We start from the raw sequence: 288358 nt of genomic DNA, 5'->3' as shown, positions 1-288358 counted from the left end.
CTCCGAGCAGCAGCGAGGAGGAGCTGGAGTCACCCTGGGAGGAGCAGGAAGGGGGAGCGCACACTTTAGGCCAGCTGTGCTGGCTGCCTGCAGCACTGCCATTCTGCTGCCAGGAGCTGTGGGATACATCTGGAGAACTCCCAGGACCCAACTCAAACTGGGGCCACATGTACACAGGAAAGCAAGAGGGCTCAGACCCCAGTTCCCAGCTTGACTCAGGCTCAGACCTTCCAGACCTGTATGGTCCTGGGACCCTGGGTTTGAGCCCTAGGTTAGTACAATTGCAGTGAGGATGCAAGGAGGGCTTGCACTGAGCGTGGGCTCACATTGCTTTGTCTAGGGAGCTCCTTCATTCCAAGTTCAGCTAGCCCTGTCCTCCTCTCCTGTAAAGCTTCATCCTGGCTTATCAGGTTAGTCAGCTGAAGGCTAATGAGTTCCTTACATCTCCAGCCTCTCCTTCTGATTAGCTAATTATTCAATCAGCCATTACCAGGGGAACTAATTGAGGCTACAATGATCAGAGTGCTGACCTACCTGTCAGATCTCAGCACTCTGTCCACAGAGGAGTTAACAACAGAAAAACTGGCAACACTTTTCAAGGGAGTTTAGTGCTTATGAAATGTGCCACTTTGACAACCCTGGAGAATGAAACCCTCCATTAATGCCCAGAATGTTAAAGCACAGGTGGCCACAGGGCTTTCTTACCCACAATGCACACCTGAGGGACCTGCTCTTCGGGTAAGCATGTAACTCTGTTTCCATGAGTCTCAAGTGACACTACCAACAAGGATGTCAGCTAACATCAGTTAATACAGGTGGGTTTTTCAGGTGGCCACCTGCCCACCATGAACTAGACTGAGATCAACAATCTCAATGCCCATAACACAGGCCATGAAACAGCAACTAAAAGGTGATGATTTTGTATCACTTCTGACCAAGGCCAGATTTGAAAAAAACCCAAGACTCAGCCATGTAATCCTCAAACAACAACAACAACAAAAACCCTCTCTTGTTCAGTGAGACAGTTTTTGAGGCCAAAACAATGTAATTTTTAAGCAGTAGTTCCCATTGAAACCAAGAACAGTTGTTCTGAAAAGTGAGGGGCACAATATGACTATAGAATGGTACAATTAGAATATATAGAATATATCTTACTAGAGGACATGGTTTGTTGCTGTCTTCTAATCATTAGCAGATATTAATAATTAATACTAACAATGCTACTGTAAGACATTCTATATAAATATAATGTACAATAAATATACTGTACCATCTCTACAGTACAGAGTACTTACGTAACACTGAAACAGTAACTGACCAATGTGCCCAACATTCCAGTAAAGTAGATAAAGTGTTACTGTCCCCATTTCACAGATGAGGAAACAGGATCCTGCACTCCCATCCTTCAGCCTTCTTTCTTTTTTTTTTTTTTTTTTAAAGTGAATATAAATTCCGTGAGAGTTCTGAAATACAGATTCTGGATCACATACACCCCCCGGCCCCTTTATCTATGAAATTAGTGGGAAGCAAATGGGGTAGGGCCAGGAAAACAAATATAGTCCAGGATTTTATTTGTCAATGTGAACGCTTAGCACTATAAAAGCAAAAAACAAACACCAAGCCCAAGGTGGGCTCCCCAAAAACAGACACCCAGAACTAGTGTAACCTATTCAAACTGAGGCCTTAGCAACCTATTCAAGGGTACAGCTGGGGGTCAGTGTCATCCACAGAATTAGAACCCACGACCTCCTGGCTTCCAATGTTGTACTTAAGGGCCTGATCCAGCTCCATTGGGAGTCTTTCCATTGACTTCTACAGGAGCTGGATTGGGTCCATAAGCAACTAAGCATATTTCTCAACATGCAATATAAAAATACATTAAAATATGCTAGAAGGTGGTGTCACTCATTTATTACTGTTTGTGCTAGGCCCTTTGGCTGTTTCTCAGCAGAAGGAGACACATCCCCTGAAGTAATAGTAAGTGACAGACCATCCATGGAAAGAAAGGAAATTTTATTTGCATTCCAAAACGTATACGTTCTTTTTGATAAAAATGTATGGGATTTTAAATTCTTGCCTGTTTCTAAAATGTTCCTCTCTTTCCACTGCTCTCCTCTATGCCTGCTATTATTACAATATGTACGCTTAATGTCTTCAGAGCCTTATGTGCAGCAATAAATTCAGATGTTGAAGAGACAGGTTTTTTTTAGAATTGGTGACAGTCCAGGATGCGGATTAGTGGTTTTACTTGAAATCTCAGTGTATATCACCCAGAGAGTAGCACAGTCTCTGAACAGAAGATTTTCCAGCCTTGCTTAGCACCACTTAGCCTAATTAAATAAAGACAAGTAATATAAAGAGACAACAGAGACAAAGCAAAACTACATAAAGAAAACTATTTGCCAGTATTTGCAGTAGTCTTAGAATCCTGGAAAAATTCTCATCTGCTCATCCTTCCCTAGCCACCAGCGGCTTTACAATTCCACTTCACTCGCATTCCATTCCAGTCTATGCCCTTAGTAGAGCTGAAATTAACAATGCAGCTATTGCTTAAGCAAAACGCAATAGGCCACATTTTGAATTTAGTTACACCCATGCCAATCCCACTGAAATATACTCTAGCATCTTCCCCTGAAGCATCCAGTGCCTCCAACCCACTGAGACAGGATACTAAATTAAGGGAAGTAGCATGGTCTAGTGCAGGGGTTCTCAAACGTCATTGCACTGCGACCGCCTTCTGACAACAAAAATTACTACACGACCCCAGGACGGGGGGGGCTGAAGCCTGAGCCCACCCAAGCCCCACTGCCCTGGGGGAGGGGGCAAACCAAAGCCTGAACTCTGCCACCCCAGGCAGGGAGGCCAAGGCCAAAGCCCAGTGGCTTCAGCCCCAGGCAGGGGGAATGTAACCTGAGCCCCGCCACCCACAGCTGAAGCCACTGGACTCAGGCTTTGGCCCTGGTCAATGAGGCTCAGGCTTCAGCCCTAGACCCCAGCAAGTCTAACGCCAGCCCTGACAACCCCATTAAAATGGGGTCCCGACCCACAGTTTGAGAATCGCTGGTCTAGTGGATAGTGAAATGGAGTCAGGAGAGACCTTGTTCTATTCCCAGCTCTGCGACTGACCTACTGTGAGACTTTGGGCAAATTACTTCTCTTCTTTTTCACCTTTATATCTCATGCCTATTTAGATTGGATGCTCTTTGGGGCTGGTGTGATCTCTTACTATTTGCTTGTATGCTACATAGATAGGGCCCCCTCTCAGTTACGGCTTCTGGCAATAGAGCAATGCAAATACCAACTAGTCACAGAAAGAACACTGATTTGATCCGGTCTGGCAATTCTTATTTTTCAATGAAATATTTCGATGACCATGAGAATATTCACATATTTCAGAAGTTTAATAAATTTATTCCAGAAGTGTTATTCTTCCCTCATTATTCTCCTTTCACAAGTTTCAGTCATCCAAGAAAGGACCACAAACAGTAACATATGACCAATTCCATGTTATGAATAATAGTTTGCCAACACCAAATAACTAAATGAAATCTTTCATTCATGAAATATTTGCAAACAACCCACAGACAAAAAACTTATTCACCCAGTCTCTTGAGTACTTACAAATTACAAATTTGTAGACTCAGACTGTAGACGCAGACTCAGAAAAGGCTTATAAATGATCTGCAAAACAGAAAACTTCCTTCATTCATTTACTATTTGGATTGACAAAAACTATTCAAAAATCCCATAAATGGCATAAGAGAGCTATCCCTGCCATCTTGTGGGTCCAACCTTACAGCTTATTTACAAATAGAAAACCCACACGTTCTCTTTACTTCAGCAATGTGAATTTATGTCCTTCATTGACCAGGCCAAAATGGGCATTTCAGAACCATTAAAAGCTTACTGTACCTTTAAAAACAATGTTTCAGTTCCACAGACTCTCACTGACCAGCTTAACTCAATTATTATGGCCCAGAAGGCATCATTCCATGATGTCATAACTTCCAGAAAGCTGCAGCAATAATGAGTCAACCCAACAGGTAAGACATATTTTATTAGTAAATGGCACAATTTTTGAAGTTCCTTTTAAAATACAATTTTACACTCTTTGGGGGTTATATATTACCTACATGATACATACATACATGCCACTAGGATGGCTTAACTGAATTTGCCTTGCTACATAGGAATGGAAAAATCAGTTCTACCATTCACATCTACTGTAACAAAGCAATTCTTAAGCATCCTTAGTGGTACATTATGTTAATATAATACACATAGTGCCTCAAGGAAGTACACATTTTTGAAGTCCATGACTACCTAGATCTATGGTTCTCAACCTTATCCATATCCTGACTCCCTTTCCAATATCATGACCCCTCCTCCCCAGATGTAGCTGGGACCCTTTTCCCATTTAGCACCATGGAAAGTATGATGTATTGAAGACTGTATTAAAATTGTGAGCTATCATTTTAAATCCTATGGCAATTTCCTGGTCCTGGAGGCTAGGGGGCTTTGTAGGGAAGCTTGTGATCTCGGTCTAGCAGCAGTCGGTCTGCACAGCCAGCCTAGAGCAAGATGGGGTGAATTGTGCCTCTCAGCTTAGGGAGCAGCTTGCTTCTCTCTGTGTTTTTGGTTCTTGTTTGTGAAGGTTCTGAATTCTAAGAAATCAAGTAGTGTTATACCGCAAACCTTCCAGAAAGAGAATGTTATGTTTTTACCTAGCTTCTCTTTGTATGCCATGAACATAACAGGAAAGACAGATTGGTTGCAAGCTAAGCACCTGTTTGCAACCGCCCTGGAGCCACAATCCCAGGTTGAGAACCATTCTCTAGGTGAATCGAGAAAGGTTCACAAATATCTGATAATTGAAATGAACCAACTTAGGCTTGTTTCAGATATCTGCTGGCACGTGGGTCTGTCTAACAACGCATACTGATATCAGTCTCAAAAATTTATTGAACTATGTCACCCTAAATCACTTCATTGCTTTTTCCACAACCAATTTTTTCTCCAAACTTTGCACTGTCCGTCACCGAGAACCTCATACATACCAAGTTTGAAGCTTGTGTGCTTATCTGTCTACAAAACAATGAATGCTGACGTGAAAATCACAGGGATGGGAGGGTTTCATGTTTACATACTTGATGTGGTTAATGAGATTTCATTAAAACTCATGTATGCCATTGGGCTGGAATATTACAAATACTACAAATGCTAATAGTACAATGGAACTTTTGATTTATTATAACAGGGCCTACAGACAGGGTCCTATTGTGCCAGTCACCATACAAGGCATAAAGGGATAACTCTTTGTGGCAGGGATGGACAGTTTAAGCAGATCTAAGGTCTTGGGCAAAAATATATGGGTAGGTGGAAGAGGTTATAAGACCAAACTTGGTAACAACTGAGCAGCACAGGTTCTTGTTAGCTACAGCAAAAATATATATGCATCTAAATCAGAACACACTGGATTGGAGCCCTGTAGAACTCAGAGGTAGTTCAGATCCAAAATTCCCAGCTGGGCTCCCTCCAAGATCAATTCAAACTGAAACAACTGAACCCTCTAGGAGCCAGATCATGATGGCCCTTGTGCACCGGAGGCCTTCCAAAATAGCAGTCCCTGTGCTCTTGGGAGCAAGGGGACCTGCTTGCTCTTGGTCTTCCTTGGGGAGCAGGCCACAGAAAAGAGGAAAGAAGAGTGGGAGAAGAGGCAAGGCTACAAGCCCCCGGCTCCAGCTCAGAGTGGGGCAGTGCACCATGGGGAGCCATCTATTCAGTTTTACTGGATGCATGCAGCAGCCTGCAAACCCTATGTGCACTCCCAAGACACCCAGTGCAAAGATGCAGCCTCCTCACTGTTCCTCCGTGAGATGGCGAGGGGGAGAGGGGGGCTCAGATCACCCCCTAGCCATACAATCTAGCCGTTGAGCTTTAAGGTGGCTCTGATTCAAGATTCTCAGCCCACCCCAAGTGAAAGCTTCACTAGAACTCACCTCCGGTGGAAGGCCCGCCCCATATTATCCAACAACTTTAAAGTATCAAAGTTCCTAGCATAAGTGAGAAACCACCTCTACTAGGCAACTGGTCCTGTGGGCTGTCACTTACAACAGGTCTCACTTTATAGTAATGAGCAGGAACACAACATGCATTGTTAGTTTGTGCCTATGAAAGAAGATGCAGACACATTCTATTTATTGTCTAGCAGCCATGTGAGAGAATTGGCTCTTGCTGATGCAGATAGAGAACACAGAAAGAAATGTAAATAAACCATTCTTGAAAAAACACCCAAAATGCAAAAAAAAAAAAATTAAAATTAAAAAATGCTCAAGCTGGTGCCAGTCCACAAGAGCTCCCCTTTCTTCAACTGCCAGGATAAATTTCCCCTCTGGGCAGACTGTCTGAAATCTGAGCCCATCACAAATGAGAAGTGTGCAGCTTTACTTGTACACACATTAATAATCCCTAGAATTCTGTCCAGGGAAATTAATCATTCTCAGCACCTTTACAGATACAATCTATCCCATTAGCACTACATAAAATGCAGACTACATTTCAAAACAATCTCACATTTAAATCAACACCACATCTATCCCCCAGTGACTGACTGACCGACCGACCGACTGCGTGTACTTAGATTAACATCATCTGGCACTGCACAAACACACACAGCCTTTCTTCTGGGGTTCTGCACCATAATTTGGGAGACATTCTCAAGAGTTTAGTTCAAATGAAGCCACCAGACAGAATTTTTAGATGCAAGAAGGAGTCTCTCTCTCTAGAGATGAAATATTTTAAAAGATGGGAATTATGACCTACACCTTCATTTTTGAAACTCAAATTCAGACATTTTGGGCTAAGATTTTCAAGAGAGCCCTTGTGAATTAGGCACCCAAACCCCTCTGAAATTCAATGGAAGCTGGGCACCTAGCTCCCTCCCTTAGATTTCTTTGAAACTCCCATCATCAGTGCAATGTTCTAGTGCTACCATAAAATAAGTGATAACTCACCCATTTGCCAGTGATTTTGAATAATTTAAGCAAACTATGGGCCAGATCTTGAACAGGTAGAAATCTACATTGCTCTATTGTCTTGAAAGCATCTATGCCAGTTTACACCTACTCAGGATCTGTCCATGTGTGTGAAGTGCAGCTCAAATTTCAGGCCCAGGAATGTAAGCTCTCTGCAGTGTCAGCCACTTTTGCTGAACAGAATGGCTTAGCATTAGCCTCGTTGCCTCTGCCCTCTTTTGGGAGGCTAGCACTGTCAATGCTCTCCAACAGGACTATGCCCAGCTCCTTGCAGGAGCACAAGAAAAAGGCTCCTGCAGACACTTATAGCTTTCTTCTTCATGTTAATCCCTTTAAATGGGGGTCTTCTCTCCCTCCAAAGTGTCCTGTTCAATACCATTTTCTGTACCACACCACATGCGAACATATCTTCCTTTATGACATCCCACCAGTTCTTCTTGTGTCGGTCTCTGCCTTTTTTCCTTCAGTCTTGATCTGTTGGACTCTCTTATCCAGACAGTTGTCAGGACTTCGTTTTATGTGAGCAAACCATCAAGTCTGCACTCCCTCATTTTTTCTATTATGGATGTTACTTTGAGGATCTCTCTAACTTACACATTCCGTTTGTGGTCTTTCCTGCTTACACCACTCATCCATCTCAACAACCACATATCTGTGGAACAGATAATTTGCTTATGTTTCCTCTTTGCTGCCAAACACTCAGCTCCATACATTAAGATAGGATGAACCACTGTTTTATAGACTTTCCTTTTTCAGCTTACTGGTATTTTCCAATCACATACTATACCATTAATTTCTCTCCATTTGAGCCAGGCATTTTATTACCCTAGCTCTAATTTAGTCCTTCATTCTGCATTTTCCAAAACCCAGAGTCTTGAAACGTCGTGTTTTCGGTATTATATGTACATCTAGGTTCAATGACAATTCTTCAGTGTACACATTACTAAAATTACATACTGTATCCCCTGTTTTCCCTCTGCTTATTTTGAGTCCATCTCTCTCCAATACATCACTCCATTTATCAAGATCCTCTTCTAGATGATCTTTCTCCCGACTGAATAGAACATCATCTCCAAACAGCATGCACCAAGGTGCCTCCTTTTATGTGTTCCTTGTGAGGGTATCCAGGAGGAGCATAAACAAGAAAGGGCTCAGTGCTGATCCCTGATGCACTTCCACATTTACCAACAGTTTGTCTGTTTCACCACTAGAAGTTCTGACTATTCCAATTGCACCTTGTCAAGGTTCCTTCCCCACTCTGAACTCTAGGGTACAGATGTGGGGACCTGCATGAAAGACCCCCTAAGCTTATTCTTACCAGCTTAGGTTAAACGCTGCCACCACCAAAGTGTTACACAAAGAACAGGGGAAGTGCCCACTTGGAAACGTCTCCCCCCACAAAATCCCCCCAAGCCCTACACCCCCTTTCCTGGGGAAGGCTTGATAAAAATCCTCACCAATTTGCATAGGTGAACACAGACCCAAACCCTTGGACCTTAACAATGAAAAGCAATCAGGTTCTTAAAAGAAGAATTTTAATTAAAGAAAAAGTAAAAGAATCACCTCTGTAAAATCAGGATTACAGGGTAATCAGATTCAAAACACAGAGAATCCCTCTAGGCAAAACCTTAAGTTACAAAAAGATACAAAAACAGGAATATACATTCCATTCAGCACAGCTTATTTTATCAGCCATTTAAACAAAACAGACTTTTTACAGGAGTTCTGACCTGTATTCCTGCTCTGGTCCCGGCAAAAGCATCACACAGACAGAGAGAACCCTTTGTTCCCCCCCCCCGGCTTTGAAAGTATCTTATCTCCTCATTGGTCATTCTGGTCAAGTGCCAGTGAGGTTATCTTAGCTTCTTAACCCTTTACAGGTGAAAGGGTTTTTCCTCTGGCCAGGAGGGATTTAAAGGTGTTTACCCTTCCCTTTATATTTATGATACACCTACGTAACTGGTTGAACAAAAAGATCTCATGCCATTTTATCCTTCATGCACCATCAGACAACTTTTCGTGGAACTTAAAGGCCTCTTCTAGATCAATGAACACCATGTGAATATTGTTCATTTTCTCTCTAAGCTTTTCCACTCACTACCTCAGTGCAAAAACAGCATCTATTATCGACCTTCCTGACATGAAGCCATATTGATTTGCACTAATATCTACTTGACTTCTTAGTCTCTTATCAATGACATTCTCCCACAGTATCATTGTATGACTCATCAGTTCTATACCTCTATAATTTGTGCAGGTGCCTTAGAGTGCTAGGTTCAAATCTTGCACCAGATGGTACTCCATCAATTTCAATGAGATTACTGTAGTTGAGTGAGTAAAGCAAGTAGTGCGTGGCCCAGAATAGCACACTGACACTCCTATACTTGAATTTGAGCTCTGTATCCGTCAGCAGTGTAACAAACTCTGATGAAACCTGCACTTCTTTATTATATTTTATTTTAAAATCCTCTTTTGCAATAGAGATGGCCAGAATCCAAACCCTGGTACTTTTGGAAAGTTTGGACCCAGACACACAGTTTACTACTTGTCCTCATCTTTAAGCCAAATCCTGCATTCCTCATGCATCAAAGCCCGTACTAAGGATTTGAGTTGAGCAAGAAATGGAGGATCCTGTTGAAACTCCCACTGACCTCTGTGCAGGCAGGATCAGATCCCAGGTCATTTTAATGCAAAATTGACAATGCTACTGTTGGAGATATTTTTTCATTTTGAAAACTGACCAGCCTTCAAACCATTTATTAAGCATGATCTTTAATGAGAGACGGTTGATTCCAACATAAGCCGTTTAAACAGAGCACTGTTAATCACATAAAATAAAAGGCCAAATCTCACAGTTTTCCATGCCCAAATCTCCTATTGATCTGAATAGGAGGTCGATGGAGTCCAGCATCTGTCTGCTGGTAGGAATGGATCTAAAAAACAGAGATGGAAGAAGATATACTGCAGAGGAGAACCATCAGAAGAATGTAATGGATTATACTGTATGTTACACAGGAACAATTCAGCAGGACACTTCAGTGAAAAGGTCCAAAATAAATCTGCATGTGTCCGGGAACACACACACCTCTCATGAGTCCCTCCTGTCAGCGGGGTGTGGCATTCCAATCTTGGTTGTGGCGCCTACTATAGGTTGTTGGCCTCCCTACATGGGTCTTCAGTGGCTCAGCCCTCCAGCTAAGTCCACAGCTAATAAATGAATGGATGAACCCCTCCTGGGGTAACAAAATTCAACAAATGGTTGGCCCTCACCAGAGTCTTCAGTTCTGTCTCTGGGCCCATTTAAATTCCAGCCCTTTTCTCAGGCTTTTAAGAAAGGAGTCTTGTCCGCTTTTCAAGACTTAGACCACTTCCCCATTGGCTGGTGGAGAGACCCAGGCCCACCCAATACTTCAGGTCCCAATCCAGGGATCCCGTGAACAACAGCCACAAACTACTTCCCTTTATAGCTCCTGCTGCATTCCCTGGGCTGCTTCCCACTCCATCCCATCCCCTTCACCCACTACCTTAGGGTTACAGTCTTGGGAGTCTCTCTCCATCTCTTCCCTGTTTGAGCAGTGTCTCTCCCAGGCCTCTCTGCCTGGAGAGTTCCACAGTCTGACAGTCTTTCCCAGCCAGAAACTGACCTGCTCAGCCCCTGAAGCTCCTTTTAACTGAGCCTGCAGGGCTCTGACTGGCTGCTTCCCTGTGTTCGGGGTGGGGGCAGTACATGGAGCCTTGTGGCCCCCCACACCCAGGAGCCGGACCTGCTCGCCACTGCTGGGGCACAGCGCGGTGTCAGAACAGGTAGGTTAGCTGCTGCCTTAGCGCCACAGCACTGTCGACAGGACTTTTAACAGCCCGGTCAGCAGTGCTGACCGGAGCCACCAGAGTCTCTTTTCGACCGGACATCTGGTCATCCTAGGACCCACCTTCATGCTCCTTGTCTGGGGTGGGGTGTGGTAGGAATGCAAAGCCTCTAGCAGGGAACCTCAAAGGGCCTGGTACACCCCATCATGCTGCCAATAAACATAGTAAAATGGGATAAATGCAAACACATCTAGGGCCCAATCCTGCATTCCGAGTGCACCCAAAACTCCCACCAAAATCCATGGGAAGGGTGAAGGTGTTTGGATGGCGACCCTACTAAACAACCCTCCTTTTTATTTCCACACTGTAACCATTAGTCAGATTTTCAAATGTATCCTCATATTTTGCATGGTTTGGGGGCTTTGGAGTGCCCAAATTTAAACATCAACTTTTAATTTCCCAGCCTGTTTTAATACGGACTAGAAAATATATTTGGAAAATAAACACTGGATCCTGTGGCACCTTAGAGACTAAGGACAGGCCCAACAAAGAAAATAACAGAACACCACTAGCTGTCACCTTCAGCCACCAACTAAAACCTCTCCAGTGCATCATCAAAGATCTACAACCTATCCTGAAAGACGAACCCTCACTCTCACAGATCTTGGGAGACAGACCAGTCCCCCTTACAGACAGCCCCCCAACCTGAAGCAAATACTCACCAGCAACTACACACCGCACAACAAAAACACTAACCCAGGAACCTGCAACAAAGCCCAATGCCAACTCTGTCCACATATCTATTCAAGTGACACCATCATAGGACCTAATCACATTAGCCACGCCATCAGAGGCTCGTTCACCTGCACGTCTACCAATGTGATATATGCCATCATGTGCCAGCAATGCCCCTCTGCCATGTACATTGGCCAAACCGGACAGTCTCTACACAAAAGAATAAATGGACACAAATATGACATCAGGAATCATAACATTCAAAAACCAGTAGGATAACACTTCAACCCCTCTAGTCACTCAGTAACAGACTTAAAGGTTGCAATTTTGCAACAGAAAGACTTCAAAAACAGACTCCAACGAGAAACTGCTGAACTGGAATTAATTTGCAAACTAGATACCATTAACTTGGGCTTGAAGAGAGACTGGGAGTGGCTCGGTCATTACACATATTTAATGTATTTCCTCATGTTAAGTATCCTCACACCTTCTTGTCAACTGTCTAAATGGGCCATCTTGATTATCACTACAAAAGTTTTTTTTCTCCTGCTAATAATAGCTCATCTTAATTAATTAGCCTCTTAGAGCTGGTCTGGCAACTTCCACCTTTTCATGTTCTCTATATGTATATATATATATATATATCTTCTTACTATATGTTCCATTCTATGCATCTGATGAAGTGGGCTGTAGCCCAAGAAAGCTGATGCTCAGATAAATTTGTTAGTCTCTAAGGTGCCACAAGTACTCCTGTTCTTTTTGCGGATACAGACTAACATGGCTGCTACTCTGAAACCTGAAAACTGGATCCTGTATTTTTTTAGATTCTAGCACTGAGAAGCTCTATGGCTTGTCTGGTTCAGGCCACTAATATCTATTTCTATCTTTTATATAGATGATTTTTAAAACAATTTTCAGGGGTATCCTATACATAAAAAGATCGTAAAACTTTACATAACAAAATCAGACATACATACAGAACAAAACAAATATCATCCAGCAACAAAATAAGCACAGCATTAATGGGAGTAACAACACATCCCTGGTAAATCACTTCTGTCCCCTTTCAAACAGTTAACTGCAAAATACATAAAACCATGAAACACATTAAAATAACATGTAACAAATAGTAAAACATAATGGAAGTTTAACTGTTAAATTAATAATAACTCTAGCCAAGGTGGCTATGATTTCATGCTTTTCCACTGTAAAACGGAGCAATCTGTCCACATTTCATAATTCCAGAGGGAATGAATTCCACATTTTCAGGATCATGCAGAATAAGAAAGTCACCCTTACTGGGGTAATTCTAATTCCAAGGAAAAGCGGCAAACTGCTGTTGCAGCAGATTCCACAGGGCAGTTCAGACTACGGTGCTCAGCAGAGGTGCTGGAACTAAGGGGGCTGCCGCACTCCCTGGCTTGAAGTGGTTTCCATTATATACAGGGTTGACAGTTTGGTTCAATGGCTCTCAGCACCCCCACTATATACATTGTTCCTGCACCCCTGGTGCTCAGGAAAACCTAACCTATAACTGTAACTCAAACACAGAGTGACAGTAGAACATCTTTTTAAAAAAAAACACATAGGAAAGTGAACATAATAAAGACCTGTGGTTAAACCAGAGGTGGGCAAACTACGGCCCCCAGGACCATCCTGCCCAGCCCCTGAGCTCCTGGCCGGGGAGGCTAGCCCCTGGCTCCTCCCCCGCAGTCACACCACCGTGCGGGCAGCGTGGCTGGCTCTGTCCAGGCAGCAGAGCTGCGAGCTCCTGCCGCTCTGAGCGGCATGGTAAGGGGACAGCGGGGGGGGGGGGGGCGGGGAGGGTGTTGAGTAGGGGGTCCCGGGGGGCAGTCAGGGGACAGGGAGTAGTTGGATGGGGCAGAGGTTCTGGGGGAGGGGAGGCAGTTAGGGGTCGGGGAATAGCAGAGGTTGGATAGGGGGTGAGGTCCTGGGGGGCCTGTCAGGGGGCAGGGGTGTGGATAGGGGTCGGGGCAGTCAGGGTACAGGGAGCAGGGGGGGTTAGATGGGGGTGGGGTCCTGGGGGGGTGGTTAGGGGTGGCGGGTGCTGGGAGGGGGCGGTCAGGGGACAAGGAGTGGGAGGGGGTTGGGGGTTCTGTTTGGGGGGCACAGCCTTGCCTACCCGGCCCGCCATACAGTTTTGCATCCCGATGTGGCCCTTGGGCCAAAAAGTTTGCCCACCCCTGGGCTAAACCCTACCTGCCTTACTCATATGATTAGTGCTAGTGAAAACAGTGAGTGAGCATGTTTTTGGGGAAGTCCCTGAGATAAGAACGTAGAAAAAGACAGAATGAACTGAATAGGATTGGGCTCTTTGCTTGCATTATCCGACTGTGCAATTTAAGATGGTATTTGCATAAATGAATACTATATGTAAAAAGCAGGCTTCCTTGCTAAGGCTGATTTCCTTTTTTACCAACTGAAGATTTTCCAAGTTTGACAACCACTTTCAAGTCCCACAGGACAGGTAAAGTCATGGTACTGTGCCTGGTGTAAAAATAATCAGGTTAGGAAACACGCCCTACTAACTGGAGCTGCTTGAAACATTTCAATGTCCAAAAAAGGACCGCTTTTAAAATAAACAAACCAACTGCCCCTCATTTTTCCATCAGGTCAACTATTATTCACTCCTGCATCCATGTGCCGATTTCTGCCTTCCCTATTTACATTTGAATCTTCAGCTGCTGATTTATCTCAACAGTTTTGCTGTTATGTGCATAAACAGTCAGGAGGAGGCGGCGGGTAGTATACTCTCAGCAAATGGTAAAGAGAATTAGATGGCCACTTCCACGTCTTCTCCTGTATGTTTTTATCACCTGTTTGTATCATGAGAATACCTATGTTCATAACTGGATGTTATGCCCCTTCCCCATTATTTTTAATGGAGAGGTATGGTCCTGAATATAAGAATGGGGACAGCTTTGTACTGTAACATACCCTGATACTTGGGCTGTATGATAGGGACAGGCTTTGGCCCCAACTGACTTGCCCAGCATCATACAATGAATTGGGGAAGAGATGAAACTAGAGAACCCTGGAATCCTAAAGCTCAGCCCCCATGTTCTAATCACTAGACGAGACTCCCAAGTAACTGGCTCTTGGATGTGCATTTACTATTCTTCACCTGATTTCACTGTTGCATTTAGATTGATTATTTTCTATCCAAGAGTGCCTATTCCTCACCTTTACATTTAAAGTTGCGTATTAAAAGGGAAAGTTGAACTTTACACCGACCCTTGAAAACAAAAAACTTTATTTTTCTTCACTGTCCCCTACCTTGCTTCCATATAAGGAAGGCACCAGTTATAATCCAAACAACAGGTAGAATAGAAGCTATATTTTGAAAAGCATTTGACGTCCTTACTTTAGTGACTATAAGAAATGCATGGCATATTTGGTCTGTGGTATCTCTGCCGAGGTAAACTAGTACGACTCTTTCCCACTCCTCCGTCGTAGTCTCAGTGTTGCCCAGTGGAGAACATCAAGGATGTTACACATTTTCTGGTAATGTGGGAACAGCATGCACAGTAGAATCGATCTTTCACATAGCACAGCTGAGACATGCAGTGCACATTTCATAGGGATACTACGCTGGAGCTTGATAATGGGGGTCCTCCCTTCAGTTACTACCAAAGTCAAATAATCAGTGACCAAACAGATAACGCCTGAAAGGACTATATAGTGTTAGGTGTGGAAAATATGGTCTTAAACCCATAGGATGGAAGTATAATAAAATACAAATTCTATACACATTTATCATTTTTAATACTTTCTGCTAGTAGGTTCACATCTCTGGAGTCTTGGCCTGTTTTCCTGGAATACAGCAGATTGTGACATCTGATACCTCTTTTGTTCTTTTTTTTACATAATTGTCTATTTACATTATATGCGTCATTTAAAATTAACCTTGAAACCCCAGAACTGTCTGATTATCAACACAAACAAGGCAGAATGTTGCAATCTTCCAGCTAGAGTTTCATCTAATCCCATTTTAATAACTGGATTTAACTGAGTTAACATATCCTATTATATGAACCCATAGATTGCTGACATATTCCAAAAGCACAACTGGAAAGAATTTTTACTGGGATACTTCAGAAGAATTTTGTATGGGCTGTAAAGTGTTATTGCCATCTAGGTCAAAGTATTTCCGTTTGTGGTGTGTGTAAATTCTTACTCTCTACATCAATATCTTTAGTTGCTTGTGAATCTTCTTCTCGGTGCACTAAGTCCAAATGCTGATGTCCTTGAGTGTTTTAATTTAAGAAATTATAAACCATCTATAAATTTTTCAGATTTCTAGACTGGCTGATTATTCAAACACTTGAAAAGAGATTCTGCTGCATGTAGTGTAATTGCTAAAGGAATATTCCACTGTCATTGTGGGGGGAGGACCCAGATGTCCGTAATATATGGCTTGTTTGTTTTTTAAATGATTAAAATACCCTGAAGTCTGAACTTCTACAGATTGAGTCACCTGAAAACATCTTTTCTTAACTGGAATGTTATCACTTCCAGGGAGACAGAAAGGCTTCTTTTTGATCCTGCCTGAACTGCTCAAGGTACAGCACCCTAGCAGAAGAAGAGACCAGCATACTAGGGCTCATTATATATCCAATAAAACCCTTGTTTATTTTCCTTTCTTGATCCTGATCTCTAATTATTTTGTGTCCTCCTTTGAGCACCAGGAGAAAGCAAGTTAAAAGCATTTCTTGGCAGTTCCGTTAAGATTTACAGTGCTGTGTAAACAACTCAGTGCAGCATCCAGTAACTTGTCAGAATGTGTTGGTGAAATACAGATAGTTTTGAGTTCGGATTTGGCTCATCCATGCAGTGCATTCAGCCAAACTGCAGAGGAAATGAATCCAAAGTCAGACTCAGCCCACACTTCCATGTTTGCCCATCCTTTGACACAGAGATACGCTTGCACGGGAGACCTCCAGTGCGTTATTTGTGCCAGGGTTGGTCAGGTCTGAGCCCCAGCACCTCTAGGCTTGGCAGTTCATAGCCCCAGCAACTCCGGGCTTGCTGCATCAGTTATGAATGTAAAAAAATTGTTTGAGCCCCGGCACCTCTTTCATTACAAATTAAGCACTGGAGACCTCACACTTACATCTCAGTTGACAGGAGCCACCTCTATACTCTCGAGCACAATAGACGGGAAACCAACAACAAAATAATTTCGGGCTGCAGGAAGTGGTGCTGGTGATTCAGCTTTTTCCTCTGAGTCAGAATTAAATAAAAATCCCAGGACCGTGGTAAGGCACGGTGTGCTGTTGGAGAAACCACATAAACCATATTGATGATGGGACACAAACCAATGACTAACTGTGATCATTAAAAATGCCATGTCACTTTTCATGAATCTAGAGACCATGAAAATGACCATAGCCATATTCCAACAGGAATAACTAAATTCCAGGTATACAGACATCCCTGTTACTTCATTGGGAAAGCTTTTCTTCACTAATGGGCACTACAATAGAGTACAGGGCTGCAGCTGGCATCATAATGACTGCTAAGTTCCACCTGAGAGATGGCTGCAATTAGGTAGTGCACGAGGTAACGTGATCCTTTTGTTTAAATAACTTATCATTGGTCAAACACTTTGAGACTTGCAAAAATTGCTACATAAATTAGTCAAATCAACGCCACTTTTACTAGTGAAAGAGTCAAGCTTTTGAGCTACACAGAGTAGATATTACCTTGTCTCTCTAATATCCTGGGATCAGCACAATTACTATAACACTGCAAACAACATTTTCTGGTTTTATTTTTCACAAAATTTTCCATGACATTTTAACTGAAATAGTCAAATTGTTTTCAAAATGGTTATTGATTTTTGGTTTTGCTGCTTATCAAAAACTTGGTTTTCAGCAAGAAAATGTGCTTCTTGGTGAATGAAAAGTTTCTACTGTGATTTTGATAGAGTTGATTAAAAAGGCAAAATTGTCTGACAAATCAGAAAATGGGTTTATTCTGAATTATGCGAAACTCTGACATTTCAAAAAAATGTCATAAAATATTTCTTGTCTTTTGACCAGCTCAGTTAACACTATTACAAAGTGTTCTACGAAATCCAACACCTCTAATGGATTCTTTCATGGATCACCACAATCCTCTCTCTGTTTGTTTTGCTTTCATGGTCTTTAGGCAAAATGAATATACTGTACAAGGAACTGAAAATATGTAATTAGCTGTTTTTCACTGTTTTTCTAAATTTGTGACGTTCTGGAATTATACCTCAGCTACTTTAAAGGTTAGACATTTACTAACATAATTTGTATTACTGGTAGTATATCATGAAAAAAGTGTGTTTTAAAATAACCAAAATCATTTGGTTAAAAATACATGTTTACTGACTTGTCTAGACCCTTATGGAAAAATCCCATATAATTTAATAGGGATGAAAGCAATAGGAGTTTACTGGAATATAATAGAGTTCTACAGAAATTATCCAAAACCTGTTGAATTTAACAGTGAACGAGATCCTATTTTTAAAACCATCCTACAGAATTCTACACCAAGGGTATAGTTTCCTATTAAATTCTATAGGATGGTTCTTAAAACTTCCAGAAAAATTTATCAATTTCTATTACATTTTATAGGGCTTTTCCACAGGATTCCATAAGGGAAGTTTGATTCCTACAGACAGAGGCTACAGGGTGTTCAAAGCTAATATAATGGCATCTTATTGAGAGGACTATACTGTAAAACCTGTTCATAGATTCATTTTTTATAGAGTTTAACCCAAAGAAAACTGAGCACATATCAGAGGTGACTTTATAAGCAAAGAGCTTGGAGCACCAGAGTGTGTGCAAACTCTGCTAACATTTGCAGCTGGATGCCTTGGGAAATTACCTCAGAAATGCTTCTCCTCTTCTACTATTTCCATCATTTTCCCTTTTAATCCCAATTTCAACAACAGTTAGGGCCAAACCTATCCCTAGGGATATGCCTCAGAGTCATTCCCAACACTTGTACTTCAGGCAATGTGAATAAAAGCTGATGATTAAAAACAAATTTTTTATTTTTTTTTTAATTTCAATAAGATATTTTTATTTAAATTAAATACGAGTTTAAAAATTAAAATTAAATGTGAACTTTGCAACCTATGTTAAAACCTAAACGTATTACCATCTATTATAATCATTTAAGATAAATATTAAAAAATAATATCAAGCAGTATATGTTTGCTGCCAAGCTTTAATAAAAGTTAAACCACTGAGCTGACAGAACTCACTGGCTATGCACCTGGAGCTGGAGTCTGTTGAGTGCTAAGAGAATATTTCAGTTTATTTAGTTCAATGACTAAAGTTCATCCAAAGCTAAGAAACCTACTAAGAGTGGAAAACTCAAAAAAGATTGTTTTTCTTTTCCAATCTATGAATACAAACTATGGGTGAGAGGATGAGATCTACTAATTCTAAAATCTTGAAAGACATCTTGACCAGAAACAATCAGTTCAATTCACTAATTACAGATAATACTTCCTTTGTTTAAAAAGTGTTTGTTTTGATAAAATTTTTCTTCTTACCAGCATATTAAGGTAGCATCCAGCACAAATAAGGTAGATTTAAAATTTTAAAGGTGTTTTTGTGCATTTTAATTTAATTTGAATTTGCATTCAAATAATTCTTAACAAAAATCACATTTAAAAATTAATCTAGTAAATAAGAAATGCATCATTCACCATTTTCTAACATAATAAAAATGTAAAGATTAAGAATCTGAAAAAAGGTAACTTAAGCTATATAGTTGTTTAAATAAATGTGTTAGTGTATCATCCTGATTAACAAAAAGAAGCACTAAATTTAGTGTAAAGGCTATATTTAGATGCCAATCAACATCTTTTAATGGTTACCAACCAATGAAAATGAAACTTTCTTTATGAAAATAACTAAGTAGTATACATCCAAAACACAATTAAAATTATGATTTAAAGCAAGGTTTCCTGCTGCTGATTTTAATAATGATTTCAATCAATTCCCCCCTGACTACAGGTGAAAGTAGCTATGAGTATACCCTCAACAATAGTGTTGGGCATCCTTTATATGAACTCTTCATTTGAAAGAGAAGGAGAATAGGCAAAGCTGCTATTGTAGCATCACATCCCTATAGCTGTGACTACTGTAGAGATAGGTTTATGACAGACTGTGTTTGGAGATGTGCGGGGAGTGAAGGTACACTGCATGGCTGTGTGCAGCAGTTCAGCAGCAACGCTCCCCACTTTGTTTTATTAAAGTTTTATTCCTTTCACATTCACTGGTTTCTTATTTAATGAACCCCAAGATCATTACAACTATAAAGGTGGCTGCTCACTAACCACACCCCTCTCCTCTGCAGCACTGAGGCCAACCATGACAGCAGAAAGTGCAGTGGGGGCAGGCACACATCTAAGAGCTGCCTGCTGAAAAAGAGAAAGCAATGAGTCAGCTACCTTTCCAAAGGCCCTGCCCTGCTCAGGTATGGCACCTCCATCAGCCTCTTCCTAGCTCCCACAGCCACTCTTCGTTCTCATAGTCCCAAGAGAGCTCAGGGGGACAGCCTGTCCCTTGCCACATCTGGTAAATGTGAGTACCCTGTCTCAGGGCCTTAAAACATCGAGGGAAGGGCAATCTCCAGCTGACAAGTTACAAACCTCACTCATTTGCAAAGGATCGTACTTGCTTGTATCTCCCTAGACAGACAATTAGTAAGTGCTCGGTGGTGAAGCTGATGTGGCAGAAAACCAGAGAAGAGCAGGAAAGCGGGGCTCTGATCCACTAGAATCTGAAGTCTTTGTGGACCACACTTCCATACGTCTGATATTAGTTAACCATGTGTGACAAGTGCTAGCCATGTGACTTAGGGCATCTCTAGAAAGTGCTCCATTACTGTGGCAAGGGGGACGGCAGAAGAACCCCAATAGAACAGGAGGGAGGAGCAGGCAACATTTTACAATGCCACTGTCTGCCTGTGGCCTGTGGAGCAAGCTCTGGGTGCTCCTCATCTACAACAAATATCCAAAAGAGCTGCTTATGGCTTGTACGTGGTTGCAATGCCTAGGATAAAAAGGGCCTTTTATTGGGTAAGCTGGGCATGTGATTTTAGCAAAGACAAGCAGGATATTTGCAAAGGAGGGTAGCTAACATGTCTCTCCGTCATATGGCTCTCCATACACAAGGCAAACTCCTTCCTGCTGCGGTGCAAATAAAATAAAAATAAAGTGCTGTATGGAAGTCTCTCGACTGTAGCACGCAAAAATTAGCTTCTGAGTAATGAGAGGACATAGAGCTATACCAGGCATCAGCTTTGCCCTGCAGCAGAGTTGAAGGAATTACACTGCAAGGGTTAAACTCTGCTGGTATGAACAGACACGGCTACACCGACATCAACGCAGTTTTCCCCATTTGTCTCAGCACCGAATTTGCCCCCCAATGTCTGCTTTGGATTCAGGTGCACAAGGTGTCTCCATCACTGACAACTTTTAAATCAAGACTGGATGTTTTTCTAAAAGATCTGCCCTAGGATTATTTTGGCCTGTGTTATATAGGAGATTGGACCAGATGATCACAATCATCTCTTCTGGCCTTTGTATCTATGAGGAACATGATGCAGCAGTCCTCAGATAAAACACCCATTGACTTCAGTTGGGCTTTTGCCTGAATAAGGAAAGTGGGATCAGATCCCCAAATGTCTATATAGCTTTATGGTGAATGCTATGATGTATCCAGTTTACAGTTGCCTAAATACCACCATTCTGCATGTAAAAAAAGATGGGGTAAGTAAACATCACTGCCAGCAGCCTTAGCTTGTAAGTAACTGCACTGTTTACTTAGAGGGTCCTTTCCAAATTGTTGGCTGGGATTTTAACCACATTACCTATTAACATAATCAGGAGTCACAGCACTAGAACAGTCTGCATCTTTTAAACATTTGTGTGGGTGCCTATCAGTTTGCAGCTCTGTTTTGTGTCTTTGATTGTGACCGTCATTCCTCAACTCAATGCCAAAGTGTGCACGTATGGACATACCCCTTAAATCAGAACTATGCCCACCCCAATCGCCTCTGATTTGCTGCCTCAGCAGGTCCCTAACAAGTTTGCAGCATGTACTTTGTTCTGAGAATTATGCACTAAGCCTGGTGCCACCTGGGCTGGCCCTGTTTAATCTTTGTTAGGAAAATATCATCATCATCATATTTTCCAGCCTTGCTGTAGCTGATTCTTAGAGCAGCTGAGTTTCCACATAAAACAAATACTTTTTTGTAGGCTGCCAGTCCTTGCAGCTCTTACAACTGAATGCATAAAAGTGTTTAAATGATAAACAGCCATGCATTCAAGTCTTAAGAGATTGGAGCCATATTTTGCTGTAAGTTTTTAACTGTTGTGTATCATATTGGTGTGGCACAGGCTCAGGATAAACATACCTAAACAAAATCTTCAACATAATTTGCATGAAAGTTGCTTTCATTTTAAAAATTTGAATTTTGTCAACGCAATTGTTTCATTAGATGTATGAAATGACAAGAGGCATGTTTCTGAATTCTCTAGGTGAATGGATATATTGAAATAATCTGCAGTCCCATAACATATACTAGTCCTAAATTGGCATGCAGCACAAAAATAAACTAAATGTATCACTCTCCCTATATATCATCTCTAACAATATCCTAGGTCTTACATTATTTGTCCACATCACACAGTAATGCTGACAAGTCACAAACAGAACGGTAATCATTGAACTGGTTACCTCAAAAGAAAAAAAAAAGACAAAAATTCCCCATAACATTCACACAGCAGAGCTTGTCTCCTATTAGCCTACCTTCCCCCCCTCCCCCATATTATGTGCACAACTTCTACGGACATCAGTAGGAGCTCCACAAGGAAGGAGAGCTGAACAGAGTTCAGAACTACCTGGTGTGAGTGGAGAATTTTGCTTTCAGGAGGGTAAAGTTCCAACCGTGCTTAAATGAGTGGTGGTTACACCTTGGCTCAAAAAACAGAATCACAGGATGCTCATAACCTCCACAATCATCATCCTGTCTGGATCTTTCCTTTTTCAGGGGAAGCTATTGAGAATGAGGCGCCAGCTCTACCTGTGCCTTGATTTCACATATTTTCATCAAGTATTTGAATTACCCATTCAAATCTGGGTATGGAATCAAGGCTGGGTTGATACCAGGGTTATTGGCACATCATGAGGCATAGCAATATACCAGGTTGCTGAAAGGAAGGCCCTCACATATGCTGGTACTTTGGACCCCAAGCCAGCAATGCTCTTAAACATTTAGTGAAGTCAATGGGACTACTCAGGTGCTTAAAGCTAAGCAGGTGCTGAAGTGCTTTGTTGGACGGGGGCCTTGCAGCATTATGCTGCTCCGAAAAGTGACTGTTCTTCTTACCCAACAGGTTTGCTCCTTTTGTATATTCAGAATCATATCTGCTGGCATTAGTAACAAAGATACATATTTGTTGCTTTCTACTCCTTTTAGATCCTATAGGTCCAATACAGCTAAGAGAATGATGGAGCAGGATTCTATTCCTACTTTCTTGTGCATCAGAAGCGGTATTGTTTACTAAGTTCTAATCAGATGCACTTGTGCAACCTCACTGAAAGCAATCAGGTTGCACGGGTGTCACTGAGGGTCATGATTTGAAGACCACTGGGCTGAACAGATGTTGTTAAGGTTGGAATCTGGCCTGCAGAATCTGTGTTAAGAATGGTTTCAGAGTAACAGCCGTGTTAGTCTGTATTCGTAAAAAGAAAAAAGAAAAGGAGTACTTGTGGCACCTTAGAGACTAACCAGTTTATTTGAGCATGAGCTTTCGTGAGCTACAGCTCACTTCATCGGATGCATAGCATATGCATCCGATGAAGTGAGCTGTAGCTCACGAAAGCTCATGCTCAAATAAACTGGTTAGTCTCTAAGGTGCCACAAGTACTCCTTTTCTTTTTTGTGTTAAGAATGATGTATAAGAATGAAAAAGCCCATCTTGACACTGGAATCTCAGGTTGAGTTTGCAGAGCTGGCAACTAGGAAGAAAACATCTTTTAATATGTAAACTGAGCACATTTGATACAGAAGTTATTGAGACTCAAAACATATAAGCCCCAAATACCATTTTAACAGTGACTTTTTCAAAGTAGAACCACTATGTTCCTCATGTCCATCATCTAAAACATGTGTTTGAGACATGCTTAAAAACATGAAACCTGCTCAACACTGGCTAGGCAAACTGGCTAGGCATATTGACAGGAACCATTTTTAAACTGTATAAAAACAATTTTACCAGACATTGTCATTGTAGACTGCTTAAAGGTGGCACCAAATGCAGTCTTTGCCTAGGATACTATAGGACATGTGGCTGGCTGTATACCACAATGCATAACGTCTGAATGCACCAATGATTTGTCATGCCATCATCCACCAGAGCAAGGCAGCGTACAGAAACCAATTAGTGTGCATACAAATGGAACCTAAACTAAGTTATTTCTTGAGTTTTAAAAACACTAATGTCAGCCAATATATGGCACCACAGAATAAGTAGGACAGCGATTTAAAAGCAAGCACCAACATTTAACATGCAAATGGCCTCATTCAGGCTAGCAAATGAAAAGCAGTCAGAAAAAGGAGAAATATGTGCAGCACAACTGAAGGAAAAGATATTTTTTTGTGCCCATAGTCACTGCACTGGTACAAGTGGAACATATTACCTGGTGCTGCCAGCAGGAGGCAGTGTAATCTAGCTGTCTGAGCACAGACCTGGAGTTTGACTCTCCAGTGTCCTAGTCCTGCTTCTGCCACTAAATCTATGCCTGGCTTTGAACAAGTTTCTAAGGTCTGTTCTGGAATAAAACTCCATCTGTGGACAATCTTATTCCAGAATAAGAGTGCCTTGTTCTGGTTTAGCTTAATCAGCTTTCAAAGGTCAAATTTCAGAGATGGCCCTTAATTTTGGGTGCTCCACTCTTTTGGACACTCAAATTGAGACTCTTAGGGCCTCATTTAAAAAGGTGCTGGATACCCGAAACGTCTATTAAAATCAATGGGAAATAGCTGGCTTTTGGATGGGATGTAAAACCCAAGTATTCACCACGTTTGATCATTAAGAATCCCATTGCCCTTTTTACAAAATAGGGACATTTTAGCCCTGACACCTAGCAGCTGTTGTAGTGAATAGGTAGTATAGGTATAGAAATCATGGATCAGATCCTTAGCTCATGGAAATTGGTGTAGCTTCTTTTAAAATTAATGAAGTACAGCAATTGACACCAACTGAGGATACATAACCCAGTACATTAGTTGGTTAACCACTTTGGGATCCTTCAGAATTAAAAGGAGTACTTGTGGCACCTTAGAGACTAACCAATTTATTTGAGCATAAGCTTTCATGAGCTGTAGCTGTAGCTCACGAAAGCTTATGCTCAAATAAATTGGTTAGTCTCTAAGGTGCCACAAGTCCTCCTTTTCTTTTTGCGAATACAGACTAACACGGCTGTTACTCTGAAACCTTTCAGAATTAAAGATGCTACATAAATGTACAATAGTATTACAGCATTTAATTTCCATTGGAGCATGTTTTCCCTGAGAAATAGCTGGCTCACTGGGGACTGCTGGAATTAGCAAAGAACATGAGATTCCTGGAATTTTTCCCAGTCCTAGTAGCAACCAGAATTGGGGCTCAGTTTTTGCTGATAAAAGGATTATTTTTCAGTCTGACAATCATGCTGTAGAGAAAATTACAACTAGTCAGTCCATCAAGTCAAAAATCTGGCAAGGTTTCTTCTTGTTCTAATGGACCAACAATACTTTTGTACATTGCATGAATGCAACACATGCTGTGAGAATGCAGACAAGCACATACACCACCTCATTTCCAATTTCCGTCACTAGAAATGGAGAAGACACCCTCACGATTGGACTGGAGAGAAGGGGTAAGGGCTGAAAACACTATGTGCAAAGAATCCCTGGCACCCATTTTCCATTAGGAATATAACTGATTAGGTAATTGAAAGACTTCACAGAGATGGAAGAGATACCATTAGGTTCCCTAACAACTGAAAGGAATGTCATCTGATTTGCACCTGACTGTCATTTATTGAAACAGGTCCACAGTTAGCTGCCAGTGTATTTTTAAGAGGGTCGGGGAAAATATAGGGACTCAGGTAAGTCTTTTTGTGTGCAAGGAGTGGTAAAGCAGTTGATACAGAGAGGCATGTGGAGTGCTTATAGAGTTCTTGCTCCTCCACCATTACCAGACAGGACCACGATGTGTTGCAGGAGGAATTTAATAAACAGAGGGACTTCTGGTCAGAGATGTCTACTTATTGCTTAAGGCATGATTATTTCCTTACACTACATGGTCCATCATAATTTTCCTGCTGGGTGGCTGGGATGCATTACTGAAGAGGTTTACATGCATCTACCATACAAATCCATATTATGTGGGGCTGAAAGCATACTGGTTTTCATCAGAGAATTTACAGTGTCCAATGGGTCACAGGTTTACTAGTAGTATGACAAAGAAAGGACATGATAAAACGCATGCTGTATACCAGGATAGCTAGGGTCTTTGGGCCTGATTCAAAGCTCACTGAAGTCTACATCAGGCCTTTTAGCAATTGAAAACAGACCCGAGAGAAAAGGAGGGGACAGTGCGCGAAATAACAACTCTGAGTGGGGTAAGAAAGCAAAGTAAGGCATATCAGTAGAGGCTGGTGGCCTAGGAAAGTGGAGAAGTAAAACCGAGTCAACGTTTGTTCACAGCCAATTTACAACAAGAGGTAAATATAATTTGATTCAAGACTAGTTTGCAACACCTAGTAAGAGTTGTCTCCAGTCAATCACTTTGCTGTGGAGATAAGGGTGTGAGCGACAGATGCCAGAAGATGAAGTTCCTTCCCAAATATCAGTTTGTGTTAGTGCTACTGCTAAACTAAACCATAGCTTATATGGTCTGTGATACAGATTGCCATATGGCAGGCTCACGGACAGTGTGGCCACATCATCTCAGCACCCCAAGTGAGTTTCCAGGATGTGGAAAGATGTTTCACTTACATCTTTGATCTATTTTAGACAGCTGGAGCCCTGCTTGTTAAGTGTTACAAGACTTAGGATATGGTTGTCACTGAGTTCTCTTCCTTTTGATCTGAGACCTGAGGCAAGTTTGGAGTGAGTGTTATCAGTGCTACTCTTGGTAACTTTTGCTCTTGTTTTTCCAGTGTGTTCACCATTAAGTTCCAGAATCTCTGGGTGTTTAGATTTGTCTAATTTATCATTACTTTGGGCCAGATAAGACACTGTGTCCTGTTTTTAAATTACATAGCTGAATTGCCTAAGACCAGGCAAAGGAAGTATATAGGGGTACAACCAATTCTGTTTGCTCATCCATGACCTACCACCAGTATATCCCATAACCAGGCATGCTGATTAATAATCAGGAACAGAAGGATGTGATCAGCACATTTGGATGTCCAAAATGGGATACAGTACAATAGCTTTACAACATATGCTTAATACAAAAAAAATTTGGTCACAGCTGTTGTTGAGCCTGGATTGGAAGGAAGCCAAAGAAACAGGGAAGTGGGAGCATAAGAGAATTACCAAGGGGAGATCAATGCTTTGCTTCTGTATGGGAATGCCAGAACTGAAGCACAAGATAATCAACTGCAATTATGCAGGTCTCTTCTGGCTTATGGAATGCATCTGTCAGGAAAAAGCTTGGGGAGAGAGTCTGTATAGACCAACAAAGGGCCATCCAAAGCACCCCCCCCCCTTTTTTTTTGAGCTCTCTGAAATTGAGCAGTCAATCAAGGAAACTCTACTGTAATGATGGATGTTAATTTTAACCATGAGCTGAGTGGAGCTCATGAAATTCTCCCATCTCATCATGGAGGAGAATATTACAGACTACTGAGAACTAAGGGAAGTATTATGTTACAGAAATGTGTACAGATGGAGAGGTGTTTTGTGTCATATGCAGGAGGATTGGGGTCAATCTTGTTAGGTATAATGGGACTTCATTCATTATAGATGAAAAGATTCAGATCTTAGTGCTATGTGAGAGGATCAGTTCAGATGGTGGCTGAGGCAAATTTACAGGAATCGTGGAAGAGTGAACTGGACAACTCAGACAAATAGGTTACTTAGTTTCAAAAAGCAGATGGAACATGTATAGGATTTCTCCCGCATATCGGATTAAAGTCTGCAAAATATAAACATAAGAAGTTCTATAAAAAGAGAATTAACTGCAATTAAAGAAGCTTGTATAAAATTTTAAGGGATATCAACAGTTATCATTCAGGGCATAAACTGATCACCAGCTGGGATCAGAAAGAATCCCGTATGCCCCCAACCTCTTGGCAGATATAGTATTTACACAATTAAGTACATTATGGGGGATTTACAACTTCCTCTGAAGCATACTGCACAGGCCTCTGTAAGAGACAGGATGCCAAGCCAGATGGGCTGTTGTCTGGCCACTCTTAAAACAGTAATCTTGTACAATATACGCCATCTTAAGTTATGAATTGTTACTCTTTTATGGTACCATATGAACATTTTTCTTGTCCCATATATAAATCACTACTAAAGCTGCAACCACTGCACTCCAAATTAGGAGTTTGTCATTTGTGGCATGAAAGATGTCTTCAAGTATATACTCTGTGCCACCCCTCTGCCACATATACACACTTCTCACTAGCTATCCACAGCAGAGAAATGTGAAATGCTTGAGCTATGGGAGGAAGTGTGGCCTTGGGCTGAAGCCTTTAAAAAAGTGTCTGGTTAAAATACCAGAAGAAAGCTAGAGCCACTGTGCTCCAAAGGATTGTCTGGTTCACCTGTTGAATCCTGACTGTCTGTCTTGGGACATGATGCTCATGTCAAGGAATTTAAAGGTCACTTAGGCTGATAAGAATGACTACCCAAGGCTGCACTAATTTATTTTGGCAGTGCAATGGATGAAGAAAAACAGTAAAAAAAAGTTGTAAAGAACTTCTCCAAATGCTTCTTTGAAAGAATTTGTACATATCTACGAAATGTTGGTTCCACACCAGACTCCTAGGCCAAACTTTTTCTTTCGTTCATTTCTTCGTTTTTAAAGATTTTACTGATACCCATAAATGTAAGATCTTTAGAGGCCAGATAGTATCCCTTGCCAATAACTTTTGGTCTGCAGCTCTGAAGGGTTTCTTTTAATTGGTTTCTCATTATTAAAATGTTTGGATTTGAGATCTTGGGTATCTTAACACTGGCAAGAAACCACTGAAGTACTAATGTGGATGTGAAATTGTTAATAGTCGACTGACAGCCCCATACTGTGACTGTAGGGGAACTGTAAACCTAGAAGTCACATGTATAAACCAGAGAAGAGGTAAGATGATAGTTTACCTTCAGTGAGTCCAAAGGAAGGTAAAAAAATTGATGGTAGACCAGAGGACCCCCTAAAGGAATCTCACCAGTTTCAAAGTTTCTACACTGGTTCTAATAGAATTCCACATTTTGAAAATAAAGAAACTCCTGGAAAGGGCATATTTTTTCAAGCCAGTGGACTCAGGATGAGCCCACTGTAAAAGTGTACTTTTGAAGTTATCACTAATTGTCACCAAGTTTCATCACATCCAGTGAATTTTAGACAAAGGAAAGCATTTAAAGACGTTTATAATAAAAAGGATATAAATTATAGTAGGAAAACAATCTACCTTGTTTGTTTTAGCTGCTTACATGCCTCTAGGTTGTTGAATTCCAATAAAAATTATGGATCAATTCAGTTTATTTAATTTATTAACACCATGGATTCTAAGTTTTAGGGCTTGATTCTGATTGCAATTGAAGTTAATGGGAGTTTTGCCATTAACTTCAATAGTAGCAGAATAATAATTACTGACTCATATTTCCATCAGTAGATCTCAAAGCACTTCACAATCCTTAATGCACTTATCCTCATAAAATCCCTGTGAGGTAGGGCTTTTAGAACAGAATACATAATTCCTGGAGTTACACATTACATTTAGTTCTGGAAAAACTTGAGTTCTGTGCTATTGAATTAATTTTATTATGTTTACCTGAGAGTTCTAAATGAAAGGCAACTTTCAAAGCAGTGTCTATATTAGCATCAACTTTTCCTCCCTAAACTACACTTTCCTTGAAAAACAATGCTTTAGGGGGAAAATGCTTTAAGGTAAACAAAAAGGTTTCATGCAACTCAAAAGTTTACAAAGGATTTGCACTTCATTGACAATGGTTCAAATTATAGCATACACTAACTTTTCATAAGCCTTATTTCAAATGATGGCAACATATAGCATCAAGGCTCCAGCTAATTTGCTTCCAGTTCTAGGAATTAGAGATTCAGAGATGAAGCTTTGTTTAGTGGACAGAGAACTTTGGTGTTTTATTCCCAACTCTGCTACTGAGTCTTAACCCCTTTGGGCCTCAGTTTACCAAACTGTAAAATGGGAGCGACAATACATTCAGTAGCTCACAGGAGTGTTGTGAAGATTACTTAAGGGTCAGATTCTGCCACCCTAACTCACATTGAATGGTACCTTACTATGCAAGTATTCCCAAAGAAATCAATAGGATTACTGGGGGATTGAGGTTCTACTCAACATGAAGGAGGAAGAGGGGATAGAATCTGGCCTTTTATTAATCATCACATTGGCAGCAGTAAGCTCCTCCTATGAACAAGCTTTTATTTTTGAATGCTTTGAAGGCTTGTGAAAGAAAATGTTACAGGCATGATCTTGCTCCCATTGAAGTCAATGGTATTGACCAAATAACCAAGAATCTTTTTTTTGTGTGGGTCAACTGTTGCCCTGTAGCCCACCATAACAACTGAGATTCATCCGATGGTAGATTCTTCAGAAGATGAAAGTCTTCTGGGAGTCCCCAATGAAGGCTCAAGGAATTCTCTTTCCCTTAGCAGCAGAAATACATCAATAGCATTCTGCAGAAGTAAGAGCAAGTTGTTGTCTCCCCACTTGTTTCTATCTCCGGGTTTGTTTGAATTGGGTAGTTTTGTGATGCTTGTTAGGGTTTTTAGACTTTATTACCCCTCTGGGATCTAATTAAGTATATTGCTCTTTCATTATAAATTACATTTTGAGTCAGTTTTTGTGAAGGCCTTCAGGCACAGATGCCTCTATATTAAAGATGGATATTACAAAGAAAAAAAACTGTTCTACAGTATGTCTCAAACATCTACACCATTTTCATTAACACAATGTGCACCAATACTGAATTTGCATTACTATTTAGTGTTAGCTACATTAATGCAGTGCTGGAAACCACTCTAGAAAATGGGTCAAACTTTTGCCTGTTAATTGTAACATTATGTAAATTCAATGGGAACAGGATTGATCCAATCAGAGGAGGAACGTTATATTCTTTGGGATAAACCCTGCCCATCTCTACACAGGTGTGCAAAGTAGTAAGGCAGACAAAGCCAGCACACAAGAAGCAGTGCATGTGATGAGGGCTAACAGATGGAAGCCACTCTTGGCACAGAAGACACAGGAGAATATGGTAGCATAGAAGGATTGCTACTGCCTGGACATGGGCAGTACAAACATGGACAGTACCTGAAAAGGGGCATGATTACTTTACACAAGAACTAGTGCATATTCTGTCCTCAACAGTAATCATTAGCCAGCACTATGAGTTGCAAGTATATCCTGTATTCAGGATGCAGGCCATTTTAATGCAGTGTCATCCTTTTCTATGGAATTTAAGGCCATACAACAGCAGCTTAGCTGGAGGTATGTTCATAGAGTAATGAGATAGTTAATAACAATGAGTGCCTCATGACTACTGTTAGTACAATAAATACCAATGAAATTAATAATTGTCATGCTACAATTTTAAAGTGCTAGACCAATAAATAGCTCCCCAGTGTTACTCTTCGGGATCTGCTTACGTTGTTTTTCTTTTTAAAAAAAAAAACTTGTTAGATTTGGAAACATTTGCCATCCCTGGTGTATTTTTCTACAAGAGACCAACATTTACTTCTCTGATGTTTAGATGAGACAAAGCCAAAATCCTGACCAAGTACAATCATTAGAGATTGTACACCACCTTTTGCAAGACTAGGTGGGTGTTAGCTCCAACGTCCCAGCCAGATTCCAACTTGGACAGTTCAATTTTGCTTACCTAATTCCCTGTGTGGTTTTATACAGATTTTGTACTAGATCCTCAGCTGGTGTTATTTGGCTTTGTTCCATTCAAAACAACAGAGTCACACTGATCTTTACCAGCTGAGGATCTAGCCTCTTCTATTCTTCATTTCCTGTCCTAAACAGCTTGGGCCATATTCAGCCCTGGTCTAAGTTGGTGCAACTTCACTGATTGCCCAGCCTGTTTAAGGGCTGTTATATAGGACTGGGGAAGGTTCAGAATGCCACTCTATACTGCTTTTCCACATAAATCTGCCTCATTACCTTTGATGCAAACAGTTTACACCTTTGTAAGAGTAAATACCCTCGTATTGGCTGTCTAGGATTATGGTCATACTCAAAGAAACGCTCCCCCCACAAATCATGTATTAATAAACTTTTACTACAATTGTACAGGTTTGGAATGCTACCAAAAGGGAAGTTTATAGGCAGGCAGAAATATGAATGAGCAAGAGGCAGACAGGGCAACTGTCTAAAAGATTTATGTTCTCCTGTTTTCATGTTCATTGAGATTGCACCCTCTTAAACTAGGGCTAAATCTAGCGTTGTTGTGTGCTGTTAAAAATGCCATGGTGTTCCACCTTAGCACTGGCTGCATTTCAATAGAGTATGAAATGCTTCATCTACTGTGAAGTTCATGGTGAAGAGAGCAGAAAGATGATCCTTCCTTCTGAAGAAAAATCCAGGGGCTTTGGAGGCTCGTAAACATGAAAGCAGGAGGATACAAATCCACTGATTTTTCACAAGAACTGTTGTATTCAGGTGAAGAGGAAAAAATTATTATTCTTTGTCCCTATCTGTTAGCCAATTTCAAATGCAGGAAAATGGATTACTCAATGTGGAGGGAAAGGCAATAACAGAAAACTCAGCAATGGCTGAAGTGTTCCTTTTTTGTTTCAGTTTTCATCAAAAAAGTTACCAGTGATTGGATGACGAACATCAGCATCAGTGGGTAGGATCTGAGGCTAAAATAGGAAAAGAACAAGTTAAGAATTATTTAGACAAGTTACATGTCTTCAAGTCAGCAGGGTCCCATGAAATACATCCTAGAATACTTAAGGAACTGGCTGAAGAGATTTCTGAGCCATTAGCAATTATCTTTGAGAGCTCGTGGAAGATAGGAGAGATATCAGAGGACTGGAAAAGGATAAATATAATACCTATCTTTAAAAAGGAGAATAAGGACAACCCAGAGAACTATGCACCAGTCGTTTAACTTTGGTACCCAGAAAGATAATGGAGCAAAGAATTAAACAATCAGCATATAAACACCAAGAAGAAAATAAGTAACAGTCATCAGGGATTTGTGAAGAACAAATTATGTCAAACAAACTTAATATGCTTCTTTGACTGGGTAACAAGCCTTGTGAATAGGAGGGGAAGCAGAAAATGTGATAGATCACAACTTTAGTTGTGTTTAGTAAGGCTTTTTGATATTGTCTCACATGAACTTCTCATAAACAAACTATAGAAATATAATCTAGAAGAAGCTACTATAAGGTGGGTGACCAACTAGCTGGAAAAGCACCCTCGAATGGTTCACATTCGACCTGGTAGGCATATTGAGTCTGGTTCTATTCAATATCTTCATAAATTATTTGGATATGGCATAGAGAGTACACTTATAAAGTTTGCAGATGATACCAAGCTGGGAGAGGTAGCAAGCACTTTGGAGGACAGAATTAGAATTCAAAATGATCTCGCCAAACTGGAGAAATGGTCTGAAATAAATAGGATGAAATTCAATAAGGACAAATGCAAAATACTGCACTTAGGAAGGAATAATCAATTGCACAAATACAAAATGGGAAATGACTGCCTAGGAAGGAGTGCTGCAGAAAAGGATCTGGGGTTATAGTGGATCACAAGCTAAATATGAGTCAACAATGTAATAATGTTGCACACAAAAAAAAGCAAATATTGTTCCAGGATGTATTAGGAGAAGTATTGTAAGCAACACATGACAAGTAATTATTCCATTCCACTCAGCACTGATAAGGCCTCAACTGGAATATTGTGTCCTGGGCACCGCATTTCAGGAAAGATGTGGACAAACATGACCTGTGAGGAAAGATTGAAAAAATGGGGTTTGGAGAAGAGAAGACTGGGGGGGAGGACATAATAACAGTCTTCAAGTATGCAAAAGGTTGTTATAAAGAGGAAAGTGAAAATTGCTCTGCTTATCCTCTGAGGACAGGACAAGAAGTAATGGGCTTAAACCGCAGCAAGAGAGATTTAGGTTAGACATTAGGACAAACTTGTAACTGTCAGGGGAGTTAAGCACAGGAACAAATTACCAACAGAGGTTGTGGAATCTCTTTCATTGGAGGTTTTTAAGGAGAGGTTAGACAAACACCCTTTCGGGATGACCTACATGTTACTTAGCCCTGCCTCAGTGCAGGGAACAGGTCTGGATAACCTATCAAGGTCCTATCCAGTCCTACATTTCTATGAAAACATTTTTTCTACTTTTCCCACCACTCTTCTGAGCCGCTACTCTCCATTACCCTCAGCAGTCAGGATTTCCTAAGTGCCGATACACAATACACTTGCAATTCCCAATACTAAAGTGTTAGATGTGGCACTTCAAGTGTTTCCTTAAAATCAAAATGACAGACCCCATTCCCATCTGTTTTACTTAGTCTGCCTTCACATCAGATTCCTGAAATACCTGCCTTAGACTGTTCCCACAAACAATGTTAAACTTCATTGTTATGCAGTTTGCTGACCTAAGAAGCAGAAAACACTCTGTCAGATTTTTAAACATATACGTGGAGAATATAAAACAGTAAAGTCTTTAAATCCATGGATGCAACAGCTAGAAATACAACACACACACACACACACACAAGAACTGAAAAACTCAGGGAACAAAATTTCAACAGCATCCATCTTCTCCAGTTCACTACAGAGCCCAGGAACATTAAAGCATTTGGGGTAAAATTTATTCTGATGGGACTTGACAGTGCAAGATTCTCCACATCATTTAAGCTCTGTAACGTGGCGACATGGGAGACACCCAAAAATACCAGCCATGCAAATGGGCTTCTACATCCCTTGTTTGCCAGAGTTGGTCCTTCTGCGCTGGCTTTACATAGACTGGCATAGAAGTTGACATTGGGGGTGAGCTAGGGAAGGGGTCCTAGGATCCACATTTAGGGAAATCTAGTGACCCTAACAAGCCACACAAGTGGCACAGAGGGGCTGCAGATGATACTATGTGGTACACTAACAGCTGTGGACAAAGGGGAGGCCTACCCTTAAATTCCACACCCTGGCTGCAGATTGGGGGGTTGAATTTCCAACTTCACCTGTGTGAAGCATGATCACCCTTTAAGCACACTCAAAAGGAGGCACAGAACCCCTGTGAGTTAGAAAAAGTTTGGTGAAGTGATCCACATTGGAAAACATAATCCCAACTATACATATAAAATGATGGGGTCTAAATTAGCAGTTATCACTCAAGAAAGAGATCTTCGAGTCATTGTGGATAGTTCTCTGAAAACATCCACTCACTATGCATCAGCAGTCAAAAAAGCAAACAGAATGTTGGGAATCATTAGGAAAGGGTAGATAATAAAACAGAAAATATCATTTTGCCTCTATAAATCCATGGTACGCCCACATGTTGAACACTGCATGCAGATCTGTTCACCCCCTCTCAGAAAAAGATATATTGTAATTGGAAAAGGTGCAAAACAAACAAACAAAAACGATTAGGGGCATGGAACAGCTTCCCGATGAGGAGCGATTAATAAGACTGGGACTTTTCAGCTTGGAAAAGGACTAATGGGAGATATGATAGAGGTCTATAAAATCATGACTGGTGCAGGGAAAGTAAATAAGTGTTATTTACTCCTTCTCATAAACACAAGAACTAGGGGTCACCAAATGAAATTAATAGGCAGCAGGTTTAAAACAAACAAAAGGAAGTATTTCTTCATGTAACACACAGTCAACCTGTGGAACTCTTTGCCAGAGGATGTTGTGAAGGCCAAGACTACAACAAGGTTAAAAAAAGAACTATATAAGTTCATGGAGGATAGGTCCATCAATGGCTATTACCCAGGATGGGCAAGGATGCAAAACCATCCTCTGAAGTGTCCCTCGCCTCTGTTTGCCAGATTCTGGGAATAGGTGACAGGGGATTGATCACTTGATGATTACCTGTTCTGTTCATTCCCTCTGAAGCACCTGGCTTTGGCACCTGTCACCAATCAGGATACTGGGCTAGATGGACCACTGGTCTGACCCAGTATGGCCGCTCTTATGTTCTGAAGTGTCATAGTAGTTTAGGGTTTGTCTCTCACTTGAATCAAGGTTTGTGAAAGTCACTAAGTCAGACTTTTAAAGCTCTCCAGTCCCTCCCTCCCCTAACCCAGGCCCTAAGTAGCATTCCAGTTGAACAGTTTCCAAAGTTTCAGTAAGAAGTATTTGCTACTCAACACCACCCTTTTACAAGCAAGAACAGAGATAAAACTTGAAACTATAGGTCTCATCATTTGTTTTATCCTGTTTCACAGCTGCTTGGAGAATAATAAATGCCATTCTGTACACATTTTCCCTCTGATCTGCCAAAACATGAGATTAATATCGCTAGGCCTTGTTACTGAGAGGGAACAGTAAATTCTGCTTTTAGTAGTCAATCCCATTCACACATTTTCACTAACCCTTTTAAGTAAATTTACTAACTTAACAATTAGATCACAAATGGCCTGTGATGGGATGTTTGATGGGGTGGGATCTGAGTTACTACAGAGAATTCTTTCCTGGGTATCTGGCTGGTGAATCTTGCCCACATGCTCAGGGTTCAACTGATCGCCACATTTGGGGTCGGGAAGGAATTTTCCTCCAGGGCAGATTGGAAGAGGCCCTGGAGGTTTTTCGCCTTCCTCTGTAGCATGGGGCACAGGTCACTTGCTGGAGGATTCTCTGCTTCTTGAAGTCTTTAAACCATGATTTGAGGACTTCAGTAGCTCAGACATAGGTGAGAGGTTTATCGCAGGAGTGGGTGGGTGGGTGAGATTCTGTGGCCTGCATTGTGCAGGAGGTCAGATTAGATGATCATAATAGTCCCGTCTGACCTTAATATCTATGAATCTATTAATCTAAATGTACATTTCAGCCATTTTACGTAAGTAGTACAGTGCAGAAAAGGTGCCATACAGTATGTCAATGTAAACCAACCTCTCCTTCCAAAGGTCGGGGACACACACACACACACACACTCACTCTCCACCTCTGGTTTTCTTGGTTTTTCTGTACATACAATTCCAGTGGCCTGTAGATATCCACCATATAATCATTATTTATCCAATAGCCCGTTTATCGGTCATTTTGTTTCTTAACTTTAAACCTGCCCTGGATTTATTATATTTGGACTCTCACCTCCATTTCCACTTTAAATTAAATCTGTTTAACCCACTGGGGGGGAAAAGCCAAACATTCTGGCTGCAGTAATGTACTTTACACATAGGTATCAGTTTAGGAGATTTCTTCCTCCTTTAAGCTCCAAAATTTCCAGCCTCAAATGGGAATTCCATCATACATATTTAATTGGCACCCTCTGTGCTAGGGTAAATTTCACCCTTAGTTAACAAATGGAGCACACAAACACACACAGAATCAAATCTTTCAGTCTTCACAGAGGCAGAACTCCCACTGAAAATGAGTGGGAGTTTTACCCAAGCAAGGACTGGGCTCAGGAAGGGTAACTGAATGTTTACCAGAATATGAGAGAGGAATAGTTATTGAATCCCCTTCTTCCTGGGGGTAGAAACCCTAACCTGGCACCATGAATATAACTCACATTATGTGATAGTCATTCCTAGATGCTTATCCTTTAAAGGCAGAAGTTCCAGAAAGGACATCACTCGGCAAATAATGATACACATACACTACTTAGGTGGAGGTAATATTTATGAGATAAATTTATCATGCACTACTCACCACTTCACCTGTCCTCTGCCCACGAATCTCACTGGGGCTTATTCTGACATTCTAAACCTCCAACCAGATTCAATCAATTGTCATTTTAAAAAAATATAATTTTTTTAGAGAAATTATTCTTCCTTTGCCCCACAAAATGTTAATACCCTCTCCAAATTTACACCAGCCTGAGGCTGAGAATGGGCAAGATTCGATCCTCTCACCACTGACAGCTTTTCTAGCTGTAAAAATATCACATCTCCAAAGTCCATTTCCCCTCATCCCTGCAGCACTAGAAATTGGGGGTTTTATCCTTTTAGGAAAGGGTGATTTTCCAATGAGCTCTAGCACTCACTTCTAACTCTGCAGGGTCACTATATGTTCGACTCCAAATATGGCACATTTTAAGATTGTGTTCATTACTTTTATTTTTTAAAAAACATACGCAAGTATATACTCTAAAAAATATAAAGTGTGAATAAATAAATGAAAGAACTAGAAACTAAAATATTAGTCTACTAGGCAAAATTACAGAATTTACGTGCTCAGTAACGGACTTTCAAACTTCTTGAACTTCTCTTGTGACAATTTTAGGTACAGAACAAATGTTTTATGTCATTTTTAGATGCTTAAATGGTTATTTTAGGTGATCTGCAAAAGTGGTTCCTAGTTTTCACACTTGTCAGTATCCCAAACTATTGCTGATAAAACCTTTATACATGGCATCACCACATATAAAAATTTCTCCTATTTTCTGTTCTCCCTTCAATGTTTAAAGGCATTCTTCTTTACACTCTGCTTTATTTCAAGCTTTCCTTTCTTTGATACGGTTCCTTAAATTTTCTGTTCCAATTTATGGGCCAGATCCTTGGGTAATTTTAATCTGCATAGCTCCATTGAAGTCAAAGGAGTTAGGTTGTTATAAACTAGCCTCTATATATTTATTTACTTATTGCTTGACAGTTCATGCTCCTAAACAAAATATTAATTTCAGTTTTAGTAGTGCCCATGGAGTGCATCATATGTGAAGAATCCCTTTAACAGCAACATGTGGATGCTGCAAATAATAATTGTAATTGACAAAACAATAAAATTACTCTATTTGCCTGAGTTTAACTTAGAATTTAATTTAGTTAGTTTTTTTCTTTCTGGAGAGTAGTAAAACGCTGCACTGTGGAGGGACCAAAATACCTTTTCTGGCTGAGGCAACCACCCCTGCAGGCCACGTTCACTAAATGCTCTAACAAAGGTCAGAAAATTTTTTGGAATGGCTTGGAAGACTTACTGTAAGTCAGAGACTTGGGATAAAGGCAAATTGCTTCATGATGAACTGCAAAATATTTACATTCTTAAGCATAAAATAACCTTACTTTCTATGAAAGAAAAAATGCAATTTCAAATTGACCATTATTTATATAAATGTATATGTTTGTATGTCTGCTTATGTTTGTGACTATAACAGAAGGTGATTTTTTTACAGCACTTTCAAAGTTTATGGCCTATTCAAAGTTAACCAGATGCAGGTTTATAAAATGTTGAGTTAAATTGGATACTGGCCTCACAGGGATTCTGTGCTTGAACCTGCAATCCTTAGTTATTTTAGTAAAGATTACTTTTGAGGAGTTATATGCAGGATCAATCCTTTGGTATGCAAAGACAACAGCTATTTTGCAATTAGCAGCAGCAGCTCATAGGCTTAGACATTATGTCCAGCTATATTGAGGGTGAACGTTTAATCTGATGTAGGGAATGACCTGCTGTCTTGGGTATGGAAGTGCTTTATAAATTGGTTTGTGTAAAATAAACCCCCCTGACCTTTACCCAAAGGGAACCATAAGTAAAACCTATCATTTACAGGTTCTAAAAATGCTGGTATAGTTTTTCTTCAATGTTTTTTATTTTTCAACACCTCTGAGCTTCAAGATTGTGACTCAGACCAGAAGTGAATTTTGGAGACACCAAAACTCTGCAAAAGAAAAGCTGTAACTCATAGTATTTCTGACCCAACTAAAAGCAGAAACTCCTGGATCTCTCTAGAGAAACTTGTTCTCAACAGATTTCCCACCTCGTTTTGAAGATGTAACAGGTCTGAATAATTTGAATAAAGTTGTATAAGAGTCTGAATTTTCAGATTCTCACTGGAACAGAGCGTATAAAAACCTGAGATTTGCCCATCACTTGTTCATGAGTAACTTCTATCTTCTGCTTAGATATTTAGTAGGAGACTTACAAGAAAACAAAAACAAAAACCTTCATCCAGCTACTTCATTCCCCTAGTAATGACCAAAGCTGAGTGCAAACCTGGAGTAACCATGGGGAGTTTTTAAAATCAGACCATTTCCATGAGTTGGCTTTTAACATATTTAAAAGATAGTGGGATACTGTTACTAAAAAGCCAAACTTTTTCTCTCTCTTTCCATTTTCTTCTGCAAAACCCACAAAATGCAATTTTCCATCCACTTTGCCAGATGACAGAATATTTCCCTCAGTTTTACTCCACCTACACACAATGGAGACCTGCTTCTACTACAGCACCTGGAAAGATCTTGGGGAAACTGAGTTGCTACAGGCCACTGTTTCCACTGGAACCAATGCTTGCAATCAGACTAGCTCAGTGCTGCATGTGTCAACAGTGCTGTGTTGTTCATGCCCAATAACAGTGCCCTTAATAAGTGTTACCACTCTATATAACCATTACAATAGCACCATTCACATCACGAACCCCGGTTTTCATGCATATAAGAAGCAGTTGGAAAAATTTACTCCAGAATAGAAGAAGCCATGCAAAGCCTCAAGGTTGAAATCTTTTCAGGAGAATATGGAGAAAGTCTACTTAACAATACAAAACCAGCCAAACATTTACTTCATTCTTGGATGCAATGACAGTGGGTTAAAAAAAAATCAAAATTAATTAGCGTACTGTAGTTTCATTCAAATGTTCAGAGATGGAAGATTTTGCCTCTAAATCAATAGACCAAATCTGTCATATGGTGGTAGTGATGGGAAATGGCTTTTCAGAAGTGCTGGGCACCCACCCATCTTTCATTTGGCACCCTTTCAAATGCCACCTGAACCCAATGGACTGTTCTGACTTCTGTTATTCACTGGTGAATAACTTCCTTAAACATGCCATTCCCCATCTCTAAATTGGTCCCATGCACTTTATTAATCAGCAAGATCTTCCAGGACAAGTCAAGTCATATTTGAGATAAAATGTGACTAAACAAGCAGCATTATAGGACTCTTCACAAACACAGTTAATGTATTTTCAGCCTCCAACTCTCATTAAAATGGTTTGCCCAAGTTAGCTCAGAGTTTGACAAAAGATTGTCTGCCAGCCATAAAATACCTGCAAAATTTAAAGTAGAAGTGAACACTGAGGATTTTATTACAGCATGACACCAAATTTGGATTTGCAATGCAAGTTTCACCCTTAAACTCTGTCTGGACAGGCTACCACTGTCTCCATAGTATAGCAAAGTTCAGATGGATAAAACTATCAGACCACCTTCTGCTGTTCATTACACTGGGTTACATCTGGTAACCCCACGGAAATCAATGAAGCTGTTAATTGATTTCAGTTCACTCATTCTAGATTTGCATTCTAGATTTGGTGTAGGTGAGAAGAATTTGGTCCCTTTTTCTTAAACTAACACATTCCTATAAGAAAATTATCTGCTAGCTGCTTTGTCCAACAAAATGTTTTGAAATTATGGAAAGGAGATTACAAATTTCTGATCTCACAGGCTGTTTTATTATACAGTAGCTCCAATCACTAATGAAATAATATTTTGACACAGTCCAAAGGTGAACTCCCATTCTGTACGGACTGAAGTCTCGCCACTAAAATCAGTACGGGATTTGTGGGAAAGATAATTAGCAAATATTCTGGGACTGAAAAATTACTGTTAAACTCTGTGGAATAAAACTTGGATTTGCAAACTAATGAAACATGCCATATCAACAGGGGTTTTCCATATGCTACAATTAAAAATTGTAATTTTTCCCTTCACAGGCAGGAAATCACTAACAGATCAGCACCACACCACAGATTTTTGTTAAAGACAAGACACAAATGGAGCATCCAACAGGAGCCAAGGGTCTTTCTTCATAATGACTAACACATTTCATGACATTCCTTCAAATGACAAAGTAAAAAAGCCCAGCAGTTTATTGCCTTTTGTACATCCTGTGCATAAGATATTCCTTTACTTGTGGGCTAATAATATTTCTTTCCTCTATGTCAAATCTCTTTCATTCTCTCTTTTCTCCTCTCTTGCCAGATGTATTTAATACAGTAAGTAATAAGATTTCCTAATGGTTTCTAGCCTTTGGTGAGAGCATCACCACAGAAGCAGAGTAAGAACAAAAGCACCAATGAAATAAACAGGGGCAACTATTTTAGTAGATTACAAAGAACCTACCAATGTATACGTTCTCTTCATTTTAAACTGACCAATTGTTTAAAAAGAAAGGCATTCACACAAACAGTAATACTTTAAGGGGGGCAAACCCACTTCTCTTAATTTCACACACTGTGGGTTTGAGATTTCCATTAGCAAATAACTAACGAGACACAGAATGTTAGGAACCATTAAGAAAGGGATAGATAAAAGACAGAAAATATCATGCCGCTATATAAATCCATTGTACGCCCACAGCTTGAATATTGTGTGCAGTTCTTGTCACCCTAACTCAAAAAAAGACAGATGAGAATTGGGGAAAAGTACGGAGAAGGGCAAGAAAAATGATTAAGGGTACGGAATAGCTCCTATACAAGGAGAGATTTTAAAAAGTGGGACTATTCATCTTGGAAAAGAGACGACTGAGGGGGGGATATGAGAGTGGTCTATAAAATCATGATTTTTGTGGAGAAAGTAAATAAGGAAGTGTTATTTACCTCTTCACATAACACACAAATTGGGGTCTCCAAATTAAATCAATAGGCATCAGGTTTAAAAACAAACATAAGAAACTACTTCTTCACAAAACACATAGTCAACCTACGGAACTTCTTGCCAGAGGATGTTGTAAAGGCCAAAAGTATAACTGGGGTCAAAAAAGAACTAAATAAATTCCTGGAAAATAGGTGCACCAATGGCTACTAGCCAAGATGGTCAGGCACCCATGCTTTGGGTGTCCTGAACCTCTGACTGCTAGAAGCTGAGACTGGACAACAGGGGATGGATCACTCAATAATTGTCCTGTCCTGTTCACTTCCTCTGAAGAATTTGGCGTTGGCCACTGTTGGAAGACAGGATCCTGGGCTCGATGGACATTTGGTCTGACCCAGTATGGCCGTTCTTATGTTCTTAACTCATGTTATTAGAGTCACATTCTGCTGAGCGAAGACTTAAAAAGTCCAAAGAAGAAACTGAATGAAATAGGGAGTAAAGAAAATATAAATACAGAAAGACTGCAGAAAATGTACATAGCATAGTATAGAGACCACCACTACTGCCAGGCTAAGAAATGGAATACTGGATCAGACCCATCTAGTCCAATATGCTGTCTCCAACAGTGACTGGTGGCTGCTTCGGGGAGAGGTTCAAGAACTGTATACAAATTGACTTCAATGGAACTGGCCCAGTTTCCACTAGCTGAGGATCTGGTCCTATGTGTTTGGATTACATTTAGTTCATGAACTACGTTAATTTTATGAACCTCAAAAGCTGTTTGAAATGTTTGCAAAACTTTAAATTCCACAAGGTTTGCCAATCCCTACAACAAGGGGGAGACACAGACAATTACTGCAATGTGAAGCAGCATCTTTAAAAAGGAAGCACTGGAATGTTTAACCAATTGTGCAGTCTGTCTTATATCGTCAAGTACTGCAAACTGTAGTCCAGTAGTTCTTGGAATTACACAAGCCGTAAGCAAACACTTCATAATTCCAAAAGAAGATACAAGGCAGAGTAAATCTTGTAAATATAGCATTAAGTACTAGCAAGTTTTTGTATTATTTTATATTTAAAGCCAAAATGCTTCCTTCCCAACAATGAAAATGGAGCTGACTACTGGGACTTCCCATTAAATGAGATGACATCTCTTTGCACAAAAAGAGGTGTCAGAATGTTCAGCCAATCGAGCGATATGTTTGGCTGAACAGTCATAGGTACCTAATAATAAGCCAAATTCATTCCAGGTGGAATTCCAGCAGCTTCAGTATAGTTACACCAGGGATCAAATTGGCCAAGTGTATTTTAATATCAGCACTTAAACACAACACTGTGTATAAATTCCTTCAGCCATCCGCATGCAGTATTTGTTGCACATAGAAATATGTGAGCTTTCTCCCCTGTATTCTTTTTGAAAACTAGATTGAGCACCAAGGAAAGCGAAAACAAGAAATAAGCACAAGGAAAGCTAGCTCAGAGGAGGGAGGGCTGACATCTCAAAATGCTTGCAAGTCAATCAAGGATAAGAAAAGGAAGGAGCAAGTTGCTCTAATGAGTCTGTCAATAAACCACCAGTCTTCTGTCCTAACAAGAATTATGGCAAGCAGGTGAATAGTTAGGTATATGAACCATCATGATTAGTGCAGACAGCATAGCCTTTGTAGAGAACAAGTGTAGGGAGGGCTTATGGAAATATCTCTAATGCAATGCTGTCCCTGAAGCTTTATATAGAATTGTGCTGTAGTGTCAGATTTATCACAGACTGATGTAGCTGCTTAGGTCAAATTCTACCAGCTATGCTGTCTTCTCAGAAGCATCTTCAATCCTCAGCCATGAATGATGGTGGCTCCTAAATACTCCTCTCCATATACATCATCCTCACATCACCATGATACTGGAGAGCCAGCAACAGATGAAATGAGAGGGAAGCTAAAGCATCGGTGATGGTAATCATATTCTGAGCTCAACACAGCAGAAAGTACTTCTGAAATCCCATGCTATTGCCATAATAGAGAAGGCGGCTTTTTCCTCCAGGTTGCTGATGACATTCTGATCAAATGTTCTGGGGGGTAAGGGTGGAGGTGGGGCAGAAGATAACTCTGGTAAATCTAGGATTTCTTCCCTTGAAAGCCAAGTTGAATTATTCTCACTGAGTTTTCTAGATACATCACAATTAACAATGCTTGCATAGGGACTAGCTCGGCTGCTTCTGTAATAGTAGATCCCTGGTAGCGTTGGGAAATCATCTTCCCTGGTTGAGTTTTGACCAGTTGTACTTACTGAAGTTCTGGGCTACCTGAGAGTTAGACCTATGCCACTCTACAGTAGCAAAATCTTACATGGGTAAAAGCTGCTGTATCTCCCCTTTAAGGGGGGCAAAGTACCCGCATAATTTAAGCAAGCTATTATTACATCACTGTTCAAGAAACCACCTCTTATCTCTGGTGCTCTCCCGAAAGGTTGAAAGATTTTTGTAGCAAAGCTGCTATGGCTTTATCTGACTCCCTTGCCCTCCTATCAATCTGGTTTTTAGATTCAAGAATGGGACTGAGAATGCAGTGATCTCATTGGCCAATGATCACTGATTAGGGAAGTATTATGTGTCCCTTAACATAACACAAGAACCAGGATCACCCAATAAAACTAATAGACATCAGGTTTAAAAGAAACATAAGGAAGTATTTCTTCACACAATGCACAGTCAACCTGTGGAACTCATTGCCAGGGGATGTTGTGAAGGACAAAACTATAATAAGGTTCAAAAATAATTAGACAAGTCCATAGAGGATAGGTCCATCAATGGCTATAATCCAAGATGGTCAGGGACATAACCCCATGCTCTGGGTGTCCCCAAACCAGAAGCTGGGACTGAGTAATGGGGTTGGATCACTCAATAATTGCTCTGTTCTGTTCATTTCCTTTGAAGCATCTGGCATTGGCCACTGTCTGAAGACAGGATCCTGGACTAGATGGACCATTGGTCTGACCCAGCATGGCCATTCTTATGTTCTTAGGTACCAATAACCATGAGGTGGTGCTGATGTGTTTGTGGACCCTGGTAGGGATATACAGAGTTGTACTTGATTGTCTCTAATTTTCTTCACTGAGAGGTCCCAAAGGCTGCCGCTGAGCCCCTCTCTCTTGTCTTTTAGCTCTCCAATGTAGAATGCCACAAGGCTCTGGAGCGCTGGAAGAGTGTGGTGACAATACCAGTACAATCGGTAAATAAGACCTACTGTTGCTTCTGTGGTACTATCTACAAAGCAGCTTGCAAAGCCATCTCATGTGGTTGCCGCCCGGTCTACATCCCCTGTCTCGACAAAGAGAGCACTGCCTTGCTTGAGCAGTATGAGGCATCTAGTGACCCAGACGTTGCTAACCATCTGATCGAATCATTGGACACTGCCTGCTGAGCCAGATGGGAGGAGACGACCAAGAGGCTGGGCTTTACCTGCTCCAGCTGCAAGTGCTGGAGTCTGCTCTGACGCCTTGGAGCAGCGCAGCAGCCACCTGCACTCTGCCGACCCTCAGTGACACCCAGCCAGGTAACCGGATACCGACTTCAAGTGGCCAGAGCACCTTTGGAGAAACAGATGCGAAGACAAGTGAGGAACGAATGGCGTAAACGTGTACACCAGATCAGAAGCTGCCCAGAACCATTCACTGTAACAGAGTTGGAAAAGACACTGGGTAGCATCAAGTGTGGAACAGCTGCAGGCTATGACAACATATCTCCAGAATTCCTGAAAAACCTTGGCCTCCGTGCTCGGCTTTGGCTTGTGAAAAGGTCATCAGTGAAGGGAGGCTCCCAAAGATTTGGCACACCGCAAAAGTCACTGACCTCCTAAAGCCTGGAAAGGACCCAAGTCAAGCATCAAGCTAACGTCCCATATCATTATTGTCGATGTGCTTCAAGGCACTGGAACACTTGGTCCTACAGTGCATATTACCCAACGTGGAGAGAACTGTGAGCCCTGACCAAGCTGGCTTTTGGCGTGGCCGTAGAACATGCGACCAAGTACTTGCGCTGACCACATTTGTTGAAAATGGCTTCCTCAGAAACTTGAAAACAGGCACTGTTTTCATCAATCTAACAGCAGCGTACAATACGGTATGGCACACTGGCCTGCTCGTGAAGGTATCACGGGTCCTGCTTACCTTGGGTCACAGGCGTCGTTGAACTGTTCCTCCGAGATACGCAGTTCAGAGTCCATATGGGGGAGAAGATGAGTGATTGGAGATGACAGAGCAATGAGTTAACCCAGGGCTCTGTGCTTTCTCCAACCCTGTTCAACCTTTACATCAATGACTTCCCAACAACGGAGTCACGAAGATTTATTTATGCAGACGACATCTGTTGCGGTACCCAGGCCTGGACGTTTCATGAGCTTTATGCCACCTTAAACTGGGACATGATAAAAAGTTAGCTGACTGATGTAAGACTTGGCGCCTCCAGCCAAGCATCATAAAAACAGTCTCCAGTTTGTTCCATCTTCATCAAGCCAGTGCAACCCAGGAACTGAAAGGTCAGGATGTGAAGCATGAAGTAGAATCCATCTATCTAGGTGTGACCTTAGACTGCACACAGTTACCATGCCCATCTGAAGAAGACAGCAGCTAAAGTTAAGATGTGCAATGATCTTCTTAGTGAACTGGCAGGTTTGTCATGGGGTCCTTGTGCTCCAACTTTGCGGACGTCAGCTCTTGCCACCTCATATTCGATGGAGGAGTACTGCGCACCAGTATGGAGCTGATCGTCATGCACCAAACTGGTGGACACGCAGTTACATGCTGCCATGCGTATCATCTCCTGCACCCTCTGTCTAACTCCATTCCCATGGCTTCCAGTTCTGAGCAATATTGCTCCTCCTCCTGTCAGACGAGAGGTTGCCACCAGCAAGTTACTGGAGAAAGTACGCACCAACACAAGCCTGCCTCTGCACAATGACCTTTTTAAACTACCAGCTGCACATTTGCAGTCACGTCATCCATTATGGTCTCATCCACCAGGCCAGGACGTTAGGGCGGAAACACCCTGGTGAGAGGAATGGATATCTATTATAATCCCCAACCAGTCCCTCATTGCCAACCTCACAATTTGCCTGCCTGATTTTGATCTGCCCCATCGCCAATGGTCCCGATAACTGTTGGACAGGTTCCGGACTGGGCAAGGTCTCCGTGCAGCCAACCAGTATTGCTGGGGCCTTCCTAACAGCCCTTTATGCAGCTGCAGTGCAACACAGACAAGGATGCACATTGTCGACTAGGTTCAGCGGTGGCCTAGAAGAACTGCATCACGCCATTGAAGATGCCATCGCTTGGCTAAACGACTATGCACACACTAAAAATTCAACAAGGCTCTGCTCTGTCACCCGTCTTGTTCAATGTGTATGTGATGCCATTGGAAGAAATGAGACAGTTGGGGCTGCAGTGTCATCAGTGTGTGGATGACACTCAGCTCTATATTACTTTCACTGGACCCAGAGAGGTCTACCAATCTATTTTCCCAGTGTGTAGGCAAGACTGGGGTTTCTATCAGAGCTAGTGGGAAGAGGCTTGGAGTGATTCTCCATGTGTGGGATACGAGGTAGAGGTGATATCTGCACCATTGACTGAGGGTGCAATGATGCATCTTTTTAATGAAGTTTACTGTCTTGGTGTCTTATCAACATTTACCTGCTCCTGGACTCCTAAATACCTACAGCAATCAAGAGTGTGTTTGACTCCCTGCCCTTTTCTCTTTCCTTCTAGAACAGGGGTTCTCAAACTTTTGTATTGGTGACCCCTTTCACATAGCAAGCCTCTGAGTGCAACCCCTCTTATAAATTAAAAACACTTTTTAAAATATTTAATACTATTATAAATGCTGGAGGTGAAGCGGGATTTGGGGGTGGAGGCTGACAACTCACGACCCCCCATTTAGTAACCTCATGACCCCCTAAGGGGTCACGACCCCCAGTTTGAGAACCCCTGTTCTAGAAGTGCTAATCAGGTTTATTCATGACAAGTCAAAGAAAACTAGCCTCCTCTGCTTTCCTGCCTCGTCATTCTAGAGGGCCTTAGCGTTTCCTGAAGCAGGTCATTGTATGGATATTTTTCTTGTACTAGGATTATAATAGTAATTCTGACTCACCAGGCAGATTTTCTATTAAATTCACAGATAACAAAATATACCTGAGGGGCAGAGAGGCAAGTGAGAGAAAGAATGTGGGCGAGAGTTTGGCACTGCAATATTATTACAAGCAAGGTTATGTCATGCCTGTCATTTCATAATGAAACACGTTTGTTTTTATAAACCAGAGTTAATATTTGGATACTTCGGGAACTGTTAAGATAATGGGATAATAAAAGCAGAAATATAGTTCCATCCTTAGGGAAATGGCATATTTCAAGGTAAGGGCCTTGTCAGCCAGAATATTGCATGTGCTCCTGCAATATCTGAAATGCATTTGGTTATTCATCAGGTTTTTCAGCAATATGAACACTTGCCCCCATTTTCTCCCTTCCTCAACTTTGCAAAAAACCATGTGAAGTTAGTGACAGCAATAGGAATAATTGCATACTGAGTGCGGGAAGAGGGTTTACATTTAAAGAAGTGGCTCATCATTAGGACTTAGTGGAGAGTGTCTGCTTTTCCTATTGCTTAAAGTCACACAAGGTGACAGTTAAATGACCCATCAAATTACCCTGCTGTATGGCAGAACAATTTTAAACGTTAAAAAAGTGAGTGAATCCAGCTCAACTGTTTCCTAACCTGATGTCATTAGTCTACAATTCACCCAGATGTGTTTTTTGCGAATTTAAGGGAGATGACTGCTTTGAGCATTTGCTCAGGTCAACAGGGTGGGATGAATACAACAGAAAGCAAAGTACAGGGGCCTCTTCAGTGTGGGGGAGCAGCTAGATAGAATGAATGAAATGCCTATTCTTACATGTTCTATCTCCAGCATGCCTGGATGTGTGAATAGCATAACTAAGCTCATCAATGGGGCTGAGCAAGCTAAGACAACTCTAAACAAAACAAAGATAGGCTAGAGTGCTGGGTTTCATGTCATCCCGGTGAGGCAGGGGAAACTCAAAGAAAATATTTGTAATACACGTTTCTTTACCTTTACATGATATCTTCATATTTTGAAAACAATTTCACTGTTCGGTTGGAAGTCAAAAGGATCCACACAAAAATTTAATACTCAAAAGAGGGAAAAAACTGGCATTAGGGCTCTCGCAACTTGCCAAGTTAAAGGAATGTTATTGAAGACTCCTTACATAAATGTTCCTCGACCTTTGAATGAACCAACACGTCTTAAAAACTGCATTAGCCAAAGCAAATTCCCATAGCAAATAAAACTTTTAGCCGAGTGCATCAGATTTTTCCTCCTTGAAAGAGCTTGAAGACAAATCTCCAACGTTAGGAATGGCAAGCTAACATTTTTTGATTGTTTCTAGCAGTGCCTTTAAAGCAGAGGTTCTCAACCTATTTACCATTGTGGGCCACAACTATCTGTATGGCCCTGAGGGTGTGACATGGGCTGCAGCTCTGCTGATTGGGCCGCACGGTGAGAACCACTGCTTTAGAGCATATAGTATGCAGTAAATGCCTTCTCAGTGCCGGAATAAGGGTGTTGCATGCCAATGCACCAGAGTACCACAGCAAGTGGCCAGTACAATGCTACTAATAGAAAACTGGGCATCATTGAGTCAGGAGCAGATAGCACTTCTTCCTCTTCATAAAGATCTCAATCTACTTTTACAGTTTTACTCCAACTGAAGTAAAAACACTGCAGAGCAGAAAGAGACTCCAAAATTTACCTTAGAACAGTGAAGAGTAAACTACACCCTAGCCTCCTTGTAAACATACAACCTGAGCCACAGCAGGTGGGTATGGTTTCATTGACAGATGCTCCATAAAAGGAAAGAGCATGTTTATCCAAATACTGGACAGTCCTTTATTGCTCATGGGAACCCAATAACGGGGAGATTGTCCCTAAACCAAGCAGGTTGGGTCAAATGCAAAAGACAGCTGTTATTTATATTACAAAGGTAGCAACAGCTGATGGTACTTATAGGAGCAGCTACAGACAAATGTAGTATGCAGTCCAGAAGCCAGAGAGAGAGAGAATCTATTATAATGACAGGTTTCGGAGTAGCAGCCGTGTTATTCTGTATTTGCAAAAAGAAAAGGAGTACTTGTGGCACTTTAGAGACTAACAAATTTATTTGAGCATAAGCTTTCGTGAGCAGTGGAAAATACAGTGGGGAGATTTACATATATCGAGAACATGAAACAATGGGTGTTACCATACACACTGTAACGAGAGTGATCACTTAAGGTGAACTATTACCAGCTATTACCATTGTTTCATGTTCTCTATGTATATAAATCTCCCCACTGTATTTTCCACTGAATGCATCTGATGAAGTGAGCTGTAGCTCACGAAAGCTTATGCTCAAATAAATTTGTCAATCTATTATAAGTGAAGTAAATCAGTGGTGTATTGGGCGGGGGGGGAAGCATTCCACTGATATGGATGTAAATGTGTACAAACACTGCTGCTTTATAAGCATCTGCATGCACATTATTAGTTCTGGTGTACTCATGTACACCTGTCTGCCCTGGAATGCTGTTCTCACTGATGCACGTGTTATTGGAGTTGAAGTATAGGGGCACAAAAGTTTCAGTAACAGTAAAATAAACAGGAGTTATACTCATCAACACAGAAGACATAAATATAATGAACAGATTCCCCCCAGATTCATTCAGTTATACATACCTGAACAGCAATCCATTCGAGTCACAGCACATGCATCTGTGTGACACCCATAAACAAGTCCCATTACATCTGTCACTAGTCCATTTCACAGATAAGCTGAATCCTAGAAGCAACGACCCCCTTGCCCTGGCGCCAAATATCTTGTCTAGTCTCACATGTGCAGTGTGAAAGGTGCAAATTAATATAGTCTTAGAACACATGAATTTGCTCACTTAAGATGTTGCTTTCAGAGGATCATAAGTAGGGAGAAGGATAGCCTTCACCACACCCTCTTCCTGGAAGGCAACTGTAGCTTTTTCTACTAACACCCAAAAAGGGTAAAATTCTGATCCTACTGAATGTCTACACACAAAAGTCAGTTTAGCTAAGATCACTTTGACAAACCAAGGAATTAACATACTGGACCATTCCAGTGGTGGTCCATGTAGTCAACTGTCCTGTCTATGACAGTGGCCCATAACAAAATGCATCAGTAGAAGCTCAGAGAGACCCCAAAATGGATAGTAATCTGTCCACTGGAGAAATTTCCTTCTAACCCCAAGCATTCAGTGGCTGGCTTATGTTGTAAACCATGAGGGTTAATATGCCTATTTCTCATTCTAATACAACTATGGATGTTTTAAAACAGATAAGTGTCCATGGCTTTTCTGAACGCCACCAAGCTCTTTGCTTCAGTGACATCTTGTAGCAGTGAGTTCCACAGACTAACTGTCTGTTGTAATAAACAGCATTTCCTTTTATCAGTTTTAGATTTGTAGCCTTTTGATTGTATTGCTAGTCTCTTTATTAGGTGAGATGTGTAAAAGTATAAAAGTTATTAGCCACAGATCCTGAGACCCTCCAATCTGGCTCCTTATTAATTATTTGAAGGGAGACTAGCTGAATTCAAGGTCCCAGACCTGAACTAGGCTCTGCAGTTTTGCATCCAAAACCACAAGTGGACCCATTTCCAGATCTAATTTTGATCTTTAACAGCATAAAGCTGTTTTTTGCTTCGCTGCCTGGAGAGACTCCCATTTTAGCAATGAGAAAACTGAAATTCAGTGCTTAAATGATTTGCCCACAGTAACACAGGGAATTAAAGGTAGAGCTGAGAGCATGCTGAAGACAGAATGTCCACATGCACTTTTCTACAGCATTCAACGCCACAGTATCACAGTACTTTACAAGCATTCAGGAATTAATATTCAGAATTCCGGTGTTCAATACAAGTATTATCCACATTTTGCTGGTCCCGTGGTGACCCTGGCAGATTATAGTCTTTCCAACCCTTCAGCAAGGTTGTGAGCCCCCTCTCAGTTCATGCTGGCCCTTTTATCCCAAAAGCCCTGTCTCCTTGGCTTCTGGACCTGTATGAACGAGTATATGCAAACCATCCCAGGAGGAGGTACTTCTCTGGAGCTGTTCACAATCTCAGGGACTGCAGTAATCAACCTCCACTGATTTTAGTTCCTAGAGGAGTTGCAGTACCCCTCCCCCATTGAGTAGAATACGATCCCTAGTCCACAAGGATACATAAAATATTAGTAAGTTTAATAAAATAGGATCCCCAAAGATACCACATGAGGTTGCAATACAATAGAACTTCAGAGTTACGAATCTGACCAGTCAACCACACACCTCATTTGGAACCAGAATTACACAATCAGGCAGCAGCAGAGACCAAAAAAAAAAAAAAAAAAAAGCAAATATAGTACAGTAATGTTAAACATCAACAATAAAGGGAAAGTAGCCATTTTCTTCTGCATAGTAAGGTTTCAAAGCTGTATTAAGTCAATGTTCAGTTGTAAACTTTTGAAAGAACCACCGTAACATTTTGTTCAGAGTTACGAACAACTTCCAACTTCTACTGAATCTGTCATACATGCATGTATGAGTATTTGTGCCATCCTCTTGAAAGCTTTTTGTGCATTTGGGAGTAACCCCTGGAGGAGGCAGAAACAATACCATGTAGCTCAGATGACCAAACACACAGTGTGACTAACCAACTGCGCACAGCGAATGCTTTAAGCAATGGCTACAGCAGAGAGTTCACAAGCAATCCATAGGCTGAAATATTTTATATAAAACACTCACCATTGTCAATAATCAGTACATTCATTAAAATGACAACCTGTTCATGACCTGAAAAGCTGCTTAGTTTAACAGGCCAGGCCATATACAGTACTGCTGCAAGGGAGCAATCCACTCTGGAGAAACATATTATAATACATATGGAGGGTACTTCTGTTGATCCTGCTGTCACAATTTTGTAAATGTACCGGCATTAGTGTGAAGGGTCACAACACAGTTACCACTCCTGCCTGAAAAGAATTTCATTTGATCACGTTTGTTTCTGGATGAATGTGGTCTCATTCCCTCTGCACATGAGAATTTCACAGGCAAGAGGCATCATATTCTTGTGGGGGAGGGACGCGAAGAGGCAACAGGAATGTCAGTGCCCCCTATGGTAAGAGTAGTAGTAGTGTGTTTGTCAGCGCTTTAGACTTTGTTACATGGGAAAGTTTTTCAGTACAATTTAAAGTGTGAATTCAAACTAATAGGTATACAATCCCCACTAAACCCCAGTACAGACATATTTATTCTGGGATAAATCTGACTTTTCAGTTTAACTTATGTTCTTTGGGAAGGGGTTTATGCTAAACTGAAAAAAACCCTCACTCATACTGGAATAAGTGTTCACACAGGGGTTTACTGATATAAATACACCCAGACAAATGGTAAAACTTTCCTGTATAGGCAAGGTCTTAGAATTAATATTCATTCTATAGAGAGTCAAAGTTTAAGGCCAGAAGGGACCATCTACTTTATTGACCTGGTTATCACTTGTAGTTTACCTTAGGTTTCAGCTCATGCAATTCAAGTTTGTAGCATGCATGAGATCTTAACCAGATCTTGTAATCTACTTAAAACGAAAGGCATAGCCAGGTTAACTTGGTTAACAATTTGTGATATAGATGGGACCTTAGTTGTGTGGTAGCAACCCTAACTGACATGTAAGAATAGCAATAAAGATAAGTTCCATATGTCATCCGTGATCCATTCACAGAACTCTCATTGACATCAATGGGAAGTTTCCCCACAAAAATCGATAATATAATGTGGTCAGACATAAGACACCCTAAAATAGACACACACTTTAGAGCTGAATAGACATAACACTGTGTTGTACAGCAGAGAGGAATCCTGCAGGAAACTGTAGAACACTACAAAAACTAAAAAAATGGTCCACACTTATTTGCTTTTAAGAAGTTCCCTGAATGGAATTAAAACTCTCAGCAGAAAAAACTTGTAAGAGCAGTGTTAAGGCCAATGGCAGCCTAGATTGGACCCTATCCACATGTGTGATGTGTCTCCATAATTTTTACCAGACAGGACTTGCAGGTGTGGCCTGAGCACAGAGGCAGTTCAAGCAGGGAACACTGTGTACTCTGCATTTCTCTCTCTAGGCAGTCTGGTTATCATTACTTCCGTGCAGGAAGACCTACAGAGCAGAGAATTGCTTCCATGGAATAGTGCATTGCAGCTGAGATGCAAATCAGCACTTCCAAGTCTAATAGTATTGTTTATTAGTTCAAGAACTGTGTTCACTCTGCCATCGACATGTGCAGAGGAAGAGCCACCCCACTCCCGAAGCAATCATAGGATCATTAGCCTTGGTTGCTCGACTCAGTTGAGTTCAACTTGTACCCTCATGAACCCTGACATTGTTCTCCAGATACTGTGTTACAGCAATCGTATTGAAGTGATATCAATGGTTAAAGTAGATGTTCAAGACAGAGTACAGAACATGTCCTTCTCCTGACCTACATACTACAACATGGTTTGGATGATAAAGGAACACTTCATGATAGAGGCCAAAGGGGGGAAAGATTTCTGTAGTCAACTGCTGGCTACATTGAACAGGACTAGATCTACAGTGATGGTTTCTGTGTTTAATTGGCAGTCAACAGCTGCTTCTGCACAAAAAGCCCTCCAAGCTTAAATTAGTCGGACTCGTGCAATGTGTAGCAACAAAAAAAGTTTCTGAGGAGAATGGGTGAGGCCAAAAATTTGGGAGTATAGTCCCAGAATTTACTTTCTATACTGACTATCCAGTGCATGCCCCAGTTATAGCAATTCAGCATCTTTTAGATGGCAGAAACAATCAGCAAAAGGTACCCAGTCCTGCTACCAACACCATGACCCTCTGCATTTAGCTTGCAAAACAAATTATACGAATGCAGGATGATTGCTTCATTTTATAGAGAGATGTTTACAGTAATTAGCCCTGGTCTTTGAAAGATTTGTTTTGTCGAGACTGATATATGTTTCTAAGTTGTATCCATTAGTTCCTACAACTCCCAGTGTATATCAATCCATGCATTTTAAGAGTTCATGAAATGGCACAAAGTGGACAGCACAGTGGACTATACACAGCCTCTCTCCACGGTCACCAGTTTTAATCCAATCCATAGTCCAGTGACTTGAAGTTGTTGAAAGCTAATGAGTGCTCACATGATCTCAGAAAGGTAAATAGGGGACAGGTCTCCACCTTAAACTGACCTCTTTGGCAGTTTCAGGTTTCTTAGTGCCTCTGCTGAAATACCAACCCCTTCATCCAAATTTCAGAACCTCAACAAGAAGGTTTGGTTCAGTGCAGGTTGCACTATAGCCAAAGTTTCAGAGGGCTCAAATCAACCAGCTTGCTCACTGCTACGAAGGAGTCCTTGCCACCTAGGCCCTTGGGTACACGTGTTGCAGTGGCCATTTCTGAAATGGGTGAATAGGCTCTCATTAAGTGATAGTGGAAATTCTGCTGGAAACAACTCATTGGCCTACATCTCCTATCATATCACCCAGCCTCCTAATGCCAAGATATGGGACAACTGAAAAATGAGGGATGCACTGTGGGAACGTACATTTCTCTCCCCTAAGCCCTCTACTGTCACATCCTTCTCTCCACCACCCCTCACACCTTTACCTGCCAGCCTCCTCAGAAACTTGAACAGTAGTGAGGGAAGAGGGTCAACTTGTTGTATCGAAAGTCTAAGCTTCATCATTGCAGCAGAAGAACACAGCAATTACTGTATCCCTGTCCTATGTTTATTGATCTATCCCTAGATATATTGAGCTTTCAGTTTTTGCCAGATACACCCTGAAGGATCCCTTCCATCAACAGGCCAATCTCCCTGTCTTTATTGTGAGCTGTCTTTTCTTTTTTAGTTTTCTTATGATGGGCTTGCTGACCCACTTTCCCTTTGGGCTCACTACCGGTGCCGGCTGCCTTGGAGGACAGGCCTATTCTCCTCACATCCAGCAGAGGCTTCCCTTTCTGTACATTTCTCACTGCAATGTGAAATGAGTTACTGTGAAGCCTTCAAAATCTGCCTCAGGCCACAAAGAACATCCACAATTCCTATAAACCTTTTTTTTTTTTTGGGGGGGGGGGGGAATATGAGGGTTACTTATACTGTAACTGAGGTTCTTCGAGTGTCCCCGGCGTATTCACACTCATGGAATGCTCCAAATGGTGCAGCTTGAACGGTAGAACTCTCTCTAGCAGTAATGTTTGGAACACTCACATACCTCTCCCATCCCTTCCCTCAGGGGATGCTGAACATTTCAGGGTGAAGGTATAAAAGGGGAGTGGTATTCTAGTTGCCTCATTTCCTTCCCCCACAACGCCAAGCCCTTTGATAAGTAGGACTCCAAGATAGTGGCATAAAGTGGGCAGGGAATGTGAATATGCAGAATCCATCTTGAAGAACCACAGTTATAGGTAAGTAACCTTTTCTTTCTTCTTTGAGAGTCCTTGACCTATTCCCACTCATGGGACAGATTAAAAAGCAGTACTTTGATCCAGGATGGTGGAACTATGGAGTCCTAGTTGAAGGAGCACTGCAGAAATGCCTTGCCAAATCTTGCATCAGATCTAGATTCCAAATCTAATGAGTAATGTTTAGTGAAAACGTGGCTTGAACTCCAGGTTGCTTCTGTGTTAGAGGAACACATCTAGACAAAGCCATAAGGCAGCCTTCAGTCTAGTAGAATGTGTTTTTAATTCCCTGAAAGGACAAGCCCATCTATTTATAAGCTTCATTAATACATAATCTAGCCCATCTTGAGAGCATTTGCACAGAAATAGCTTTACCCTTACTCCTCTTTTCATATGCAATAAACAATTTTGCAGACTGTCTAAATTGTTTAGTCCTGTCTAAATAAAAGACTAAAGCTTTCCTAACATCCAGTGTATGTCATTTAGCTGCTCCAACCTGAGCATGAGGTTGGGGAAAGAACACCATTAAAATTATAGATTGGTTTGTATGAAAATCTGAGACCACCTTTGGTAAAAATCTTGGGTGTGCATAAAAAATTGAAAAGAGAGAGTAAGTGGCAGATCAGCCATCAATCACCTGTAATTCACTTATATGCCTTACTGAAGTGCTAGCTATCAAAAACACTGTCTTAATAGACAGGTGAAACAAAGTGCAGTTTACCAAAAGTTCCCAGGGAGGTTTCACCAATTGAGAGAGCATTATGTTCAAATCACCATGAATGGCACAGAGTGTCTTATTAGAGGATACATATTAAGATCTTTTAGGAACCTTCTGACTGCTTCATGAGTAAAAAATTGTTTTATTATCCATAGGTACATCGTATGCTGATGTGACTGAGAAGTGAACCTTCACCAAAGGTAGTGAAAAACCTGCTCCTTAAAATAATTATATATTAGAATATTTATTGCAGTGGCACTGTATGTGGATCTGTATCATACATGGAAACCCACAGTAAAAAAAAAAAAAAAAAAAAAAAAGAGCACAAGTCCTATTGACTTTCAGCGAGACTTATGCTCCTAAATTTCAAGTCCTATTGACTTTCAGCGAGACTTATGTTCCTAAATTTCTTAGGGGATTTTGCATATCTTCCCTTTAAAATGAGATCAGAATCAAGCCTCTTTTTTTTTTGTTGCCTGGCAAACAATTATATATATTTTTAAAAGTAGTTATAACACCTGTTTACTGATCAATTATATTTTAGCTATTTAAATGAGTACTTTTATAGTGAGATTCGTGTATCTGAATGGTAACAGAGGGTTAAATGCTAATATTACAGGCAATCAAATTTCTGAAGAGTTCAAATAACCAAACATGTGTAGTCAATTTGAGGACTTATATCAGAAAACAATAACATGGAAAAATTACACTCAACTCATGAGAACTGGAGCATGCAGTCCCCACTTGGAACTCATTAGCATATTTGCTCTTTTGTGAACAGAAATATGAACTGCGTGTCAATTGCTCAAAAAAAGATTCCAAAAGGAAATGCTGACTGCAGACACTCAACTACTGTGTCATGGCACATGTACCACTTCTAACCATTCAATATATCACATTGCATTGTGATTTCGAAGGCAGGAATTCTTAACTTTACTTTAACTCTCCTTTATTTTCTTATAAATAAGACCAAGCAAAATAAAACAGTCCCACATGGGAGTGTGTAATGGGGGGCAGTCACCTCTTGAGCACCTGCTGCATGCTGTACTGCAATCCTTTCCCCCATCTTGGCACCCCCTGTAGGTTGTTGAACTTGGTTGATGGGTCTTCAGTGGCTTGGCCCTCCAGCCAGGTCACGGTCAAAAATGAACTGCCTCTGAGGTAGCAAATAGGGTTGTCAACTTTATAATGGCACAAAATTGAATACCCTTGCCCCACCCCCTGCCCTGCCCCTTTTCTGAGGCCCCACTCCCGCTCACTCCACCCCCACTCCATCACTCGCTCCCCCCCCCCCTTCACTGGGCTGGAGCAAAGGGTTCGGGTGCGGGTGCAGGCTCTGGGGTAGGGCCAAAAATGAGGGGTTCAGGGTGCGGGAGGGGACTCAGAGCCGGGGCAGAGAGCTGGGGTGTGGGAGGGGGTGTGCGGTGCAGGCTCCAGGAGGGAGTTTGGCTCCGCACAGCTCCCGGAAGTGGCCAGCATGTTCAACTCCTAGGTGGAGGCGCCAGGGGGCTCTGTGTGCTGCCCGTGCCTGCGGACACCACCCCCACACCTCCCACTGACTGCAGTTCCCAGCCAGTGGGAGCTGTGGAGCCAGCATACAAGGCAGGGGCAGCGTGCAGAGCCTCCCTGGCCCCTGCACCTGGGAGCCGGACATTATGGCTGCTTCCAGGATTCGTACAGAGCCAGAGCAGGCAGGGAGCCTGCCTTAGCCCCACTGTACCTCTGACAAGACTTTTAACAGCCCAGTCAGTGGTGCTGACTGGAGCCGCCCGGGTCCCTTTTCGAGTGGGAGTTCCGGTCGAAAACTGGACACCTGGCAACCCTGGTAGCAAAGAGTTCAACAAACCGTCTCTCAGCCTTTACCAAGGTTTTTCAGCCCTGCCTCTGGGCTCTTTAAATTCAGCCCTTCACTCTAGCTTCTAAACAAGCCTTGTTCCCTTCTCTGGGCTTAGACCACTTCTGTGGAGGAACCCAGGCCCATCCAGGGACCCTCAGAAGCCATGTTCTGTTCACTTCCATTAATTCCCTGAGTGTCTTCCCACCTGGCATCTTTATCTTCACCCCCTTAACCTTAGGGTTCAAGTTCTCAGATCCTCTCTCTTCCAGCTTTAGCAAATGCAGCCAGTTGCGCTCCTGTGGCCAGAGAAGCACACCCTTTCCCACTCCTCTGTTTCCAGCCAGGAACTGACCTGCTAAGGCCCTGCAGCTCCTTTTATCTCAGCCTGATGGGCTCTGATTGGCTGCTTCCCTGCAGCCTCTCTAGGCAGGCTTGGAGGACCCTCCTTCACTGCTCCTTTGCTGGGGCAGGGTGTGGTAGGACTGTGGGGCCTCCAGCAGCGGGCCACAAAGGGCTTTGTTATACCCAGTCACAGAATGGCAAAGCAAACATCCTTATTTTTTAGATATTTCATCATCATCTTTGTTGCTGAGCAGGTGCAGTAAGTGTTGTTGGGGCCTCTAGGCACCACAAAGATCAGGACACCATTGTGCTGGGCTCTGGGCTACATACACATAGCAAGGCTGTCTCTACACTAAGAAAGAAAAAAGGTGTATTTTAATACATTAATTAACCCATGTTAAAATCTTAGTGTGGACAAGACAGTTGTAGCTTTAACATGTTAGCTGTTAAAGAAAAACCCTGGGTGAGAAGAGAGAGTCCTTACCCAGAACAGCTTACAGTTTAAATAGATACGACAAAGTGTGGGAGGGAAAACAGAAGCAAAGAGGTGAAGGTGCCTTACTAAAGGTCACAAAGAGGATGGCAGGCCAGGAATAGAACCCAACTCCCAGACCATCACTGTATCCATCAGGGAATGCATAGGTTCTGCTGGGTTTATGTGTATTGCTAAATATAGGCATTATCAATAGTTTGTGCATAACAATGTCAGTTTTAAATTACAAAAATTACATCCACTGTATACATTTTTATTACATCTGTCTCATGCCTTGAAAGCTGCCCTCATTTCCTGTCCATCATTTTAGAAAGGAGTGCAGATCTGTGCTTGGATACATTTTAAAAAATTGTGTGTGAAATGTAAATATGCAATTTCGTGTTCCTTCAGCCACACACTTCATCCTAACAAATCTGCAGTTTGTCCAGACAGAGCCCCCAGAAAGCTAACATTTCAATAGCATCACTGGAGTACATTCATTTGCTAACGGGGGATGTGTAGGCTGAAGGAGCTATGCACCAAATACAAATTCAGTTTTAGGCATAACTGCAGGAAGAAAAACTACTCTGATTTACAGTAACTCAATAGCTAGTAATTAATCCTGCTCCCATTAGAGACAAGGGGATTTCAGATACCACAGCGATGAGCACAGTATTAATAGATACAGAAGTGCTAGTTGGATTACTTATCCACTCATTGTTACTTAATGTCCAGTGTCTTTAATATCCCTGGTGGATATTATTAGAAAATCTGTTAAAAAAAAAAAAAAAGCCAGGATCACGATCCTAGCAAAACAATGCAGAGCCATACCTTTCTTTCTTTCTTTCTTTCCTTCCTTCCAAGCCCAGCTCACTGGAGTCAGAAAGAGTTTAGCATACAATCCACTGCAAAATGGGCCATCTTGTTTAAACTTACAACTCAAGAGCTGTTTCAATCCATCTCTAGTGAGATAAAGAGACAGAACAGAGTCAGAGTCTGAAAGTTCCCTAGGTGTGCCCCCCAACCCAAAGAGGATGCATCTGTAACCAGAGTCACAGAGGTTAGAGTTGGCCCAAAGGAGGGTCCTTCAAATAGCTGATCCCTCAAAACATTTTTTGTTTTCTTTTGTTGTTGTTTTTCAAATACCAGGGAAGGGATATTTGGCTACGCCCTATATACAGGTTACCTGGGCCTGGGATCACTCAACAGCTGCTCTGAAGAGCACTGTTCTTTGCTCACTCTCCAAGCCATACACATGGCCAAGCTTTTCAGAAATGAGTTGTTTTGGGTGCCTAATTTGACACACCTTAAAGCAACCAGATTTTCAGCAGCCCCATGTTTAGCTCTCTCTGAAAATCAGGCCCCTTCATGGAGTCTCAAGCTGGTTACCCCCAAAAACTGAGGCACCCAAAATCATTAACCCCTTCTGAAGATTTTGGCCAAATCCCTCCCCCTAGCATTAGAGTAAGTTTTTGTGTACACGTACACTTATTTTTAATTGAAATTAGTCTTCCCACCTTTCTCAGGGTTACCTGAGTCAACCTAAATAGCCGTGCCGGCATTGAAGTATGGTACCACATCTATCCACTTTCAGCAACCCAGCCATCCCCTTTTCTCATAGCAGCAGTATAACAAGGGTGCGCACACGTGCATCTTCAAAATACGGAAAAGAGGGAGTAGAGTGAGAATAGACAAGCTGCTACTTCACTTTCCAGATGGAGCTAGGTGGTGACAACAGCACAAGAAAGCATTTGAAAGGCTAATTTCCATCCAGATTTACCTAGGAAGTGTCACACAGATGGAAGGGAGGTGATCAACGTGCAACTGCATTTCAAAATGTTACCCTGATTGTTAGGCAGGATCAGGATTGGATCAGGCTCTGAACTGAAAGCTGATCTGTTGCATCTCTCTCCCCCGCCCCCAATCGAACTAATAGTCTGTCTCCTGGGTATGCGATCAGCTCCTTCCACTAGGGCAGCAAACTGTCCATTTAATTATCTCCCTTTTATCACACTGACATTTGTTTCCTTTTTCATCAGCCTATGATAAAGCCATGGAACAAGCTCAGAAAATACAGAAGGCTTTTAAATGAGCCAAGAGAGCTACTCCTAACAATAATGATAATATTGCCAATAACAACATAAGTGAGCTTCAGCATAAGCTTTAAGGTGCTGTGGATCTTTCTACTTTAAAAATTAAATAGCTGAATGCAGAACCCCCCTGCCCCCAACTCCTCCCAATGAATGACAGTTGGCAGGTTGCTTGGCTTACAAAAGAACAAGCATATTTCTGTCTTACCTGTCAAACTGCTTTTCTCAGTTGTGATCCTCTAAGGACAAAATCCTGCAGGGTACAAAATGTACTGTTAGTTGTTTAAACCAGCCATTTGGGTGTCTTATGGGAGGAATATAAATGCTCTAGGCTAGCAGGAAATAAAGTTCATTTAATTACTCACCTGTGCCCTAGTGTGCCGTATCTATGTGCATCAGATACTAAGCACCCTCAACTCCCATAGACACAGTGCAAATTCAGGACGTTTAGCTCCACGGAAGATCAGTCCCTAAATAGCCAAGGAGACAGGGCTTTGTTCTTTTTCATCAGACAGGCTATCAGCTCCGTTTGAGTGCCAGCATGCTTCTTCCTAGACTCTTACAGGTACAGCCATTCCCAGGTCTTAGGAGATCATTGCTGCTGAAAGAAAGAGATATGGGAAATACTGAGTGTCAGCACAGGAACACAGACACTTGAGTGGCCATGCCTGAATAACATAGCATCCTCAGAGGGATATCCAATCATTTGCAGAGATAAATTAAGTAAGATGAGCTGCTTACTGAAGTTTTAAACTTCCAACCAATGTTATTTATTTCCAAGACCTGAGAGAGTGACTTTTGTATTTTTTCCCTCAAGTGTTTGCAGTGATATGCTTCACTTGCTGCACAGCGTTTAGGCCAGAATTTTTCAGAGGTGGATGCTTAAAGTTAGGCACCTAAAGCCATGCTCAGGCACCTAAATAAACAGCTACTGGTACTAACTACTATCAGATACAGGCTACTGGAGCAGATGAACCACTGGTCTTATCCAGTATGGCTACTTTCATGTTTTTGTGATTTTCAGAGGTGCCAAACACCTTCTCACTATAATAAAAATCAGTGGAAGTGGTGAGTATTCAGCACCTCTGAAAATCAGGGCACTTCAATGAGACCCTCAACATGAATTTAAGTGCATAGCTTTTGGGCCCTCCATCTAAAAAAAATCTGATAAATAACTGGCACAAGGATTATATCCCTGTTTCTTTAATTTCAAGTCGCCAGAAAATAATGGTTGAAGAATGTCGTAATTTGTGCAAAGCTATTCATCTGAATTAACTTCTTTAATTATACATGCTAAGATAATGGCAATCAAAGCTTATATTTTAGGTGAGAATTCACCTACACCCTACACTATTGGCAGAAAGTGTCATACATTACCTGCCATTTCAGCTGTTGGCCTCTTCTGGAAACAGAGGAGAAGATTTATCGAACCAATGGTTGATCCAGTGTGGCAAGTCCAATGTTATTCTATTAAAAGCCCAGTAGAGCAGATCCAAAAGAATAACAACTGACTTCCAGTTCCAACCCTTGTGTTGGTGGAAAGAGAAAGAGATGGAGGGTGAAATCCTGACCAAATTGAAGTCAATGGCAAAGCTCCTATTGGCTTCAGTGGGGCCAGGATTTTACCCAGAGTCTTTTGGAAGGATGGAGCCAGCCACAGGACACACAAAGACCCATACACTTTGCACAGCATGTAGTTGCTGGAACAATGGCTATGGAATTGGCTCAGTCAGGAAGCCTACCACCTTGTCTTCAGATCAGGAAGTGAGAACAGTAGGTAAGAAGCAAAGAGGTAAATAATCTGTTGAAGGGGACCAGAGGCAAAGTGTCCACTGTGATGTCTAGAATTTTCATCAAAGGGACAGATTCTGTGTGACTATCTAGGACTGAAAGACATCATAGAGGGGCTCCTCCAAATGACACTATAGGGACTGATCTATAGGCAGTGATGTAGTCAGAATCCGTTACAAATCCATAGAGAATCTACAATTATACACAAAGCTAAGGACAATGTAGTAAAAATGCATTTCTGTTTAACATCCCTTTGCTTGGGAATGCAACTGGGTTTGCAATGTCTTTATGTTTTGTATTATTTGCCACCCTAAGAATAATAATTCATCCCATGGAAACTGCGTGGGGACTATTAGGAAGGCAGAAGGGAATACCACCAGTTAGAATTTGGCCAGGTCACCAGAGTTAATCATCTCTACTTTTGTTAAAAGTACCAGAGAACTTTTAATGGCCGTGAATGATCAGGTCCTTGATTTTTTATCTGACTCAAGACAGCACCGGCCCCTGATCGTGTGTTGGGACTTTGGCTCACCACTGACTCTGGGGAGGTAGTCACCTACTGAGTCACCAACACAGCTTCCTGCAGCACCTGGGTTTGCCATGGAGGTCTCCCATCCAAGAACCGAGCTGTCCCATGTTTGGCATGAATAGCCTGTGACACAATGACAGCACAAGGTGGTAGGTGCACACTCCAAAGCTACAAGAATAGTGTTCTACTTTCAGTACCATTCCCTTCTTCCTAAAGACAGGGGGGCTGCTCTGGGAAAACAAATCCCAGAAAGCTCCATGCTATATAGTCTGTGCACTATATTCTCTTATACTGTTCATGCTCATAAGTCATCTTCCTTTTTACCCTCCCATGGAGTAGCAGGCAAAGTCAGGGGAAAGTGACATGCTCCCTGCACCCAGCTGATCCTGGCTGCTGGAACAGTGTCTGTTGACCATTAGCAGACTTTAACGGTGGGGACTGGGTTGGTGCCCAGCACTTAGGGGGAGTTTTAAGCCACCTGTGCCCCACTTTCCTCTAGGCTTCTGCTAAACACAGTTAAGCCACTCTGTGTGTCTGTAAGAGAAGAAATGTCACATTGTATCAATTTAGCAAATTTTCCTATGTAGTCATTTGAATGGTGCATTATCTAGGACATACTATGGAAATCTTATATTTCTGGATGTCTCTAATCAAATGAATCTAGCACCTGCCTCCAATAACAGGGTATGATGTGGGGAAATGCTAGCATAGAGAGGCTATCATTATCCTATCAGTTTGGGGTTGTTTATGTTATGGAATAAAAGGGACATAGTTACATTTATGCGGACAATCACTAATGCAGGCTAGATCTAAATAAAAACATGAACATCTCAGTGATTGGAGTATAAAAAAACAACTCATCTTTGAAAAAGGCACCACTTTGGGAAAATGGGAATGAGAAAGACTATTCTTAGCTTGGTATTGTAATTAGTGCCTGATTCTGATCTCTTGCTATTTTTACATTGGGGCTAACTTCATTGATTTGCTCCTAAATTTACACTGGCGTGAGGATTACCTGCATCAGAACCATTAATTTATTTGTAATCCTGGACTGCAATTTATTTGTGCAATTCCTAGAAATGAGGAAGCCGCAGAAGTATTCAAGCTGTAAACTGTCAATAGTATATAGTACTGGATTTAATAAATGATAAATCAAGCCTTCAGAACATGTATAAGGAGGTGAAAATACAGTTCCTGGCTGGGAGTTAGTGAGCATTTACGTTGGGTAGCAAGAGAAGGGCACAGAAAAAACAAAGGGATTTAATGTGTAAAGAACGATGTAGAAAGATGGTTTGATTGCCAATGAAACCCATGGAGGCAAGAGGGAAAAAATGATCCGGATAAATTCATTTGGACTTTGACCCAAGGATGGTTCTTAAATTTGAAAAAGAGTGTGTGATATTTAGGCACTGAGGACCAATTTTTCAAAAGATGCCTCTAAGTTTTGGACTCCTCCATTTTAGGGTTCCCTGAAGTAGAGCCCTGAAAATATCTGCTTTATATTCGCAGACCATGTTTGCGGATCACGGATCAGATGCGGATACAAATTTTGTATCCCTGCAGGGCTCTACTCCAAAGCTGTGGTCTGTGCATGCAGACTGGTCAGCTAGATATCATGCTGCTTGATTTGCAAGCACAAATGATACTGGCATGCACAAACAAGAGGTCTCAAGCACCCGAAAATATAGGCCTCAATAGTTGGTCTCACAAATTAGAGGCCAGACTTAGTCCACTTTGAAAATTTAGCCTCTAAAAGTTTATTCCTTACCAGCTTCCAATATCAAACTAATTTTTAAGACATTTAGTCCCTGTAATGGCAATATTGTGCCATATCCAGTATTGCAAATAGATATTAAATGCATTTCCAGGAAGTTGGTTCTCACCTGGAATAAGATATTTTCTTATAGCTTGGATACAAATATCAGAACCATCTATAGATAAGAGAGGGCTCATATCTGAAGCCATAAATATCGTTCAAGTTTCTCTTTCCCCCCACCCCCAGTCTAACAGTCAAAGAACTCACACAGAAGAGAATATTATCTGCCTGCAGTAGCTCTTGTTTAAATAAATTAGCTGATTGAGATTAGACTACATTGCATTTTTACAGCGTAGACCTCTGACTCTCACTTCCTAATGAACGTATATTTCCTGGCTTACATAAATCTGTAATTATGCTCAGTATGATTTCCATCTGTCTAGGTCAATATATAAAACAATTGGCTGAGTCAAAGTGACTCAATTTTAATTTGAATCCTTTTGGGGAATATATATATTCAAAACTGAATTCCTGCATCTCAGTTTTCTTCCAACCTGGATCATACTAGCTTGAGTCATTCTTTCTGGTTACTTGAATTTTCCATAGGTGCCAAGTATAAGGGCCTCAGTGGCTGGCAAACCCCCCCCCCCCGCCCCTTTCCCCTAAACAATAGGCTGAGACTCGCAATCTAAGCTTGCTGCCTCCATTCCTGGCAAGAGTGTAGTAAATGCATAGCATACTGTGAGTGACACAATCAATTCCCATCATAGATGGCTCAGGACACAGACAAGGCTTGGGTGCTTAAGTGACCAGCCATGAGACTCAAAGTAACTTGCTGAGTTTAATTAATAAAAATAGAAATTCTGTTTAGTTACAGATGGAAATTTCTTCAGGTGGTATAAAGTGTATCCCTCTCCCAGTACAGTTAATCACAGTAAGTTATTCTGTAAAGTATGTATTGGCAAACCCCACTGTCACAGAATCATAGAGTCTGGCCTAAGTTAGTGGTACAACTCCCCTAGAAATCCACACATTGCCCATCTAATTGAGGGTAGAGTTGCCCCATATGTGTTGGGGATGGAAAGGACCAACTAGGCTATTTGGTCCATTCCTGCTCGGTTTGTTACCTACAGTACATTTTAAAAGAAGATGCTCAATTGAACACCTGCCTGCACTGTGATTTTATTGCTGTAGCCCTTCTCCTTTCTACTGTTTGTCACCTCCACTTATGCTCTGGCTACATTTAGATTATGAACTCTTTAGGGAAAGACACTCATTTTTCTGCTGGTATTGTAAACTGCACAGCATGTGTTTCTCCACTGTAAAAACAATAAAGGTTACGAAAGGAAACTATCATAATGGGATTTCTACGTGGCTGACTATTCCGCAGGGAAACAGGTGTCACTGTTTGTAAGTGTTTCCTGACCATCGTTACTAGAGGTGGACTCAGGATGCCATTTGCAGCACACAACAGCATTGGTTAGTCTCTAAGGTGCCACAAGTACTCCTTTTCTTTTTGCGAATACAGACTAACACGGCTGTTACTCTGAAACCTGAATGCTACATATAATTCATGCCAATATATGGCACTCTTCATATTAACCAGCTATCTACATAGACACATGTATACTGATACTTCTTTATATAGCACTTCCATAACACATTTCTTATGCTTAATTTCATTCCATGACTTAAGTCTATCGAATCTATATAGGTTATTATACTGCAGCCATTGGGGTGATATCTGAACACCTAGTTATACCCTCCTGGAGCACCTAAACAATCCAACAGCTGCAGGAGAGTAAATAAATGACCTACAGCACATAGACATATCTTCTGTTTTTGTTTCAAGTGCTCTGGTCAGCTCTAAGACTGCGGGGATTGGCGGGGTAGGAATCAAATCAAACCACACCTGCAACAGCTTGACAGGCAGTGTCTCCATGGCATTGTACAGCAGTCCCCACGCTTCTTTCAGCTGAAGTATTTTCTGTCATAGCGAGCGCTGCAAGTACCAAACACCCTGGCTCCTTTTCTAAAGGCTGCTCTTGGAAGCTGCTTTTACAAACAGTACTAGCTGGAATAGTTTCCAGATTAACTACAAAGCTACAATAGCACAGTCTCCCCTCATACTCACCTCCAACACACATTTTTAACACCATAATTTTTTGTTTTAAGATTCCCCCTGGCAACATGACTAACCATCTGTGCAAAAAGGATTTTGCAAAGAATTTCTTTGAATATAAAAGTTTCAAATCTGGGTTTATAGAGATAGAAACATAAGAAAATCATCAGTGAGACTTAAAAAAATATTATCTAACGATAATAAGGTATTAATTCAAGTATAAAGGGAGGAGAAATCCTGGTAGAAATTGGGGGAGGCCTTTTGGCTTGCAAAGCACTTGCTATGGCAATAAGCACAGCAAAAGGCCAAAGTTTTCAGAAACCATAGTTGTATACCGGGGCTAGGTAATTCCTAACCCTATTTAAAGAGCTCCTTGTGGGGCCAGCACTGGCTATAGCTAGCCTGAAGTATGGCAGGATGGTTGGCGTGTTCATTTGCAATTTCCAGGATGTACAACTATTTCATAATGGAGCTCACAACTGTTTCATACTGGGGCTATGAATGCAGGAGCTGGTGTGAAAGGTTTGGGCATGCTTGCATGTACAGAGTGTTCATTGGATGATGTTGAGGTTAAGGCATGGAAATAGGGGTCAGAAGACCTCTGCTTACTAACTATACACAAACACACAAATTCTATCTACATAGAGACTGCTGGTCTGGCTGGTTTCTGGCAGCTAAAACAAATAATGCAGTAAAAATGGATACCATCTTATTCATATACACTACAAAACTGGAGCCTTAGTCTTTTAAATGGGACAATACATCCCTACTTCACAGGGGAGCTGTGAAGCTTGCTTAAAATCCTTTGATGGGAGATGCTATTAAAAGTGTGAACAGGGGTGTGTCATAAATATAAAGGGAAGGGTAACCACCTTTCTGTATACAGAACTATAAAATCCCTCCTGGTCAGAGGCAAAACCCTTTCACCTGTAAAGGGTTAAGACGCTAAGATAACCTCGCTGGCACCTGATCAAAATGACCAATGAGGAGACAAGTTACTTTCAAAGCGGTGGGGGGGAGAAAACAAAGGGTCTGTCTGTCTGTGTGATGCTTTTGCTGGGAACAGAACAGGAATGGAGTATTAGAACTTGTTAGTAAGTAATCTAGCTAGAAATGCGTTAGATTTCCTTCTGTTTAAATGGCTGGTAAATAAGCTGTGCTGAATGGAATGTATATTCCTGTTTTTGTGTCTTTTTGTAACTTAAGGTTTTGCCTAGAGGGATTCTCTGAGTTTTGAATCTGATTACCCTGTAAGGTATTTACCATCCTGATTTTACAGAGGTGATTCTTTTACTTTTTCTTTAATTAAAATTCTTCTTTTAAGATTCTGGTTGCTTTTTCATTGTTCTTAAGATCCAAGGGTTTGGGTCTGTGTTCACCTATGCAAATTAGTGAGGATTTTTATCAAGCCTTCCCCAGGAAAGGGGGCGTAGGGCTTGTGGGGAAGACGTCTCCAAGTGGGCTCTTTCCCTGTTCTTTGTTTAACATGCTTGGTAGTGGCAGCATAGGGTTCAAGGACAAGGCAAAGTTTGTACCTTGAAGAAGTTTTTAACCTAAGCTGGTAAGAATAAGCTTAGGGGGTCTTTCATGCAGGTCCCCACATCTGTACCCTAGAGTTCGGAGTGGGGAAGGAACCTTGACAAGGTGTGACAGAGAAAGGAACAATGCTCACTCTCTTGGCTTTAATCTCAGGCATAAATAGTAAACTCTAGGCATTTAAAGCCTCCACCACTCCAACACCACAATGTAAATTCCCCTTCCCTCTTTGATTTGGCATGTTGATGAAAGGATAAGTTACATGCGGTCAGGCCCCCAGAAAGCATCTCTATGTATGAGCACGTGGCGGCCACAGGAGACAATGGAGTACCAGCTGAGCTAATAACTGCCTGTAAAATCCCCCAAGCTTGACATCACAATGGCCTCTGGGGAGGTGCTAAGGAATTATTTGAGAATGAGATTGGAACCCCAACCAAACCAGTTGCCTTGTCAGTTTATTAAATCAATCTTCATTAAATGCACTCCCATTAACCAGAAGGGACACAAGCCAAACAGCATCTTTGATACAGAGACGGACTCTGGCATTAACAAAACCTGAGGTACTAGAAGTGGTGCTGTTCTGCCTGACATTATCTACAAATCGACTGTTTCTGGCTACATCCTTCCCTTTCAAACTAGTGGACGATAAGCTCCCAGCCATATCTTTAGCCCCGCACTTGGATTGGTAAATATAGCAACTTCTCTCCTTACCCTACCCCCTTCTTCCAGTCTGTGAAGGGAAGACAGTTTATAGTTGACAGAATACTCTGGCAAGAAAAAGTGAGAGAGGTGGTGGCTGGCCAGCTTCAGGAAAAGAAAAAAAAAAAGAGCAAAATGAAAAGCCATTAACTTGGAAAGCCAGGTGCTTCTCATCCCCATAGGTTGTAAATCAGCCAGCTCCTCATACAGCCACACCCTTGACCACAATTCATGCCCCCTTATTCTCTGAGGGACACATCCCTTTTCCCTAAATAAAGGGGCATAAATCGCTCATGTTGGAAGCAAGCCTTACTCACTGTTCTTTAGTGGCTTCATTCTCAGAGACCCCCTTAGAAAAAACAAAGTAAATCACCAAGAAATCACCCTTGTTTTAACCCAAACATTAGTTGCCCGAGGAAGGAACACAGTTTATCTTTGGATCTGAATCCAGACTCTCTCAAGTAGAGGGAGTATTTGTGTCTGAGGTTTTGGCTCAGTCCTCTCTCTAGTAAGATTATTGTAACGAATGGACACAAACCTGAGAATGGTAAATTACAAACTAATGATGATGTTATACCACATATTAAAACCTTTCAAAAACATTTTAAAATATGACTAACAGGTCTTTAACGCGTAACCACAGATGTTCAGGTCATTGTTATCAAACACTCAGCCACCGCTGGGCAAAACTCTCCTCTCAACTCCAAAAGGCCGTGTAAGGTAGTGGATGAGTAAAATGAAGTCAAAACTCCTCTTGGAACCTTCCATGGCTTAGCTCAGCAAGTGGTTCTCTAGAAAGGCTATCCCAAGGTAAGATTTCCTCATTACACCCAGAACTTCAAGCACTACGTACTACTTGTGTTACAGACCCTTGCTGAGATCAAGACCCCATTTTGCCAGGCACTGTCCAGACACAAAAGAGAGTCTCTATTCCCAAGAGCTTAAGTAGACAACACAGACAAAGAGTGGGAGGGAAAACAGAGGTGAAGTGACTTGCCTAAGGCCACACCACAGATCAGTGGCAGAGCCAGGACTAGAATCCCAGTGTCCTGGATCCCACTCTATTGTCCCAACCACTGGACCACACTGCCTCTCTAACTATATGACCCTCAGAAGAATCCTTTTTCCTGCAAGGGACACATTCTCAGCATAGATGGAGTAGAAGGACCCTGAATCATAGAATCATAGAATATCAAGGTTGGAAGGGACCTCAGGAGGTCATCTAGTCCAACCCCCTGCTCAAAGCAGGACCGATCCCCAACTAAATCATCCCAGCCAGGGCTTTGTCAAGCCTGACCTTAAAAACTTCTAAGGAAGGAGATTCCGCCACCTCCCTAGGTAACGCATTCCAGTGTTTCACCACCCTCCAAGTGAAAAAGTTTTTCCTAATATCCAACCTAAATCTCCCCCACTGCAACTTGAGACCATTACTCCTTGTCCTGTCATCTGCTACCACTGAGAACAGTCTAGAGCCATCCTCTTTGGAACCCCCTTTCAGGTAGTTGAAAGCAGCTATCAAATCCCCCCTCATTCTTCTCTTCCATAGACTAAACATCCCCAGGTCCCTCAGCCTCTCCTCATAACTCATATCTTCCAGTCCCCTAATCATTTTTGTTGCCCTCCGCTGGACTCTTTCCAATTTTTCCACATCCTTCTTGTAGTGTGGGGCCCAAAACTTGACACAGTACTCCAGATGAGGCCTCACCAGTGTCGAATAGAGGGGAACGATCATGTCCCTCGATCTGCTGGCAATGCCCCTATTTATACATCCCAAAATGCCATTGGCCTTTTTGGCAACAAGGGCACACTGTTGACTCATATCCAGGTTCTTGTCCACTGTAACCCCTAGGTCCCTTTCTGCAGAACTGCTGCTGAGCCATTCGGTCCCTAGTCTGTAGCGGTGCATTGGATTCTTCCGTCCTAAGTGCAGGACTCTGCACTTGTCCTTGTTGAACCTCATCAGATTTCTTTTGGCCCAATCCTCCAATTTGTCTAGGTCCCTCTGTATCCTATCCCTACCCTCCAGCATATCTACCTCTCCTCCCAGTTTAGTGTCATCTGCAAATTTGCTGAGGGTGCAATCCACACCATCCTCCAGATCATTTATGAAGATATTGAACAAAACCGGCCCCAGGACTGACCCTTGGGGCACTCCACTTGATACCGGCTGCCAACTAGACATGGAGCCATTGATCACTACCCTTTGAGCCGGACAATCTAGCCAGCTTTCTATCCACCTTATAGTCCATTCATCCAGCCCATACTTCTTTAACTTGCTGGCAAGAATACTGTGGGAGACAGTGTCAAAAGCTTTGCTAAAGTCAAGGAACAACACGTCCACTGCTTTCCCTTCATCCACAGAACCAGTTATCTCGTCATAGAAGGCAATTAGATTAGTCAGGCATGACTTGCCCTTGGTGAATCCATGCTGACTGTTCCTGATCACTTTCCTCTCGTGTAAGTGCTTCAGAATTGATTCCTTGAGGACCTGCTCCATGATTTTTCCAGGGACTGAGGTGAGGCTGACTGGCCTGTAGTTCCCAGGATCCTCCTTCTTCCCTTTTTTAAAGATGGGCACTACATTAGCCTTTTTCCAGAATAACTTTCAGTGACCCCCCTCAGCTGATTTGTACCGGCCAGTGGTGGAATCTGAAGAAAGTCCTGACCAGCTCTCCTTAGCCTAATGAAGTTCTGTGATGTGAAGCCAGGAAGGGAGTGTGAACTAAAGGGAAAGAAGTGGAGCATCGTCTATAAGCAGTCACAGAAAAGAAAAATCATCCTTTTTAATTCAGAAAGCATTTCTAAGAGGAAAGCAATATGCTGCCACTAACACTGCATACTCCTCACAAAAATAATTGTTTTTGGCTTACCTAATTCACCACCTTCAGGTTAAAAAAAAAAAGTCTTCTCTCTTCATTACAGCTTTCTTTTGATAAAAAATTATTAATAAAAAGGATTACAGGGGAACAAAACCTACCCCTCCAATAAAATTTGAAAAATGTCAATCAGCTGTGTACACTAGTATAGAAGTGAATTTTGTGTTGAGCCTAAGGAAGTTAGGTGCTCAGCTCTCACTGGGAGTTGAGCCCTCTATAAATCTCAGCCCAATTTTTATCTAGAATGTTGCCCCAATTCAAAAAAGCCAGGGTTGCTAGTCCCTAGTGGACATATGCTCACATAAAAAACCCCACGAGTGCAACTATCACAATTTTCATTCATGGTGTTAGTCTCAGCAGAGAGGCAGGGGACTGAATGGGCATGGAAACAAAGCTCTGTTCTCTCCCCTCCCGGAGAAGAGGGAGGCATACAGGCAGAGCCGTATGTAGAAGCTCAGTCTGGCTGCCTATGCTGAGAGCACTTCAATCCCCAGAACTGTTATTCTAGCACCTTTCACCAATTCTAGAGAAGAATACCCAAGTAAACCTAAAAATCATTACAATGAATCCCAAACTCCTTGCTTTGATAGGCTGCTCTCTCTCAAAATGTCTGTCACCTGATACTGAAGTATAGATTTGTCTATCAATCTTCTTCCCATTAGGGTGTGTGTGGCACCCATCAACATTCTACATTACTTTTCAATCCATCTGGCATCTACATTTACTGCATGTGAGCTCTGGTCTCATAAAACCAAAAATCAAACACATGACACTGTAGCCACTGTAGGACCTCAGCCACTCCATGAACAACATCCAAAACCAAAAACAAAGCGGGTATAGTTTTACTGTTCACTGGTGGATGTAAGAGGTGTCACCTCTGTGAAATGAATGGGATTAGATCACCAAGGAATTGAATTGATTGTCTCTCTTCTGGGGATATTCAGTTTTTCTTACATTTACCTATAGAAAACCCCATGCAATCAGCAACTGGGAAAGGCTCTCCCTAACAAAAAAAATCAGTTAGGTTAGATAAAGTCTCCCCTGCCGAGCCTCTGGGGAAAGCTGTCAGCTCTTGAGGAGGCAGCTGTTGCAGGCCTGCCAAGCCAACCAGAGAGAAAGGTGAAAAGACGTAAGGGCTGAATGGTGGCAGTTGAGTAACAATCCTCTTTTCACTGCAAATTATCAATATTGTGATGTGTTTCCTGTAACACTGCCACAAGAATGTGCTACTCTGTGCAGTATTCTGGCAGGAAAACGAAGACTCAGGTGGCTGCACCAGTAAACAGCTCCGATACAGGGGCTCTATCTCCAAGGCCAAGACCGGTGGATTCTGCTTTCTATCCTGACTACAACTACTATTAGCACATTACTGTGCATTGACACTATTGGGAGCAGTCATTCTACTTCGCCATAAGCAGAGTTCTTTCAAGCAGGTTCTACTCCACCTCAGAAGGAGAAGTTCCTGCTCCTTATTGCTAAAGTTCTTCAGAATAAAAGCGAGACCTCAAATCTTATGAAAAAGGTAATGGAAAATATTTGGTGAGGAAGGGAAGAAGCTTGTAGCATTGGGAGCAAGGTCAAATTTCTCTCAAGCTATGGAAGAGAGACCTATCTGAAATATTATTTGTTTGCATGGGGTTTTGTTTGTTTTTAAACAAACATTTGGGTTTTTTTGCTCCACAATGTGCTTGATGCACTATAAGATAGAGCTAAAGACTGCTCCAAAGAGCTCACAATCTAATAGATTAAGAAGCAACTAATGTTGTAAAATACCCTGCACCTCCTCCCCTCCCTGCTCCTTGTGATGTTTTAAAGAGATGTAGCTGTGGTAAATACAAATATAATCCAGCATTCCATGTACCTTTGACTCACTGCTTCCCTCAGAATGGCCCAGGAAAAGGGTATTGGGCTACTGAAACTTTCGGCCCTAGTCATCAATTCAATTCCAATCCAGTGATTAGGAAAAAACATTACCTCTCTGAGGGGCTTTTGGAGGTCTCGGCCCATTTCCCAAAACACAGGTGTCCACATCACAAAACCACCACAAAAACTAGCAACTTCAGCAACGAAGTCAGGACTTCATCATCATGGTATAAACTACCCTCTCACGCGTAGAGGCGCTGGCAGTTCCTGCAGGACGACATGAGAAATCTTGCACTGTAATCAGTCCTCCAGGGTCTGCACTGGCTGCCAATCAGTTTCTAGCTGGAGTTCAAGACATTGGTTAGCTTATAAAGCTCTAAATGGCTGAGGACCTGGCAGCCTGAGAGATCACTTCTGCCACTGCGTCAGACTAAAACAGGAGAGCCGGTCGAATGGGAGTCCCTTTGGTACAGAAGAAGGGCACATAGGGGAAGGGATAGCTCAGTGGTTTGAGCATTGGCCTGCTAAACCCAGGGTTGTGAGTTCAATCCTTGAGGGAGCCATTTAGAGAGCTGGGGCAAAAATTGGGGATTCGTCCTGCTTTGAGCAGGGGGTTGGACTAGATGACCTCCTGAGGTCCCTTCCAACCTTGATATTCTATGATTCTATTGGGAAAAGCATTCTCAAGATGGGAACCTGCTCCCCTCCCTCCTAACAAAGCCTGGATTTATTAACCTTCAGGGCATGCTGCAAGAAGCATCATTTTTCCCAGTCACTTTGTAAGGGGGCAGGTTGAGAGATGGAAGGATTTTATTGTCATTGTGCCTGCTGTGTGGGGATTTTGTTCTGACTATGTCTGCAGGGGCACATTTGTATTTGGATATTGGCTGTTGGCATGACATGAACATGTTAACAGTGCTCAGAACATGGGATGAAGCTCTTGCTTATGTTTTATGGATCTAAGTAAATAAATAAAATAAGAATCTTGCCTGTACTGTACCTGTTCCAAGGAGAAAGAACACTAGACTCTGGGGCTCTCTACTCAGCAAGCTTCACATGTACTAAATGCACTAAGAAATAATAATAATTAAAAATAGCAGGACTATCCCAGCCAGTTTAATAAATGCAAACGTGTATAAAGGACTGTCTCAAGAATTAAAATCCCTTCTAGGCATTGTTTGCAGAAAGACAAACTGAAAACAGCTGACTGTCCTGTCTTTCAGGCAAAATGAAGCAGGAAAGCTCCTCAGCTAATTCCTCCATCCTGAATAAGGCACAGGGGACTTCATACAGAATAACTCATCCCCATTGTCACCAGTCTGCTTTCAAATATCACAAAAATGCCTGTTTTTTCAAGAACGTTGCATTCAAAAGCAACAGAATAAATAACAATTAGAAGGCATTTACTATGAGGATTACCTCTGTTCCTAATCTAAACAATTATACTGGTCCATTATTAGAGGGAAATGGTAGAACTGTCAGTAGTAATGCAGAAAAGATAGATGTGTTCATTAAATATGTTATGTATTGCCAGATGATGTTATCATCTCATATGATGAAACATTTTCTATTCCAGTAACAACTCAGGAGGATGTTCAACAGCCGATACTAAAGGTAGACATTTTAAAATCAGCTGGTTTTTTTTAACTTGCATCCAGGAATTTTACAAGAACCTGCTGAGGAGCTTTCTGGACTGTTAATGTTGATCTTCAATAAGTTTTGGAACACTGGGAAATGTACTTAAACTTCTTTAAGGCATCTGTCATGATACAGATGACATTTGCATTAAGAAACTAGAACAATATAAAAATCAACATGGCACACATTAAACAGATTCAAAACTGGCTAACTGATGAATCTCAAAAATGTCATTGTAAGTGGAGAATCATAATAGAGCAGATCTTTTTCTAGTGGGATCCCTGCAGAATCCATTCTTGCCTCTATACTATTTAACATTTTACCAAGGACCTGGAAGAAAATAAAATCATTGCCAACAAAGTTTGCAGAGGACACAAAGATTGAGAGTGGTAAATAATGAAGAGGACAGGTCACTGATACAGAGCAATCTGGATCATTTGGGAAAGCTTGGAGCAAGCAAACTGTGTGTTTTAATATGGAAAAATATGAAGTTATACCTCTAGGAACAAAGAATGTAGGCCATACTTGCAGGATAGAGGACTCTATCCCTGCAAAGCAGTGACTCTGAAAAAGTCTTAGAGGTCAAGGTAGATAATCAGCTGGACATGAGATCCCAGTGCAACGCTGTGGCCAAAAGAGCTAATGCAGGTGAATCTTGGGTAGAGACATTATATTACCTCTGTATTTGGCCTGGATACAATGGCTGCTGGAATTCTGTGTCTGGTTCTGGTATCCACAGTTCAGGAAGGATGTTGAAAGCTTAGAGTGTGTTCAGAGAAGAGCCAAGTGAATGATAAAAGGATTGGAAAACATGCCTTAGAGAGATAGACTCAAGGAGCTTCAATCTATTTAGTTTACCAAAGAGAAGGTTACAGGTTAACTTGATCAATCTGTAAGTACCCACATAGGGAATAGAAATTTGGTAAGAGAAACCTGTTCAATCTAAGTCAAAGGTATAAACAAGATCCAAAGCACGGAAATTGAAGCTAGACAAATTCAGGCTAAAAATAAGGTGCAAATTTTTAACAGTGACTGTAACCATTGGGTTGTGCCAAGGGTTGTGGTGGATTCTCTTATGTTTTTCTAAAAGATGTGTTCTTGTTCAAACAGGAATTAAGTCAGGGAATTCCAATGGTCTGTTTTATACCGGAGGTCAGACTAGATTGTCACAACGGTCTCTTCTGGCCTTATAAACTATGATATAAGATGATTGCTTTAAGTGGGAGACTGGAGCCATTTGTTCAATTTTTCTTTTTGCCAGCACGAGGGCAGCATCCTGTGGCAGCACTTTACTCCTCAAGCCTTATATTACACCTTTGCAGAGAAAAGTAGCTGAAGACTAGGGTTCATGTTCTCAAATGCAAGGAAGACATTACCTAAGTTACTGGGGGTCTGTCAAGGATTCAATTCTAACAGAGCACCCTGCCTTGGGGTGTTGCAGGGGAGTGTTGCACTCACTCAGGTCGGTCACTGCAGCGGGGCGGGGGGTGCTTTGAAGCATTTTGGCGGTGATGGGTTCTCAGCCTTCTGGCCAAGCCCTTCTGGATACTTCTCCCCATTTCGAAGTTCCGAGGCACAAACAAACAACTCAGTGGCAGCAAGCAAGCATGCAAAAGCAATCAACCATATAGGTAGTCCCACTTGAGACTCTCCCTTCAGAGGGGCCCTGAATGGGCTGCAGTCCAACTCACAGTCTGTTGGTTCTCCAGGGAAAATTATAGGATACAGCCCATTCTCTTCCCATCCCAACCAGGGCACCACATGGGGCTTGAGTCCCCGCAATTCTGGGGAAGTGGGGCAAAAAGGAGAGCTGGCTGGACCACACAGCTGACCACCCCTCTGACCAGCAGTCTATCCTCCTTGGGGATAACAGCCTTCTCCTGCTAGCTAATGTAGTTAGTCCTATTACTCAAGCTCTGTGCTGCAATATTTTTACTTTTTTCCTTTAAAATAAACCTAGAGAATTTTCAGATGCTGTGTATTTACACCTCCCTACTGTATGTTCCACTCCATGCATCAGATAAAGTGGGTTTTAGCCAACAAAAGCTTATGCCCAAATAAATTTGTTAGTCTCTAAGTATCAGGGGGTATCCGTGTTAGTCTGTATCCCCAAAAACAACAAGGAGTCCAGTAGCACCTTAAAGACTAACAGATTTATTAGGGCACAAGCTTTCATGAGTAAAAAAACACTTTTCTTAAATCTGTCTTTAAGGTGCCACCGGACTCCTTGTTGTTTTAGTCTCTAAGGTGCCACAAGGACTCCTCGTTGTTTTTCAAGCAATAGCAGTCTGTGCCGCAATATTTTTATTATTTGCCTTTAAAATAAACCTAGGGAATTATATTACATAAACTTTGTTAAAAGATTATTCACGTTGCAAAGTTGAGCACTCAGAAGTTAGGAAATGACACATTTGCAGTTGTATGGGTAGCCTCAGTTCAGCCCCCTTGTGTTTATGCATTATGACACAATCTTTAACTACATGATCACATACTATTTTTTCCCACAAGCCCTGTCTCATTCAGTGCACAGGATGGAAACACAATGGGGTAGAATTAAGGTTGCACCTGACTATGGTGAGCAACCATAAATCTAGCATTTCCCAACTTTTGAGTGCTTGACTGCAACCTAAATTACACATTAAAAGAAAACTATGCTAAATGAAACTAATGTATTATATAACTCCATAGCTGTACTGTAGAATTACATTAACTGTATTACTAAGCCTAACACATATTGAGATACATTAGAGCTAAATGCAAAAAACAAGGCTAGGATTTTCAAAGTGGCCTAAGGGTATACTTGCCCAACTCCCATTCAAATGCGATGAGAGTTGGGAACCTAACTCCCTCAGGCTCTTTTTGTAAATCTCAGCCTAAAGTAAAATTCATATTCCTCCACTGTATGCATTCTCTGTGGTGTGACTGTCTTCAGATTTTATCTGAGTAATTTGCCCCACTAAATGACATTGCACCCCTCTCCCACATAATCATACCACAATCCTTACCATTATGTATGTGGGCTGTAATACTTTGTTTTAGCTTTGGTTGTTGCGTTTAGCATGTGGGTGCTGGATGGTGCTGGTGGCTCATGATATACAAAAGTCAGACTAGATGATTTGGTGGGCCCTTCTGGCCACTCTAGAACTCTGTGTAAACCCCACATTGCAGCATTTCAAACATCCCACTTTGGAAGCTAGATTGAGAACAGTAATGCTTGCCCCAGAGCTAACTTTGTTTCCTTTTAGAAACACACACTGCCTAAACTGTCCCCAAAATGTACTCTTTCACCCTTCAGTAAGGAAAGGATTATAGACATTCTCTCAGATGTTTTATATGGTGCAAATTCCCCACCGGTTTATTCCATCTCTCCTTTTAGAGAATACAACCTTGTGATCCTTCAAGCTTTACAAATAAAGTAATAAATACAGCTCCAGTGGGAACTAGAAATATTGTGTTTATTATTAGAATTAACAGAGATCAAATAAATAGTGAGTCCAACAGCTTCAATAAAAAAAAAAAACAAAAAACACCATAACAAACCTAGAGTTATCCTCCTCCCTGTTGCTGCAAAGACAGAGAGCTTTGCAAATACAATTAAACAATAAGAGGGACTGTCCAGACACCTGACAATTTCTATTTGGCATCTCTAGCCATGAGGGATGGATCAGCTAGTAAGTTTTCCCATTCTTGTAAAGATCAGCATTGTTAAACTCGGCGTTACTTCAAAGGGATAGAGCCACGAGGTGGAAAAGCAGTTTATACTGCAAAGGAGCAGGCTGATTCAGTTCTGAAACAGCACCAACATGAAAGACAGAAAAGGAAAAAAGGTTTTTGGTCTTGGAGTCTGCCTGACTCACATCTTAGAGCCATGACAGTCGGGCATCTACTCCACATAACCGTAGCACAAGTGCCCTCTTGTGTACAAGGGCTACATACAAAAGTGTGAAGCAGCCTATTTTGCCTGAAATCACTGGCTTGAAATGCCAGGAAACCATCCCAGCAATGTACGGTATCTCAGCTTTGAGTTAAAAATATAGGTTCCTCACCAAAGCTCCATGAAAAACAATCAGGGACTCAGTCTGGATGGATTGACAACACATTTCAAATTCAGTGGCTGCTGCCAGCTCTCCCCTCCTGTGCCTTGTAAATGGTGTTATATTATACTGATGTTTGCATCTTGGATGTGATGCTAATGATCTCATTTTCCATGTGATGGTTCAAGCCAATAAGCAGAAGAAAGTTGAAAATGAAAAGAGTTTCATTTAGAGTTTCCTGAACACAGGAACTTTTGTCTTCTCATCAACATGATACAAAACAACATTCTCTGTTGTAAGATACATTTTTGGTCATTTACATCTGACCATCATTTGAATAAAATCAGTTATATCCACACACCAGCAGAATAAGGAGAGAATAATAAAAACAAAATGCAACTGATCATATTGCTAAGTGCACCAGAAACCTATCTTCCTCAAAGAAGATAGAGCCAAGAATACCTTACACACTATTTCCTCACTTACAGACAGCCCCCCAACCTGAAGAAAACTCTCTCCAGCAACCACACACCACACAACAAAAACACTAACTCAGGAACCTATCCTTGCAACAAAGCCCGATGCCAACTCTGTCCACATATTTATTCAAGTGACACCATCATAGGACCTAATCACATTAGCCACGCCATCAGGGGCTCGTTCACCTGCACATGTACCAATGTGATATATGCCATCATGTGCCAGCAATGCCCCTCTGCCATGTACATTGGCCAAACTGGACAGTCTCTATGCAAAAGAATACATGGACACAAATCTGACATCAGGAATAACATTCAAAAAGTGGTAGAACACTTCAACCTCTCTGGCCACTCAGTAGAAGATTTAAGGGTGGCAATTTTGCAACAGAAAAGCTTCAAAACCAGACTCCAGCGAGAAACTGCTGATCTTGAATTAATATGCAAACTAGATACCATTAACTTGAGTTTGAATAGAGACTGGGAGTGGCTGGGTCATTACACATATTGAATCTATTTCCCTAAGTTAAGTATCCTCATACCTTCTTGTCAACTGTCTAAATGGGCCATCTTGATTATCACTACAAAAGTTTTTTTCTCCTGCTGATAATAGCTCATCTTAACTAATTAGCCTCTCAGTTTGTATGGCAACTTCCACCTTCTCTGTATGTAATATATATATATCTTCTTACTATATGTTCCATTCTATGCATCCAATGAAGTGGGCTATAGCCCACGAAAGCTTATGCTCTAATAAATTTTAGTCTCCAAGGTGCCACAAGTATTCCTGTTCTTTATACACACTATTGTTTGCTATGGCTTCAATATACATGGCAAGAGTCTTTCTGACTTTATCACCTGAAATCAAATCCTGCTTTCCTTATTCACAGGAGACATTTTCCTCAAAGACATGAAATCAGCTTGCAAAATCAGCTCATAATGTAATATAATTATAGTCTAAGGGATAGGGCACTGTCTTGGAAATCAGGAGACCTGGGCTTTATACCCAGTTCTGCCACTGATCCATCTGGCTGGCTTTCAGCAAGTCACTTCCCTTCCCTGTGCCTCTGTTCCCCCTCCCGCTCTTTGTCTTAGTTTAGACTGAAAGAAATTACAATCTCTCTTCCTATGTCTATGTACAATGCCTAGCACAATGGGTCCCAATAGGTACTACTGTAATACAATAAGTAATACTTTTTGTGTATGTCGTGTAGTTCCTTTTTAATGGAGATGAAGCCTACAGGTTCAGCTACAAGTATACCCTGGCCAACGTACAGAGCGACAGAGCCATCTCAAGGAAATGATACTGTAACATACTGCCTGCATGAGTGAGGAATTATGAATTAGAGTGTAAGCCTCTTGGGGCTGGAACCATCTTTTTGTACAGCACCTAGCACAAAGGGGTTCTGGTCCAAGACTAGGACTCCTAGGTGCTACGGTAATACAAATAAAATAAATAAAACATCTCGTAAAATTGTTACTTTTGTTTTGAGAACGGATTACAGACATGAATCCCACCCCTGCTCCTCATAAAGCAAATAGCAAAACTTCTGTTGGCTTCACTGGGAGTAGGGTCAGGCCTGTATAATAAAGACAGCATCATCTTAAGGAGTCATTTGTGGAACGGAAGGCTGGATGGATGATTTTTCAAAATGGGTGGGGGGGAGGCACGGGGGGAGTACCAGTTCTATGAATCAGAGAAAAAATATAATGGAATTAAGTAGTAGCATACAACAGCTCCAGAAGATGGTATAGGATATTTTCCTCTTTATTTAAGTGCATGTGTGGGTCTGACACATTAAGTTGACTTGTCTATACATTCTGTTACACTTGTGAAGCGACGTATGTTGTCAGCTACATTACTATATATTTTGACCATCATTTTTAATAGCGAAGATATCCAACAGAGTATGATATTCCAAGCCCAGGACTGTCAGAGGAAAAAACCCTATTAACCTGAAAACTTCACAGTTTTGAGCATCCACAACACCACATGTGTACAGCATGTGCTTGGAATGTGCATGGGGATAGGTATTCCTGATTGTACACATGTATGGGACATCAGGGGTGCACAAGTCAGGTACGGGTAAAATGGATCATGCACTTGTATGCATGCCTTCCAAATCTGGGCTTTTTGTATTAACTTGAAAATGTCAATTAAAAAAGGAAAAGAACTACTTCTGCTTATCCACCTCCCATTTTTGTCACTTCCTAACTCTAGCTACAGGACTGATTAGGTCCCATTTAGCTTTAAGGAAAAAAAGAACCTGAAAATTTACCCGTGATCACCTATGAGGTAGCAAAAGTCTAGAGCAGTGGTTCTCAACCAGAGGTACATATACCCCTGATTCCCAAACCAGGGAAAGATAGGTGTTTGGCAGCCTAAGTCACATGTGGGGCATGATCCGGTAGGCATGCTCAAAGACTGCCAACCACATGGTGTCCCATTTAAAACCCAGCCAGAGCAGTAAAAGAAGAAGAAATGGCACCCACCTTGTAGCTCAGTGGTTAGACCACTTGCCTAGGAGGTGGGAGACCGAGGTTCAATCCATCCTTTCCCGCAGTGGGAAAAAAGGATTTGAAGAGGGGACTCACACCTCTGGGGGATTCTGATACAGTGCTCCCTCCATCTCTCCTGTCAAAGCTGTTCCATTGTGGCTAAATAATGAAAGTCACTGGAGCGGGGGAACAGACCCTGGATCTCCCAGTGCACGTCCTAGCCACTGGAATATGTAGTCATTCTCTCTCTAGCCTGCAGCATGCCTAATTGCTCCAGTAAATCCAACAAAAAATGTTTTGGAGTATCCAAGAACAAAACAACACGCGTTTTCAAGCGAAACAACTTATTTTCACTTTCAAATAATTCCAAACCCAGGCAGAAGGGCAGTTATTGAAGATTATCATGTAAACTCACTGCTGGGTCTAAACCAAATATGAGATATGGGCCTAAACCAACTGTTGGGAACAGTTAAGTTACTGAAAACATGAGAAAGTACTGTCTTGCCCTTACAGTATGGCAGCCTGTGCAAAAATACTGTATCTACTACTGAACTAATTAAATGCTGTTCAGGTTTAATGGCAGCTACCAAAAATTCTACTGCAATAAATGCGCCTGTATAACAGTTACAGTTCTTATTTACTGTACAAAGCACTGTTGCTGACTGGCTACACAATTTCTTTCACAGGCTTGGATAAGTTCTTCAGGAACTCTCCACAGCTCTCAGGGATCATGGAAGTCCTGTTAAGGTGTAAAATAAGCCTCCATTTTCCTCAAGCTCCACCTGAGAGCACACTAACTTTCCACAGTTATTCCTGAAAAAGAAGTCAGTTTAGAGCACTCAGGAACCAAAGCAGGAGACCAAATCTCCTGATCTCGGGCTTCTCGGCCTGATGGTAATACAAATAATAAAGAGCCTGATCCAACTCCTATTAAAGTCAATGGTAGTGCTGTCATTTACTGCAACAGAAACAATATCGGGCCCCAAAAAAGGAAGTGCTGGAATTGTCAACTGCAATGTTGGGAGGCAGTGCTGAAACAAATAGTATGGACTTTCCTCTCTCCCATGGTGCAAAACCATTGTGATCAGAATCCAATGTCTGTTCAACAGAGCGAGGAGGGGAGAAGCTGTAACTTTGTGCCTCACCAATTAATACTGTTTAGCAAAAGCCAAGATGGGCTGGATATGTCCTAGATAACTGAAGTTACAGAAACTCCTGACAAACATTAAGCAGTCATACTGCCCAGATACAGTAAATTTAAGGAGAAAACAGAATAAATGCTGAACAAGTGGGTCTGCTCCAAAAGCACCATGTGAAAATAGAAATCTGCCACACAGAAGACTTTCATTCCTTAGGATTCCTTCACGTTTGAAAATGACACACAACTGTAGACAGTCCTCCTTAGTTACAGTGTGGGTCAACATTTCAGATAAGGACAAGATGAATCTTAATACACAATTTTATTACAATTTTACATATTTTATTGCATATTACAATTTTCAGTGCATTTGTATTTGTTAAGTAATGAACAGTTGTACAAGCACTACTTAAAACTTTTAGTATGTACAAAACCTCTGCAATTTTACAAATATACAGCAACCCTTCTCCCCCACATTGTGTATTTAGAGCTTTCTGAAATATAGTCGAACATTGAGAATTTACTTTCTCTACGAGAGCAACTGTGAATTTCTGAGGGCCAGATCTGATCACTTTTAACATTGGCAACACTAAATGGACCGCTGACCTGCTACCAAATGTATGGTATCCGTTTCAGATTGGGGAAATTTATGGATCCACAGATAATCACAGCTGCTTATAAATGTTCTCCAGAACGGATTTCTGTTAAATATTATGTGTCTAGATCTCAACAGTGCAAAAACAAATAAAACACACACCACTCCTCTGCAAACTGCCCTTTATATTAATAGTACATATGCTCTACCCAGCTGTTCAGGAAACTAGACCTCTGTCTTTACATAACTGCCATGAAGATGGAGGATAATCTTTTCCCAGAATGATTCCATAAAAGTCACATAAACCTGGCATTGCTCCATATGTTTACCACAGCTGTTCCTGCTGACGCTGCAGAACAGGTGAAGACAGTGGCCTGTTTCCCCCCATCCTTGAGGCTTTCACTTACCAGTTGAATATGTTGCATCTTCCTTTCCTCCTGTGGTTTTGAGGAAAGATAGTTTCAACCTTCATGAAAGGCTGGCTCATTTGCATGATGCAGACACAGAAGCAGGTGATGGATGCTAACTGCCACCAAATTTCGCTGCGATGGAAGTCCATTAACACATTGGATTTGCATGCGGTCCTTAAAACATCCCCTGATACAGTACTACTTGTTCAGCTGAATGGTAAAAAAAGTGGGGCCTAACTTCATGGAATCTCTGTGCTGTGACTAAATGTCAAATGACATCTGGGGTTGACACATGAAGTGGAATGCTATTGCCCCACAGGAGGCATAAAATGACTGATGGTAGAATATGTAACACACCAAGAGGCCAGCTGGGATAAACAAATGGAGCAACTTGAAGGAATTGCTGTGCGCTTGCATGTCAAAGATGCCCATGGTAAGCCACATCAGGGGAAGCTGAACAAAGAGGAAGACGCAGCGGACAATTAGGATCCTAAGAGCTGGAACCGCCTCTGAAAGCAGGGCTAGGAAGGGTTGAATGAATCTGGCCTAACATCAAAAATTCTTATTTTAATTGTGCAAGAAGGGGAATAGGTTTTCAGTTTGAACCTGAACCAGTCAGATTTTGCCCAATGTCATTGCCTTAGTGGAATATTACTTTCAATTTAACATACAAAAATATAAATATTAGGGAAATCTTCTGAACTTATTTCCAATGGACAGAAGTAATGTTACTGGACACAAAGGAATTTCCCACTCTTACATTCAGCTGTGCAAATACAGCAAGTGCACACACTATTTGAAACAGAACACAGATGAAGAGTGGTGATTTCCATGGTAGTTCCCCCAAAATGCAATTCGGGTTCTGAAGCACAGACTTTCCATAATACAGCCAGCAGCATGGGTAGTATTGCTGCTGACCCTGTAATAACATAAAACTATAAACTTATTTTTAGTTCATAGGTGCCACCTAGAGGCAGTACCATGTTTCCTTTTCTCTTGCTCTGAATGTGATAGAATGCATTTAATACTTAACATTCTCTTATGCTTAAATTGATTCCCAGTTTCCCTTGAAACTAATACAAGGGGTATAAGGCTTCTTCTGTGAAACTTTATGCATTTTAACAGAAGGTAGGAAGCAAGGAATAAGTATATTACAGTTATACTTTGCAGATATGTAATGCTGTTCAATTGTAGCTCTCTAAGCATTTTGCAAAGTTGAGTAAGCATTATTTTCATTTGCTTATTCTAAATATTCTTATCCATGTAAATGTCCAATCCCTCTTTGAATTTTGCAAAGTTCTTGGTCTCAATGACATCCCGTGACAATGAGCTCCAGTCTACTCACGGATTGTGAGAGAGCCTTTAATCAGTTTTGGATTCTCTCCCTTTGTTTTATTCACACTTAATTATGAATCTCTAGTTTTGTTATCTGACCCTTCCCTAAAAACTCACTCATCTTAGGCCAAGAACTTAGCAGTACCATGAGATCAATTGTACTATGTATGTGAATAAGAGTAAGGATAGGTCTTGCTCCAATTCTAGTCAATGAAAAATCTCCATTGACTTCAGAGGGAGGAGAAATAAACCCTGTAAACATTGTTGGACAGACCATTCTATTTCTATTTCTTCCTTTCTATTTTGTAGAGTGCCAAGACCAATATTTCATTTCTTTTCACTGTCTCGTTTTTCTACCCAACAAGACTCAAGCAAGTTACATTGTAAAGTGGGTTATTAAGATATTTAAAAGTACAATTAAAAAATGGATCAAATCTTAATCCTCAATCCTGCACTTACCTGTGTAATTACATGACTAGTTCCATAATGCTTATACTTAAATAGGTGCGTATTTGCAGGATAGGGATCTCTGACTAATCTAATAGAGGCAGGGAGCGTCTTTGGTTTTTTGTACTGCACACTGGCCCTAAAGTCGTAAATAAAATGAGAAATGAGTTCAGGATTTAGATTTATATATTAGAATATATAATCCTATGTGATTTTTATAACTGTACCTCTATAAAATCTTTAGGGTGCGTAAATAACTCAATGTTACAGCTTATATTTTTAAAGCTGTGTCACTGAATAAACCATAAACTGGTACCAAAAGTTGCAATCTAGTGACAAAAAGAAAACTGGGAGTTCAGATAGTACCTGAGCCAGACTCAATCTGCCCACAGACAAGTCTCATTTTCTTTTTTGTAAGTGTAACTGAAAAATTAGACTAAACTGGACCTTGCTGAAAACTCTAGTGTTGCATTTGAGCATCCCAGGCAAACTGTAGGACTGCATTTTTTCCTTGATTACACTAGTTAGCAGTGTTGTGTATGCAGTGCTCAAGTTGCTCTGCATTTCTTTGTGGGAAGGAGTAGTTTTACTAGCTGTGACTGGATCTCTGGAAAAGTAGTGTGTTATTTCCACAGGTGTCAGGGAAGGGGAGAAGTATTTATCACATCTTATATTGCATGCCCAGCAAAGTGGGTGTAAGTGATGGATTGTATCCAGTGATTCAGTGCATCTCCATTCACACTGAGAATAGAAATACAGACATAAATGCTACAGCTAGGTTATGTTTCTGGATGTATTGGAAACAGACACACATCTGCTTTTGTGTCATCATTGCCTTGTTTGGCTATATAGTATATCTACCTAGTTCAAGATATTTGAAAAAAAGCAAGGATGTGTTTGAACAATGGGCCACTTCTGTGCTGAGTAGGGTGCTCGAGAGACTCTAAGTGCTCCCACAAGGTCAGTTTTTCCCATTTGCCTCAAACATGTTTGCATGTTTATTAGCTTTCTTCAACTCAGTAGTAATGTACTACTAAACAGTTTTAGCTCCCTTTAAAAATGATTACAACTGGGGTCTAAACTAGACTATAAAGGCCACAGTGAGACAAATGTACTTACCTCCTTCTATAAAGGACTTTGAGATCTACTGATAAGCACTAAAAGAGCTAGGTATTATTCCCATACATCTTACCCAGCACTCGTAAGCTTTGCTGCTGAGTGCAAATTTAGACTTACAATTTCAAAAGCATCCACTGATTTCACTGGGCCTCCAACAAGAGTCACTTTGTGGCTATTTTTTCAAAAGGTGCTGAACTCCCACAGTGGCAGCTGAATTCAGTGAGATGCAGTACTTAGCACCTCCTGGGGGAAAAAAAGCAAAAAAAAAAGAACACCCCATGCTACATAAGTGCCTCAAAGCTGGACACTTAGCATTAGAAGGCAGTTTAGAAAATTTAGTCTTAACCTTCATGTGCTTAACCTTACATGGATGTTGTGAGGGTTGACTGCTATTTGTACAGTCAGGTGAGAACCCCATTACAAAAATTACCACTGTAACTGGCAATATTCTCAGCAGAGGCCAGGGATTTAATAGACCTGGACACTGAGCGACCCTCATTCTGCCACTGGTGGTACCTCTCCTAAGTCATCAGTAAGAACACAGTAGGGAAACTGCCACTGCCAATTTAGTGCCTGTCTTGTGAATGAAGGATTTCTGTCTGCAAGGCAGTCAATCTACCACTTTACATGGAAGCACTAAATCCACTTCAATTTAATGATAAAGTAAAACTTGTAAGATATTTCAATGTTTCTGGAGCAGGTATGGGGATATTTTATGCTCTCTACAGAGAATGTATTCTAAATGCACATGGAATGTTTATTTCAATTCTGGTGTGGGGGAGTAGGGATTAATAACTCCAAGATTAACAAATTAAACATTTACATTTTTAAACAAAATATTTGAAAAACCTTCCCTATTTACCTGCCAAATCCTGGATTAACACCATCCACAGCTGTGTGTGGCAGGAGGCTTTTCAGCCAGCTGGTGAAGCAACAACTGCACTTCTGTGTTATCTGAGAAACAGCCAAAGCCACCAGAGAGCCCCGTTCTCTTCGATATTGGCTAAGGAGTATCAAACAGTCAGCTTGTTTCTCTTCTCTATACCTGCCTGGAACCCTACTTACTCCTCTCTCCTCCACCAGGTCCACCCACTCGTCTCTAACCATGGAGACAGCGGGCATTTCTTCCCTACAGAACTTAGTTTGAGATTCAGTTTGTTAAAAGTTTAATGGGCCAAATACAACACTGATCGTAAGAATTCAGCAAGTATGAATTTGTCCCAGTGCTATGACAAACACTGAAAACAGGATTACAAGCAATATGCTGCTTCCTGCTCTGGTTTCAGTAGTTGTGAATTTAGGGTCAAAACCAACATTGAATTCAATAAGCGCCATTTCACTAATTTTAATAAGAGATGAATCCAGCCTTTTATCATTTATAAAACAAGTCCCTCCCTCTATGCTCTGCTCTTGGGGGGCTAATCATGATCTACACTAAAAGACACAAACAAACTGGAAAGATTAGGGCAAACAAGGAGGTCTGATACAAACAGGGAGAAGGAATGGGAGGGAAAGGTAACAAGCATGGAATCCAAGAGTGGCTTTTTTAAAATGCATCTGGTTAGAAGAACAAAAATCTCATTTTTGGGAGAGGGCTGTGAAACTTCAGTGGAAAGGGAGTTTAACTTGGAGGATCCATCAGAACAAAGGCACAACTGCCTGCTGATGTATGATTAAAGCAAATCAAGACAAGAACCCACAAAGGAGAAGGGTGTGAGTGCAGATAGCTGTCAAAAAGACTATGTTATGTATTCTTTCGATGTGTGCAGTGAGTAGCCCCAACATCTTCTACATTTGATACTGTGAATTTAATAAATTATCTGAACTGGCTTCCCATATCTGCATCTTTTTGCATTCAATTAAAATAATCATTTCATTTCAATTTTATGTTGTCGTAATTAATTCCTCTCTTTATGGACACTGAACTTAAACATTCCACAGCGTGTACATGACATATAAAACAATGGTTTTTTGGTCTTGCAGAGCCGTGTGACATAGTTCTATACAAAAGTGAGATCAGTACCTATGACTACTGCCAGAATAATACGCTTTTTCACATGATGCTTTTTTTTAAAAACACAAAGCAGGATAAGTATCATTATCCCCATTTTATACATAGGGAAACTAAAATATGGAGAGATGAAGTGACTTACACAAGGTCATGAGAGCCAAGAACAGAACCCTTGTATCCTGAGTCAAAGTTCTGTACCTGTTCCCCTGGATAGTAGCAGTAAACCTTTCCTCATGCTGTGTAAATCCACAGATTCCTATCTTATTTCAGATTAGTTTGCTGACACTGCAAACGAGTGGGCAATTAATCCACCTTTGTAGTTTCACAAAAACACCATCTCAGTTGTCAGTAGAACTTTCCCATGGGCCAACAGATTGACAACATGTGGTCAACTACTGAATCTGAACCAGAACAAGTGTCTGAGAGAAGAGATCTAGCACACCATTACTAACCCAGTGACCCATTCAGTCTTCAAGTAAAGCTACATGTTGTTGTTCACTAGCCTGCAGTTAAGATCAGACTCAGTGTAAATAGCAGAGCTACATCAGCCACAATTTTAACATCCAGCTTCATCCTGTATTACCAATAAAGGAAAGAAGCTGCTATTAATTCGACACAACTTACAAAAACACCACATGAACTAAAAAAATCCCAACAGTTTTGCACTGCGCCAAGAAGTTAGTACAATTACCCTTCTTGATGTCAGAGACCATTGTTTTATTAGGAAAAATACAATTCCAACAACAGCCTTTCACATTCTAACTGTTTCAAGGAGACACCCAGGGCTTGTCTACACTACTGCTTAAGTTGATGTCACTTACGTCACTCAGGGATGTGAAAAAGCCACCCCCTTTACATAAGTTACATCGACTTAAAGCAGTGTCCACACTGCGCTATGTTGGCGGGAGACGCTCTCCCGTCAGCAAAGAGTTTCTTCACCAGGTGCGCTACAGCAGTACAGCTGCATCAGTGCAACTGTGCTGATGTAGTGTGGTAGCATAGACTTGCCCCTATATTAAATAGGTACATTTCAAAACAATATGACTTCTGAATTACACAAGTTGCCTGTATAGGGTAGTTCTTCCACCAGTGCAAAATGAATCACTTTTTTAAAAAGTACTTAGCATAAAAGGCAGAGACTATATCCCTATAAGGAGTGTCTGAGTCAGACTTGGTCCTCGGTATGTGGCAGAGTCGACGAAAAGTTGGAGAGCGCAGTAGCAGGTTGTGTGAGAGTCCCATGAAGCTGGAGGATAACCAGTACAAAGCCATGGACTGCAAGGAGAGAGGAACACAGCATTCAGCAACTCAAAAGGCAATAAAAGCACTGCAATTCCAGTAGCTTTTCACAAACTACAATAATTGATTATTTCTTATTAAGAAAGTCAACTCTCCTACATATGCACCCTTAAATAAATAGCTGCGGTTAAGCAATGCTTCCATTACAAACCCCATTTTTCAGGGTTTCTGAACTCTACTGTAAAAATGTGATCTATGCTAAAATTTGACAAAACTACAGGACCCACTGTTTTAAATTCATATTTAAACTTTTTTCCTCTTTTAGTCTAAATAGGCTTGATAAGCCCAATTATGTACAAGAATCTCTTAACCCCTTCAAACACACAATTAAACATGCATTTCTTCACGTACAAATCTACTCTAAAAACATTTTCAAGATTCTCTCATGGAAAATTCTGCAAATCTAAATTATAGGTTGTTCATATCTTACAGTAAATAAACCTTTTATGCAACGTCATCTGTCTCTAGTTACATGAACATGGTTTGCCTTTCATTTCACAAGGTCAACCCAAATATAGACCAACTCCAGATATTTTCTAAAACTCAACTTTTAAAAAATGATGTTAGCAACAATGCGTTTGTGGGCTCTTTCTTTTTAGTATTTGGCAAAAATACTAGAAAGCAGCTACTTTTAATTTAAAAAAACAACCACCCATATTGAACATGTACCATAGTATGAACACCATGTAAAAATCTCATTTATTCCAGTAAAAGTTTGCACAGTATGATTTAGATCAACCTACTGTCAATAGGCTATTTAATAGAATAGTTTTTTTGGATTCTAACAGTGTAATCATAAAAATACACATTATATGCAAAATAATTAAAACAAAACCAAATTTTAAAAACCCCATTCCACTGACAGCTTGATCTTGTTTCTTATTTTCTCTGTCAACCTCTTTTCTATAGTGATGCCAGTCTTAGTAACTACTTTGTGTCCTCTCTGCCATGCAATGAGCAACACTCAGTTCCAGTATTACTTCCAGGAGACCCAAAAAACACCACATCACATTTGTTTGTTTGTTTAACATTTGAAGTCAACTGCTTCCATGGGTCTCCCAGCCTATCTTTCAGCTAGGGGATTTCTCATGATGGCCAATCTTGTCTTATCTATGTCTGTCTTATAGATTGTAAGCTCTTTGGAGCACGTTACTTGTTACTGTGTCTCATATATTATGAAACGTGCAGCGCTTGTAACAACGCACATAACACTTTTGGAAGACCCTAGAGGCTGCATCTAATGTAATTTAAGTGCAAACACCACCTTTCCCATATGCAATATTGAACGGTGACCCTTATAGATTACAAATCCTCCACACACTACTACTTGAGTGAAGTCATTGCTATTAAAATGGTATGAAGTATAATATCAAGTATGGTCCACCATATAGATCATGCACTTGGGCTGCACTTAGAGCACCATGAACCAAGTCTGGCCAACACAGGCACGGACTAATGCAAAGTCTCACATACTACACACGATTATGTTTTGTACTTACTGAAGGTACAGTTGCAGCAATAGGAATCATCAGTATTGACAGCCCTCGAATGAAGTTGGTAGCGTACTTCTGGAACCTGGACAGTTCAAGTTTTCGCAGAGCAAAGATCTGAAAAGGCAAAAACAAAAGAAAACAACATACACACACACCAGAGAAAGATTTTTTTTTTTTTTTAATACAAGGGAAGTTAAACATGCACAGTCAATGTTAGAACAGGTTTGTTCCACCCAAATATTCTTTTCACATTCTTTTCAATTATTGGGAGGCTCAAATCAAGTATATTTAAAACGTTCATAAATTCCTTCCTTTAATTTGTTTGGTGCCTTACAGTTAATACTCAATCCTTTCCTGGCAGATTTTATACCAAGACTAAGAGTCATCCACCTAAATCATTTTAAGAGAACATTATTTCACAAGAGAATAGCTTGTGCACATTGATAAGCCTCCAACACCTATTCCTCAAGCACAGTCCTCTGAGACATGGCTACTGAGAAGAGATGGACCATTATCCCCAACCTGCTTAATGAGTAATTGAACGGAAGCAAAACATGTATAGGCAAACCATGACTTTCATTTTGCAAAACTGTCCTAATCCACATTACTTGGAAAAAATAAAACAGAACAAGAATGAAATCAAGACACATGAAGGCAATGAGGAGGACTGTGATAGATAACAGAGAGAGATTAAATAGTAACTATTTCTGCAGAGATTTGCAAAAGAGCAAGAACATGGGGTATCAAGATTCCTTTACATATTTTATTCTTAATATACATACACATTCTCATTCTTATTCCAAAAAATTCAGTATATCAACAAGAATTTATAATGAAGCTTGGTTTAATGTGTAAGCCACTTTTCTTTCCTTTCAATCGTTATTTTATTTTCTGTTTGATCCTGCCTCCCCCCACAATGAAGGAGCATCTTTGGACTCATCAAGAATGCCAAAAAGAGACCACAGACTTGTGTGTGTAGTGCCCCAATATCTATGAACTTCTGTTGTATGTGTAGGACATATTCCTGCTTATGATGTAACAAATTTATAAAAAAAAAGCTTGAGTTTAAAATTAGTGAAACATTCTTGATTTTACACTTCTTTTAACATATGTCTTCTCAAATACATGTACTATGCAATGTTTACTAGCTTTAATTATGAAAGAGACAAAAGGTTTATCTGTCAAAAATAACTGAAAACTCTTTACTTTCTATTTTTAAAGTGATGAATGTTTTTTTTTCTTTTTCTTTTTTTTTTACAATACAATGTGAGTTCTCAATGTTGGGACAGCATACTTCTCAGGAGTGGAAGTAAACTTTCTTTACTACTAGATAGGTTTTCAGTCATTAATCAAAGAAGAACCAGAATGTATAAATATAGAAACTGCACAATACTTGCTCATTTGGAAAATGGGTTCAAATAGTTAAGTGCTGAGATGCACTGGCTAATCTTGACACAGATTCATAGATACTAAGGTCAGAAGGGACCATTATGATCATCTAGTCCGACCTCCTGCACAATGCAGGCCACAGAATCTCACCCACCCACTCCTGCGAAAAACCTCTCACCTATGTTTGAGCTATTGAAGTCCTCAAATCGTGGTTTAAATACTTCAAGGAGCAGAGAATCCTCCAGCAAGCATCCCGTGCCCCATGCTACAGAGGAAGGCGAAAAACCTCCAGGGCCTCTTCCAATCTGCCCTGGAGGAAAATTCCTTCCCGACCCCAAATATGGCAATCAGCTAAACCCTGAGCATATGGGCAAGATTCACCAGCCAGATACTACAGAATATTCTTTCCTGGGTAACTCAGATCCCATCCCATCCCATCCCAGGCCATTAGGCCTATTGACCATGAATATTTAAAGACCAATTAATTACCAAAATCATGTTATCCCATCATACCATCTCCTCCATAAATTTATCGAGTTTAATCTTAAAGCCAGATAGATCTTTTGCCCCCACTGCTTCCCTTGGAAGGCTATTCCAAAACTTCACTCCTCTGATGGTTAGAAACCTGTGTCTAATTTCAAGTCTAAACTTCCCAATGACCAGTTTATATCCATTTGTTCTTGTGACCACATTGGTACTGAGCTTAAATAATCCCTCTCCGGTATTTATCCCTCTGATATATTTAGAGAGAGCAATCATATCTCCCTTCAACCTTCTTCTGGTTAGCCTAAACAAGCCAAGCACCTTGAGTCTCCTTTCATAAGACAAGTTTTCCATTCCTCGGATCATCCTAGTAGCCCTTCTCTGTACCTGTTCCAGTTTGAATTCATCCTTCTTAAACATGGGAGACCAGAACTGCAAACAGTATTCCAGTAGGTGAGGTCTCACCAGTGCCTTGTGTAACGATACTAAAACCTCCTTATCTCTACTGGAAATACCTCTCCTGATGCATCCCAAGACCACATTAGCTTTTTTCACGGCCACATCACATTGGCGGCTCATAGTCATCTTATGATCAACCAACTCTCCAAGGTCCTTCTCCTCCTCCGTTACTTCTAATTGATGCGTCCCCAGCTTATAACTAAAATTCTTGTTATTAATCCCTAAATGCATAACCTTACACTTCTCACTATTAAATTTCATCCTATTACTATTACTCCAGTTTACAAGGTCGTCCAGATCCTCCTGTATGATATCCCGGTCCTTCTCTAAATTGGCAATACCTCCCAGCTTTGTATCATCCGCAAACTTTATTAGCACACTCCCACTTTTTGTGCCGTGGTCAATATAATAATATCTATAAGAGGTTCCAGTTTCTCAATTCCTTTGCTTTCTTAAAATAACAATAAAGCACTTTTTCTCAATCACTATTTTAAACTTAATAGTTTTAAGTAGTTTGCTTTTATCAAGTTTTCAGCTCATTTAGAATCATACCTACTGTACCCACAATCATCACTTACAATACATGAGACGTGGAACTACATCACTCTAACAAGGAAAAGAAAGCCACCAGTAAATGCAGCCCACAGGAATGTATTATTCACACACCAAAACCTTAACCTTTGTAAGCTGCAGTGTTAATAAAATGCAGTACGCTACTTAAAGTATTCTCACAGGAATCACGCTGGAGTGAAGAGTAAACTTTTCTGAGGTTAACCTACTTAAAATCCGTTTCTGAAATGCCACATTAGAATTTATCAGCAATTACAATGTGCAGGACCCATACAACCTCAACCTTGAAACAATTATACAGTTTTTCCCTTCTAGATCATGAATTAAGGTGCATATTTATAATCAGAAGCTGCCATGGTATTTTTACACTTTGTAAGGTAGTCGTGAACCGGTCCTAACTTTATAGAAAGAATTATAATTTTTACAATGGTCCAACATTCACCACCAACATACCTCCACTATCAGCAAATTGAGGAGCCCAAGTGAGACTGGCAAAATCCATGTAGTATCTGGTACAGTAAGGTCTGTAAACCACAGGGTTCCACCTGTCGACAGCTGTTCCTGAACTGCAAGGACTGTTTAAAATACATATATATATTTAGTATGTCATGCTCCTTAAAGTCAGTCAAAATTATGCATAATTTTGCTTTTAAATTGGACTTTCAAAGTAAACATTTTTGTTATTCTGTGGCGATCCATTTTTTTGTGTGTGCACGCATGCGTGCCAACTGGCAATTTTATCATCCTTCCTTTCCTTCAGAACCAGGTCAAGGAACTGATGTAATGAAATATATAAATCCCAAGTAGGAAAGCTCCGTCCCCTGCCAGGTAGTAGCATAAACTCACATTCAACTCTTACTCACACTCACTATCAAACATACATACATTTGGACATTTGAAAACTGTACTACTTATAGGCTGTGAAATGACTACAAGACAAAATCCACTATATGATATAAAGGAGATATAGAAATCAAAGAATTCCAAACAGTGGATTTGAGAGAATGTTGTATTTATCACTGACTTAAAAAACTGGTTCTTACAAAGCATCAGTTGGAAATTCACTTTGCAAACACAAATTATTAGTTTCTCTTTATGTATATAATGATTTATTTAAAAAAAAACCTTTTAATCCAAAAGATTAAAAAGTGAAGGCAGTCTGCCATCTAACAAGAAAAGGAAATTATTAGTGAGAACTGCAGGCTGATAGGATTTGGGGCAAACAGATGATGAAAAATAACTTGTTCTGAATCTTCTGTCCCTAACCGCAAAAATTTTATAAACAATAAAAAAATGTCCTAATAGTAGCTAAACTTTATTGGGCTAAATGACTAGTTATTTATTATAATTATCATATTTAGCAATTTAAACAATGTCATGTGCCAGAGGAACAGAAACATTACAATTATTTTTAAGATCTGCCCACTGACGTTGAAAAGTCTCTCTCATATGGGGGATGCCATTAAAGACACAATATTCACCAATGCAGGAACTCGCAGTGACCAAAGTACTTTGTTAGACTTGGAATACAAGATATCATGGTATTTTAATCAATGCAAAAGTGTCAAATGTTAGGTTAATGCTGCATATCATAATCTAGTTTTTAAATGGTCAAAACACCAATACTGCAGATAGGATAAAATAAAATACCATCTTGATGAACGCATTTTATTTTATTTAAAGTTAAGGCTTTATAATGAAAGAAAACCCCACAGTTTAATTTTAAGCATACTGTTGCATTAGTATCTTTACATACTAAGTATGACTTCTATTACTTTGGCTTGCAAAGCACACAAAATAATTTAGTGCCCAAGGAGCAGACCGAACACGTTTTAGATTGTTCCTAGAGCTCAAATTCCAGCACTGCTGTTAACTGATCATCCCATGCATCCCACTTTGCTCTTTCAGCTCAGAGCTGCACTACAGTACAGCGTAGAAATATCCTTACAGGCACTGCTGGCAAATTAACAGAAAGGTTATTTTGTGGCTATGGATGCACTGAGTTCCTGATCTACCAGAACAATTCGGGGTGAAAAAAGTACAGGAATAGGCCAGTGGTAGCCTTCTGGATTACATGGACCAATGGCACAGCATCTATGACATGCCTATTCAAAAGTCTTACAAATACAGTATTATTTGTATGAGTCACTTAGCTATGTTTGGGCTATTTTTTCAACAATCTTACATCTCAAACTCAACAACTCAAATTCTTAAATTTAAAACCAAACTATGTTTGTAAACATTGTAACTGGAGAAATGTATTTATCAAAACAGATGTATATTTTCAGTACAACTGTTCACAATGATCACCTTCTGAGTCTGCTGCACCTATGCTGCAGTTACGCAAAGCTATGGAAACAAACACCCACACTGGAATCTGTATCCACATCAACAGACTGGCCTTGAAGGGGTGGCAGTTGTCTCGAACATACAACTCTGAAACAATCCTTCCTAGATTCTTCCTGAAATGGAACCTGATTGGAAAACAAAACAAAACTTCTATAGTTTATTATTTTAGAATTTGAAAAGTTATATTACAAGGTTGCATATCACACTTAGTTCATTTCAAATATTGCACTGGAATACCAGGTGAATGAAGTCAAACCAGGGAGTTCTTCCTTTATGGCCTGAGACAGCCTTCCAGTTGTTGTCTGCCAATCACCTCCAATCTCACCCTTCAAACCCTTTTCTTTTCTGTGGGCTTCTAATGTTAACCTCTTCACCATCACTGTTTCCTAGCAATACTATTCGATGTCTTATTCTGTGTGCTGTATTTATCTGATTTAAGACTACAAGCTCCTCAGAGTACAGACCACAGGCCAGATTCTCAGACTGCACTCTGTCCCATTTACATCACTCTGACAGTGCAAAGGAGATGGAGCTACCATACCAGGACAGCTGGGGATTCCTCTTGCATGAGGGAATCACTGGATGTACTAAAGCTGACACAGCCAGGTCCTGCCATCCCCTCCTAAGAAAGATTTAGAAACCATAGCTATGGGTCAAATCTTGGTCCCACTGAAGTCAACAACTAAACCCAGACTGACTTCAGTGGAAACAGGAATTGGCCTTATAAGTTTTAGTCCACCACAGATTCAGTGCTTCAAATGAGCATATTCCCTAAATGTTTACGTAAATAACACAGAAAAGTTTTATATAAAATAGTAAGTCAGAATCCATTATTTTAGTGTCAGATTTGTAGAGCCTTTTTATATATACATATTGCCATCATCTTTATATATGCCTCTTATTTTCAGCCCAAGTGGATTTGTAAGATACTGTACAATTATCATCTTACCTAGCAACCTTTTCAGACCAACCCAGTTGCTTCCCACGAATTGAAACTTCATAGCGAAGACGCTTAGCTAGGTTTTCTATTTCAGGCTGCAAATTTTCCAGCTAGCTAAAGAAAAGGAAGAAATGATTATACAGCAAAATAAAAGAGTTTCATCTGCAACCAGTCTCTCTACCCCATATCTTCTTGTATGTATACTGTAAAGTGAAATGCATACATCTGTGGGTGCTTGTTGCCTGCAAATATGTTGGACTTTTGAGGACCTTGAGTGAGAATGCCTAAGTATTTCTGACAAAAACAAATAATGAAACATCAATCTTTCCAGGTGAGAGGCAATCAACACTTGTACTTATGTTTTTTATTATAATTCATTATGGGTTTTTAGGTATATAAAAGGGTCTGTACACAATTGTTTTACAAAAAACACCGTGGTGGAACGCCCTCACCCATGTTTTGAACAGCCTTATAAGATATGATTATGCAGCCACTGAAGTCAATAGCAAAAATCTCATTTAATTCAATAGGATCAGGCCCGGGATGTGGCACTGAAAATGGAGTATTACATTTTTGCAGTCAATACGCAAAATACACAGTCAAGATACAAGTATGAAGAAGTATTGGTAAGAGAATTTGTAATATTTGTGACTAAACATGAAATTAATATATTTGTTCATAGAGAACTCCTGATTGTGAACAAGGCAAAATACACAAATGGTACAGAGAGCTGTATAGGATACAAGGACTATATCACAGTTGGCATGATTCATCTCTACTACTCAATAGCTTTTTAAAAAGTAGAAAAGATGGCTTACTTATTTTGATATAGAGAATCATGTGACAACTAGTTAGCAAGGTCAAAATAGATTGTATGGCTTACTACCATTCAGATGTATTACTACACATCATCTCTTTATAAAACCACATTAGAGGATTACCTCCTCTGAATTTGTGGTTGGTATAAAATGATCTCTGCCATACCTGCATTATAACTGGTTCAGTATATACACAGACACGTAGTGCCAATAACTAACACCACCAGTTTAAAGTTACTTTAATTGTCCGAAAAAAAGAGTTATGCTTGAAGTCATTCTGTATGGTGAAATCAAAACTACTATTTTCTGTCCATTTTCTCAAGCCTCACCAGTAGCAAAATGCAAACAGGAAAAAGATTTCCTGGGCTGGATTTCCTGTCACACTTCTGCTCTTACTATTTTGGACTGTTCTGAGAAAGGCACATTAATAGCTGAGTTTTAGTAATACTCCACCCTTATTCAGTGCTTTGAAAGTGTAAATTCCCAGCTAAATAAGGAGTGTTGCAGCCACAAAGGATGTGCTATTGATATTCACTGCCGAGCTAATTAAAATAAAATAAAATAAAATAAAATAAACCTAACCAGAAATCAATGTACCACAAAGGACTGTGTTAGGCTGAGTCTGTTAATTCTGCAACATTACAAGCAATATCTACAGAAAATTTTACTGCATTCTTTGCCAGTGATTACACTTATTTATTTCAATTCCACATTAGCTGAACCACTACTGCAGGGGTGGCCAACCTGTGGCTCCGGAGCCACATGTGGCTCTTCAGAGGTTAATATAGGGCTCCTTGTATAGGCACCAACTCTTGGGCTGAAGCTACTGGAGCCAACTTTCCAATGTGCCGGGGGTGCTCACTGCTCAACCCCTGGCTCTGCCACAGGCCCTGCCCTCGCTCCATCCCTTCCCCTCCCCTGAGCCGGCCATGCCCTCGCTCCTCCCCCCTAAAAAGCCTCCTGCATACCATGAAATAGCTGATCGGGAGGTGTGGGGAGGGAGGGAGAGGTGCTGATCACTGGGGCTGCAGGTGGGTGGGAGGCGCTGGGAGCGGCAGGGCGGGGGGGGGGGAGCTGACAGGGGCCTGCTAACATATTACTGTGGCTCTTTGACAATGTACATTGGTAAATTCTGGCTCCTTCTCAGGCTCAAGTTGGCCATCCCTGCACTACTGGATGTAACCTTCCAGCAGCTGTTTTTGGCACTACTTTTTGCATTCTAAGTGCATTATTACAAAGCAATTGCCTCATATTAAATTGAAACTAATAAAATTATTGGCATTTTCACAATACTTTTTTATCCTGATTTCCTGAAATACTTTACAAAGGAGGGGAAAGTATTCTCTCACATCTTGTAAACAGGAACACACAGAATAAAAGCAAACTTGATTAAATACAGCCTCTTTACTCAAATAAAACATGGCTGTAGTAATTCTAGGGTTGCAAAGGATTCTGCAATTCTTTAGCAGTGAAGCATTTGACTGCAAACACTACTGCTGATATACTGTCTACTCTCTTTAGTGCAATAAATACCAAAAGGTATATTATCTTGTGATTCAAAAAGCTTCACCTGCAACACTTTACTGTGATTTTGTTACTTTTCACAATCTATAAAATATGTTAACAAGCCAGCACTTGGTTGGTTTGCAGGCCTATGGGGAACATCAGTGGTGCTGAAAGAGTTGTGTAAATGATTCACATCACCCTAATGGCTTACCAAAAACATATTCAACAGTGGAGACACTTAACTAGGTTTTCATTTTTACACACTAAGAAAATTAAACATAATGAGTTGTGATTCTTCATAGAGTAGTAATTATGTGTAGTACATGGTTTAAGCCTTTTATAATTGTACATTTTAGTTTTACATGTACACAGCATTTCATGCTATAACATATTACATATACGTAATAAATGCTATAGAATAAAATGGATTAGACTGTATTGTGTGCAGAATAATACATGAGGCAACATATCTAGTATTTAGAAGCTGCTGAACTCTTGTCTACAAAAGAGCATCCACCAAGGCAGCTGAGCTAGAGCTAGCACTGGTGGGAATATTTTGTTAAAATTAATGTGGACACAGCCAGAAAGCACCTATGTGTTAATACTGGCTAGGCTATGTCAGTCTTAACTCTGAGTATTGTTCCTGAGCAGTGGCACAGATCACATTAGATTACAGTGTGACATCACTACTTTAGTTACTCTCCCAACACATCATGTGACACTGCAGCATGGTGGGGTACATGACAGCTGGTCTGCAACAGAGCCACGCAGCTCTGTAAACACAGGGTACCCGCAGGCGTGAAGCCAGCATCCATGAGGAAACTCTCAGCAAGTTTCCTTGGCTACACAGGTTGCCAAGCCCCTCACTAGCAAAGGAGGTGGAAAGGCCACTGCAGGAGCCCACCGCTCTTATCCTCTGTTTTCCAGCTAGGCACTACAGTAATACATAGACCCAGGAGGAGGAAGAAGAATCATTCTCCTTAACCTCTGAGGATAGCGCAAGAAGCAATGGGCTTAAATCGGTTTAGGCTGAAGATTAGGAAAACCCCCTTGTCAGGGTGGCTAAGCCCTGGAATAAATTGCCCAGGGAGGCTGTGGAATCTCCGTCACTGGGGCTTTTCCAGAGCCGGGCTAGAACAGCAGCGGGACTAGCGTGGGGGGGGGGGGGTGGACACAGGAGGGGGGTGGGGGTCTCGTGAGGGGGTTGACTCGTGCTCAAGCCGCTGCAGCCCCAGGGGCTAGCACGCGTGGGGAGGGTGACAGGCCAGACGAGGGAGCGGCTCGGGTCAGCGGGGCGGGAGGGGGAGACTCGGGGGCAGCGCTCACCACCACCTCCCCCCGCGCCCCACGGTGCCCGCGCGGGACAGCGGAAGGTGGGACCGGGGCACCCCACGTCCCGCTCGGCCCCCGCGGACCTCGGACCCACCTTGGCCAGGATGTGGCCCTGGTGCGCGGCCAGCGGCAGGGTGAGGCCGGTGCGCAGGGCGGCGCCGGCGCACACGATACTGAGCCACCAGGGCAGCCCGGTGCCCGCCTGCAGCGCCACCAGCCCGCTCTCCGCCCAGTGCACGGCGGCCGACTCCGCCAGCGCCTCGTACAAACCGCCCGGGCTCGCGCTGGGCAGGGAGGAGGCGGCGGCGGCGCGCGACCCCCAGCCGGGCGGCAGCAGGAGCCGCTGGCGGAGGGGCCTCGGCAGCTCCCGCCCCACGCGCCGGCAACACCACATCCCGGCAACGGCCGGGCGCGCGCCAAGAGTCCCCGCGGGGGGGCGGCCCAGTGCGTCCTCCTCCCGCGCGCGCCCCGAACTCTCCGGCTCGGAACGCGGCAGTCGCTTCCGGCCGGCCACCGAGCGGGCGACTGAGGCCGCGGCCTAGAGCGCCCCCTCCCCGCCCGCGCGCGCGCGCGCAGCTGCGAGAGAGGCGCCATGTTGGATTAGGGCGGGTTTTGCGCGGAGTCAGACCCCGCCCCGCCTACGTTGGAGACCGTTAGAAGAAGGGGGGGCGGGCATGGCTTGTGAGGGCGTCGGGTGGGACTGGGCAGGGAACGGAGGAGGCCAGCCTTGTGGAGCGGGCCAGCATGGGGGGAGGGGGCTTTGAAGGTATTTCGGGTCAGGCTGAGGCTGGAGCGCGGGCTCCAGTGTCAGGTGTGGGAACCAAGGTCGCTGAGGCCAGTGCGGAGTTCTCAGTATTACTGGGATCTGCTCTCCTAGTGGAAAGGTGTCAAGCAGGCCCTGAGGCCGACCCTGTGCTAAGGCATCTGTCCTCCTGGATCCGGGGTCTGCCTCCCTTCCCTTCTGAGGTATTTGGGCCTCTTTGCGTTTGTATGATTCACTCACAGGTCGGCTGCAGGGAGTCCCAACATCATCATCATGCAAAACTGAGGGTGGGAGGGGTGTATGAGGAGATGGAAAACCTCCTGCTGCAGGCACCACAAGGAATTGTACCCGTGCCTGCTGAGCCAGTCTGCCTTTGGGTTCAGGTGCCTGTTGATGTGGATCGATCTGAGGGAAATGAGGAAGTGTTCTGCTCACCTTGTTATTTCCACGTGTAGTGCCAGACACCTAGTTCCCCCTTGGTTGTTTAAATACCCCTCTATAAGCTTATTTTCTGATTGAACCAGGATGTGGGTTCCCCTTAGGATTGAGCCTGGAACCCTGGCAGAGCTAACCTGACTGCTCTCAGCTGCCCAGAGGCCCTTGGTATGTGTTGTAAGGACTAAAGGATTTAGAAGGCAGAGGAGCATGGCTTTGTGGATGTTGTCATGGACTGACCACTGTTAAAGGAGTTGAACACCTGTGCTGGAACCCATACTTGATTTTTCATGTGCTGTATGGAGTCCTGTATCTTTCATATGAAAGTTTGAAGACTTCTGATGCATGCTTGTGCCCGTGGAGCAATCCCTATGCACAGCACTAGGAGTCCTTGTAGGTGGAGGTATAGTGCCTCCTGGGGCTCTAGAGCAAGAAAATAAATTCCTGGCTAAAACCAAATAACTTTTCTTGGCACTGATGATGAAACCTTGCACATGGAGGAGATTCCACATCCAAGATGTAGCCTCGAGCACTGCTGACAGTGATGGAGCTCTGATCAGGATGTTGTCCAGGAAGGGATACAGGTGAGTTCCCTGTGACCTGAGTCTGACTCTTACCACGACCAACATCATTGTAAAAACCCTAGGGGCCAAGGACAGGCCAAATGGGAGTGTTAGGAACTGATACTGTCTCCTGCCGTATGCAAACCTCAGAAGTCTGTGGTGGCATGGTCTGATGGGGATATGGAGATAAGATTCCACTAGATCTACTGAAGTCAAGAAGCCCCCTGGGACAAGGATGACATTGTAGAGACCTTGGTCTCCATCTGTAACTTTGTTTTCTTCATCCACTTGTTGAGCTTTTTGAGGTCAAGAATGGCTCTGATACATCCCTCCATTCCCTCACTGTTGCATAATAAAGATGTAGAACCCACAGAACCTTTCTTCTGAGAGAAGGCATTCTATCACTCCCATATCCAGAAGAGATATTTCCTCCTGGATCAGATTTGGTTTTATAGAGGTCATTGCTCCCTGAGCCACTTGTGCATGGTCAATGAAAACCATTTCTTTAGGAAATGGGAGATCCTGACCCCTAGCTTTAGCTCTGGGTGGAGGCCTATGTGATGTGTGTCAAAGTGGATGGGAAGAGGACAGGCAGGGAGGTTGAGGTCCCTCCAGACTTTGTCCACTGTTTTCCCCAGGAAATCTGTTGTGGTTTTGTTGGTACCTCTGAGGAAGAGGTGCAAAAAGAACACCTGTCCAAAGGCTGGTTTATATCCTTTTCTAGGGGAACTTAATAGGGAAAGGAGAGACTGGATTTTGCCACATTGTCAGCCACCACTTTGTCCATGTTTTCTTCAAAAAGGAGGGAGCCTGTAAACTTGGCTGAGCACAGGACCTGCATAGAGTGAGTATCCATGTTCCAGGGAGTGAACCATACATGGTGCATGGCTACTGAGCTGGAAGCTATGGCTCAGGCTGAAGCTCTCATTGCATCTATTGAGGCGTCAGTTACAAACGCTGTTGCAAGAGACTCCTTAAAGTGGAGCCAAAGGTAGGGTGATCTCTATCCTTAAGGGCTTTGAGATCTGCCAGCCAAGAAATAGATGCTCTTGGAAAGCAGACAGCTGCCAGGAATGCTCAGAGGTTGGTGGAAGAGGTTTCGAAGCCCTTGTTGAGAGAGGCCTCCATCTTTCTATCCAAGGGTTCCTTAGGATAGAACTCTCCTTGTGAGGGATGCTAGATTGGCATTGACCTTTGGTGTCTCAACAATAGAGCCCTTTGGGTTTTGAATGTTAAGAAAGGCAGAGGTCACTCTTGTTAATATCCCTGCCCTTACCAGGCTTCTTCCATTCATCCCTGATCACTTTCTCAAAGGAGGAGTGAAGGGGTCAGACAGCCTAAGTGGAGGATTTTGAGGGAAGAAACTTTCTCTGAAGCTTACACCCAGGGGTTCTCAAACTGGGGGTCAGGACCCCTCAGGGGGTCATGAGGTTATTACATGGGAGGTTGTGAGCTGTCAGCCTCCACCCTAAACCCCACTTTGCCTCCAGCATTTATAATGGTGTTAAATATATATAGAAGTGTTTTTAATTTATAAGAGGGGTCGCACTCAGGCTTGCTATGTGAAAGTGGTCACCACTACAAAGGTTTGAGAACTACTGTTTTAAAACCACACAGCTCACCTTCTTCAGTGGAGGAGGCAGAAAAGGACTCATCTCCTGGGGTGGGTGTGCTTTTTCTTTTCCTGTTTAGATTGTTTTAAAAAGCTTTTAGCATGATTTGGGAGTGGAGAATCCCTGCTGTGACTTTGGGGAGGTTTTTTGCAGCTTGCCTTCCTTAAGGCCTGGAGCCCTTTCGAGAGGTCTGTCTCAGAATCCTCCCTCCTGGGTCCCATTTCCATAGGGAAGGGGGAAGACTTGTCAGAGCACTCCTGGGTAGGTTGGGAGCTGATTAGAAACCCTGCTTCTTTCCTTAGGGCACTCAGGACCCACTTTAAGATTTGGGGATGATGTGGCCTTGCAGGCCTCCTCTCTTCAGTCTGTAGAGGTCCCTTGGGACTTACCTCTAGAGTTGAGTAGTCAGGGTGCTCCTCCCTTTTGGAGCCTCTCTCTTCTTTGCACTGGGATTCGTGGCCTATTTTTCCTCCCATTGGAGTCACAGCTGCATTGGTGGGCAGGGACTTGCCTGAGTTGCAGCCTTGGGTCCCACCGGATTTAGGGACGGAAGGCTGGGCACAACTTGACATCTGCTGAATCTGGAAACGCTGCCTCACATGTAGAGTACCACTTGGATTAACTCTGTGCTTTCTTGGCTGTTCTGCCATGCTGTAAACTAAGGACAGAGGAGCCAGCAGGGAGATGCTGCAGTGGAGGCTCAGGGAGGGTTAACCAACCCAGGGAGGAAGAGGAATGCCAAGGAGGGAGAACAGCTCTCACTGACCCAAAAAACTGGGCAGAAAAGTTAAAACAGTGGGAATAAGGGCAGGAGGAAAAAAACATCACTGTCTGCTGCTGCAGAGATGGAGAATCTAGCAGCAAGCAGGATCAGTGGAGGCATGGCCAGACCATGCAGCACCAAAACACTGATCTAGCTGCATGCTATAGAGAGGAGAGCAGCCCAGATGTCTAGAATGGTGGGAAACCCTGGGCTGTATAAAATGGCAGGCAGAAGTAGTCTAGACAGAGGCCAGGCAATTTCCACCTTGCATAGAATATAATGATCAAAACTGTCCTGAGGGGATACCCAGCAATTACAAACACCCTGGCTCTGCGAGCTGCTGCAAGTAATCTCTCACGCACCCATCCTAGGTATTTCCATAGACAGCACTGCAGTATGCAAAAGTTATCAATATCACCTGACCTACTGCCCTGAAATTCAAAGTTAACATTTAAAGCAAATTAAAATCCTTAGCTTATCTGATGAGTGTGCCAAAAAGGTGTATACTGATGGGCCCACTCAATCATGGGGAACAGACCAACTCGTTTCACATGCCTCAAATGTTGGACCTGATCCAGCTGTCTTTCAGATCAGTGGAAAGATTACCATTTACTTCAACAGGAGTGGATTGGGCCTATGCTAATGTATTTTAGTGATTACCAAATAGGTCCAGATTTAAACCATTGATTTAGGAATGAAAAGGCTCTGTTCCCCTTTACGAAGCTTTTTACCATTCATAGTTGCCCTCTGATTGTGTATATCTTTAATTAGCTGTTGAAGAAAAGGGGAAACCATGTAAAGTAGCTTGCAAATCATGTCATAGATTCCTTAGTTAGGTCTCTATGAGTGCTTACATTGCCTCACCTTGTTCCTTTCCAGTAGTCTTTTGTCATTTGCTTCATTTAATCACCTGGATGTTACAAATGCAATGTAGGTGTCCTACTACAGCTTCGTTTGGCTGGCAAGTAACTGTAAAGATTAAATGTGTTCCTTTTATGTCGTCTGTTGTGGGTAACTACGGACCAAGAAATTGCTAAATATGTTGCAGTTATTACATTTTAATTTGTCCTGGATGTTGACTCATATGATGCTTGATCCATATGTCAAGGTTTAACTTCACTGCAAAAGTGAGATCTTTCTCTTCATGAGTATTTTAGTGGTGATTTAATTCGCTAACCCAGGGGTTCTCAAACTGGGGGCTGGGACCCCTCAGGGGGTTGTGAGGTTATGTGGGGGGTCACGAGCTGTCAGCCTCCACCCCAAACCTCACTTTGCCTCGAGCATTTATAATGGTGTTAAATATACAAAAAAGCGTTTTTAATTCATAAGGGGGGGTTGCACTCGGAGGCTTGCTATGTGAGAGGGGTCACTAGTACAAAAGTTTGAGAATCACTGCTCTAACCTTACCTGACACGGAGCTGTGCCAAGGTTGATGCTAGATTTCTATAGCTGTATCTGCTGTAATTTTTTTTAATCCCAAAGAATTAGATAACCTCTATAAACTGTTTTTACACAGTGAAATCTTTAAGTCACTCAGGAGTGACGACCAGCCACATTATTCAATGGAAAATATTTAAGTATTTCAACCCAAAATCATATACTCTATGGTCTGGTATGGAATAATCCATATAGCGTATTTTTAAGGGAGAAATGTTACTTCCAATGATACTCGAAAAAACAAGTTCTGGTAACTACTATTGATCCCCTCCTTGGCAATGTAGATCTGTAAGAACAGAAGACCATCATCAGGAACTTAAAACTGAAAATAGTGAATTTAAAAATTGGTATGGCTAATGCACACTGACATCCACTAGCTTTATGCATCACAGAATTCCTGCATCACAGTGAATATACAAGTGCTAGAAGTGTTTTGTTCTTGTATTTTAACTACTTCGAAACAGTCCTGGTTCAAGAACAAGCTATTTTTGTTTGTAGGTCAAAACAAATTACAGATGGTTTCAAGTATTCTGTGATGTGAGATTAAAAGAAAGCTCAGTGATTTTTGGATACACAAAAATAAGTTTAAAATTAACCCAGTGGACTGATTTTGATTTCTTTTTCCTGCCCCCAAATGAAATTTGACTATTACAAGATTTTAGTTTTAGCGAACCTCAGAGGTTTAGCATCTTGCTTCATACATTTATCTTTTAACTTAGTTTCCTTGGCCCTGGATTTATGGAGACAAAATGACTAAGGGTATGTCTACACTGCAGTTAGGCACCCTGGCTGGCCCATGCCAGGCTCTGGCTTGTGGTGCTCGGGCTAAGGGGCTGTTTAATTGCAATGTAAATGTTTGGCTCTGGGACCCCGCAAGGAGGGAGGGTCCCAGAGCTCAGGCTACAGCGCGAACCTGAACGTCTACACCACAAATAAATAGCCCCTTAGCCCAATTCACCTAGCACAGGCCAGCTGCTGTTTTTTAATTGCAGGGTAGACATACCCTCAGGGTCATACAACATCTCTTGTGAATTTGGTGTTTAAGGAGATGGCAAGTGTCAAAACCAGTGTAGAATACCATTTGTACACAGTAGGCAGAAATTTTGATATCCATCAAATCAGTTTTGAAATTTATCATTGTTCACGCTATAAAATTATTATCCTTTACAATGAAGGGAGAAGATAGTTTAAACTAAGAGCTAGAATTGCATTTTTATGAAATACCTATTCAGTGCAAAGGCATCTGACAGGTTTGCCTCCATCACAAGACGGAACTATATTACAGTACTTTATCATTGAGTGACAAACAGATTACACAACATACTGGGATATTTATCATCCTGGGGTTTAAGGGGTGAACTAACTCATGGCTTATATTTCTTGAGTTATGCCATTCCTTAATTAACAGAAAAATGAATAAAGTATTCTGCATATACACACTCCAATAATCTATGCATATGTATTTAAAAAAAAGATAGGGAAGACCTACCAGGTCTCAAAAGAGTATGTTCCTTTTTTTATTGGTCAAATAAAAGGCATTACATTTGAAATATAAAAAATGTATCTGAAAAATGTTCCTAGTACAGACTTCTAAAAACCCCAGTATTTTATTTAACAAGCCTGATCCCACAAACGAAACATGGGGCATTCCAGCCTATATTCCGGTGTCTACAGTTTTGTTTTCAAGTCAACAAAATACAGATAGCTTTATAAGAAACCACATCCTAAGAAACTCAGTTTTTTTGACCCACAGAATACATTTTGTTGTAATAAATATTGAGCAGTATTTATTCCTCAGAAGGATTATTTCAAAAGAGTAAAAATAATCCCTGTTAGCACTGGAGAAGCATTAATAATAAAATTATAGGAGAGTGGTAAATGTTATATAAAATACCGTAATAGCATTATTCCCCACTCATAGTAAAGTGCTGAAATTGAATTTAAATTGTTTTTTATTAACAGCTGTTCAGTTAAGTATCCATTTTGATCCAACTAATTCTTCATACATTAGATTTCAGAAGGAGGAATCATATACAGCTGGAAAAATGAGTTTACTTAGATTTAGAGCACCACCTTAGGGCATGTATACAGATACTGGTATTCATGAACTTCTGGACGTCTCAAACGTAGCATCTCAGTATTTAAAAGGCTGTATAATAGCTTTGGAAAAATCATTTTTCCTTCTGGCTTTAAGAGAGTAATTATAGTAAGTTATGAAACAGCATTTTAAAAATCCAGTTTTATAGCCAACAAACAAAATTAATCTAATTAATTTGGGATATTCATTCAATTAAGATTTATCTAAAGTTTGTCAGGACTCTAATTCACCATATAAAAGGGTGAATTTGATTGACACTGTACCTTAAAAAGCTTTACCTTTTTACATTCTTCTATTTCAAAAAACAAATGATAGACAATGTTGGATTTGTTCCCACAATATTACAGTTAATTTGTAGATCTAGTTTATAAATGTGGTTATACTGTATATCACACATACACAGTCATTTGTGTTATAAACTGGGATCTTGGGTTAAAATAGCTTTGTGTTTCAAGCTGTCAAAGGCTTGCCTTATAGTACTTATGAACTTGCTCTACAGCAGGGGTTCTCAAACTGGGGGTCGGGCCCCCTCAGGGGGTCGCAAGGTTATTACATGGGGGGGGGGGGTCGCAAGCTGTCAGCTTCCACCCCAAACCCCGCTTTGCCTCCAGCATTTATAATGGTGTTAAATATATAAAAAGTGTTTTTAATTTATGGGGGGAGGGGGTTTGCACTCAGAGGCTTGCTATCTGAAAGGGGTCACCAGCACAAAAGTTTGAGAACCACTGCTCTACAGTTTGTTGATGTTCCTTTGCAGAGCATACTGGTGTTTTCACTCCAGGAAACTTTAAAAGCAAAACATGATAAAAGCTATTAAAGACGATCATTTACACAGAAATTTCATTTTGGAATGTTCAAAATTAACTTTGATCAGGCAGACGCACAGTTCAGAATAAAACATCGCCTGCTCTAATTAAACCACTAATTCTTGAAAAATAAGCCTTGGTTTGGAGGCAGTTTCATTAATAAAAAGAAAAGGAGTACTTGTGGCACCTTAGAGACTAACCAGTTTATTTGGTTAGTCTCTAAGGTGCCACAAGTACTCCTTTTCTTTTTGCGACTGCAGACTAACACGGCTGTTACTCTGAAAAGTTTCATTAATGAATCTCTACTACTAAGTGCCAGTGGGTGTGCTTACTTTTACTCCAACAGCCAAAAACAGTTACAAATTTTTCTTCTCTGATGATTGGGAGGAACTAGATGGATGCACTTAGAATGGTCAGAGAACTAAACATACCTCACTGCATCCACCTATCTGCAAGAGTCATTTGTAACAGACTGCTGCAGGATGGCACGCTCACTAATATTCACTGGGGAACTCTACTGGTGTTAGCATGGAGACAGTTCTGGAAATGCCAGAAGGCTATAATCTCAAGAGCTTTTTTTTTTTTTTTTGAAAACCCTGCATAGAAGAAAATGGAAACTTACTTTTAACATGTATCTGGTTACAAGAGAAAAATAAACAGATGTATGACTTTTCAAAAATCCAAGGTATATAACTGGGGAAACCCACTGATAATTCCCACTTTTATACTGTACTTAAATTACACAAGTAGAAAAGTTATGCTTATTAATAGTTTAATGTATGAAGGAAACATCCAGATTTCTGAATATGAAGGTACATATCTCACATTAATTTAAGTCTACATAAAGTAGAGCCTCTATACTGACATATTGAAATTTACTTTCTGCTTAGCCATTTCTGTTATGTAAACAATTGTACATTTATTTGCCATTCTAAAACTTCAGGATCAAGTTTACATAATTTTGCTAAATTTCTGTGTTTGCTCAGAAGCAGTTTACAGTACTAAAACCAACCAGCCAAAGAACAGTTTCAACAGAAAGTTATGTCCAAAAAATAAAAAAAGAAGAGTAAAGGCTAACTAAGTTGAAACTTATGATGATGGGGAATGGGCGGTCACAATGTTCACAGAAAAAGGTCAGTTAGTAAGTTCTTCTGCAAAAGCCTACACACTTCAGTCAAGCACATCAGTAGAATGATCTGGGAGCATATTAAACGGCCATTTGTGTTTTCCTCTGAATAAAAAGCAATCTCCAGGCTAACAAGTTGATCCCACTCAGCCAAGTTGGTTCATATGCACACTGTTCATGTGAGGTGTCCAAGTTCCAGTCCACACCTGAAAAAGAAGGTGGTGTGTTAATAATGTTTTACAAGGATGCTTTAGAACAGGGTGGCCAACCTGTAGCTCCAGAGCCACATGCGGCTCTTCAGAAGGTAACATGCGGCTCCTTGTGTAGGCACCAACTCCAGGACTGGAACTACAGGCGCCAACTTTCCAATGTGCTTGGGGGGTGCTCACTGCTCAACCCCTGGCTCTGCCACAGGCCCTGTCCCCACTCCACCCCTTCCTGCCCCCTCCCCTGAGCCTGCCATGCCCTCGCTCCTCCCCTTCCACCCCCCAGAGCCTGCACACCACAAAACAGCTAACTGGGAGGTTCGGAGGGGGAGGCACTGATCAGTGGAGCTGGTGGTGGGCAGAAGGTGCTGGGAGAGGGGGGAGTTGATAGGGGGCTGCTAACGTATTACTGTGGCTCTTTGGCAATGTACATTGGTACATTCTGGCTCCTTCTCCAGCTCAGGTTGGCCACCCCTGCTTTAGAACATTTAAGAATTTTAGGCTTAGCTAAGATGCTTACAATACAAATGTATAGTGCCTGCCTTCACTTTTCACTTCTGTAATTGTTGCATCTATTAATAAACTACACCAGGTTATTTTCTTAAATGTGTTTTCCTCTTGTAATACCTAAGAGCTGAGATGTGAAGAGATTATTTTCATCACTTTCACCTTCCTGCCTGTGCTTCTCCCCTTGGTCACACATCCTACCTACACAATACCTTCAGTACTACCTAGAATATTTCCCGTTCAGCAATTTTTCAATTGCTTTCAATAAAAAAATTAAACTTTCATGCCACAGAACAATGTCTCACTCCACCCTCATATACTATACTGTAATATTTATATTAGCTGTATACCAGGAAATCCAGCCTCCTAGGATCAAGGGGAATAATAACTAAGGCCCAAAACCTGCAACTGGATCTGCTAATGCTATGCCTGCTGAAGTCAGTTCAGTTTCTGCATGCATGTAGGGGATCCTGCAAACAGTCAGTTACAAGGTCAAGGTGTAAAGCACCATGATTTGGGGAATTACAAGGTGTTTCACTTCAGCTTTTGAAAAGGTCAGTGAACTAAAAAATTAATTTTTGTTATTAATTGTTTTTTTCCAATACCTAATATCACGTTCACTGCTGGAGAAACCTTACGAATACTACATGTAACAAAGTAAAATCTATTTGGGTATAACTGATATAAATACTTTAACAGAGTTTAATATATAAGCAAGCATGTTTTATACAGTTAGGTATATAGTTGGATTTGGCTGGAGGAGGAGAAAAAGCATACAGGGAATCCCTCCCCTTCAACTGCACTCATGCAGTGAACTTCCATAATTCGGCAGAAGAATGAGGCCACTTGTGCAGCCAGCAGTGCTAGAGATCCCAAAAGGGGTAACACTTGGACAGAGAGTGATGGTGGGGCTAGGACAATGGTTAAACTGATGTAGGAAGGGCCAACTCTCTCCCTGGGCACTCCTAGCACTACTGAAGGCAATATGGCTCAAAAGCATAATGCTCCAGGTCTAGTGCTGTGACAGTCTCACCTCCCACTAAGAAAATCATAAATTATATGCAGCGGTGAATAAAAGACACTTCCCAGAAAGGTGATTTATCAGTTCTATCACATCTATAGTAGCCAACCAGCATTATTTAACACATTTAACAAAAGAGGTAATGTAACACTTGAAACAGTTACTATAAGGGCTTGTCTATATGAGGAAATTAACGCTAATAGGTATTCTGCAATAGCTGCCCATGTGGATACACTTATTCTGGAATAGCTACTATGCTTAAATTTACACCATACCTTATTCTAGAACAACTTCCCCATGTAGACAAGCCATCAGTGATCGTTTGCTTATTTTTAAAAAGTAAGTGGCATTTATTTTACACTTGTTACATACAGGTGCATTAGGTGCTTCAGTTGTAATTAGTAAGGGTAAATCAGATTTAAATTAGAAAAAGCAGAAAGACTGGAAATACACAAGTTTTTATCTTTTGCATTATACACCTGGGTAATTATTTGTTTTGGTATCTTATTATGTTGACGATAAGTCAGGAATAATAATAATAATAATAATAATAATTTTAAAAAATCACAATATTACCGTTTGAGGGCCATTGTTTTCTGTGGAATTTGAAACCATCTTTATCAATGAGTTCCAAGATGGGTCAGCAGCATGAGGTCCATTAAACATAGGACCTCCATTACCATCTGCAATGGGTGCTACAGGAGGAATCATTGCATTCCCATACACAGAGAAAGGCATACCCTTCAGGGGGGAAAAGTTAAGAATCAACATGTATATAAAGACACACACACACACATCAAGTAGTAATAGAAATTATCGCTTTACATTTTAGAAATTCCCTACATTTGTATTATTTAAAAGAGTAAAAAGAAAAGGAGGACTTGTGGCACCTTAGAGACTAACCAATTTATTTGAGCATGAGCTTTCGTGAGCTACAGCTCACTTCATCGGATGCATACTGTGGAAATTGCAGAAGACATTATATACACAGACACCATGAAACAATACCTCCTCCCACCCCACTCTCCTGCTGGTAATAGCTTATCTAAAGTGATCATCAACTTGGGCCATTTCCAGCACAAATCCAGGTTCTCTCACCCTCCGCCCCCCCACAAACAAACTCACTCTCTTGCTGGTAATAGTCCATCAAAAGTGACCACTGTCTTCACAATGTGTATGATAATCAAGGTGGTACTCTCCCCACACTGTGCATGACAATCAAGGTGGGCCACTTCCAGCATAAATCCAAGTTTAACCAGAACGTCGGGGGGGGGGGGGAAACAAAGGGAAATAGGCTACCTTGCATAATGACTTAGCCACTCCCAGTCTCTATTTAAGCCTAAATTAATAGTATCCAATTTGCAAATGAATTCCAATTCAGCAGTTTCTCGCTGGACTCTGGATTTGAAGTTTTTTTGTTGTAAGATAGCGACCTTCATGTCTCTGATTGCGTAGACAAGCCATTTACAACACACACTTTGCTTCTCTACAAAAGAAAAAGGACACTAAACTTTCTAAACTACTACATGCTACAAGGGGCCACAGCAATGGTTCCCTCAACCCACCCAGCAATATTGTTAACCTATCCAACTATACTCTCAGCCCAGCAGAAGCAGCTGTCCTATCTCGGGGCCTCTCCCTCTGCCCCTCCACCCCCACGAACATGATACAGTTCTGTGGTGACCTAGAATCCTATTTTCGACGTCTCCGACTCAAGGAATATTTCCAAAATACCTCTGAACAACATACTAATCCACAGAGGCCTCCCGACCAACATTACAAAAAGAAGGATTCTAGGTGGACTCCTCCTGAAGGTCGAAACAGCAGACTGGACTTCTACATAGAGTGCTTCCGCCGACGTGCACGGGCTGAAATTGTGGAAAAGCAGCATCACTTGCCCCATAAACTCAGCCGTGCGGAACACAATGCCATCCACAGCCTCAGAAACAACTCTGACATCATAATCAAAAAGGCTGACAAAGGAGGTGCTGTTGTCATCATGAATAGGTCGGAATATGAACAAGAGGCTGCTCGGCAGCTCTCCAACACCACTTTCTACAAGCCATTACCCTATGATCCCACTGAGAGTTACCAAAAGCAACTACATCATTTGCTCAAGAAACTTCCTGAAAAAGCACAAGATCAAATCCGCACAGACACACCCCTGGAACCCCGACCTGGGATATTCTATCTACTACCCAAGATCCATAAACCTGGAAATCCTGGGCGCCCCATCATCTCAGGCATTGGCACCCTGACAGCAGGATTGTCTGGCTATGTAGACTCCCTCCTCAGGCCCTACGCTACCAGCACTCCCAGCTACCTTCGAGATACCACTGACTTCCTGAGGAAACTACAATCCATCGGTGATCTTCCTGATAACACCATCCTGGCCACAATGGATGTAGAAGCCCTCTACACCAACATTCCACACAAAGATGGACTACAAGCCATCAAGAACACTATCCCCGAAAATGTCACGGCTAACCTGGTGGCTGAACTTTGTGACTTTGTCCTTACCCATAACTATTTTACATTTGGGGACAATGTATACCTTCAGATCAGCGGCACTGCTATGGGTACCCGCATGGCCCCACAGTATGCCAACATTTTTATGGCTGATTTAGAACGCTTCCTCAGCTCTCGTCCCCTAACGCCCCTACTCTACTTGCGCTATATTGATGACATCTTCATCACCTGGACCCATGGAAAAGAAGCCCTTGAGGAATTCCACCATGATTTCAACAATTTCCATCCCACCATCAACCTCAGCCTGGTCCAGTCCACACAAGAGATCCACTTCCTGGACACTACAGTGCTAATAAACAATGGTCACATAAACACCACCCTATACCGGAAACCTACTGACCACTATTCCTACCTACATGCCTCCAGCTTTCACCCTGACCACACCACACGATCCATCGTCTACAGCCAACCTCTAAGATACAACCGCATTTGCTCCAATCCCTCAGACAGAGACAAACACCTACAAGATCTCTATCAAGCATTCTTACAACTACAATACCCACCTGCGGAAGTGAAGAAACAGATTAATAGAGCCCGAAGAGTTCCCAGAAGTCACCTACTACAGGACAGGCCTAACAAAGAAAATAACAGAACGCCACTAGCCGTCACCTTCAGCCCCCAACTAAAACCCCTCCAAAGCATTATTAAGGATCTACAACCTATCCTGAAGGATGACCCAACACTCTCACAAATCTTGGGAGACAGGCCAGTCCTTGCCTACAGACAACCCCCCAACCTGAAGCGAATACTCACCAACAACCACATACCACACAACAGAACCACTAACCCAGGAACCTATCCTTGCAACAAAGCCCGTTGCCAACTGTGCCCACATATCTATTCAGGGGACACCATCACAGGGCCTAATAACATCAGCGACACTATCAGAGGCTCGTTCACCTGCACATCCACCAATGTGATATATGCCATCATGTGCCAGCAATGCCCCTCTGCCATGTACATTGGTCAAACTGGACAGTCTCTACGTAAAAGAATAAATGGACACAAATCAGATGTCAAGAATTATAACATTCATAAACCAGTCGGAGAACACTTCAATCTCTCTGGTCACGCAATCAGAGACATGAAGGTCGCTATCTTACAACAAAAAAACTTCAAATCCAGACTCCAGCGAGAAACTGCTGAATTGGAATTCATTTGCAAATTGGATACTATTAATTTAGGCTTAAATAGAGACTGGGAGTGGCTAAGTCATTATGCAAGGTAGCCTATTTCCCTTTGTTTTTTCCTCCCCCCGACGTTCTGGTTAAACTTGGATTTATGCTGGAAGTGGCCCACCTTGATTGTCATGCACAGTGTGGGGAGAGTACCACCTTGATTATCATACACATTGTGAAGACAGTGGTCACTTTTGATGGGCTATTACCAGCAAGAGAGTGAGTTTGTTTGTGGGGGGGCGGAGGGTGAGAGAACCTGGATTTGTGCTGGAAATGGCCCAAGTTGATGATCACTTTAGATAAGCTATTACCAGCAGGAGAGTGGGGTGGGAGGAGGTATTGTTTCATGGTGTCTGTGTATATAATGTCTTCTGCAATTTCCACAGTATGCATCCGATGAAGTGAGCTGTAGCTCACGAAAGCTCATGCTCAAATAAATTGGTTAGTCTCTAAGGTGCCACAAGTCCTCCTTTTCTTTTTGCGAATACAGACTAACACGGCTGTTACTCTGAAACCTGTCATTTAAAAGAGTAAGGTTTTAAACATTTTTCCTATCTGCTGTACATTTACTTTTTAGTATCAGATTAGTAGTATCTTGCAACTGTTCTGGAGAAAAATAAAGATCAATAATACTCTAACATACACTGCTCAGACTGTTTTGACTGGACAGTACTATAAAATGTCTACTTGTCTTAAGGAACAACATAGAAATACTGAAGTTCCTACACTAAGGTGGATGCCAGAAACATTAGGATTGTTACCCCGACTTTAGGAAAATCCATATATCCTGCAGGAACATGCTGATGGAATGTACCGGAAGGGGTTACAATTCCTGTACTGTCTCGCTCCATCGTTTGATGTGAAAACACTCCTGGATCAGACATTGGCCTGTGGATCATATGACTTCCCATTCCACTGTGACACCAATCTACTTTATCTAGCAAAGAAACAAGTACAATGAATTATTACATTGATATTAATAAACTTGTATGGGCGGCTAAGACTGAAGTCCTCTGCATTAAAGCACTTCCGCAACAAGAACAGTCATTTGCTCTACAGTAACTCTGGTTGTTCGAGATGTGTTGTCCACTCAGACTATACTTTTGGGGCATGCATACCAAGAATGGAATCTGTGTGGACAATCACTCGAAGAAATCCCACTTAATGGAGGATGTTGAAAAATTACTTCTAGTCAAGGAATAACTTCCACAATATTTTCTCCTTCAAGTTATGGATACTGAAACCTGCCCCTCAGGGCTCTTGTACTGTGGTAAATCGAGGACTGCATGGTCTCTTATAACCTCAGTTTTGACTGTTTGATACTACAAATGGGCGCTTGTCAAAAGAGACTGTTTTATCAAAAGGTTCCTGAAGCTCACAGGCAAGCAAGAAGATGCATTCCACAAATGGTAACGTGAAGAGGAAGGCCACTTGGAAGTTGGTGGTTACCTAGGGACCAGTGATCATGAACTGATTACATTCAGTATGGGAAAACAGAGGACTCTCTCAACCAGTTAAAGAGACAGACGGTGTTTCTAAAAGGCTAATTTCCTAAAGCTAAGAAAATTTATGAGCAACATTGATTGGGAAGAAAAACTTAGGAAAATGTTAAGAATTGGCAGGTCTTATAGAACAGTTTATCAGACTGCCAAAAGTCATGATTACACAATCAAGAAAGAGGACTTTGCCTAAAAAGCCCATCCTAGTTCGGTGGCGAGGTAAAGGCATCTATCAAATTAAAAAGCCACACATTTACAAATGGAAAAGAGGGGAAAGAGTTGATAAATATGATGAAAGGCAGAAAACTAATAAGGGATGTGAAAGACACCAAGGAAAAATCTGCTGCTGGCAGGGCTGAGGACAACAATGAGTTTTTAAAGTGTTTTAGAAACAAAAGAAATCTTAACAAATGGTATAGGACCCAATGCTAGATGAAGATTGTAAAATTGTTGTTAATGATACAGAAAAGGCACAAGTGTTCAATAAATATTTCTGTTACAAAGCAGAAGCGTACTCATACCACATAAGAATATGTAACTACTGCCTAGAGAATAAATAACTAAGGAGGATGGTAGAAAACATCTACTAGGGCTAAACTTCTTTAAACCAGCAGGAGCAGATAATGACATCAATTGTCTGAAAAGAGTTGGCCAAGAAGATCCCAGGCCTGCCGATGCTAATTTTTAATAAATCATGTAATACAGGGGAAATTTCAGAAGACTAGAAAAGAGTGCTAATAATGTGCCAATATTCAAAAAGGGCAAGTGGGATGACTGGATAACTATAAGCTGGCTAATCAGTCCTGGACAAAATAATGGAAAAGCTGAAATGGGAGTGATTTGATAAAGAATTAAAGGGCAGGAATACAATTAATGCCATAAATATCACAATTTTATGGAAAATGGGTCTTATGAAACTTGATTACATTCTTTGAGGAGACAAGAAGCTTGATTAAGGTCACTGAGTAGATGTAAATACTTTGTCTTTTGTAAGATGTTTGACTTAGTACTGCGTGACATTCTGATTATAAAATTAGTTCTATGCAATATCAATAGAGCACACATTAAATAGATTAAGATCTAGATAAATGACTGATCTCAACAAGTTTTTAAATGGGAATCATCACTGAAGGAGGATGATTTTAGTGCAGGTCCACAGGGATTAGCACTATGCCCAATACTATTCAACTTTTTCACTAATCATCTAGAAGCAAATATAAAATGATTGCTAATAAAATTTGTGGATGACACAGATAGGCAGAGTGGTAAGTAATGAGGAAGACTGCAGTCATACAGACAGATCTGGATCGTTTGATAAGCTGGGCCCATTCAAACAAAATGCATTTTAAAAACAGCCAAATGAAAAAGTATACCTCTAGAAACAAGGAATGAAGGCTCTACCCTACTTACAGAATGGAGGACTGTATCCTGGAAAGTAGTGACTAAAAATGATATAAGGTTCACAATGGACAAGCTACTCAACAGGAGCTTCCAGTACAACACTCTGGCAAAAAGGGCTAATGCGATCCTCAGAGGTATAAACAGGAGAGCAGTGTGTAGGAATAGGGAGGTGATTTTACCTCTGTATATAGCATTCCAGTGTCGGTCTCAGCAGTGCCACACACAGTTCTGGTGGCCACATTTTAAGAAAGATGTGGAAACATTGGAAAGGGTACAGAAAAGAGCCACAGAAATTATTTGGGGGCTGGAGAAAATGCTTTCTTAGCAAGAGGCTTAAGGAGCTCAACCTGTTTAGCACATCAAAAAGAAGACTGAGAGGTGACTCGACTGCAGAGTATATGTGCCTTCACAGCAAGAAAATACCAGGTACTAAAGGGCTCTTTAATCTAACACCAAAAAAGGTATAACAGGAACCATTGGCTGGTAGCTGACACCAGACAAATTAAAATAAGAAGTTAAGCACACATTTTGAACAGTGAGGTTGATTAACCACTGGAACTAAACCACCAAGAGAAGATATGCTTTAGCCAAACAAGTTATTTGGTTCAATATAGGGGTAACTGGATTCAGTGTAATGGTCTGTGATATCCAGGTCAGACTAGATGATCCGATGGTCCCGTCTGGTCTTAAACTCTCTGAATCTGAACAGAAAGTATGACACTTCCTAATATACAGAACAGCAAATTCCATAAAAGAAGCAAAACTGAAAAAAGGTTATGACTGTCTCCAGAGGAGTCCCCTTCCCTTCATCCTCAAGAAACAACTATCCCATGCATTTCTTCACTCAACGTCCTGTGTTGCAACAATCTTCCTCATCAAGAGAGAGTTCTGGATGAGAGTCCTTTCAAAGCCCACTAATACTGCTCTCCTAGGCTAGTTGCAGGAGTAATTGTAAAAATTACAGCTAGATTATCTAGTTCATCCGGGGCAGGGTGGAACCTACCTGCTTTGTTATTTATGGTGCTGTGCAATTATAACAGCAACAACATGTCAGAAGCAGCAAAGCTTCACAATCAAAGGTTCTCTGCTACCTTTCAGGACACAACTTCAAACTGGACAGAGCAGATATAAGATCCAGCTCTGAGACTTGGAAATGGATGTATAATGAGCAAATGTAAATTCTGAGGAATTCAATTTATACAATGCCTCTCAGTTCTAAAGCATGGTTATTAAGAAAAGCAATATGACTATAGAAAATTGCATGCCTGTTAGACAGTACTTCATACCTTGATTGCCACCTATCCCTTCAAAGGACCAGATGCCACTATGCCCCACGGGAGTGGCTAAATTGCTCCCAATAACGGATGGAGTAGAAGTTCCCGTTTGTCTAATACGTGCAGAACGTTCAGTCCCAATTGGAACAGGAACCTTTCTGTCCGGAGACACATTGCTGGGCTTTCCTGACCCCAAGGACACTGCTGAAGGGGTAGGAGATGGTGCTCTAACTCCAGATGACACTGACTGAGCAGTAGATTCTACAGAAAATAATTGAAAAATTACAGAAGTGTGTATGTATATTTAGTATCTTTGCTAGGCCTAGTTTGAGAAAACAAAATGAATTTCCACTCATAGTTCTGTTCACATATACCAACACTCACCCATAAAAGAAACCCAAGCTTTTGGAAGTAGATGATTCAGAAGAATCAGCAGGCATATTATGATAATCTGAAGTGTTTTAACCCCAGATCACTGGTTCAAAATACAGCTCAAGCCTTTATCACTTGTTTACTGTTTGGTGGCTTATGTGAAACAATTATTGTAAGTACTTTACTACTCCAGACTCTGTACAATTGATCATAAAGATACTGTTAAAAAGGTCATTTTCGGCATTATCAATAAAGATTGGCAATTAGAAAGGGTTAGATTCTGGAGCATATCAAATAAATTAATGGGTTCTTTTCAAAACATCTGCATCTCATTTAGCCTGCAAAAGTCCTAATAAGAGGATTTCAGATTTTAATACTGTGCTGCCAATGGCTTAACCTTTAACTTTCTTCCTTAAATATAAAGGAATCAGTTATCTTTAAATTTAAAATTTGTTTTCTATCATAACACATCATGGCTGCGTTACAACAAAACTGTAAAAGTCACAATTATAGATGAAGATATCAAATTTTACAAAACACAGTCTCTCTCCAAATCTATTTAGTGGTTATTTTAAAGGGTTCTAAAAACAATCAATTCATCATAAAAGAAACAATATTTGTTGGTAGGATTAATGAAGACACTACCACATCAGTGACACAGTTCACTTTTGGAAGAGTATTTTCTCAACCAAAAGGGCTAAAACTTGAAAAAATCCTTGAAAAAAATCCCCCAATCTAAAAGGAACCCCACAGAGGATTACTGAGCAGCCCTAATGCATCTATTGAGATCAAACCTTTCATTTAACAGATTTCTTCCTCAATTCATTCTGTAAAATAGAGTTTCAAAATCCATCTTCAAATACATATGGACTTTAACAACAATGAAACAAAAAATCCTAGCAACAAGCTTAGCCAAAAATATCAAGTTGATTAATTAGGAAGCTACATAGACTAGAATTTGCCAGAATATTTTGCCTTTACAATAATTTCTCACTAGTTTCCTACTCAGTAGAACTCACCATTTGATGCTGATGAACATGGAGGCAATAAACTAAGTGGGGAAAAATGTTGTCTGTTAAAATTAGCAGCTGAAGGTGCTCCGCCCAGGGGTGGCCCAGGTGCATATATCTGACCGCCCGAAAGGTTCGAGGCAAAGTTACCCAAATGTGCAGAAGAAGGTGTTACAGAAGCATACGGTGAATCCATACTGACAATACCTATGAAAGAAACTGGCAGAGGGTTAGTCCTCACTGAAAGATGGTTCTAATTAACATCTGTGTAAGGAGGAGATGAGGACAATGGGAAAACATTTGCATCAAATTAATTTCTTCGTCCATCACAATTATTTGACATTTTGGTCAATTAACCAAGTCTTTTTAGCTGTTCTCTCCATTCACACAAACTACAAGTAGGAGAGCAAGAGAAGTGAGTACTAAAAAACTTGGAAATGGAGTGTGTGTCAGAGGAGTGAGGAATTAAGTAGTTCTGAAAGGTTTAAAACAACTCTAAAATAAATGAGTGAATGAGAAAATAAGTATGCATCAGTACTGAAGCTGGATACAAATAAGTAGTAAGAAAGTAAAAGCCCCCTCCCCCTCAAAAAAAATAAAGAACTTTTTGAAGAGGAAAACTGAAAGTAAAATAATGCAGGAAAATTGATTGGAAAATACCAGTTGAAGACAAAATGTGAAAGTAAAGACCTGAAGGGAGTTAGCCAGTAAATGTGATGGTGGGGGAGGGGCATGGAGTGGTGGTTTTTTTTTTTTTGTTTTTTTTTTTTTTAAGAAGGACTGTCAGTTTGGAAATCTTTCATACTTTTTGTTCTGAGAGTCTTAATAAAAATGATATATTATATTTAAAGACATAAGTAACATTTAAAAATTATGCTTGACTTTTATGTGGAGGTCTTGAATTTAAATGAATGCAATAATAACTAGACTGTAAATAATCCTATAACTAGATACCAGCATAACAATCTAGCATTTTCCAGATCCACAAATCTTTCAAATTGATATTGTTTGGGACTAGAAAAATTATTTTATAGTAAGTAATGGAGACTCCATCTGGCACAGGGAAGGTAAAGTTGTGATTGTGTTTAAAATTCACAAAGTATTTCTCCACTCCCCTTTCCTTTCTTTATTAAGGAAATACTTAATATATGTTCTATAATCAGCATGAAGCCATGTCATCAAATTATGGAAACATGGTTCCAGTTATACAATGGAAAACAGTAAACTATCCAAGCTGAGAAAATGTACCAAATAATAAATTTGCAAGAATTTTTGCACATTGGAAATTTTTTCCAAGTTTTGCAGGATGAAGAAAGTGAAGAATAAAATGTAAGAAAGTTACTATATTTATTAGAGCTGAAATACTTAAGGACTCTTGTCTCTGCCCCAATATGTATCTTATTTTCCCTGTCCTTGACAGCAATGTAGGTCAGACAAAAAGAAGGGTCAGGATTTCAACACTCAACCTGCCAGGGATGGGTAGAAAACTGTCCAGAGAGACAGTTGAAAAGTTTTTATCAATCGTGGTTGTGAATATTACTTTCCTGTGAACTAATGCAGTACTGTCTTCCTGACTCTGCAGACACAAAGCTCCAGTGGCTGCTGCTGCTGCTCATACTGTTTCTTTTCCCAAGCAGTAGTTATGAAACTGACATTGCTTGGTCAGTGTCACTGTTCTGGGAAGCAGTTAAACTGGTCTGAATTATGTGAATTTCGCTCAGCTGTTCATGGGAAAGCTAGGGACAGCAGTAGAGGCAAGGACTGAAGCTAAAAATTGGAGGCAAGAACTGGAGCAAAGTAGCAGCCACTTGCCCTACCTTGAGAGCAGCCAGGAGGTTGGGTTAGAAGTATCGTAGGTGAAACTCCCTGAGACAATAGCAAGGAGGCTGAGAAATGGCAAAGACATACCCCTGTACCTCTCAGCATAAGCCCCCAAGCAGGGTTAAAGGTCAGCACCCTGGGAGGAATCCCACCATTCATTCTTCAGGAGTTAGGAGGGCTGGACTTCTCATAAGGGTTTGCCCCTGAACCCCTTCGCCTATCTTTTGTAAATTATGTTTGTAATTTTTTTTCAAGCCCTGCTAGCAGAGATTTTAGAACCTTGTAAAAACCACTCCAAACCTACTGTATTCAATGGAGGGGAAAAAGTTACAAAAATAACCCCTGAAGTCCATAAAGGTAGTCTGAACATCCAACAAAGTATAAACAACATAACAGCTTAGATATTTCATAGTAGGCTTGTGTTTGCAGGTCCATGCTAGTGTAATGGCTTTCCTAAAATCCACACCTGACATTTATGTCCACTGACATAAGCGCTGGGGCATTTCTTTTTAAGCACTACTCCAACTTGCAACTAATACATTATGATGTATGCACTGCACAAAGCTATCGTTACCCGGCCTTTGTGTACTTTGTAGCATGACTGAACCAAATCCCAAGCACCCCCAAATGTTGCTATAATATTAATTTATTATAGCTCTATGAAATATTATAGCTCATGGACTGGCTGTCAGCAGACCTCAGACTCCAATCTGCAGCATGGCCTGGCAAAGCATCGTGCATCTTGGAAGAAGGCTATAAAAGTCACTGACCGTGAACAGAAAAGTGGCAAGAAAGGAATAGTAGTTTTTTGTTGTGTTCTCCAGGAAGCCTATCCCCCGATCTTCAACTATTGCAACACTGTCCAAGAGACCTGGCTCAGAGCCTCCTTCCCCCACTTCCATGTGTGCCAGCAGGAGGGGAGCTTGTATCATCTTGGTTCCCCACTGCCAGCAGCTATACTATTCTTCACATAGTATGGGATAGGCCACTTTACACTTCTCCCCAGTCCCTAGCCACAAGTTGGAGGCTAACTCTGGCTCCCTGAACTCTGCTACTTGACTTCATGGAAAAACGAGGGACTGCATTCCTTATAATCCAATTAACTCCCTATTAGAAAAGCTGGTGAATAAGCAGCAACTCCAGCCAGACCCAAAAGGGAGACTAACAAAGTGCCAGATGCCTAGCAGCAGCAAAATGGCAAATTCTGTGACAAAAATACTGAATTCCATGGGATCTTGGAAATATGCCCAAGTCCCTGGCATCACTGTCCTGATTGAAATGAACTGGGCAGTCCAAACCCCTTAAGTGCTATTGTCATAGACCCTCTGCTAACGCAAGAAGATACCAATGGTTCACTTTTCTCTAGAGGCACATTTTCAAAGTTATCTTCACAGCTGAGAGAGCTAGGTTTTTTTTTTTTTTTAAACACACAAAAGCTGACATTCTGAGCACAACTATTCAGCAAAATGGTAACTTCCAGTGCTGTGGATTACATGGGACCCTATTGATATAAATGCAGCTCAGCTCTGTCTCACTAAAATACCCCTCGCTATTCAAAAGAAACGGATAATAAGGCCTACGTTTTGCCAGATATTTGAAGAAGACTGAACTCTCTAAAATTATTTCAAAATCAACCGAAGTTAACTGGTGCACATGAATAGGTTACAATGTAAAAAATAAACTGCATCTCTCAATTCTCTGATATAAATCAACAGAAACAGATCAAAATTTACAACTGTTCTTCACTTCTTTAGGAAGTCATTGCTATACTTTTCTCTTGAAGGCAAAACGCCACATACAAAATCCACATCCCCTACACACTGGACAGAGTCAAAGTACAAAAAAGCTCGGTGTACTCCATAGCAAGTTGCTGGTCTGAATTCTGTGACAAAACCCTGCATGAGTGCAGCAGACTGGAAATTCTCCTGGAGATTTTTGTTGAATTAATATGAAAATGAATAATAAAATCAGTGAAGTATCCCTTGTTTTATATAGTCTGATTTTAAATTAATTTTTAACTCTGTTCTAAAGTTTCAATATGCTATGGATTTATATATTGGCTATGCAGGACTATACTACAGAAGTTGGCAAGGGATAAAGAGGGAGGTTTTGTCAGATAAGCAGTGACAACTGAGCCTTTTGGTACCTCAGAAGTTGGGGTAGATGGATGATTCTGCTAACGGTTTCAGTGTTGATAATTTTAACATGCTAACATTTTGACTGTTAACAATGGGTTTTACATGCAATACCTCAAATGAGATGAATAGGGCAGTTCACATCTCTCAGAGATGGTGTCAGGCTGCATGCACACTCATGAAGACGGCAGTACATTAGTTTACATTCAGAAGGTATCTTTGTAAGGGCTAGAAATATAATTTGGGTTAAAAATGCAATCTGATACTTGAAAGCACAGTTCCACTACAAGGGACAGATTCAAGAGCAGATGAATTACAGAATACACAATTCAGTTAGTTTAAAGAACCCTAAAAGAATAGGCAGAAAATATTAAGTGTTCCAAAGTGCAGGCATTCAGCTGAGGGACATATTACTGAGGGCACCACACACAAACACACACACACACACACACACACTTACCTGAGGGACTTGGAGCTGGCCTTTGTAACGGTGGCCTAAAACCCGGGGCTTTGGAAGTATCAGACTGATGCAAGGGTTCCGAGTTTGGCAAAAACGAAGACTTCCCTGATAGAATGGACTCTGGTGTTGTCTGAGATGAAACTACAGATCCACCCCAGAAGGCATGAGCAGAAGTGGAACTGTTCTCAAACAATGTGCTAAAGGGCCCAAATGGCAAAGACGCACTGAAGTTAGTACCCATAGATTTGTTTGCTGGATGGGCTGCATTTTGAGAAGCAGTTTGTGTACTTAAGGTAGAAGGAAGCTGCACTGAAGAAGGAACACTGTGGGGCCTTTTAATGTGATTTACATTGAGGACTGCAACAGAACAATTCTGCACAGGAGCTGGAGTCTTGTGAGCAGTATTTGCTCCATGGGCAGGTGGTTTGATAGCAGGGGTTTCCATTTTAGCTGGAGGTTGAGTTGATCCCATTGATGTCGGAGGCAAGGGATAGGTCATGGGGGCATTCGTCGAACCTACCACTGGGGCAGATGAGCTTGTTGTTGCTAAGTTTGGAGGCACAACCATTCTAGGATCTGGTGGAGGAACCTGAGGTTGCTGTGGAGGCGGTCTTGCTTCTTGAGAAAGAGATCCTGGAGACTGTTGGTGAGCAGGGTGCACTGAGGAACTCCCAACAGAACTAGCACTCAGCTGCCCACTGCTGGCTGAATTACTTGTTTCCACTACTGGTGGGCTAGCTGCTTCCTGGTCAGAGGAAGATGCCCCTTTATTCGGAGAGGTTGTTACACAGTCCAAAGGACTGTTTCTAGAAACCGCTACTGGCTGAGCTGGTGGCGAAGGGGATGATGGGGATGAGACAGGGTAGTGTTCTTTGGCAGTAGGGATGGGATATGTGGCATTTGTAGGTGCTGTACTGTTGTTACTTGCTGTGGTTGTGATTGTGGTTGTAGTGGCATTAGATGTTTTCACAACTGTAACAAAAAGCTGCCTTCTGACTGAAGGTGAACGGGGACTGCCATCTGTAGATGAAGCAGGCACAGCAGAGGCCGTTGAACTTGTTACAGCTGTCGGACTAGTAGTTAGAGAACTTGTTGAATTCACCTGAGAACCACCGCTGTTCTGACTGCTATGGCGAGGCACCATGTGAGGTTTAGGTGAGTTAGTAGCTCTTGCAGGGCTCAAAGGCCGAACAGGAAAAGGACCCCAGGTAGACTGAGCTGGTGGAAAAGTACCTCCAAAGTGGGTCATGGGCAACCGAGGTGGACGGATTTGTTGGAAAGTTTGAGCAGCAAGTAAAGCATGTGCAAACTGTGGAGGAGGATATGCTAATGGAAGAGAGACTGGAAAACCAGGCCGCACATTATTCACTGGGTTCTTGACAGTTTTATGTGTGGGTGCTGAAGAAATTGCAGGCACAGCGAGTGCTGTGGCTGTTTGAGATGTGGATTGAACAGCTACAGTGGTCACTTTGATTCCCATTAGTGAACTGTTAACAGCTGTAGTGGCAGCAGTTGTTGACGACCCTATTTTGGAATTTGCTGCAGAACTTTTCAAACGATTCTTTGGAATGAGTTCATCAATTTCCTTATCTGGATCCTTAATAAGAGCATTGATCAACTGTGTTGCTTGTCTTGTTGATTCTGTGCCACCCCTGCAATAAGAGTAAAAGGAAGGTAGGAAGAGTATAGTTATTCTGATTTAATTTTTACCCTGAACTTTTACACTATGTAGCCCAAATGTATGTTTTGAGGTTGTCAACCACTCTATCATAGATAAATTCACAGTAAGATATTTTATGTTAAAGGAAACTAGATGTTTAGCTTCATATGTAAAGAATCTAAAAGGCTGAAATACCAGTGCCCTAAGCAACAAAGGCATTGCATAGTCCACAAAAAATAATTTCTCTCTCCTTGCTTTCTCTTTGCTTGCTACAGAACAGAACCAATTTTCCCTATTCTGCATGAAAACATTCTTTTGGTTCAAAACCACAAACAGAATAGTAGCATCAATTATGCTTCTCAAATGATTTTTTAAAAATTGTTGCTCACTTAGAAATCCTGCAAGAAAAGTGGTCTATTAAACCAAAGACTACGCTTTAAAATTCATTCTTCCCATTCACTTTATAGAAATTATTCTTTTAAAAAGTAGTAAACAATGCCAAATAAAATTTTTACCTGATTGTTATTATTCTGTCCCCTGTCTTGTCTTTCTGTTTGTCGATGTCTATATGTGCTCCAGTGAACTCCCGGATAGCATTGATGTTACAGCCTCCTCTTCCAATGACTCTGGAAATTACTGTTGATGGGACAGAAACCTTTTTTGATCTAGAGAGAAAAAAAAAGTATTAAGTCAACTGGAGAAGTGTTGGTAGTCTGAAATAAGATGAGGATCAGCAGGAAGCTATTAAGTTTGAGAGAGAGATCCCAAGTTGGTGTTTAAGAGGAGAAATTTATCACTTCTACTCTCAAACTAATACATTCATTTTAACTGCAAGATGGGGAACAATGAAAGAAAAGTGTTCTGTCAAAAAAGAAACATAAAAAGGGGTAACTACTGGCATGTTTGACTTTGCATATGCACACATACCTTCTTACAACCTCCTTCCATCCTTCTTCTCTCTTCTGACCACGTTTAGGGCTAGCTATGGTTAATTTTCCATTTGGAGAAGAAAGGGGAGAAGGTCCAGATTTTGTGCAAGTGGACAAGGAGTTGCTGGTTACTTCACTGATAACCTCAGACAACCTTTAAAAAAAATAATTCAGTGCTTTTAGATAAATTATTTCTTCAAACTCAGCATAAGACACAAACCATGCGGCCATTTTTCTTTAGCCTTTGGGCACTAAGCTTGTTAGGAGCTCCAGCATTTTAGAAAATCATAACTTGATAGAGTTAGCACATATCTGCCCAGATACATAAGTGCACTAAGCACAAGTGATCATTCATTAAAGATAGTTAATATACATATGCAGCAAAATATCTAAACAGTATTTTAGCAGCTAACTAATAGCTAATTTGGTTTTGCTATTTTTTCCCCTTCTGCTGAAAGCTAGGAACAGGTTCACTGCATCTGAGGAAGATGCAGAGAAATAAACTACCTAGAATACTGGAGAAGCAGTATATATATATATATATCAATAAAATAGCAGTATGGACTTCATTTTTTCCTCTTATGTGTCTGACAGGATTAGGATTAACCAATCAGTATGAATTTGTGTATGTGGCATTTTGGAATGCACCTAGAAACATAATATTCAAAGTTTCATTTAAACTTCTAAAACCACCCATGTAATATCCACTGGATTAGGCGCCACTTGAACTCAGCAGCACAGTACCTGAAACCTATGCTAAAATACTCCCCTTTTACTTGCTGGCATTGCTAAAAAACTAGCCACTAGCCATGGTACCTGTTGCCAAAGAACACTTACTATACGAACGCTGAACTGACTGAAATGCTTCTGTCTGGGAAAGCGTATATAGCAAGACAACCCACTGGTTAAAGATCTGTGGATAGGCTTCATGCCTCAGCCTACTGGTTTAATATAATTCATGATCTGAAAAGGTTTGGTCTCCTCACACAATATTTACATTCATATAAATAGAAAAGCAAGGACATTTGTGCTCTTATCTATTTTATTCTTGTACTTTACAAGACTCTAACGAGGCTATGAAAAAGATCTTGAAAGTCATTTTCAGCAGGAAGTTCCAATTATTTTATACTGGGAGTTATCATGTACGGTCACAATAACCTACTTTATTGACGATTTGCCAGAAATTGCTTTCCTCTCGTCCTTTGGAAAAGTGACAAGTACCGATGGCTGTTTCTTGGTGCTCAGTGTGTTAATGGCTGCTGTGGAAGAATGACTGTCACTTTTGTGGCTGCTGTTGCTATTGCTGCTTTCGTCACTACAGCTGGAAATCCTCATGTTGTCACTGTCACCACTTTCACTGGTACTGCTGCTCTTCGACTCGCCACTGGCTTTTTCTGGTTGACCATAGGAGATTGGGAGCTGATCATCAAATAGAATCTGAACATTATCTGGGTGAATTTTGTTTTTCCTGCTTTTCCTCTTGGAGCTGGTTGTGGTGATGGTATTGTTCCTTTTCCCATGGGAACCTGCTAACGTAGTCCACGTTGCAGATATACCTATGGTGGTTGTAGTGGTGGCACTAGGAGGCTCCATTAGGACCTCAGGCTCATCTGATTAAGAATCAAAAAAATTACTACAGCATGAGGAAATGTCCACTTCCAGGATTTTTTTTGTCTTTAAAGTCACACTTAGCAGATCAGGCAATTTACTATTAAAGTTTAGTAACAGACTTGAATGACTCCATGGGATAATCATAAGCCAATAACTGCCTAGACAGTTACATACAAATAATGCAGAAATTGTTACAGTGCCATTATATAAACCAATGGTACGCCTTCATATTGCATTCAGTTCCAGTAATTCCATCTCCTAAAGCAGTGATTCTCAAACTTTTGTACTGGTGACACCTTTCACATAGAAAGCCTCTGAGTGCAACCCCCCGCCCCCCATCAATTAAAAATTCTTTTTTATATATTTAACATAATTATAAATGCTGGGGGTAAAGCGTGGTTTGGGGTGTGGAGTCTGACAGTTCGCGACCCCCCATGTAAGAACCTTGCAACACCCTGAGGGGTCCCGACTCCCAGTTTGAGAACCCCTGTCCTAAAGGATATAGCAGAAATAAAGGGGGTTCCAAGAGTGCTAACAAAAATGATTAAGGGTATGGAAAAACTCTCACATGAAGAGAAACTGAAAAGACTGGGTTTATTGTTTGCCTTTGAGAGGAGACTAATAGTAGGGAACATGATACAAGCATACAAAATAATTGAAGGTGTAGAGAAGTTACCAATCTGTTTTTCATGATACCAGAACAAGGGGACATTCAGTGAAATCAAAAAGTGGCAAATTCAAAACCGATAAAAGGAAATACCTTCCCATACAACAATCAATTAGCCTTTGGAACTCATTGCTACAAGGTATCAGAGCCCAAAGGATCTGACATTATTCAGATAACAAGAATAGGGGGAGAGTTTTAGCAAATATTAAAAACAGAAGAGCTCTGGAAAGGATATAAAAACTCAAGCTTCAGGACAAAGCCAACCACTATGGACTAGGGGCTAGGAGGAAAATTTCACTGTGGACAGGTTATCCCATAGTTGCTTCTGAAGCAGTTGGTTATGGCCACTGTCAGAGACAGCATATCGCCTAGATAGACCACTGGTCTGATCCAGTATAGCATTTCCTGTGTTTAGTAAAATTTAAAAGTAATGTTAGATATAGCAAATATGGATGGACTACATGAAACCTTGTATCAAAGTACTGATAAAAAAAGCTGTAATAATGGGAGTAAAAAATGATGGGAAAAGATTAAATCTATGGAAAACAGAAATAAGACTACCTTCAGATTTCAGCTTTTCCTTCTCTTGAGCAGCTTGTAGTTCAAAATTCTCTTTATTTTTTGCTTCTATTTCTTCTAGTTTTCTTCTTTGTTCTTCCTTTTTCTTTCTCCGTTTCTCTTTTCTTTTCTCTCTTTTGGCAGCCAAAGCCAGCCTCCTGCTTTCTTCCCTCAGCTGTAAGTCAAGAACATTTTAGCAGCATGAGAATATTGCAAGTTGATAAAGAGGAACCATGCACCTTGTTCGGGAGCAATGTGAATGCTTCAAGATTACTACTTTTTTACGTTACAATTTGTAACTGTGAAAGTCAAACCTCTAATTTAATCAGTTAAATTATGTTTAAACATCAAAAGGCCAATATTTTCCACTGACCTGCACTACGGATCTCAATTATACATTTAACACTTGTTTCACCTGTTGAACTTCCATTGCTGCTAATGGAAATTCTGCACATGTAAACAATACATATTGCAGGGGAGAGGAGAATTTTGCCCTATATTTAATCTTCAAGCGCACCTACAGAGCATGTGCATATGAAAGCATAAGCCAAATCAAGAATGCATGAAACTTACCAAAAATAATGAAGATAAACCATTTTCAATTAGAGTGAGATGGTAAAATATATGCTTATTAAAAACGCTGCAACTAATGTGGCACTAGAAGCTTAAATTATCTGATACTATTTTTTTAAAAAATACAGATTTTAGATCAAATATATTTGTGCTAATGTTACCAGGTACAGACTCTTCATTAAGCTCAGTGTGTACAAAATAACTTTCTGCTTCATATTAATCTTTTTGGGAAATGCTTATACCAAGAAACAGTGTCCGTACATAAGCATTATTTTAATGATATTCCTTTTAAACTTGGTATGCAGGAGATAAAGCACATACTCTTTGAGACAATAAATATTATGTAACAGGTTTTCTGTTTCTGTGTGCCATCTACAAACTACAATTACCTTAAAATCCTATTTTCTTATATTTGCATAGATTATTTTACAGTTTAACAGAAAAAATAATCTATCAGGAATAGCGGGTATGAAGCACTTTCACTGCCAAAGAAACAGCCGTGAAGTTTTGGCCACCTAAAAGGTGGATTTTATGGTGGCTAAACATTCAGTGGCTCCCTCTTTGTGGTAAATATTTTATTATGATGATGTTTAAAAAAAGTGAACGGTACAGAGTTTAAGCGAAGAAGTTTCTGGTTATCAGGGAATAACGTACAGCTTATATTTCACACAGCTCTAGTCCAAGAGTGTGTGTGTGTGAGAGAGAGAGAGTTTTTAATTCAGGCCCAGATCTTGTATAGTTTCTTTTGATGGTAGAGAGGTTTTGGTCACAGAAATGAAACTTCAAATGAAAGAGGATTCCTTACCTTCTCTAAATCCAGCTCTTCTAAAAGAATGCTTGCATTTTTATTTGCTTCAGCAGCCTGTCTATCTTTGGCTTGTACTATTGATTCCATACAAAGGTGGCACTTCTTTAACATCTCCTAAAATGACAAAGTAAATCAATCTTCTGTCTGAAAACATAAAATCCTGTAATATGTATTGTATTGGTAGACAAACTTATATTTTCCAAATGATACGAGATTTACAGCTTGCTCACTTAGTTGTATTAATCAATCGTTTTTAAAAAGTTTTAAAGAAAAATGTGAAGAATATTCGTGTTTTGTATTGGAGGCATATTGGTACAAAGCATTTTTAAAATATTATTTTATTATTTTAATTACTGGTCTTTTTACGGCTAACATGCTGTGGAAACTACAGAATCTTTTATTATGAAAGAAGCAGTTTGAGACACAGAACTGCAGCTACTCAATGTCAACAAAGGGCAGTTTTGTGGTGATATTTAGAGTACCATTAGAAAAAAGGAATAGTGTTTTATTCTCTCATTTTTTAAATTTAATGCTTACAAAAGGTGTCTTACAGCCCTGGAGACTAAAAAGCTCCATTTATCCACAGAATAGGTGGAACAAGGTCAGCAAGTTTTTCCACACTACTCCACTTATGTGCCTCAATTTTGCCTTCAATAGACAGCCACATGCTTGAAAGTGTAGTTCAGTTTCTACATCTACTCAATTACTGGCTTCCTTGCTGAGTCTATCAGGAATTCTGGTTAGTAAAAATGATAAATGTGGACACATGCCCTCACCTGTAGGACTGTCACAGAAGCTGAATCAAGGCTCTGGAACTATTTCACTCAAGGGATAACTACTAAGTTCATAATGTTCAGGTATAAATGCAGTACCCATCTCCAGCTTAACTTTCCTTCAGCAAGTCCCTCCATTTCCCCTTCTTTATATATACTATATTACAGTAAAGTCTAGTATCCCTAATTGGGTGTCAACTGTGCTAGGCACTGTGTAGTCGAACAGAGGACAGAGTCCTTGCCCCAGAGAGTTTAAAATCGAAGGCTGTTGAACAGGATAAAACAGGCTGATCAAACATAAAGGGGGAAAAGGGATTGGGAAGCTGAAGTAACAATAAAATGATAAAAGAAAGTTGGGAAGGAGAGTAGATGTCACAGCTCTAACCAAATAACCCACCAACATTCTCTCTCTCTCCAAGGTAAGAAGGAAGTCCTTGGGAAGTTCTCAGATACATTGTGATGTGGGCCATATCAATATTTGGATGAATGGCATTAAATTCTTGCAAACTCACAGAACTTTGCCGGTGAGGTGAGGGGATGGGGGGAAGAAGTGCCATGGAGAGTGCTGTCTCCTCACTCATGTCATCCTCCAACACTGCACAGCCTGAACTTCAGGGAGGAGATTTTGCAGGGAGTGTGATGATGGTGCAGGGAATCAGTGATACAGTGGAAACACTCTGTACTACCACCGCTCTACTTTTCTCATGATCTACTTCCTGCTGATGCCTTATTCCTTTTGATACCTGATGCCATTTGCCCATACCAACCTGGACCAGAGATGAACAATGCAAGAGATAGAACTTTCACAGGAGGTGAGAGGCTCAAAAGATATTACCAATCCCCTGAGAAGCAATTACTTAATATTATGAAAATTGGGAGGCCATTTATGAAAGATAAATGGATAGCAATTCAATCCAACAGCAATTCACTTACTCAACAGCAAATGTCAACTTCAGATATTTAGTTCAAGCTCAGAACAGCACTGGATCCCAAAAATACTGAACAGCATAAAAGAGTTGCTTGCTTATAAAGCAGAAATGTATAATATTTTACTGTTTGTTTACAGTTCTTGTTTACTGCATTTAATCAACATCAGGAGAACAATCTTTCAACTATGTTTAAGAATGGAAGACTTTAGGAGCTCCACTGGAGTTCTATGAATATAATCAAATGTCACATTGGAAGCATTAGAATGTTATATTTATTTTTATGGAAAAGACAAAACAAACAAAGTTGCCTTCGGTAATAATATTTAAAAATGCAGTAGAACTTCACTGATCTGAGCAAGTGTCTGGGAAACTGAAAATTAGTAAGTAATTAGTGGCAAGCTGCATTTACTACCATTTTCACAACCATTTACTGTAACTTGTACTACTGTTACAGCATTTGGATTTTCAATTTTTACCAAAATAAAACACAGTTTTTCTACTCAAAATTCTATTTATTTTGAAAATCATGCTAAGCTTGCTTTGCCAGTCAAACAGATGTTGATGGTAAATTCTACTCCAACCTTGATTAGTCACAATTAGAACTATTCTTTTAGTAATACTTTTCAGTCTTACCAAAATCTTGCTAAGAGTAGCCACATTGCAACAATTACCTTACCTTGTCAGTAATCGTTGCTATGTATCTCATACATTCTGAATCTGATGGAAACTGGTTTACTTCTTTCACTAGATAGCGCACCACCTTTACATGACCCTGAAAATTTTATTTCAAACATCAGGTTATTTCATAGCAAATTAATAGCTCTTTTAAAGCACTATACATTTGTCAAACATGGTTGTCTCTGGAATGTCTTGTAGTAATCAGTAGCTCTGTTACTGAGGCATCAGGCATCTCCCTTTCAAACTCTCTCAAATATTAATTAATACCCAATTTCTCAAGTCTGGAGATGCTCCACTCCTTTCCTCTCCTACACACATATTTTTAGTTAAAAAGTTTCCTAAATTATTCAAGTATTTTTGGTTCTGGAGTGTTAAATTCAACGTTTTTTCCCTCATTTCAAACACGTCTCACTCTTCTCTCCATGTTCAAGAAGAAAACCCTTGATTTTAAAATGTGTGGGTATTTACTAGTAATTGTGGAGAAGTGGTTTCTTTTGAAAAATGTGTACTAGTTACTTATCGTTGAAAAATGCTATTTGCATCACATGTACAGTAGTCAAGTTTTCATAATTCTAAATCTTATCTTTATACAGTTCAATGTGCTATATCATCAATAGGATGCACAAAGTCAATGGAATAGAACATCGTCAATGGGACAAAAGCACGGAGGCAAAGTCAAGATGCTTATTTTCAAACCAAGTACAATGGTTAATTACAATAGTTATCTTGTAACAAATGAATAATGCAATTTTAATCATTTTAACATGATAGAAGTTGTTAATATAGAGTAGCTTAGAGATTGACTGGTTGCTTACTGACTGATTTAGGGAACAAATCCACTGGTGGTATATATGTTTCTGCAAAGAGAACAGTCTATCCTAGGACTTTCATCACTAGATGCATTTTCTATTACATATCTTGGGGAGAGAGATCTCCCACAATTAAGATCATATGCAAAACAGCCTCAGCAACCCTCCCTTGATTCATGCTGGAACTGAGTACCTTGCATGCAATATTTTGGCTAATGAAGGTCCTGAAAAGTCATTCAAACCAGAGGCTTCATCAATAATCAGGTCATAGATGGTATTAGCCACTAACCTTTCATTTACCAACATCAACTGAAGAGCAGGGTTCATGACACCCTTCTCTACTGAGCAATTCCAGTAAATCTACGCAATACCAATGTAACAGATATTTTATAGTTCAAACTTGGCTTATACCTCACTAATAAGGTATTACTGCCAAGCCTTCTCTTGCTCATGAGAGATCCAAGGGATCAAACTTTTGCCTTCACACCTTTTCAACTCCCCAGGTGTCCACATACTCTACTCCTGGCAGTAACCAATCATTTAAAATGCAATTTTGTATACTAATATTTGCAAAGTAATAGGTTACTCATGTCACACTGGGTCCCTGTGATGGGGTGTGCTCCCCATACTGGCCTTATAAAAATTGATTTAGGCCAGGAAGGCCCAATCAGCTAATTTGGCTGAAAATGGGGGAGCTTTAGGCTGGAGACAGCTAATTAGAGAGACGCTCACCTGCGAAGGACAGGTGGGGATTCTCCAAAAGGAAACTGGAAGCAGAAGGGGCTGCCTGGAAAGTCTGCAGTCACTCCCTGGGCAAAGGGAGATATGTTTGGGCTGGCAAACCCAGAGAGTGGAAAGGCCAGGAAAGTAGGACAGGGCTCAGAAAAAGGTAGTACGGTCTAGACAGGAACAAACCTTGACTTCTGGTTATAGGGTCCCCGAGCTGGAATCTGCAGTAGACTGCAGGCCCGGGTTTCCCAATCAGCCACTGGGAAAGTGGTACAGGCAATGCATAGGAAGACTGAGCCTGTTTGTGGAGAAGAGATTTCCCCCCCAAAAGAGGAAACCATAATAATGACCTAGCCAGGGGGCTGAATCATGAAAAGGCCACAGCAGCTCCTGGAGTGAGAGGGGGCTGCAGACAAAGAGGGTGTGGAGGGACGGCTTACAACCACAAGGAGAGGCATCAACCTAGTTAGCTATTCTGCAGAACGGCCAGGAGGAGGCGCCATCCTAATGGTGAGTAAAGCACACTGTCATAGTCCCAAACAACCGGATACCTAAGAACGTAACTCTTTCCCATGAATGTTTCTGCAACATGTTGACAAAGTATAAAGTTGCATAGGTGATGCAAATACTTATTTTTGTGGGTTCAAACCAGACTCTAAAAATATTTATGCAAGTTTTTCATTTACTCTTTCAAATATTGTGATAATTAAAGAGGAGATTTAGTAGATCTAATGTACCCATGTTTTGATTACCATCGTACAGTTAAATTTACCAAGAAATAATATCTGAATAAGGAAGGGAGAAGGAAGAAAAATTCCACAGTCTACCTTTCGAAAGGCTGCCATAAGAGGCGTTATCTTTCTGTTATCAGCAGCATCCACATCTGCTCCAGCTTGTACCAGTAGCTGGACAACATCTAGATGCCCACCATTTGCTGCAAGCCATAGTGGAGTATTCCCTTTCTTATTCCGTACATCAATGTGAGCTCCCCTAAAAAAAAGCAAATTGTTTTGACCAAAAATTGAATCATGCTTTGAGAACAAACAATACACAGGATCTGTATAATTAAGTCATTACCTATTTCAACTAACCTTTTAGCATTAAAATACTGCATTTTATACATGTTTGGAATGGAGATGTTCCAGTTTTTAAAATTGTTTTTTGACCTTCTGAATCATTATGATGATATAAACATTTACACTACGCGTGCCAACAGTCAGTATGGTAACCTGAGAGCATGCCAGAAATCCAGACTCAGGCACTATCTCTGAACCTTTGTTTATAATTGCAGGTATATCTCAAGTTGTGGTCAGGCTTATAGGAGGGGCTTGCTGACAGCTGTTTCCTATATGCCTTCTACTGGTCTATTCATGAATGTGCATTGGTATCTACCTTGGAAATGGCTGCTAATGGGAGCATATTCACAGTAACAGTGAATATTATAAGATGGAGGGTTCAAAAGATACATCCCTCAACAATGAGGATGCAAGGAAATATTAAGATCTCTGATCTGAGTCTTAGGTCTAAGCATGGTGAGGAAGAAAATACATGTTTGGGTCTAATACAAAGTATAAGCTAAAATTACTCAATGTTACATCTCCTGTGAAATAAAGAAAAGTAAGATGATCAGCATTCAAGACCCTTTAACAGCACAGCTTCAAATATGGTACCTGCTAATGAGAAGCTCACAGAACTTGTAGTGCCCTTTGTCTGCTGCTATGGTTAAAGCTGTATCTCTCGATGAGGGTACTGGAGGAGCATTGACATCTGCACCTTTGTCCAGAAGAACTCTGCCTACCTCTGCATATCCACCCGAGGCAGCTTCCATTAATGGTGTGAGACCAGTCTAGGTTGAGTAAGCAGGGGGAATGAAAGTTAGTTATTTTCTTTTTTTCCTGCCCCCCCGCTCCCTTTTTCACTAAAAGCCAGGAGTAACTTCAGCTTGCAGCAAAAAGTTTTAAGTTCAAACATATGCATTTCCATCATTACCTTGCAAGCCACGTTTATATAAACTGTTACCAACATTTAGAAGGAAAAAATAACATCACCTGCAGCTGGCCAAGAGTGTGGACCATGCACTATGTTATACTCTGGAGACTAAACATGCTTTGGGGGACAAATCCTGGACCTGCGCTTTGCAGCACAAAGAGGTGGAGAAGTCCTTGGCTATCATGTGACTAGGCTTTTTACACTAGCCCAATCAATCTTGTACAGGTTTGGGCATGAGGAGCAGATAGCAAAGAAGGGATGTACTGCTGTGGAGCTCATGTAAACAGGTTTTTGTATGGGGAGAGAAAACCTCAACTGCAGCAACACCTGTACTGATGTCTACTGGGTGGGGAGGGAAGGGAGATAGTCAGACTAGTCTTGGAGGGGAGAAACTCTATTCTAACAGTTGGTACAGAAGCAGATCCTGCAAGTTTAAACTCTTAACTTATGTTTCATTTAGTGGGCAGAGGGAAAGGAGGCAACTTTTGACCTGATCACACCTATCTTCATTCCTTGGTTGACAGCTCCTTTTCAATGCTGACTGCCAGGGACACTATGTGGTAGGTCAACTGATGTAGCTGTCTGGAATACTGACTGTCAGCTGAGAAGCCTTTTCTCTACTGTCATCCTCCACCCCAATGGCTGCCAAATCTGGCAAGGAGAGGAAATGCCAAGTGAAGTCACAAACTCTGTCCCAGGCAGGGGGAGGGATTTGATGGCTCCAGAGTTGCTGCAGTGCCTCGTTTACAGGGTGCACACCTCAGGATTCCATTTCGCCTCCATGGCTGTGGAAGCCAGGCAGAAGGTAGAGAGTCAGGCCATGAACATAGCTTGGGTTAAGATCAGCTTTTAATTTTTAAAAATATGAAGGTCTCAAGAAATTTAATATAAAATGATTAAGTGTAAGATTTATCATCATTCTGATGCTTGTGATTATCTGAAGATTAAATAAAGCTCCAGAAGCTAAAACAAATGTTTTTTCTTTACTGTACACACAATGGGTGTAAGTCTGTGTGTAAACAAACAATAACCTTAAAACAAAGATATTTCTTTTCTTTTAAATAGCTCTATTAAAACTCAGCCTCTTCCTCGGCGGTTTCAATAGGTGTGCATGCAATCTATAAGCAGATAGTTACTACATAGGAAATACTTATTTTCCCTCTTTTCTTAACTTCCAAGGGGGAAAAAGTCACGTGAGACATAGAACTACATTCTTAGTATAAATCTGCTTAGCTGAAAGACACGTATCTCATCCTGCTCCTTACCTTAGCTCTGTGCTCGACATTAGCTTTTCTGTCAAGCAGTAGGCTAACCACTTCAGTTCTTCCTTGGAAACAGGCCAAAGTCAAGGCAGTATTCCGATTGGTCTCTATCTGGGCATTAATATCAGAACCCATGTCCAACAGTAGCTTAACAGCAGCAGTGTGCCCATTCATAGCTGCCAACATTAAAGGAGAAATGCCCAGTTTGCTACCAGTTCTGGGGGGGGGAAAAACAAAAACAATTTTAATTCTCATTATCATTGAAAAGGGTGAGAGGAAAATTAGAATGTGAAAAATGAAAGTTCCCAAACTAGAAGTTATTCAAGTTGAAGAAGGCTGATAAAAGCAAGGTCTTCTACAATGTTTGCATTTGTAGGTATTATGTACTCTGCTTTTAGATTATTAGTTGTCTTATGAGGAAATTACTTTTTAGCAAAGCTAAGCATTTTGTTGAGTCATGCAATCTGAAAGATCAGGGTCAAGTACTTTTTCACCATGAAACAAATTATAACATTTTGAAAAGAAAGCTTAGTTACCATTGGTAATTCTGAGCTTATTAGTATTAGCAGAAATGCAGCTCAAAATAGAAAAAAGTGTATCCATACCAAACCTGAAAGTTTCCTTTCTCTAATCTCCCTGCAGCACTGGAAGCAGAACCAGCCCTGCTAACTCAAGATGATTATTACAGTAATGTACTGCAGAGCATAACAAACTTTGAAATGTACTGACTGACCCAAAAGCCATATCACACTTCTCAGCATGTTACTGAAAACCTGCCAAAGGTAGGCCATCTGTTGATCTAATTACTCAGAGAAAAGCAGTTTTCAGGTAAGGATGGATATATTCTCTCATATGAAGGTCCACAGGTTTGTTATATTGATTTTAATCACTGTGTACATCTAGGGAGGGAGATAAGTGATGTTACAACTCCAGAAATCTATTATTAAGGCCATTCTCTACTACCAGAGAGACTAAAATTTGGAGCACCTTTCTCTCAAAGGAGCGAGTGTTCAATTTGGAAACCTGTAAGGACATACTAACTGATGACCATGTGGCCCCCTAGGAGATCTCCTCATGAGATACATGATTTATCTGGCCATGAGGCCTCTACCGCTCTTCAGGAAGAGTACTCCGACATTAGTGATAAACACTTTTTGCTTTGAAGACCCCATACAAAAACACCACATTAGTTACCACTGAAATACTCTGTGGTTTTCTGCCCATTTAACATAGGATGCTAACGCATAAAGAGGCCATTTGATTCGCAAGATGGTATACTGTGTTTAATATAAGTCTGGAGCTATCTGAAGGACTATTTTAAACCATATGAAAGGTATAGTACTATGTTTCTATAGAATGCTGGAATTCTACAACAGGATAGTGTGGCCACGTGAAGTGCCATGGTCCCTAGACCACTACATTTGAATGTCAATTATGTTTTTGTGTACCTCACATGGGAAATCTCTTCAGGTTAGCAGCGTGGAGCGGACATTTTCCAAATACCTGACCCTTTTCAGCTGATCAGAGAAAGGGGGCTGGATGTCTTGAGGCAACCCATGTCCCAGAGAGACTTTCTGCAGTAGGCCTGATTCCTGACTGCACAAAACACAAAAATATCTATCCACGAAGAAGGAAGTAAAGACCAGGGTACCTTGGTCTTTTTAAATTTAGTTGCCATGCCATACTCCATGAAGATGAGCAGGAGTACCAGGCACTGAGTTCATATATATTTTGGCCAGCCTGATTCTGCTTGACAGCTCTAATTATTCTGGGGCTGAACTAAGCATCTCTTTGTGGTCATGGTTTCAGTTTCTCCTCTGCAGCAGAAATGTCTGGAGTTGCTTGCCTACAAGGCAGGTCAGTATCATTAACCCCACCTTAGAGGCACAAAAAAGTGAAGTGTCGTCAGAGGTCACCCAGCAGCGTCAGCACCAGGAATAGAACCCATGGCTCCGGTATCCCAGGCTAACTCATGACTCACATTGACCCCCTTGCCTGCAGCTCTGAAGGCAGAAGGAGAACTGTCTGGGGTCTCCAGAGGCTGGGCCATACAACACTTCCTGCCAGTGAATGGCAGATCTTGTTCCACCCTCCAATGCTACAAGTAGGATGAAGACTCACTGGAACAGAACTGTGGGCCTCAGTATGGGAGAGAAAGTGACTTTATGACACAAAGCATGGGAGCTCGATATTTGAGACTAACTACTATAAATCTTTGTGAAAGAAAAATGGTACTGTTTATATTTTTAAAAATTTCTGTTATGAGCAATTTCCCATCCTGCTTTAAAGCTTTAATAATTGTCTCCTTTGCTCAGTGTCCCGGACAAAGTCATCCTTTAGCAATATGGCTGCAAACAGAAATAAGGTCAGACATAGCAATGGTACTTACATGCTAAAACTATTAGAAAAACCTTAAAAAATAAAATAGTTTTAAAAATAAAATGGTGTACACTTTTTGGTACCTGGGCTGGAGAAAGAGAAGGGGGGGGGAGAGGAAAATAAGAGAAAGGAGATGCTATGTCTTCGTGAGTGATTGTTTCTTATTTCAAAAGTATCTATACTCAAGTAGCAGACTGATCCAAGTCAGTAGGAGGATTTTCACCATAACCCAGAAAGGAGTGCTATAAGTTTGGTAGCAAAAACACGGAGAGTCGCTTGAAGGAAGGGGGAGAAAGGAATGGTAGTTAAAATGGTCTGGGTCTTCAAAAAGCATACTTGAACTGTTCTGGTCTAAAATGGGGCAAAAACTAAACCAATGACTAGGAAGACTATACATTTCTTTAAATATTGTATCAGGATTAAAAGCTCTAGGAATGAGTTTCTTTCATACAGTCACCAACTGAACTTTTATTTTAGATTTAACAAGCAACTATAAAAGTAGGGGAGTAGGGATGAAAAAGAGAACTTGCCTAGAATTGATTTCTGCACCAGCACTGAGTAGGATTTTGATGATGTTCACATAGCCACCAGAAGCAGCTAGACTTAGAGGTGTGTAATCAGAAACGTTCCTGTGCTCTTTGTTTGCCCCTCGAGCTAGCAGCAGCTCCACCACCTGCAATGTTACAAAATAAGTTACTTTTGATTCTCTCCTTAAAGTTGAAAACCTAACTGGAGAAAATGTTCTAAACGTATGAATACACCAAAAAGACGTGTCTAGAAAAAACAGGTCTCCGTTTTGAAAGCAATCCTTTTTAAAAGAAAGAACTTGAACTCTTCAACACCATGCCCCTACCCTCAGAAAAACAGATTATGGTTGCAATTATTTCTCCTAAATTTCATGGCAATAAAATTAAAAAAATGTTAATAAAATACAAAGTTGGGGCGCTGTGGAAGTCTAGGCATCTGTGTCTCCCACACTACGGAAAATAAATTTGCTCTTAATCTAAACCATGTAACTTGCAACCTGCTTCTACAGTAAGGGTGCCTTTATACATGGGTAAATTTCACTTCACCTCTTGTCTTCCCCCTGAACAAGCCAAAGACAACGGCGTGTCCTTGGTTCTCTCAGATTGGGCTTCAATATCTGCACCATTGTCCAACAAGATTTCGACAACACCAACATGACCAGCTGTTGCAGCCAAAATTAGCGGAGTAAATCCTGAAACAGAATAAAGAATGTTTGATTATCTCCATCTATTTTAAAATCATTAACAACTTTAGTTATAGCAATAAAAAGAAAGTTGGGTCACCATGAATAAAGTCTAAAATAAATGTAAAAGCATAAGTAATACCAGGTTCTAAGCATATAATTGTTTTGCTGCATTGTAAGATACCGGAGTTCATTCTAAATGGAACCCACATACACCAATATACTGAGATTCCTACCTTTTTTGTCCCGATGCTCAATATTAGCGCCTCTCTCTAGCAGTGTTTGTACTAATTCTTCATGGCCACCAGCACATGCAAGTGTCAATGCTGTGTCATGATTACTCTCCGTCTAAAAGAAAAAAATTACACATATTTCAAAATAGCAAAATACATTTTTCTTCATTTTAAAATTCCATGGTCATTACTGCATGAAGATTTAAATGTACCTCCTTTACAAGACAAATCTTTTAAAAGCCCAAGAAATGTTTTCAATAACTCTAGACATTTTTCTTGTGAAACTAACTATAATCTTCCTCAAATTAGATGTTAAGCTTCTAAATTCAGCTCTTTAAACAGGGCTTTTAATAAGCGTCTTCAAGAACTGTGATATATCATATTTTCTGCTAAACTGTTTAATCTTTAAAGGTCATAATGCCAGTCCTGCAATTTACACTCAAAATACAATATGCATTACAAATTGTTGCCGTCTAAGAAATGCATGGATTTGATTTTTAATTTTTACCCCCCATAGCAAATCTACAAATAAAAATTCATTCTCATCTTTATAGCTAGTATTTCTGAAGGAACTACAGCATTAGGCCTTAGCAGCTGGAAAGCCAACAGAGGGAGCACAAATGAATTGGCAGGATTTATTTCTGGAGCAGTGCTAACATTATTGATAAACATAATAGAAAGGTTGGGAAGGGAAACATGAGGGTTGAAGTAAGTGTTTGACAAAAAGAATAAGCATAAAGTTGACAGGCAAGTCGATTTTGATTTCTAGTTAATAAGAGAATGGATTAGCTAGGCCTAGTGCATGAAAAATTAAAAAACAAATGTTTCAAATTTTGTATTTACATTTTTGAAATCCAGGCCTATGAAGGTCCCTGTAACTTTTTTTTGGAGGGTGGGAGGTTTCCTTGATTTTAAGACCCAGAAAAAGGATGACTTGAGAGGCTTTAAATTGCCCTCCTCCATTTCCCCCAACCAAGAGTGAAATCTTGGCCCAAATGTCTAATTCAGCACAAAAAGTTCCTATGTTTCCTTATTAATAGGAAGGTAAGAACTCAAAAAGTTGACATTTCCCAGAAATGTGCCATCCACAACTGCTGACATTTTTAGCTCAGCTTAAAACATTATACTAAACAACTGCAATCCTGGGAGCAAGGAGAGGTGAAGTAAGCTGTGCAGCCAGACTCAAAGTACTGACACATTGTGAAGACTTTCATTTCTTCGAATCAACTACTTTTCACTGAAAAACAAATCCTTTATTGCAATAGTTCTCAAACTCTGGTCCCCAGGAAACATTCTGAGCCCTGCAATGAGGTTAAGTGATCAATCTTACGAGAAAGTCCATCAACTGCTAGAATTACAGAACCACTGCCTTATTAATAATGCCACAGAATGAGCTTACAAATTATCCTAAATTTTGATCACTGGTAAACTAAGTAGGTTATGTGAGCAAGAGCGCAGGATTAAAAGCGGTTCTTTTAAAATTTAAATTTTCCATGCTCCTGCTTTTAAAATTTTCTGATTTTTGTAGAATGCATCCACTGTCTCCAAGTAACCACTTATATATTTCCTGTTATTTCTAATTATCTACCATCTTGGTATGATGCACTCATTCATGACGATGACATTACCTGTCAGGCCCATATGGTGGAGTGATGTATGTTTCATCAAATCCTCCCAGTGCCTGGTTAAAGAATTATCAGCTTATTCAACGGTGTATATGTGCCAAAAAAGAAAAGCTGTGGTGTTTGATGCAATCTTTTACTGAGACTGTGACAGACTTTTAGATGGAACACTTTATAAAAGGCAGCAGCCATCCCTCTCTCTCTCTCTCTCTCTTTTAATTTCTACTCTGACAGCAAAACCTTCTAAGACATTAGAAAAAAAACCAGTTCCTGGCTGACATGTAGCAGAACAATGCAGCATAGGGCAGAGAGAACTAAAGTTTGGAACCAAGTTCTGTCTTCTGTTACCCAAGCTAGCAAGTACTGGGAATGCCACAGAGTTAGCACAATGTTAGCAATGGATCCCAATGGTTACAGAGACACTTATGTTGATTCGCACTAACCCTGCCAACCTAGGAGCCAGGCTGACGGGTTGTGAAGAGTTATTTTGCCTGCTGACTGGTAGAAAGCTGATGAAAAATATCTTGGGGTAAGATTCAAATATCTGTTAGATAACTGCAAGGATATTTCATCAGAAAATTTATCACTTAGTATCGCACAAACAAGAGAAAGTGAAAACTAAATGATCAGTCATCGAACAAAATGCCTCCTTTTTTCCCACCTGTTCTGTAGCCCAGATGAGAACACATTGCAATTGTCCTGTTGGATTACGCAGGATTTTATATTCCACGAAATCTAGAATGCAACTAAATATAAATCAGAATTGTTTACTGATTGTGACTCATTCATTATGTAGAAGCAAATACCTTCACCACAATTATGCCGCACTGATTCAGGCTTACCTGTGCATCAATATCTATGGCAGGGTAGATCGGTAGCATGGCTGAAGGAGAAATGATAGGACTTGGAGCTGGCGTCTGAGGTTGGGAGACAGAAGTTGCAATGCTATGGGTAGGAGTGTTTGACATTGCAGATGCTCTTCCACTCACTGCTGTTAAACAGAATGACTACATTTAGTAAAAGTAAAATTTATTCTTCAGATCTGTAACATCACAATAAGTGAACAATGAAATACCAGAAAAATCTTGAATGCTTCTTTATAAATTATTGTATTTTGAAAATATATCACGTTTAAACCTCTAATTTGTTGGCCTTAAGAACTCGGACAACTTAAAAACTAATTTAAGAAATAGACAGTATGAGAAATGTGTGAATATTAGGTTTGCGGCATTTTCTGAAAGCCACTTTTAGGGAAAAAATAGCACTTTTTCTGATCAGATACGTTATTCAAAGAGGTATACGATTAACTGACTCAAAAATTCCATGCCATTAAAAGAAGACTGGAGCATAGTCAGAATAATTAGGTACTTACAGCCATATATTTTGGCTAACTACAGGTCCTCGAGTTCATATTCCAATTACAAGGCACTAATGCAAAATAGCAACAGTGATCGTGTGGAAGCTCCTGATCAGTCAGAATTGACCAAATATAAACAACTATGTTACATGGGGGGAAAAAGATGAACATTTTTATAAAAATCATTTTGCCAATGTTATAGATTAAAAGTTCTGGCAAAGTAAAAAGAAAACCATCAATAAATACTATTTTTGCTATATCATATCAAAATGGCATTATTAGCATTTTGAATGCAATATTTTCCTAAAGAACCTTTTGCAGTCAAGATCTTCCAGTTTCTGGTAAAGCATCCTTTAAAATAATATGTTCTGTGTATACATTTTTAAAGGAATTAATGGATTTTTCTGTTCTCCTTTTTGATGTTAGTGAGGGTCTTTAGAATCTCACTGATTATATAAGAGAGCTATAAAAAGGAGGATATACAAAGTGCTGTCAAATGCACAAAGTAAAGGCTTTGGAAAAAAATTCAAGTATATTTTTTGAATAATCCTAAGTGTTATCTGTAGCTCCCGTAATCACAAAATTTAGAGAAATGCATTTTTCAAATTGATAGTGTTCCTTTACTACATACAATGGAGCAGCTATGCAGAAATATATAGTAACCCCTACTCTTAAAGTTTCTAACGTTTTAAAATTTGTTCTTTTAAGTGGGTTTAATAATTGGGAAAAGTGCTTGATCACCAGCCCTGCACACTGAAGTCCTTTATTCAGCAGTAACATCGTGGGCAGCAGTAATGCAACTTTCACCACAGCATCCCACCAACCTGACTGAGCCTCAGTCCAAAGAGGCCAATGTTTAATCTCTGTACTAACTCAATTCTTGGCCTTCTTGCTGAAACTGCCAACAAGGGAGACAGCAAATGTCAATTATGATAGAAACAAATGGAAGCCACAACTTATTCCATACAGACCCAATGAACAATCTTACCAGATAATAATGACTTCTGTTCACTATCAAACCAAGCTTTACTCATGAATTAGAGGTGGAAGTCTGTGCCAATCCCAAAGCCATCCAATTATTAGTTCTTTAACTTTCACCTAAATAGCTAAAGAATGGCAACGGGCATCTTTAATGAAGAGGAAATCAGTCTCCCATAGTACTTCATTACAAAGTTATCACTGGGTATGGACTCAATTACTGGCACAAGACTTGAACTCAAGATAATTTGGCCCAAAGTTGAGGTGCACCATATGACTGATTTCAAATTAAAGATAATATCAACACAAGAGAGTTGTGGTTTCAGGGAATTCTAGTTCAGGGAACATCATATCCAAAGGTTTCAGCCCAAGGTATTCATGTTCACCAGGAGTCTTTAAAAAATAAAACACTTAAAAGCAGCTCAGGTTCATTATCCCTATTATATCAAGATGTTCCGTAAAAAAAAGAATAGCTGAGGTTTGATTTAGAACAAAAACCAGGAAATTCAGAGTTAGATCTCTTGCTCCATTCTTTGTTCATTGTATCACAGCACATGTGGGTCAGATACCGAAGTTTTTCTAAAAGCCAGCAAAACAAGAACCCTGAACTCTGAATTTACTGCCTTTTATGGATTTAAAAAACAGAACTTCTCAAGCAGCGCAAAGTATTTTAATTCCTAAAGTTAAAAGACAATTTGGAAAAAGGTTTGATTCCCACCATATCAACATTTTATAAATGAACGATTTTTTTTGCCCAGTGGCACTGGGGGGGGGGGGGGGTACAGCGTAAAGTTACAAGAGACCGAGTACTCAAGCTTGCTGCAAGGTGATGGGAATCAATGAGAAGTAAGTAATCCACACACCAGAACAAGAAAGTTTCCAATGCTGAATGTAATACCATAAAAGTTTTCAAAGGGTCGTTAAGAATCATAATTTCCTCTTAAGAAAAAAAAAACAGTTCCAAGTTATGAAATCTTCAAAAGACATAAGAAGTTAGTATTGTGACCCACTACAAGAAAAAAGGCACGTTAGCTATTACAGCTGACACCACCAAGGTTGTTAGGCCTACAAATTGACTGATGTTGAGAATTATTATATTAAATTGTTTTTAATTTAAGCCATGTACCATTTTTCACACTATTGTTACTGCAGTGAGAATTTTTTTTTTTTAATAGAAAAACCAACACCCCTCTTCCCACAAGAAACTTCACGATAGAGTTCATAAATGAACGGTTTATACGCATGCTAACACAGTACACACATCAGTTTACAATTCTTACATTATTATTTCAAATCTGCTGCAGCAATAACTGAGAAAAATATATGGTTCATAGCTGTACAGTACATTTACTAAATGAAACAAAAGGTAAATGTGTTAATTTTTAGGTCTAACAATCATGAGGGTGGTACTCTAGGTGCCGAGAAAGCTCCTGATCAGGTTGAAATGGTCATTCAAGTGCATACCCCAAAAGGCAACCAACAAAAATCGTTTCATCTAAAGTGTTCTAACAAAGACTAAGAAGCATTCAATAAACTACAATGTCTTCATACTATCTTCCCAGCAGTGAACATGAGTACTTGGCCCACTTTAGTAAAGTTAAGAAATATTTTTAAATTAACTATTTTAATGAAGAGTTTTAACAACATAAAGGCACATTCTGTCATCATGAGCAAGCAAAACAAAATGAATTCCCTACCCACACCTCTTCTTTTTTTAAATTTTCTGACTGTGATGTGGTAAAGTACAGGTATCTGTTTCACTACTTAGGTGAACATCTACTGTAAGGCGACACACACTTCTTTCTCCTGTTGAGATGTAGGATTAAATTTTCAAAAGCATTAAATCTGATTTTCAAAAGTTACTTTTCAAAGTTACTTTGAAAGTTAATGAGTTAGGTTCTTAATCACTTTTGAAAGCAGCTCTTGGTGCTCTTGACAATTTTATTTGCCATGAAGACTGAAGGCACTGCAGTATTTCAATTTTTATATTTGATTTTCCTGTGTACTGCCATTAGGAGGTCTACTTAACTAATCTTTACATTGGACTCCTTTTTCAGATCTTAGATTTCCTCTGGACTTAAAGGGATGTTCCTTACAGTTGACATGTTTTCCCCACAAAAACACCAAGTTGTACACTTGTAAGATAAGTACTCCAAATATTGCAGGAGAGAAGTAAAAAAGAAAAAAGTTCACAAGTATAAGTAAGTAGAGTGAAGGTTGTGTAAGATAAAAATCTGTTTTAGAGCAATAGGCTCTTATCAAATAGTTCATTCGGAAGGTAAGCCTGACGTTTTAAAAAGGAATACATGCTCATATTTGAGAAATGTCAACGTTTATTTCTTTAAATAGCTAATATAATTGTCCCTCTTGACTCAGGGGATAATGCTATGCGCTTTTTTAATTTAGCAAGAAGGGGGACTCTTTTTGTGTCATAAGAATGATCATATTATTCATTCAGTTTCTTCAAAGTTTTGAAATTTTTTACACTACGCTGAACATTAGCAATTTTTTTAGTGGTGTTCTCATTACTGGGCACACAATGCTATTCTTGTGCAGTGAACGTCCCTTGCAAAGGTTGAGGCATTCTCTCGTGCTGCACTGCTTTAATTTGAGATGTGAGACTGACAGCCAGATTTTCATTTGCTTTTTCTCAAATGGATTTTAAAATTGTTTAAGATCTTAATGTGACGAATTTGGTTTTTTGCATTTCAGGGTTTTCCAAATATTCTAGTAGAAGAGTCAAGTTTTCTGAATTTAAGATTAAAAAAAGATGTTCCTAGAATACATTTTTATGGATCTTTGCACACAATTACATAGGTCACTATATGCCTGAAATAGTAACTAGAAGGCATGTTGTGACTATGAATTGGCAAATATAATACCACTCCTAAATATTAACAGATCTATCACATGGAGCCTGAGAATCCATAACACGTCAATGTTCCTTATTTTACATTTATATTAGTTCTTTTCAGGGGCTTTTTCCATGCAGTTTTCCAGCCTAAAAGGTAAAACAGATCACATTACATACATTTCTTTTCCTGCAGGAAGTCCATACCTTTTAGTCAATGGACCAATAAAAAATGTAATTAAGTTGTGTTTACTGTTCCTTTACGCAGCAACTCCCAGAGCACGCCATCAATACACACCAAGAATAATACAGATATCTGTATATTATATATAATGCTGATAGTGTAAATTAAAATGCTATGGAAGTAATTTTCTCTTTCCCATGGGAGTACATACTTCCAGGAGCATTTCTAGAAGTTACAAGAAATCTCAGGATTTTGACAAACTAGTCCAATCTAGAGTCTGTACTTACTGTGTAGCATTTGTCAAGTCATTTAATGTTTCCTATGACCCAATTTAGCCATTTGTGAACTGTAAATGCAACTTAATGATCTCATACGGATGTTTTGTGAAGCTTACATTTATTGTTTGTAAAGTGTTTTGAAACCCTTGACTGTACAATGTGTTAATTTGCTTCTCTTTTCTAAGGTGTTGAAGGCAACACTCAATATGGAAAACGGCAAGAAATCTCCCAATAGCAGAAGAAGAGAGCAGAAGTGCAACAAACATCTCCCAATAGCAGAAGGCAGGGAGGTGTAACAAATTAAAGAGGTACTGACTGAAACTGAAATGCTTATTAAAAATATACGTTTATAGTATTTACATGCTAATGAATTAACAGATTGCATATATAGCCTTAATAGCTAAAATGTGTTTATTTATAAGTAAACTGAAGTGATTCTTATTCATCAGGATCTGAACTCAAGATTCATCACAACAGCATGAGAGATAATGACATCAACATCTCAAGTGGAAGCAGGGAGGTGTCCTTCCTTGCCTTGTCAAACTCTTGCAGGATGAACAAGAACCCTGACCTCAGGTCCTAGAGTAGACAAGTAAAAACTAAATTTTCAAATACATTGTTTTTTACATTTGTCATTTTAAAAATTGACTACATATTCTGTTATTTCTAGTCTACTCCTGAGAAATGCTGAAGACCCAACAATTGCCATCAATAGCTGTGCGTATCTCTGATTTTTTCCATTGCTACCTTAATTTTAATTTCTCATTCAAAAAGGGGAAATTTTAAAAGTCTTTATCAGTTGACATTATAAAAATAGTTCCATTTTCAGCTGGTTCAAACTTAAAGTAATCAAGGTGAAAAACTGGTGACTTTCCATTTGATCAGACAAATGTCACAGACATGGTGAGCCAAATTAATTTCTGGTGTAACTCAAGTGACACCATCCCTGAGTCTTAGTAAGTCAAACATTCCATGGAGAGACACCATGAAATCTACGGGGTACACTGCAAATATGTTCTAGTTTGCCGAGTATTGTATTGAGCCAAATTCACCTCCAGTATTGTGGCAGCTTGAAATCAGACTTTGCAATTTAAATTGTACAGCATTTTTGAAGTTTACCTATTTGCACTACATGCACTTATTTACATATAAAAATGGGTTCTTTTTACATTAGTGGTTTAGTAATCTGAAATTTAATTTATACAAACTCAGACTAATCCTGAAAACCTTCCACACATGCAACTCTCAGACTTCATTGTACGTTGCAAACACACAGTTTGTAGAATTGGGACCTAAGAATGTGAAAAATATTTGATTCAGATGTAAAATTGTAAATAAATCTAGCCCTTCATAAAGGAAGTGTTCAGATAGTGCGCCCCCAAAATAGAATAATGAATCCTCAATATTTAAATGGTGTTACATGTAATTATATATCATAATATATTTAAAAATGTAAACTAAATTTAAGTTCTATTTAAATTCAGTACGTGTAATTACTGCTTAAAAGTTGTAACCATTTTATCTGACAGATGCACCAGCTGGTATTAGGTATCCCAGTATATCCAAATAAGGGAAATCTTCACATCTCCATTTTCTCATCAGGACAGAAGGAGAGAAATTGTCTCTTGAATGTTCAGTTTAACTTTTGCCTACTGATATTTTCAAACCTGGATGCCTAAGTTAAGCTCCTGAACAGCACACAGATTTTCAAAAGGTGCTGGGCTCCTGTAACTCCTATTGACCTCAGTGGAATTTGAGAGGGCTCCGCCATTCTGACGATCAAGCCACTATTTTGGAGCCTAATTTTAGGCACCCAGGTTTGAACATTTTAGCTTGAATATTTAAAAAAAAAAAAATTCACCAAATACTGTTTCTTCACTTCCCTACATGATAATGCTATTGTCATTTCTGCAATATGTTGATATAACATAACTTTACTCCTGTAGACTGAGATATCCTCGATTACCTCCACTGGCATGCTTCTCAAATGGCATGCCACGATAATTAGCACCATGTAATTAATATTTTTCTTAATTTAAGATTAATAAAGCTGTACTTATAATAAAGTTTTAATATATGCTGACCTCCCGCAAGGTAATTTAAAAGATTCAAGGGATACACAGGTTTACTGTAATAAAGGAATAGATTGAAAACTAATATTTCACTGACAAGTTGTGTAATTAACAAGGGGAGCAGCAAATGAAATGTAATTAGGATGCAGAACATCCTATAAGGAAATCAGCACTGCTAGCCTTCTATACTTCCGGTTGTATCTAAACCCTATCTTATTCTTAGTGCCCTGTTTAGTCCCCCTTCAAGAAAAATCTAATGTGTATGAAATGTCTTAATACTGGATTATTCTCATAGACAAGTTTTGAAAAATTTAAATTTGTTTGGATAAAGGTAAAGCAATTTTAATCTGTGTATTTCTTAACAATACATATAGGTTTATTTAAAATTTATTCCTACTTATTGCTCAATTCCTAAATAATTTAAGTTTAAATATGGCAGTTCTAATTCTACAATCAAATGCAGAAGGTCTATTTCAGATGGTCTTGCTTGGAGTACACTAGTTGATAGAAGACCTATTCCAAATATTAAATCTATTTCTTAACGAACACTGAAGAACAATGTGGTGCTCCACATCTAGAAATGGGCTGCAATAGTATCGTCGTTTCAACTGTGGCCAAAGCAACTATGCAAAATAAGATGGCATTTTGCACATACAGCATACCAACCTGTCAAACGGGAAATGGGTAGCAAAACCTCAAACGGGAGGTCAATCCTTCAAACTAAAAATGTTTACTTAAGACTACTTATACTGAACTATTATTCTAAAGCCCTAAGGACACGGATCAGTATACCAAAATCGTTCATTGTTATGGTAGTTAGAACAAAACCAAACCAAACCAAAAAAAAAAAAAAAAAAAAGAAAAGAAAAGAAAAGCAAGTTGATATACCCTCTACTAGCTGTAAGCAAATCATAAATTATACCTGCTCATAACAATATAAACCCACCTGCCATGATGTCATCCAGCGTGTCATTGAGGGTCTGAGCAGGGCTGGCTACCATTAACCCTTGCTGAGTTTCTGCCAGAATTCCTTGCCCCAGCCCTGCCAGCTGTGCTTGGCCCAACACTGGCTGTCCAACTATAACTCCTTGCAGTTCTGTAAGATTTGCGATGGACCCTGGAGGTAGGGAACCTGTTGCCAGAGGCAAAGCTTGTGGCATCGCCAGAGGCTGAATAGGTGCAAAGCCCATCTGCGCAGCAGTTTGCGGAGGATCATCCTTGAGCAAGATGGGGTCCACCTGCTGTAATCGTGCATAGTCCCCCTCTGAAAGTTGTTCTCCAACCCCAACAGGAGTCAGTAGTCCCAGATGCTGGCAAGACTGCTGTTGCTGCTGCTGCTGAAGCTGAATTCTTTGCGCTTTAACCTCTAGATATTGCTTTTTTAGCTGCTGCTGTGTTTTCAGTTGTAACTCTCGCTCTACTTTCTGCAGTTCCTCCAAAATCTTTTGTTTCTTCTGAATTTGTTCCTCTCTCGTTTTGTTCAATTCCTCAATCTTCTCCTTGGTAAGCTGATCAGCATGTGCCAATTCCAAGGACTGCAGTTGAGCATTTTTTTCTATGGCTTCTTTTATCCTCTGCTCAAGCTCTGTTAACTTGCCCTGAGCCTCTTCTACAATGCTCTCTGGAGACTGATTGGTGATGTAACCCTGTACATCCTGGTTGTTTGCTGGCAAATGGCTGCTGGACTTTTGTTTAGAAGCAGCTGTGTGAAAAAGAAACCCCCTCAGAACCAATGGAAGTGCACATGAATGGCATCCTCATTACAGAGCTACTGTTTGGACATCTAATGGCCAACAGTTAGGCACCAAGGTACTGTACCCATAGAAGGTGAAAGTGTACAGTAAGACCCTTATGAAGAAAACCATATCTTGCACGTTATGATAAATATTAATTCAGAGGTTAGCCTTCAAATTTAACAGTGGATTACTATACATAATGTAGAACAGTTTTGTAAATTATTTTTAAGGTATTTGATCCAACAATAGTTACATGTCTGTGACAAGAAAATGATTGCCTCAAGATGTGTGGTATGCAAGTGGCATAATTAGATATACAAAAAAGAAAGGGAAGGAGATACTATCCCTAGACCTGTTTTGTGTTTTGAGATGGTATCAAGTCATAAATGCATGAAAAAAGCCAAGAAACCAAGCCAAACTTATTTGATGGGTAGGGTTTTTGTTTGTTTGAAGAATTAGCTTTGTAAATCTGCCTTGGTAGATTTAAAAAGGTGCTAATCTAATTAGGAATATTTAATCCCTTCACACTGGGAGTCCAGCTATATTAGCTTGACATTCAGTACTAGACCCAATATTAAAGCATTAAAATACAAACTAATATGTTCTGATTGGACAGTTATTGTGTTTAGGTGTTCCACACAGAAGACATGAATTTGCGTACGTTCAACCCAACTCCCTAATCAGGAGAGGGAAAGAATTCAGTCTTCAAGTAAGAAAGGACAGTGCTCTGTGTAGTCCAACCGATTTATAGTGAACAAGTCCATAGTGATTAAGCCAACACTATACCATCTAAATGTTATAAGGAAAAGTGATTAATGGTTCAGAATGGAAGGGAAATTAAGACACAGTATTTCTAACTGTGGAAGGACCCATTTTCTTCCAGCAGAACTTAAACTGTAAAGTATTACAAGCATATACACAGTATATATTTTATTACACACACACACACACACACACACACGTGACCTACTGGTGGTCCTTGATAGAAAAAATATTCTGGAGATCCTTTATCTATAAAATTTTTGCTGCACTTTTACATAATGTTTCAAAAATGGATACCAAATTTACACTGAGTTCAACTACTTCGCAAAGAGGACCCAAGTCACATTTTACAGCACAAAATCAAGAAATTCTGCTTTTAAATATAGTCAAATCTGTACCTAGACTACTATCTTAAGGAGATGTAAATTCCAAACCAGCTACAATATTACTGATAACTGTGATCAATGACAATTCTTTCAAAGTTTTAACTATTCGATACTGGTTGACAACTGACATTTCACATTAATCTAGCAAAACCACACATTATGTAAGATTTTTAGAGAGGCACATTTCTTGAAAAATTCCAATTTAAAGAAGTTAGATGGATATTTAGTCTTTAATGTGGGTGAAAACAGTCCTTACAAAAATTAAATTAATTCCCTTGACTGATTCCAGAAACGATTATTGTCTGCAGGAACTTGTCAACTAAAATAAAATTGAAAGCAACCCTAAATCTTCTACCTAGATAGGATGTTTAAAGTAAGCTGCAAAGCTACAACTGACCTTTATTTCTGATGGGAAGGGTTGTGGCGACATTGGCAGGGGGTTTGTCAGGCTCCTGGGGTGGGACGACCATGGGCAGTGCCTGCACTGGTACACGAGGAGCCTAAAACATTGGACACTAATAGATTACATTTCTTTTCGTCCTATATGCTTAATGAGATGTTATACTTCAATAAATATTAACAAAATGGTCACTGTTACAAAAGTGGCATGCATAACAAACAGTATTTGATATAACACCTTTTGAAATGTTGAGTTCAGTGCCAAGAGCTGTTAACAGTTCCAGACTATTATTCATATGGGTCCTAAGCACTTCACATTCTTAGGCCATGTCTACACTAGCAAGCTTACAGTGGCATAGCTGTACTGATACAGCTGTGCCGCTGTAAAATCACTCATGTAGCCGCTCTATGCCAACAGGAGAGAGCTCTCTGTAGACATCATAAAACCACCTAAACGATCAGAAGTAGCTATGTTGGCAGGAGACGCTCTCCCGCCGACATAGCACTGTGCACACGAGCACTTATGCCGATTAAAAATATGTCGCTTAGTGTGAGCTTTTTCACACGCCTGAGCGATATAAGTTTTGTTGACATAAGGGGGAGTGCAGACATGGCCTTAGTATAAACAACAAACATTCTAACAATTTCATCATCATGAACATGGTAACCCATAATAAATCTGCAGTGCAAATTTAAGCCACAGTTGGCTGCAAATGAAGGTTAAAAGAGCACTTCTTACTCAAGTGTTTTCGACTGTTGAGATTTTCTTCCTCATTGTTTTTTCAGTAAAATTGACAGATCAAGAGGAAAAAGGCAAAGAATTACCCAGTAACGCCTCCAAAGGATTTTCAGTTTACACTTCAAATTGTGGCATCTTTTCAAAAAAGCTCATCTAGTAACCTACAAAATGTGCTAAACCTATGTTTCCAGATATTTTTCATAACTTTAGGGCATATTTTAGTACCTTAACTTTCAGCAAACTAAGTATGAACACACAGAAAAATGAAATAAAACCCTGTATTAGCTCTTGAATCTTACCCTATTTAAATCATGGGATGGTGGGGTCAGCTGGGTGGCATCAGGTGCAGGAGCAGAAAGCAAGTTATTTGGATAATCCAGCAGGTAGCAAACCACGCTAGTATGACCACCTTTAGCTGCCTCTATCAACATAGTTGAACCATCCTAAAGAGAAAAGTAGCACACTACTTTAGAAAACCATGTGTATGAGAAACTTATTTTATTAATTATTTATTATAATTAATTTTATTAATTATTTTAATTTTACATTTTTACAAGTGTATCTTTAAACACAAAGGCATTAACATTATGAAACTATGAGAATTACACAGCAAGTTCAGTCTAATTTCTTGGTGCAAGAATTCATGACTTCCTGTGGCTAATACACTCACTCTCCCTCAAACAATGCTATACACTTAGGGCTTGCCTTCACTACCACGCTAAATCAGAGCCGCTGCACCGATTCAGCTGCGCTGATTTATCATGTCTGGTGAAGACACACTGCGTCGATGGGAGAGCGCTTTCCCGTCGACGTAATTACTCCACCGCAACGAGAGGCGGAAGTAGGTTAGCGGAAGAGCATCTAAGTTGATGTAAGTTACATTGCTCAAGGGGGTGGTTTTTCACACCCCTGAGAGATGTAACTAACATCAACTTAGGCGGTAGTGTAGACAAGCCCTTAGTGGCAAGGGTTCTCTTGGATGATAAGGATTTCATTTAGCACTATCCACATTTATAATTTTGAGAGTGATTGCTATAAACTTTCATTACAAGTATGTCAGTTTATTTAGCCAGTCCCTGCATTTATTTGAAACAGTAACCATAAGATTAGTTCAGAAGACAAGGAAAACATACAAATGCTAAAAATACTTACTTTCAGTCGGTGTGTAGGATCAGCTCCATGAGCCAGCAGTAATTCCACAACTGCCAAGTGACCTCCAGCACAGGCCAGCGACAATACTGTATGATCATTGTTAGCTGTGGTCCTATTCACGTTTGCTCCTTCAGTGCAGGAGGGGGAAGAAAGAAGGATGGTGGGAGAAGAAATCACTTCATAAAAAGATGAACTGTAACACTTGTCTTTCACCCATTCCTGTTCTGGAATCAATACTTAATTCCACATATATTAGACTAATATGAAACAGCAGCTTTAAAAATAATTAAATGCATAAATCAACTTCAAATGTATTTGATGGCCAGAAATGTTAGGAACAGACACACTGACTGTTACATAATATAGTACTGTATTCAGCAAATTTGACAATATGAAGTTTTATAATTGTTAAACACAAAAGTCTCATCAGCTACATAATGGATCAGAAATGTTACTTTTACTAAAAAATACAGGGAAGATAGCATAAACATTAACATTCCCAGCCAAGAATGTGAATGTGTCTATATTACATGCATGGACCTAATGTGATTGTGTATGTGATGCCGTTATTCAAGATCTGCCAGCAATTTTGTTGTCATAGTGCCTCACTTTATGACTGACTTGCTGCACAAGCCCTTCCTAGTCACTGGCAAGCAGCGACTAATTCCAGCTGTGCCTTCTCCCATTCACATTGGCGAAGGGATGATAATGGGGCAGGACTAGGGACAGTAGGCCAGTCAGATTCCACACGAGGAGGAGAGGAAAACTTGTAACTGTAGCTGCTTGGCTGATGAAGCCGGGTTAATAAGGAGCAAGAATGACCACACATGCAGTTACTAAAATTAGACTCCTAAATCAATATTTAGGCACCTGATTTTTAAAAGCTTTGAGCACCCATTAGCTTCCACTATCTTCAATGCAAATAAAACACTAGGGCCTAAAGGGGTCTAATTTTCTGAGCTCCTAAGCCATACCACAGCTCCCAATGAACTTATTGGGAACTGCAGGTGACCAGCACCTTTTAAGTATCAGGTACCTCACTTTAGGTTACCAAGTTTGGAAGTCCTAGTCTACATAGCCTAGTGGCTTAAATATTCTAACTCAAGGTAGAGTGATTAAAATAACTTTAATGTAGTTGGAAGCAAGACAATAATGTCACTGTAAGTCCTATAATCATTCCCTGTTCTTATTAGAAACACTCTGAGTTTTATATACAATGTGTCGATTGTATGGACAATCAGGAGGATCAAATGGATCAAATATCTTCTATTTAATAAAAAATAGATCGAAACACATGAGCAGCGACTCAGTATCTGTACATTACAACATGCCGTGAAGGCTTTCATGCGCTGCCTGCGGTGCAAGAAGGGGCATGTTTAAGACAAATGATGTCCAGAACCTTAATTCCATTATGTATAAAATTAAGCATAAAAAAAGTTATCCTAGTACTAGCACTGCTATTTAAATTATTGGAAATCTACATAGAATCTACATTACATACACAGTTGTCTTCAAGTCAGAATTCTTATAAAAGCAGAAAAGAAAACTTCATGAACTCACCTTTGCTAATCAAGAACTGAACAGTGCAAACGTGACCTGCTCTTGCAGCTTTCATTAAAGGAGTTCTTCCACCTTCTGATTCATGTTCCTAGACAAAATATGAAAACAGGCTTACAAGATTGCAAAAGGTCAAGTTTCTAAAGGGATCTAAATCCAGCCTTCACTTTTTCAGCTGAAATATTATTACCATCACAAATGACTACATTTTGAGGTTTAGTAACCCAGTAATATCCACAAACTAACCGACTTATCTTGATGACATCTGTAGAACAGGGATAATACCAACCCACCTTTGTAAAGAGCTTTGAGATCCCCGGATGAAAAGTGTAAGTGTGAAGTATTAAAATGGTCAGACTGTAAAGCCCATGTTTATGGGCTTTTTTAAAGAAAAGAGTTCCCTTATTAATAAGCTTCAGAGTTAACTTCATTTTATGTGGCATTAATATAATGCTCTACAGGCATTCTCAACAGATGCTGAACATGGACAATGTCTCTGTTTACCTCAATCATCTTTATTCCATTACCTAAATACAGTTTATCAACACCTAGTAATTAAAGCAGGAACAGAATTGACATCTTTAATAGTTGCTATTGAAAGTGGGATGGGGGGGAAAATCGGGCTTTTCACTTGCAGCATAACAGAAACAGCTATTTTCTGGTATTAACCAGAATGTGGAGTGGATCATTTCTGCATTTTAATTTGAAATGCTTCATATAAATGACACGGCAGCAGTATTTTTCTGCTCAGGCTACTTTTAAGGGGTTGGAACAGCTTTGGAAGCCAGCCAAGGTAAGTCAGACTAAAGCAGTGGTCTCCAACCTTTTTATACACAAGATTACTTTTTGAATTTAAGATCAACTCAGGATCAACCCCATCCCACACTCTCCATGCCCTCTTCCTGTCACTCACTCTCCCTCATCCTCACTCACTTTCACCAGGCTGGGGCCGGGGATTGGGTGCAGGCTCTGGGCTGGGGCCGAGGGGTTTACAGTGTGGGAGGGGGCTCTGGGCTGAGCCTGGAGCAGGGGTATGGAGTGCAGGAGCGAAGGGTGCAAACTCTGGGAGGGAGTTTGGGTGCAGGGATCATATGGTCACACTGCACCTAATGTCATAGAATCCACTGGACATTTCATGAGTTTTACTTTTTATTAGTGTCATTTGTGGTTTATAGATACAAAATCATTCAGGGATTGTCACAAAACAGTGTAACATTCTTAACTGTGGGGCGTGCATTGGCTAAGCCTGAGAAAGGGAGCTGGGGTGCAGGAGTGAGGGGTGCAAGCTCGGGGGGGGGGGGGGTGAGGGGTGTGGGTTCTGGGAGGGAGTTTGGTGCAGGAGGGTACTCCAGGCTGGTGCAGAGGACTGGGGTGAGGGCTCTGGGAGGGAGTCTGGTACAGGGGGTTGGGATGCGGGAGGGGATGCGAGGTGTAGGCTCCGGCCGGGATGCGCTTACCACAGGCAGTTCCTGGCCAGCGGTACAGCGGTGCTCAAGCAGGCTGCCTGCCTGCCGTGGCCCCACACCACTCCTCAGAAGCAGCTGGCTGCTGGCACATCTCTGCGGCCCCTGCGGGCGATAGGGACAGCGGGTCTCCATGCGTTGGCCGGGAATCCCAGGGGCCACAGAGTCGTGCTAGCAGCCAGCCACTTCCAGGAGCAGCATGGGGCCATGGCAGGCAGGCAGCCTGCTTGAGCCCCGCTGCACCGCTGGACTTCTAGTGGCCCAGAGATTGCACTTGACTGGCAGAGGCTCCAGGATCAACCAGTCAATTACGATTGACAGGTTGCTGACCACTGGACTAAAGCATTTTGAGAATTGCTTTTAGATAATGAAATAATCATTTTACATCAAACTGGGAAGAAGAATCACTAATTCCCACATGGTTAACAAGCTACACAAAACTGCATTTAGATAACATATTTAAAGTAAAATGAAAGGGAGAATTTAAAAAACAAGTTTTCAGCAATTAACATTCAGTGCTCATTATATTTTTTATTTCTGATTTATAATTATCATCTAAAAGTTAATTCCTTACCAAATCTGCACCTGCCTGAAGTAAGACATCTGCTACATCAGTATGGCCATTTTCACATGCATATGTCAGTGCTGTGTCACCTGTTGCTGTTGTTGCATGCACATTAGCCCCTGAAAAGCAGTATTAATGAACATGTAAGCATTAAAACAATAGTCTAAAAATATCCAAGTCTCTATGTTCCTAACAGAACAGACTGTAAACCTCTGTAAACCTTTTTTTATCGTTCAATAAAAAGTTGATTAAAATATTCCTTTAAAGATTTTATCAGCCATACTCTGAAATGAGTCACTAAAGACACAAGTCCCCTCAGAACTGAAGTTTGAACTGCTTATTACTCTCCAGCGGTAAACATATATCCAAAATATTAAATAGTCTAGAACAGTTACATAAATCACTACAGAGTCTAACTTCATAATGCTGCTAATGAAGGTTTATCAACATGGGCACAGGCACCCTATTCAAGTAAACAAACTTGTAGAACCCAGCTAAGCGGAACAAAAAATGACTCCATACCTGCAGCTAGTAAATATTTAACAAGCTCCAAATGACCCTCTTGAGCAGCTTCCATTAGAGGTGTGGAACATCCAAGCTCTATATCAGCTCCTGCCTTAATAAGAAAATCAGCAACTTCCAGAAAACCTCCACAGCAAGCTAAAGTTAGGGCAGTTTCCTGAGTCTCTTCTGTTTGAGCATTGATGTTTGCTCCTTCCAAAAACAAGAAACAAATCCCCCACCACCAAGATCAAGTTAGTTACTGAAACAAATATTAAAAAGTTAATTTCTTTAATGAAAGACATGTAAAATGTAAAGCTGATTTGACTATTCTGTTTCAAAGAAAACTCCTGAAATTATTTGAGATCCACATAATTACAACTGTCTCTGACTAGCAGAGATTGCTCACTTGATCTCAGTGAGCACTCTTTTTTCTGTAAGATTCCAGAAGCATATTCCCCAAGTGGATCTATGCAGAGGCCAACTTGAAGAACCTAAATTATATAGATTGGTTAATCAGTATGTAATGCTATTCTGTAAAACGCATTTTCAGATTACCAGTTGCTCATTTACTTCTCACTGATTAATCTGAATTTATTTGAGGATTATTTCTTGTTAAAAAGGTCAGGATGTTGCATCTGGGAGAAAGACTATTTGAACAGGAAAAGACTGAAAAAAATAGCACTGTAACTAGTTTTGTAAATTATACATTGACATTCATATTTCTAGATGCCCATATAGCATTTTCAAACCTACTGACTAGACACACAGTTATAGTTACCTTGACCTAACAATAATGCCACCATCTCTTCATGACCTTCTCTGGCTGCTTCCATTAGTGGTGTATATCCTTCATCATTTACCTCCTCCAAGTTAGCCCCACGTTCAATTAATAACGCTGCCAGCTCCACATGTCCACCACAGGCTGCCAACGTTAATGGAGACTCAAAAGAGTCAGCAGGCATGTTCACTTGAGCACCACTGTCAAGAAGTAACCTAGCAACTTCCACATGGCCATCCTAAGAATGCAAAAAACATAAGATGAACAAAGCACAAATACAGGCAACACAAGTTTTGCCCTGACAACCAGAACTTGGCTTAAAGATCATACTTCAGTTTATGTATACTTCATTCAGACCCAATGCACTTTGTGGTTGGGATTTACAACAGAGTCTAAAGGAATTATGTGCACAAATCCCACTGAATTTCAATTGTCTTCTAACACCCTTTGACATTTTTGAAAATCCAAATAGCTAAAACAGATTAAGCGAGTTAAGATGGGAGCAAGATCAAACCCGAAGTATTTTCAAGCATTCTCAAAGCCTCAAATGTAGACATATTGCTACATTATATAGCCCCCCCAAAAGTTAAATGTGTGATTCACAAATTAGTGAACTTAATACAGCATATGCATGTTTTAAAAAAAACCAAACATGTTGACATCATAGAACTTCACTAAACTACACTAATTCAAACAAAAAAGGTTTTCTTCACCCAACTTTTTAGTAACAATTCAATACAGAAGTGTGGTAATGAGGATTCATTAACTTTGACTTAATTCGTACAGAATTTACTAGTACCTTATGAATTATCAAAAAATTAAATAAAAATAAGAAACAAGTTAGCAAGATTCTAATGAAATTCTGATCCCATCAAAAAAAAATTTACTTTTCTGTCAAAATATTCATGGTATTAGCCAAACAAGCCCCTTCACAGAAAGAAACAGACACTATCATAAATTTCACCATAAAATTACTATAATACAACCTGCTGCACACTGAGTAAAAAAAATTCTTGCTTCTTCCTAAGCTACTGTAAGACATTTTTAGTCATCTTGCCAGTGGATAAAGTTGAACTTGGGTGCTCTTTTTTAATATATGAAAGTGTGTATTTTATTGTTTAATTTAAAAAATTTAAGATATATGAGGAATATAATGTCTAGTCCTCCCAGGTTTTGCTGAAAGGTTTGTTGGGGTCTCAAGATGTATGTTACTAAGCTCTCATCTTAAAGGGGCAGAGGTGTTTTATCTTTAAAAAAATTCCCTTTCTCCAAAACGCCAGACATTCATTCATTCATTCATTCAATCAATCTAAAAAAAAATTAAAACAGGGATTAAAAATCACTTCTCCTCTCAATCGCTCAGCTTGCATTATTTTGGCTCTTGTGATGTCATTTCACTAGATATCCACTCAGTCTATCAGGCATGACAGGACCTGAAATTTTAACCAGGTTAAAAAAAAGAAACAAAAAAAACACCCACGCAGACATTCCCTTATACATCATATGCAGTAAAACAGTGCACAATATCAATTTTTCCCCCCGCCAGCCCCTTAGTTGCTATCTTGATGGACAAAATAGTAAATACTAAAATGCAGTCTCTGAAGTGATTTCTTTCCCCCTTAAAAGCAGACCATTTGGGACAAGTGTGACATGGATATTTATTCTCAATGACAGAGGAAATTTAGTTCCAGAAGAATGCAGGGAAAAAAATTTCTCAATTTGAGAACCTGCATCCCTCCTTCTGAGGCCTCTTGGAATTCAGTTCCAAGAGAGGTAAGAATCAGACAGAGACAAGCAACCACCCACCAACACAAATCCTCAAGGCATTTGAGCTAGCCACACATGTCCATTTTTTCAGAGGAAAGCATGAGTGTGGTGGAAATGGAGTGCTAGTTTAAAAAAAAAAAAAAAGTGAAGTGAAGTGACACCGCAGAAACCACCTCTACTTCTATCAGCTGTTCTCCTAAACTCACAGGGTGATATGGTCCATTTTTGTGGCTTACTATGTACAGGACTGGAAAGGACTGTATGCCTTCGGAAATCCACTCCTTGTCACTGATGCCCTTTTGGCTTTACCTTTAATTTATAGGCTGGCGTCTTGACAGATATTAGCTGCCTTAGTTACTGTAAATCATTCAGGAAAACCATACATAATATACCCATTTCTAAACGGGAAGTAAGACCTTTCAATAAGTGAACCTTTAGCAGGAAGGTTATCAGATTTTTGCTTAGCCAGACAGCATATTTTGTCTGTTTGTAAGTTTCTTGCTATACAATAAACTTATCTAAGGCCTGGTCTACACTGCGGGGGGGTCTATTACTCATTTTATTATTTTTCATTTTTATGTGAAATCACACAGTAAGCATCCATCTAATTGCTCTGGCTTCTCAATATTTAGCATCAGTATCTCAAAAACAAAAATGAACTGCCTACATCCTTCAAGCCTTCTAGAAATTAATTAAAAAATGTGAGCACCCACTTCTCAATTCAATCACTTGCAAAATCGCTTAAGTAGATATAATACCACCCAGATTTGTAGTCTTTATATTTATTTCAGGAAAGGGAAGACTGAACTAAGACTTCAATAAGGATTAGGGGCATCATTTTACAATCATCTTCAGACTAACAGGTTTATAATGTGAAAGGATTTCTTACATCAAGCACACACATTATTTACAACACACACACACACACACCCCTGCCCCCACTTTACATGCTAGTTGCTTTCCAATAGACAAGATCAGTTCCTGTCCAAGGAGTTCACAATCTAAGGATGAACAGAGACTAGGCAGGGATGGAAAATACACAATATGTTAAAAAAAAAAGGGGGGGGGGGCGGGGTATTTAAAGTACATTCATAGTAGAACTGGGTCTTTGAAAGGGACATAACAGTAGAGAGGAGTAAGGCCCTTGAGAATGAGTTCAGGAAAGTTCCCTTTGCAGAAGGGCAGTCTAGAAAAGGCATGGAGATATTTATGTCAGAAACTAACAAAACCATTCATCACAGGAGAGGAGGCTAGTAGGCTGGGGCGGTGCAATTTTAAGAGAGACAAGACTTCATAAGCTGGAATGGCTATATAAAGCTTATTTAGTTATACCGAGTTTTCAAGAAGATAAGAAGCTTGAATTTGATGTAACAGAGGAGGAGCCAGTGGACAAATTCAAAGAGATAAGTAACTAACATCATCAGAATGGGCAAGGAAGTTAAACTTCAGCATCTAGTGTGTAGCAAAAGTTAAGCTATACTTTCTCTGCTTTGATTCTGTTCTTCATTTGCATGTGAATAGCACAACAAAACTCAAAAAATTTATTGGAAATTTTGTCAGTTTCTCTGTTTAAGAGGGAATGGAGAGTCATGATACAGCACAAAGAAAAGAAAACAGCTATAATCTAGGGAAAAGGGAGGGGAAAACAGTCACAAGCAATTGTTTCCCTCTTATTATTTAGTAGGAAACCTTGATACAACATTCCAATAACTCCTTCCGTGTACAGAGTTATTATGCGTATCTGCCCACACCCATCACTCTAGGGGACTAAATTCCTGCAGCTTACATGTCATTAGACTTGGGATAGGTGAGGTGCATGCTGAATATTACACATTGAATCTTTGGTGTTGCAACAGGATAACTAAATGGAAAGATTCTGAAAAAGACCCAGATTTGCTGGAACTAAACCTGTCTGGATAGCTACTCTAAATTTAATCAAAAGTGAAAGAATTCAAATAAATCCATCAATATCTTACATGGTGAACGGGATAAATAACCAATATTATTATTAATATGAATTATATGCTGATAAACAGCTTTCCTAAACTGTCATGCAAGAGACCCAAAATCTTCAGACTCCAGCATGGACAAAGATGAAGCTTGAGGGAAAGAATGATAATCTTCTCTTGGACAGAGGCAGCTGAACAATTAATATTGCGAATTGTATGGGTCATAAGTCAACAAACTAAAAGCATAGGAACTGAACGGTAAGTTAGACCACGCCTGTGTGAGATATGACTTTCATTGCTATCACTTGGATGATAGACGATTGTAGCTCTTGCCAAAAAAATTGACTAAAATGAAATACAGCATGAAATGGATGATCACCCACATATCATTTCTTTTTTTTAATCAAACTAACTTTGAAGGGCTGTAGCCACCTCTAAGATCTCCCCTATCATCATCATGACAGATTTTTAAATGGCTATGAAGTCATGTGATCTAGAGCAACACTTTTTGTAAAAGAAGCTGGAAGAGGAACACATGGGAAATGGAAAGTCTACACATGGCAAGTTTTGTTTTATTTTTTTAAACGAGCTTCCCCGAACTGCACTAGCATGTGCTGAATGCCTCCAGTAACCAGGCAAAGACAAGCATTCAGCCTATAAGTTTAAAAGGTAAAAACATGTACATTTTAAAGTTATCTGTTAAATGCACATTTTAATGTGACCACTGGGAGCATTCATTTGATATTGTTACAGTTTAGGGATTCCTGTGAGAAGATTTGAAGGTTACCTTGAAGTTCAAAGCTCTTCTTTCAAGCCAGAGTGACTGTAGTTAAGATATGAGCCGGTGACTCAAGTGTAGTAAAATACTACTCACTTATTTCAAGACTTTTGTGCAGGCCTCAGAAATAACCAAATTCTAAATTTTTTTATTGGAACATGGCCAAACAGGTGCTAGCACAGCAGTCAAAAGTGTCACCCAGTACAAAATATGACTCTTGTGAAGCATAAAATGAGTGCTAATTTAGATCATTCTGCTTTAGAGAAGTATTGTCTTAAACCATGTTTTCTTTACCCTCTTTTGAGTATGGGGAGAGATAAAAATAATGAGGCACAATGAATGGGCATATATAATTTAAATTAGATTGTGTACCAAATAGACAAGAGGATCGTTGTTTTGTGGATCTTCTCCAGCAACTGGAGAAATGCTAAATATGCTTCCATGCTACAGCAATGTATTTGTTTCTTACCATACAAGCTTCCATTAAAGCAGTGTGCATTTCATCTGTTTTATGCTCCTGGTCTGCACCTGCCTCCAGAAGAAACCTCACCATTTCTAAATGGCCTAAATTGAAAATACATAATTAATAAAAACCTCAAAACCTGTTCAACAAGTCACATTCTTCTGTTTTGTGTGTGTGTGTTCATAGACTGAAACACAGCAGAAAGGTTTTAACACATCTAGTTAAACAATGCAGGACTCAGTTACAACACCATAAACAAAGAAAATTACTTTGGAAATCATCACTTCCACCTCCCATATTTTTAGCAAGGGTAAAAATCAGACTTTTACTGTAAACATCATAGCCTACATTATCTAATCACTAAAATAGTGTACAAGTGCACTATTCCATGTGATATGCTACAAGAATGTTCAATTAATTGCACAAATTTCATATCGCTTTATAGGGACTTCAGATACTGTTCAGACAGAAGACTAGACTAACTGGTTTAATCCTAACTTTAATTGTAAGCATGTTGTGAAAGGCTGCTGTCCATTTATTTATGAATACTGTATATGACCGGTTTATGGAAAATATTTATTGTATGACTGTATAGGATTAATTCACTGTATGCACAGGTGGATTTAGTTTAATAGCAGGGTCTTAGGAAACCAGCAGAAAGGCAGCACAATGTCTCTAGATGAATAACCTCCTGGTAAATAGGTCAACAAGTTAAGAGAAAATACCTGAGATTATCTGAGCAGATGGCTACTTTCCAGCTCCAGCCGAAGTACACAGCTGTTTTGCTAAGCTGGGAGCATAAAGTTCAAAGGGACACTAGCAATTAACTCATTCTCCAGAAGGAGGGACACAGTTGTTTGGACCTGTAGGAAAGGAACAGGCTGACACACATACAGGCCCTCCGGAGGGGGTTTGGAATGGTTGGACCTTCCTGGTTTCCAGGGGATGGTAATCCATGGGTGACAGATGTGTATAAACAGTTTTCAAAATCCTCTCTCATGTTTCTGTGTTCCTACTGTTAAAGATTAAACAATACTTTGTTTTAAGAAAGCAGTCTTGTCAATCTATGTACCAGTGACCCCAAAGGGAAGACTTGCAGGGGCTGAGCCCAGTCTGACTTGCTAGGAAATCACAATTGCTATACAATAGGCAGTAGCCCATGACCTTTTATAAAAGAGTGGGAGAATTGAGGGATTCCACCCCAGGAGAGGTGAAACAAGAGGCCTAACACCTGAAGAGGGTTCGCTCAGAGACCAGAGAGGGGTCCAAAGGCACAACTGGGCCTGTACCTGTACCACAATCCATTTTCAACTTTTTAGTCATGGATTTGAGGGGGGGGGGGGGGGGGGAAGAATCCTGCAAGCCAAGACAGCAACAAAAAATAGTGGTAACAACATTGTCACACTCAGGTTTTCAAGCCTCAGACACGAGATCTGGAAGCAAATTAGAAAGCCAAAAAGAGTTCAGAACCTCCAAGAAAGAAAGGAATACAAGACTGAAGGAGCACTTTGAACACAGTCAACTTGAACTCCAAGTTCTTTCCTATGCAAAAGAGTGAGGAGCTGTGTAAGTACAAACTTGCGCGGTTTGCTTTTTACTCTGCTTCCAAAGCTCATAGATCAGGATTCAAAATCCAATCATATTGCTCTGTTATAATTCATTTTCAGAAGACTCCATTACTACTTACTCTTTTCTAAACACCATCAAAAACCACATCCCAATACCTAGGATAATAGAACAGTGCAACAGGAACAATCAGAAAAATGTAATCAAGAATATTAGAACAAAATTAATGATCACCCAAATACCTCAGTGCTCAGCTACTATGCTGATGTAGCTACATAAGTATGTAGATTACAGACACTAAATGGAAAGCACAGATCCACCATAATAACTATTTGAGTGAAACCTGCCTTAAGTAACCATTTGAGGGACAAATTAGTTCATTTAACAGATGGGGCCTTCTAACAGAAGTAAACAAGACTTGCATTCCATGGGTCTGGGTGGTCTAAGATAGACAGTTGCCTAAAAGGGAGGCAGTGTTCTCTAGTGGATAAGGCACTGGAATGGGACTCAGAAGACCCGAGTTCTCTTCCTGGCTGTGCCACTGGCCTCGACAAGTACTTCCCCTCTGTGGCTTTATTACCCCTATTTTACAGATGGGGAAACTATACTGACCTTTGTAAAGCACCTTAAAATCTACAAATTAAAAGCACTATACACAAAGGTATTATTCATGGTCTTTTCTACCTGTTTCACTGAATTATAATAAGAAAAGGAGTACTTGTGGCACCTTAGAGACTAACATTTATTTGAGCAAGCTCACGAAAGCTTATGCTCAAATCAATTTGCTGGTCTCTAAGGTGCCACAAGTACTCCTGTTCTTTTTGCGGATACAGACTAACACGGCTGCTACTCTGAAACCTGAATTATAATAGTGGACTTTGTCTAGAGCAATTATAATAAACTATTACAAAATATTTTGGTTCCCCAATATCATTTTCTCCAAATAAGGGCTTAATCTTCAAGCACTTGTAGAAATGTTTTTCATATTTTGTTCAACAAGCAGCTTATTTTCAGAAGCTAGATACTTTTTTTTGTAGTGCGCAGTAAATAAATCATTCCACTGATTTTCAGTTAACTGCATTTCTTCATGAAAGTCTGCACTTTTACTGGTTATTTTACTGACATAACAGGATTTAAAACCTCATGTAAATAAGAGAGATAAAATAAGGACCAGATTCTGATACACTTACATTGAATAGCATCTCACTCCATAAGTGGCCCCACTGATTTTAATGCAAGGTACTAAACCAGGGTTAAGGGATCAGACTCTGGTCCTTAATAAATTGCAAAATCTATATCTATCTGTAACATTGTAACTAATATATTTTATGTTGAATACTAAGGCTTGTTAAGGAAAGTAAGGTGTTTTAGGAAAACTTCTACAAAAAAAGTAAAGGCTTTAATACTGATACTGCACCTTTGTAACAAGCCAATGTAAGTGCACTCTCCTTAAATTCATTGGAATGTGTATTGATTCCTGCTCCGTTTTCTAACAGCACTCTGGCTACTTCCACATGTCCAGCACTTCCTGCTTCCATAAGTGGAGTGTGACCATTTTCATTGTGGTCCTCAATGCTAGCGCCGGATTCCAGCAGTACCTTCACAACATCTACATAGCCCCCAGCACAGGCGTAGGTAAGTGCTGTGTTGCCTAGTACCAGAAGAGAGAAGAAACAAAAACAGAAGTTATTCAGATATTTTGTTCTGGCAACAGGAATTGTTTCTACATCCCACTTACCCCTAGACTCATTTCAATACTTAATATTAACTCTGATATTTTTAAAATGTTTATAAAATTTTTAGGTTATGGCTCAAGAAACAGTACAATTAAAAACAAAACAACTTTTCACACGTACACCAATGCTAACAGACTAAAACCCTGAACTATAAATGGTGTCTAATGACCTGATTTGGGAGGGGGAAATGAAATCACCCCCATTTTTCTCCACGTAAATCTGCAACCTCTGGCATGACTCATCTCCACACTGATAATTTAATGGGAGGTGTGAAAAATGTGTTATTTTCAGTTTCAGTGTAGTGATACTACTCTGCACAAAGGAAAGCTGATGTTAGATCAAGTAAGGAGTGGAGTGAACTGCCTTGGATAAGATGATTTCAAGACTTAATCCCAAAGAGTTAATTTTTAGTACCCAAAGCTGGAATCAGCATATTTTCATTAAATATACTTTCATTCTTTTATGAATCACAGACAACATGAGCATTCCCCCCCCCCCACAAATTTTTTTTTTTTTTTAAACGGGAATGATACTGCTACTCTACTTTCTGACAACTATTTGGTAACGAAAAAATTTCCTATTCTTCTAATATTTATTAATAGTTTGTTGAAAGCAACATATTTGTAAAACAACTCATAACCAAGACTTCAGTAGTTAACACTCTACTGCAGGGCTGACAAGGACACTTGCAGTTACCCAAAAGTAGTTTCTCTAAAATACAAAATTAAAAACAAAATTTATCGCTTGTGAAGTTATGCACTGAAACAGATTATACATGAATAAAATAATCTGGCAAAAGAAACTGCAAAGAGTAGTTTAAAAAAAAACTTCTCACAATCACCACTTGTCCAATTAATCTCTGCCAGAATTCAAGCAAGCAATCGTTTGCAACAAAGCAAATAAGTAGTCAATAACAAACTATCCAAATTATGCTCAAAATAGTATAATGTAGTCTATGTCATTGTCTTCATAGATCTGTGCTTACATTTCTTTCATGGAAATTTCACTTTTGAAACTATTCACTGACTTGGGTTTTCAAACACCTATCATTATCTACATACCTTTAGGGAAAAGATTATTATACAATGTCAAATGGATCAATAGCCACAAAGAACTATGCCTATGCTTTTTTTTTTTTTTTTTTTTTTTAAAAAACAGATTGCTCATGCTATTAGAAATATCTAGTGATTCCCAAGCCTCACCAAATGTTAAAATAAAAACAGTTGGTAAGTTAAATGTATAGCAAAGGTATGTCTCCAGATGAACTTCAAATTTCATTATCGGCTTAATACAGCAAACACTTATAATCTAATTTGTATTCATGATAATACAGCAGTAGTCTCTCAAGTGGCACACAACTGCAGCTGTCCACAGTCTAGAATTATAGGGTGAATCCGGCTCTTATTTAAGTCAAAAGGAGAGCTATCATTTAACTTCAACAAAGCCAGGATTTCACCCATAGCTCCTGCAATGCTCTAAAGGTCCAGGAAGTCACATAACTCATGGTATGGATCCCAAACCCATGAAAACTATCAACATTTCTGCTACTTACAACTCTTTGGAGATTTTCAAGGTGTGAAAGATATGGCAATTTTCTCAAAAGTATTCTTGAAAGAAATTACATTAAGTTTATGCATTATTGTAGACTGAGATTGTATGTAACCTTGGGGGGCAGGGGGGAGAGAAGTGACAGATGTGAGACCTGGGAGTTCAAAAAACTATATTGAAAATGTGCCAGACAGGTATGGACTTTTGGGACAATAAGTGTAAATGGATTTCCTGGGGAATCCCTAAGGAAGAGGTTAATGCAAATTCCTAAATCCAGGTACGCAAATACCCAGCCTTCTGAAGTTACTCAGACAAGAAGGTCATTGTCTCCTGGTTGCCAGGCACAGGAGGCCAAGATCAAAGGCCTGGGCTATATAAAGAAATGACTAATTTGCTCAGTTTCTGTTCTGGATCTAAGACAAAAGCATTTGTAATCATAGGAAAAACCCAGTTGTGGGTTTTGAAGGACTAAAGCCTATCACAGCCCTATATTGGATTGGGAGTGACCTCTGGTAAGCTTTTTAGCCTCTGTGTAGGTTCTTTTATTGTTTAAATGTTTTCTCTGTAATGCTCTTAACTTAAGAATGAATGTGTTTACTTAGAAGGAGCTGTGTAGTAACTTATAACTGCGGGCAATGCTCTGGTCATAGTCCAGAGAGAGAGCAACAGAGAAAGCAAAGCACAAATGCTGGCCTTTTTAGGCAAACTGGCTTGCTGGAGATATCTCAGTGTGAGGCAGGGAGCTATACCGTCTTGAAATCTCCGGTCAGGAGAGAGTGAGATGCGACTTTTTGCCCAAGTGAGTTGATGGCTAGGAGCCAGAAGCCTAAAGTGGATGTCCTGGGTGGACCATGGAGGGGGAAAAAACAGGTGCACTTGCTCTGAAATGGATATGAGGCACGTGAAAATCATGGTATGTGTTGTTTCACTCAGGATTTTTTGTATTTTTTCAACCGTACTGCCTCACAATTTTAAAGGGTTTTTTTAGCAAAGAATTTTTTTTTTTTTTTTTTTTTTTTTTTTTTAAGATTTCATATAGGAGGAGGCAACTAGTTGTCTTATTAGGACACACTAATGGATTATGAAGAGTGTGTGTGTGTGTGTGTGTGTGTGTGCGTGTGTGTGTGTGTGTGTGTGTGTGTGTGTGTGTGTGTGTATTTTATCTTGACTCTAAAGCTTCATGTTCCAAATAGACAACTGGCAAAGAGATATAGGACACCACTATTTGTTAGGACCACACTTTTGTTTCTCTTCCTTCCCCCCATGCGCATCCTGTCTCTGCCCCCTTCACTTCCTTGATCTTAATGATCTTTTAATCTGTTCTCTCCTTTACATCATCTTTTTTGCTCTCATTCCCATAGTACCATTCCATCTCTTGGATTGCCAGTTTCCCCTGCTACTGTTCATCACAGAAAGTGCATCCAGACTAGCTGGCAGACAATTATTCACACTGATTGATGGCTAGTGAGCATGTTTCTCAATGAGTCCAGTACATGTTGCAAAGTTTAGAACAATACACACCGTGGTCTATAGTCTATTATTTGGGCAAGAATGAACTTTATCACCATTTGCAAATGAAGATGGAGTAACAGCTACTGCAAAAGTGAAAAAGGCAGATGTAAACTTCAGCTTCCTGTTTGATTAAGACTGGCGATACTGACCATATGTCTGGAGTCAATCTTTTTTATTTCTCCAAGAAATATGAAAGCAACAGGCAAACACAGTGGAGGGGGGAACAAACAACTGACTCACCAGATGCAAAAAAGCTAAGCGTTTCCATGACAGAACACTCAGACATTCACTGTTCATCGTGGCACATTTATTACCTGTTGATGACTGTGCATTGACGTCAGCACCATGAGCTAGCAGCAACTTCACAATTTTGACGTGTCCGCCATTAGCAGCAGCCATTAAAGGTGTTATGTCTCCTTTAATACCTCGGTCTTCTACATTAGCATGCATTGCCAGAAGAACCTTTGGCAGAACGGACAAGTGTTATTGTAAGATGACAAATGCCCAAATTGTCATAGAGCTTAAAATTGCATTCTATATACAATCCTGTTTTGTGAAATTGTGTCTTGTAAGAGCTTATTTCAAATGCTATATATATATACAAAGTGCCTGTCAGCAATGCAAATTTTTTCTAATGAAGCTGAGTTTTTATCTGTTGAAAATAAGTGAAGAGTGAAGTAACTGAAATTTTACTTGGGCTCTGTACCACCACAAAGGCTGAATAGCGATACACCAGGACAGTACTTTCTATACCGTGTAAAAGAAAGCACTGGAAACCAACCTGTGCAAGCTCATAGTATCCAGCTGAGCAGGCTAAACAAAGGAGACTTTCCCCTTCTTCTGTGTGCTCATTCACGCTTCTCCCTTCAATCAGCAACTTTCGCACAGCATTTACATCTCCTTCTGAACAAGCTTCTGCCAAACTGCGGCTAAGAAAGTAAACATCATCTTCAGAAAATGAAATTTTAACTACACTTTAAGCAGTAAAGAAATACCTATGTGAGTAGAGTAAAAGTACTATGTTCTTTTCAAATTCAAACCTGACCTGTCATCATGATGCAGTCAACACAAGAAAAGTGCGATAGAAAAAGGTTTATACTGTATTTCAACATATCATTTGAAAAATTAGAACTCTCATGAGCAGTTAGTGCTTCTGCCACTTTAAGCTCTGGTAAAACAGAATCCAGTACAAACATTTTCAAGCCCATCATGTCACGTTTTAGTTTATCAGACTTCCTGTATATAAATAGAAACAAGGGAAAATCTAGGTGATGGAACAGCAGCACTGTACAGTCATAGGTCTGACCACTGCCCCTGGTGAACCCTGCCACTGATGTTTCTAATCTGAACCTTTACACATCTGTGCAATAAAAATTTAATAACTTACATTGTTTGCTACAAGTTGTCTCTGTTATAATGCTTTCATTTTATGGGAGGTTTACTGTGGACACGGCAGAATAGCTAGCAGCCAGTCTAACCAAAGTTCTTGTTATATCAGGTAAGAGGGAGCCTGACAGAGGACTTTTTGGGGGGGAAGGGGGACAGGTGGGTGAGGAGTGAAGGGGGAAAGGGAAGTACGGTTGGGTGATAAGCAAGCAGGAAGAAATGTGCAGGAGAGGAAGCAGCACACCATGATATGGGATTGCTAACTAAAAGGCTGATTTGGGTGGAAAGAGATGGCCTGCACTGGTATCATGTTTTGCCTACTTTGCAGTGTCTATCTGGTAACTTATGAGCAGGGATCCTAGAAATCTGTTTGCCATGGAAAAACACGGAATATGAATTTTTATGGAAAATCTTTAGTTTTTACATTTTTTTAAAAAATGAAATCATATGTTAACTACAGTGGAACCTCGTTTATACAATTTAATTGGGACTGGGGCCAAATCGGACAAGCAAAAATTCAGATAATCCATAGAATGGGCAAAGAGCTGCAGCATCCCGGGGCTGAAGTTCTTTGCCCATTCTCCGAATTATGTGAATTTTTGCATATCCAATCTGGCCCTGGTCCCAGCTAGATTGGATAAACAGGGTCCCACTGTATAATGTGGCTAGGGAAACTAAAGTTCAGCGTTTCATTTTAAATCACAGAAAAAATGCGGATTTTTATGTTTTTTTAAATCAGAGAATTTTGGGTTTTTTTATGATGGGAAACTAGGATCCCTGCTGATGAGGTTGTCATCTACCAAACACTGTGGTGATTCATTTAGGCAGAAACGATCTGGGCTTTACTCCTGGTATACACCACATACAATCAATAAAAGCAGATCTGGACCACAGAGATGTGTCTCCAGGAGCTGACAGAGTTTTCTCTGATTTGGTTGGGCATCTGAATAATTGCTACCACAACAATATGAAAGCTATAAGTAAATACTGGAAGAACCTCAATCAGGAAATTGGAGGGTAAACGACTGACCGGAAAATGCATACAGCATGGCATAGAAACATTACTAGCTCTGACACCTTACTGTTTCTTGGAAATGGGGTGGATCTACTGGACGGGCTCAGAGGATCTTTCTCTCAAACATAAAACTGTCAATATTTTGGAACAGAAACCCTGTGTGATTTCTCTTGCTGGCCTTGCTACCTTCCAACCCTCAGAAACATTACCAGGAACACCATCCCATTCTAACATAGTTGTCCTTCGTTCCAGGCACAACACATGAGTCCAGTTATAGGAGGGGGAGAAATAATGTCAACAGAAATGTCTGTATATCAGGAAGTGAAGACTTCAGGTAGATGCGTTCACTATCGTACCCAGACCCCAGCACTGCAAGCTGGGGACAGGCTGGACAGGGGAACCACACTGAATGGATCAGGGGCATGACTGTAGGGAGGTGCCGATGCAGGGCTGGTGTGTCCAGCTGATTGTGGGGAGGGGCTGGGTTGGTATGCAAACTGCAGGACATGATATGTATAACTGCCTAAATGGCTACTAACTCCTACCAACCACACATCTCTTCCTTAAAAAAAAAAAAAAAACTCAGGAAATTCAATGGCAAAAAAACTACGTTAATGCAGAGTTAAGGTTACTTGGTGATATGACATCACATTCCAGAATGCTGAGTTGAGCAAAACTCAAGCTTCTGAAAAAACAGCAAATGCACAGTTAAGGTTGCCCAGGCAATCTAAACTCTGCCCTCTTTCAGCTGTGTTCCAATATGTCCCGTTAACACACACAACTTTTCTTTACCTATCCCACAGTTGCTGAAACATATAAGCTCTTCACCTCCTTTTAGGACCCATTCTCACCCACAGGATTTCAACACACACTTTCCCCCCATTCCTCTGGAGATGGGGGTAGCCAATGGGAACTATGTGTATACTCTCCCGTGTGGGGAGTGTGTCAGATGGGGTAGTGATTGAGCCTGCTTGGTCAAGGTGTGTTTGTGATATGAGGAACAGAGTTGAATACTTTGAGGCGTGTTACAGAGCTGTGATTCTGACATGAGGAAATCTGTATTTTGCACCTGTCAATGTGTAAGAGCAAAAGGAAGAGCTGCATGTGTACCTTCAGGATCCAGTGTATATCATTTCGTTGCAGAATTGTGTAGGTTGTGTCTGCAGCAGGACATACAGCTTTTATCACTGAGGATCTTGTCAGCTGTGAGATGGAATATGAGAGAACTAATGCTCTAATGATGGTTAAGCGAAAATGGACATTTGAGATATCTGGGGAGTACGCATAAGGGAGGTGCAAAAGGCTGCGAAATAGTTCTTAAATTGTACCTTTGAGAGTTTTTCAAAGAAGTTGGCTAAGGGTATGTCTACACTGTAATTAGACACTCGTGGCTGGCCTGTGTCAGCTAACTCGGGCTCACAGGGCTTGGGCTAAAGGACTGTAATGGCAGCGTAGCCTGCAAGAGGCCAGGATCCTGGGTCCCAGAAATAGGACCCCAGCCCGAGCATCTACACCACAATAAAACAGCCTCTAAGCCCAAATCTCATGAGCCTGAGTGAGCTGACACGGGCCAGCCATGGGTTTTTAACTGCAGTGTAGACACACCCTAGCGTGAGAGAGTGTATGTGAGGACCTGGAAGCTCTGGAATCTCAAGGGCCAATCTATGTGTGTATTGAGACGTTGCTCAAAGCAGCTAGAGCAGGGGTTCTCAAACTGGGGGTTGGGACCCCTCATGGGGGTTGCAAGGTTATTTCATGGGGGGTTGCGCGCTGTCGGTCTCTACCCCAAACCCCGCTTTGCCTCCAGTATTTATAATGGTATTAAATGGTATTAAATATATTAAAAAGTGTTTTTCATTTATGGGGGGGGGGGGTCGCACTCAGAGGCTTGGTATGTGAAAGGGGTCACCAGTACAAAAGTCTGAGAACCACTGGGCTAGAGGGAAGGTGGCAACTCCCTTTTTGTCCTTTAATAGTGTTAGTTAGAATCTTGTGGGTGAGAATGAATGGATCCTAAAAGGAGGTGAAAAGCTTGTACATTTCAAAACCTGTGGGATTGGCAAAGTACAGGTAATGTTTGTTAATGGGGCATACTGAGGCACTGCTGAGTTTTTTGCCATTGTATATGTATTACAGTAGCGCCTTGAGGCTGCAACCAACACCATGGCTGCATCATGCTAGAGGATATACAAACACCCCAAAAGCATAGTCCCAACCCTGAAGAGCCTGTATTCTAAATAAAGAAGACTAAGTGTGAGACAGGGGTGTAACGTATAAGCAGAAGACTGGGAACAGAGACAGATTAAGAGACCTGTCCAAGGTTCCACAAGAAGTACGGCAGAGCCGAGATCCGAAGTCACTTCCCAAGTCCCACTCCATTGCCCTAACCATAAGACCACAACTTCCTCCCTTAACTTAAAAAAGCCATAGAAGGATCTTGATCTTATTTGCTCCTCAACCCTACTTCACCATTTATATTAACCACTTTCTTTTTAAAAATAAATAAATAAAAATAAGGAAGTGGGCAATAGAAAAAATATTTAAAATCTTCCACTAGTTTCAGGACTCATCATCTCCTGAAGAAATTTGAAGAGGAAAGCACACTATCATAGCAGGCTCAGAGCCTACTAGATTTTGTTTGACATTTGAAATTATGTCTAAGGTAGTGAAGTATGAATTTTCCTTGAATGCGTTAACACTTTTAGTACTGATGTCAATAAATTCCCAGTACCCCATGCAAAAGCATTTTACATGTCCCACCTGGAAAGCTTAGTGCCAAATGGATTAAATAAAAAGCCCGAATTGACAATCTGAAGCCAGTTCAAGCTCAACAACTATGTCATTATTGGTGTCTCCTTTCTTTCGCTATACAACAAAGAATGTGTTTTAAGTGGCAGGGAAAAAAATGCAAAAGATCTATTTACTTGTCCGTCTGCCCTGCATTTGCTGTGCTTTCCGCTCTCATTCGGGTAAGTGCAGCAGCAGCTTCATCCAACGCACAGCTGACCGAGGAAGTCAGTCTACGAAGCACCTCGGGATCTGCAAATGCTTTACCATCAGCGGTGGATAATTTACCTATTCCTTTCATTCCAATTTATGACAAGTGGATACGTACACCGAAAAAGGAAAACAAAAGTAACAAAGAAAGTGTAAATTCAGTCCATACAATATGTTAGCAGAAACCATTCCAATACTGATTGCACAGGGAAAATTTCAGGTACACTGGACATTTATGTTTTTTTAAAATGACTTTAGACAATTTGAACAATGATCCTGTAACATAACTGCATTCACGATGACAGCACAAAAGTGACAACTCCCTTAAAAGACCAAACAGTGAGTGATTTTAAGTTACTGAAAACTGTATGCTGTAAATGTTTTTTTTCAACTGAATTTCAAAACAAGACCTCAGTGGGCAATTTGCACATTCCAAGTTTTAAAACTAAGCATTTCTTTTTAAAAAAAGAAAAGGAGTACTTGTGGCACCTTAGAGACTAAACCAATTTATTTGAGCATAAGCTTTCGTGAGCTACAGCTTGAGCTTATGCTCAAATAAATTGGTTAGTCTCTAAGGTGCCACAAGTACTCCTTTTCTTTTTGCGAATACAGACTAACACGGCTGTTACTCTGAAACCTGTCATTTCTTTTTAGTATCCTAAACATTTCTTTATAAAAACAGGCATTTTTCATCTGTACCACCTCTGGAAGACAAACAGTTGTACAGGTTTCTATAAAACTTTCAAGAAAAATTTCATCTCTGATCTGAGACCAAACAACCCCAAATTAATATTAGTGTTCTAATTATTAAAAATAGTACATAAATGTTTCAGGATGTGAGAAGTTAAGTTCTGGCCAGAACTCCATGGAGCCCTGTGGTTGAGGCTGCTCAGGATTTGTGCTCCATCAGCACTTCTCCCTGGAACACTAGTTTCACACCCTGTCTGGCTAGCCCCACTCACTTTCTGAACGGCACTGAACAGCTCTTCTCTCTTCCCAGTGGAGATGAGGTGCTGACAAATGTATTTGCCTCACTGTTCTAGGGGGGGATTTTCCACCAGTGGGGACCCATTGCCTGGATCCTGACAGCACAATGAATCAACCCCATTAAGAAGTTAAGCTTACCACCACCTTTGCAAGTAGATATGTTAAGCTTTTGGGGATGACTATTCTGTTTGTTAAAGCTTGCAATATAATTTTGGTAAGGCACTCAAATATAAATAAAAATAAGGAAAAACTGAACTGGAGGCTACTCTATTACAGGAGAGCTACCTTACAGAAAAAAAAGAGGCTGATAAATGGTGGGCACTGATTTCTACTTCCTTCACAGGGAGAGCTAAGAGGGTAGCCATCTTTTCCATTAAAAAAATAAAATAAAATAAAATAAAGCCCATATAGAAGATATGGTTAAAGACCTAGAAAGGAGGAGTCTTAACCAGGGCAACTACAGAAACAAAAGTAAAACAAGCTCTATAATTCAGACAGAGTACTTTCACTCACTCTCAGTCTGAAGTGTGGCCTTGCACGTGGGAAATAATTCCGAAATGGGAGGTGGGGAAATTAATTGAGCTTTACTAGCATCATATAAATATATCACAAATAAAATAAGGTGGAGTTCTGTAGTCAGAGAATGATATCAGGACATTTCTTTTTCCTGCATTTTCAAATGCTTTTGGAAAGGAATGTATTTTAATTAGTCCCATCCCCCCTGCAAAATAATTTTCACACCACTGAAAGTTCACACTGCATTCATTAAGCCCCAAGACTGCCACACTTACACATGAAGATTAGTACTTATGCAAGCAGACCCATTATGGTCTCAGGAGTAAGGGTTGCAGGACTGAGCCCTTAAAAGACATGAGTACTTACCTGCAGCTTCTAGTAAAGCTTCTAATCTAGCTTGGGTTTCTGGGTCTACTGTCCTCAAGTCAGCACCATCAGCAGTACTAGACAAAAGCAATTTGGAAGCAGTCTCCAACATTGGATTTTCCAGATCATCCTGATCCAAAATGAATGACTCCACCTAGAAAGAAAAAAGAACACATTAGCCTTAATAAAATTCCAATCCTTAATTCTGTAATTTTAAAGTCCATTCATACATTTTTTTTTTAAATCAAAAGGTGCAGTGATTGTCTCTTAACAAATAACATTTTCAGAAGCACTTGTGTTCGCATAATTCTGTTCCCTCTGAGGTTACTAGGAGTTTTCCTTCCATGGAAGCAGAATTAAGCCAATCCTGAACACTTCTCAAAATTCTACATAATTATTTCATAAATTAAAAACTGTAAACATTGCTCTACAATTGGTAACCAGTAGATGCCATTTTACATTAAATTATTTTAGGCTTAAAATCTTAATTAGCATTAAAAGTTGTGAACCAAAGTATAAATGCTGGAGAAATTTACATGGAGACAAAAACATCAAGTAACATTTTAGACTAGACTTTACCTCCGCAGAACTACAACTAGTATTAGTCATGAATTCCCACAGAAGCTGGTGTATATTTCTGAGATATATGAAAGCTATATATTTAAAAGACAGAAATGTTCTGTATGCTATACACAGTGCAACAAACTAATGGAATAAGGTTAATACCCAGATAAGAATATGTAGTTATTGAAAAAAACAACACCACAAATTCCAAGGTTGTAAGGTTTTCTCCCAGATTTTGCAGTTACACAGAATGGAATATGACTTCTAAAAATGGTCTGGTTTTCAGAGGTACTGAGCACTTCCTTCTATGAGAAAAGTGTAGGTGTTCAAAACCTCTGGGGAGGAAAAATCAGACCGGAGAGGTTTACCTCTTGACTGCAATGGTAGCCCTTATCATGTAAACCGAACTGTTGTCCAAATGTGCCAGACAATTGTACTAAGTGTGAGTGTCACTATTTATCTCACTGGAGTGAGAACTCTGAAGCCTGATTATGATCACTGGAGGGCCAGCATTACCATTTAATTGCTGGTGGTTCTACTAAATTCAGCACAGCCTATTTAGCACGAGTGGACTACCTGCACAATCCTACTGTTTTATTGATGGGATGCTGAAAGGTTTTGAACAACACTGCTGAATACTCAAAAATCATTATTTTGTATCCAGATCTCTGCTCTTTTCAATACATATTGTGAACTAAAACAGCTCAATTTCACTAATCAATCCAGGTAAATTGGTTTTTTCCCCCCATTAAAGACAGTAATATTTTGCAACCGTTTTAACAGATTATGGAGGAAAAACTTAAGTACAAAGTGAGCACAACTTTTCCTCTAAAAGCACTTTAAGTGTTCTGTTAATTTATGTGAAAGACTATTCTGACTTTCAGTCATTGTTTCCCTCTTGTTTGATTATAGGGTCAATGAATACTCTAATGATATTGATATTAGGAAATAGCTTGGATAGATCTCAATTAGATTTCTTTTTTTATAAGATGCATTACACAGGAGATATCTGCACTCTGAAAGAAGCGACACTACAATCTGGTTTGCACTTGCACTACCTTTTATGATATTTACAAAAGCTGGCCCCCAGACTAGTTTAGGAGTAGTAAAATAGGTTTAGGTTTAAACAAGCATCAGTGAAACAGATTGCCAGATAAGACAGAAAGACAGAAAGTAAGTAAGTATTACTGGAGTGCCTAGGAACACTATTCAAGGACTGTTGTGCTAGGTCCTACACAAACATAGAACAAAAAGATCGTCCCTAAAAATGTATCTTTGTGGCTGCTGATCAAAGTAACTCACTGAATTTAACGTAATGCAGAACTGAAACTAAAAAGGTTGCTACCTTAAGCTTACTCCTATGAAGAGGCATATAAATACGTATTTCTCTCATAGGTACTGCCTACTACATTTACCCAAGACAAATGGGGTACAAATATCATCACAGTCTCTGTCCAGACCATGCACGTTATATTTTCAGCCTTTAATGAATGTGTTATGGATTTTTTATTACAAAAGTCAAATGAAACATAACTCTAAAAGCCAAAAACATTCACTGCACTGGAACATCTGGACTATACTTGGATTTGTTGACACAAAAGTGAAAAATACCAGGCTGACTTTAACAGGATGCTGTGTCCCAGTTACCTTTTGCAGAGGAAAGAGCTATTTGGGTAGAAAAGCTTTGAAGTTTTAAATGGTCTGAAATTTAAAAGTTTGACATTAGATGCCTACTCCGCCCACCCCCGCTTTCTGATTAAATCTAGATCATTTCAAAGCTATTTTTATGCCCAGCACATAAAAATAGAGGATAGTCTGAGGGTTTAAAAAAAAGAACAACTCTGGCTGCTGCCCTCAAATAGGCTGCAAATAGTCCAATATTGACATTTTTTAAAGACAGGTTACAAGGATTTTTTTAAACAAAATAATGAAGTCGACTCTAACAGACAAGTTACAAGTAGGTATGGCATAAACTTAATTAAACTCTGATTTATTAATAACTTGTGTTATACCCTCACATGGTTGCAGGTTTCCATTACCTTTAATTTTCTTTACAAAATATAAAGGCCAAATACTCCAGGAAAGGTGACATATCTTGCACAAATAATTTCACACAGATCTATTGTTCTGTTATAAATCACTCATAAGACATGTATAAATTTCTGTTAGCTTCCTATTTGTTTTCAGGAAGTGAGGCTCCCCCAGCCTGGTCCTCATTTCTACTTCCCAACAACTCCTCCACCTCTGTACTTCCTGCTCTAAAGCCACCCATGAGAATGAATGCCCTTTACTCAATGGTGTGTGGCCCAAGAGCTACTTTAACTCCTTTCATTGTAAAAAAACTGAATTGGGAGGGATCTGTGTTATTTAGCGTCTTTATTAATGACCTGGATATAGGAATATAGAGAACAAACTGATCAAGTGTGCAGATGACACAAACCTTGGGCAGGACGGGGTTTGCAAAAACTCTGGAGGATACAGCTAAAATTCAGAGGGATCTTGATAAATTGGAGAACTGGGCAATAGACAACAAAATGAAATTCAGCAAAGACAAATGCTGGGTGCTTTGGTCAAATGACCAAATACAGAATGGGGGAATAACGGGCTTGAACTAAAGCATATCTCACAAATGTGTGGATGGAATCCACATAGCTGTTCTGCAGATGTCAAGAAGAGGTATTTCTTGAAGCGATGCCATTGATACCACTTGTGCTCTCTCTCACCCCCAGGAGGGGGAGAAAAATTAGACCGTTTATAGAAGAGTAAGATATAGATCCTCTGAGAGGAAACAGCTTGGCCTCAAACTTTCAGCTATGGCAATAAATCGAGAGATTTTCTGATTGCTTTTGTTCTTTGCAGGTAAAAGGACAGGGCTCGTTGCATAGAGGGAATGAAGTCTCCTCTCTTTTTCAGATGCATGTGCTTTTGCGGATGGAGGGGGAACACAAGTAAGTGGATTGACTGATTCAGGTGAAACTCAAACTGCTCTGGGGTGAACTTTGGATGTAAACACGAGCCTTTGTCTCCATATAAAATAGCATAAGGAGTGTCCACCATCAGTGCTACAAGCTCACCCACTCTCCTGGCTGAAATCATTGTGATCAGGAACGCAGCCTGCATAGATAGAGACATGGAACATGTAGTTAGTGGTTTGATGGGAGGCTTACTAAGCACCAGAAGAACAAAGTTTAAATCCCACTGAGGAGTAGGCTTCCTTACTGGTGGAAAGGTTCTGATCAGACTCTTACAGAATCTGGTAATCAGTGAATGAGTGAGAATTAAATTACCATATGCAGGTGGGTGGTATGCATGGATTGGTGCCAGGTGGATCCATAAAGAGTTGATGGGAAGGCTTGATGTTGTTTCCAGGGAAAGAAGATAGTCCAGAATAAGGCAATACCCACAGCCTCTGGGGATGTAAGTTTCTGTTGTGTCCGGAGAAACACTTCCACTTAGCTGCCTAGAATTTTCTAGTGGAATCTTTTCTGCAATTAGTAAGAAAGCTTTGCAGACTTCAGAGAGCTTCAAAACAAGGATGATGTAGATTTGAGGTAGACCCTCATGGGGGTGGGTTTTTTACAGCACTGGGAGAGCTCCCTTATTTAGTCACCATCTTGCTGGAAGTCTTGAACCAAACTTGCTAGATTAAGTTTTACTTTTAGATGTGTTTTCACTTTTATTTGCTTGTAACCCTTTCTAAACTTTCTCTCTTATACCTGAACTCATTTAAAATCCTATCTTCTTTTGTTAATAAACAATACTCTGTATTGAAAATGGTTGGGCCCAACTATGCATCTGAGAAAGCATCTGAGTGTGTGGTGAATGTCCAAGTGAAAATACATGTCCTTCATACTGAGAGCTGTAAACCACAAACCTTTTTCTAGGGATCGGATTATAAAATGCCAGGGTAACCATGCAAAATTTCTGCTTGTGAATAAAGCGGTTGAGATAGTGGAGATTGAGGATGGTCTCCCTCCACTGTTCTTTCTGGATACTAGTAAGTAAGGTGAGTAAAAACCCCTTTCCTTGGTGCTGATCAGGTACCCATTCTATTACTCCTCGCTGCAAGGAGGATTCTACTTCTCGTTTGAGAATCTCCTTGTGAGAATGGCCCTGAAAAGGGGTGGTAATGGGGAGGGGGGCAAGTAGGGAAATTTCATCGCATAGCCAGAATGGATGATATTTAGTACCCACTTGTCTGTTTCTGCATTCCTAGTGTGGGAAGGAAAGTGTATGTGGGAATCCGTAAGTGTTAGCATCATTGGTTTGCACTCTCCAACTCCCATCAAAAATATCATTTCAATGGAGGCTGGGATTAGGACAATGATGTTTCTGCAGAAGGTGCAGGGAAAATGAACCTGTTGCCTTTTATGGGTGCCTTACAAGGTCGGTGGTGGTAAAACTTTTGAGCCATCAGTCTAGGCTTGTATGATGTCATGTGGAACTTCCTCTTCGGGGCAAGTCTATATACCCCCAGGGATCAGAGAGTGATGATGGAGATGCAGATGGAGTGAGATGGAGATGCAGGGGTGACTGCTTCATCTGGAGACAACGAGGACAATCTCACTGGATCCTGCTCATACTCCTTCTCCTTCAATGGGGCATGAGGAAGCTCTGGCTGTCCTCTTGGAAAGGAAGGGTGGACTGACCCCCTAGCAGATAGTGGTGCCTCCACAGGTTGGTACGCATACCACGGTCCCCAATATGGCCAGGAACATGGGTCACAGGTGGCTGCAGAGATCTCCACGGCATGGGGTACCCACCCACAGTTCCAAGGCAGGTAATGTGATGGAGGATGGCTCCAAACTGGTCTGGGTCCCCTGTCTGGGAAGGCATGCCTCAGAGGAGACATCTGTCGGTTGAGTACTTTAGAGTCTCCCAAGAAAGAAAATGCCAATTCTGAATCAAGTGGTGGTATCAATGGTTCTGCTGGAGGAAAACCAAGGCTATACAGTGGACTAGGAGACAGACTTCTTCCTTTAGTTGTATCTCCTGGTGGAGTCAGGGCTCTAGCCCAAGTTAATTCTTCAGTGAAGACATACCCAGAGTGAGTTTTCACTTACACCTTCCTATTACACATTAAGGGTATGTCTACCCTGCAAAAAAAGGTTTATTTCTTAACCCAGGTTAGTTAACTTGGGTAAAAACAACAGTGAAGACAGACGAGTCTTCACTTTTATTTTAAGCTAACTCGATTCGAAGTTAGTGAACCAAAATTAAGAACTCACCTTTTTTTTTTTTTTTTTTGCAGGATAGATGTACCCTAAATCCCTAGTCTTCCCTGCCCCATAACCTCAATGCACAGCTCCCAAAAACCGTCTAACGAATGACGGTCATAGAAACAATGTTTTTACAGATGAAATAATAGTATTAATCCCAAAATCAAAGCCCCAAATGGTTGCAAAACCAGCTAAGCTGGCATCCAGAAATTAAATTAGAGACTACTACCCCACTGAGTCTGAAATTATGAATATCCTATTTGAACCTTGAAGTTAGATCATACCTGCTGTCCAAAACTACAGACCACTCAGCATGAAAAAACATGCTAGTAGTTCCTAATCAGCCTTTATACTTGGCCGTACTATACCAGTGCCATAAATGTAAAAAAGTGTAACTACATTGCTCATACGCTTCCGATGAGTAAATGAATGATCATACAGCATCCCGCATCCTCCTTCCTACTCTTATTACATCATATCTGAAATTAGATAAGAGTTCTTAAGGCAGGGACCAAATCTTTTTTGTACTCTGAGCACCTCGCATAATTTTAGGTGCTGTAAGTTAATATATGGTCATATTTTAATTTTGTTCTTTTCTGGAATGTTTAATATACTCAGTGAGCAATGTTTTTACATTTTGCCTCCACACAGGGTCATGCACAATGACAGTTAGTTCCACAACATAAAGTATGGGTGACAAAAATAAAAAACACTGAGCTCAGTTAATTTATCACTCTCTTTACTGAGGAATTATTTCTAAAGTTAGCAATGACAGTACCACCACTATCAGACTTTCCAATATATATTGCTATTATACAGCCCCACCTTCCAAATCCACAGAAGCCTATTATCAATAACTTCTATAACATCTATATAATCAGAACAGTTTCCATAAATAGCTCTGCTCATCAATCCACAGAGCAGCCATGGCACCAGTTTATGCATCTGTCTTGCAATGTTCTCCGTCACAGGAGTGCAATTATAATGCAATCAGCAGGCATAAAGAAAACAAAAAACAAGTCATTCTTATATAAAGCAGAGCACTGAAAACTGTTTTCTTAAACCAGATTCTCTGTCATTTGCATATGTCTCCAAGGCTCAGTGATTGGTTTTGCTAGCACAAATCCTTATATCTATTATTTCGAGACTAGTCAGTTGGTTGTTACTGCACAGCTTTTAAGCAGACGATAATCAGCAGGGTACTGACTCCATTTCGCTGGATGTAGCAAGATTTCTGCTTTGTATTACAAAATTTTGTTATGCAATCTGAAAGCTGGGGAACGGGAATGAAAAAGTGCTGATGAAAAAGTACATCAGCAAAATGTTGTAATTTAGAAACCAAAGCAATTTCTCACCTGCACATCACTAGTGAACTTGCTCAACTGTGTCTTATGTTACGTGTTGATGTGTAACACGAATACCATGCAAATTTCCAACTGTGCTTCAAGCAGTGTTTACAATGAGAAAAGTGGCAGACAGATAACAGAAGACTATCATCTCTCTGTCTAACAGTCATGCAAAGACTCATTCATATTTTTAAAAATCCTTATTTATATTTTAAAATCTTAAAATCAGTTGTAAAAACAATTTCCCCACCTACCTACCAAGTTAGTGCTGAATTAAAGCCTTTAAGAAGAGAATACGAAATTAACTGTATTTTCCTTGAGGTGACTCCACAGGAATTTTTGGCCTGAAAGGGACAGTTTATTTAATTAGTGGCAATTGTTTAAAGTGTTGCAAACAGTTCTCTTAGCAGGAATTAAAATGTGATCACTATCGACTTTGGATATAGTTCTTTCTTTGACAAATCCAAGTAGCTTGAGAGATCAAATGAAGCCTAGTTAACTTACTCATGCTTTACTTTTTACAGCGCCAAGTCCTGGAGAATATGTAAGCCCCTTTGTTTTCAGTTTAAAACTATTTTGACCAGGGGAAAGGAGAAAAAAAATAAATCACAAAAAGTATCCCCCCCCCCCCCCCCCGATTTTCACCCTACTTTTCTATCATTCAAATATATAAAAAAAAAAATAAACTTGTTTCACTAAGAAAACACAATACATTGCATGAGCTATATGTATTACGATAATACGTTACTCTGTGTACACATCAAAGCTACCTGTTGAAATAAGGCTATGTATTAGTCTAGAACAGGGTTCTCAGACAAATTATTTGATGGCCTCGAGTATGGCATTGTCCTTTCAGAAAGTACTCTGTTTTCCAAAGTAGTGTCAAAATTGTTAAACACTGTAATGATTCACATTTCCTAGCAAAAATGAAGAATTTTTCATGTGTGTCTTAAAGTTTTAACTTTGCTCTTAAAGTTCCAGTAGGAAGAAGTTAGTTGTCAATCTGTTATCTAGAAAAGACCACAAATGGTATTTATGCTGTATCTAGAAACAAAACTGCAAGTTACTAATTACGATAAACACTAGCTAAGTAACTCACACCTACTGAAACAGTGAAGCCGGCCTCTGAACCACAAAGCTCGTGGCCATTCCCCTTCTCCTCCAGCCACTGGGGACTTATGTCAAAAATAATTTAAACTTTCAGTTCAAAAATGTTTCTAGAACCTTTGTCAGGAAGAAAAGCATCCAACAGCGTACATTTATTATTAGTCCCCGATTTCCCCTCAAAAATCATAAGTTATTCACAGCCTGCACTCTACAGTTGGCCAGAGGAGACTTTTAGGATTCATGAAACACACAGCTGCAGGATCGTCTTTAAGAGGAAGGAGGAAATGGAACAGCAGGTAAAGGGCAGAACAGTTTGTATGCAAGTTCTGCTTGTGAGAAGTAAAAGCCAAATTCAGGAGGACTTAGCCAATGAAATCTTTAATTCAAAAAAGTTCATTTTGAACTATTTATATATCTATTTAACACTTAAAGGTGTATCTCATGGGATTCATGGAAGAAAGTGGATCAAAATACAGCAACGTAATGTGAAAGCTGACAAAATTCTGGAAAAGAATCTCAGGGAAAAATTATCCCATTCAATAACCATCCAAAAGGTAAACATTTCAGTACTCCAGTACCTTATGATTAAATTTCATGGAAATATAGGATGGTTCAAATATATATTTCATAAGTATAAGTTAGTTCTACTTGTCTGCATAATCTCAAGTGAACCTAATTCAAATTCTTCATAATTTGAATAAAAATATAGGTCAATTCTAGGATACCATTAGACATGCTGTGAAACCCTATTTGAAAAATAAATTCCTTACCAAGCCATATAAGTAAAATCCTGTTATGACAAACATATTATCTAGTCCTATTTCAGTGGTCCCCAAACTTTTTTCCTATCGTGTTGCGCCGCGCCACATCCCGCCCCCTTACCTGTAATGGAACCTGTGGGTCCCCACTGCTGGGAGCTCAGCTGCAGCTGGAGCGGAGCTGGGGGCAGGGCCAGAGCAGAGCTGGGGGCCGAGTGGAGCTGGGTCACACTCCCTCCCTGCTCTCTCGGGGGGGGGGGGGGTGGCTGGCCCAGGCCTTGCTGTGCCTCCCCCCCAAACATTCCTCCATAGCCCACAGTTTGGGGACCACTGTCCTATTTCATTTTAATATATTTTAGCACAACAAAGCCCATGTTTTATCCCAACTAAAACCTTATCAGTCCCCATTATGGTGCATTATCCCATGATAGCATATGTTAATTTAACGGACTACCACTTTAAGTGAAACTTTCACCCTCTATATCCACCTTTTAATTACAAAGGCAAAAAAAATTTTATCAGGAGACAATAAGTATTTCAAATGTAATTGTATGCTCATTATTCACGGGACTATACTTCAATTATTTTTTTCCCCATGTTTCAGATACCCATCAGGCTGGCAAAAGGGGAAGAAGAATTTCTCTCCACGGAGACACTTATTTTTTCCATGCCAAAGAGGAATTCCATATCTATACTATCTCAATACAGACGTAACCTTTTGAAGTTACTAGACCCAGAGTTCTTACCATTCTAATATCAAACTAGTCACATCGGCAAAGAGTTAAGGAATAAAACTATCTGGACTTTTGAATACCAAGATTGAGTGTTCTCTTTAATGATGTTCTGAAATAAGTGTGAACACAACCCAATGCAACAAAGTTTAATTTTTCCCTATAAAGCAGTCATAATGCCTAACTTTGTACCTATCCTCTCTCCTTTGTTTTAACTTAGTTTATATATTTTTAGAAATCTACAATAGATTATTATAACTTTAATACAAATGATTATATAAATTTTCAAATGCATCTTCATAACACAAAGCTAATCTTTCATTTAAAAAAATTCCTGATGCAAATATTAAAATGATCATAAAAAAATCATTTAAACCTTTGCGACCTTTAGAATTATATAGTACAGGCAGAGCCAAAAACAATTGCTACTTCTTTTGTTAAGTTTATTGTAAAGATACAGGATGATGAATTCTTGTTACGTAAGCTTGATTTAAAAAAATTTATAAAGTTTTCGGGCCAAATTCTTGGCTGGTGGAAACAGGTCCAGCATGCATTTATACCAGCTGAAAATCTGGCCTATTTCAGTCTTACAGTTCTTTAAAGGTCAGAGCAGTATAGTTCAATAACGTGGGATCCTTCTTTATCCCAGCCCAATCCATTTTTCTTAGCACAGCAGCTGGCACCATACCGGCAACAACACTGCAGAACCATCCACAAAAGTCCTGCAATGCTGATCACTTCATGTACGGTAAAGTAGTATATTTGTTTTTCATGTTACTTGGAATTCATGAAAACTGAAAAATAAGTATGATCACAATTCACACCAGCTCTGTTAAAACATGACAGGCTAAATTTTCTTGTTCACACACTTCTAAGATCAGGCAAGTAGGAACTGTGTTGGTATAAAATTCTTAAGTGTGGGCTGGGTTTTTTTTTGCATATTACTAATCTATTTTGCTGATATATTCAAAAATGCATATTTTTTCTTATTGCTGACAGAGAAGGGGAAAGCAGAAGGGTCAGACTGTGAGGCTGAAGTGGTGTAACACTGAATCAATGGCTGGCACCAACAGTCCTCCTGCTGCAGGGACACCTGCATTATTACTGCAGTGTCACCGTTTCTACTGAATATAAAAAGAAAGTGTTGGTGTGTATGCACACAAATCTCTCCTCTCCATTGAGTACAAGGAAAAAGATACAAACAGCTATACAGATGGTGAAGTTGCAAGGAAAAATAGCTGTATTCTACCAATTATTTCTGCATCTCAAATACACCACCCATTTAGTCTGATATGCTGCAGCTCTTATTCTGTGAGACAGACAGCAGCACCAATGAAATGAAGCCAAGCTTCTGGCATCAATTTACCAGGATGATCCAAAAAATTCTAAAAGCTTAGTATATCCTGGAGTTCGTATGAGACAATTATGTGCTTGTCCGTACATGACACGTGAAGCTTTCTTGCTGAAGTTAATTTTGCAGTTAAGCAATATTTGTCCAAATAAACAGATAATTAGTAAGACACTCCTTAGGAGGCAGACAGTTCCCCAGCCCCACCTTCCCATTTATGGGAACAAAGAATACAATGAAGGATCCCATGTGCCCAACAGAATGATTTTACTCTTAAGAAACTGCTGTACCCTTGCAGGATAATCCCCCCCCCCCCCCCCAAACTGCCTCCCATCATCCCTTTGAATGAAAATTTGGACTATGCTCAGCTTTTCGGAAAAGTAAGTTTTATTTAACATGCTTATACTCCAATCATATATTAGTACAGATTTACAAACCTGGTATATGCAATTTAAATCAATGTCATAGGTAGGGCCCTACCAAATTCACTGTCCATTTTGGTCAATTTCATGGTCATATGAAATGTATAATTTTAAAAATCCTGATTTCAGCTATTTAAATCTGAAATTTCAGAGTGTTGGAACTGTAGAGGCATGGGCGGGGGAGGGGGGTTTGCAAGGTTATTGTAGAGTGTGTGTGGTACTCCTACCCTTACTTCTGTGCTGTTTCTGGCGGCGGCCCTGCCTTCAGAGCTGGGCAGCTGGAGAGAGGCGGCTGCTGGCCGGGAGCCCAGCTCTGAAGGCAGAACCGCCACCAGCAGCAGCACAGAAGTAAGGGTGGCATGGTATGGTATTGCCACCCTTACTTCTGCCCTGATGCTGGTGGGGTGCCCGGCCAACAGCTGCCACTCTCCAAACACCCAACTCTGAAGGCAGCACAGAAGTAAGGATGGCAATACCCTCCCTAGAACAACCTTGCGACCCCCCTGCAACTTCCTTTTAGGTCAGGACTCCCAATTTGAGAAACGCTGGTCTCCCCTGTGAAACCTGTACAGTATATGGTAAAAGCACACAAAACACCAGATTTCACAGGGGGACACCGGATTTCACAGTCCATGACGCATTTTTCGTGGCCATGAATTTGGTAGGGCCCTAGTTATAGGTAAGTCAGAAAAGATCAAATCTGAGAGAGATTTTATAATTATTACAGGGCTTGAAATAGGGCTATATGGTGATTAGGAAACATAGCAAATTGTATTTGGGCCTGCCAAAATAACCAGTTTCTGCAGAATTTAAACTTTAGTTTGAGATGGACAATTTGAATATAAGACAATAAATATACAGTACTTCCAGTAACAAAAGAATCTGCTAGCCTGGAGCTTGATTGACAGGTTAACCACGCCCACCTAGGCCCTTTTTGCTGCTAACATTCTTAGTTCTGGTGTTCAAACTGCTCTCCCTAAATAAGCCCTGGAAGTCATCAAAGTAAATCTGTTACTTGTGTGCCAAGCTGGAGGAGTCAGGCTCTGAGCCCTTAGATTTTGCTGGAAGTTTTCCTCTCTCTACTATCCTGGTCCCTTTCCTCCACTCCCTACCCGCAATCCTTACCTGGACCACGGTCCACAGGATTAACGTTGCAGCCACAATGTTAACATTGATGCAGATGTGCTATGCTACCTGAAAACATCAGGAGACTGCCCAATCTGGGGTCTCTGCTGACCAGGGAGTGATGTTAAGTGGTTAGACTGAATCTCCTCATGCAGTCTTCAGTACCTGACCAGTCAGCTCTCTACAGAGAGTAAAGTCTAGCACAAACATGGGCAAATACAGGTCATATGAGACATGTGGCCAGACTAGTTGAAGGGGATCTACCTAGCACCTGCGAACTTGCTGCCCTCATCCTCTGCACTGGTCACCCAAATCCAGCAACACACTTTGACTCCAGTAACCCTGGCTTCTCAAAACTGTCCTGTCAAAGAGCACTCGTCTGCTTGGAGATGTATGTTGCTTAACGAGTGTTTGTGTGATCATATTACAGTCCATGACCAGCTCCTTACAGCTATTATAAGGATTATTCCTGGAGGGAGCCTACACCTGAGACTCCTCTAGCTAACTAGACTCTTCATTCAGATACACTACAGTATCATGGGAATAAGCCCCTCCTAACAGACACAAATGGCTTTTTGGATTCTTCCCAGTCCTCCCTGGGCTTCCCTTCTAGTGAACAACAACAACAAAGCTTCCCAAAAGACCTAAAAACTAAAGGTCTCTTCCGCCTCCTCTGCAGAGTGTGAATCTTCTTCCTCGGACTCCTGGAAACTCAGAATCCAAATCTTTTGACACTAGGATTTTGATTACACTTAAGGTGCTGGTTATACAAAAGAGAAAAAAAACCTCAGGGCCTGAGACACTTCTGCTAAGGTTCCCCATTAGAAAGAGCACTTAACTCTTTGGAGCAGGTAGTGAGTACCGAACAGCTCAGTAGAAGAAAGAGTCCACTCCGAATGGCTATGTTAAACTGCATTAAATCCCTATAGAAAAGAACAATGGATTTGACTCCATCTTTATACAGTGGACCTACAAGATCTCCTCAGTTAAGACCATTATTCCTGTTAAGGCTGTTATTGCCGGGAAAGGAGCTCTATTTAAACTTTGGTCCACTGGGGCTTACTTAAAAGGGACTAACACTAGTGGTGTTGTGCCTCCCTCATCCTCCCTTTCAGCCAAAAACAAAGCTTGTGAGTAACTTTGGGAAAGCGAGTTCAGGGAGGAGAAGGGAAAAAAAAAAAAAAAAGCTCAGGGAGGAGAAGGGGGGGGGGGGGGGGAAGCTTTCCAAGCAGCTTCTTTCCCCTACCTCCATCCATGTTTCCCTGTCATTGCCTCTGGCCTTGATCATATACTGCATGGATAGGTTTAATGGATAAATTCTCAATACAGAAGTCTCTAATCCATAAACAGAACACTCTGCTACGTAGGTAGACCACTGATAAAATGATCAGTCAGTTTAAGGCTGGGTCTTCGCACAAACTTGCACTGAAATAATTAAATCAATTTAGTTCACAACTTGTTATTTTGATACAAGACTGTTCCAGGTGCACACTTATTTCAGGAAGTGCCCAATTACAGTTTAGCTTAAGTTGGTTTCCTCTGTCAAAGCCTATACATTAAGGCCATGTCTACACTACGGGACATTGCTGTAGCTATGCTGACATAAAGCCAGCTGTGTAGACATAGCCTACAATGACAGAAATGGTTCTTCCATTGCTGCAGGAACACTGCCTCCCCGAGCAAAGGTAGCCAGATTTACTGAAGCACTCTTCCATCTACCTTTCTGCACCTGCACCAGGAGTTTAGTCATCATAGCTACAGAACTCAGTGATGTGGCTTTTTCACACCCCTGAGTGGGGCAGCCATGTTTATCTAAATGTTAAGTGCAGATCAGGCCTCAGTCTGAAACAGTGTTCCCTATTTTGATTAACCCTGTTGTTTTCTAAATTTGCCTCCTGCTACAGCCCTCCTTTAAGAGGAATTATCATGCAATCTTTGTAGCTCTTCAAGCAGCCATTTTCTGTTTCACTCCCTCAGGCTTTCCTGTAAAGTATTAGGACATTTAACTCCCATAAATGAGAGAATGGGGTTATTTAGAACAATCAGAGGTTGCCTAACTTTCCCTGAGCACTATCCTTCATGCGTAACTACTTTTTATAGAATATTGTTGTTTCCTACTCTTTCTTTGCATTGCTACAACTAAGAGATGTGCTTGATTATAGTTATGGGAGAACACTGTCACACTGTCTCCAGAAACTTCCTGTCCCTGCATCTTTAGGCAGTGAATATAGTTGTTTTTACATCAAGATAGTTACTTTGAGTTAGCTACCTCAATGTAATATCCTAGTGAAGACAAGATATTTAAGTTTTAACCTCAATGTATAAGGTTGACCTCTGCGGCTACATGAAGGTTAAAACTAAAGAGCCTTGTCTCCACTAGGATTTTACTTTGAGATTATCTCAGTGTAGAAAAAACACCCTTTTTCAGTAGTGAGGATGTAACCTTAAGAGATCCAGAAGCAGGTTCAGCAAAGTCTGTGACAAGAAAGCTGCTTAACTAAGTAAATTCTCCCCATCCAGAGGTGGAAGATAGGTGCCTTTATTCCTATGGGTAAAAGTTAGTTTTCTCAGGTGAGCCCAAACCTTCAGCTCCTCATTCCTTGAGGATGGAGGAATGTTCTCTTTGTCCCTTTACTCATCCCACATGTGTTTTTCCCCTCTTAATATGCCTGTTCATTATGGATAATAAATATTATTATTATTATTATTATTATTATTATTATTATTATTATAACAACAGATATTTCCTCACTCATCTTTTAACTCAGAGCATACTCAGATTTTTATGGGGCAATTTCCAGAAGCACAGAGATCTGGAAAGCTTCCATTCAGAGGGCATAAGCCTTTAAGAGGTTAAGGTTTTCTGATTCCAAGTCCCTGATTATACAGAGTTAATATTTTCTGGCTGTCCTATGATATACTGGTATAAGTCAGCTGACCACCCAGTGGCCTAGTCCCCTTGTCCACATTCCGCCCTGTCCCTGAAAGTGACTACAGTGTTTGTAACTGACCACAACTCCTCCTTCCAGGACTCATTCATGCTTCTACAGCACTCCTGCAGTCACACTATGAAGTTATTCTCCAGGTTTTGCCCTCCCCAGGCTTTCGGCCCTGATTTAATTGTGTAAATGAAAGAAAGGCTTACAAACTCATACACTATTACTGATACTACAGTAGGGCCTAGAGGCCCCAACCAAGACTGGAATTCTAATGTGCTAAGTACTCTACACACAGTAAGAGCTCATCTGTGTCCTGAAAGTGCTTACAATCTAAGGGCTGCTCTATAAAGTTGCACTGCTTTAGCTATATCAGGCTATGTCTACACTAGCACTTTTGCTGGTATTCTTTAGCCCAGGGGGGTGAAAAAAAACAACCCCAAAAGTGATATAGGTTACACCAACAGAAGCGCCGGTGTGGAAAGGCTCTCCTGCCCACATAACTATTACTGCTAATTTGGGGTGCTTTAATTATGTTGACGGGAGAGCTCTTTCCTGTTGGGATAGAGCGGCTACATGGGAGATATCGAAGCGGCGAAGCTGCATCGGTACAGTAGTGCCGCTTGTAAGCTCTCTAGTGTAGACATGTCCTCAGTGTAGTTAAAGCAGTACAATCCTCCTAGGGTTGGCAAAGTTACCCTGATAAAGTGTTTTTACCAGTATAGCTTATTCTCATACGGGAAGGAAAAGAGGCTATACTTGTTTTCGTAAATCATACCACTACCAAATAGTTGAAAGTTGTACCTGCACAACAACATAGCACTGTAGCTGTTACACGAGCGAGACCATTTCTTCCTTACTTTAACCAAAGGAACACTATAGCATGCCTTGGCCACTGGATGACAATTATTTATGCAATCGTCACTTTAATTCGAAATAAAATGAGATACATGCAACGTATCCAGCCTTAGCTTGACTGTGCATTAGGATATAAAGTCCATTTCTACTTCAGTCTCAGCTGACAACCAACTTATTAATGTCATTGTATAGTGCTAAATGCACAGCTCTTCATATGTTCAAAGTGCTTTACAAACATCAGTCAATATATTCTAATATCATTATGTAAACATTGTATCAAATTAAGTTGCTGGGTAAAATGGGAGTTGGAGACAAGAGTGCTATTTAAAATGTGAGGATTTCTAAACAACAAAATTTGGAGGACGTTACGACCTGTGTTACATGGAAGGTCAGACTAGATCAGGGGTGGGCAAACTTTTTGGCCCGAGGGCCACATTGGGGTTGCAAAACTGTAGAGGGCCAGGTAGGGAAGACTGTGCCCCCTATCCGCCCCATCCCACTTCCCGGCCCCTGACTGCCCCCCTCAGAACCCTCAACCCATCCAACACCACCACCCCCCGCTCCTTGTCCCCTGACCGGCCCCTCCCGGGACCCCTGCCCCTAAGCGCCCCCTGGGGCCCCACCCCCTAGCCAACCCCCCTGCTCCCTGACTGCCCCGACCCCTATCCCCCCCGACAGGCCCCCCGGGACCCCACCCCCTTATCCAACCCCCCCTGCTCCCTGTCCCCCGATTGCCCCCCCAGAACCTCTGCCCCATCCAACCGCCCTCTGCTCCCTGACTGCCCCCCGGGACCCCGCACCCCCTCACCATCCTTCTCAGAGCAGCAGGAGCACGCTGCCCGGCCGGAGCCAGCTGCGCTGCCCGGTAGGAGCAGCGGGCCAGAGCGCTGCCCATATGGTGGCATTACTGCAGGGGAGGGGCTAGCCTCCCTGGCCAGGAGCTCAGGGGCCGAGCAGGATGGTCCCGCAGGCCAGATGTGGCCTGCGGGTCGTAGTTTGACCACCTCTGGACTAGATGATCACAATGGTCCCTTCTGGCCTTTGAATAAATCCCAGAGATTCTACACAAAACTTAAGAGCCCTATTAACTTCAAATACTGAATAATTTGAGGGCAGGGATTGGTCATGACTATGGCCCACCCCTTCAATCCATACTAGAGTATTTGCCATGATTAGGAAAAGAAACTGTTCTGACATTACATATAGGAACTGCACAGAGAAAGAACAAATGCCACCCAAAATCTGAGAGGGACAAGATGTGGAGGGCTGATATCAGGGCTGATATTTAATAGGAAAAAGTTTTTAAAAAGAATAAAACCCAAAGAACTCTAAAAAGAGGTTCTGGAAAAGGATCTGCTCATTTGAGAGTAGAAGAAGGGAAAGGAAGAAAACAAAAGGGAAATAGGATGCTACAAATTGTTAATACAAAAATAAAGTAACCCGAGAAGAGGGCAGGGAAGGACTCCCTAGTTGTTTACTGTCTAAACTAAAACACCCAAAACTATCTAATAAACTATTTTTAACTATGTACAGAGGAAGTCTAAAGAAGAGCTCTGAGGACACTGGAGAGTTCCATGTCAGACCACATGGAGGTAAGAAGGAACTGGAAAGGTGGCTGGTCCAAACTATCCCTTATAGCCTCAGTTCAAAGCATAAGAAGCGAAAGAGCAAAAGCACAGACCAAACGGACGCTCCTAACAAGAATCTTTGAGTCTCAAGCACATGGAGTGCAGGCCTACCCCACACTGGAATACACACAGGGACCAACATTTGAAGAAGTGGTTTGTGATGGTTCAGCTCAAGCCAACGTTTAAGCAAAACTGAAATAAGCCACCAAAACAGCAGTCCACACAGGAGCTTCTGCTGGCTAAAGCAATTTAGTTAAACCTGTGCAAATCCTGTGTGGACAAGGTCCAAGGCACTTAAATCAAAATAAGAGTGTCTTCACATAAAAAGTTGCACTTCGCCCAGCTCAATTTAATTCAGTTGAACCGGTGAACATCTGTGTTTAGAGAAGGCCCAAACCAGTGACCTGATTTTCAAGAGTGCTGAGAACTTAGCACTACCTATAGTCAATGGAAACTGCTTTTCAAAAACAGGGCTTTTGGTAGGTGCCTACATAGACATACAGGAGCCAAGCTTCAGGCACCTGTTTTTGAAAATATGAGCAAGTTGCTTAGACTGAAAGTGATTTAGAAAGTCTGAATCCTAGTCAGGAAGAGAACCCAGGTCTCCAAAGTCTCAGACCAGTATCGACCACAAGATCATTCTTCCTATAATGGCTTTCTAAATCATCTCTTCCTTGCTGCCAGAAAGGACACTGGGCTTGTTGCAGTTTGGGGCTAGTGTATACTAAAAAGGCTTTTCCAGTATTGCTATACCAGCAAAGCCCACTAGCAGAAGGACAATGTATACCAGCAAGAGTTCTTTTGCCTGCATACTTAAACCATCTCCCTGAATGATTTAGCTATATTGGCAAAAGTGTCATTTTGTCAGCATAAAATAGGTCTACACAGGGTTTTTTGCTGACATAGCTATGTCAGGTCAGGGGGTAATTTTTTTGTACATTCCTAATAAACATCACTCTAATGGCAAAAGTTTGTAGGTAGACCTGGCCTCAGATCTAAGAAACTATATATCCAAGTCTGAGTTAAGGTTGCAGCACATCCACATGTTAGACTAAAATTATAGTTATCCTGCATAAAAGTGTTCTTATAGTTGTGAGGGAAAATAAGTTACCTACTATTTTGCTTCTTTGAAGATATTGCTACCTGAGATTCTCTCTACCAGGTCGTGGCCGCCCAGTTGGGACAGGGCCCCTGTCTTAGCCCGGGAGCACAAGATCCCACTGTAAGAACCCTGTGAGTATGGTACCTTTAAAGAAAAGCATGATACCAAAATATTCACTTCAGCACAGCATATCCAAATTATTGCAGCTGAAATTTAAATCCCAGTTGGTTACAAGAGCTTCATTCAACCACCGGGGGGGAGAGGGGGAAAGAGGAGAGAATGTTCATCAGGATTCTATCTGAAACAACCTTCCCCATAAACAATTTAGAGAAATGAGCAGACAAAAGCACAAAAAAACAAGGAACAGAGACTTCACATACCACAAGCTTCTTTAATCAATATATTCAAGGGGCCTTTCACAAAGGAACAAGGCTTGAAATGCATACTAAGATTTAGTTGGTCAGTACTTCATTTACTACCATTACCTATGCGGTTTAGGGCAAAAAGTGCTGCCCTCCCCGCTCCCCCAAACAACCCATTCAATGCTACTATGAGGCCCTTACCCTGACTCTTGACATCAGTTTATTGCCCGAAATAAGTGCCACAAAGGCCACTGCAATATCTGATAGAACCCGTTTAAACACAGACTTTCAAGTGCTGATTAGTAATAAGTAGGGCTGTCAAGCGATTAAGAAAATTAATTGCGATTAATCGCACTGTTAAACAATACCATTTACTTAAATATTTTGGATGCTTTCTACATTTTCAAATATATTGATTTCAATTACAACACAGAATACAAAGTGTACAGTGCTCACTTTATATTTATTTTTATTACAAGTATTTGCACTGTAAAAACACAAAATAGTATATTTCAATTCACCTAATAAAAGTACTGTAGTGCAATCTCTATCATGAAAGTTGAACTTACAAATGTAGAATTATGTTTAAAAAAACCAACAAACCACAACCTGCATTAAAAAATAAAACAATGTAAAATTTTAGAGCCTGCAAGTCCACTCAGTCCTACCTCTTGGGGGGGGGAAGGGACAGCTCAGTGGTTTGAGCATTGGCCTGCTAAACCCAAGGTTGAGAGTTCAATCCTTGAGGGGGCCATTTAGGGCTCTGGGGCAAAATTGGGGATTGGTCCTGCTTTGAGCAGGGGGTTGGACTAGATGACCTCCTGAGGTCCCTTCCAACCCTGATATTCTAGGATTCTTGTTCAGCCAATCGCTCAGACATACAAGTTTGTTTACATTTGCAGGAGATAATGCTGCCCCTTCTTGTTTACAATGTCATCTGAAAGTGATAACAGGCATTCACAGGGCACACTTGTAGCCGGCTTCGCAAGATATTTACATGCCAGATGCGCTAAAGATTCATATGTTCCTTCATGCTTCAACCACCATTCCAGAGGACATGTGTCCATACCGATGACTGGTTCTGCTCGATAACCATCCAAAGCAGAGAAGACCAATGCATGTTCATTTTCATTATCTGAGTCAGATGCCACCAACAGACGGTTCCTTTTCTTTTTTGGTGGTTCAGGTTCTATAGTTTCTGCATTGGAGTGTTACTCTTAAGACTTCTGAAAGCATGCTCCACATCTTGTCCCTCGCAGATTTTGAATGGCATTTCAGATTCTTAAACCTTGGGTCCAGTGCTATCTTTAGAAATCTCACATTGGCATCTTCTTTGCGTTTTGTCAAATCTGCAGTGAAAGTGTTCTTAAAATGAAGAACATGTCCTGGGTCATCATCCAAGGCTGCTATAACATGAAACATATGGCAGAATGTGGGTAAAACTGAGCAGGAGACATACTATTCTCCCCCAAGGAGTTCAGTCACGAATTTAATTAACACACAATTTTTTTTAACAAGCATCATCAGCATGGAAGCATGTCCTATGGAATGATGTCCAAAGCATAAAGGGGCACATGAATGTTTAGCATATATCTGGCACGTAAATACCTTGCAACGCCGGCTACAAATGTGCCATGCAACTGCCTGTTCTCACTTTCTGGTGACATTGTAAATAAGAAGAGGGCAGCATTATCTCCTATAAATATGAACAAATTTGTCTGTCTGAGTGATTGGCTGAACAAGAAGTAGGACTGAAGTAGTAGGCGCCGAAGTTTTACATTGTTTTGGTTTTGAGTGCAGTTATGTAACGAACAAAAAAAAATTTACTTTGCAAGTTGCACTTTCATGACAGAGATTGCACTACAGCACTTCTATGAGGTGAATTGAAAAATACTATTTCTTTTATCATTTTTACAGTGCAAATATTTGTAATTAAAATAATATACACTTTGAATTACAATACAGAATACAAGATATATGAAAATGTACAAAAACACCCAAAATATTAAATAAATTTCAATTGGAATTCTATTAGTTAACAGTGAGATTAAAACTGCAATTAATCGCGATTACTTTTTTTGAGTTAATCATGTGAGTTAACTGCGATTAATCGCCAGCCCTAGTAATAAGTTACGAAAAACAAGCACTAGATTCATGTTTTAAAATATGTCAAATCTGAAAATTCCCATCATCCTTAATAATTAATATTAAGAGTTTGAGAAAGCAGCATATTTATCATGGGACTGAAATTTCACAAAGTATGGATCCTTAGACATTTGACATGTAGGGAAGTCCAAAGTGCAAATTCTGCCCTGATTTATCCCCATGTAACCTCAATGATTTCAATGGGATAGCACTAAGTTTATGTCAGGCAAACTTTCGCCCAAGGACTGTTACGCATCCAAACCTAGTAGGATCTTTTAATTTTTCAACTCCGTATCATGTATGAACAAATAAGTAAAATTTCAGATTTCTCCTGCAGTAAATGATTCTTTAAAAATAGGAAAGCTTCAATAACAAATTCTTACATAAATCACATTTTATGAGAACAGAGGTAGAAATCAGTTCTCCCCCGGAACTGAAATTCTACACTTTCAAAGATGTAGAGTCTCATACTTGCTTACTAAAGAAAATGATTGTTAAATATAAAAAAATCCAATTTCTCCTAGAACTAAAATGAGTCTTAAAATTTTTTTTAGTACCATCTTATAGTTCAAATAAAAATATAAAAAGAAGATTACGCATAGCCAATCTAATTCCTGAATTCATACAGTGAGGTTCATTAATGAGTGAATGATTTTTAGTTTGTTGAACTTGAGTAAAGAATGAGTACCAGAAAAATATTTAAAATTTATAAAAAAGCATTTACTGTAAATGCATTTCATATTGACTTAGCATTTCCACACTAACTATTACAAACTCAGTATAAAGTTTAAAAGTATCTATACACAGCCAATTCTGGACAAACACAGTAACTTTGAAGCGTTATTATTTAAGCTCACCATAGCTGATAAAAGAAGTCAGTGAGAAACCGGGTCAAAGCATATCAACAGGATTTGTTTCATTACCAAAAAGAGGGGCACAATGAATTTATGCAAGGTAAACAACTTGATACACTCATCTAAAATGTGTATAATTTCAACATTTTACTCTATGGATACAGCACAGTTTTGATTTTTATTTAAATACCTCTCAGTAATCCACTTAATCTTTAATGCATACGGATATATTTTCCTCTTTGGTTCACATGAGGCACATGCACTTAAATATTTAGCTTAATTATTGAGAAGACATAGGGGACATAATGTGTTTGATCAGACACATTATAGTTCACACATTCATTCTCCCTACCTCTAACAAAGAAAGCAAATGACACATTTTAAGCAAAAATATTTTATACATAATAGGAAAAAGAAGTTAACCCCTTTCAATCTATCAGTTGTCCAGGAAATGCATGAGTCCTGATATCTTTCCATTTGAATTTACGATCCATTAAAATTATTATGGAGATGTGTGTATAGTCTGGCAACAAGGGAAATTATAATTTCCAGAACTAGTTTAAACATTGAATCAAATGTTTTCATGAACATAAACTGAAAACCTTTTAAGCCAAAAATGACCACCCCCCAAAGGTCCAACTATTTAGAAAATGTACATTATTGACAGAAATCTTGAGTGCATTGAACTTTTGAAAATATACAGAGTAATGATAAAAAGCTATTTTAATGCATTTTTGCTTACAAAACTGGAATTACTTGCGAAACTGGAATTACGGAAACAAAAAAGATTAATATGAACTATTATTCCTACTCACTTTCATATTCCACAAATTACCAATGAATATATTGCTTAAAATATCAAGCTTAAACTAAACGTAAAAGCAAATATAGGAGCCGCGTTGCTTTCAGCTAACACATGGGTATTGCTAGCAAGATTTAATTAGTATTTTGGAGATACAGCTAGAAAGGGGAGTTGTCATGTATTTAATGAAACAGAATCTAGTTCTTTATAAAGAAAGTCACATAGAACAAGGCCACAAATATTTTCAAAGGTGGAGAGAGAAAGCAGTAGTAGAAATCAAATTGAAATTGCATACTGAATTCAAGAGTGGACTGAAACAATGAAGTAAAAGAATCACAGCACAATCAGTTTTCATTCTGCAGAACAGCTAGAAGCTATAAGAATCTTACTGCAATGTCAGCTCCAAGCACACACAAGGGCTCCAGAAAATGCTCATTGATCATGCAGCACTTTATAATGCGCAGGAGGCCTCTCTCCTCCCTCTTTTCCCCAGCCCCTCCCACAGCAGCATTATAGTAATTGAGAATTCTCAACACCAGTACCGCACATGTTAAAGAGAAAATAATCAATCACATACTTGGACTTATTAGCCTACAAAACAGATCTGCAAATCTAACGTATTTAAAAATCTGCAATAACTCAATATCGTATTCTAACATAGACCAATTAAACCAGAAATGGTTATTTCGTCCCTTTATTTTTAGAGTGCATAAAATTCAACTGAAACATTTATGAAATCAGTATTTATCAGTAACAGATAAAAAACAAATATAGTTTCTCTTTAGAGATACACAAAGAAAGAATGAATCAGATTAACAATTCTGATCCTTTAAAACAGTAACATATCAAAATATATATTTTCATACTCTGACATGGAAATCACCAACATTTAGCATTTCAGGATATTTATAAATATCCTGAATCTGTCTAAAAATGAAAAAAGGATTGTATTTAGCTATTTAACTATTTCCAATCAGGACCAAAGTATATATAGCAATTTAGTAATTCCCATCACTTAATAATTTATAATAGATACAAACAAAACAAGCAGCTTCTTTAACCAGCAAAATATAAGCACTTTCAGGCCTTTATGTAAATGAATTGTGTAAGACATAGGATACTAAAGCCTTTGCAAGCTGCTTTGCAGACCCCACCTTTCAATGAGTTAATCTAAAGGTCACAAGCACACAGACATTTTATGAAGTCTGAGGTTCTCTCTTTTATTCCTCTCTACCATACACCCCCCACTCACAATTTATAATCAAACAAATGACATACTAATTCTCAGCTAATTTAGTAGCCATCCATGCGCACATCTCACAGAACAAGGACTGTGTGCCTTGCTTAAATGCATAACTTCTCTTCCCCGCCTCCCTCAACTGAGTAATTCGTAAGCATATTCCCGTAGATAGATTTCTTTCTTCTGGCTTTCAATTTCATTGCAATTTGTAAATCAACTCCTACCTCAAGGATGTCTTCTAGAACATATGCTTCCATCTCAGCCTCTGTCTCCACCATGTTTTAATCAAACTGCCATGTTTCTTACTGCACTATGATTAGATCACTGCCAGCAGGAACACTCCTCTGTGTCAGCAAGGGAACAGGAAATGGAATGTTCTATATTACATGCCTGAAAGAGGCTTTGCTGCTTGCAAACCAGGCACCTACCAACTGAGCAGGGGTGACTCAATGAATATGCTGTTTAAAGTCACAGCAGCCCTCTTCTGGAAGTACACTTCAGATAAATAACCTAATCAAAGTAAGCAAGCAAGCCACCTTACTTTACAATGCTATCTTGACGGCATTTATGTTTCAGATGAATTCAACGTTTTTATAGAGGAAATCCAACCCGTCAGCTTTCCTAAATTAACTAAACCTAAGGGGTTGCAGTTTTGTGGTGCAGAAATTTATCTGGAGCAAAAGTTTATAGAGTATATCCTGCATCAGTGCAGCTTACTGAGACATTAATGCCAGGCTCAGGCAATCCCAACATAATCAAATTAGAATGAATCTTCAGTAAAGTATTGAACAAGCAATCACTCTGATTTGTATTCCATGTATTAGGAGTTTAAAGTTTTCCTACTTTCTGACCTTTGTAGGAGCACTTCTGAGCAAAAATTCAATAGACTGATTTTCATTCTTGTTTTTGTCTGAACAGAATTTTTAAATTCATTTCCCAAGCATGGCTCAGAATTCAGTATTTTTTCCCTATAGATCAGCTTCTTCTCTCCTTTCAAAATTTCCAAGAGATGGGGCTGCTTGCAAGTTTCTCCTGCTAAAAATTCTCTAATCTAAACCTATAAACACTTTATTCTAAAAACTGAATAAAGTTTTCTGTAGTCTCAACACTAGATACAGATCCAGCAGAGGAAATGACCATATAAGGAACCAAAAACCACTATTTCCAGCTGCTAGGTTTTCAGTAGGGTGCTATCTCTTGGATCTTTCTTTGTGGACTCTATCTTTTGTATCTGTTTCTGGCTACTAGATGTCTATTTAAAACTCCTCTCCCTGCTCAACTCTCTCTGCCTCCTGGAAGAAAAAAATAATTCTTTCCCCCACTGACTTCGACAGACTAGAGAACCACTACACATCCTATGATCTCCTAGCTGCTGCAATGGGGGGGGTGTGTGTGTGTGTGTGGGGGGGGGGGTTATGCACTCCTCTACTCAGCTTTCTGCCTGCTGTGTAGTGGGGAGGAATGTTGAAAATTCCTCCAGCGTTCATTTTTGAATTATCACACCACCAGTGATTTGATTCTTATCAGTTTCACTGCTTCTCATGGAGATCTGGAAAACAGCTCTAGGGCCCTTCAACCACAATAAAGCAAGATCTCAAAGTATGCATCCGATGAAGTGAGCTGTAGCTCACGAAAGCTTATGCTCAAATAAATTGGTTAGTCTCTAAGGTGCCACAAGTACTCCTTTTCTTTTATCTCAAAGTTAGTACGTCTATCTTCTGCCTTATAGGTGTTGGGTAATTTCCAGAGCTATGTATGGGTGTGTGGAGATAAATGGGCAAGAGACTGATGGGATACGTTGGAAAAGAAGTTAAGCAGAGTGTTTGTTTGGAGAAGGGCAGAAGGGAAGCGGTGAAAAAAAAATCAAACTGGGGAGATGTAAGGCCGAAACAGTGGAGTAAAAATGGGAAAGGAAAGGTAGAACAAAGTAAATGAAGTAGGGCTGGTCAAATCGTATTGTGCAACTATATTTAGCTCACCTTAAGTGATCACTCTCGTTACAGTGTGTATGGTAACACCCATTGTTTCATGTTCGAAGTGAGTGTAGCTCACGAAAGCTTATGCTCAAATAAATTTCTTAGTCTCTAAGGTGCCACAAGTACTCCTTTTCTTTTTGTGAATACAGACTAACACGGCTGCTACTCTGAAACCTATATTACTTGAGGAATTTTACTGCTACTCATCAAATAACTTATTCGATGAACACTTGTATTCTCCCAGCTGTTCAGTTAGTTAAACATCCAACAATTAGATTAACTCTAGCGAAATTTGTCAAATATATTAAATTATCTTTTCTGCTATTCAAAAAAGAATAGGATGTCAAATTAAAATACAGTACACAAAACAATACACCACTGTTTTATTCCTTTAAATCATAGGGGATATGGCTGTCAGACTCTGGGGATGCAGGTATTTTTCACTATAGGGTTTTTGGTAAATAATTCAACCTCTGTTTATGTTTGTCCTCTGGAAGCACTAGGGAAAAGCTATTCTCTATGGAATTCTTTCCTGTTAATAATCGTTTTATTGGGTCACAAGCACTTCCTATTAAATGAACTAAACTGCATCATGTGTGTAGAATTGTGACAAGGAGAGAAAGCTCATTATCAGTCCACATAAAATCAGAAATTTGGAAGAGGCTGTAAACTGCTGACTTTGCAGTAGTTTATTCAAAATAACCAGATGTCTATGTATCACAGCCCATCCCTCCCTCTGGAGAGCTGTTGTCATCACAATCATTATAGTAAAAATTCTATGATGTAATTGAGGAATACTGAGCTTAAGTCAAGACTTTTGGGACTGTCAGCTGCCTCTGGCATTTAGGTTTCGTTTACGTGTGCATCCTGGAGATTAGATCCAAGACAGTGCCTTAAGTGGAAAGCCAGAGCACCCAACCTGGCATACTACTATTTTCAAAGATTCCAGAATGGGCGTCTGCCTGCGTGGTCTCCTGGACACATTAAGCAGAACTGATGAACACCTAAACCTCACTCCAAGATGGCCAACAAACAGCTTCCCCTGAAAATCAGACACATGCTATCCCAATACACTGTACAAATTTTCATGAAGTAGAAAAAAGTGAATTACATTATTAGGAAAACCATGGGTAACATTTTCAATTTCACACAGTATTCCCTGTAAAACACACCAGCCCTATGTTATCTGTCCTTACAGACCAGGCTTCCTTGGAGAGAAAAAAAAAAAAAAAAAAAAACCACTATCATTTTCCCAAGCAAAGGGGAAGCAAGAGTCAGAGTCTGAAGTCATCCCCTGAAAGATCACTGATAGTAATATCCCTGTAAAAGGAGAAAAACAGGAATTCTGTAAGATAACGTGCAGATCACCTTTAGTGCTCTGCAGAATGCAGACTTTACGTAAACATTCCCCTGCACATGTCTGTGATGGACAATCTACAAAATTCAAGTGGTGAGGGCATGGGGTGTAGATTTTAATGGTTAATTCAAATTTATACTAATACCACAAATACACTAAGTGCAAAGGTTTTGCTAAAACTGCTCATTTCAAAGTCACCCAGACTGCAACTGTAGTCCATGCCAATATTCTATAGAACAGTATCCTCATTTAAAAAAAAAAAAAAACCTGATCCATATGCCATCTTTCACTTTCTTCCATATAGCCTTACTTTATTACATCATTAAGTAAAACCATCATGAAACACACCAAGTTTCATTTTCCACAAACAAGTTTTACTGCAAAATATTGTTTTAGGGCAGCTTTAAACGCACAGTATTTCAGTAGAACTGTAACAAGTCTGTGTGATCACACTATCAGTTGGTTTAGAATGTTCAAGCATCTTATAAAAATATGTTTTGCTACAAAGCAACTTGATACAACCCCTTTGTGCAGAACCCAAATACATAAAATTGAATCCCTCTTATAGTATTAGCAATAATTGAATACTAGTCAAAGTCACTCTCATGCAGTTTGTTAAAATTATGCTATGTAACAAGGACCTTCCTCACCACCTCTTAGCCCTGTCCATCTCTCTCTAGGTAGTCCCTCATTTAGTAACATTTTAAATGGACAAGAACAAGGAGTCAGAGAGGGACAAAGATGCCCACTCATCCTGGGATGTATGCAAAGGATAAACTGCAATCAGTCAGAAAGCCTCCATAACTTTCTTGAGGCTACCATAGCCACAGCCACTTTACAAACAACATTTTACACATTAAGTCCCTAAAGTGTAGAGGGCTTGGATCTCTGGTTCTTCAATGTTCAATGTTTTTTGCTTCCCTCCCTTCAAGCCCCTGCAAGCTGCATCCCTGTATCATCACTTCCTTTTGTGAGCACAGAAGGGAAGACCCAATTCTGATCAAAATCCACATACACCCGAGCACCCTGGACCCAATATCTGCGGCCAGACCCATGTACTTGTGCAGCATAGAGCACAGCGGCGACCCAATCCAGCTCTGGACTTCTGGGCGCTGCTATTATAAAAAAGACTTTGTGACCCTCCATTACAGAAAACTGGAAACTGAGGCTTATTTAGGTAATATTTTTAACTGAACTAAATATGAAAGTTAGTACATAATACACTGTATAGTTTGATAGCTGATTCAATTTACATTGCTCCAAATGTATATCAATACAAAAACTTGTGGTCTCGTGACAGACAAAAGACTGCATTGTAGACGTCACAGGAAAACCAGGAAGTTTTGACAGCTGCAGCTTTTGGAACCCAGGAAAGCATGGGAGGCTTTAGACATCAGAGAAAGGATACATCGCCTCTCATTACTCCACGCTTTGTGGATGGGACAGAAATAAATGTTTTGTGGAAGGGCCACCATAAACATTTCATTGTCCACTAGCTACCCTACTGTTCCGTACCCCATATGTGTCTTGATATTCCATGATGGATAAGCACATTATATTGATGTTTCTGCTAAAATCTACTCTTTTTAAAATGTTAACACTTAAAACCAGGAAGTGGAATCTGTCAGTCCCAGTTTTTATTGCTGTAAATAACTGGAATTCTAAACCATTCCAATGATGCTGCATGAACAGGAACAGACCCAGCTATGCTGGCTCTGAAGAACTAACAGGAAGAAAACCTGTAAAACTTATTTTTGCCAGAGAGAAGTAGAAAGGATTCTAAAACACAGATCTGTTGCTTATATAAAAATGGCATCTTCTTAATCACTTACGAGAACTGCACTTTAAATATCAGTAGTCTTCAGAGACACCAAGCTCAGATGAACGAGAGGAGCTAACACTTATCCCATAACAGTAGCAGTGAGATCTCCAGATTCAGACAGACTTTTTCACAACAGTTTACACATGGTTCATAAACTCTGATTCTAAAGGTGGACTTCACAATCTTACGGCTTAGGGATTTTTCAAACAACATTTTAGAATTTGAAGTAAAATTATTCAATAACTTGTTCAAAAAGTAGACAATGTGGCCACAAACCCATTATCCACAGGGCACTGATCATAATTTTTAAAAAAACAAAAATCCTTTAATTTCTTAGCTTGGAATTGAAATTCTCAACCCCCTAATGTTTCATTACTCTATTTATCACATACTAGATATATAGTTCACTAATTAGTTTTCCATATATTTGCTAGTTGATTCAATTACCCATAAAAGTTTTAGATTTTAACCAAACTGTTTTCAGTTCCCTTGTTTCTAAGCTACCTCACCACCACCACTTCAGAAGCGTTTTATGTACAGAATGCACCTGGATTCAACAAGTTCCAGTCCCTATTTATTCTTAGGGTATTTCAAGGAAGAATACAGTGTTCCAGTTATTTCAGATCTCTGTCCATATCCTGCTTCAAAATCGAAAGCTATGCTGTAATCTAAAACAAGCAAATATTACACAGGTTGAAGGAAAGCTTTGGTTTTTAGCTATGTTAGAAATGCATGGTAAAGAAAAACATTGATTTGTAGTTACAGCCTAAAATTTAATTTCAAAATTTGTATAAAATTCAAACACAAAAAGCCTAAAACTGGAATTAGCCAAAGTCTTGTTGTTTCTTAGTAGCCAACTGCTCATTAAAAGCAGACAATGATTAGCATTCTATTTCCTTGCTTATTAGAGAAAGTCCTGATTCCTCCCCCACCTCTTGATTTGTATGCTAGTCCTTATGCTTGGGAAGAAGCAAGATTCATTATTTTCCATCTTTAAGTGAACTGCAAAGATTTACAAAAATGTAATGGTTTATAGTCTAAGGCGCCAATCTTGCAAGATGATCTACACAGAAATCTCTGGACCCAAGCAAAATCCTACTGACTTCAGATTCGCTTGCAGGATTGGAACTTAATTACATATTATTGATTTAAATCCACATTAATATATATATTTGCACTTTTTTTTTTAGAAAGTTTTCTCCTTTACTTACCACCTATTTTCAGTACAAAGGTATGAACATGTTAAATAATTCAAAAAAAAAATGTACAGGTTCATTTCAAAATACTCAGTGCACAAATGCCACTTAAAAGGCCACAGTTTTATTTAAACACTAATACAGGTTAAACATAGCTTTAACTAGCAACTAAGTTAATTCATAAGTCTATAGAGGAAGAATTCAAACTTGCAACACTAACCACGCCTTAGGCCTTTAGGAAAAAACTGAATTATCCCACAACAGGGATAAACATCATCCACTAGTCACCTATGTTAAAGGAGAAAATAAAATCACTGGTTTCAGAGTAGCATCCTCACTGCATTTTCCACTTTTATGCATCCGATGAAGTGAGCTGTAGCTCACGAAAGCTTATACTCAAATAAATTGGTTAGTCTCTAACGTGCCACAAGTACTCCTTTTCTTTTTTTAATAAAATCACTAATTCTTTAATTTTTGTACATCTTGTTTGGCAGAACTGGCTATCCACTTAAATATTTTATGGTGTCCCTGAGCAAAACACTCAAGTTTTGTTCCACACTTCTGTTCCCAAGACAAACAAAAAAACAAAAAAACAAAACAAAAACCAGTATCAGAACCACGAGAAATGAGTGACTAGTTAAAAACTTGCTTCTATTTTTCACTCATTTAGTTTTTATAAAAACCTTACACAGTCTTTGCCGATTGCTTTTAATTAAGCATAGAGAAGGAAATAAAGGAACCTTAATTCCGCAAAGGTAAACTTAAGTACTTTTATTCTTGGATTTCTAAGTCCAAATTTAATGGTTATTTTTGTAACTAGTCAGTTCTAATATTAGTAGAATGTAAAAAAACTGTTCAATGAGATTTCCTTCTTCAAAACATCTTGATCACTCTTGATAGAAAGTTGCCTTACTGTATTTCCCCTTACCTATGAAGGATAATTTCTACTACTGTATTTATTCAGTTCTCTCATCTGCTGTTATCCACTCTTTAAGAAAAATCAGCCTCTTGCCACTAAGCGGGTCACACCTTAAGCTCCATAAAATAAGGAAACTGCAAACAAATGCACACTCAATCTGAATCATGCCTATCCTATTCACTTCAAAAAGTCTATATTCATGACATTTCTCAGTGAGACGGGTGAAAGGAGGCGCATTTGGAGAAGGCGGGTCAGGAAGCAAGTTTAGTAAAATGTCTGAACAAAAACTGAAAACACAAGTTCGTATATAGCTGAATGGAAAGTTACTGGGCATCAGGAAACTGAACTGGTGGAAGGACGAAACAGTAGTTTGTAATTTTATCTGTTAAGACCATATGGTGAGGCATGAGCATTAAACGTATCTGGTCAACTGTTTCAAAAAAGGTTTAGTTTCTACTTCAGTCTTCCATTATCAGAAGTGCTAGGTTTGTACTTGAAGCAGAGAGATACTGGGGCTCTGAAAAGTAAGCAATTTTATTAGCAATTGATCAGACAGTTCCCACTCTTATACCACAAAAGCACACTGGACAGCAGATTATGTCATCTATTCATAGCTGATCAAGCAGTACTGGTTACAAACAGTAACAAGACAGAAACACATTTTCAAATACTGAAGATGTTGTAGAGTGTGATGATTTATGACTTTAAAAAAAAAAGACCATTTCCTTCTTAGATGCCAACAGTTTATTCTGCTCCATTTTATGGGGGTATCTATATATGCTTTCCAGAATTTAAAAATCATACTTCATTTTAAGATTATTGTATGGAGGAGGGGAAAGAGAACGTATATTAATTTCAATAAAATTTATAGTTAAAAACAACAGGAGTACTTGTGGCACCATAGAGACTAACAAATTTATTTGAGCATAAGCTTTTGTGGGCTAAAAATGTAAGCCCATCTCTGAATTAATACTATAGTTTTGTTTCTTAAACGACTGCACACCTGATTTTCACTGTCCAAACAGTGGAAATGCCAGTGGAGCGCAGCATGCCTGGTGGTTGGTAGAGGTGGAAGAATATGGTGGGAGCCCACACAGGTGTCTGACATAAGTTTTATAGCTGCATTAGCATGAACTTGTGCATCACCATTTTAGTAGGCAGTACAGAATGCAAACTACTAAGAAGGCAGGACAGTGCTTCATACACCAAAAAAGAAGAAATATGGAATAAGTTTTTAGTATACCTCAAGCATCAAAAGACAACAATTCCCCCAACTGAGGGCAACAAACAATTTGTTTATTTCACATTACTAGTTTAAATGGCCACAAGTTTGTATGATCAAACAGCACTTGTAAAAACGTCAGAACAAGTCAAGAGCCAGAATGAAGCCTGCATCTCTTGAAACCCACCCAGTCCCAGGCTTAGTGGCTTTGTACACATGAAGCGATGCTGTGGGTGGGACTTATAAGATTAATTTGGACGGATTTCAAGTTAGTAAACCTAACAACTGTTCATTTGAACATATTTAAAGAACCACCTAGATTCTTAGTCAAGAGCAAGTTCAGGAAGGAAACTATTTATATTTTAGCTCTACCATAAAATGTGCAGACATTAGTCAGAAAATTTCCCTTACCTTTACCAAAGGGTAAATTATGTGCTACAGAATATCATTATTCATATCACACAGAGCCCCTGCAAGCATTACTTGGGTGGAACATAAAATCACCCAGCCCCAAGTGCTGCAAAGCAACTGCCTCCAACCTCAGCAAGACTGGATTCCAGAAGATGGCCTTCAGAGTCTCTCCATATTACAGCTGGGACTTTGATACCTCCCAGTCTGCATTTCACCCCACCATTTTATTTTCACCTGGTTATTGTTATTGACACTAGTAACAATAACTGAGTCAATTTTCCTTTCACTGGTTATTCAGATTTCAATCTGGTACAAACATCACAACAACTGACATCTATCTAAATTTTGGGTGCCTTTGGGACGTGCACACACAGACAAAAAACCAAGGACATGGGGAAAACTATAAATTTACTAAAACAGCAATTGCTCTCATCTTACCACACAGTAACTTGATCACTAGTCATGTGATCAATACATCTTAATGCCGCCAATGCACTTTCCCAGACAAATCAACTTAACTTTTTAAGCGACCTATGCCTGCTACTTTTAACTTCCTCCTCACTCTCTTATCTATACCCTACTCATAATTTAGTATGTGCTCACAGTCTCGCCCCCTCCTCTTTACTTCACCCCACTCCTCTTGTCTGTATGGAAACAAACTTCTGAATGCTCAGCTAATCATTTATTTTGAAAAATCATTTATTTTATGAAAAGGATTGAAATGACCTTCAAAACAGCCTGTTCAGATGGGCTAACTCAAGAATGAAAAATAATAAAATGTAGAAATTAAAATTACCTAGATGTACCCGTTTCATTCTAAGCTGTGTATGGACTTTAAATAATCACAAAACTTATGTTGAGATTTTCATTCATGTCATATTCAATATTTACTCTAACAGTATTCCTTAATATACTTTTTCTTGTCCAGTTGTATGCCCCTTCTTTGACAATACATGAATATGTCTATAAAGGTGTGCTCTCTTACATAAAAACAGTCTTGTCTTTTGAGGAATTTAAAATGGAAGTAATGGGAACCATGTTCTAAACATGGCTCTTGATAACAGGCTGATAGATCACTAATATGCTTTTCCCTGACAATTCACAACAGCTAATCTACACTTGTCAAGGAAAACACTGGCAATCTACCCTTTAAATGTTTCCTGCTAATCAAATTCCACAGCAAAAGTAGACAGGGAGAAAATGTGGCAGAAGATTACCATGATTTTTCCCTTAGTGAGTATTAACCACACCTTCAGAGATCAGTTACAGTTAGCAAAATGCCTTTTATCAACCCTTCACAATTTCTATAGTAAGTATGAGGTACTGTTTCTTTCTTTGGAAGTCAAATACATCTATTGACCTCAGTTGAAAATACAGCTTGAAAATTAACAAGTTAGAACATTCCTTGTCTTCTTGCTAGTTGATATGTTCTATTGGAATGCTTTGGCTGTGGAAAAAATAGCTGTGCAGCAGATAAGAATACAAATCCTACTGTCTTGTTGCCAACCCATTGTTCTGAGAATTATAGCCAAAGCCAAATATTGAGCTGACTCCTAAGTTTAGTCATAGAATCATAGAATATCATGGTTGGAAGGGACCTCAGGAGGTCATCTAGTCCAATCCCCTGCTCAAAGCAGGACCAATCCCCAATTAAATCATCCCAGCCAGGGCTTTGTCAAGCCTGACCTTAAACTCTAAGGAAGGAGATTCTACCACCTCCCTAGGTAACGCATTCCAGTGTTTCACCACCCTCCTAGTGAAAAAGTTTTTCCTAATATCCAACCTAAACCTCCCCCACTGCAACTTGAGACCATTACTCCTTGTCCTGTCATCTTCTACCACTGAGAATAGTCTAGAACCATCCTCTTTGGAACCACCTCTCAGGTAGTTGAAAGCAGCTATCAAATCCCCCCTCATTCTTCTCTTCTGCAGACTAAACAATCCCAGTTCCCTCAGCCTCTCCTCATAAGTCATGTGTTCCAGACCCCTAATCATTTTTGTTGCCCTTCGCTGGACTCTCTCCAATTTTTCCACATCCTTCTTGTAGCGTGGGGCCCAAAACTGGACACAGTACTCCAGATGAGGCCTCACCAGTGTCGAATAAAGGGGAACAATCACGTCCCTCGATCTGCTGGCAATGCCCCTATTTATACATCCCAAAATGTCATTGGCCTTCTTGGCAACAAGGGCACACTGTTGACTCATATCCAGCTTCTCGTCCACTGTCACCCCTAGGTCCTTTTCCGCAGAACTGCTGCCTAGCCATTCGGTCCCTAATCTGTAGCGGTGCTTTGGATTCTTCCGTCCTAAGTGCAGGACCCTGCACTTATCCTTGTTGAACCTCATCAGATTTTTTTTGGCCCAATCCTCCAATTTGTCTAGGTCCCTCTGTATCCTATCCCTACCTGCCACCGTATCTACCACTCCTCCTAGTTTAGTATCATCCGCAAATTTGCTGAGAGTGCAATCCACACCATCCTCCAGATCATTTATGAAGATACTGAACAAAATCGGCCCCAGGACCGACCCTTGGGGCACTCCACTTGATACCGGCTGCCATCCAGACATGTTGCGTCTAAACTCAATATCTTCCTTCAAAGAGCATCAGATCCAGAATTCCTGTAGTTTTATTCCGCTAAAGAGCAGTTTCTTAAATCCTTAAATAACCAAGTCTACAACATTGAAAAAAACCACACAAAAGAATCCATTATTTTGAGGTATTGTATGATAATTCTAGTGTAGCCAAAAGCCAGAGTACAGCTCTATATCACTACAGAGAAATTGGACTACACATGGAAAAATGTAGAAATGCAAACTGCTGAAAAAAAATAATAAGGCATCTATCCCTAGGTCTGAATTTGCCCTGCTGTATTTGGTACTGTTTTTACTAGGATCCATTGACAAAGCATTTATGCTCATGGCAAAGGAACTCAGTCCGATACCTTTTCCAGGGATTCAAAGGCAAACTGAACATCCTCTTTGCATTTCATTTCAATAGATCCCGCTCTACCTGGGATGGAATAAATTCTTACGTCTATGTTGAGTGTACTAGTTCAAATTGAAAATCTTTGGCATTAAATCTTCCCAAGTCTTCTGAATCAGGGACCCGCAACATGAAAGGTGGCCTTACAGTGGTAAAAATGCTTCAGAATTGAATGTTTTACTTTACACTAGAGGTTCACTCACTTCATAGCTTCAGCGGATTGAGGTTATTGCACGCTCCAAGGGCTCCTTGCATTCCACCATTCCCTGTGCCCCACTCTCCCAATCTCCCTCCATTCCACAGATTCGGAACTCTCCCAATCACCCCCAATGCCAGAGACTGTGTGCGCCCTCCTATTCCCACCTTCCCTCCATGCCAGGAGCTCTGTGACCCCCTTCCATCATACCAGGATGCCCAATACCACCCCTCCATGACAGGAGCTGTATGCATGCGTGCCCCATTCCTCCTCCTCTCCCCACTCTCCCCACCATTACCCTGTCAGAGATAAGTCATTGAGGATATCAACATGTTAAACTTTATTTGGAAGAGGGGAAGAGATGACATGAAAAGTACTGTTATACTGGAAGCCATTAAAGGGCACCAACAACCAATCTAGTCTATAGACAATTACAGAGGTACTTGAAGCTGTGACTATGCTAAACAGATAACAGCTCCACGTTCCTCTTCCCCCCCTTTGTCTTTCTAATTTTCCTCAAAAATCATATGGGTTCTGGCCACCGATTCCTCGAACATTGCCTGAAAGTTCTGAATATATCACAGGCAACCTTTAAAAAGTTATTACGTTACATACAGACAGAAATGCCGCTGAGTTGCGTGTAAAGCTTTTATAAGCTCAACCAACCTCATGGTTTTACCATAAAGTAACTCTATAAAGTATATTGTGACATCAACTGCACTACTCAGTATTTTAATGAAATAATATCTTAATGAAAGTAAAGCAAAGGACAAAAATGAGGGACCACTCTCTTGCTGAGGGGTTACAAAACTGTCAGTTCCTTTCAGTGCACAAGCAAAACAAACAGAACATACCCCTGAAGAACTGCCCCAAAGCTACACTTTACAGACAGCCACTGCCCCCAAAGAGTTTTCAATCTATATAAAATAAATGTACAAATCAAATGTCTCAAGATACATGCCCTTAATAACATTTTACCTTCTTTTTTCTCCATTTTCTATTTATCACAATCAGCTTGCAATAACAACTTCCTTTAGACAAACCCCAGAGAAATATATGCAAGGTAAAGGCACACCACATTTAGTGAGGCCAGGTCTACACTATATACTTACATCAGACGTCGCTATGGGGTGTGGACCAACACAGCTATACCAACCTAACCCCCAGTGTAGACAGCCTATGTCGACAGGAGGACTTCTCCCATTGCTGTAGCTCCCGCCTCTTGCAGAGGTGGATTAACTACATCGATGGGAGAAACTCTCCCATCAGCACAGCATCATCTTCACTCAACTACAGCGTTTTAAGTGTAGACCTGCCCTTCAGTGATATAATATCTTCACAAAAAATATGTAAGGGTGGCTTTTGCTTGCATGAATTTGTGCCCAGGGTGGGGGAAAATATGGTATTTAAGGCAAAAAATAATCTAATCTACTACAAAAGAATAGTTTATTGTTTCTCCTCAGTGAATGCACCTGCTTTTCCTCTGCTCTCTGAGAACTTCTCCCCTGACTCAGGCTACTTCTGGCATGGGGAAACCACAGGGTAGGGCTCTATCACAGTAGTTGCCAGAGCCTTTCCCCACTGCTGCCACCACCACCACCAGAGCCTTTCACTGTGGTGAGACACTACACTGTTAAAAACAGCAGTGGAGATGTGATAAGCACTGCCTGGGGCATGTAGAGAGCCATGTATCCTTAAATTCTGGTGGGTCTCTACTCCACTTACCTACGCAGCGCCTTACCATCTATGCCCCAATTTATACACATGCTAGCTGGACGCGTGGTGTCTACAGGCTACACGCCACCGTAAGTGTAGACATACCTTAAGAGCCACCATGATCCAATTAACTGATCAGATTAGAGGCTTCAAATGCTCAAATTCTAATCCAGGCTCTGCCCAGTGGCTGAGCAAATTTGATGTTATTTAACTTCATGCCTCCATTTTCCCCATCTGTAAAAAAATAGCAACACTACTTATCACATGGTATTATGAGGAAGTAAATTTATGTTTCTACAGAAGCCTCATTGTGTAAGTGCTTCTAACGAGTATTACTGTGTACTCCACTGTTCTATGGCTAGCAACTTTGTCACCGAAATCACACTCTGCTGCAGATATGTGCTCCGGACTCTGAGGTTTCATTAAAGGAAACATTTTGACCTCATGGTTGTAAAGATATCAAAACGGTAAGCTGAGTGACGTTATGCAGTACTGACTTCCAAAGTTCGTAGACAGCCTGAAATAATTTCCAAAGTACAGCAGAATCTAGGAACTTTACAAAAAAAAGTTAGGTGCAGTTTACCAGAGTACCCTGAGTCTTGATTATTGCACTGAACACCAGGTTAAGATTCTTGAAGTTCAACATACACCCCTTTTTAACACCAGTCTTGGCAATTCCAGTCCCATACCACTCTCCCCCACAAATATACACTCTATGAGTATGAAATCCTCTGATACCTGGGTTTTAAAGAGATGGATTATGTTCAATTTTATTTTCTTTTAATACCAGAGACAGGACCTAAAATTAAAACTTGGAGATCTCCCACTTTTGGTTGATCGTCACACACAAGAAGCAAAGCTCTAGGTTGAGATCGCAGTTCCAATGTTTTCATGCATTCAAAAGGATGTTCTGAAAGAGCTACAAAGCCTATGGCTAGATCACCCACTCACGCTTTGGCTTTTAAGCTCCCTTAAAAAAAAAAAAAAAGTAACACTGTGCAGTGTGGAACTTAATTTCTCTTCTCACTTTTCATTTACGATTGAAGTAAGCAAAACTGGTATAGCCTAACAGAGGCTACTTGTATTCCAGTAAGGTAGAATTCTGAGGTGTTGAAATAAAAGATGCCAAGCCTGTACTACATATTTACTACTTATGATAACAAAAGGCAGACAGAGTTTACTTAACAGCACATATGTAATAAAAGATGTCTCATTTTGTAGACAGGATAGATATTAGAGCACATGCTACTCAGATTACTCAAGTGGATAAGCATTTCAATATTTTTGGAAGGATCATCATACTGTGGGACTGTTTCTTTATTAAAAACAATTCACAATTACCATCAAAGGAAGAGGACCTTTGCTGTAACTTTTAGTAAATCCTCTTTATTCAGATTTTAAATGTAAAGAGACAGGCTGTTTAAAAACAATACATTCAGATTTAGAGTCAAGTTGCTATACATAATACATGCACATTATCTGTTTTCTTATGTTACAGTATCTTCACACATTGTTGAATTATTCAAGAACATGCATTACAAACACTATAAAATGCATTTATATACGTTAGCTTTTAAGTAGGCTTGGAGAGATTATATTCTTAACAGTAAAATATCAGTAAACGTTGATTTTACTGTACACACACAAACTGATTAAAAATATTTCCATCAATAATAATCCATAAAACACAATTTGTGTTTTAACTGTTATAGTTTTAATTTTTTGAATCTCAATTTCTACTGTCATTAAATTATTGTCTGCCCCCCAGAATTTCCTGCAACTTTGAAAATGTAAAGCGATAAAAATAAAAAAAAACAAACCCCATAATTTCATGCAACTGTTTAAATTTAATTTGATAAAAAAATTTAAAATCTTAAAAATAAACATGGATATTATTCATCAAAATTATAAAAGCAAAAAAAATCATATTCTGCCTACTGAAACCACTAAAAGTTGCTGAAGAACAGAACTGTTAGGTAACAGGTTTTGTGATCATAAATTAATATAGTGAAACAGTGTCTGCAGAGACAGAATTAAGCTGCGTATTTCCAGAATAAGGAAGGACCTAATGAAAATTATGGAGTACAATAGACATTTCACTCATTTCTGTTAAAGAACCCACCTCTTGTTTCCAGGTGTTGCCTCGTCTCTGCATTTACGTTTGCACTTCACAAATGTATAGACACTGAACCCAACGGGTGCAGGTACAATTTCTGTATGTACCAGTATAACTTTAATGAAAGTGCACCCACTGATGCCTGTTTTAGGAGTGCCCCCAAATAATTTTTCACTTGTCAAAAACAAATCACATGTAGGCGTAAACTGTTTTGGACATGCACAAATGGAGGCCTGAAAGAGGCCCTTATAAAAATTTACCGCTATCATGCTGAAGAAATTTTTTTATCCAGTTGCTGCTTCAGAAGAATATCTGCACATAGTTATGCCCATCATCACTTTGGTTGGTGACTGAAACAGAGGGCATATGTTCATGTATCTGCGGACTATTAAATATAAGTAAAAATGCCTTTAGAACATACTTCAATCCCACTCACTTATTAGTATGTATTATTTGTATTATGATAGTACTTTGAGACCCTAGCCGAGATCAGGGACCTGTGGTGCTAGGCAACGTATACATGCACAACAAAAGGGTCCCTGCTCCAAAGCATTTACAATCCAACTCGAGAGAAAGTTATTATAACTGTTCTCATTTTACATGTGGGGAAGTAAGAAACATTAAGTGACTTGCTCAGGGTCACACACAGAATCTGAAGGACACCTGGAAATTACACCCAGTTTGCTGAAGTCCCAGTCCAGGGCCTTAACCATAAGACCATTCTTTTCATTTGCTTGAAAGCAGCATGTTAATACTTTTGAGTATCTTATAACTATTCTCCATTGTGATTTCAGTGGAGTGACATGACAGGCACACAGTGAACAGACTTTTCTTCGGGACTGAACACGTTACCACTGATCTAATTTTTCTGCTGCCTCATCCCTTTGCCACTGCACTTCCTCTGCCAGCTTTGATTGCATAAGGAGGATGTGGTCTTTGTAGTTATGAGACTGAAAAAATGTTGTGACTTTCGAACTGAACAATTTACTTATCCCAATAAACATTTTGATTTAAAATTTTAGAGCTTCTTTATAAATATAAGAGACACTTTAAGAAGCTCTAAAGTTCAACAGCTCTGAGAAAAACTTCAGCAGCTCTGTTTCCAATTTGTTACATACCTTTTCAGAACTGTCCCACACACTCCAACATTAGTTCAATAAAAGCAGCAACTGAACAGTCATTTCTTCCTGATAGTAGTTTTACTAATTATCTTGTACAACTTACATTTTAAAAATGATTACGCTTGTCATCGAGACAACACTTAGCCCGACTCTGTTTCCACTGAACAGTTGGAACAGAGTCAAGCCAACACTAAGCACTTTCGAAAATCCCACCCATAATATTTAAATCTCCTTTAATAAGTTAGAACTTTGTTTAGGTACTTAATGTTTTTTGGCAGCAGAGGGAAAAATCAAGACTGCCAATGGGACTAAAAGGGAAACATTTCAGCTGGCAGGAAAATACTTAAGGACCACCACTGAATTAAAGTATATCAGAATACTTAAAAATTTTGAAATTTAATAGTCCTAGAATTCTAATATTCTAAAAGTCAATGGAAAAAACCTGTAGATCTTTTTTCCTTAAACACACTTGTTATATTAGATATCAGAGATTTACTAGGAAGTTCCTACCTATGGTAAAAGCACACATACCACAAGATGTCTAAATAAAACTTCTGTTCCTGTTGAAAATCTGCACAAGTATCTTGTCCAATAACTCTCCCCAAATCCTTCCTTTGACTCAATTAAGAGAACTTTGTCAAGTGTTCTGCAAATAGTGTCTCGGGGGGGTGTTAATACAGTCAAACTATGTGAAAAAGGAAAAAATTCTTTTATGTAAAGAATGAATCTCGGCTCTAAACGCAGACATCCCTCTTCCATAGCCCTGCAAACATCAACTATCAAGGAAATGTATTTATGATACTGATCACGTGTCATGTTATATTCAAAGAGGAAAGAATACAGGATTAATCTATTTTTAACTTCGGGAAAGCTGACTCAATCTTGAACATTGCATAACAACATATGGGTAATTCATGTTTTGATAGTTTTCTGCAAGCTTACTCTACACATTTTGCCTCTAATGTTTAACTTGAGATTTTAATAGATGTTGGGTTGAACTTGTCAATAGTGCAAATTAAAAGTTCTATTTTTACTTTTAAGTGTGCTCATAAGTGTTTACACAAGGAAACGTTTTTACTCAAGTTTAGAAATTCCAAGTTTCAGATTTGATTTACTGAGTTTTCATTTTCTGTATTCTATTTGATGTATATTTTGAAACCACTTAACATAAAAATAGATATTAATTTCTGATGTGTACATATGCTTCCTATTACTGGAATTAACTATGATGAATACTAGATAAGGCTTGCACAGTTTATCCTCTTCTCCTAGATTTGAGGAATTCTGAAGAGGCTGCAGACAGCTACAGATGTATATAAGTTGTTGGACAGTTACTTTGAATTGTGGCCTGGATCTAGTCGTAAAGGATGCAACTACAGTAGATGCATGTTAAGGCTGGTAAAGAAGGTAATTTTATAACAGCATGCAGCGGCAGTCAAATAAGATCACAGAATGTTAGAACCATTAGGAAAGGGATGGAGAATATAATTGAAAATATCAAAGTCACTATATTAAGCCATGGTACATCCACACTTTGAATACTGAGTATATATGAACAAAGATATATTAGAATTGGAAAAGGCGTAGAGAAGGGGAGCGAAAATTATTAGGGGTATGGAACGGCTTCCAGACAAGGAGAGATTAAAAAGAGGGGGACTGTTCATCTTAGAAAAGAGATGACTAAGGGGTATATGATAGAGGTCTATAAAAACCATGAATGGTGTGGAGAAAGTGAATATGGACGTGTTATTTATCCCTTTACGCAATACAAGAATCAGGGGTCACCCCAGGAAATTAACAGGCAGCAGGTTTAAAACAAACATAAGGAAATACTTCTTCACACAACACAATCTGTGGAATTCAGTGGGATGTCATGAAACCTGTAAGTATTAACTGGGTTCAAAAAAGAATTAGGTACATTCATGGAGGAAAGGTCCATCAATAGGCCTATTTGTCAAGAAGGTCAGATGCAACCCCATGCTCCAGGTGTCCCTAAACTTCCAACTACCAGAAGTTTGGACTGGACGACAGGGGATGGATCACTCCAAATCGCTCTGTTTGTTCATATCCTCTGAAGCATCTGACGCTGGCACCGTCAGAGACAGAACACCGGGCTAAACAGACCACTGGTCCGACCCCATATGGTCATTCTTATGTTATGTTTGAATAAAACAGATCAGTAAGGATCCTGACTCCCTCAGTATCTTAGAAATGCCGACATTTAGACAGAGTACCACCAACAAAACTGACAGACACCAAGTAGTAATGAGTGTATTTAGTCCAAATGTCCTCCTACAGAAAAATCTCACCAAATAAAAAGAAAGGAATTGCTATACCACATCAAGCCATAAGTCCAATTTACCAGGTATTCTGTGTCTGACTGTGGCTATTACATGATACTTCAAATAAAGGTGCACAAAAAGAGAAGGCAATTACTGAACAACCTAGTCATAATGAAATGTGCCTGCCTTAACCTTTGTCAACTAGCGGTTGACTTATGCCTTTGGCCACATTATCATGCCCACTCCCTTCCCCTTTTTAAATCTAGTCAATGTACTAGATATTCTCAATATCCATATAAATGTCTAATTTTTGTTAATCCTACTTAACTTAATATCGAGCAACAGAATTTCCATCATATTAGTATGCATCATAAAAAATTTCCTGGTTGTTGCCTTTCCAATTTAAATTTGTTATCTTGTTTATATTATGAGAAAAGGTAAATATGAGCACTTTATATACTTTCTCTATACCATTCATTTTATACCTATATTCCCCTTTTCATCTTTTCTCTAAGCAAACAAGTTACAGTCTTTCTAACCTCTTCATAAAGCAGTCTTTCCATGCCTCTAGTCATTTTCATACAAAAGTTAACACCACACAGAAATAATGGTTAAACTGGAGTTCAGGTTGAGAGTGCAGATAAATTGGATGCATCCGATGAAGTGAGCTGTAGCTCACGAAAGCTCATGCTCAAATAAATTGGTTAGTCTCTAAGGTGCCACAAGTACTCCTTTTCTTCTTGCGAACACAGACTAACACGGCTGTTACTCTGAAACCAGATAAATTGGAGTTATTTAAAAAGTATACACGTTACAAAAATAGGAAAGTTAGAATCAAGATGACAGGAACTTTTAAAAAAAATTAAAGATAGGAAAGTGCAAGTTAATGTTAACATTACAAAACCCCCAAACATCTGGAAAAAAATTCACATTTATGATAATCAATATTAACTCATCTACCGCAGATATGTCATTTCCCTCCTATTCTCCTCTTTTATGGGTGGAGTACAGTACAGAAAAATGATTATATAATTGGTTTTAGACTCACACATTCTAAGACACTAATCACGATGACTCTTCACACTAAACTTACTTTTCACAAAATTTCATTATCTGGATATAGTGTATCTTCATATACAAATCTCCTATCTGTGTACATGACATCTATAACCATCAGATCAAGTCCCATGAGGTGTTGAGCAAACGCACAGAATTGAGTGCTTATTGAGAAAGGGAAAGGATTTGCTTCAGTATTGTGTCTCTCTAATCAGGCGTTTGTAAAACAAATTTTTTGTGGACACACCGTATGGTTAAGGTGAAGGCAGTTTTTATTTTCACCAAGATGAAACGGTCACTGATCTATATCATAATCAGTTTGATTCTCTTCGTGCACCTGTATGTAAGCAGAGTTTGAATAAGCGCTCCCCGACATCTAGTGATATTCTGGGGGAAAAGACTTCAAGAGCAGACTGTGTTTGCATAGGCACACCTACTCTGCCTACATGCGCAGCATGTTGGGAGTTTCTTTCCCAAAATGATCAACTTTGGCTGCTTTTGGGTTACAATTCACTTCAGCGCTGATCATCGGAGCCCTGGGTGCTTGGGATCCCAGTAATGAGCGAGTGTTGTGGGAATCTATGCCTCGCTGATGCAGCTATTCATGGTGTTGGACATCATCAGGTGTTCAAGGGACATCTATTTAGAACATATCAGACATCAGCAATACCAAGAGATGAGTTGGAGTGCCATTGAGAAGCGAAGTCACAAAAGTAGCTGAAATACTTCTCTGACGGATTATATTTACTGAGGGACAATCTATCCTAAATTCTCCATTACTGAGGGACAAGCTACACTCTTTGCTATATTTGCTTCCCACAAGCTACATCTGATGAGACAAGGAGATCATCATAAGTATAGAAAGATATGTCATGCAGAAATCAATAGGCACTACTGGGTGTTCAACAACTTTGAAACTCAGTCTTAGGTGCCTATATACTCTTAGTATAACTTATGAGTGATGTACCCGAATATTTGGATGCTAATATTTTAACCATACTGTTAAATTTATTAAAAATGGTGGGAGCCTAACTTTACCTACGGCCATATATATGCCAACAGGAGAGCGCTCTCCCATGGGCATAGCACATCTTCACCAGAGGCGCTACAGCGGTGCAGCTGCTCAGCAGCGCTCTAGCGTAGACTTGCCCTTACAGTACGTGGAATCGTGTACTTTCTGATGCACTAGTGCATCGTAGCCAAGACAAAGCTCATCTGAGGCATGTTACAAAGGTCATCATAACCCCAGGAGTGTGCCATCCCTATTTCAATATGGATTATTATACATTTGACTAATGTTTTCTGTAATTTGATCACATCCGTCCTATTTTGACTAATATCACTATAAATTTCTATTAACAAGCTTTTCCTAGGCATTGGCTGAAGTTTGAGACCTCTCTCAAGAAAAAGACTAATAGTTCATCAGCTACAATGGTCTCAAATTAGTGTCTATCTCCTTTCCGGGGTGAGATTTTTTTCCAGCAACACTTAGAGGACCCAATAACAATTAGATCCCCTGCACAAACAGAGGTAGACAAGGTCCCTGCCCAAAGTGTTTACAATCTATATTTTTAAGGTCTTAATTATTCCTTCAAATCTGGAGAATTTTTTTTAGCTTTGCAACAGATGTTGTATTTCAGTTTCCAGTCAAAAATACCTTTCCCTTGGATCGTAGATAAGAGTTCAAATATCAGTCACATGCTTAAGTATATAAAAGTTCCTGCCTCTTCATAAAAAGGAAAAGAAAACCAAACAATAATCTTCCATCTCCATCAGAGCTCATCACACCAGGCAGGTTGTACACACTGTAGCATGTGCCGGATAAATTCTTTACTGAGAATGCTATTAATTCATATGGTACCACTAATGCTTGCCCCTGTCTACTGTGGTGATTACTATTCTATGCTGGATCCATCTTCTCTCCTCTCCCCCCTGCCCCTGTAATCAGGATATTTATCCAAGGAAACCTTCAAAAATTTAGTGAAGTAGAAAAAGGACAGGGGACTATTCTGAGACAGAAGTGATTTAATGTAGTCTAGATCAAATCAGGTACTACCAATTAGCTCAGAATGTACCCAAAATCCCTTTTGCCTGCATGGAGAGAAAATATTATAAAACGCATCCCACTTGGGAAAGTAATAGTGAGTATATTTATTCTCTTTTGCAAGTAGCAATGAATTCTAGCAAAGCCTGTTCTGTGCAGTTAATTGGACCATACCTGAGACATTTGATCTACTGGGAAGGGTAATACATCTGCCAGTAATAATGATTTAAAAGCTTTTAAAACAGGGACTCTGCCACAGAAAACCAGCCAAATCTCCACTCAGATTTCCCAAAACAATTTTAGTGAAAGCTATTCCAATGACCACCTCCAATAAGCAAGTACTGAAGTAGCAGCATGAGACTGTTCGACCTTTTAAGGAAGGCTCCTGTTAGAAAACGTTTCTTTTTCTGGTTCTTTTTTTGCTGTTAACAAGACTAAAGGAATCCTACATTTTTTCTGAGATTCCTTTCTCCAGATTTCTTTATTTCCATGTGGAAAATTCCCATGTGTATTTCCAGCACACATTTCTTACCACCAGTAAAGATCAGCACGAAAAAAAAAAAAACCAACCAGAGGATCACACAATTCTTGTCACATTCTTTCTATTGAATTCCTTATAGTCAAACTAAAAACAAAAACCTTAACTCTGGCCTCACCTAGATAAATGTATTCCCCATATAAAATGTGTTGTGTAGTGAAAGTGTTATTTGAAGAAGAGGAAGTCCAAGGTAAGAGTTAAGGTTTCTTGGATGTGTGTGTTATGCGTGCTTGTTTGTAAAGACAAAGTGAGCTTTTTTTGTGGAGCTGCAAAAACGTTTGGGTGTTCTGTCCGATATGTTGAATCTCGTTGCTGTGGATGCTATTGCTCCCTTACCGGGTGATTTCCCTGGTTTGTACTGATTGTAGATATGTGCACTTGAACTTTCTTATCTAGCCATACAGCAACTCTTGTCCAAGCTCTCATCACCTCATGTCTGGACTCCTGCAACATCCATCTCTCTTGACTTGACACATGCAATCTTGCCCCACTCATATCCATTCAGAATGCTTCTGCAAAGATTATTTTCCTAGCCCACTGTTTTGACCATGTCAACCCTCTCTTTACAGATCTCCACTGGGTGCCTTTTCTTTAATGCATCAAAACATAAGCTACCTGTGTTCACTTTCAGGACAGGTCTATCACCACCTTATTTATCATTTGCTATCAAGCTATTGATGCTCACCACCTATCGGCCCATGATGCCAGTTTCCCATGCAGCCCCTCACACAAGGGAGGTGCTCCCCATAACCATCTGCAAAGCTACCTCCATATCCACCTTCAAATTCGTCACAATTCTTCTTTGTCACGATGCCTACAAAAACTTAACAGTTAGGTACTGTGTGCAGAGATCACAGACTATCATGATGATGTATCATCTCACTATTTCCTTGTACTCCATCTGTCTGTATCTACCAATTGTCTTCTGTCTTGTATTTAGATTATAAATTCTTGGGGCAGGGACCATCTTTTTGTTCTATTTGTACAGCACCTGGAACAACAGAGTCCTGGTAACTGCTTCAGTGCTACAACGATACAAATAAACAACGTAACAGCCATACTGGGTCAGACCCATGGTTCATCTAGCCCAGTAGCCTGTCTTCCAACAGCGGCCAGTGCCAGGTGCCGCAGAGGGAATGAACAGAACAGGTAATCATCAAGTGATCCATCCCCTGTCGCCCATTCCCAGCTTCCGGCAAACAGAGGCTAGGGACATCATCCCTGCCAATAGCCACTGATGGACCTATCCTCCATGAATTTATCTAGTTCTTTTTTTAACCCTGTTATATTCTTGGCTTTCATAACATCCTCTGGCAAAGAGTTTCACAGATTGACTGTGCGCTGTGTGAAAAAATACTTCCTTTTGTTTGTTTTAAACCTGCTGCCTATTAATTTAATGTGGTTAACCCTATTTCTTGTGTTATGAGGAGTAAACACTTCCTTATTTACTTTCTCCACATCAGTCATTTTATAGACCTCTATCATATCCCCCCTTAGTCGTCTCTTTTCCAAGCTGAAAAGTCCCAGTCTTATTAATCTCTCCTCATATGGAAACTGTTCCATACCTCTAATAATTTTTGTTGCCCTTTTCTGAACCTTTTGCAATTCCAATATAATAATAAAATGAGCAACCTTAACTCTTACATAACTATCTGCCGGGGGGAGAAGTGGGGCAGTTTCCTAAGTTTGGTTTTCCTCACCCTCTTAACGGGAAGGGGTGAAGTAGTGTTGGCAAGAGGTCTATCAGTCTACTGGGGCAAGGAGGAATATCAGTCAGCATAGACATAGAGGAGACAGGGAAAGTAGCAGAGCAGCATGGAGGCTGCTGGGAACCGAGGCAGCACAGTAATGCAAAGTCGTGGATGTGGCAGCAACGTGGGAGGATGATACAGTGACAGACATGTCTGCATAGATGTGAGGGAATGGGTCTGAGGGGTTTTTTTGTTGTTGGTTTTTTTCATAGAAGAGAGTAATGCCAGGGAGGAGCTTCACACAAAGAAAGCATAGGAAATTATCTGGAGCTGATCCTCCCCAACCACACTTTGTCCCTTCTCAGATTCTCTCCTGAAACACTTATTAGCAATTCATACTTAAAATTTCCCACGCTACTATATTAGCATGGTTGTATTCTGTGTGTAGTTCTTTAGTTGCTACATCTGATGAGACAAGTATAGAAAGATATGTCATCCAAAAATCAATAGGCGCTACTGGGTGTTCAACAACTTTGAAACTCAGTCTTAGGTGCCTATAGAGGGTCGTAGGAGCCTAACTTTACCCACCATTTTAAAAAAATCTTTTACCTGCTTAGCTTGGTTATGCCTTTCTCCATAAATTTAGGTTGGACTGTCAAAACTGACTAACAGGTTTAGCCACACAACTCCCATTAATTTCAATGGGAACTGTATGGCTAAATACACTTAAATAGCTTTGAAATTATCAACCTTAGTTCCTATCCTGGTTATATGAAAAATATTCAGTTTTCTAAGATTTATGATTATGAGTAAACTAGTGTTATTGTGGTTTGTTCTTGCTTGTTCGCAATAAAGTTTATTAATACTCAGCAGTTTCTTCTTTCATTCCTCCATCTTTCTTTTTTAGGTACCTATTTTATCCATTCATGAAGATTAGGACCTGACTTGAAGATTCTCAGGCCAAGAACTGGATCACAAGAGAAGAAAAAAAAAGTGCTTTTATGCCCCTCGTAATTTTAACTCCACTAAACATCATCTTCCAGTCCTGCAAAGGTTTACATACATGTCTAACTTTAAAAACACAAATAGCCCCATTAAGCTCAATGGATTCAAGTGTCTAAGTAGTCACAGGATCAGGGTCCCAGGCACCAATCCTGCAATGAGCTTGGTTACTCCAGTTCACAGAAGTCACTGCAGAATCAGGGATCATCACAATGAGTGGATGAGAACACTGAGCTCTTCTTATGGTAATTTATTGGCACATTCTTTACTGGAGCATCTAAGAGAAACTAATTTTGTACTGAGTTGCAATCTTAAGTTTTCACCAAGGCCAAATAAAAATGCAGAAGGAACATTCAAAAGGTTATACAAATACCATTTTTGTAGGCATGCCCTAAAGCACTCCTGTAACATTAGCATTCCCAGATATAATACTTAATCATTTCTGGATACCATCTGAGAATCCAGTAACAAACTGACTTAATATAAAACCAGAAACCTACACCTTAATATAATGAGATTCCTTGGGGAGGGAAAACTGATCTAACAAGTTAAACTTTCATGAAGCATGATTTGAGATTCAGGAAACAACTACACTAGAAGTCTTGTTTTATCCAAAGTAAAGGTTCAAATATGTTTTAAGAATTTGCAAAAAAAACCAAACCTCTGAGACTAACTGTAAAATGGTTTAAATATCTCTAATCCATTCAAGTTTATTTCATTGCAGTACATGTAATAAAATCAAATGCATACAAATACTTTTGATCTTTATGCATGTACAGAACAGATAATTATAGGTTTGCTCTGTTTCTTGGCTTTAGTTGTATTACATAGTTTAGCCAAAGCAAAATTGCTGAGACATGAGAAACATATATACACTTCTTTTAATAAACCAAAACATTAACACATTTTATAGAATCACTACTCAAACACTCTTGGATTGTGAATTCATTTCATGAAGAAACTGGGAATGAAAAAGGACGTTCTTAATTAAAACAGGATATCACAACGCCAAATGTAGAACTCTGAATTTCATCTTTTAAAGTAACTTTAATCTGTCTATTTTACTACTTGCTCTTCACATACAAATATCTACATCTATATAGCTTTCTGCTGACAGCCGTGCTTCTAAGAAGTCTGGAAGACAGATCTTTGAACTACCATATGGCATGTGACACGGAAAAAGCACTGGCTGTCAAACTCCATCCACCACATGCCAGTTTAAAGAACACGTGGGCAATATTAAGACGGAAGAAAAAACATGTTATAGCTACCAAATGTTTGTAACTAAGTTCACAATCTAATTCAGAACATTGAAGCACTCCCTGGCAGCACATGCCAGAAAAAAAAATACTGAAAATTTCAGTTACGCAATTAAAGCTTTACCAGTCGATTAATTAGCTTTTTGATCATCTGAAAAAAGTTACATAAATTATATAAAAATATTTACACACTTAATATGAAAACATCTAATTTTTCTTAAAATTTATTTTCATCCACTACTAGATACAGTCTATTTACAGTGCATTTCTTTCTGCTACAAGGCATTCTGAGTAGTCACAGCACTGTTGCCTGGATACTCAAGATTTCTTTGATGTATCTGCTGATCCAAGTGCAACTGCAATATAATTCCAATTTACTGGTCACATATGCAGAAGATTAAATTCCCCTCTAACAAAATTAGTAAATACAACCCCTTAACACAGATTGTGAGACTACAGTAAACATCAGAGTGGGCCTATATTAAACATAGCTATTATAGGGAAAATGCTAAATTATTCTAGTCCGTTAGAAAGTGTACTGCTACTGCTCATGACAACTGTAAAAAACTAAGGTATAAATTTTGCCATCAGGCACACATACTGATCTCCCACTAAGTAAATGTGAATTACATATGCACACCTGATAACAGAATTAGGCCATAATAGAAGATAACAGCTCTCTCACATAGAGTCTCCATTCTATGTGCTGAAAAAAGTTTAAGGATTTACTTCCTAACTGGTGGGTGGAGAAAACAGTGTTTGCCATATCCCTGCAGTCCTGCATCACACTTTTGGCAGTGACCATTAGCTAATGCTTCAAAGACATCACCCTGCACCCCCTTCGCCATCCCATGCACCTATCAAGTTGTGAATATTTGAGATTGCGAAGTTAGAAGGAAAAATCAGTTTAACTTCTTCCAAAATTCATGTACAGTACCTATTATTTTACACTGAGTTCTTAACAGTATTTAGAGTAATCCAAATGTTTTTCAAAAAGAAAAGGAGTACTTGTGGCACCTTAGAGACTAACCAATTTATTTGAGCATGAGCTTTCGTGAGCTACAGCTCACTTCATTGGATGCATACTGTAGCTCACGAAAGCTCATGCTCAAATAAATTGGTTAGTCTCTAAGGTGCCACAAGTACTCCTTTTCTTTTTGCGAATACAGACTAACACGGCTGTTACTCTGAAACCAAATGTTTTTGTTTCATTGTGAGACTATTTCTCACTGATTTACCACCTGAGATAATTGCAACCACTTGTTCCAAAATTGCTTCCTGTGAAGGTGACCTATAAAAGGAAAAAAAATTGGTTTGGTCTTTTCCTTCTTTATATTGAAGATGTATTACATGCACGCCTGGAGGCCCTAACCAGAATCAAGTCCCTACAGTGCCAAGCACAGTACAAATATGTAGCAAGGAACAGTCACTGTCCTTAAGCATTTATAGTTCATACATTCTAAGGGAGCACTGATCATCTAGATTGATTTTCTACATAACACAGGCCACAGAACTTCCACAAAATAATTCGTTTGAACTTGAGCATCTCTTTTAGAAAAGCATACAATTTTTATTTAGAAATTGCCAGTGAAAGAGAATCCTCCACAACTTTTAATAACTTGTTCTAATAGATACTTACCCTCATTGTTAAAAATATACACTTTATTTCCACTCTGAATTTAACTAGCTTCAACTTCAAACCTTTGGATCTTTTTATATCGTCGTCTGCCAGACTGAAGAGCCTATTATCTAATTTGTTCTCCATTTAGGTATTTACAGATGGATCAAGTCACTCTCACCAGACAATACAGGGAAAGTGTCGAGGAAAGGGAAATAAAATCTCAGAAATGTAGGGCTGGAAAGGTTGTTAAAAGGTCATCTCATCCACCACCTTCATAACTAGACTATCGCGGACAAGATGTTATCTAACCTTTCCTTAAAAATCTCCAATGATGGGGATTCCACAAATGTAACTTCCTAGTACACCAGTACACCTATCTCTTGCTTCTGTTATATTGCTCTATTCCGTGCTATTTTTTTTTTGGGGGGGGGGGGGGGTGACGACCTCTGGACATTCTCTCCTCATGCGGATTGCCTGTTTGCTCCAACCCCCTCGCAAACACTACTTCAGTGTGTCTTTATCTTAGCCTCATTCCACCTCTCCTCCATGCTCCAGCCTCCCTCTTTTCCATACCGTATCTTCCCTCTCCCTTCAGCTTTCTGAGTGTTTTGCTAATCCCTTCCAAAAAAAGAAAACAAAAATGTTTTTTTTTTAAAAAATCCCAAACATTAAGAGAGCATAGATCTGATCAGTTGCTTTAACTCACCAAACCATATTCCAATTGTTTAATGTTTAAGAGACCAATGCATACCAGCTAAACTTTACTAGTGATATTTAAACTGACAAGAGTATGGATCATTTCTGAAGATGAGGAATTAAGGGGAAACGGGTTCTACCGTGTGTGCATGTGCACTTTCACACACTTGTCTATTAAGAATTCTCTAAAAAATATTAAAGGCTAATCAAGCTAAGAATATAAGATTTATTCTCATCTAAGTATTTTTCCACAGGAATTAAAAACACAACAGAAGAGCTGCATGAAGAAAGCCAAGTATGCAGAGTAAAATGTTAAAAAAAAAAATCAAGATTTAGTCTGTTAAAGCGCTTCACTATTGTTAAAGAAAATTCCCTTACGTGCAAAAGATTCCAAACACATTTCCTACCCAGGAGATACTGAATATTACTTCATATAAAATATGAATCTCCTTTCCCCATAATAAATTCCCACATCCCATGTACCTAAAGAAGCTGATGGACATTTTGGATCGTAAAGCTGCGCACAATTTACCAAGTTATATTATTTCTGTCTGAAATCAGTAAGAGCAGGACTAGACCTTGGCTGTCAGCAAGCATCTTGGATTTCCAACGGAAAAGCATATTGTAAAGACGGGAGAAATCACAGGTCTCCAAATGTATCCTAATTAGTTCTTTGAATGTTAAATTCTCCTTATTGGATATCCAAACTTCTATGTCTAGTCTGGGAATTTTTCAGTAATTGTGAACAGGACTAAGTAAATTCATAAGACTATAATGCCAAGGAGCATCTAGATTCCAAAACTGCTCTTTCTGTGATCAAAATTCCAACTATGCATCCAGCTCTGCTGTTATTCTTCCCCTGCCTCATCGTGATATTATAATAATGGGTTTTTTTCTCTCTCCATGTCTTGATGCTGGACCTTTATTTAACACGCCATAAGGAAACCAGCAAACATAGGGATTGGCTTAATATTACAAAGAGATGGAAAAGCAGAGACATGTTCTCAACATTTCTGCTTCTCCTATCCCATCATATATACAATATAAAATGATGTTTACTGGCATGAGAAAGCATCTGGAAGGGGCTAAATGTGGTTTCTCACTTTTTTTTGTCCAAAGTGTTTGCAGTCTGGAAGTTCTATCGGATCAATCACTGCTCCTGGATTCTCAGTTGCCCATAGTGCCTACTATGGGCTACAGCTGGGTGACAGCCACTTTGCTACCTCCAAACTCGTCTACTGCAATGAATTATACTTGGGGCTACTCTTTAAGACCACACAAGACTTCAGCCATGTAAAATGCAACTGCCCAACTGCATATTTCGATGGGGTGGGGAGGAGACAGTATGGCACTATAAATGCATACCACCTGTGCAGTGCTAGATAGTTGCTAAGTTTGCTACAGTTACTCAAGGCACTCAACTTTAAACTTTGCATGGTCTGGTACTTAGTTCTCCACAAGACTGCTTCACACTATTTCTCTCACTACAGCCGTGTAGATCAGCAGGATGCTCGTGGTGCTGGCAGTATTCAACCGAACTTCTTAGCATTCAAGTACATTTATATAAAAAGGTTTAGATCCCATAGTGAGATACACTAATACAGTGGTCAAACTTTAAAGGTGCCTCAGTTTTGAAAGATTTTACCAGTTAAAGAGACAATACTCCCTATACTTAAATTAGGAAATGCCAACAGAACCAATAATATCTCAAAGCAATAGAAACAAAGTGTGCCCACTTGATATATCATTTTTAGCATAATGAAGTCTTTAAATGAAAGACACTTGTGTAAGTGTCTGTCAGTTACTGTGGAAATAGATGCAGAATATGTTTCTTTAGCACTAAAGTACCATAGTCATCTTTAAATCTGGCATTACACAATAAAATAGAAAAATTCTAATTTAAAACTACTGTAAAAAACAACTGATGTTAAGGTAAAACTCAGTCTCTGCTCCTTATAAATACATTAAGCTCATCTCGATAACCAAAACATCTCAAAAGAGGCTTACTTTATCCGTATTTTATTTGCTATTAAGAACTGAGTAGTTTAATTCTGACAGTGAGAAGTTTAGATTTTATAAATGAATTATTGTAAGAATGATGTTTAAAAAGGAGAGAACAAATGTTAAAATTAACAGGTTACAAGACTGAAAAACTACTTAGCAAAATTAGTATGTGTTCATATAAAATACAAGTACAAACTGAGCACTCTAGCTCTTATTTGCCTTTTCCAATAATATGCATACCTGACACTCAACACTGAATGGAAACCAGGTTAAAACAAGGATAAGAGAATATTTTAATACTATGTATAATTGTGACACTAACATAATCAGGCAAGTACATTACGCATGTCCAACCATTTTCTCAAATATCTCACTGAAGAGGGTCATGGTGGCCTCTTTCAAAAGCTAAGAACTAGCTGATTGTCATGGTTATGAAAGATGATTGTGCAGAAAATAGTTTAAGAAATATGTAAAATGCTATTAGATTGCAAAACTGTTAAAAAGTGAGGCCTGTCACCTGAGGTGAGGCAGGGTCTCAGGGCAAATTCAACTGAAGTTGAGAACAAAGGATATCTGTGGAGACAAGCACTGCCTGGACCAGGTGGAAACTTACAAAGACAAACAAACCCCTGGAGAGCTCTCTGAAGAGGGGGCCCCTTGAGCTAAAAGACAGTAGAGTGTAACTGTTTAAGGGCCAAAGAAATGAGCCAGGCGGTTTTTATCCATTACAGAGGAGAAACTGCAGCAGGGGTGTCTCATGAAAGGTAGATCCCCAACTTTCTAAATTGGACAAGGGCTGCAAGGACTCACCACTGTGTGAGAAATACCTTATTAGTCAGGAAAATAACTTACCCTTATATTTGCTTTTATTTGAATCTCTATCTCAAACTCTGTTAAATAAACTTCAGTTTGGTTTTACTATAGCACAAGGGACTTAGATGTGTCTATGAAGAGCACTGAAGGGATGTGAAACCAGTAAACTAGGGTGCACTGTTTGCCTGAGGCAATGGATCAGTGTACACTGCAGGTGCTCAGAAGATAAGGGACTGGGCACTCAAGGGTAACAAAGTGGGGCATGTAAATGGCTAGCCTACAATGGGAAAGAGTGAGGCTTGTGAAGCTCAGAACAGGGCGCCTATGTTGTCAGCAGTCAGTAGCTGGGGACAAAGAGTTTCTCCTGGTGTGCACAGATAGCTCCCTTCCGCTGTAAGCGGGGAGCAGTGATTCATTCTGGATACACTGGGTAACCCCTAAAAGTGTGTCTATGATTAGTTTATGAATTCCACTGCTGCAGGATATTCCTGAGAAAAATAACAAAAGGATACAAGACGACTACACATTTCAGAAAGCAAAAACATCTGCATTTATACAAAGAAAAAATTTACAAACCTATCCATTTTCATCAGTCTAAACAAATTGATCAAACTGAGGTCAGAAGCTTCTCTTCCATGGAATAGTATAAAAAAGATGATAGTGCAGGTACGCCTTTCCTTCAAGTACTCTGGTATTTTAAGTGAGGTACAATACTGGATTAGATGGGGAAGGAATTTTCTTCCCAGGTCAAATTGGCAGAGACCCTGGGGTTTTATTTTGCTCCCTCTGGGTCACTTGCTGGCTTCAGCTAGAGTAAATGGTGGATTCTCTGTAACATGAAGTCTTTAAATCAAGTTTAGAGAACTTCAGTAACTCAATCAGCAGTTATGGCCTATTACAGGAGTGGATGGGTGAGGTTCTGTACCTATCAGGCCACAGGTGGTCAGACTAGATGATCAGGATGGTCCCTTCTGGACAGAAAATCTAGGTCTATAACGCAATTAAACATAGGGTGACCATACGTCACGTTCTGCCCAGGACAGTCTCTTTTTTAAGCCCTGTCCCAGCTGTCCTGACTTTTTGGGGGCAAAACTTGGCATTTGTCCCATTTGCTCTTGCCAACTGCTCATCTTGCCAAATGTTTAGGGAGAGTGGGCTCAGGCTGGCCCCGTGTGGGCGGGCCCTGCTTAGGTCTGGGGGGTGAGAGGCTTGGGCTGGGCCCACTCAGGCCCCGGTGGCTTGGGTCGTGCAGGTGTGGGGGGAGCGGCTTGGGCCAGCCCCACATGGGCCCTCCAAGGCCAGTAGCTAATGCCAGCCCCGCACGGGGGAAGGGGGGCATGGAGCCTCAGGCTAGACCCAGGCAGTGTCCCTTAGTTAAACATCCATGGCTGGCCCATGTCAGCTAACAGCAGCAGACACATCTGGGCTTGGGCTGAGACCCCACAAGTGGGGATGCTTCACCACAAGCTTTGATGTGCATATGCCATTCTATAGCCCACCAATCTGAATCCCCAAAGTGATTCAGCTGGGCTGGTGTTTAATTGCAGTATAAAGACCCTATGAGTCTATAAGATGAACCATCAATATGTTCAAGTATAGACAGCCCCATTGATCACAGTCTCAGTGAGAGATTATGAATCACATAGAACTTGTACATTATCAGTTTGTTGTCGGTCTAAAATATTGATCGGACAGCATTTGAATTAACAAAATTGCTCTGTGTCTTGGTTCTCTCATTCAAAACAATACCAGCACCTTAAGTAAAACGGATAATCATCTAAAGCAGTGCTACTCAAAGTGGTGTGGTCCACGGACCGGTGCCGGTCCACGAGCCATCGGCTGCTGGTCTGCGTGCACATAAGGGGAAAAAAACTGCCAGTCCCCCTCATCAGATAGCTTGAGAAGCACTGGTCTAAAGGCTCCTTAAATATACTGATGATCTGTGCCCCTACTTAAAACTGGCTTCTCTTTCCACTTCAGTCTTAATAGTGCACCACATTATACAAAGCTCCTCAAGTCCTTTTCCGGTCAAAAGGTCCTCCCCATGCACAACCTTTCAAAAAGTAGTTGGAGGGGAGCGGAGGTTTGCCCCACACCAACTCACTCGCAGCGACACCCGTGGGACTCGCTCTGCGTGCCGCCGGCTGAGGCAGCTTGGAGAAGAAAGAGCCTGGAGCGGGGGGAACCCGGCAAAAGCCACTTCGCCCCCTGCCGTTTTCAAAGGGCAAAGGAGCAAGCGCAGCACGGCGCGGCCAGCCCCACATCCCCCGGGGGGGCTGCAATCACCGCCCGGACCCTCGCGTGGAGGGGGGGACGACACCCGCTTGAGGGAGCGGGTCGTCCCCCCCGCCGCCGCCGCCGCCCACCGCCGGCGCCGACCAGCCGCCGCAACCCGACCCCCTGCGCTTCCCCTCTCTCCGGGGGCAGCGCGGTGCGGTGCTGCCCCCTCCCGCCCGCGCGGAGCCCTGCCCCGGCCAGCGGGCGGCTTATGAAACCGGCTCGCCCGGGCCCGCCGCGGGGAGCCCGCTCCCGCCGCCCTGGGCCCGGCTCGCTCCGACCGCCGGCTCCCGGGCCGCGCAGCGTGAGCCGCGAAAGGGCGGGGGGGGGCACACCGGGCGCGCCCCCCCCCGGCACGTGTCGGTTGAGTCCTCTCCCCCCCCCGACACCTGCCAGCCAAGCCCCCCCCCCCAGACCTCGAGACCGCAGCGACCCCCCCCCGCCCCGGCACCTGCCAGCCGAGCCCCCCCCGTACCTCAGACACCTCCTCCTCTTCCTCCTCCTCCTCCTCCTCCTCGCTGCCGCCGTCGCTGCTCTCGCTGCCCCCGCTGTCGCTGCTGCTGGCCGGGCGGCAGGTCCGGCTGCGCTTGGGCTTCTGCGGCTTCTTGTGCAGCAGCAGGTCGCAGACCCGCACCAGCCCCCGCGGCGCCGGCGCCGCCGCCGCCGGCGAGGACTTGCCGCCGCTCAGCCCCGCGGGGGGACCTGGCCCGGCCGCGGGGCTCCCGGCATCGCCGCCGCCGTCTCCTTCCGCCTTGTCCATGGCTGGGGGCCGCGCTCGGGAGGCACCCGGGGCTGCTGTCGCCGCTGCCTCGGTCACCTCTAGCGCCGGCGCCGCGCCACTTCTCGCGATACTTGGCGCCGCCGTCACTCGGGCCGGGTGCCGCCGCCGCTGTTGCCTCTCGCTCCCTGCCGGGCCCTTCCGCCCGGCTCCTTCTGCGCACGCGCCGCCCGCCGGAAACGCTGCTCTACGTCATGAGGCTCGGCGCCCGCCGCCTCCCCTCGGGCGCCTGCTCTCCGGCTCGCGCCGGCCGCTCGCTTTGGACTCGGAGCGGCGCCGTCTCGCGCGTCTCCCCCTCCCCCTCGTAGCCCGGCCGGCGCGAGCCCTTGTCCGTCCTCGGCTCCCGCCTCTTCTGAGGCGGGGCGATTCCTCCCCGGACTCCTGGGTTCCTTGTCCCTCGGCGGGGCGGTCCCAGCGCAAGGCCCCGGCCGTCCCGCAACCCCTATTCCCCCGCTGAAAGCAGTGCCCGGGGGGGGGCACGTGGAAAAAACCCTCCACCGGCTTCCCTTTCTCCTCGTTCGTGGGGCTAAGCAGGGCAAGTGAGCTGTGCTCCTGCCCCACGATCCCGCCCTCTCCTCCCATTTACCAGGTAGAAGAGGGCTCGGTGCTGTGGTCGCGGCACATGCAGAACCTACAGCACTTCGCTCTGACCCAGCACTTTTCATCTGTAGCTCTCAAAGCGCTTTGCAAAGCTGTATCCCCATTTGACAGGGAAACTGAGGCACAGAGGTGCTGTGACTTGCCCAGGATCACCCACCAGGCCAGGGGCTGTGCTAGGAATAGAACCCAGGGCACCTGAGTGTCATGCCAGTGCCTTATCAACTGGAAAAACCTGCTGCCTACTGGGAAGGTGGTATCTTTGACGGTAACATACACACCCTGGAGTTCATCAGTTCAGCAAGTGCATGCTAGGCACAGACACAATGTTTCCTACTCATTTTGTTTTCATATTAATAAACTGGTATACTCTGTGGGTGTCAATTGTATGTATTGAACCAAATATTCATCTGGAAAGTGACATGCTGCATGTCTCACCCTCCATTCTCATAGCCTCCCTGTGCTTCCTTGCAGCCTGTCCCCAGGTTGTATGTCCTGGTGAGGGACAGGAAGAGCAGCCTTCAAAAAAATCACAAATTGGTCCCCAAAAAATCACAATTGGACTAAGAAAGAAAATTTAAACAACAAATGTAGGTTTTCTGTAATTATTTTATGGTTTCTGTGCCTTTAAATTACATGTGCTTCATGTTTTCATACTTTGCAGCCATGAGGGCTACAAATTTACCTTCCTTCTCCCCCCAAGCTGAGATTCTCATGCAGCTAGGAATTTAAGAAAAACACCAAATATTGTGAGACTCGCAATAATACTGCAAGAGTATGCAAATCTGGGCATGGACTGTTAGACATATACTGTATCACTGAACATATATTAAATACAGTATAATAAAGCCTTGGTTTAATTGAGGCCCCTAGGTGCTACTGCAACATAATAATGTACATTGCTGTCCTTGGGTAGGAACATGGTTCAGTCACCCCTGCAGGACTGATGGGGTAGCAAGTAAAACATGCTCAGGAGTATGAACAGAGGAGCTTTTTCTGTTTTCCAGCCCTGTACTAAGCTGGCAAGATTCTGGTCTTGCCCCAAACCAGTTAGCAGGTGTTAGAAAAGGTAGGTTAGCCCTCTGGCAGAAAGAGAGAGTTAGGGTCCAGCAAAGACATGTTTTAGGATAAACCAAGCTTGAGGAGACAGCTTAGGCCAGAATTTATGTTTTGTTATCTTGAGTCACTTTAGTAATTAAGCTAAAGCCAAGGAAGAGGGTAAGGTTTGACCCTACATAACATATGTGGCTTTTATCTGGAGCAGTGTGAACACTGCCAGCCTAGGTATGGAAGTGAAAGTGCTCTGCAAAATTTGAAAGGCCTGATTCACTGTAGTCAAAACCTCTGTTAGAATTCAACATTGCTGTTGGAATCCTAACTTGGCTACACTCCATAACCATAAAATGTGTATTTTATATTAAGAGTAATGTCCTTGTTAACTATCATTTATTCAATATTATATATACTGTATATGTAATGAATATTGGTAAAATGGCAAAGTCAAGCACTTCTTAAAAGTTAGGAAATGTCAGACTACAGGTTGCCTGTGCAGCAGTAATTCTGCCCCTTCCTCCATATGTTTTCTGACACATTCTTAAATTACATTATGTGCTATTTTTCCCCACAAAAAATTAACCTTTGTGCTGAGATCAAATTTGGAAAAAAAATCAGTCCAAATGGTCATTCCCCCTTTCCCATCCCATTCCCTGATAAGTGCCTGATCACAGGCATATACTGAAAGAGCCTCCTCAACTCTATCATTAATATCATAATGCTACAATAATAATCCAAAAACTGGTGGGAGGGGAAGGGAAGATAATTATTCAGCTTTATTTCTTGTTCTGTGATTTATAATTTGAGCCAGACTTTTGGATCCAATTTTCAGGTGTAAGAGATGAAACCTGAATAATAATCTAAATTATAAGCACCCCTGAGAATGACACAGGTTGTGTGAACCAAAGGGAGTTAAATTGAATATTATAGCCTCATAACTACCAGTTCATTGAATGAGTGAATTCTAATGACAAAAAAGCATAATCGACCCTCCAGGCTAGCTGAGGGTGGATCTATGCGGATAAGGATTCCTACCCTTCTTAACAGGTTTCAGAGTAACAGCCGTGTTAGTCTGTATTCGCAAAAAGAAAAGGAGTACTTGTGGCACCTTAAAGACTAACCAATTTATTTGAGCATAAGCGTGAGCTGTAGCTCACGAAAGCTTATGCTCAAATAAATTGGTTAGTCTCTAAGGTGCCACAAGTACTCCTTTTCTTTTTACCCTTCTTAAGTGTGTTGAGATGTACAAATTAATAGTGCTACTTATATGAGTTAAGTATTATTTTTATCGACAGGTTTCAGAGTAGCAGCCGTGTTAGTCTGTATCCGCAAAAAGAACAGGTGTACTTGTGGCACCTTAGAGACTAACAAATTTATTAGAGCATAAGCTTTCGTGGGCTACAGCCCTCTTCATCGGATGCATAGAATGGAACATATAGTATGAAGATCTATATATACATACAGAGAAGGTGGAAGTTGTCATACAAACTGTAAGAGGCTAATTAGTTAAGATGAGCTATTATCAGCAGGAGAAAAAAACTTGTGTAGTGATAATCAAGATGGCCCATTTAGACAGTTGACAAGAAGGTGTGAGGATACTTAACTTAGGGAAATAGATTCAATATGTGTAATGACCCAGCCACTCCCAGTCTCTATTCAAACCCAAGTTAATGGTATCTAGTTTGCATATTAATTCAAGCTCAGCAGTTTCTCTTTGGAGTCTCTTTTTGAAGCTTTTCTGTTGCAAAATTGCCACCCTTAAATCTTTTACTGAGTGGCCAGAGAGGTTGAAGTGTTCTGCTACTGGTTTTTGAATGTTAGGATTCCAGATGTCAGATTTGTGTCTATTTATTCTTTTGCATAGAGACTGTCCCGTTTGGCCAATGTACATGGCAGAGGGGCATTGCTGGCACATGATGGCATATATCAGAGTGGTAGATGTGCAAGTGAACAAGCCCCTGATTATGTGGCTAATGTGATTAGGTCCTATGATGGTGTCACTTGAATAAATATGTGGACAGAGTGGGCATTGGGCTTTGTTGCAAGGATAGGTTCCTGGGTTAGTGTTTTTGTTGTGTGGTGTGTGGTTGCTGGAGAGTATTTGCTTCAGGTCGGGGGGGTAGGGGGGTGCTGTCTGGAAGCGAGGATTGGTCAGTCTCCCAAGATCTGTGAGATCTAAAACCTCTCCAGTGCATCATCATAGATTTACAATCTATCCTGAAAAATGATCCCTCACTCTCACAGATTAATTACCCTCAGTCAAAATGTACACCTTTTGAATGTTTTCAGCCAAATTCTGATATTTGACAAATCATTTTTCAAATGTCCAGTTTAACTGGGTAGTTAGAAAGCAACACCCCATTGCAGTACTAGTGGCATTGCCAATTTGGCCACTTATATCTTCCTTTCAACCAGTTCTGCTATTCTGATGGTGGTGACCCCCAACCACATTCAGAAAGTTTTTATGAAGAGGCTCTGCTAGTTCCCTCCCATCCAGGTATCAAACCCTGTGATCAAGCCACAATTAAAAAAAAATCACAATTAATCGCACTGTTAAAGAATAATAGAATACATTTAAACATTTTGGATGTTTTCTACATTTTCAAATATATTAATTTCAATTACCGAATACAAAATGTACAGTGCTCACTTTATAATATTTTTATTACAAATATTTGCACAGTAAAAAACAAAACAAATAGTATTTTTCAATTCACCTAATACAAATAATGTTGTGCAATCTCTACCATGAAAGTTGAACTTACAAATGTAGAATTATGTTTACAATGTCACCTGAAAGTAACAGGTGTTTGCATAGCACAGTTGTAGCCGGTGTTGCAAGATATTTACGTGCCAGATGCGCTAAAGATTCATATGTCCCTTCATGCTTCAACCACCATTCCAGAAGACATGTGTCCATGCTGATGATGGGTTCTGCTTGATAATGATCCAAAGCAGTGCAGACCAACAAATTAATTTTCATCATCTGAGTCAGATGCCACCAGCAGAAGGTTGATTTTCTTTTTTGGTGGTTCGGTTCTGTAGTTTCCTCATGAGAGTGTTGCTCTTTTAAGGCTTCTGAAAGTTCTTAAAGTGAACAACATGTGCTGGGTCATCATCCAAGACTGCTATAACATGAAATATATGGCAGAATGCAAATAACATTCAGTCACAAATTTAGTTAATGCATTTTTTTTTAAACGAACATCATCAGCATGGAATCATGTCCTCTGGAATGGTGGCCGAAGCAGGAAGGGACATACGAATGTTTAGCATATCTGTCACGAAAATACCTTGCAATGCCGGCTACAAAAGTGCCATGCAAATGCCTGTTCTCACTTTCTGGTGACGTAAATAAGAAGCGGGCAGCATTATGTCCCGTAAATGTAAACAAACTTGTTTGTCTTAGCGATTGACTGAAGAAGAAGTAGAACTGAGTGGACTTGTAGGCTCTAAAGTTTTACATTGTTTTGTTTTTGAGTGCAGTTATGTAACAAAATCTACATTTATAAGTTGCACTTTCACAATAAAGAGATTGCACTACAGTACTTGTATGAGGTGAATTGAAAAATACTATTTCTTTTGTTTATTATTTTTACAGTGCAAATATTTGTAATCAAAAATAATATAAAGTGAACACTGTACACTTTGTATTCTGTGTTGTAATTGAATAAATTTGAAAATGTAGAAAAACATCCAAAAATATGTAATACATTTCAATTGGTAATCTATCGTTTAACAGTGCAATTAATCGTGCAATTAATTTTTTTAATCATAATTAATTTTTTGGAGTTAATTGCGTGAGTTATCTGCAATTAATTGACAGCCCTAATAGGAATGTATAGGCTATAAGGAGATTTCTGGTCAGATTCCTTACTCTAGCAAACTATCTTTTTGCTACAACCAACAAACTATTTAAACGAGATATGAATTTCATTGTGGGTCAATAGTACGAAGAAGAGAGGCTTACCAGAGCATATTAATTTGCTTTATTTTTTAGAAGCCAAAAATAAATTCCCAAAGAAAGTGTAATTCTCGTCAGAACAGATTTAATTTCAAATGTTTATATAGAAAGGGTGGATATCAGCCTTTAACTAAGATTAAGAGCTTGGTACTGAAATTCACATACAACGGTATAATCAAAAGTACTTTTTCTATTTCCAGGGCTTTTTAATGGCTGATGTGACAATAGTGAGTTAACAACAAAATATTATGGGAAAGGTAACAGCTAACCGATATATTCCATTTTGTGCGGGTCTGAGGCTGACTAACTATATGTATTTGTTTTTGTTACTAACATCCTGCTGCAGCAAATGTTTAGATAACACATAGGATGTTTATTTCTCTGCTATGTGGCTTTTGTTTCAGCTTTTGCTGTTTTTCAGTTTATTTGGTGTTCAGCCAAATGCTATGATGATATATTTAGCACACACAAGTATTAATACCACCTTCACCTGATACTTGTGCTCAGCTAACACTTTAAAGGAAATGTCCGTATTTTTCTAGTGTGCACACTAATTCCCCAACCCTGCAAAAATTTACACAGATGCTTTGACTTTAAACACACGAGTAACCTCATACTTCAGTGGGACTACTCGTGTGCTTAAAGTTAATCCTCTGCAGGATCAGGCTGTAAAACACCATAGATCAAATTCTGGCCTCAGTCCCATGCATGCACCATGAGTATTATCTTCACTGGTGCAACTGAAAGCACACTTTAGCCCATGGTATTTGGGTGCATCAGACATTTTCTTCAAGCAGTTAAGTGGGTGCACCTCTGAGGTGTATCCAGTTTTAATATTTATGGGAGCACAAGGGATAGTTCAAATTCATTTTCAAACCTCTGAGGGAATATAGCCGGTTTACATTTTGCATGGGTGTAACCAGGAGCAGACTTTGACCCCATGTATGTAGATACAAGCAGAGAAGTCAATCAACCAGTCAGTTAGCAGTTAAATGCAATGATCAGTTAGTTAATGAAGATCTGCCATAATTCCCCCCCCCCCGCAAAAATCCAAAGATGCATTTTAAAAATACAGAGAGGCAGCTAGCTCCTCAGCTGGTGTATATGTATATATTTAAAAATACAGAGAGGCAGCTGTATATCTCCATTACAGAAAATTTCACTTGAGCATTACTACAGATGACCCTAAATCTACAGGAAATTGAGGCTTGGATGAGAGCTAATTGGCAGAAACTCAATTAGCACAAAACAGAGAATGTTCCTTGTGGCTTATTGAAAACTGTGTTGAAATTACAAGCTCATTTTAAGTTAGAAGGGGTTTCCTGGTCCTGTTTGCAAGGGGAGAGGAAGCCCTCTGGAGGGAAGTGTGGGATTGGGGTCTTGTACAGTCAAGCAGCAGCATAGACAGAGGTGGATTGAGTTGTGCCTCGGTCCTTAGGGAACAGCCTGCTGTGTTTCTTTCTGTTTTTGGTGCTGGTGTGTTAGGGTTCTGGATTCTAAGAAATAGAGTAGTATTACATTGCAGCCTTCCAGAAAGAGAATTTCATATTATCTAACTTCTCTCTGAGTGTGCTATGAACATTAATAGACTTGAATAACTGACTAGTATTATATCAGCACCACGGACTGAAAGACAGTAGCCGTTATTTGAGTATTAAGCTTAGCAAGGTAAGTGTGACTAATAGTTTTTGCCTTTTTGCTATCCTTATCCAGGCCTTTATGAATTTAAGATTAGATTACCATAATACATTCTATGTGGGACCATTCAGAAACTGAAGCTAGTCCAGAATCTTATTTAACATTTTTATTAATGACCTTGGAATAAAAGGTGGGAGTGAACTAATAAAATTTGCGGATGACACAAAATTGGGAGATATTGCCAATATGGAGGAGGACCGGTGATGGGACTTTGGGCCTGGATGTGCTTTACTTACATTGGAGTAAGTCTGAATTTACTCTGGATTTACACCATAGTAATTGCAAATAGAATTTGGCCAAAAATAAGGCATAGTTCCACTGGACTTCTGTCTTCTTCATTATAGAACACTGCTTCATTCATTGTGAATAATCCAACTTGCTGGCCCATTACCTACCGTTTTTTATATGATTAATTTGCTTTTAAGAATTAATACTAAGGCCATTCCTGTTCTCTTTTTCTAGAATTAATAGATTTTGGGATACAGCTTCTTTTACAAAATTAACGTTAATCTTTTTTGTCATTCCTATTTGGTACAGTAGATGGCGCTACAAGGTGATAAACTATCCTCAACTAAAACAAATCAGATGGACAGCTATGAAAAATTGTTATTCTTACCAGTCCATATGAGGATGAGAACCTAGTTCTTGATTCTGTGACATAAACATGTCTATCATTTCTGTTCATTTTTATAGCTCCTTTTTATTACATTATAAGGCATCTATTAGCAGTAGAGTATTTAAAAAGCTTCTTACTCCTCTCCCCCCCCCCCACCCCAAGAGCTAAACCTAGGTTAGGGTCCTGCTCAGTAATGGAGAAATCTGAAGTTTGTCCATATAAAAATGAACCATGTCTAACAAAAATAGTATAAAAACTATTTCTAAGAATAAAGCTAAATACATTTAAAATAACCCCAAATTAACAAACAAAATCTCAGAGACTTTCTCTTTCTTCTCTGAATCTTACCTCCATCTCATCACACTTTCATTTCTGATTTTTGAGTGTTTATACAGCATCTCTCATTTACTTTGTGGTCCTGCCTCACAGTATTCATTGTTCCCAAAGACGTATTAATTGGCACCCTTGTTAGCAGTCTTAGCGGTAAGGATAGAGAGAAAATGGCCATCTAGTCTCTCCCTCTCAACATTAGGAGTTTTACTGTTGGCTTTGTCTATAGACTTGTCTACACAAAATTTGTACTGTTTAAACTATACCAGTATAGTTAAATGGTACCATGTAGTTATACCAATATAAGCTCTCTCCCGTCAACTTAGAGCATCTTCATTAAAGTGTTACAGCGGCAGAGCTGCATCGGTGCAGTTGTGCCGATGCAGCATTTTAAGTGTAGACCTGCCCTAACCTGAAAAAAGCCATTCTTATTCTGGAATAAAAGTGTCCACACAGGGTCTTAGGCCTGGCCTACACTGGGGGGGATCGACCTAAGATACGCAACTTCAGCTACGAGAATAGCGTAGCTGAAGTCGACGTATCTTAGGTTGACTTATCTCGCATCCTCACAGAGCGGGGTTGACGGCTGCTGCTCCCCCGTCGACTCCGCTTTCGCCTCTCGCCCCGGTGGAGTACAGGAGTCGACAGCAGAGCGATCGGGGATCGATTTATCGTGTCTACACTAGACGCGATAAATTGATCCCTGATAGATCGATCACTACCTGCCGACCCATACCCTTAGCTAGCCATACCCTTAGCCAGCTATAATTGTGAGCTCCATCAGTAGAATTATACTGATATAACTAGAAAATTCTCCTGTGTAGACAAGCCCTTAGTCTAAATAAAGGCATTGATTAAAATGGGAGTAGAGTTAGGCCAGCATTGAAAATATCATCTATACGCATCACTGTTTTACCTTAGGAAGTGAATTGAAAGTGGCAGTTGGGTCACAGATCGCTGCTGAAAGGGCAGTGAGTCTCTGTGGGAGAGGAGGCAGCATAAGGAGGCCAGATACTTCAGGAAACCTCTTTAAAAACAGAAAAATTGGTTGGAAAAAAATGAATCGATAAATATATTTCACACAGCAGAGAGAAGGGGTGCAATCTGGCAAGCATTCCATAGCCTTCAAACAAGGCTAAGATTTTACCCAAGGCATTTGTATCATTTCCCCAACTCTTCTTCTTGGAACTATTTTTCACAGTTGGAAGGAATACTTTGAATGAATGCACCCAACATATTTTATTGGCATTTAAAAAAATTAAAAGAGAAAGTAATTCTCCAATAGCACTAAGCCATGCTATGGTGTGCATTAGTAGGCATTTAGGAAGAAGAATGGCACTAGCTGGGGACTTGGGAGATGGAGTTTCAAGTCATTGCTCCACTACAGGTTTCCTGTGTGACCTTGGGCAAGTCACTTAGTCCTCCATCTGTAAAATGGGGATATTAGCACCTCCCTGTATCACCAGGGTGTTACAAGGATAAGTACATTAAGTACAGATACTATAGTAAGAGGGGCCTGTGGCAGGGCTAGTACCTCATCGGCCCCTTAAGTCAAGGGGGGGAGGGATGTAACACAGCCTCTCTACACCTAAGTCCATGTTTTAAACCTCTCTGTAGTTAGCACAGTGTGGCCCAATGGCCAGAGTCCATCTACTTCCCCTCCCCTAGTGGGGTAATGCAGCCCAGTGACCGGAGTCAATGTCGCAGCCCCTGGGCACAGGGCAGTGAGGCCCAATGGCCAGTATCTGGGGAGAAGGTAGGAGCAGCCACCAGGGGGCGTGACAGCCCAGGTAGGGAGGCACGGGTCCACCTGACTCCACTGGGCCGCCACTGGACAGTGGCAGAGTGGTCTGCCACTGGTCAGCGGCAACTTCCACCGAAACACGCTGACCTCACTCGGGTGGGAGGTACCACTCATGCACCCTCCCTGGGTCACTTCCTACCACGTTTCCAGGCATTGTAGTCCATTAAGCATCAGGGTTGCCGGGCTCCTTAGCATGGGTGATTCCCTGCGACTCTGTCTGCCGCAGCCCTCTAGTCTGGCTCTCAGGGTCTCTAGTTCCCACAGTCAAAGGCGGTAATGGCTCTTCAGCTGGAGCCTCCGCCGAAGATCCTTCCCCTTCCCCTTCCCCTTCCCCTTCCCCTTCCCCTTCCCCTTCCCTTCCAGTGGTCAGCCCCAACTGAGCAGCTCTGCAGGCTTTTATACTTGATTTCCAGGTGGATCATGCCCTGCAGAGCCTCAGGGGCGGGGCTTCTTCTGCTAGGAGGGAAGGATTAACCCCCACCATACCAGTGCAGGGCCAATCTGCCCTGTCACAGGACCATATAAGTAACTAAGACAGATAGATTTGGTGCACTCCCCAGGTGGCTGAAAGCAGTCAACCTTCTACTTCACAATGCACCTGAGATATGCACCAAGGTCCAAACACTACAGACTGCTTAAGAATGTGCTTAACTTTAAGCTCCATTTACTTCAAAGGGATTTAAGCATGCACTTAAAATCTTCAGTGAATAGCAATACACTCCTGAATTGGGGCTTTATTCATCTAGCAATGCACATGCTGTGAGGGGAAAATGTGACCCACATGGCTATAACTAAACAGCATACATTTCATTTGTGTCATCAGCCAACTTTTATGGTACAATTTACAAGAGGAGAAATGTATTTATGGATGACTAAGTACTGTTAGCCCTGGTCTACACTAGGACTTTAGGTCGAATTTAGCAGCGTTAAATCGATGTAAACCTGCACCCATCCACACGATGAAGCCCTTTATTTCGACTTAAAGGGCTCTTAAAATCGATTTCCTTACTCCACCCCTGACAAGTGGATTAGCGCTTAAATCGGCCTTGCCGGGTCGAATTTGGGGTACTGTGGACACAATTCGACGGTATTGGCCTCCGGGAGCTATCCCAGAGTGCTCCATTGTGACCGCTCTGGACAGCACTCTCAACTCAGATGCACTGGCCAGGTAGACAGGAAAAGAACCGCAAACTTTTGAATCTCATTTCCTGTTTGGCCAGCGTGGCAAGCTGCAGGTGACCATGCAGAGCTCATCAGCAGAGGTGACCATGCAGAGCTCATCAGCAGAGGTGACCATGATGGAGTCCCAGAATCGCAAAAGAGCTCCAGCATGGACTGAACGGGAGGTACGGGATCTGATCGCTGTGTGGGAAGAGGAATCCGTGCTATCAGAACTCCGTTCCAGTTTTCGAAATGCCAAAACCTTTGTCAAAATCTCCCAGGGCAGGAGAAGGACAGAGGCCATAACAGGGACCCGAAGCAGTGCCACGTGAAACTTAAGGAGCTGAGGCAAGCCTACCAGAAAACCAGAGAGGCGAACGGCTGCTCCGGGTCAGAGCCCCAAACATGCCACTTCTATGATGAGCTGCATGCCATTTTAGAGGGTTCAGCCACCACTACCCCAGCCGTGTTGTTTGACTCCTTCAATGGAGATGGAGGCAACATGGAAGCAGGTTTTGGGGACGAAGAAGATGATGATGATGATGAGGTTGTAGATAGCTCACAGCAAGCAAGCGGAGAAACTGGTTTTCCCGACAGCAAGGAACTGTTTCTCACCCTGGACCTGGAGCCAGTACCCCCCAAACCCACCCAAGGCTGCCTCCTGGACCCGGCAGGCGGAGAAGGGACCTCCGGTGAGTGTACCTTTTAAAATACTATACATGGTTTAAAAGCAAGCATGTGAAAGGATTAATTTGCCCTGGCATTCATGGCTCTCCTGGATGTACTCCCAAAGCCTTTGCAAAAGGTTTCTGGGGAGGGCAGCCTTATTGCATCCTTCATGGTAGGACACTTTACCACTCCAGGCCAGTAGCACGTACTCGGGAATCATTGTACAACAAAGCATTGCAGTGTATGTTTGCTGGCATTCAAACAACATCCGTTCTTTATCTCTCTGTGTTATCCTCGGGAGAGTGAGATATCATTCATGGTCACCTGGTTGAAATAGGGTGCTTTTCTTCAGGGGACACTCAGAGGTGCCCGTTCCTGCTGGGCTGTTTGCCTGTGGCTGAACAGAAATGTTCCCCGCTGTTAGCCATGGGGAGGGTTGAGGGGGTAGCCACGCTGTCGGGGGAGGCAAAATGCGACCTTGTAACGAAAGCACATGTGCTATGTATGTAATGTTAACAGCAAGGTTTACCCTGAAAGAGTGTTGCCACTGTTTTATAAAATGTGTCTTTTTAAATACCGCTGTCCCTTTTTTTTTTCCACCAGCTGCATCTGTTTCAATGATCACAGGATCTTCTCCTTCCCAGAGGCTAGTGAAGATTAGAAAGAAAAAAAAACACACTCGCGATGAAATGTTCTCTGAGCTCATGCTGTCCTCCCACACTGACAGAGCACAGACGAATGCGTGGAGGCAAATAATGTCAGAGTGCAGGAAAGCATAAAATGACCAGGAGGAGAGGTGGCGGGCTGAAGAGAGTAAGTGGCGGGCTGAAGACAGGGCTGAAGCTCAAATGTGGCAGCAGCGTGATGAGAGGAGGCAGGATTCAATGCTGAGGCTGCTGGAGGATCAAACCAGTATGCTCCAGTGTATGGTTGAGGTGCAGCAAAGGCAGCTGGAGCACAGACTGCCACTACAGTCCCCAAGGGGCGGGGGGTTTCATCAAGGAGAAACAAACAGAACTTTCACACCATAGCCTGGCCAGTCATGAAACTGGTTTTCAAAGCTTCTGTGATGCGTACCGCACCCTCCTGTGCTCTTCTAACTGTCCTGGTGTCTGGCTGCACGTAACCAGCAGCCAGGCGATTTGCCTCAACCTCCCACCCCGCCATAACTGTCTCCCCCTTACTCTCGCAGATATTGTGGAGCACACAGCAAGCAGTAATAACAGTGGGAATATTGGTTTCACTGAGGTCTAAGCGAGTCAGTAAACTGCGCCAGCATGCCTTTAAACGTCCAAATGCACATTCTACCACCATTCTGCACTTGCTCAGCCTGTAGTTGAACAGCTCCTGACTACTGTCCAGGCTGCCTGTGTACGGCTTCATGAGCCATGGCATTAAGGGGTAGGCTGGGTCCCCAAGGATAACTATAGGCATTTCAACATCCCCAACAGTTATTTTCTGGTCTGTGAATAAAGTCCCTTCCTGCAGGTTTTGAAACAGACCAGAGTTCCTGAAGATGCGAGCGTCATGTACCTTTCCCGGCCATCCCACATTGATGTTGGTGAAACGTCCCTTGTGATCCACCAGAGCTCGCAGCACTATTGAAAAGTACCCCTTGCGGTTTATGTACTCGCCGGCTTGGTGCTCCGGTGCCAAGATAGGGATATGGGTTCCGTCTATGGCCCCACCACAGTTAGGGAATCCCATTGCAGCAAAGCCATCCACTATGACCTGCACATTTCCCAGGGTCACTACCCTTGATATCAGCAGATCTTTGATTGCGTGGGCTACTTGCATCACAGCAGCCCCCACAGTAGATTTGCCCACTCCAAATTGATTCCCGACTGACCGGTAGCTGTCTAGCGTTGCAAGCTTCCACAGGGCTATCGCCACTCGCTTCTCAACTGTGAGGGCTGCTCTCATCTTGGTATTCATGCGCTTCAGGGCAGGGGAAAGCAAGTCACAAAGTTCCATGAAAGTGCCCTTACGCATGCGAAAGTTTCGCAGCCACTGGGAATCGTCCCAGACCTGCAACACTTTGCGGTCCCACCAGTCTGTGCTTGTTTCCCGAGCCCAGAATCGGCGTTCCACCGCATGAACCTGCCCCATTAGCACCATGATGCCCACATTGCCAGGGCCCGTGCTTTGAGAGAAGTCTGTGTCCATGTCCTCATCACTCTCGTCACCGCGCTGATGTCGCCTCCTCGCCCGGTATCGCTCTGCCAGGTTCTGGTGCTGCATATACTGCTGGATAATGCGTGTGGTGTTTAATGTGCTCCTAATTGCCAAAGTGAGCTGAGCGGCCTCCATGCTTGCCTTGGTATGGCGTCCGCACAGAAAAAAGGCGCGGAACGATAGTCTGCCGTTGCTCTGATGCAGGGAGGGGCGACTGATGACACGGCTTACAGGGTTGCCTTACAGGGAATTAAAATCAACAAAGGGGGTGGCTTTACATCAATGAGTATTTCAGGCAGGACTTCACGGAGGGTTCCAATAAGAAATGGTGCACCTAAGTAATTGTTCTTATTGGAACAAGCAGGTTGGTCTGGCCTCTGATTGATACATGCCTAGATTTACCTCACTGCACCTTCTCTGTGAGTGACTGCAGTGTGACCTAGAGGAATGAGTCCCCTAGACGGGGGAGGGGGGAAGCAAATGAGTACAAAACAAATCTGGTCTATTTCTTGTTTTGATCCACTCCATCTATCTTTTACATCTTTGGCTGGCAGCAGACGGTGCAGAAGGACTGCAAGCCATCCACATCTCATGGCTGCTCGGCAGAAGACGGTGCAGTAGGACTGCTAGCCATCCTCATCTCTTGCCTGCCTGGCAGAAGATGGTACAGTAGGACTGCTAGCCATCCGTATCGCCTCCCTGCTCACCATAAGATGGTTCAATAGGACTGACTGCAGGACTAAAGAGAATGACCTGGTCAAGTCACTCCAAATTTAGTCCCTGCGCCCATGTCTGCCCAGGCGCTCCTGATCGACCTCACAGAGGCGACCAGGAGCACCTCAGACATGACGATGACGGCTACCAGTCGTACTGTACTGTCTGCTGCCACAAGGCAATGGGTTGATGCTGCTGTGTAGCAATGCAGTACCACGTCTGCCAGCACCCAGGAGACATACGGTGACGGTTACCTGAGCGGGCTCCATGCTTGCCGTGGTATGACGTCTGCACAGGTACCTCAGGAAAAAAGGCACGAAATGATTGTCTGCCCTTGCTTTCACAGAGGGAGGGAGGGAATGGGGGCCTGACGATATGTACCCAGAACCACCCGCGACAATGTTTTAGCCCCATCAGGCACTGGGATCTCAACCCAGAATTCCAATGGGCAGCGGAGACTGCGGGAACTGTGGGATTGCTACCCACAGTGCAACACTCCGGAAGTCGACTCTAGCCTCGGTACTATGGAAGCACTCCGCCGAGTTAATGCACTTAATGCACTTAGAGCATTTTCTGTGGGGACACACACACTCGAATATATAAAACCAATTTCTAAAAAACCGACTTCTATAAATTCGACCTAATTTCGTAGTGTAGACATGGCCTTAGAAAGTAATCATTTGAAAAGAACACAGTGAATCAATAGGTTTCAGAGCAGCAGCCGTCTTAGTCTGTATCCGCAAAAAGAACAGGAGTACTTGTGGCGCCTTAGTGACCAACAAATTTATTAGAGCATAGCTGTAGCTCACGAAAGCTTATGCTCTCATAAATTTGCTAGTCTCTAAGGTGCCACAAGTACTCCTGTTCTTTCAGTGAATCAATAGTCACATTTACTTGTGGAGGTTTTGATGAGCAAGGTAAAATTGTATAATTTATTTTAAATCTGTACTTTTGTGATATCCAAGCTCAGCATTAAATACCTGGTTGCTTCTTTATTTACTTAGTTGGGTACTTTGCAATTACATTTAAGAGACAATTTTTGACTTTCGCTAACAAATTTTAAAATAGTATGCCAGAAAACAAGCATGCATTTAGATACCAGTTCAGCAAAGTATTAAAGCATGAGCTTAGCTTCAGGTTTGTGCTGAAGTCCATCCCTATTCAGCGAAGTACATAAGCATCCGTTTAACTTGTATGGGATTTAAGCACATGTATAAGCGTTTTGCTGAATAGAAATGTATTTAGTATATACTTTAATGCTACAGTGTTTTGCTGGACCTTAGTTCCAAAGCCTGCATACACTTCAAGTAATGAGGCTAGGAACTGGGGAAAACCCTCTGGGAAGTTTGGAACACGGAGCTTTGTGTTTGTTAACATCTTACTGCACTTTACAAATATTGAAGGCTAAACATTATTCTAAATAACACAAATCTATTACATTACACTGAAAATACACTAAAAATATTTGAAGTGTTAAATTTTTTTTTAAGTGCAATAGCAAAGCCAAACAAATCATACACTGGTAACACACAAATTTATACAATTTAGTCAGACTTGCTTTTTGCTATTAGTCTAAGCTCCAGTGCTCTCTGCTGTCTCCCTAAAGCCATCTATGTTTATTAGTGTATTTTTGAAAGATTGTCAAGTGTGTATCAGGGGCAACTTATAAGGGAAGTACATAGGAGAGAAAGGGTGCTCTGGATCCGAGGAGTCTATGGAACACTTTCTCCTATTCTGCTCCTTTAACTTCAGTATCTGGAATTTGCTGGCCAGAAAGTTAAGAATGTTACTGCTCTGTGGCCAGACCTATGTACAATTGAAGTTTGGATTTTTTCTAGACTCTGGACAACTGTGCATCCCCATCTAGAAGGAAAGAATGAGTATTGCCCAGAATTCTCTTGGCGGCACTCAATAATCAATGTAGTAGTTTTGTATTACTTACGGCAGAGTTGCTGCTTGGTCCATTGCCAGGCAAGGGAAAATTTACCCATGGAGCTCTTTGAACCACCTTTCAGTCTCTAGTAATGGCTGAGAAGAAATAGATGAGCGAGGGGAAGCTGCAGGTGGCTTGGGGGCCTATAGTTTTGAAATGTCTCATTTTCAGGAACAGTGATAGAGAGCGTTTTGTTTTGGGGATTTTGGCTCTTTACTGTTCTGAGACTAACTTTTGGGTATGGTTTTGAGTTTTTATTCTAATAAACATGAATACAGAGAAACAGACAGATATTCCATCAAAAACGATGCTGTAAATTAGTTGCAGTTTAACCCCTTTCAGTACAGGCTTTTACATTTTCTCCTTTACAATTCCCACAACCTGTCTGCGCTGAGAAATCTCTCTATTTGACTGGTTGCTGCTCTGCGACCCCATTAGGACAGTGCTCAGTCCCTACCCAACACTGCCCATGTGGCAAGGGAACCCTGCATTAAATTATACTCTGCACTGAGAACACTGACAGACTGCCTACTAAAGCTGAAAGCCAGTTCTTGATCTGACTCATAATACAGGGTTGATACTGGCATTTGTCTGTTCATAGCATAACCTTTGTTAATGACAGAGAAAGACATTATGTAGCTTTTTCTTCGTGTTGCTAAGGAACTGAGGCTCTGACCTAGTTTGTCACTGAGTATTTTATTCATAGATTATAAAGCCAGAAGGGACCTTGTGGTAATCTAGTCTGATTTCCTGTATAACAGGCCAGAGAGTGTCCCTAAAATAATCCTGTTTGGACTAGAGCATATCTTTTAGAACAACCATCCAATCTATATTTAAAAGTTTCCAGTGATGGAGAATCCATGACAGCCCTTGGTTAATTATGCTCATTGTTGAGAATCTGTGCCTTATTTTTGAGTCTGAATTTGTCTAGTTTCAACTTCCAGTCATTGGATCTCGTTATACCTTTGGATTAGAAAACTCTCTTTTATCAGATTTTGGTTCTCTGTGTAGGTACTTACACACTATAATCAAGTCATCCCTTGTTAACATGGTAATGAAATGCCAAAATCTCAGATCAGGTGAGTGCAGAGGCATAATCAAGTTGACACTTTTATTTACTGGTTTCAGAGTAACAGCCGTGTTAGTCTGTATTCGTAAAAAGAAAAAAGAAAAGGAGTACTTGTGGCACCTTAGAGACTAACCAGTTTATTTGAGCATGAGCTTTCGTGAGCTACAGCACTACATCCGATGAAGTGAGCTGTAGCTCACGAAAGCTCATGCTCAAATAAACTGGTTAGTCTCTAAGGTGCCACAAGTACTCCTTTTCTTTTTTATTTACTAATAATTTTGGCCACTAGATGGCAACTTTGGCAATGAAATGCTTTGGCATTACTGGCAATGCATTCCGAGAAAGCCTAGTATCATAGAGGGGTCTGAACCACAACCCCTTGTCTGAAAACACCACATCTTGGAGGGAGGAAGTATTAGGAACACGAGTCTAGACCTGGATCCCAATTTTACAGCTGAATCCTCCGTTTCTCTCCTTCCTAATAAGCCAAACCAGAACTTCAGACCCAAAACACCCCCCCACAATCTCTAGGAGGAGCGGTCATTCAGTCCAAAATCCTGAATCCAAATACCCCCGTTAGAGAGGGGGTGATCTCCCATTTGTATACTAAGAGAAGGTCTCACTGGCCCAACTGCCTAATTGTGAGTGTCATTAGACAGCTGAAATCTCAAAAGCCCAAATTCAAAAATATGGCTGGGGGAAGACAAAGTTTTATACACTTAACATTAACAAAAGTGTAGCGGCAAGAAGCTACAGGTCTTCCTCATACACACTGCTCAGAAATGTATGAAAATGGCAACCCTTGAAATCACTTTACTGCACCTGTAGTGGAAGATTTAGGAAGTTTTAAATGGGGCTATAACAACAAACTTACAGGAAGCTCAGTGAAAGGCCTTCTCTACAGTAGGAAATTTAACTCCTCTTGATGCTGGGAGTCAAATATGGCTCCTACTATTCAAGCAGTGATGAAACCAGCTGGAGTTACTTGAGTTCAATACAGTGAAACATGTCAGATGCCCTGAGTTGTAGTAATTACAAAAATACTGAAATCAGTGTCTCCCTAAAGCTCAGTTAGGACCAGACCCTGACATCCTTACTTATGTTGAGTAGTACTTTACTCCACAAACAGTCCCAGCTGGGTTGCTTGTGGAAGAGGAGTGTCCTTAACAGGAATAAGGGGATCACAATCTGGCCCTCTATTGAGAAACATGAGTTACAGATGCAGTTAGTCAAAATGCCTGATGCTCAAGAGAGCATGGGACCAGATAGCCCAGAGGAGGTGCAGTAACATGTGGTGCGTTGTAACTTTTTTGCCACTTTTCTGCATCCCAGAGAAAGCCCAAACCTATGTTAAAAAGAACATTAAAGTTGCATAGCCAAGCACTGAAAAGTTAGGAAATATCAGAATTATGGTCACTTGCACAACATTAATTGGACCCTTCTGTGTACACGCACAATGAAACAGTCTTTAATGACACAGTTGCTCAGGCTCCTCAACTCATACTGAAGGCACCTACAGTCCCAGTTCTGCAGAGCATGTTAGCAGATGCTTAACTTTGAGCATATGTGTAATCCCATAGCCTGGGCCGTCCCTGGGGGGGAGCAGGGCCTGGGACAAATCAGCCATAGGTATGGGAACTAGTGGTGCGTGGGATGCTGCAGCACACCCAGGTTCCCCACTGCCAGCCCCACACCCGGGGTCCCGGCTGCTGGCCTGAGCACCCAGGGCTCTGCTACAGCTCTGACCCCAGGGTCCTGGCTACTGCCCCCTCACGACTAAATCTCGGGCACTGGCCAATCGCACTGGCCTGCGGGCCCCCCCACAGCGCAGGGCCCTGAGCAGTGACCCCGATCCGCCGTACCCAAGGGATGGCTCTGCCCATAGACACCTCTTTTTAAATGAGTTCTGATATTAATTTTTTGCTTTGCTTATTGTACATGATGGGTTAATCAATTAACTGGGCACAGGTAAGCACCCAAGTAGGAATCTGTGACAGTATAGAAATAGGTGCTTGATAGCTGTGGGCACAAACCAAGGCATGTGCTTTTTTAAAAATAAAATATTGCAGTTTTTCTTGTCTGTTTGCTCATTTACAGCTGGTTCTTCACCTGACTCTTGACCTGAGTTACAGGTTAATATAGGATTTTCCTTCATCAGTAGCAAATAAAAAGGGAGTTCTTCAGAGCTGCAGAGTTTTCTGAGTGCAGTGATCATTGGATCACGGAATCAGAGTTATAAAAAGACCTAAATCCTCGTCTAGCTTTCAAAAAGTTACTGAGCAATTGTGCATCTAAACTGAAGCTACCTTGACTGAGTATGTCATCAGATATTTGCATGCACAAATAGTCATTTATCTGAGTGGCAATTTGCACGTGTAAATACCTAATCTGTATATGTACGGATGGTAATTACAGGTCTGGCTTTTTGAAAATCAGGCCCCTTCTAGGTAATAATCTAATCCATTATCCCTTCCCGAGCCAATGCAGAATTGGTCCCAACAGTGCTTTGCAGATTCCAATTTTAAATAGTTTATGCATGAAATTATCTGGCTTACAATTTGCAAAAGAAGGTGTTACTGGTGCTTAATGAGTAAATAGACCAACTAAGGAAAATGTCACGCTGTCCTGGGGTGTATTTCCTGCGGGCTGATTGTAAAGTACTTTGTGTCTGTGGACTCTCCCAATCCAGTACAGAATGAGGTAAATATATTTTATCTCGAGGAGACCATTAGTCATAAATACACTTTAATCAGGGGCTAATGTAATTTTCTGACAGGGGAAAATAATATTGATCTCATAAAATCCAGTGCCTAACTTCATTTTAAGACCTAAAACTGCATTAAATGATCCATTCAAGACTGCATGTTTAAAGACTCCTACTCGTTCAGGTTAATGAATTTTAATGGTAAATTCCATCATACAATCACTGTACATGTCTCATTTAAATTATCTACTTTATCTTTTCATGCATATCAAGTACATATTTTTAAATTAATAGCAGGAGGATAGGAACTTTATATATGCAAAAATCAATAGATTGGAATATTTTTATTTAAAAACACAGATTCAGTAGTAAGAATTAATATGTATTTTAATAAAGTACATCTGGTGCTACTTATCAAGTTGAAACTGACTAAAGGAGTCAGCCTGAAAACACTTTGGCCCATTGAAGACCACTCAGATTTTCTGTGATCATCCTCAGAAACTTTAGTGTTCCCCTTAAAAGAAAAAAAGGAGAGATGGGAGGTGGGGGAAAACAAACAAAAAAATCCCCACAAAAACAAAATTTTAATTCCATTCTAATTAGATTTTTTTAATTTTGAATAATTTCCTTGACAAATGGAAACATTTAAAAGGATATGAAAATTTTCCACAAATTTGAGAAGGCATCTTCTCTATCAAAACACACACCACTACTCCCCCTTTGATGAAAATTTGGCTAGCCTTATTCATAGATTCCAAGGCCAGATGGGACAATTGTGATCATCCAGTCAGACCTCCTGTACAGCACAGGCCATAGAACCTCCCCAAAATGATTCCTAGAGCATGTGTCAGCCAATCAGGAGGAGGGCAGTCTAGCCTAGTGGCCAGAGTGGGCAGCAGGTCTAGTGGCCAGATTCAGAGCTGCAGTCAGTTGCCAGGGGTCAAAAACAGAGGTCATGAACTGGAAATCAGACCTGGGGGTGAATCTGGAGTCCATAGTCAGGAGCCAGAGGCAAGGCTGGGTGCAATGTAGGATCAGCAGGAACAAGGCAACACGGGACCAACATTGCAGTAAGCATTAGTGTTGAGAAGCCAGCAAGCTGCTGCTGGCTTAAGAGCCAGCCTGATGGCCTTGGCAGCCAATCAGGTTGTGTGGCTAACAGCAGCTGTACTGACGAAGCTGCCTGAAGACTAGCTCTGCAGCAAGCCCTGATTCCTGACAGCAGATCTTTTAGAAAGACGTCCAATCTTGATTTAAAAATTGCCAGTGATGGAGAATCCACCATGACCCCTTGGTAAATTGTTCCAATAGTTAGTTCCCCTCACTGTTAAAAATGTATCCCTTATTTCCAGCCTGAATTTGTCTACCTTCAATTTCCAGCCATTGATCATGCTATACCTTTCTCTGCTAGATTGAAGGGCCCATTATTAAAAATTTGTTCCCCATGTAGGTACTCATAAAACTGTGATCAAGTCACCTCTGAACCTTCTCTTTATCAAGTTAGACTCAAGGAGCTTAATCTATTTAACCTGCCTTGCAGTGATTTCTGATCCTTTAATCGTTCTTGTGGCTTTTCTCTGAATCCTCTCCAGTTTATCAACATCCTTCTTGAATTGTGGGCACACGCTATTCCAGCAGCAGTTGACCCAGTGCCAACTACAGATAAAATAACCTCTCTACTCCTACTTGAGATTCCCGTTTATACATCCAAGGATCACAGTGGCCCAGTAAAGTTTTTTGTTGGTATGATGCATTGCAAATAGCTTCATGAGTTCAGCTCTGAACAATTACATTGTGGATGATAGGGCAGAATGCTAACATCACAGTGAAAAAAGTGAGTCTCAAAAACTGCACTTTGGCTATATTTTTTCACGGTATTTTCATTGGACAATTACCTACATGGTTTTTTGTGACCCGCTCAACTAACACATTAGTACACAATGCACCTCAGCTCAAAGCACATTTTTTGAGAGTTCTTTTAAAGTAAAATATGAAAATTAAAAATTAAAGTCACTGATTATTATTATTAGTAGCAGGACAGTAGCACCCAGAGGCTCCAACTAAAAATCAGACCCTCATTGTGCCAGGGGACACTTCCTGCCCCGAGAGCACACAATCTTAATAGACAAGACAGGCAAAGGGTGGGGTAAGACACGGAGAGGTGAAGTGACTTGCACAATGTTACACAACACATCAGTGGCAGAGCCAGGAATTGAGCCCAGTTCATCTGAGTCTCAGCCCAGTGACCTATCCACTAGAGAAGGCCTCTTCCCTATTTTGTCCCAGCACTTCCTCCTTTGCCCATATGGTTTGACAGATAGGTTGTGGGGACTGTTTCAGTAGCTTCTGCCTTCCTTCTCCCAGTGGGTGTTGAAGGGAGATGGTGGCTTCTCCCAACCCTCCCTGGTGGGAATTTGGAGAAGGAAAGTTCTATGTTGTTGCAGAGTCAGGGCCTGAGTGTTGATGAATTTTTTAGACATGGGACCCATGGCTGAAAATACTACCAGGGGCACTACTCTGTTATAACGCCCTGCCCCAATGTAACGAAATATATAGAAGAGGCCCAAGAGTTGTGTGTGCCAGAACAGCCAGCTACTGAATGGGAGCAGTCTGTGGGAATGCTGTCTCTGTCCAGAAGTAAAAACCTTTCCTTGCCTTTAGTAGCTATGACTGTGGGTTTCTTTGTACCAAACTGCAAAAATTTTTCTGCCTTATCTTAGCATAAAATTTCTCTGTGCAGAAGAGCTATTCTAACAGGAGATGGCACCCTTGTCCTGGCTGAGTCTAGTGCTGTGAATCCCTTTTGACTAACATCAGGAGGCATGCTCTGAACCTATGCTAGCACCCAGTACTGAATGCTGTAAACTGCTTTCTTCAGGAAATGTTGCCAGTTCCCCTGTGAGGGTACCTGCAAGCACCTGTAAGGATTGGTGCTTTGATGCTGGTTTTAAAATAATCTCATATAGCTTGGAAAGGAACTATATCAGGATTAGAGTTGGGTGACCTATGCAAAGACAACTGTGGATTTAATGAATTTAGCCTCCCGCTCTGTTTGCAATTTTATCTACAAACAGACAAATTCATATGAATTTCAGAATAACAGCCGTGTCAGTCTGTATTCGCAAAAAAGAAAAGGAGGACTTGTGGCACCTTAGAGACTAACAAATTTATTTGAGCATAAGCTTTCGTGAGATACAGCTCACTTCATTGGATGCATTCAGCCACAGCTGTAGCTCACGAAAGCTTATGCTCAAATAAATTTGTTAGTCTCTAAGGTGCCACAAGTCCTCCTTTTTTTCATATGAATTTGTTTCTTATTTGCAGACCATTGGTTTGTGAACATCGCTCGACCTAGGGAACGCTTGCGAACTGCTTGCTTTCAGGATTTGCGAGACATAAGTTTGTCTAGTCTGACTGATCACATAAGCCAAATGGCACCATTTCTGCTTCCTGAACGAATGACTGCCAAACCACAAAGAGCTTCCAGGCTGACTGTGTGAACGCTCCTGGCACAAATCCATACTAAACTTCACTACACTTCCCCTTTCCCCAAACATTTTAGAGAACAAAAATGTATTCAGTGGAACATTTACAGTCGGGTCCTGATTGTGCAGACCTTACTCCCCTGGATTTTAGCGGGAAAACATGTAAGTAAGTGTTCCCCATTGAAAGGGACGGCAGCACACTGGGCTCAGCATGAGCAAAAGGGGTATTAATGCCATCAGACTAAATCTGCATGCTTTCATTTGGATTGCTACTTTTGCCCACCTCTAAGAATGACTATGGGTCAGTTGTGCCCCAGTGTGGAGAACAGCAAGCAAAGTGGTGTGAGGGCTGAACTGAAGGGCTAGGCACTTTTTCTCCATGCTCCCCCAAGCTGACAGCAGGCCATTTGCGTGAACACCACAGTTTGGGGCTCTACTGAAGTGTGGGGTTGTAATAATTCTAACCGCAGCTTTTTCCTGACAGAAACACCAGCCATGCTTCCTGCTGAACATGTTGACGGTTTGGAATCGGCTCAGCTTAGAGAGAAGTGAGGCAATACTATGTGACTTATGTGACCTGCCTCATGTGAAAACTGCAACTGTCGCCATCCTCGCACTGAAAAAGTTTGCACAAAGGTTAGGGTATTTCTCATGCTGTCGCTTGGACAGCGTAGAGGCCATCGAACATGTCATGATGTTCCGTCCTGAGCCAAGTCTGGTGCGTTATGAGATAGTATGCCTGTGAAGGACATCTGTCTGATGCTATCCAGCCACTGTGTTTTAGGTCTTCCAGGAGGTCTTTCCAACCTGCTTCTGCTGGGTCAAAATTGAAGAGGATTCTTACAGAGAAGTTAAATTTTTGCACACAAAAAAAACTTCATCATCATTATTTTGCAAGTTCAAATAATTTCACAAGATTACTGCAATTTTGCTGAAGTTCTGTAAATTTAAAGTCACTTAGTGGGCAACATTTTCAAAAGCACCTGAGTGACTTAGGAGCCTCTCTAATTGAAAATCAATAGGACTTAGGAACCTAAGTCACCTACATAAGTTTGAAAATTCTACCCTTTGTGAATACAGTCCTTCCCAAAATCCCTCTCCTTTTTCATGAAGAATATTTTGCCCAGCAGATTACCCATAACCAAGATGAAATTCTTCAGACATCCAAACTAACAAGACCGCAAACACCGATTCACATGCTTAACTTTATCAATGGCACTACCCACGTGCATATAGTTAAATGTGTGTCTGTAAGTGTTTGCATGATCAGGGACTATTCTCCAGTTGGACCATTGCACTGGCATGGCTCCTCATTGAAAACAGACACGTGTAAGGGCTCATCTGTGTGAATCCAATTGCAGAATCAGGGTTTACATGTAGAATTGACCTGGATGATTCTGTAATCTAGAGTGTCTTATTCCTTATGTAAAAGGCCTGACTTTCATCCAGCCTCGTCCCTGTCTCTCTTTTTGACCCAACAAGTTTGTAGGTAATCTGCAGGTGCAACTGAGGTAACGCAGGGGTGGGATTTTCCAAATCGCTCAGTTTTAGCCTAACTGCTTCCACTGAAGTCAGTGGGTTTACCACTGACTCCAGCGGGAACAGAGTGAGGCTAGCACTGATCCCACCCTAGGTATTTGACTACCTGCTTTTGCCCATATGTAGGTAGATTAAATGATATAATTTGTGCCCACAGTTGCTTGTGCCTGCAAATGGTGGAATGCAGGGGAGGGGAGAAGAGAAGAGGGGGAAAGGTTTTAAAAGTCTACCCCTTTATGAATCTCCAACTTCTCTCCTTCTGAGTGGGTCATTGTCCTTAATTATTTACAGTCAGGGTTCGATAAATATATGGAAGGAGTTGGCTCTCTGATCCTTTCCCTTGACAAGGTGAAGGAAGTAGACAGACTATGAACACCCTTTTGCAGACAGCATGAGCCAAATAAAATTATTTTTGAGAAAGAAGCAAACAAATAAAAATAACCCAACAGTAAGTCCAGTCAGTGAATGCACTATAACTTTGAAAGTTGCCCCAGTAAGGTTTTTTTTTTTAGCAAATGCTGAATCTTCTGTGCTGTTGAGTCTAATGACCAACTTGCTAGTTATTTTCCATTTGTGGGTGGCAGGACACTGTTCAACAGCCTAAGTCCATATCAGTGCGGTTTGTGTTTGTGACCAGGAGGTACAATAACTAAGTTTTCAAAACAAAAATGTCAGTTCAAGGTTTCCTGGGTAACACCATGGAAACTGATAAAAATATGTCTCATCAGCAAAGTAGCAAAGGTTACCAGCCAAGAGCTTCCACATTTGTTGTTCTAAGCCTAAGGTATGGCAACTACGGATCCCCTTTCAGTGGGTTATTTGTGTGTTGAAGTCTTCGTTGAAGGAAGCATCAGCCCTGAATTGCCATAAAGCTACTGCTTTATGTCAGAAATGGGCAGAGTGGCAGATTAGGGGAACAAACAAAATATTAGTTTTACATATGACTCATAAAGCCACATTTTGAAAAGGAACCTCTGTCGGCAGACAGTTTGCAAAGGCTCACATGCCCATAAAAACGATGGATGCTGCGGGCCTGATTCACTGCTGCATTATTCTAGTTTCATGCTGGTGTAACTCATTGTTTCATTGCTTGAGGAACTGCAAGGTAAAAACCGACATGTAGGGCAGGGAGTGGTGAGGACACCGATCCTGTGTTAATGAGAATACTGCTGCATGCTCCCATGGTAACTCGGGTCTAGTAGCAAAAGTAAGGCCTCAGCAGGAAGTATATATTACAACTAAGCATCTCCTTTCATCACAGTTGAGACCCTGCCTCCTTAGACCCACTGACTGTGCCCACCCCTGATTGCTTTTTTACCCCAACTTCTAAGAGGAAGGATGCAAAGGGATGAGACATAATTTTGCTCTGTGCGAGAGACCTACCCTTTCTGGTGCCCTTGTGCAGACCCCACTCACACCAGGACTGGAACACAACAGCTCTGAGCTCCTGCCAGAGCACTAGGCAAGGCCCTGCAGCATCAAGGCCTAGCAATCCTTTCAGCTGTGTTTGAGGCCATGGTTGGAATGTTGTTGCAAGTTCTTTGCCCTTTCATATCTAGCTACACATGTCCAAACCAACAAGAGCTGTGGGGCCAAACCCCTCCCTACTCCAAAAAAACCAACTCCTCTGCAGCTGAGAGTGTCAGAGCCCGGGTCAGCTGACTTGAGCTTCTGCTTCGGGGCTAAAAGCAGCAGTGTAGACATTCCAACTCAGAATGGAGCCAGGGCTATGGGACCTCATTTACTGGAGAAGGCCACATCCAGGGCTAAGCCGCCCTGGACAGATACAGAACTGGGGCTGTCCGGATCTAAACCGGACAAATGGTGTCCCTGCTCGTATGTTCATACATAACTCATGGATGCCATTAGGGCTTGTGTGTGCGCCAGAGGCCTCTATTTGTCTATTGTTTTCATACTTCAAATACTAAGGAACAGCTCAGTCCTGTGCAGGCAAAAGGAAAATTAACCATACTAAAAGACTAAGTCCTTCAAAAGCAATTAGCCAAGTCTTTGACTATGAGGTGCTTACAAATCCTATACAATAACAGGACACCCCCACTGATCCTGACCAATGGGGGCTTATTCGGAGGCAGGAGGGACATGTAGCACATGTGACTTGCATCTGCTCTGACTAGTCATGTGTGAAAATGGACATGAGCCTGTCCCTGCTTGCTGCAGAGGCAAGAAGAGATGCCAGTGTTGCCAACTCTTCTGATTTTATCACCAGTCTGGCAATAAATGGCATTTTTCCTAAAGCCCCCTTCTTCTGGAGTCATGTGATTGTGTGAGAATCTCAGCTGCCTTTTTTTTTAAGTTTGTCGCCCTAAGATCATAGAGAAGAGCTTGAAAAAGTGACACACGTGCATCCTAACGGCTTAGAAATAATAAAAAAAAATTCAAAAAATAATCTCATGATATTTAAAGTAATGTCATTATTTTTTTGAGGCCTGACTCACAGGTTTTGAATGCTTGGGGTTGACAATGCTGAAACACTCACAAATAATGCCAGCTTTATTGTTCTTTTGATCTAAAGTAAAGGGTATTCTGACAAGAGATAAGTGCGTGTGTCATTTGTACATGGAAAAATACAGTGGCAAAGGCAGCTGGAAAGTGAAGAGCCCTACTCCCTCTCTGCATTAGTGTGCAGAGTCAACCGGGTATTTGGGCACCTCAAAAGGCAGATAGATACCTAGAGGGATTTACGAAAGCACATAAATGAGTTCGGCACCTAACTCCCGTTGCAATTTAACTCCTGATGGTAAGTGGTGCGTTAATCCCTTAGGCACAGTGGAAGGATCCATCCATAGCACATACTGTAGCTCTCCTAGACAGAGAACTACACATTTTTAATTACAGGAACTTTTAACAAGCATTAAGGTCAAAAGGCTGACAATACTGCCTGACAGCTCTCCTGAGCAAATGGCCCTGTTGTAGCACATTACTTAATACATATCAGCACGTCCTAGCCACTATAGCAATCAAAGGAACTACCCTATTCACATTTTTGTTTTCTATTCAAATGAACATTTTCTGCTCATTCTAGCACATTCTATATCGAAGTCTCCATCTAGTCGCAAATAAAAGATGCATACCTACTGTTTGTCAATGTCTGACCTTTTTTTTTTTTTTTTAAAACATGTAAGCCAAACATTAGAAAAATCAAACTGATAAGTACAGCAAACAATCTGCCAGGAAAAACCAACCAAACAAAAAAGACTGGTCGCTGGTCATAGTTCTAAAAACCTAATCACTTACTCGGCGATTTACTGAGGGTTAGAGCCAAAATGAAAAGACATTTGGGATTGAAAGCAAAATACATATGCAAAAGTGCATTCATCATTCTATGCACAATGTGCGTTCATCACTCTGTGCATTCATTATTCTGACCATGGTTTGTGCACTTTTACATGTCCATTTTTGGCAGAGAGTTGGGGGCGCTAACCTTTCAAAACTTGGCTCTTAATGTAGATTTGAATTTGCACCTCAATGTTGAAGAATTAATCTTCATAGATTTTTTTTAAAATCATATGGTGACTTTTCTTTTTTGGTGTAGCAATTGGCTGAGCGAATCAGCACTCTATGTTCAACTCAATGCCATCTCTCAGTTTGTCGATTTGTCTGGCTGGCTGTAATGCGATAACTTTAGAATGCCATTTTGGGTCAATTCAGTTTCAGGGAGTGTTCTAGCTACCAATAAGCAGAACCCTACTGATTTTGGTGAGAGTCAGAAAACTGAGGGAGGAAATGGGGCAAACATGGTGCCCCTATCATCTGATTAGCAGATGAACCAGCTTCAGCCACCTCTGTAATTGTCTTTAGATCAATTCTTGCATAACATGCCCCATTGCAGCTCTGCCTATCATCCCAAGAGTTTAAAAATGTTGACACCCTAATGACTTATCTCCCAGAAAGAAATAAGAATGGTGAGGTCAAGTGGGAGGAAGAGGGAACACATGGAGTAGGGTGACCAGATGTCCCATTTTTATAGGGACAGTCCCGTTTTTGGGGAGTTTTTCTTTTATAGGCGCCTATTACCACCTCCTCCCCACCCCCTGTCCTGTTTTTTCACAGTTGCTATCTGGTCACCCTACACATGGAGCCCTTGCCATGGAGGAGAAGGGCGGGGAATGGTATGGAAGATGGGGATACAGAGCCCCTGCTATGGTGGGGAAGAAGAGGGATGGGGGAATGGAAGGACACAAAACCCCTGGCATGTGGTGGAGGGAGAATGAGGGGCCCTGCTGTAAGGGAAGGGGCAGGGGAGAAATAGGAGACACAAAATCCTTGGTGTGAGGGATGAGATAGAGGGTTGCAGGGAGTCTCTGCAATAGAGGGGGATGGGAGGCAGGACTGGAAGAAAGCCCTTGATGTGTACAGTGCACTCATCCTACAGAAGCAATGAAATGTGTGACTTCTCCTCCCGGTTTATATAAAGTCTGTAAAATAATCCACTTTTTACAAACAAAATTTACCTAATCCTCTATTGGAAGATAGCAACAACATTTAGTTATTCCCAGATAAAAGCCTTATGCCTTGTTCACCATACAACATTTACTTTTCAACCAAGCTGAGAAAAGAGAAGACCAAGGGCCAGATCCTCTACAGGCATAAAGAAGGGCAGATTCATTTACTTCAAATGGTGGCCTACCTCCCTTCACTTTAATGGAGCAACATCGATTTACATCAGCTAAAGATCCAGCCTTCATTTTATTGCTACTTCATTTTGCTGCTCACTTGAATGACTTCATGAGCAAAGTAACGTGAATGTCATCAATGACTTTGGTTTGGAATGACCATCAGCCTGAAGAAAACTGAAGAACCCTACCAGCCTGTGCCAAGCAAATATGCAAATATTAAGATCAACAATGCTCCTCTCTAGTCCATGGAGGAGTTTTGCTACCGAGGGAGCATGGTGTCACACAATGCCACAATTCATGGTGAGATTACCCATCACACAGCGAAAGCCAACTCTGCATTTGGAATGCTGTCTCATCATCTAGGAAGCAATGGGGTGTGAAACGAAAAGACTATCATGCAGCAATGCTCACAATGCTTCTTTATGGTTGAGACACATGGACAGTATGACACGGACAACCACTTTATCACTTCCATAGGAGCTGTCTTCGGTGCGTTTCAGGGTCAAATGGTCGGACAAGATTCCCAATATCAAAAACCTTAATCGATATCAGACGTTTGACATGCTCATAAAAACTCAGCTGCCTTGGTTTGGACATCTCATTCATATGGTTGACTTGAAATAATCAGATCTCTTCAAAGTGTTCCAAGTTGGGCACCTGAAAATCATCTGGATTTTTCTTTTGTTTTATTTTATTTTTCATGCAGAAATGTTAAGTACATTAAAATACAGATACAGACTAACATGGCTGCTACTCTGAAACCTATTAAAATATGGGCAGTTCCCCACTCCCCACCCCCCACATCCCAAATCCTTTTCCACTCCCCATATTAAAGGCCAGATTATGTCCAAGTGTGGGTCAAGGGTACAAGAAGCTTTCCTTTCCATGGATCCTGTGCAGAGGTCAGCCATAATCAGGATACAAGTCAAAGGTGTGGCCATGACCTTTCTTCTCTCTGATTTGTTGCAGCTAGCCTCGCGGCCCTGGCGCAGTCAGGAATGCATGTTGCATTCTGTTAAGGGTGGTGGAATGGAATCCTGGCTGAGGCAGCAGGGAAAGAGTAGCGGTTCTCAAACTTTATTGCACCGTGTCCCTGTCTGACAAAAATTACTACACGACCCCAGTAGGGGGAACCAAAGCCTGAGCCCCACCAACGGGGGGGCAAAGCCAAAGCTCAAGCTCCACCACTCCAGGCGGAAGGGCAAAGCCAAAGACCAAGGGTTTCAGACCCAGGCAGCGGGCCTGTAGCCTGAGCCCCGCCACCCAAGGCTGAAGCCTGAGTCCTGCTGCCCAGGGCTGAAGCCCTCAGGCTTCGGCTGCAACCAGAGGCAGATTTACGATGAAACACACAGTACAGGGAGCCCCAGGGCCAGGCAGCCCAGCACCGTCCAGCACCCCCTGCGGGGGGGACCGCTGCGAGGGCAGAAGCTGTGGGGGAGAGCAGGGAGGGAGCCGTCTAAGAGCCAGGCTGGAGGCGCAGCGTGCGGTGCGCTCTCCCAGCCGGTGAGCCGGGCTCCCGCTGGCTCCCAGGGCTCCTGCTGCAGGCTGGCGCTGGTGGCCCCGTGTGTCACAGCAGGCAGCCAGGTGAGGGGCCGGCTGGGGGGGCGCTGAAGGGGAGGCGGGCTTGCTCCCCTGGTGGGGCGTCCATCCGCGCCTGTCCTGCTGCCCTGCTCCTCTGGACGCCGGGCAGCACAGGTGCAGTCCCTTGTGTGCCCTACTGCCGGCGACCCCTGGAAAAAGGCCAGGGCAAGGGAGCGGCAGGCCAGGGGGGCCTCAGCTCTCACGTGCTGCTGCCACCACAGCTCCCTTTGGCAGTGAGCAGGAGCAGCAGCGGGGCAGCCAGCCAGGTCAGGCAGCCCAGCGGCGCGACTGGGACTGCCCCAGCCCTGAGCTCCCTCCCCCACCCCCTATACAGTCCCCCCAGCCCCCTGCCCTGACTCCTGCACCCACCCCCACAACTCCAGCCCTGACTCCTGCACCCCCCCATGAACCCCCAGCCCCCTGACCACCCTGACTCCTGCAGCCCCCCCCCACACCCAGCCCAACTCCGCACCCCAACCCTCTGCTCCAGCCCTGAGCCTCCTCCCGCACCCTGACTCCTGGCCAGACCCCGCACCCCAACCCCCAGCCTGCTCCTGCACCCGAACTCCCTCCCAGACCCCACACCCCAACCCTGAGCCCCCTCCCGCACCCTAACTCCCTCCCAGACCCCACACCCCAACCCTGAACCCCCTCCCGCACCCTAACTCCCTCCCAGACCCCACACCCCAACCCTGAGCCCCCTCCCGCACCCTAACTCCCTCCCAGACCCCACACCCCAACCCTGAGCCCCCTCCCGCACCCTAACTCCCTCCCAGACCCCACACCCCAACCCTGAGCCCCCTCCTGCACCCTAACTCCCTCCCAGACCCCACACCCCAACCCTGAACCCCCTCCCGCACCCTAACTCCCTCCCAGACCCCACACCCCAACCCTGAACCCCCTCCCGCACCCTAACTCCCGCCCAGACCGCACACCCCAACCCTGAACCCCCTCCCGCACCCTAACTCCCGCCCAGACCGCACACCCCAACCCTGAACACACTTCCGCACCCTAACTCCTGGCCAGACCCCGCACCCCAATGCTTTTTTATGTTTTTTTTATAAAGCGGTCTTATCCAAAGCACTTTACAATAGTTAGCTAACGGTATAAACAATATTTGGAAAGATCATTAAGTAGTCTGCCTCAACCCTTAGCAATTTTCAAGTGGTCTGTGGAAAAAAAAGTTAGTCTACCAAACCAATCAAGGTACCTCACTTTATTTTCATTTACTTCCTATTACTTATAATATAGGAGGAGGATGAAGGAAAAAAGAATGAAAAATGGGGGCAGGAGGGAGATAAGAGAGAATGTTCTTTTTCTTGGCAGGGTCCCCAGGGGGGCCCCACAAAATGAAGCTGAGCACAGGGCCCCACTAATTCTAAATCTGCCACTGGCTTCGACCCCAGGTGGTAGGGCTCTGGCTTCAGCCCCAGGCCCTAGCAAGTCTAACACCAGCCCTGGTGACCCCATTAAAACGGGGTTGCAACCCACTTTGGGGTCCCAACCCACTGTTTGACAACCCCTGCAATAGGGGGCTGAGGCTACAGCATGACCCATGCACACCTGCATGGGGTACGTGACTCGTGGTGTAAAATAGCCCATGGTATGAGGCAGAACCTAGCCATATGTGTGCAGGAGTTGGTCATTGGATCCCTCTGAAACATCGGCCTTGTACGATGTTTGTGGTGTATTTGTACAACACCTAGCACAATGGGGGGTCCTAGATCCAAAGGTAATATATAACAACAAATCCTTTGCCTGTATTCTTAATAGCAAGAGAAACAATATTTCTTTCCTGGGGAAAACCTTTTCAAAATATACGTCTTTTCTGAATCAAATATACTCTGTATCATTAGGCCTGATCAGGGATTATGACATTCTGAGGCCCTAAACTATGTCAACTGCTGTCTCCGACCTCACATTTCATCGGTAGTGAGATTCTTTATTTCAATATGTTATTAAGGGGCGGTCAGAATTTTACCAGTAGCAGCTGGCCAACAAAACGCTGCCTTAGGAGACGGATAGCAGACTTACTTGTAGAAATACTAATTTTACAAATGCAATTATTGTTTTTTCCCCCTCAGCCCTGGCCTCCCGCCTGTCAATAATGAACAATTAGTGAAGGGTAAGGGTATTTGTGTAGCCAGATGTGTATACTTGTCATAGTTGAATGAAAATGTCTATATTTAGAGAGGTTTCAGAGTAGCAGCTGTGTTAGTCTGCATGCGCAAAAAGAAAAGGAGGACTGGTGGCACCTTAGAGACTAACAAATTTATTTGAGCATAATGGACACAAATCAGACGTCAAGAATTGTAACATTCAAAAACCAGTCGGAGAACACTTCAATCTCTCTGGTCACTCGATTACAGACCTAAAAGTTGCAATTCTTCAACAAAAAAACTTCAAAAACAGACTCCAACAAGAGACTGCTGAATTGAATTAATTTGCAAACTGGATACAATTAACTTTGGCTTGAATAAAGACTGGGAGTGGATGGGTCATTACACAAAGTAAAACTATTTCCTCATGTTTATTAGAGATGCAAAGGTGAATAATCACCCCCAGGAGATGCTAAGGACTGAGTCATCTATGGAAGCATGCAGAGTATTCCCAAATGCTTCCAGTCATGCACATCTAGGGGTTCACCAGTTTAGAAGCAAATCTGAGTGCAGAAGCATCCATTTTAATGTGCAATTGTCATTTTCATGCATGCAAAGCAAGGATACTTTTGTTGGAAATTTACCTCCAGATGTTTAGAACAGTATGGAAATGTAGGAAATTAATGGGTTTGGGATAATCTTTAATATCTTTAAAGCAAATATGAACACTGGAACCCAAATCTCTTTTTCAGCAGTTACAAGAAATGTTGGCACGAAGTACAGGACAGACAACAGATGATATCTGGAAGTAAACATGGACCCTACAGGTAGAAAAGTACATATTTACTCAAGGAGAAAAGCAGTATTCTTGCTAACACTGCACAATACTGTAAGGGAAAATTCCAAACCAATTTCATGATGCAGCAGCTAGCAGTTTTGGGTTTTTTCCTGGATTTTTTTTTGTATTGCATTTCAATGTAGCAAACAGATGTTAATCACCTACGGTTTTGAAGACCTGCTTAAAATTCTACAGCCATATACATCCCTCAAAGTGCTATCTTAGGGTCTGATTCTTCACTACTTTGCACCTTTTTCAATCACTTTCACTTTTTAACTCTTCCAATATGGCAGCATTTTACCCTCACTTTGCATGCATGTGCAGCCACAGTTTAAGCCATGGGGCTAAATGGGGAAGTATATGATGACACAAAGTGCAAGGCACAGGAGAAGTAGGCCCCTCATTTTTAAACTAACGATGCTTTGCATTTCAGTGGTGCTTTCCATCAGGGACTCAAAAATTATTGAGCCAGATTCTCCATCACCCTGCATAGTAATTTACATAGTGCAGAATAGGGGTAAAGCTCTACCAAATCAGAATAGGGTATTAGGCAATCAGGATCATTATCTGTTTTCCCTATGTAGAAACAGGCCCAGAACAGAACAAGTGTTGAGTTCCTCCTGAGTGGGTCTGTGCCGCCTCCATTCCTATTGGCTTCAGTGGGAGGGACAGCGTATGGCCCATCTCTGGAAGCCCTCAGCACTTTGCAGGACTGAATCTTACGGAACACGTCCAAGGATAGAACCCATCGATCACCAAGATCTATACTCTAATCACAAGCCAGTTTTCTTTTCACCCTATCTCCCCAGAAGTCTTCAGTGCTGTGTCGCTTTTGTATAAAAGCCTGCCTGTTTTCCTGCTCGATTTGAAATACTGCTGCTGTGCCAGCTCACATTCCTCACTCTCCATAACAAGCAGCAGATGTCAATTATTTTTTCCAAACAAGTCTCTAGGAGCTCTCCTCAGGTTGAGAGCGGACACAGTCTATGGATATATCTTGTATTTGCCTTGGGAAGATAGAGCCCTCAAATACCCTCTGTCAATAGAGGCCTTTAGATGAGGGTTGAGGTCATTCAGGACCTGACAGGAAGTGGTCATCACCTTGCAAGGCTGGGCACGTAGAGAAAGTTCCCTTCTGTGCCAAACACTTGCAACAGCGGAAGACATTTGTTTGGCAGATTTGAAGTAGCTTGACTGATAAGAGGAAATAGAACTATAATCCTAGTGGGAATGTGACAGGACCAGTCACAAGGGGTGGAAGCACTCTGCTTTGCCTTCACTCTGCTCCCTATGGGAATCTCAATGGGATTACCGTTGATTTCAATGGAAGCAGAGTGAGGCCAACACTGAGAGCTTTTGAAAAGCCCACCCAACGAGTTGCCTTTTTCAGTGTTCATTCACCATCTCTTTTCCTCTTCTTAGTTTTTAAGTGTTATTTAATCTTTATACTTTTGGAGCTGACATTGATAACCCTGTCCACGTTAGCTAACCTGTTGGATTCTTCCCCATGTAATAAGATGTGCATTGCACTTATATATTCTGTATGGATCTGTCATTGATCAATGGTTCTCCATGTCCACTGAAGGTAGGACAAGAAGTAATGGGCTTACTGTGTAGAATGGGAGATTTTGGTGAGATATTAGGAAAAACTTTCCAACTGTGAGGATAGTTAAGCACTGGAATAGGCTTCCAAGGATAGTCATGGAATCCCGATCACTGGAGATTTTTAAGAACAGATTAGACAAACACCTGTTAGGAACTCAGGGATGGCCTAAGTTTAGCTGGTCCTGCCTCAGAGTAAGGTGTGGAACTAAATGATCTCTAAGGGTATGGCTACACTATGAAATTAGGTCAAATTTATAGAAGTCGAATTTTTAGAAAGCGATTTTATACAGTTGATTGTGTGAGTCCCCACTTAAAACCATTAAGACCATTAAGTTGGCGGAGTGCGTCCACAGTACCGAGGCTAGCGTCGACTTCCGGGGTGTTGCACTGTGGGTAGCTATCCCACGGTTCCTGCAGTCTCCGCCACCCATTGGAATTCTGGGTTGAGATCCCAATGCCTGATGGGGCAAAAAACATTGTCGCGGATGGTTCTGGGTATATGTCATCAGGCCCCCATTCCCTCCCTCCCTCTGTGAAAGCAATGGCAGACAATCATTGCGTGCCTTTTTTCATGGGTTACCCGTGCAGATGCCATACCACAGCAAGCATGGAGCCCTCTCAGCTCACCGTCACCGTACGTCTCCTGGGAGCTGGCAGACCTGGGACTGCATTGCTACACAGCAGCAGCTCATTGCCTTGTGGATGACTAGTAGCCATCCTCGTTGTCTCCTGGGTGCTCTTGGCCGGCCTTGGTCAGAGCATCTGGGCAGACATGGGTGCTCCCTGGCAGACCTCGGTAAGGTTTGTTGGGGGCACCTGGTTGGACATGGGTGCTCCTGGCAGACCTCGGTAAAGTCTGTCAGGGGTGCCTGCACATAAATGGGAGTTACTCAGGTCATTCTCTTCTTCAAGTTTTGTCTAATGGAGATTCAGTCCTGCTTGGAATATTGGCAGAGGGATAGCTCAGTGGTTTGAGCATTAGCCTGCTAAACCCAGGGTTGTGAGTTCAATCCCTGAGGGGGCCATTCTACCTCAGGCTGCTCTCCCAGCCATCAGCACCATCTGCTGCCAGCCTACCCCTCCCTCCCTCTGTGAAAGCAACGGCCGACAATCGTTTCACACCTTTTTCTGTGCGGGCACCATATTGCTGTCAGCATCGTCATCCTTCCACTGCCGCTCTGCTCTCCTGCTCACGCCATACCATGGCAAGCATGGAGCCCGCTCAGATCACCGCAGCAGTTGTGACTGTTCTAAACACCATGTGCATTATCATGCAGTATATGCAGAACCAGAACCTGCAAAAGCAGGTGAGTAGGCGATGGCAGCACGGTGAGAAGAGTGATGAGGACATGGACACAGACTTCTTTCAAAGTACAGGCCCCGGCAATTTGGCCATCCTGGTGGCAATGGGGCAGGCTCATGCCGTGGAATGCTGATTCTGGGCCCGGGAAACAATCACAGACTGGTGGGACCGCATAGTGTTGCAGGTCTGGGACGATTCCCAAAGGCTGAGAAACTTTTGTATGCATAAGGGCACTTTCGTGGAACTTTGTGACTTGCTTTCCCCTGCCCTGAAGCGCAAGAATACCAAGATGAGAGCAGCCCTCACAGTTGAGAAGCGAGTGGCAATAGCCCTCTGGAAGCTTGCAACGCCAGACAGCTACCGGTCAGTCGGGAATCAATTTGGAGTGGGCAAATCTACTGTGGGGGCTGCTGTGATGCAAGTAGCTAATGCAATCACTGAGCTGCTGCTATCAAGGGTAGTGACTCTGGGAAATGTGCAGGTCATAGTGGATGGCTTTGCTGCAATGGGATTCCCTAACTGTGATGGGGCGATAGACGGAATGCATATCCCTATTTTGGGACCAGACCACCAAGGCAGCCAGTACATAAACCGAAAGGGGTACTTTTCAACGGTGCTGCAAGCACTGGTGGATCACAAGGGACATTTCACCAATATCAGCGTGGGATGGCTGGGAAAGGTACATGACACTTGCATTTTCAGGAACTCTGGTCTGTTTCAAAAGCTGCAGGAAGGGACTTTATTCCCAGACCAGAAAATAACCATTGGGGATGTTGAAATGCCTATAGTTATCCTTGGGGACCCAGCCTACCCCATAATGCTATGGCTCATGAAGCCATACACAGGCACCCTGGACAGTAGTCAGGAGCTGTTCAACTATAGGCTGAGCAAGTGCAGAATGGTGGTAGAATGTGCATTTGGATGTTTAAAAGTGTGCTGGCGCAGTTTACTGACTCGGTTAGACCGCAGCAAAACCAATATTCCCATTGTTATTACTGCTTGCTGTGTGCTCCACAATATCTGTGAGAGTAAGGGGGAGACGTTTATGGTGGGGTGGGAGGTTGAGGCAAATCACCTGGCTGCTGATTACGTGCAGCCAGACACCAGGGCGGTTAGAAGAGCACAGCAGGGTGCGCTGTGCATCAGAGAAGCTTTGAAAACCAGTTTCATGACTGGCCAGGCTACGGTGTGAAAGTTCTGTTTGTTTCTTGATGAAAACCCACCCCCTTGGTTCACTCTACTTCCCTGTAAGCCAACCACCCTCCCCTCCCCCCTTTGAACATCACTTGCAGAGGCAATAAAGTCATTGTTGTTTCAAATTCATGCATTTTTTATTAATTCGTCACACAAATGGGGGGATAACTTCCAAGGTAGCCTAGGAGGGGTGGGGGAGAAGGGAAGCACCGGGTTGGGTGCGGGAGGAGGGGAGGATGGAAGGACAAGGCCACACTGCACTTCAAAACTTAATGCCAGCTTTCTGTTGCTTGGGCAGTCCTCTGGGGTGGAGTCGTTGGGTGCCCAGAGCCCCCCCCCCACCATGTTCTTGGGCATCTGGGTGAGGAGGCTATGGAACTTGGGGAGGAGGGCAGTTGGTTACACAGGGGCTGCAATGTCGGTCTGTACTCCTGCTGCCTTTCCTGCACCTCAACCATACGCCAGAGCACATCAGTTTGATCCTCCAATAGCCTCAGCATTGCATCCTGCCTCCTCTCATCACACTGATGCCACCTCTCCTCTCGTTCATCCCTCCTCTCCTCTCGCTCATTTTGTGCTTTCCTGGTCTCCCTCAATGCACTGTGCTGGGCTCTTTCAGTGCTGGAGGCCTGCATGAGCTCAGAACATTTCATCGCGAGTGCGTTTTTTTTTGGCTTCTAATCTTTGATAGCCTCTGGGACGGAGATGATAGGGGGAGCGTTGAAAAATTTGCAGCTGCAGGAGGGAAAAAAGGGAGATTTTTTTTTTAAAACTAATGGGTAGACTCTTTCACGGTGAACCAAGCTGTAAACATTACATAGCATGTGTGCTTTCTTTACAAGGTCGCATTTTGCCTCTTATATCGAGGGCCTGCTGGTATGGTGTGAGAGATCACACACTCAGGGCTGGCAGGCAACAGAATTCGGCTTGCAGGCAGACATGGTAAGCCACAGTCTTTTGTCTTCTTTAACCTTCCTAACATGTGGGAATGGTTTCAAACAGCAGCACCCTCATTTCCCACACCAAGCACCCGTTGGGTTGACCTTTTAAAATGGGTTGGCCATTTATAAGGAGGGGCTGTGGTTTTCAGGTTAACTAACCACCCCCCTCCCACAACACACACACCCAATTCTCTGGGATGATCACTTCACCCCTCCCCTCACCGCATGGGTAACAGCGGGGATGATCTCTGTTCAGTCACAGGCAAACAGCCCAGCAGGAACGGCCACCTCTGAATGGCCCCTTAATAAAATTCCCCTGTTTCAACCTGGTGACCATGAATGATATCATTCTTCTGAGGATAACACAGAGAGATAAAGAACGGATATTGCTTGAATGCCAGCAAACACCGGGACCATATGCTGCCATGCTTTGTTATGCAATGATTCCAGACTACGTGCTGCTGGCCTGCCGTGGTAAAGTGTCCTACCATGGAGGACGGAATAAGGCTGCCCTCCCCAGAAACCTTTTGCAAAGGCTTTGGGAGTACATCCAGGAGAGCTTCATTAAGATGTCCCTGGAGGATTTCCACTCCATCCCCTTACACGTTAACAGACTTTTCCAGTAGCTGTACTGGCCGCAAATGCATCCCAAGTCTTCAGGGCAAATTAATCATTAAACACGCTTGATTTTAAACCGTGAATTATATTTACAAAGGTACACTCACCAGAGCTGCCTCCTCTGCCTTCAAGGTCCGGGAGCCTGGGTTGGGAGGGTACTGTCTCCAGGGTGATCAACAGTTCCTGGCTGTTGGGGAGAATGTTTTCTCCACTTGCCTGGTGTGTGCTATCTTCCTTGTCCCCAAAATCCTCATCCCTGTTGCGCGAGACTCCCCCCTTGCAGGAGTCCATGTACAGGGGTGGGGCAGTGGTAGGGGCACCCCCTAGAATTGCATGCAGCTCATCATAGAAGTGGCATGTCTGGGCCTCTGACCCCGAGCGGGCATTTGCCTCTTGGGTTTTTTGGTAGGCTTGCCTAAGCTCCTTAAGTTTCACTCGGCACTGCTGTGGGTCCCTGTGATAGCCTCTGTCCTTCATGCCCGTGGAGATTTTCAAATATTTTGGCATTTCGTCTTTTGGAACAGAGTTCTGATAGCATGGATTCGTCTCTGCATACAGCGATCAGATCCAGTACCTCCTGTTCAGTCCATGCTGGAGCTCTTTTGCGATTCTGGGACTCCAAGGTCACCTGTGCTGAAGAGATCTGCATGGTCACCTCTGCTGATGAACTCACCACACTGGCCAAACAGGAAATGAAATTCAAAAGTTCACGGGGCTTTTCCTGTCTACCTGGCCAGTGCATCTGAGTTGAGAGTGCTGTCCAGAGCGGTCACAATGGAGCACTCTGGGATAGCGCCCGGAGGCCAATACCGTCGAATTGGGTCCACACTACCCCAAATTCGACTCAATGAGGTCGATTTCAGTGCTAATCCACTCGTCAGGGATGAATACAGAAACCATTTTAAGAGCCCTTAAAGTCAGAAAAAATGGCTTTGTAGTGTGGACGGATGCAGGGCTAAGCCAAACTAACGCTGCTAAATCCGACCTAAACTCGTAGTGTAGACCAGGGCTAAGTCCCTTCCAGCCCTACATTTCTATGATTATTGTTTTAGCACCTAGGCCCGTAATGTAGTCAATGGCAGAACTCCCAGTGAATTCAGTAAGCCAGGATTTCACCCTTCGAGTCTAAGACAGGTACTACAGAGTTAAAAATGAATTAATATCTAATTCCTTAATATTTGGGTATTCCAAAGCTAACATGTTAGCAAAAATAGCCTCTGTTGGTGCAACGGATTGTTCTTGACAAAAAGGAACTGTCAGGCAGATCTGATAATAGGATGAAGGGTCTGATCTAGCAATCAAAACTACACTTTTCCTCACTGAGAGTTTTGCTTAAGTAAAGGTCTGAGCTGAAAAGGTCAGATTCTTTGCCCTTGATCAGCACAGAGTGGCTGGAATCTTGTTAAGAACTGTCCCCATTTCTAACATGGTGAAGTGCTTGCATAATTCTGAGAGTCTTCTTTTCTTCCACTACCTTTAAAGGGCTTGTCTACATAGGAACACTCAGGAAAATTAATCTGAATTAAATAAAGGCATGAATTTAAAGTGGATTACTCAAACTGTGTTGAATCCCTGTGTGGACACCTTTTGGAAATGGACTAAGCTAAACCAAATGAAGGCCAATTTAATTCTAAATAACAGTATCCACACAAGGATTTAAGGGTTTAACTAATCCAATTTGAAAATTAATTTGGATTAATTGTCCCCATGTAGACAAGCCCTGAGATGTGTCTGGCTCCAGTTCAATTCCCAAAGTAGAGCACCCTTTAAAATGTTCTGATTCTGTATGTCCTCACCAAGAAAGGTCTTGGCTGCAAAGCTGTTGGTGCAATTTAGGTTTTTCACAGGACAAACTCCCTCGCACTCCTCCCCGCCCCCAAAAAGCAAGACAGTGGTTGGGAAGGGGAAGCTGTCAATAAGATACATTAAGGGCAGCTTCCTGATATGCTAGACTTAGTACAAATCCTAGCATCTCCCTCTAGGCTTACCAAAAGTTACTGACTACAGACACTTAGGGTATGTCTACATGGCAGTTAAATACCCCCGGCGGGCTCACATCAGCTGACTCAGGCTCGTGGGGCTCAGGCTATGGGGCGGTTTAATTGTGCTGTAGATGTTCAGGTTTGGGCTAGAGCCCGGGTGTCGCAGCTGGGTTGTGGGCAGCCAGACCAAGTAGTAGGAGCCAGAGTCCACAGTCACAAGACAGGAAGAGCCAGGAATCAGCTGGGTCAGGATACCAGGAGGTCAGAAGCAGGAGAGAAACTGGAGATCATGAATCAGATGCCAGGAGCCATGCTGGGTCACGGTGCTAGGAAATCAAGCCAGGGAAGTACAAGGAACAAAATCCAGAACAGGGTAGCCCAGTTGTTCTGGCAGCTCCCTGTTCCTGCTGCTATCTTAAGTAGGCTCACCAGGCCAATCAACTGCTCTGGGACTCTGCCACTAGGAGCGCAGGGGCAGAGTCTGAATCTGGGGCTGGGCCTCATGGGTCCCAGGGAAACAAGCATCAGCAGGCTGCCAGATGGACAGTTGGAGTGTGGCTGCATCTATAAATCCTGCAGACCCTGGTTTGAGACCCATGGGTCATGACACTGGGCTCTAGGATGCTCCAGCCCAAGCCAGAACGACTGCACTGCAGTTAAACAGCCCCTTAGCCCAAGCCAGCTAACATGGGCCAGCCAAGGGTGTTAATTGCAACATAGACATATGCTGAGAGACCTGGTTAGAGCTTAAGCTCTGGTCATGTGTTCAGGTTGTATGCATTGATTCAAATCCAGCCACTAGAGGGAAGAAGTCTGCCATCCCTGCTCTAATGTCCGGCTGCCTGTTGTCAGACAACATTTACACCGAAGGATTCATGGCTAGTGTAGATGGCAGCAATAGAAAGTGAAGACAATCTTTGCCCAAGACTTTGGAAGCAAGGTGGATCTGGAAATCTGTTTCTTTTGGAGTCTCTCTGGAAGGGACCATTAGCCATACCAACTCTGCAATTTTTTAACTAGCATTTTCCTTTTCAAAGACTTACAAAAATCCTTAACTTTTTACCCTGAATGACATGGGTTTCTCGTGTTTTTTTTATTTCTATGTTTTACAATCAGCTACTGACATAACCTCTCCACCTTAAATTTGACTTAGTTTTTTATTTTTTGTCTGTGTTAGGCTTATTGACCTCTATTCTGTAAAACATTTAAACACATGCTTAACTTTGAGCACTGAGTAGCACTGACATCATAGTGTTGTTTCACTGAAGCATGAACATCAACTTTAACCAAGTAAGAAGTCCCATTGACTTCAAGTGGGCCACTCAATGTTTAACATTAAGCATGTGCTTAAGTGATTTGCTGGGTTGAGGCCCCATTCATAGGGTTGCCAGGTGTTCGGTTTTCGACCGGAATGCCCGGTTGAAAAGGGACTCTGGCGGCTCCAGTCAGCACCACTGACCAGGCTGTTAAAAGTCCAGTCAGCTGTGCTGTGGGGATAAGGCATGCTTCCTGCCTGCCGTGGCTCAGTGTGGCTCCCGGAA

At 41.0% G+C, this 288358-nt stretch overlaps 2 protein-coding genes and 1 long non-coding RNA gene across 5 annotated transcripts; 1 reads left to right on the top strand and 2 right to left on the bottom strand.

Moving 5' to 3' along the window:
• Nucleotides 1–85966: 85966 nt before the first annotated feature.
• Nucleotides 85967–104476, bottom strand: COX18 (cytochrome c oxidase assembly factor COX18). The gene is made up of 6 exons (XM_074950409.1): nt 104177–104476; nt 100436–100536; nt 99448–99611; nt 97591–97712; nt 94243–94350; nt 85967–92719 (listed from the first exon to the last, which is right to left on the bottom strand). The coding sequence occupies exons 1-6, from the start codon at nt 104474–104476 to the stop codon at nt 92546–92548; spliced, it is 969 nt and encodes a 322-aa protein (XP_074806510.1). The 3' UTR covers nt 85967–92545.
• Nucleotides 104477–112845: 8369 nt separating this feature from the next.
• On the bottom strand, nt 112846–244505 carry ANKRD17 (ankyrin repeat domain 17). Of its 3 annotated transcripts, none has more exons than XM_074950408.1 (34): nt 244206–244505; nt 184866–185019; nt 182924–183080; nt 178380–178527; nt 177913–178060; nt 174220–174453; nt 171243–171337; nt 166280–166517; nt 165520–165711; nt 165007–165116; nt 162973–163060; nt 161413–161540; nt 160560–160703; nt 159520–159622; nt 157185–157940; nt 149361–149509; nt 146900–147011; nt 146527–146672; nt 145984–146126; nt 143078–143291; nt 141494–141669; nt 140651–140813; nt 138284–138379; nt 135903–136019; nt 134528–134699; nt 132851–133298; nt 131687–131842; nt 131275–131424; nt 129100–130751; nt 124693–124890; nt 123314–123562; nt 119889–120064; nt 115997–116161; nt 112846–113892 (listed from the first exon to the last, which is right to left on the bottom strand). In XM_074950408.1, the coding sequence occupies exons 1-34, from the start codon at nt 244488–244490 to the stop codon at nt 113833–113835; spliced, it is 7722 nt and encodes a 2573-aa protein (XP_074806509.1). In that variant the 5' UTR covers nt 244491–244505; the 3' UTR covers nt 112846–113832. The 3 variants fall into 3 exon arrangements, with proteins under 3 accessions (XP_074806509.1, XP_074806508.1, XP_074806507.1); XM_074950407.1 differs by lacking the exon at nt 244206–244505 and adding an exon at nt 209637–209783 and having other exon boundaries at nt 149361–149506; XM_074950406.1 differs by lacking the exon at nt 244206–244505 and adding an exon at nt 209637–209783 and having other exon boundaries at nt 112847–113892.
• LOC141985742 (uncharacterized) lies at nt 189338–194484 on the top strand. Its single transcript, XR_012639008.1, has 3 exons — nt 189338–189435; nt 193534–193655; nt 194464–194484. It is a non-coding gene; the product is annotated as an uncharacterized LOC141985742 (long non-coding RNA).
• Nucleotides 244506–288358: the final 43853 nt, after the last annotated feature.

This window comes from Natator depressus, chromosome 4 (genome assembly GCF_965152275.1).
Source record: "Natator depressus isolate rNatDep1 chromosome 4, rNatDep2.hap1, whole genome shotgun sequence".
In the NCBI taxonomy this organism is placed as follows: Eukaryota; Metazoa; Chordata; order Testudines; family Cheloniidae; genus Natator; species Natator depressus.
Note: the sequence above shows the minus strand (reverse complement) of the source record. Positions and strands in the feature narration are given on the sequence as shown.

Excerpts from the sequence above, each read along its gene's own strand:
- COX18 (XM_074950409.1), bottom strand. The coding sequence starts at position 104,476 with ATGTGGTGTTGCCGGCGCGTGGGGCGGGAGCTGCCGAGGCCCCTCCGC. Across the intron at positions 97,713-99,447 it reads AGGTGCAGCAGACTCAGAAG|TCCTTGCAGTTCAGGAACAG; the intron begins GTGATCATTGTG and ends TATTTTAAACAG. Across the intron at positions 94,351-97,590 it reads TCAATTTGCTGATAGTGGAG|ATCTTTGCTCTGCGAAAACT; the intron begins GTATGTTGGTGG and ends TTGCCTTTTCAG.
- ANKRD17 (XM_074950408.1), bottom strand. The coding sequence starts at position 244,490 with ATGGACAAGGCGGAAGGAGACGGCGGCGGCGATGCCGGGAGCCCCGCG. Across the intron at positions 146,127-146,526 it reads GTTCAGGGGGAAGACAAGAG|GTGGTGGAGCTGCTGCTAGC; the intron begins GTGAAGTGAAAT and ends GTAACATTGCAG. Across the intron at positions 133,299-134,527 it reads GGAAAAGCTGAAATCTGAAG|ATGAGCCTGAGGTCCTAATG; the intron begins GTAGTCTTATTT and ends ATTCTTAATCAG.